Here is a 236,126-nt window from a genome sequence, read left to right as displayed (position 1 = left end):
TGTTAGAACACCCAAAAGTGGGGGAGCACAAGTAGTGCCCCTCTCGCATTGAAAATTTTGAAAAATTGATGTGTGCAACTGTGTAATCTAAGAGGCATTTCAATTTATTTTACACCCAAAATTGAGTAACCCCCTTCTTTCTCTCCACATTTTTACCAACCCCTCTTATAGTTTTCACTTTTTCGAGTGAAACCCCCGTTCCTCCGACCCCCCTCCCCCGGACGTAAATAATGAAGACTTCCTAAGTTAAATGAATACAGAGAATGACTCTCAGTCTTATTGAGTTTCCACGACCGTTTCCGAAGTTCTTCCCCTTCTAAAGATTTGATATCAACTGCAGCTGGCTGATGATCTGTAGTAATACGAGGTAAAATCTCACATTTTGAAAATCAATCATTAAAAAACGTCACAGAATAGCCATCAGTGCTATATTTATAGCCATCAGTGCTATATATATATATATATATATATAATATATATATATATATATATATATATATATATATATATATATATATATATATATATATATATATATATATATATAGAAGAAACTTGGGTTGAAACACACTACCACACCTGGTTGAAACGAAACGAAACGAAACGAAACGAAACGAAGCGAAACGTTGTGTTTGAGGTATAATAAATACGTTTGGAACCTAACAACCAGGTGTGGTAGTGTGTTTTAACCCAAGTTTCTTCTATCTTCACCCCATTCCACGCTCCACTGGGGATCACCTGAATTCCTACAGTTTCTTATATATAATATATATATATATATATATATATATATATATATATATATATATAATATATATATATAGATATATATATATATATATATTATATATATATATATATATATATATAATATATATATATATATATATATATAACATTAAACTGGTCCAATAATCATACCAGGTCCATGGGACAATTGTGATTTACAAATTTTAGTAGGACCATCCTGAACCACTGATAGTTTAATGGTGATCATCTCCAGTGATCATCCCGAGGGCGCCCTCAATGGTGGTTGCTTTCTTAGGGGTGAAAGGTGGGTGAAAGGTCGCTGAAACGATACGATCAGCAAGTCGAAGTCTATGAACTTTGGTTAGCTGTTCAAAGAGCACATTTCGAGGATACAAGGTTCATTTCAGTTTACAATATTAGCAGCTGCGCGTTGATTTAGGTGTCTCCGCGACGATAGAGTGAAATCCACTGCTAAGACGAGTCGCCCGACCGACGCGACGGATGAATGAAGTGTGTACAAATATATCCTGGATGTGAACAGTGTGTCGAGGTACTCGACTGTGGTTTGAGAAGTGCCCTGTGGGAGAAGTTCGGAAGTTTTCATGGTCGCTGATAGATTGAAGCACTTTAATACATGCCCAGCCCATTCTCTGCTTCGCATAGTCCTTTCTAGGGTTTAGAAAGACTATAATTTGATATCCGTTTGACGTCGACAAGGTGAGTTCATACAGCAGGTTAGCTGCTAAGGTACACGTATGCCAATATGGGGGTGCAGACACTTCGCACCAAAACCAGTTCGCCCCACACAACTTCGTCCCGAAAGCATTTCCTACAAAAACCACCTCGTTCAAAGTACAACTTCGCCCAACGCCACTTCGCCCCAAGTACCACCTCGTACTAATACCACTTCGCCTAAAGTATAGTACCATCAACTCGTCCTAAAAGATGCAACGATTTTGGTGTGAAATGTCTGGCATTAGATTATACCCATGGTCTGGATTCTGTCTCCATGGTGGTAATCCTTATATCCAGACTTTGAATATCAGCAGTGCATACATAGATTCTGAAGGCGAAACTTCTTCATGAATGATTTTCAGGATGTATCAGATATCGTACTCTGTCAGACCAGGACTTAGATCGACTTTGACATGGCTACATGTAACATTGGTGTCAGTGTGACCTAGAAATTGATAACCCAGAAAATGGAATGAAAGCATGAGCAAATATCACAGGACAATCAAACAGTCTATTTGTATAATATGTGGACTTGGCTGTGAAATCTAGGTTGCAAGTTCACAGTCAGACGAGTCCACTCTGGAGGGGTTAGGTTTGACCCTATTTCTAATGAAAAGACAAGCAAGTCACACACTCCTCAAGCATTTTGTGTACAAAACATTAGCCACTTAAATCTGCCTGAAAATGAAGATTTATGAAAAATGACATTGCATGCTTTTTTCATGGATTTAATTCTCAGTAGACTTGTATTTGTATGCTGTCACGGAAGTACCTAACGGACTGTACCACTATTTTTTAGGGGTGGCCAAAAGATGTCAGGGCCTGAATTTAGCAGTTATACAACACTTTTGCCAATTATAACGATGTGCAAGTTCAATAAGTCATAAATTTTGTCTTCTCAACACTGTGAACTAAGTTCAACAATGTACTAGTTCAAGAACTCCTGCATGGGAACGGGTTACAAGTTTAAAGTTGTTAAAACTTTGTGTCCATGCATATTGTACAGGTGCTGTAATAGAATGTGTGAAGAAAGGTGCCAAAATGAATAGGTATAATCAACAGCAAAAGTTGGTGTAGAATGTATGAAGTGGGATGCCAAACGGCAAGAGACATTACAGGACAATAAAATTTGCATAGAGTGAATATGTCTTTCACATCTTCAGAAATGGCACAATTTCTCAAAAGACGGTCACTGGTCTCTTGGCCTTCAGTGCTAGTGGTATTCTTGCAGTAATTGGAAAGAAAAAAAAAACTGTCCTATGAGTATGACTTCTTTTTCAATCCTCCAAAAAGTGATATACCATTAAAACAACTACTGCCACACAAGCACTTTGTCTACTGCTGGTCCCTTTATATAACAAGCATATTCAGTCCCTCACGACCATCAATCACCCCTAAAGAATAATGGTACACTCTGCTTGGTACTTCCATGGCAGCATACTTGACAAGGTCTGTGGTGGACAAACCACTGTATCACAGTAGACAAGTGCTAACCTTCTGGACTCTGCTGTTCTATTTATCCAGTCAACAAATACCATCTCATATCTCAGCATGCCTAAAAGAGTGGCTGTTCTTGGAGCTGGAGCCAGTGGGCTGATTGCCATCAAATCTTGTCTTGATGAGGGTCTTGAGCCAGTGTGCTTGGAAAAAGGTACAGACATCGGAGGACTGTGGAACTACCATGAAGATATCAAAAGTGGCCATGCTAGTGTATTCCGCTCAACTATCATCAACACTAGCAAGGAGGTGATGAGTTTCAGTGATTTTCCACCACCCAAAGAATATCCAAACTTCATGCATAATACCTGGGTGATGAAATACTTCAGACTTTATGCTGAACACTTTGGATTAATGAAGTACATTAAGTTCAAAATTCATATCAATAGTGTGAAACCATCAGCAGATTATGACGCAACTGGAAAGTGGGATGTAGAATATACAGACAAGGAGAAAGGCACGAGCAAGACAGAAACCTTTGATGCGGTGTTGGTTTGTACGGGTCATCATGTTGATCCACATGTGGCGAAATTTCCAGGGCAGGAAGACTTCCACGGCAGAATCGTCCACACTCACGATTATAAGAAATCAAAGGGTTACGAGGATAAACGTATTATGGTGATCGGGATTGGCAATTCAGGTGGTGACGCAGCGGTGGAACTGGCGAGAGTTGGTTCACAGGTGAGACAATGCTAGATACATGCTCTGCAGATCTAATCTGCATTCGGTTACTCTCAACTGAATGTAAGTGATATATTCACATTGTATTTTGTTTAAGGTACAGTTGTAGTTCACACCTTCAAATCAAAAGACCTAAACTTTTGCTCTCATTTTCATCAAGTAAACTTGCAACCATTTCCTTTCAAAATCAAGAATAAAGATCAGGGGTAATATTTTGGAACCAGTCTAGAGAAACAAATTACCCAAGCTTTAATGATTATTTGAAATTGAAAATGGCTGCCATTCCTGTGTTATCTCTATTGAGGAAAACAAAATCCTCGATTTTCATAAAAGTAAGATGATGGAGATTTTATTGACCCCATATGCTTCAAAATGAGACCCCACAAGCTGTAGGCCCATAGAATATTATAAAAGTTTGAGAGTCTGACTATCTATAACCTAGGCACATTCTACCTTATCATAAACGACTGAAACAATTTTGAAATAAAATCAAAATGAAGTTTAAATTTCTGGATCTCTTCTGTAGAAGTTCTCATTACCGACAAGTTTCATTGAATGTTCGTTTGGTTTTACAAAGTGTGTCATAGACATATCTGCATATTTAAAGTTGTTCCAAAATTTGCCTCAAGAGTTGCTTGTTGTAACTGCGATGAAAATTGAAGAGCTTTTAACGACCCACAATAAACATAACAGGGAGTACACTGTGCAGAGCACTTCCGAACATGGAATCATATATTACATTCCTTTATCGCTCTTGGTTATGTTGTATCACAGCTGAGTCATACATGTAAGACTCTTGTCCTTGCCTTTGTATGGTTTGAAGTTATTTGACAAAAAATCTCGTGGTCCGCTTGAAAAGAGGTGTACAATAACCAGAAGCTATAACGGAGAAAGTTGCCAAAATGTGGGCTATCTGCAAAAGGTTTGTCAACACTGGTGACAGTGGTGAATTGAAATGCAGGAATTAGGGTATGCAGCCATATACAATTACAGGGGAAGCGTGCTGTGAAACAACACTATCATATGTCTGTTGTTTGCCGCAACTCATACTGCGTTAAATTTTGGAACAACTTTACAAACTAATTACACAAGTGTGTGATAACATTGAGATTGATTTCATTGTTCATTTTTAAGTGGTTCAAAATTTAGTAAGCGTAGGCGTACTTTGTATATATAATATTTATGTATATGTTAGTAAGCATAGGTTATATATAACATATTCATCATAAAGATTAAAAACCAGGGTTCACTTCGCAAGATTTGAAAAGAAACAAATGTTGTAGTTACTGACACTTCCAATTCAAAATGGCTGCCATCCCCTTGTTTATCTCTATGGGGAAAAATCAAGTTTTTTTTTATTTTTCAAAAAAGTAAGCCAGCAAAAACTTTATTTTCTTCGCGAGCTTCAAAATAAACCCCCAAACAAGTGGTAGATCAAAAAGCTCTCTTAAAGTTTGAGAGTCTGAAAATCTGTCCCTCAGGGGCATTCTAACGTAAAATGGTGATTTGTTTTGCTGATTGTGTGTTCGTAATGCATTTTTGTCTCTCTCAGGTATTCCTGAGTACCAGGAGAGGAAGTTGGGTATTAAATCGTGTAGGAGAATATGGTATACCACTAGACTTGTTCAGTATAAGGCGGGTTGCAGATCTCGTTCCCATGTCTTGGAAGGAATCATTTGCTGAGCGCACTCTGAATCAGCGTTTTAACCATGCCAACTATGGGCTACGACCAAAACATGGTGTGTTCCAGCAACATCCTACGGTGAATGATGGTTTACCAAATGAAATCTTGTCTGGACGTGTCAAAGTCAAGGCAAATGTGAAGCATTTCTTGGAAACTAGCGTAGAGTTCGAAGATGGCACAGTGGAAGAAGACATCGATGAGGTTATCATGGCGACAGGATACACCTTTGGTTTCCCATTCCTGGATGAGTCCATCGTCAAAGTGACCAACAACGAAGTAACCATGTACAAATATGTATTTCCTCCTCACATGAAACACGGCACATTGGCGGTAATCGGACTCATACAACCACTTGGCGCCATTAATCCAATATCAGAGCTTCAGTGTCGTTGGGCTACAAGGGTTTTCAAAGGCCTCGAAAAACTACCATCTCAAGAAACCATGATGACTGATATAAAGAAGAAGAAAGAAGCAATGGCTTTAAGATATGTCAAATCACAGCGACACACCATACAAGTTGATTTTATTCAATACATGGATGAAATTGCTGAAATGATTGGTGTCAGGCCCAACTTTTATAAGCTTTTTCTTACCGATCCCAAATTAGCTGTAAAGTGTTTCTTTGGTCCCTATACCCCATACCAGTATCGTTTGATGGGTCCAGGAAAATGGGCAGGTGCAAAAGAGGCCATCGAAAAAATATGGTACCGAGTCATATATGCCACTAAGACACGACCGGTCGACGAGCCGTTGAAAAAGTCAGGCATTAGTGGGTTTCTGAAATTCCTTGTCTTTGTTGCTGTGGTACTGGCTGTCATTATGAAGTTGCTCTAGACTAGTTCCTTTGCATCCATTTGAAACAGTGAGAATTCATCAACCCTTTTTATCCCTTTGATCATGACCCACTAACAGTGAGTCCTATGACCTGACCTATGACCCTGTCAATGACTTTGAAAAGTGTTCTTTCATACAGGAAAAGTTTAAATGTCACATATAATGGTATGTGGCTCATGCCAAGAGTTTTCAAGAAATTCCCATATTGACTTACCGAGTTCTGTGTTGTTGTGAGTTTCAGGTTGGCACTGCACTCTGATGACCTACAACATCATGTGAAGATTGGCCCCAGAACAGGGTTCAAAGGGCTAAAAGCTTAATAGGATAAATGATTGATGGCGATCAAATTGGCCTTCCAACTTGTTGTTACCCACTTCCATATCATTGTGCTTGCTATTATGTATCCCACCAAGAATATGAGAAAAATCAAAAGAAGTCTTTTGTTATTTTGTAGAAAGTATTGTCATATGACTTTCTGTAACAGCAGTTTTTATATGTAAGAATTTATGGTAAAGTATGTCTCATGCTCAAATGGGATTAATGATTGATGGCGATCAAATTGGCATCTCAACTTTCGTATTACCCACTTCCATATCATTATACTTGCAATAACGTATCCCACCAAGAATAGAAGAAAAATCAAAAGACATCTTTTGTTATTTTGTAGAAAGTATCGGTACTTACATGTAGCCTTTATGATGTGATTGTCTGTAACAGCAATTTTAATATGTATGAATTTAAGGTCAAGTTTGTCTCATGCTTAAGGCATGCAGGTCGTCAGGTTTGCACATATGTATCTAGTTCCAAGCAAAGTGCATGGAAAGAATTGTTTTTCTTGTTGCCTAGCAGGCAGCGCTGCAGCAGTGCATTGCCAAGATATATACCGTCATGACAGAGACAGAAAAAAGCAGCGCTTTCATGCCTTGCAGAGACGAGAGAGGAAGACAAAATTCTGGCCAAATTTCACAGTCTTGAAGTTTAGACACCTATAAAGTCATCAATAACAATTTGGCTGTTGTGTCTGTTTAGGAAATGATTGATTGACAGCAAAAAAGTTAAGCAAGTACACCTGTCAATTTCTATGCTACAATGATCCATTATATATCTAGTCTGATCATATATCTTTGGCAACTTTATACTCACACTGACATATTTTCATATGACCAAACTTTCAAATATCATAGACGTTTTTTTTTAGATTTACATGTATATTTTCAATAAATCTTTGCAATGTTTAAAATAATAAGATGCACTCAGGTTATGATCATCACAGGTTTATGAACATTTGCCGATATCTATTGAAAATATTGTTCCACCATATTTTTGCTATACAAAATAACGAAGTATATCAAATATTGTGAATTTTACTTTGCTATGGTCATCAAGTCCAATCAAGCAATTGCCATGTGATTTTTTAATGTTTTGTCAAGTATTGAAAAATATTAGATAAATGTCATGATTTAGTTTTCACAGATCTGATGGTCCATGATGTAGTTGGAGAGAATATTTTTATCAGAACTTGTAAATGATGTGTAAAGAAAGATATATTTTTGACAGTGAGCCTGTGTTTTGCACTGACACTGTGGTCTATCAGTACTCATTTGTGCAATGATACAGTATACTCTGATATCAGATTTAATAAAACAATGCTGTCTTTTAATTGCATTCAGTTTCCCGTTTAGTTGTCTTCAGTTGATTTTTACACTGAAAAATGTGGACTTCAGCAAGTGTTTCAGCAGGAAAGATCATTCACAGATGGTGGTTGGGGAGGCGAGGGTATATCTGTTGTCCAGTGTTAGTTAAATAATAACACATGAGAGCGAGGGCAATATCACGATTTATTGCTTGCCCAAGGGATGGTGGTCATGATCGAAATATTGATGATGCCCGAGCCGTAGGCGAAGGCATCATCAGTATTTCGATCATGACCACCAGCCCGAGGGCAGGCAAAAGATCGTGATATTGCCCAAGCTCTCATGTGTTATTATTTTTATTACACCAAACAAGCAAACATGCAAAGAAACAAAAACACAAAGACTTCTTCGAGTACAGTTCCGAGTCTAGGGTTGCCGCTAAAGTTTGCCGATCTCATCGGTGGCATATCCAAATTTGTTGCTTGCATAGTCGCTGAACACAGAAATTGCATTCCTTGTTGCCATTTTCATTCGTTTGCTGTTTACTTGCATCAAAATATCGTCTAACTGTGCCGGTGACAGCTCTGCATGACGTTTCGCAGCCATAAGTCCCCGACTGCAAAGTACAACAAGCGAACAACAATTTGTTTTGCGCAGAAAGGATGCGCAGTAAGTAAAATGACGTCATCCATGTAATATCAAATGCAGAGGGCATCATCACATTTGCAGAGGGCATCATCACATTCTTTTACATGTCACGTGAGGTGTAATAATCGTGTTTAACCAATGGCAGTGCACGCTGAATGAGTGAGGTGTAATATTTAAATGTATTCCATGGAGTAAGTGCCCCAGAGACAGTGTAATGGCGGTATAACCAAACTCATGTGTGCAAATGCATACAGAAATACACATATTTCTGTGTGAGCTTGCACATGTAGTTTTGTTCGTACCACAGTCCATTCCAATTCCTGGTTTAACCTGTTGGGTAGATTACACAAAGTGGACACTTAGAATCTAAAGAACTGAGCATGCCTATTATACCGGCGTTTGCTTCAGATTGTCAAGTACAGAAATGTCAAGATTACATATAAACGCTCTTGGAATAGTCTTCTTTCCCTCCACTGGTGGTGACATTGAGATAAACCTTACACTTCACCATATGATGTCCCATGGCATGTAACATTTCTCAAACATCAGAATTGGATGAAAGTCCAAGAATTGCAATGAATTTCAGACATTTTCACTTGTGTTTACTCTAGCCCTGGACAGCTCATGGGCGCTTGGAGTTTACAATGTGGTGTACACAGAAAAAAGGGTAGGTGTGACATGGTTTTGCTCTCCAGAATATGAATTTCTATACAGTGAGATATGTTTACCATTGAAAAAGCGTCTCTATTGGTTTCTAAATACCTCCTGTTTAATGCCCAAGTTAGACTTGGTTCAAGTCTGTGATTGTGAATGTTTGAGTGGAGTGAACGCAATGATTTGTATTCTGCTTTCATGTGAAACGCTCGCGCCCGTGAGTGGACGCGATGAGTGGGGTGAACGCCATGAGTGGAGTGAACGCTAGAGCGGAGTTTCACCCGGAGAAACTAACTCATACTGCGCAGACTCAAACGTGACGCATTCAATCGCTGGGAAAACCTGGCGTGAGCTGCCAAATTCCGGATAGGTTCGTACGAAATAGGAGAGACACAAGAGAAACTATTATAAATGATTTTATTTTTTTTAAATTCACCGACTTGAACCAAGTCTATGCCTAAGTTTAAAATATGCAAAGTAGGATCACGTCTCTATTTCTCCTGAAAATTTTCAGAACACATTTCTGCAGCTCATGAGTAAGAGAATTGAAGTGTGGGTAATCAGTTTACTGGCGAAAATGGCACTAAATGATACTTGGCTTGTGTCAAACATGGACACTAAATGTCAAAGGGTTATTTATCTCTCGATCAATGGTGGTCATTTGACTGTTAATACTGCCCTAATATACAACAAGTTTATTAGCTTTATGGCTCTGTGCCATACTTTCCCCTTTTTAGCTCCCATAGCCATATGTATATATGGCAATGGAAGCTATTCTTATAGGCTAGGGAAATGTCTGTATGTATGTATGTCTGTATGTCTGTATGTCTGTCAACATCATAAACTCCAAACCGCTGTACATTTCATCTTGATATTTGGTGTGTACATGGATGATGGGCTGTAGATGAGATTTTGTTCAAATGAAGTTGTCATTGCCAAAAATATGCAAATTAAGTGAAAAAATGTAAAAACAGTCAAAATTGAAAAAACTCAATAACCACTGAGCAGATTACATGAAAAATTAGCATGTAAGTACTTTGGGCTGACATGAAATGATTGTGCACATCTTGGGTCAGTATCTTGGACTTGCTATTTTTCATGAATTTTTTTGTAATTTTCTCCCATTTTTGGTCAAAAAATCTCCTGCTCTGAAACCACAAGTCCGATTGATTTGAAACTTGGTATGGAAGTGCATAGGAGTGACCTTTCCCAAATTTGGGCAAATCGTGGTGAAATTTGCATATTTTTAGTTTACACGTCCATAGACTCCCATGTATAAGGCAGATCTCCATAGACTCCCATGTATAAGGCCACGAAAAATAAAAAGTTAGTTTCTCATTGTATTCATATTGCAAAAAGGATGCAGTGACACAATTTTTAGTCCCCACGGATGCAGTCCAGTAAGCTTATAGATTGGGTCATGTCGGTCTGTTCGTCCATCCGTGAGTCCATCCGTTCACGCAGATATCTCGGATATTTTGACAAAATGTCATGTGACCTTGATGACCTTTGATCTCAAATATACATATTTGTCCATAACTCAGTAACCACAAGTGCTACCACCCTTCATATATGGTATGATGGGACAGCTTATGAAGCCACATATTGTACCTCATTAATTATGCACATATCTAATTTTGAGCGAGCCAATAGAGCTTGAGGTCTGTTTTTTGGTATATAGGGATAACTTAGCAAAACAATTTTTTTGACAAAATGTCACGTGACCTCGGTGACCTTTGACCTCAAATATACATATTTGTCCATAACTCAGTAACCACAAGTGCTACAGCCTTCATGTATGGTATGATGGGACACCTTATGACGCCACATATTGTACCTCATTAATTATGCGCATATCTAATTTTGAGCGAGCCAATAGAGCTAGAGGTCTGATTTTTGGTATATAGGGATAACTTAGCAATACAATTTTTTGACAAAATGTCACGTGACCTCGGTGACCTTTGACCTCAAATATACATATTTTTCCATAACTCGGTAACCACAAGTGCTACACCCTTCATGTTTGGTATGATTGGACACCTTATGACGCCACATACTGTACCTCAATAATTATGCGCATATCTCATTCTGAGCGAGCCAATAGAGCTGGATGTCTGATTTTTGGTATATAGGGATAACTATAGGAGAGAAATTTTTGACCAAATGTCATGTGATCTCGATGACCTTTTACCTAAAATATATGTTTATGTCAATAAATAAGTAACCACAAGTGCTATGTCCTTTGTATTTAGTAGGATGGGAGACCTTATGACAACACACGCTTTACCTCATTAATTATGTACACATATAATTCTGGGCAAGCGAATAGAGCTAGAGATCTGATTTTTTGGCATATAGGGATTAATTAGCGATATTTTTTTTTTTTCAAAATGTCATGTGACCTTGATGACCTTTGACCTTGATTATACATATATATGCATATTTCAGTAACCACAAGTTCTATACCCTCCAATTTTGATAGGATATTAGACCTTAACGTGTCACATCTTGTACCTCATTTATAATGCGCATATGTATTTCTTGGCTGGCCAATACTGCTAGAGGTCTGATCTTTTTTCCGATTTAGAACCATAACTTAGACATGCCTCATGTGTTTCAAATTGGGAACAACGACATAGACCTATGTGCCCATAGATAACATATACACTCCAGTGATACTTCTTAATGACCACATTTTCCTGCCCATCGAGACTAATACTCCTATTACAAGTGGGGACTATGTCATTGTAAATGACTTGTTGAGTTAATGGTTGTATCACAGTATTCGATATATCTAATTCTGTATTTTTTCCATTTTATATTCTGAATAATTACATTAACAATTTCACTGTCTCCAGTACATTTCATTTAAGTATTTTCACTTCATGCACTTTATCCCTTTCACACATGTTCAAATATCTGACCAGAGAACAAACACTAAATAGTCCAGGATGGGAGCTACAGTGTCATTGACGCTATTTTTTACATTCACTACATGCACACTGGACACTCCAAGTGCCTGTGGGAAAACAGACTTTTCTCAGAGTTTTTATTTGCAAGAGGGAGAACTGCTGCCAAGTAAATGTTGTGAGTTCATGCTTGGTCTATTTGCTTCATATTTGTGATGCATTTCAACATTTGGAAGAAAATATTTTTGGGAAGACACATGTTTTGTCAGACACACCATGCTATTTCAGAAAGTAACTGGTGACAGAGATTTCGTGTTGCACACACTTTCACGTTGCCTTCAACAAAACTGAAAACATTCTAGGCTAATTGAACAGTCAAATATGGTGAAAAATCTCCACATTTACTTTTTTATCGCAATGTTGCATCAACCTGATGATGCATCGTCAACTCACTCTATTTTTTCTCTACAAAAGGCAACATTTTTATCAGCCTCAAATAATATTTCATCACAAAATGCAATTATCCAAAAATATTCAAATTGTGTTCTTTATAATCTTACAGAAATGCAAAACACACAGACATTTGAAAGTTCATTTAGTATTTTCCCATTCCAGTTTTATTTTCTTTGAATTCACTGAAATACACCTTTGTCTGAAATACATACAGGCAAAATCCACATGCATTTCCATGTGGTATACAGCAACCGCAATGACAGTGAAGAGAATTATGACTTGAACTTTGACCCCTTAACTCTACAATGATTGCATCAACTCGCCTGCTAATTAATAATAAATGAAACTTCCTGATCGTTTGGAATTAAAAACCCCAGCTTAAATCAAAGAGAAAATTACTGGTGTCTTGGTTTCATTCTTTGATTATTGGCTCTTGAAAGCACTATTAGTGACTAAATGAAAAAGATTTCATTAATTAGTGTTTTTTTTAAATCATAGCCGTACACTTTGATCCATAATGATACGCTAAATATCATTTAAAATTTTACAAAAAAATTCATGATGTATGAATATTAAATATGGGGTTTTGATAAAAAGAACGGTGAGAAAATTGCCAAGTGGCACTATTACGAGCCACATATGCATTATATACAGATATTAAAATGTACATGATTATTTGAGTTTTGTCTGGCGACAAATGATAAAATGAACTAGGACTTGAAACAGTTCCAACATTACATTTGGTAGAATGGCTCTGCTGTGTACAGGGACAAATTCATCTCATCTTCAAACATAATACTTTGTTGTGCTGCATATGATCATTTACATTGCCTTGACAATAGCAGTTTCGTCTACTCATTATGTGATTTGAATATTAACTAAAATTGAATTCCCGTAATTTTGAATTTTGTTTGTAAATGGTTTAAAATAAGTAAAATGAAACAGCCGATGTCTGAATGATCTTAGTAAGCCACGCACGTTTTATTCTATTTTATAGTAAGCCGTGTACGCACATACAATCAAGGACACAGATCATGGCCACCGGACAATTTGGGAGACTTAAAACACTTTCATGATTCTGAAGACTTTTGATTTGATTACTTGCTCCTGTATGTAGTCACTGTAAATTATTTTCAAATCATTTTTCACCCTTTCACTCCAATAAATCATGCAATCAGGCCAAATGGTGTAGCTTTCTGAAAGAACAATTGGACTTGAATACAGGCTAATTGGGGTGAAAGTGTTAATCTGATAACAATACTACTAATACTGATTCACATAATGCTGTTTCTCCGATTGCTCACACATCCCTTTGTTGCAAAGGAATGATCAAAGTTCCACCATTATTCTTGGGATGGATAAGTCTAAGACTTTGGAAGACAAAGGTGACTGGATTAAGTTTTGGTATAAATGAACCAAATTTCATTTTTTTTTAAACAAAAAATGACAGTGTATCCTGAGATCTTTAAAAATAAATATAAAAATGTTAGGAAAAGTGTAAAAAAACTTCTAACATCCTTACTACATGGAAATGAAAAAATGGACTTACTAATTACAATTTTTCACAATGCAATATGGAAAATAAAACACATTTTAGTGGAATTTCTAAGATTAGTCTCATAAAAAATCTACAGCATGTGGCAAAAATAGTATAAATATGTAATATGCTTTGGAAATTTATTAAAGTGTTAAAATAATGATCTTTAAGAGTCCTTGCTTACACAGAACCATTGCTTGTGTGTGAAAAGTATTCATTGGATATGAAAGATTGCTTTGCCAATTACACACTAATGGGTATTTTTGATTTATCTAAGTTTGTAAACTTGCAGAAAAAACAAAAACCCCATGTGTTGCTTTGCAACCGCAGCAAAAGGTCTATACACATGTTCTGGAGATATTATTGTCAAGCTATGAATATCTGAATTTTTTTTATTTTTGAAGTCAGTGATTTAAAGTCAAAGTTTTCTTTCTTTTAACGTTGAGAACTGGATTTCCACCCTGTACTTGGATTGTTTGCAATGATTTGTTGTTTGTTGGTGGTTCTCTGCTTGTAATTGTCCTCTTGCATATTGGTGAATGCAATTCTGCTGCAGCTGTAGAGATAACGAAAACAAAAAGCACATATTACATTTTAGCACCAAGTTGTGAGTCTGTAGGCACACATTGCTGCTAACTCATTATATGTGGATCAAAAAATAGGAGTTTTCTGTATTTTTATTCTAAAGGACTTAATATTCACCCCTAGTGAAAGATGGGAACAATAAATACGTACAAGAAAACCAAATGAAATATGGAGAGAAACATTTCAAGCAGTGGCAATGCAAGGTTTTTCAGCATATTTTGCCTTTACTCTGCTATGTAAGTCCTTGCAATGAGGCAACTGATATTCCCATCACATGTCCCATTTTGCAGTGGATTGGCATTCATACATGCAGTTCTACATTGAATAATTTTCACCTTCATTTAAAAGAACACGATGTAACGCTGAAAATGGGTTGTAATTTGGCTAATTCTCTTCAGTTGATCAAAAGAAAGTTTGTCTAAAATATGTGTCAGTCTAGTCCTATCCGTTTCATGCAAGGTCTTTTGACAAATATTTCTACCAACCTAAAACGTAAAACAACGTTGATATAAAAGTCTCACCTGTTTACACATGTTCCCAGTCTGCTGAATAGCCAGCTTCTGTGCCGCTGTCATTGCTGTAAAACTCCACTCTGACTTCATTGTCACCGGCTGAGGATTCCCATATGAGAGGCAAGAAATACTGCTTGCAATACAGAGCAGTGTTGCCAGATGGCAAGGATTCAAACTGCAAATAAAACAAAGGAATAACACTAATTAACCCTTTGAGTGCTATACTTTTTTCTCACCAAAATTTTACTGCAACATTTTACCGATTGTTATGAATTTTTCTGTATTATTTTTGAGAATTTTAGACTGAATGGATACCACATTTCATTTGCTATAATTTTTTATCAAAATTTTGGCAGTAATATGAAAAAAATTGACTGGGGTATGTTTTATAAAGGCAACAAAAATTGACTTTGGAGCTCAAAGGGTTAATATATCTGGTAATGAAGTTATTAATATACATATCTTAAAACACGAAAGTTTTAAATCTTAGGGTCAAAGTCTACTGATAAAATCTTTGAACTAGTGTTTGATAAAATCATGACAAATAGGTGTCGATGGGAGTGCTCTTAAATAATTTACTAGAATTACAACGGCTTGATTGTGACGTGATTCAGACAGTTACAACGGCTGCCATTCACTTCTAATTTTTCAAAAAAATAAGATTATGAAAACTTATCACTCATCAGCTTTTGAGATGAGTCTAATCAACTAAAGTACTATAGATAATGAGCTTGAGGACTCAGTTTTCTCCAAATGTGTCCCAGATAATATGTTCTGCCTGAAATGATGTGGGAAAACAGTGGGAATATAGAACTTAAACAGGTATCATTGCGTCAGTATCGAGCCCTTGTTGGTTTGTCATTCTATGCATAAAATGACAGGACTGAAAAATCCAGGGCCCTTGCCATGCTGTAGTTCAAGGTTGCATTATCCAAGGAGGTAAATGATAATTGATAGGCCTCCTCAGAGAAGACTCGATTACTACCACTAGAGGGATATGGCAAAGTGTCCAAAGATTGAGAGTGAAGTTATCTTGAAGCAGTTGGTGAAGAACTTTGACTCCAGACATGGATCATGTACTTGAGCTCATGTGAGTGAAAATTACTGTTTATTCCAGTTCATTTTAAAATTCACTTCTGGTCTTGACATTCAGGTACCCCACATCAAATAGGTGTCTGAAGTGATGAGGTATTTTACTGTCAAATAGCAAAAAAAAGTAATACAAATCCCCACCACACTGTCATACCCTAGTGTGGGAAAATCCTATTACCTTTAGGTAATCCCTTTCACATCTTATGCTAGTGTCTTCCTCCAGAGAGAAGACATTTATGGTGAACTTGATTCTGGTGTCTGCAGGTATGTCGAAGGTAATGATGCAGTTGACATTGTTGTCGTATGCAGCAGGGTAGCCTGGAGACTGGATGGTGCCAGTTGCATCAGACACTCTACTACCACATGCTGGTAAATGGGAAAAAAAGGTATACATGTCACAGTTAGGACTCAAAGCAAAAATTAAGAGGCTGTATTTATTACATACGAAAATGAAACAGATTTTATTTTACGGTGCTTTGCGTTGAACAGTTTGGCAATACAGGAACTTGACATACTGTCAGGTGTAACTATCGTCTAGCGGTAATATTACTTGATCACAAAAAGAAACCCCTTCCAAAGGGTGAAACATTGTCTGGAAGGAGGCAATTCCTCAATGTCAGGTTCTTGTATTGACACCAGTTCAACATGAACCAATGTAAAAGGCAACATAGTACATACATGTTTCTATGATAAAATGATAGATGTCTAGTTAATGGAGCTTGTCAATGTTTTACCTGGTACACCGTCTGTTGGGCATGGCTCTGCATTGCAGACTTCAGATGACGGTGGTTTGACTCCCTCACAGAGGATATCAGAGACACTACCACCAGTCTGCAGATCTTGACAGTACACAAGTACGAACCGCACTCCACCTCCACAGGAAGCTGAACACTAAGGACATATGAAAGATAGACATTTAATCACATCAGCTGGTACTAAACTTTTCAAGAAGAGGGTGGCATGAGTTGAAGAGTGGGAAGGTAGGATAATGATGTTTTTATTCATTAACAATCTAAAGTACAGGACCAGTACTTTTTTGATGATTTTTTTGCACTAGTTTTGTTTTCAATGTCAACTACAGTTTTTTTGTTCTACTCCCCAAAGCATGTTGAGATACACAGTATTCAACTTGTCAACTCAGTCTGTACATGTTTAGACTGCATTAATATCATTGAAATCTGAATTCTGGTAAAAACTAAAATTTCACACGTAAACAGTAACAATTTGCACATATAGATGCTGATTTGACTATCCTAGAAGTGGGTATTTCTGCATGTTTTGAGGAGTAGAAGAACTTGCAATTGACATACACAACAAAAATTATGACAAAATAAAAAAAAACATTACCGCTACTTGCCCTTTTGATTTTATGGTTCCACAAAAGAATCTCTCATGTGTTCAGGAAATTTATTGGCAGTAACAATAGTGCTTTTTAATATCACAATTTATGACGTGAACAAAAATTCTAAATATGGGCAAAGTTGAAATTGGTTGAAAGACAAAGCTGTATCTACCTCTGGTGAGGGCTGTGTCTGCCATGCATAGCGTGCTGGGCATTCATCAGTATTACAGCTCTGTACGGTGGCAGGCTTGCCAGTACTTGGACACAGGTCATCCGAGACTATGCCGCCGCTCTCATTCTGACAGTAAACAGTGCGGGACTGAGTTCCACCACCACATGTTACTGAACACTGAAACAAAAAATGAAAAAAAAAAATTGAAAAAATAAAAAAGAGAGTAACATGAAAGCTCTGACATCTGTCACTGTTCATATACTGTCACTGTTCGTATCTTAATGGTAATTAACAGTTTCTTGTGCCACTCACAAAGTTGTGTTGAATTGACCACAATTCAGTTTGTCTACGCAGCCTATGTGTGTAGAATATCTGATAATATTTTGGGCAGCTGAATTTTATTTTTCTGTCCTGTCCAGAATTCACTGAGGGCAATTAAACCATATCCATTCAGTCAGACACATGTTAAATGAAAGCAGTATTGAATAGTGAGCTCCACTGTAACATGAAATATGTTTATTTAGACAATTTTTTGTTTCAAAATAACTTGCTTAGCCTATAACCAGACGAAAAATAACTTTGAATAACATTTATAAACACTGTGGTCAGAATGGTAAAATAACAGCTTTAAATCAGGGAGAGTGCATACATTCAATCCCTAAAACACCCTGCACAATAAGCACAAAGGGAATACTGTGCTTTATGACCTTTGAACTCTGGATAGAAGTATGGTAGTTTGACAGAAGTAAAAAAAAAAAGTTGACGGAAGAAGTCTTTTTAACAGACACAAGTGAGCTCTGACTCACTCGATTGGATTCCTTGTACTGGAGACCTAAAAGATAATCCAGGCAAATTTTCAAGCTTGTCTTTTACATGATTGGTAAACCCCTGATGTTAAAAGGGCCATTAGCTGTAACTTTTGATGATCTTTTCAGGTTTTTTCTGTTTTTTATAATGTCTGCAACAGTTTCTTGTTCTACTCCTCAAAATTAAGATAAACACAGCATTCAGTTTACAAACTCAGCCAGTACATGTGTTGCCTTCACTCATTTTGTTGACAATAAATTCCGGTCTGGAGAAGAACTCAAACAATAACACTGCATTTTACGCAGAGAGATATAGTGAGCATTTCAATATGCTTAGGAGAGTAGAACAAGAACTTGCAGTCTACATAAAAGCAAAATAATGAAAAACTCATTGAAAGTTCCAGCTACAGGATATTTCAGGATATATTTTGAAGGTTGATTAGATTTTGGAAGAGTAAATTACGGGACTTACTGTACTCCATGATGTAAAGGCCCACATGTATGTGGGACAGGACATTTCAGGATATATTTTGAAGGTTGATGAGATTTTGGAAGACTAAATTATGGGACTTACTGTACTCCATGATGTAAAGGCCCATGTGTATGTGGGACAATTCTCAAAGGTGTAGATCAGGCTGTAGCCCCTTCCTGTGACAGAGCCATCGCTGACAAACAGAGCATTGACACTGCTGCCGGTGGACAGCCATTGTTGAGAGGGAAGTGTGCTTCCACAGTATAAGGTGACGTCACTGCTGGTCAGGTCTGTGATCTATGAAACAGAAAAAAATAAACACCAATGTAACGAGAACATGAATATCTCACTTGTTAGTCAAGTGGTCATCTACACATTATTTGAATGTTTGAAGTAGTGGTGGTGGTAGTAGTTGTAAGGGGGAGGGGGTGTTAAGAAATTGAAGTCAGCAGACATGGTCTTTCATTTTCAAGTTCACGCTCAGTTCGTCCTATTTGCCATAAAATGTTACCTTTCACTGACTAACATTCACTAGTTTCTCGAAAATCTTAAGTATTAGAGTAACAGTTCTGAAGTCCAGAATAAATCTGTTACACAATGTTATTGCTTTTAACGGTGATGATCCAATGAGTACGTTTCTTCCATTGTACATTTTTTCAGGACAAGCATTTCAGTCATTTTGTTTCATGTTATCACAGCATATTATGTAAATAACAGAAGGCAGTTCCCTGGTCAGTTAGCAGCTTGGGGACTTGTTTTAGGGGACAGATATTCAGACTCTCAAAATTTTACAATTCTATTCTGATATACCACTTGTGGGGGTTCATGGGGGTTCATTTTAAAGCTCTTGGAGTAAGAAAACTTTTCACCAGCTTAGTCTTTCGAAAATCTAGAATTTAATTTTTGTCCATAGGATGGTGACCATTGTGAATTGTAAATATTGGTAAATCTTGGGTTATTCGTTTCTCTAGTATCAAAATTGGCACTGTGACCCTTGATTTTTAATCATGATTTTGTAGGAGAATGGCTGAAAGTTTCATGAAGGAAAGTTTGAGCAAAAGTTTAGTCTTTCACTTTCAAGGCACAAACTACCTTAAAACAAGGGTTGGAGAAAATTTGTACTTGGTGGGTTACTTGGAAATTTTGGCATTTAACCTGTTCATCCCATTCCCTATAAACAGGTCCATGCACAGTCAACATCGACAACAATGGGTTTGGGGTCAAAGCATGATAGTGAAAGGGTAATTTATACACAAATCATTGCGTTGCTATTCGCTGATATAGGAAATGTTCATATTCTTCAATTCTGAAGGGGAATATTAGAAGAGCGTTAACAGTTCACTGAGATTTGATAGCGAGATTCTCACAGCAAAGATGGCAAAGTTAGTCCATCTTTACTGTGAGAATTCTCGCAAGCATGCATTTTATTTCCGCACCATGATACTATGCAAGATTTGTGGCAGCCACATGTCCACTTCTTCTGCAAAGACACTATTTGTTTCTGTTGGTGTTTGAGACACGAATCCACTAAAGTGAAATCCTTTGGCAAAATGCCAAATAAGGATTTGAACTAATCTGATGGCATATTTCTGAATTTACATCCATGTGAAGATGTGCCCCTCATCAAAAAATAAAAGCAAATCCCTGTGAAAATTAATAAAGAATAAAGAGACTGGAAAACAGCCGATGTTGATTTGATTTGAGAAAACTTCAGATACCTGGAGGTAGTCTCTGTCACATACGCCCTCTGTGGTGCCTGCTTGTATGTCCATGTCAGCAAAGGTCAGGCGCACACATCCATTCACATTGATGATGTTATTCTGGCAGTTTTCATTGTTGTCGTAGTTACCACTGTAACCAGGTGATGTGAGTTGTCCACCACTGACTGTCAGAGCTCTATCACAGTCTGAAATTGAGGCAAGTAAGTCATAATACAGTGAGATAAAAAAATCACACAGCAGGGGATTATCTTCAAGGTTTAATCCTTCATAAACCTAAAATCCCACCATACAGAATGGCTTCCCTATCTGCTGAGTCAGTAAAGTGTTGAGCCAAATGTGTAATATATTTTCACCTACTTGGCTTGGTATGTGTAGCAAGTTTGGTCAATAAAAATCATATCTAGGTGTTCAGAAGCCTTCACATTTTTGTTTAGCAACATATTGGACATGTTATGCCTTACTGGTTTTCACCAACCTGACCAAACGGTGAATATGATCTTGGCAGGATAAGGATTAAAAACTTTAAGTCCCTCAACACTGACAGATTCAAACATTTGCTCTAGTTTTCCTGAAGGAAAATAACCCTTTTCTCTAAGGTATACAGTCACCTGTAATCTAAATATGCCCATATATGGTCAAAGGGGCATTCCTTGGTATTCAAAATGCCCATGTGAGGGCGCTTTTTTTTAAAAAAGCGGCCATCCGCTTAAAATCTGTGATTGGTTAAATGTTTCTCTTTCCATGGTAACTGTGGCAAAATTGGAACAGGTAACAGTATACCTTTAAAGTCTAGAATAAAAAATCAACGGTCATTGTGTAAATTTTGGTGCTAAAGAAATATTGCTTAAACTTTACTGATCTCTGATATTCAATAGTTGCTATATCCCTACAGTAATTCTATGGGGAAAATTACAGTCTAGATTTTGAGCATGTTTGAAAGTTTCATCGAGGAATGTTTGAGCAAATGTTCAAGTCTTTCAGTTTCGATGCATGTACTACACATAAGTGGATTGATTTTCAAGACACTTCTCTCAGCACATGGATAATGATGGTAGCTTAGGAAACTCCTGATTTGAAATGGCAAAAGTCCACTTTGTAACTCGTTTTAAATTTGAACAAATTTGAAAAATCTGAGAGAATATTCAAAATCCATGTTGCCTGAAGTGGAAAGTAAACTTATCCCTGAATTCAGCGCTATGTAACTGAATCAGTTATGTTTACAAGTTTGAGGTAGCTTCAGATAGCATTGAAACAAAAAAGTGAAAAGAAAACTATACGAACTTATCAGCAAAAATGTGAACTTAGTGGGTTGCCAGCATTGTGGATGTTGAATTTCTCAGTATCACCGTAAGAGGAGACTGAATGAGTATTGCTAGACTTACATTGTTCACAAGGTTGGGTGTTGCAGTCCTGGCTAACGTCAGGTTTCGTCTGGGTACAGAGTGTGTCAGTTGATGCTAGGGCATTTGTCTGGACATTGCGGCACTCTACTGTGCGAGTCTGAACACCGCCGTCGCACGCCGCAGAGCACTGTTGGAAATAAACGAAACAGGAGTTGATTGTACTATGTTATTTTAATACACTTGAATAATTCACTCATGCAACATGCAGTCGCGAACATCGGTTAAATACTTGTATCTGCAAAGGACATACATGTAAGTATCAATGGTGAATATGGGTACATCAAGAAAATCAACACAGTGGGTATTAAGGCTGGTTGCAGGAGAGGCACATTGTAATTCTTGATGACTGAGTTCAAGTCCTGTCAGAATTTCAGAACTAAACTCTAATGATTGCCACAGAGAACAAAGAAACTGGCCACAGTCTTCTGAGCAATCAATCGTCTTTTTTTTTCTTTGGATTATTGGGCTTATAGAACATTGGGATTATTCATGTGTGTCCGCTGCGATGAGCAGTATGGGTTATAAACACTATGCAACATTTCAGTTGTATGTTATGTCAAATGTCACAAAGAGAATAGGGTCAAGGTTTAAAGGTGAAATTGCTTGTCTTAATTAGCGCTGACAATGGTAAAATATTCATTTTCTGTCTGAGATACTTGGGTACATACCGTTTCCCATTGACCTACGGTCCAATCAAACTGTGGGCAGCTGCCGAAGGAGGCAAAAATCCGGTAGCCTGAACTGGTCACTGCACTGTTGCTGTGGAAAGTCAGTCGAACGTTTCCGGTCACAGAGTTAAAGGATGGATTCGGAGAATACACCCCGCAGTATTTCTCTGACAGACCTCCATTGATGTCCTCAATCTGGAGACAAAAAATGAAAATGGGATGAAGGAGACTCTCCTCAATATTGTCAGAAAAATAAGTATCACCACCATGGGTCAAGCCTGCAGTGTGGACTAGAGTACAAACAAAACCACAAACAGAAACATAGATAGAACCATGTGTATCAATTCCTTTGCACGCTTTCCTTGATATGAACTTGTTTGTACCACTGTTACACAGTGCCTTCAGCCTCCATTTGCCATAGAACACACAGAAGTGGTCAGAGTGCGGCGCTTTATTCCAGAGTTAAAGGCCCAGGGTTCTCCACCTGGAGATTTTGGGGGTAGGCCACTCCACTCTGTTTTTGGAGCAATCTATTCGTCTGTTAACAATTGTCCAAGAGTATACATTTTTGCAACAAAAATTATGCAAATTATGCATTCTTGTGTAGACTGGCCATCCTCCTGTTTTCAAAGTTGCAGAGAACACTGAAGGCCATTTAATTAAAGCAAACTGCATAACACATATTTGAAATTACATTATCATTTTAAAATTTTAATGTAATGCCTTTTATTCTAATCTACTCCTCCATTATTTTAATTTTCAAACTATTTCGTATAGCAAGGTACTATAGAAGTCATTCTTCTTTGAGTGCAAACAATATCCTTTTTTCATAGCAAGCCTTCGGAGTCTCCTTTTTGATATTTTCTTCCTTTACTGCTGCAATAGCATCACAATTTTTAGAAAATGAGAAAAAACATTCCTCTGTAGGGCAACTATAACACACAGAACTGTGATACTAACCATAAGGTAATCATTGTCACAGACTCCCTCAGTAGTGCCAGCCTCCACATCAAACTCCAAGAAGATAAAGTTAATGCAACCATTGGCATTTGTGACTGTTGTCACACAATCTAAATCATTTTCGTAGTTTGCTGGTGAGCCGTAGGAGAGGATCATTTGATTGCTTGTGACAGTCTCATCACAATCTGTTGGGAGACAATTCACAAAATAAAGGTGAAACACTGATTGTATCACAGAACAAAGTCTTTGGTGCCAGGTTTGCATGTTTGAGAAACCACTCTAGACAGATATGGATGCACTTATGTGCATATCCATGCACATACCTGAAGCCCAAGACAAGTACACAGAGTTAAAATGAAATATCCTAAAACCTGACCATTTCTGTGTCTGGTCAGTATAGGCATATTGTTCTACATGGTAAGTCACAGAGATTTGTTACTTGAAAGTGTAGATTTGTTACGGAATGTAATAATTGCCATTTAAATAATTGCCATTTTGGCAAATTTTTCATTAAGTATCACAATCTTGGTTAGAAAAAATGACACAATTTAGTATAACTGTTTTGCTATGGAACATGTTGAAAATCACTACTGTTTACTTACTGATAACGCAGGGTTGATCACTGCATGCTTCAACTAAGACAGGTTTTTCATTCACACACAAAGAGTCAGCTGGTGCGAGTGCATTGGTGATGGTGTCACGACATTCAACAGCACGTGAATGAGTACCGATTCCACAGGTTACTGAGCACTGGTGAGAAAAGAGAAGCCAATTGTTTAATTTTACAAAAATGATTTCATGCATAATGGTTACATATTTCTGGACAAAAAAATGCATTTCCACAAGGATGAAAATTTTTGCCAACTGACGGTATTGATAACTTTTCTATACTTTTGTCTTGATGATCAACCAAATGCCACATATGGAACCACTACCCCGTAGCATTATTAACAAAGATGTACACAAAGTATGTTAGAACAATTTTTAGTAGCTTGTAATAAATCCATGGGAAAAAAATTTACATTTTCTAATGTGTGCAAAAGGGCCAGGTTGTGTTGCACATGAAACTCTCAATTCTTTGGACATGTAGCATGCTCAGTAATGTGTCTCATTAGCCATTGTCCCTTAAAAAAAAGAATTCAAACAGACCCCTTGGTGTTTCCACAGCGACATGTTGATAAAATTTTCAATTCTCTTTTGGTTGATGAGCTAGACTTTTCACCCTATATCACCATCATCTTTGCTCAGAAAGTTGTGTGATTTTCATCTTTTCCTCCTGAACTTGGAAATACACATATCCATTTCAACGTACCACAAAAGCTGTTTTATTGTCATTTTATCTTCAGAAAATTGAAGTTTCAGGTCAGCTCCAAACATGATGTGACCGTTCTCAGCTCTGGCATGTGAATGAACCCCAATAAACCACAATACAATAAACACCGTAATGTAAACATGTTGTCCCTTTATGGCAGAATGTACCTTGAAACTGTAAGTTTAAGGAGTTTGACAAAACTTTCCTCAAAGAAACTATAAAGCGTTCTCTTTCACCATCAACAATAAGAATTAGGGATCAGTATGCAAATTTGATTAAAGGGAAACAAATCACTAACAGATTCACCGATAATTGAAATTCAAAATGCCTCAATCTCTGTGTTAACTTTGATGGGAAAAATCAAATTTTAATGTTCAGAAAACAAGATAGGGATGGCTTCATTTACTGCACTGGCTTCCAAATAAGTTTCAATGCGTAACGTTGTGAACATTAGTGTAAAAAAACTGTCCCTGAGACACAGTCAGCCTCAGAATGAAATTTGCCAACACTTACTGTTCCCCAGCCTTCTGCCACCCAGTCATAGGTACGACATGGACGAAATGACTGAAACAGGTTGAATCCAGTGCCTTCTTGAGCCCCATTGCTGTGGAAAGTGATGTTTACAGACCCACTGGCCGAGAACCAGTTTGGTGGGATGACTCCACCGCAGTATGTCTCCGTCAAAAAGGGGTAGTTGGCATCTTCAATCTGAAAGGGAAGAAATATCATCGATAAGATGAAGTAGTTTTGTTGTAGCAGAGGTAGCAAGAAATAACTGGGCAGACACTTGTACAAGAAATCATGTAACTGAATTTAACTTTTTGAGTGCTGTAATTTTCTCTCGCCAAAATTTTAGTGCAAAATTTTAGCAATTTTCATGAATTTTTCTGTATTTTTTTGATAATTTTGGACCAACTAGACCTAACATTTCATTAGCTACACTTTTTTCTCAAAATTTTGGCAAAAATCTGAGAAAAATTGACTTGGGTTTATTTTTTAAACAGACAAAAATAGACTTCGGGTTAACTTTCAGCATTTCTAAATCTGGAACTTTGGACAAGCTTTATCAAGCCTTTGCTGAGAAAGTCAAACTACTGGTATATGAACAAGGCAAGTGAGAACAAAAGTCAAAGTATTATCATTTCTTCAGATGTGTGGACATTTTTAGATTGCCTTTTGCAAGTTTTGCAAAATTCAGTATCACAATATAACAGTCATCTTGCTAGTTACTGTACTGTAGGGGGATGAATTAAACAGATTAATTAAAAACAAATACATATTTAGCATTTTTCACTTGTGATTTTTCTTAACAGCACACATGTCAATAGGGTCGTTCACAGTTTACGTCACTGTTCTCTCATTAATATGCAAAAATAAATATTTGTCCGCATTTTTAGATTACGCTTTTGAAAATTACGCATGCAAGAACGACGAAAATACATCTCAGTGCTAGTGTAACAGTGAATAGTAAAAAACATATTCACGACTCAGAGTACAAGCTGCAAAAACAGCCACGCATGCAACATTGATAAAATTTGTCCGCATTTCAAGCTGCGTGTCCGATGTCGCGCGCGTACAGCTATATTTAGTAACAAACCTGTAACCGTGAACAAGGTTATTAGGTTTTGATCAAAATTCAACTGTCACTACACCATGTTATCATATATTTCTATGGGGGCAAAATTATATAAGATGATGGTAGAAAAGGAGATTTTCTCGGAGTAATCACAAGAGGTAAGTCAATGTTAGTTTTTTTCTGTAGTGTGCTTTCAAATGCATTATTCAAGCTGAATCGCATTCAAGCATTTTTCCATAGTCTACAAAATATTGGAAGCAGAGTTTGGTAAAGCGATATAATAATGACATTCAACTGACCCTGAGATAATCATTATCACACACGCCAACTTGGCTTCCCTGCTCAATGTCAAGTGTCAGAAACACGATATTGACACAGCCATTTTCATTGGAGATGGTGTAGACACAGTCTTGGTTGGGCGGATAGGCACTGGGATAATTTGTAGAGCTGATTGTCGAAGACCCTTCGGTGAAGATTTCTAGACAAGCTGTGAAAAAAAATACAAATGGGAGTCAGGAGGAATGTTTTGAGTCAAGAGTGAAAGTACTGTAGATTTACAAAGGGTAGGAACAGAATCTACCTTGAACAAACTGACTTATAGCTTGCAGGGCTAAAGTGGGAGTTTATATAAATTGTTCTCAAAATCAGAGAACGCAAACGCTACAGTGTTCTATGTTGGTACAAAGTCTGACAATTCAAATATTGAGATTATACCAGTTATAAACTTTGAAAGAATATGTGGACATGTCATTCTTCCGGATGAAAGTGAAAGACTGAGTCATCGATTGCAGTTTTATTTGAGACTATGGAGAATGTGAGCGATGTTTGTTGTAAAAACAAAACCATTTAAAAAAAGATAGCGATTTGAAAACTACCATTGACATCTTTAATACACAAAGAGATCTTGTAACCAGTTGGTGTCTTACCAGGGCATTCTTCAAAGTTGCAAGGTTCTGTTGTAGGCTGTCTTGATCCAGTGCACAGTGCATCAGGCACGACTGCATTGTCAGATACACGTCGACACTCCACAGCACGAGTCCTGGTACCACCTCCACAGGTCACATCACACTGTTGGAAAAGAAGAAAGTCAAATAAATACAAAAAAGTACATTTAACCCCTTCACTACCATGGTTTGGCCCAAACCCATTGTTATCAATGGTTAGTGTGGACCTGTTTACAAGGAATTAGGGGTGAAAGGTTAAGGATGCCCCTCCAATGTTCTTTCATATTTGTTATGTAGTCTTAACCCTTTGACCCCGGCTTGGAAAATAATGTCAGTATGATATCATAGGTCACCATGGGGTCAGGGTGCAAGGGGTTAAGGGTCAGTAGTATAACTTTTGACAAATCTTTTTTGATTTGTTTTGTTTTGAATGTCAATCACAAGTTCTTGTTTTACTCCCAAAAGCATTTTGAAACGCCATTTAGTTTGCTAAACATACTGTTATTGTGAATGAGTTCTAGTCCGGACCAGAATTCACCTGTCAACAACAACAATGCAGTCTACAAATGTATGAGCTGATCACGTTGAAAACCTGAGTACTGTATACTAGTATCTCAACATGATTTTGGGAAGTAGAACAAGAAGCTGTTGTTGCCATTACAAACTAAAACAATGGAAAAAAAATTCATCGAATGTTACAGCTACTCTGGCCTTTTCACCCTTTTCCTGCCAGACAGTATCACTTCCCCATCAGCCAAGTCAGTAAAAAGCGGTATTGAGCCAAAACATGACGTATTTTCACCCACTTGGCTTGGTCTGTTATAGCATCTTTAGTCCAAAAAAATCAAGTTTACAGCATTTCAAATGTACAGTATTATGTTCAAATACATCATATGGAATATGTTGTGTTTCATTAATTTTAACCATCTTGACCTGGTGGTGAAATATGGATTTGGCAGGAAAAGGGTTAATGAGTCATACAGATGTCACAGTTACAGCTCTACATTTTGAAGTATCTTCCATTGTTGCATTATTGTGCTTGCTTCTTGTTGCCCACACAAACTCTTGGCAATATGCCAAGTGTCCGAGATCTGAACACAGCTCAAACGCCAATAATGTCAAATGTTATCGTTTATTGATTAAATCTGGACTAAAATTTATTTACTAATGTTCACATTGCACAGCGTAAACAGTGCCTTGTTTGTAAGGACAACTCCTGGTATTTCATGACACTATGAACAATGGGAAAAAGTGAGCTTGATTTGTAGAACAAAGACCACAGGAATCTTATCAAAGTTACAACCACTGTCCCTTTCATTAGCTTCAGTTTGTTTTCTTTTCACTACCACACCTGTCATATGCGAGCTGAGACTGACATCAAATTTGTGGACACAGGGTCATATGTAGATCTCTATTTATGAATAATTATGAACACTGGGGTCAAAGATCATACATGGATCTCTAATTTTGAACATGAAGACTGTGGTCAAGGGTCATACATACTGGTAGATCTTTAATTTTGAATATGAAAACCTGATTCAAGGTTTGCACCTGAATCTCTAGTTTGACTGAGTACACCGGGGTCTACGGTCCGGTCTTATTGCAATTTCTGATTTTGGGTATGAAACCAAGGGTCAAAGGTTAAGTGTGGATCTCGAATTTTGAATACAACATTTGGGTCAAGAGTTATTTGGCATTTATCTTCCCATTCCTTGGTAAAATAAACGAAATTTGGGAAATCGACTAAGACTTACTTCACCCCATTCTCCTGGTATGAAGGCAAACTGTGGACAGGCCACAAAGTTGGCATACAGCTGAAATCCAGAGTCAGTGAAGTTTTCATCCGAATGGAAGACAATTTCTACATCTGATGAGAGTGAGTTGAACAAACGGGAATCTCCTCCACACATGATGTCATTCATCGCACGATTGTTTAGATCTGTCACCTATGGAACAAAAAAGCAGACAAGAAACAAGAGCCATAAAGATAGTGACTAAAACCCATTTGCCATCTGTTCAGTTGATGTTTCTTTTCACTACACAAAGGAACAGGTTTTGAGCCATTTTGTGAATATAAGAGCGACTGTGGTAACAAGATCAAGAAAGATCAGAACCAATCTTTACCGCAATTCTTATCATTCTCACCAATCAGATTTCAATACATCCATAATTTTCATTACGAGCACAGTATTTGTACTTTCTTGACGCAGGTCAAAAGTGGTGAAGCTTACACTAGATATAAATATTTACCATTTACCGGTATATTACCAAACATTAACAAAGAATGATCAGAGAAGGAATTTATAAGCTCAGTTATAGCTAACGAAGTGGGGTTACAGATGCCAACCATATAAGCAGCTCACCGATACGCATGCCTTACTGCAGAGCGATAAGAATACAATCCTTGACAGCATAGTTGCTGCCATTGCAGTTCCATAATGTCTGTGAGTGAGTCATTGCACTTCATGGTTACGGCTTCAAAATTTTTAATTTGATCAAGATTTGCACTTGATAATGTTTCCTAAGATAACTTTACAATTTGAAACAATTAAAAAGGCATCCATATTTGTGTTTGGGAAGAAATATATAGCAACTGTCATGACTTGTGTCACCGACCTAACACAAAATAGACGGGTAGCCAGTTTAGGAAGCTGCCGTATGAGGACACGCAGGAGCCTTGAGCATGTGTTAACTCGTTTCCTGCCCAATAAGGTGCTTTGCTACACTGCTGTCCCTACAGAACACGTACACATAGCAACAGGTGCATGGAGTGTTCACTATATGGTATTGCGCAGGAAAACATTACTGTACAAAGAACACTCCAAGCAACACGATACATGAAACCATCCTGAAAATGAATTAATGGTCATGACCATTAATTCACTTTCGTGATGGTTTCATCTAATTTGTCTAAAACCAGGGTTGAATATATGAATGGTCACCCATTCATTATCTTTCAACATATCAAACAATATGTAGTATCTTGCATCAAACAAAATTCATGAAAAATGGCCAACTTTGTCCCTTTAACCATGCAAATTTCGTACCCATTCTCATAACCACCACCAACACTACCACCTCTGCAACAACAAGTACACAGCGAACAGTAGTGTATACACATTTTGTATCTTACCTGAACATAGTCAGTATCGCAGAGGCCAGGTCTGGACCCGGGTTGCAGGGAGAATGCAACAAACGAGAGGCGTACACAGAGATTTGATGGAGCATTGATAGTTGTCACACAAGTCAGGTCATTGACATAATTACTGGGATAGTTTGGTGATTGGATGAAACCTTGTGTGGTAAAAACTGCATCACAACCTGTGGAAACAGAGATAATATTTTAGTGGGTTGCGTCATATCTGTTCTTTCATTCTCTTGTTAAAGATACAGCTGCTTCATGATTATATAAATCATTTTAGTGTCAACTGCAGTTTCTAATCTACTTCCCAAAGCATGTTGAGATACACAGTGTTGAGCTTCTCATCCCAGCCTGTACATATGCAGACTGCATTACTACCCTTTTTCAGAATTAGAGCGCGAAGCCACTGCAGTGAACTGCAATAAAACTGCTCACACTAATTAGTTTCAGCTGTAGCCAGCTGGCAAAGTCGACAACATTGTATGTCCCATGCAGACAGTTTGTCTGAGGAAGTTGAAATAAAAAAGATTTGTACATGGACCAGTGCATGGTAATGTTACATTGTATCTTAATTTTGAACACAGGGTGCCAATCGTAAACTGTCATTTACAACTCGAGCCTCAGACAGAGCTAGTTTTGCCTTTGTACAAGCAGACTTTTTGGTCTTTATCAAGTAGCCTTGTTCAACACCAAAGTGGCCACGGCTACAGCTGAAACTAATTAGTGTAAGCAGTTTTATAGCAGTTCACTGCAGTGGCTTCGCGCTCTAATTCTGAAAAGGGTTGTATTATTGAAAATGGACTCTGGTCTGGACTAGAATTTAATGTGGACAATGACAGTGCATTTTACACCTACAGACGTACCGGTAGTGTTTACAAGGCTGAATGATGGGTGTTGCGATATGCTTTTTGGGGAGAAGATTAAGAACTTACAACTGGCATTCAAAGCCAAATAGCAAAAAAGTCATCAAAAGTTACAGCTTTTACTGGCCATCAGAAGGGCAATTAAATTGCTCACACTGATCAGGGAAAAGTAAGAATCTCTTGAATCACAGGGGTCAGCAACTCCCTTCTGGTTTTGGTGGTTGGAGGTCACTTATCAAGAGCACTTGATGGTCCTCTGATCTTGTTTAGTAGTTCTGTAAACATTATTATTTTCCATCTGTCATACAGAATAACAGTCTGGACACTGTTGTCTAGTCCACTCCACCCTAAGTAAACTGCTCTTGCTGGGATCTCTAGCCTTACAGTGTTCATATGCTCAAAATCACTTGAAATTCAAGGACTTTCAAGAACTTTTTCAGCAATTTCTAAGGACTTTTTGAGGTCCAAAATACCATTTTTGGGTGTCATTTTTGTGATACAATGTTTTTATGTATCAGGTTACATAATTTGATATCACAAATGATCAGCTTGTGTGTTTTGAAAATTGTGGGAGGATTATCAATTCTCCAGGACTCAATTTCATTTTCAAGGACTTTTCCAGGACCTTCCAGAAGCGTACGGACCCTGTCTGTAAGTTTTTTCAAAGATTGTCAGATGTGCTTCCTTGATGGTTGCTTAATGCTGGCTTTTGAAATCATAAAAAAATTTGTTGTGAACTTGCATGTGAGTGGCTATGACACAGCTAGTTTGATAGGTCAACTGATCCATTAGGCAATTGTACCATATACCGGTATACTCCCATGACATACAGGATTTGTTTACTCTAGTTGTATCTAAATTTGTGCTGAAATTTGCATTCTAAGAAAACATTATTCCATACTTCTTTCTGTAGATGATGAGTCACATGAATGCATGTTATTATTCTGGTGTTGTGGTCAAGTATGGAAAACTAAAGGGAAAACAGATTTCCGGTTACTTTATTTCTAGTGGTCAATGGGCATATATATCTCACCTGGACATGGGTCAGAATTGCACACTTCTAATTCTGAAGGTTTTGGTGCTGTACAGAGGCCATCTGCCACTAGCTGTTGATTTTGCAACTGACAGGTCACGGAACGTGTCCTGGTGCCACCGCCACAGGTTACATCACACTGTTTATAGTTAGCAAGAAAAAAGCAAATTAATATCATGACATGAAAATGGCACAGGATATGTGAATCAGTTTAGTACAGGGATTTAAGTCCTACCCTCTCTTGTAATACTGCTGTTATATTCGGAGGTCAACAAATTAACTACAGAGGCACATTATTCAGTTAGGCTAAACACATTTATTTCATTTCTGATTGAAAAATGTTACATTTGATTGAAAGCTTTCAAAACTGACACTGGTGGCCAAGTGCGGTACCAATTGAAAAGGTTTTCCTTCCTGAATACATTAGTAAGTGTACAGGATATACATGTAAATATATGCTGGCATCAGGAGTATGTGTGCATGCATGCATATTGCATGATCGTTTGTACTTTCTTATGTATAAACGTACCTCATTTAGGGTCATACAAATGAATGAATAAATGAATGAATGTATGTATTAATGTACGTATATGTACCAGTATGGATATATGTTTGTATGTACAGTATGTACCATTATGTATGAATGTAGGCGTATATGCATGTACTATGAATGTACTGTATTGTGTGTGTGTGTGTGTGTGTGTATAGGTACATATGTCATGGTATGGACAGATAGATGGATTAATGGATTGGTATTAAATATACCATTCATACCGGTATGAAGTAGTGTCCTAACATGCACTTACCTGACCCCATTGTCCAACACTCCATGAATACAATGGGCATACACCAAAGACCGGGAAAACTTGGAAACCACTTCTGGTGTCAGCGTCATTTGTGTGGAAGCGAAGTACCACCACTCCACCGGTTGACTGCCAGTTTGGTGGCTCTTCTGTGCCACAGAACCTTGGCGGTTCCACGTTACTTGCAAGATCATCAACCTGCAGGTATCAAAATCAAAGGGGGGGGGGGGGGGGGGTTAGTAAGTTGAGGTGTGCTATGAATGTACTTTTACTTCAAGTACTGAGGCGACACATGTCTTGGACGGGAATGCTCCATTAGATGCCAAAAGTTTTGTTGATATGCTGCTTTGAAGAACGCACTATGATTAAAACTGGGATATTTTTTAGACAGCATACCTTCAGCACTACAGAAATCAATAAATTTGAACCCAGGAAGTAAGAAGGGAAGGTGGGTGAAGGGAATCATTGAGTAGGAGGTACGGTATATCATGATGATGCAAGAGTGTGGATCAATTAACCTTACCTCTAGGTAGTCATTGGAACATTCATTTTCTGTGTCACCAGGCTCAATGTCAATTCTTGAGAAGGTTAGAATCATGCATCCACTGGGGTTGGTGATTGTAATCTGACAGTCTCTGTTGTTGAGATATTCATTAGCAGTGATCTCAATCATTTCCATGGTGTTTACCACTCTGTCACAGCTTGGAGCTGAAAGTACCAGAAAGGGAAAAGAAACGGTATCAAAACAAGCTTTGCAAGGGCAGAGTATCAGTCTACAGTTACTGTACCAAATTTTGCACTAACAGTCGTCGGAACTGCGCTCAAAGGTCGTATGGGACCCATACGACCCATGGCAACAATGTATCCAAGGCACAATGGTGATTGATGACAGTTAAAACATGTCTGTCATAATCTATCATCGTATAATTTAAATGTTGCAGCTATGATGATGAGGTGCATCTTGGTATCGTGCATGAAATACATTGTTTGTAAACAAGAAACTCGCACAGGCGCAGTTCCGACGACTATATCCCTTTAAAATGTGTTATAATGTGGAGATCTTGCACGACTGGCAAACCTGAGCCATAGAGCATGGTAAAACTTTTTCAATAGAGCTGTTCACAAATTATGTCATTCTCCCATCAGTATGCAAAAATAAATATTTTTCCACATTTTTGGATCACCGTTTTGGAAATCATGGAAGCAAGAATGACAAGTAGGTAACTATGGTGTAACAATGAATACCAAAAGATATATATTTACAGCCAGACTATCTAAATTAAAATGCAACAACAGCCATGCATGCAACAGTGACAAAATCTTGTCCACATTTCAAGCAGCAGTGCCCAATGTCGCATGTGCAGCTATATTTAGTAACAAACCTGTAACCACACACAGCCCTATTGTTGCCACTAGTTTTTGAAGGAGGTGACACGTCTTTCAAGAACCAGCAACTGCATTGCCAAGGTCAGCAAAGTGTGCCACGAACAATGAACAAAACTGTAACTATAACTGCCAGAGCAGGCATGCAACTTTCCACTTCACGTCTCTACTTACGTGGGCATGGTTGTTCGTTGCATGCTTCAGATTCCGCTGGCTTCAAGGCAGGTGGACATAGCTCATCATTAACTTCTGTCTGGGTTCGAGTATTATGACAGGTCACACTTCGTGTTCTCACACCGCCGTCACAGGTTACATCACACTGCAGTCAGAGAGACATAGATGTGATATATAAATGTGGAAATTTTTTTTTTAACTTTTGGGTTTCATCAAAACGTCTGAAACTTTGTGAATATGAAAATAGGATAGGGAGCACACCTGATTCAATCACCGGTTTGAACGCTGTGAATGTTCGTTTTCTTGGCTACCTACTTCTACTCATGACAGTAAGTACTCTGATTTAATTGAAGGAGTTTCATGCAACAACTCTTAACTTCACCTGAAAGTTTATTCACATGTCATAATAGGCAAAAACATGCTCTTTGTGAACGTGTCATCAAATTCTTTCAAGGAACAATTACCGCACATCTCAAATGGCAGGAACAAAAAAAAAAATTGTCTAATTATTGCGCATGCAGTCTCACCTCTGACCAGGATCCTTCTACCCAAGCATAAGTTGGACAGGGCTGGAAGGTGACGTATGCCCAAAATCCATTAGCAACTACAGCGTCATTGCTGTGGAAGGTGATATTTACATAACCACTGCTTGACTCCCAAGGTGCTGGGGCTGTGTCGCCACAATATCTTCTTGTGAGAGCATCATTGCTCCTGTCGACAATCTACAGGGGCGAAAAATTATTATTATTGGGAGATTTTTATTTGGGGACAAAAATCACTATTATGTGAAAACACTTGACAATGTGATATTCTGTGATGGTAAAGTTATGATATAGTAGTAAAGCTGATGGCCCCTCTGTGTAACACAGTGCCAAATCTCAATTTGAAAACAATAGGGCTTTCTTAATCCTTTGAGCACAAAGCCAATTTTTGTCACCTTTAAAAAGTATACCTCAGTCAATTTTTTCAGATTTTTTCCCTTAATTTTGATTAAAAACTCTAGCCAATGAAATATGATGTCCATTTGGTTCAAAATTATCAAAAACATTACAGAAAAATTCATAAAAATTTTAAAATGTTGCACTAAAATTTTGGTGGGAAAAATTACAGTACTCGAAGGGTTGAAGGTAGAATGCGCCCCAGGGATCAATATTTGGACTTAACAGTTTGTTCTACCTCACTTGCTAGGGGGTTCAGTTTGAAGCTTACGCCGCCCGTGAGCACTAAAACTCAAAATGTAGAAGTAAAATCGGCACTGAGATTATTTCGCCCCGAGTTTTGATGTTTATCGTTACCAAAACTAATAACGATCGAAATGACTGAAACTTAAGTTGCCCAAACATGAAATTTCACCGCGAGGGCAGTCAGAGACACTGCGCAAATAGCGCAAAAATATGCCTTGACAGGAACTCTGGCATGGGTATAGTCTCTTTCAGTCTTCATCCAACCTGACTGTCATCTAGAAAGGAAATTCAAGCCCTGGTCATCATACTTTGAAATTCAAAACTAGTCTCTTGTTCCCCATAACAAACAAAACACAGTGCTTCATATGGTTTGAATAAATAGACATTTCTGGTGTTGAAAAGAGCTTTTCTGACCTCCAAGCCATTGAATTGATACCAAGGGATTGTTCCATTAATGGAAATAAGGGGACTAAATCTTACCTCTACAAAGTCATTATCACAAACTCCTTCTGTTGATCCAGCTTCAATGTCAAAGTTACCAATGAAAGCCACCCTGACACATCCAATGTCATTGGCAACACTGGCATGACAGTGCTGATTATTGTCATACTCGTTTGGATAATTTGGAGACTGGAAGAGTTGACCAGACTGTGTGATTTCCATGTCACAATCAACTACAAGGATAAATATGGAACGTCAGATAAGAAATGATACACGTAATACTTTTTCAACAGTTCTGGAAAGTTGAATTGACTGGCAGGTGCAAACTCTCTGAAATGTGAAATCTTGTACAGCAATAGCATTACAAAGGGCCAGTAGCGATAATTTTTGTTGAATTGTTGACCATTTTGTTTTGTACGTCCACAGTAAATATTCTGCCTTCAACCCATAGTATGCAGACATACCAACTATTTAGTTTGTCAACGCTTGTGTAAAAATGCTTTAGTTATTGTTTACATTTGAATTCTAGTCCAGACCAGAATTCACTTGTGTCAACAATAACAATGCAGTCTACACATGTACAGGCTGAGCTGCCAAGCTGAAAACTGTGTGTATCTCATTTTCAAAATGCTTTGCGGAGAGTAGAAGGAAACTACAGTTGAAATTAAAGGTATGTAGTCACCTGTAATCTAAATATGCCCATATATGGTCAAAGGGGCGTTCCTTGGAATTCAAAGTGCCCAATTTGAGGGCGCTGTTTTTAAAAAGTGGCCACCCGCTTAAAATCTGTGATTGGTTAGATTTTCTCTTTCCATGGTAACTGTGGCAAAAATGTAACAGGTGACAGTATACCTTTAAAGATGATACAAGTGAAAAAATCACCAAAAGTTAATCCTCTTTCTCCCATGTCAGTCTAATATAAGTTACTAAGTCTGACTTGGTTGCAACATGTCATGGGTTGCCCAGTTGCTATGCTTGACATAGTAAAGCAAAGTAGTTGCCTCCTGCACTGTTTACTGTGTTTGATAGTATTTTATAGTAAAGGGTTACTACTAAAAAGGACTTGGGATATATAAGAGTAACTGGTGCCTGGGCAATTAATGTTCAGTTTTAACTAGATGTAGATACTGTTTGGTAAGTTCATAGTACCTTACAACTAATTCCCACCTGGGAGAAAGAGGGTTAAAGGTATACAGTCACCTGTAAAATTAATATTCCCATATATGGTCAAAGGAGCGTTCCTTGGTATTCAAAATGCCCATATGAGGGCGCTGTTTTAAAAAAGCGGCCACCCGCTTAAAATCTGTGATTGGTTAGATTTTCTCTTTCCATGGTAACTGTGGCAAAATTTGAACAGGTGACAGTATACCTTTAATACAGCTGCTGGCTCTTTCACAAAGGTTGGATTTCAGGAAGTAGACAATTGATGCCTCTATCAATCCAGTGGACTGATGGTGAATCTTTATCTGATCAATGCAACGAACCCTTTGTAAATAAACGCCATTATGCAGGATGTGCAGCACAATGTTTGTCATGAACTATACTGAGAAAGTGATACACTTGAAATGATCTAAAGGAAATGAATAATAGTGTAAAATGTACCGAACTTATAAGTGGCAAGCATGTCAACCGACATGAACTAAAAATAAAAACTGGGTCAATACACTATGTAATAAAAACACTTAGGCGAGGGGTCTCTGTCAGTTAGCTTCTGTAGTGTCATTAGAGGGGTAATTAAACATTCCACAATAAGACATCTACATCAGCATTTCTATGTGTCTTTAGGACTGATGCATCCTGAAAGGGAGGGGCTTAGCTCGGTGAATTTTGATCTTTTTCATCACAGATCTTTCCTTAAGAATGAAAGGACAATGGTAAGAAATGTACCATGTTAAGGATTTTCTGCACCCCTCCCCCCCCCCCCCCCCTAGTCTAGTCTTTCCTGTGAGCAACACCTATGGGGAATATTCGGCTTCAATAACCTGATTGTAATGGGTGCCTTATATACTGAATATAAACACTACAAGCCATTCAAAAAATGTATTTGTATTGGAAAATTTCATTTCTATTCTAAACATTAGCGGTTCTATTCTTACTTTTCTACACAGGCAATGGCAAAACTGCTTGCAACTGATTCAACATTACCTGTGCAGAACAATCTTACAGGCTACTGACCAATTACAGGGCAAAAAAAAAGGTGTCGGGATGGGATTAGAGGAGAAAAGAGAATACGGAGGGAAAATGAGAGATAACTACTATTGAAATTCTCACCTTGACATGGCTGTTCATTACATGGTTCTGAGTCTGCTGGTCTGGTAGATGTACACAATGAATCCTCAACAATGTCTCTCGAGGCAGTACTTCGACAGTTTACAACACGTACTCTGGTACCACCATCACACTCGGCATCACACTGGGGGGAAAATAAAGATCAGGCTTTGTGATGAGATCATGGCAGCAAGTATCTGTATTGAAATGATACACTTCCCACCCACATGCTATGGTCAACAAGCATGCAAGCAGGCTGCCGACATTCATTCATTCTCTCTCTCTCTCTCTCTCTCTCTCTCTCTCTCTCTCTCTCTCTCTCTCTCTCTCTCCCCTCCATCGCCCCCCCTCTCTCTCTCTCTCTCTCTCTCTCTCTCTCTCTCTCTCTCTCTCTCTCTCTCTCTCTCTCCGTCCCCCCTTCCTTTGATCTGTCAATTTTTTCATGTTTCATTATGACAACAGAGGCATATATCCAATCACAAATGGCAATATATCTTCAAACAAGCTTTGTGGCCTTGTTGCAATGTTACTGGATTGTCAACTTTTGCTGGGTATGACTCTTTTCAAGCTAAGCATGAGGAACAATGCACCCACTGAATCGAAAAAAAAAATAGAAGTACCGTATAATATTACAGTTGCAATTAATAACAGCAGGTTTGCTTGTGTAGCTTTTATGAAATTTGACAGTGTACTTATTGCATTTATTGATCACTTGTTCGGTGATGAATTTAAACTAGAACGCACCTCGGGGACAGACATTCGGACTCTCAAACTTTTACAATTCTCTTCTGATATACCACATGTGGGGGTTCATTTTAAAGCTCTTTGTGAAAGAAAACTTTTCACCGGCTTAGTTTTTCGAAATTCGAAAATTTTATTTTTCTCCATAGAGTTAACACAGGGATGGCGGCCATTTTGAATTTCAAATATCGGTTAATCTTGGGTAATTCTTTCTCTAGTTCCAAAATTTGCATGATGATCCCCAATTATTATTCTTGATTTTGAAAGAGAATGATTGAAAGATTCTTTGAGGAAAGTTTGAGCAAAAATTTTTAAGGCTTTCAATTTCAAGGCGCATACTAGCTTAAACCTTATTTTATGATCTTATTCTTGTTGCATTAGCACCCCTTCACTGTATCCAGATCTTTACATCAGATTTAATATATGACACCTTCAACCAAACAGGTGATACAATGAAAATTCTGTCTTGAATTGCATATGCAGATATGGAATATCTAAAAGAGTCTCATCGTTATTCTGGAAATCATTGGATTTTTATTATAGTCCTGTTGGTCGACCACTTGTGGGGGCTTATTGTCAAGCTCACTGAGTATTAAAATAAAGTTTTCACCAGATATTTTCATGAAAATCAAAACACCAGTTTGTTCCCATAGAATGATGGCCATTGTAAATTTCAAGTATACAGAAATATTGGGTGATTTGTTTCTCTAGTAACAAATTTTGTGCAGTGACCCCTGATTTTTATTCTTTATTATGGAACGGGATGGTGTAAATTTCCCTTGCCGACATTTGAGCAAAAGTTCAAGTCATTCAGTTTCAAAGTGCTTACTACCTAACGTCACTGAAGAAACGACTAAATAACGCGGCAACATGTGAACAATATTCAGAATTGAAATTCTATTTTTATTGTTCTTGTGTTTCTCTTATACAGGGGTTTCATTAAGTTTTGAAGTAGGGGGCCAGAATGGAAAAGTCGGCGGCTTGCAGCTGCTATGACCACAAAGCGGTCGTCGTTGGGGGAGGGTCCAGGAGGGGGAACACCCCTCCCGCGGAAGGCCGGAAACCCTGAAAAATGAGTTAAAATTCAATTTTACAGCTCACAGTCACATTAATTTCTAGTATTTTCAGGAGAATTGTCAGCAGTGTTCCAGGGCAATTTGTGTTCATATCATAAAAGCCATTTTCCTGGGAGATTAGGCCTAAATATGATAATTCATAATTAAAAATGATAAAATGTGGTAATGTTGACGATATTTTGAACAAAAAAACAAGTCTTTAGAGCCTCTATGCTTTTAGGAGGTAAACTATAATAATTCACAATTATTAATGATATAAATTTGATATGTAGATGATATTATACATGTACAGTGTTACATCTAGACAGGGGATAGGGGATTCCCCCTCTGTTGAAATGTTGGCACCCCAATTAATTTGTCAAGGGGACCACTCCCCCCCCCTTTCATGAAATGGTGCCAGTCACACCTTAGAGGTACAAGTAGAACACATGAACTGGCGAAATGCCCCCGAAATTGTCTAGTAAAGGGGGAAAATCCCCCTTGTTGATGCCATCCTGGATGAAACACATTTTAAGCACAGTAAATGAGAAACTTTTCATTAAAGATCCATTAGCTGTAACTTTGCTCATTTTTTAAATTTTGTTTGTTCTGTGTATCATCTGCAGTTTCTGGTTTGAATCCCTGAACCATGGAGAAATTCCAAATATTTAGCTCATAAATATACCCTATATGAGTATAATCTGCATTGTTATTGTTCAAATTTTGTATTCAGGTCCGGACTAGAATACATTAATCAACAATAACGATGGTCACTTCACATATACAGGCTGTGTTGGCAAGCAGGACATTGGTCATGATGATCGAATTATAGTAAAACTCTGTAGTTGATACATTGAAACAGAGTAGTGAAAAATTAGTCAAAAGATACAGCTAATATCCCTTTAATGTACAATGTTATGCTTAAAATTAAGAACCATGATGTTTGGTATGAAAATCTGCAGATGAAGAACTTTTATACCACTGGGGAGGTAAAAAGGATAATTTATATAATGATAATGATAAAAAACGGACAATCATTACCATATTTCACAAATAGAAACAAAGACCCTCAAGGTTATTTGACTATATGGGTATACAAAGTAAGAACCTTGATATAGGATATGAACATTCGTACGTTCAGAAACTCACATTTGGATTTAACCCGACGATCGCTTTTGAAGTGAATTTAGAGGTTTGATCGTATTTTAACCACTCTGGGTGACATTCTTATTGGCTTCGATAGACCGAAAAGCAGATATATCATACGTCCAGCTGGTCATATACCTTCACATTTAAGCCTACCGAAGTGCAACGCACGTGGGCTTACTAAATTCCAACTGTAATCGGGAAGTTTTTTCGTGAGAAAAAAATGAGGTCATTGCCTTCTAAAACAGTTTAAATCCACGTAATTATCCTTCTCTTGTTTCTTGGTCCACCTCTAAACGAGGATCGTACAGCGAAGCCTGACCTTGCGATCGCTTCTGTCTTCATTTGTTCATCGACCATTTTGAGTCGAGCTCACGACGGCCGACAGGTGTAGTATGTCCGTTTCATTGGGGTATATAAATGTCACCACATATATCTGCAATTCGGGTAGCCAATAGAATCGTCCGTTGCAATTCCGATTTTTATTGCGGCAGTATACGCAAGACCGTGCTCCATCGTAGTACAAGGCAATCGTAGTAGTCGCTCGTCTTCTAAATTTTGTTTCACGTAAAAGCCGTTGAAAAGTTGATTACACAGCTTGTGAAACCTGTGCGTATCATTTCAGAAGGTAAACAATATTTTAGCTATGAAAGAGTTCAAATTTCCGAAAAAGTAGCCGGCGAAATCGTGAGAGTAACCAGTCAATTTCGCCGGCTGCTGGCTCTTAATGAAACCCCTGTTATAACAAAAACTTTTTGCAAAAGGAAATCTTGTCAGGGTTAAACAAACTCACCGGCGCCCAGGGTTCAGGAACCCAGTTGTATGTCGGGCATGGGAAGAAGTTCACGTATGCCTGTCCTCCAGCGCCAGTGATGGCGTCATTAGAGCTAAAAGTGACCCTGACAGAACCACTTGAAGATTCCCATGGATCAGGAAACTCGTTGCCACAGTATCGCTTGGTTAGTGCATCATCATTGTAATCAACAATCTTTTGATAAAAAATAAGGAGAGGACAAGGTCAGCATTGGAAGATTAGAAGTGACCTGACAAATGAATGCACTTCAAAAGTGTGCGTCTCAGTTACCACTCAGTGTCTCTCCTTTACAGGAGTAGAAAGAATGCATGAGTAGTGTGCCAGGTCTTTCTTGAACAGACAATACTTCTCAGCAGTTTTGATCACTATGGTCAAGAAAAAATTCTGGAAATGTCGAGGCATTAGGTTTATACAGATATGTGTGCATGATTTAATCGGGAAGTTAATCGGGAAGGCTTCTCCATTCAAATGGTCAAGCATCATCACTGATAACAATGGCATTGGACCAAACCATTCTGGTGATTGGACCACACCATTCTGGTGAGAGGAACAAGAAAAAGTGTTTGCACTGAGGAGAACTCTATCATGTCTCCGATGTGTCATTGTTGATGTAGTCTGCAAACTAAGAATACAGTTACGCCGAACAGAAAAAGTTGTGCTGTTCCGATAACCCGACCTACCCTATTTTTCACCTGCCAACCCTAAACTTTTTAGAGCTACGTAAACACAGAAGTAAAAAAAAGGAAAGAAAAAACCCGTAAAATCAGGCGTTCGATACTTAATTGGCATTTGATTTTTGCTTAAACGAAGATGTCTTTTGTGTTTTTATTCCTTTTATATGTATGACTATGATACTTTTTTCTGGAAATGCTGTGGCCAGTGTTAGACCGCCCTGAACCCCTGAAAAATGCATATTTAAAAATAAAATATTTTGGAAAAAAAAAATTCCTGCCGACCTACCTACCCTATTTTTGAAAACCATGTTATCGGAACAGCACAATTCATTTTTTTGTCCATAGCAAAATGTTTAAACTCTTCTGCATATTGCTTTCATTGGAATCACTGAGAACAACAGCAGTTCCTCTGAATTTGTTCTGCACCCTATAAATTGAAACTTTTTTGGAAGTTTTGCGCTACCTATCCAATTACGCTCTGTACTTTTTGCCTTACCTCAATGTAGTCATTGTCACAGATTCCTTCGGTGGTGCCAGGTTCAATGTCAAGTGCATAGAGGAAGGCAACTCTGACACATCCAAGTTCATTGGTAATATTGGCTTGACAGTCTTCATTGTTAGGGTATTGCCTTGGAAAGTAGGGAGTTTCAATCAAATTACTGGACTCAGTTATTTCCTCTCTACACAGAACAGCTGCATAAGAAAGAAGTCATTGTCAATGACATAGTCCCCATGAAATATAAAGTTGTCAATGTGCAACAGTAAAATTGTTTAGACGTGATTGCATCTGTAGTTTCCGAGTCCAGAAGTGCCAAACAGGCAAAAGAATGTTTCCCCTTTCTCATTGAATAGAAGTGGGCACACATGCTGAAAGACTGCCTTTAGACCAGTGGAAACAGAACATGGAAAATACACAGATGGCTGTAGAGGGCGCTATCATATACAATCTTTAATGACTACTTGATTATGTTCAAAGTGTACTGAATGGGGTTGACTTGAATGTGCCTGTGGCATGCTGGCAAGAGAATTGTTTTGGCAAGGTCAGGTTTTGTAGAAGAGGACAATTGGTGTAGTGAAATAGTCCCAGGATAGAAACTGAGGCAAGTATCCTTTGAGTAGTGGTTGACTCTTTCTCAAGTAAAGAGCGCTATCACATGTAATCTTGCAAGAGTAGCTAGCGATGTGTTCCAAGTCAACTGGCTTGGGTTGACATGAATGAGCATGTACAATGCTCAAAAGTGAAAACTGATGAAAGGCTCTGTAGGCTTCGTAAAGGATGATGGTATCGCAGCAAAATACTTTTGGGATAGAAATTGTGATAAAAAGTATCAATTGCAGTAATGAAAAGTATGAATTTCACTGAACTGCACATACAATATATTTAAACACAAGATTAATAACAACAGAGTTCTGTCATGATGAAAAATACTAAATGTCATTTAATACATGGCATAATGAATGCAAACATGTATATATAAAATGTCATTTAATACATCACATAATGCATGCAAACATGTATATATAAATGTACCCTGAAGGTGTAGATCTTGAGACATTCATAAATATTAGAAGAAACCTTTTCGCTACTATCTCTTCGATTCTGAGCTCATTAAAGGTATACTGTCACCTGTTCCAATTTTACCACAGTTACCATGGAAAGAAAAAATCTAACCAATCACAGATTTTAAGCGGGTGGCCGCTTTTTAAAAACAGCGCCCTCACATGGGCATTTTGAATACCAAAGAACGCCCCTTTGACCATATGTGGGTATATTTAGATTACAGTGACTGTATACCTTTAACAGTAGTGGCCAATACCAAAATGATGTTGAGAACAATTCAAACATGATTTAGCACAATTCTAATGACTATGTAGATTAATATTTCATTTGAATGTTGAAGGAGAGTGATGCTGTACTTACGTTGGCATGGCTGTTGATTGCACCCTTCGATAAATGAAGGAATTATTCCTGGGCACATCTGAACCTCCACCAAGTTTCCGTTGGTGGTGTCTATGCACGCAATGTCCCGGTATCGGTACCCTCCATCGCATCTGGCATCACACTGCAGGTGAAGCAATACATGGAAACATTGAAAATTGAGAGAAGCAAAATAAGATAAAAGACAAGGAAAGAGACAGTATTGTGTTTCCAGGCAAAAAATAAATTTCAATTCTTCTCGTTTGTTTTAATAAATTGAAAAATTTGCAATTGCAAATTTACCAATAGTGTAGTCTTGACTTAAATACAATGCTCTAATTTTCATTCACCTATCTTTTCAAAGTAATGTTATACATGTAAATGCACGTATTTCATCAGTGCCAAAGGCTTGTGAAATTTCTAGGTCAAAAATATTCAAATTAAAGGAAACAAACATGATTCAATTACATGGAAGAGGTACCGGTATATGGAAGACCTTTTTCTGTAAGAGCTGTTTCTTTTTCTATAAAATTATAACTGAACGCCTTTGCATGCCAGTCTTATCAATAAATGTAATCCTGAGCCCCTTCCAAGCATGACTAATAAAATATTTCATTTTCCAGTGATTAAAAGTTATTGTTTTGAGTCAAGTGTACATATATTACAGAGTACGGTATTTGTGAATGTGTAAGCTAAATTATGTACTGTCACTATGGATTGAACTCAAACTTTTTTTCATCCAGTGTCTTTACTTTCACATTCTGAAATCAAAGGCTCAGTAAACGTGACATGTGAATATTTTCTGAATATTTTTGCTGTCAATGTCAACTACAATTTCTTGCTCCACTCCCAAAAGTATGTAGGGATACACATTGTTTAGTTTGTCAACTCAACTGGCACATATGAAAACTACACTGTTATTGATGACAAGTGAATTCTGGTCAATTGTAAACAATAGCACGGTATTTTACACGCATAGACGCTGCGTTTGCAAGCTAAATAGTACCCATTAGAGGTGTTAACATGCATTGGGAAGTAGACAAGAACTTGTGATTGACACACGAAAGAAAGAGAAAACAGTAACTGTTGACTGATAGCTAAAATAAAATTCATTTAAGGTAGTATGCACCTCGAAAGTGAAAGACTTAAACTTTTGCTCTAACTTTCCTCAAGGAATCGTTCAATCATTCTCTTTCAAAATCAAGATTAAAAATAGGGGGTCACCGTGCAAATTTTGGTACTAGAGAAACAAATTACCAAAGATTTACCGATATTAGAAATTCAAAATGGCCGCCATCCCTGTGTTAACTCTATGGAGAAAATAAAAATTTTCGAATTACGGAAAACTAAGCCGGTGAAGAGTTTTCTTTCACCAAGGGCTTTAAAATGAACCCCCACATGTGGTATATCAGAAGAGAATTGTAAAAGTTTGAGAGTCCAAATGTCTGTCACTGAGGTGCGTTCTACCTTAAAATAGGACTTATACTCACATCTGACCAGTTTCCAACATACAAGAACAAAGGCGAGCACTCCTCGAATCTGACAAATATTTCATACCCTGAGGCAACAACCTCTGCGTCTGTTTGGAAATTCACATGGACTGTCGGTTCTGAGGACACATAGGAAGGTGGCAGATGGTCTCCACACAGTGTGATGCTGCTGTCTTCACTGCCATCATCAAATATCTGCGAAAAAAAGCGTACCGTAAATTGCCAGTGAACATAACAGATACTTTGTCTGAAATTGTCAGAATCTACTTTGAAACTTTTCGGGTTATCACCGATTTCCCAAACACAGACATTGTCACATAAAAACTCAATGCAGATGAACTGTGAAAGATTAGGTGTCTAATCAAATTTATTAAGATAGGTACTGTTATAGCATGTATCTGCATATGGACCACTGGAAAAATAATAGAATAATAATTGCAAAAACAATCGAACACCCCACAGATATGGGACACCATTTAACCAAACATTGTAGCAAAATTAAACGCATTGAAGTGAACAAATTCAAATAGTAAAAAATCAGACCTATATAATTGATGTGTTTTGACAAGTTTCTAGGTCAAATGCTTACCTCAAGTCTATCTGCATCACATGAACCTCCTGGGCCAGATTCAATGTCAAAGTTAAGGAATATAAGGCGGACACATCCATCCTGGTCTGGGTTGCTGACTGTGACCTCACACGAGTCGTCACTGAGATAGAGATTTGGGAAGTTAGGTGAGCGGATATATGAGTTTGGCTCTCTTATCACCTGGTTGCAATCTATGTAAAAACAAAACAAACACTTGTTAAATAACTTATACATCATTACATCGACAGACTTGAGATAAGGTCACTTTAACAGTCAATGAGACAACAGCCTACAAATTCAAAAACTTCCTGCCTTAATGTTATCCTTTAAAAAAAAATGATAATTTTTCTAGTGCCGGCTTTGAAAAGCGGCAAAACTGCCACACATTATAAACTTCAAAGAAATCATACAATTACAAAATTTCACACAGCAACACACTCAGTACACAGTGAAATATAAAGCACCTAGGACGAGACTTTTTAAGAGTACTTTCTAAGACAATACCTTTTCAGAAAGAATTTTGACTCATATGTGATGATAAAATAACTGGAGCAGTATTCAAAAAACTTTTGGAAGAAAAGGAACACAAATTTCAGAAATATCAGTCACTAATTAAAACATAAATTTCTTTATAAAGTCATTCCTGTACTACCTGCTCTTTATGTTTGCTTAAGATGCCTGTAACATTCATGTGCTGACGGGACATCTTACCTGCGCATGGTGGAACACGGCAAACCTCTTCTGCTGGAGGCATTTCACCTGTACATAGTGCAGAGCTAGTTGTTTGCAAGGTAAGTCTGCTGAAGCATTCCACTGTTCGTGTTCTTGTGCTATTTATGCCACATGAAGCTGAGCACTGCCATGATAAAAGTAGAAAGTTGATTTTCAGTTTTCTATTTGCTTCATTTCAAAACAACAGGGCTTTGTAACATTTGGAAAGAGATTTACAGAAAATATCACATCCGTCTTCCGCTTCCTATTTCTTCTTTCAAGTGTTCATCAAAGACAGATGGGAAAAATTTAGGTGGTTTTGGAATAATTTAAGGATTAAATAAAAAGGTATTCAGAGAATTCATTTTTTCATCTTGTGAAACATGAAAAGTAACGAAAATAATGTACTGAAAATATTACATTGAATCTGATCTGGTTGGGGTGCCACAAAACACTGAATAAATTTACTCAATCTCATGAATCACACAATGGGAGACTTTGGTTGTTTGAGTTGTACTGATGAGCATATACTTACTTCGCTCCATGGTCCAGGAAGCCAGATATAGTCAGAACATTCTGTGAATTCTACTGTGGCATGGAACCCTCTTCCTTCACGTCTAGAGTCACTGTGGAATCTAACAGTGACACTGCCACTGAGCGATTGCCAGTGTGGCATCTCGAGTGGAGATCCACAGAATCTGTCATTCAGTGCTGGGTATGCGTCATCATGGAGCTGAAATGAAAATATCGAGATGATTAAGGATTTATGCACTGTGAAATTGAAAGACCTCCTTTGCTCAACATTTTCTCATTGAAAACTTTATAAAATTCTCATAACAATTAAAGCAAGAATAAAAATACCGCCAATGATACAGTGTTGCTCACATTTGATCAGAATTGGTACATTCTAGTATTGATACAATGAATGTTGTTTCTATCTGTTCAGTGCAGCAAAATTTCTACGTTGATATGTATGACAATGATTTCTACACAGTACAACCAGAAAAACAAGAATGACAATAGCAAATAAGGTCTGCAACTTAGGTACTTGAGGTCAACTTTAGGAACATACATATCAACTTCTCTAGCATTGGGACAAGCAGATCCTACATACATTTGCAAATGTCAATAAAAAAATCAGAGAAGGCTTGACATAAAGAAAAGGTGGGAGAGTGGGGAAAAAATATGTACAAAGGATCAGGTAAAAAAAATTAATGCGACCTCATCAATCTTCTACACAACACCCCAGCCCCCCCTCCCCCATATCAAATTTTCCACCCCTTGATATTGACCATGTTTACATAAAGACCTACAATGGCCAGATGGCAGGAAAAGTAAAGTAGGTGAGCTATTTACAACCTTGGGAATTCTTAAATGCTGTCAGTGCTGTTATTTGAATGTAAACAGCACTTAAATTGTAAGTTTTAGTTACAGATAGTGAAATGCCTTCCACTGTGGTTGGTGATTATGACATGTGGAATTATTCTGGATCCACATTTATTATCAGTTCTTATGTGTCTTACATGGAAAAGTTGTGAAAATTGGTCCGCAATGAAAAAAATAACTTCAGCTTGTTTTCCAGATCACATTTCACAACAAATTGATATCAAATATGACAAGATTATGTTCACAGCCTTAATCACTGTTTCACAACTAATCCTGGGTTGGTATTGGTCATTTAAGGTCAGACACTGAGAAAATTACTTAATAAATTATACAAATTTGGGGGTTTCCCCAACACTTTGAGCAAAGGATTTATCTGACTAATGATATCCTTCTTGACTTTTACACCAAATTACAAAGCTATCAGACAAGTAGTTTTTAAGAACAAGTTTTCTTGACCAAAAATGGCAAAATTGTCTTGAAAATAGGTTTTCTTGACCGAAAATGACAAAATTGTTTTAAAAATACAAATTTGCATATTTCAGGACAATTTCCACATGTCCAACTATTGTCATCCTTGGGCACTGTCTGTCCAGCAGTTTAAAGAAAAAAATTTGTACAATTTTTTTGACCAAAAATGACAAAAACTGCCCAAAAATGGTAATTTTGCCAATTTTGTTGTAATTTCAAAGAAGAAGACATTTTACTTAAAATGAGAAAAACACCAAAAATTCAGCAAAAATACAAAATTCAAGATATCTTCACAATATACGTAAAACTGTATAAGGTCCAGCTAAGGTACTTGAACACAAATTTTAAAGCAATCGAAACAGTGGCTCTTGAGTTATTAATTTTTGACCATTTTCACATTTTTAAAGCTCATTTGCATAATTTGGGCGATGCAAACTTCATTTGAACAAAATCCAATCTACAGCCCAGGATGCATCAACACACCAAATACCAAGCTAAAAAGTGCAGCGGTTTGTGAGTTTTTGATGTTGATGGACATACTGTACATACATACATGCATACATACATGCATACATACATACATACACACATAAACAGACGCCACCGACTTCAGCTTATACGATAACCTCACATTGGTATACCAAATGTGAGCTAAAAATCATGGGTCATCTGGTAACTAAAAACATTTACCAAAGATTTACTGGTATTTGAAATTCAAAACAGCCGCCATCCTTGAGAATGTAATTAACTCTATGTGGAAGAATTAAAGTTTTACTTCTCACTAAACTACGAGAGTGAAAACTACTTTCTCACATAGATTCTAAATGAGCCCCCACAGGTGCTAGACCAGAAAAGTATTGTAAAAAACTCTGAGAGTCAGAATATGTGTCTCCATGGTGCATTCTACCTTAATGCACCTTCACCTTAACCCTTTCACCACCATGGTTTGTCCCAAATCCATTGTTTTCTATGGTAAAGTTGGACCTGTACACAGGGAACTGGGGGTGAAAGGGTTAAATCATAGTACCTTCAATATACATACAAAGTTTCGTCAATTTTGAATGAGTCAATTCAGATATATATCCCTAATTAGGAAAGTTCATCAAATACGCAAATTAGCAATTAACTTTCATGTCATCTCTTTATGTCTTTCATGGCGGATAAATCCTTGTGTGATCAACATTTGTAGCTAATCTCATCTAACTCTGTGCAGCCGTTCTCAATGTATGTCTGTTTTTCCTTTAGTTATTAATTATGCAAATAAACATGAAATATGTCTACCAAACACTAATCAGTTATTGCCATTCTTAAACAGAATCTACGCTAGATTTTATTCTGATCCTATTAGCAGTTCTTGAGATACCGCACCAAAAGACTGACTGACTGACAGACAGACATCGCTGCGACATTAGCTCATGAGCTAAAAGTGGGAGGAAGAAGAGAGATGGCAGAGAGGGGGACAAGGGAGGAAATATGAACTAAAAGATAAGAAGAGAACTGACCTCAACATAGTCTTCTGCACACTCTAAGCGTCCTTCTATCTGCAACATGGTGAATGAGACTCTCACACAGCCAGTAGGATTGCTGATGGATGTTACACAGTCAGTGTCTTCGAGATAGTTGGCTGGGTATCCCGGTGAATAGATCTCAGATGCATTAGTGAGAATCGTGTCATTACACAAATCAGCTGTATGATGAGCAAGAAACTTCATTTTTATTGTTGAAACTATCAAATCATGCTTTCATGGAAATGAAAAGAATATTGGGCAAATATTTGAGAAGTGACTAGTAGGGGGAATAGCTGAAACTTTTGATGATTATTTTCACCACAATGGTTCTACTTCAAAATCAAAAGAATGCGATGTATCTTGCTGACACAGTATGCTAAACTTGGTCTTAAGAGATCACGTAGTGGTTGGACAAACAAACCCATATGTACATATGGCAATACAGATATATATGTACGCGTTTGTGCACATGGTTTTGTTTGTACCCTGGTTCATTGGAATTGGGTGTTCCATTGTGAGTAGAACGAAAATTTGGTACTGGGCATGCGAAACAAAAATGGTGAAAAAACTATCCTAAATTTACAGCTACTGGCTCTATAAGCAGTCCAAGAATATCAAAATAAATTTTGATATTTTACAAAAAAAGGTGCAGATAATCTGAAAATCTAGAGAAATGACTTCACATCTTTAAAGAGGCATTGTTCATTACTGTAATTTTAATACTAACAATTAGAAACATTGTTTTATCTTGATGCAAAAAGTTAATATTTGTACATCAAAAATTACAGGCGGATCATGCCACATTGAGAAATCAGAGAGAAATCCTAGAATCTGACAAGTATGGACATATTCTGAAGTCTGTTGTTGAAAGTATTGAAAATATTCTTGGGAGTTCACAAGGAGTAAGACATATAACTAAACTTTTTTGCTTACTGCGTTTAGCAGGTGTCCGTACTCCCTAGCTCTGACTACCAGAGTGCTACTAATGAATTTTTAATCTTCCACTTGAAAATTACACTTGAAAATTTATTGGGTCATTGAAATTCAAACTTCTCTGAAAATAAGAAGTCTAAATCAATTTTGCAAGATCCATGTATATGCACTGTTAAATATGGACAGGGGTATTTAAAATGTTTATGTGACTTCAACATCATATCTAGAGCAGTGCACTTCATTTGCAAGATGGACTCCTTGGCGTATGGGAAATGCATGACCAATAAATAATTGAACTGATCACGTAGTGGTTGGACAAACAAACCCATATGTACATATGGCAATACAGATATATATGTACGCGTTTGTGCACATGGTTTTGTTTGTACCCTGGTTCATTGGAATTGGGTGTTCCATTGTGAGTAGAATGAAAATTTGGTACTAGGCATGCGAAACAAAAATGGTGAAAAAACTATCCTTAATTTACAGCTACTGGCTCTTTAAGCAGTCCAAGAATATCAAAATAAATTTTACAAAAAAAGGTGCAGATAATCTGAAAATCTAGAGAAATGACTTCACATCTTTAAAGAGGCATTGTTCATTACTGTAATTTTAATACTAACAATTAGAAACATTGTTTTTATCTAGATGCAAAAAGTTAATATTTGTACATCAAAAATTACAGGCTGATCATGCCAGATTGAGAAATCACGGTGAAATCCTAAGAATCTGACAGGTATGGACATATTCTGAAATCTGTTGTTGAAAGTATTGAAAATATTCTTCGGAGTTCACAAGGAGTAAGACATGTAACTAAACTTCTTTGCTTACTGAGTTTAGCAGGTGTCCGTACTCCCTAGCTCTGACTACCAGAGTGCTACTAATGAATTTTAAATCTTCCACTTGAAAATTACATTTGAAAATTCATTGGGCTATTGAAATTCAAACTTCTCTGAAAACAAGAAGTCTAAATTAACTTTGCAAGATCCATGTATATGCACTGTTAAATATGGACAGGGGTATTTAAAATGTTTATGTGACTTCAACATCATATCTAGAGCAGTGCACTTCATTTGCAAGATGGACTCCTTGGCGTATGGGAAATGCATGACCAATAAATAATTGAAATGATCACGTAGTGGTTGGACAAACAAACCCATATGTACATATGGCAATACAGATATATATGTACGCGTTTGTGCACATGGTTTTGTTTGTACCCTGGTTCATTGGAATTGGGTGTTCCATTGTGAGTAGAATGAAAATTTGGTACTGGGCATGCGAAACAAAAATGGTGAAAAAACTATCCTAAATTTACAGCTACTGGCTCTATAAGCAGTCCAAGAATATCAAAATAAATTTTGATATTTTACAAAAAAAGGTGCAGATAATCTGAAAATCTAGAGAAATGACTTCACATCTTTAAAGAGGCATTGTTCATTACTGTAATTTTAATACTAACAATTAGAAACATTGTTTTTATCTTGATGCAAAAAGTTAATATTTGTACATCAAAAATTACAGGCGGATCATGCCACATTGAGAAATTAGAGAGAAATCCTAAGAATCTGACAGGTATGGACATATTCTGAAATCTGTTGTTGAAAGTATTGAAAATATTCTTCGGAGTTCACAAGGAGTAAGACATGTAACTAAACTTCTTTGCTTACTGAGTTTAGCAGGTGTCCGTACTCCCTAGCTCTGACTACCAGAGTGCTACTAATGAATTTTAAATCTTCCACTTGAAAATTACATTTGAAAATTCATTGGGCTATTGAAATTCAAACTTCTCTGAAAACAAGAAGTCTAAATTAACTTTGCAAGATCCATGTATATGCACTGTTAAATATGGACAGGGGTATTTAAAATGTTTATGTGACTTCAACATCATATCTAGAGCAGTGCACTTCATTTGCAAGATGGACTCCTTGGCGTATGGGAAATGCATGACCAATAAATAATTGAAATGCAAAACTTACGGTAATCTGGGCATGGTGGTAAAATTGGACAAGGCTGTCTGTCTGCCGGTCTTTCTAGACCAAGCTCTATGCAGTCTGTCTCTGGAACCTCAATATCTCTAAGCATACATCTGACTTCTCTTCTCTGCTCGTCAACACCACAGGGGGCTGTACACTATCAACACAAGACCCCAAAAAACATTTAAGGAACTACACACATATGAAACTGAATGACTTCAACTTTCAGTCATATCACTTGGTTGCTGCCCAATACTCACAATCATTGTAATTGCTTTTGAGACCAACTGTAAAAAAAGTTTGATACATGTAATTGCTTGGGGATCCGTTTGCACATATACTGTACATAACTTACAGTGCTCTACTTTTGAATAATTGTTAAGTTTCATGGCTATTCTATGTCATCTTTTGAAGACACATGTCATGCAGAAGTGTGAACTTACAATGGGTACATCTAATTAAAACTGAGCAAAAACATCATTTGGTCAGGTTTTAAATCAAGGGAAAAATGCCCTCTCTCTTGAGTAAAAAGCAGATCAATGCCAAACAATTTCAGTAAATGTGGCAAAGTCTAGTGCGTTTGGTGGAATTCCCACCATAACCTCACCTCTGACCAATCTCCGACAACATAGGTTGGCGTTGGCTCTTCAGGCACCAAACTCCATGTGGCAATAAAGCCGGGGGCACTGACGGTTGCATCACTGTGGAAATTAACCTCCACAGTCATACCTTGTGAATCATAAATGAAAGGCAGGTCTTCAAACTCTTCACAGAACCTCCTACGGCCGTTTGTCTCTACATCACGTATCTGGAAATATAAAATAAACATATAGCATGCTTTTAATGTGACTTTGAAAAACTGATATCAATATTTATGTTACCACTCAACCATAAGCAATAGATTTAACTTTTCAATTTTTTTGCTAACATTATAAACAAATAAAGTGTCATTTAAACTGTCCTTGAAATTGTCTATTCAAAACACATGATTTTTTGAACATTGATGTTGACGTCAAGTGCCAAAGTTTTTATTGTGTCATTTTTTCTGTAAATATTGTTTATTTTCACCTTCAACTTCAACAGTTAATGCAATTTTTGCAGAATCATTTCATTCACAGTAGGTTCAACAGTGTTAAATGTTTACTCAATGTCAGAACACAACGGTGAAGCTCATTATTGTAACAATTTTCACATCACATCAGATCAAGAAGCACGTCAAATGAATATTTAATAGATCTGTGAAATTTGAAAATAGCAATACATTCATTGGCTGAATTCTACCACATTATGATCAATTATGAGTGTGTCAACGTGAACAATAATACTAGTTTTATTATAGTTTCAATGGGGCAGGCTGAGGGCTGGGGTGGACAGTCCTAGGACGGGGTCACCCTATGGCTTCACTATTATTACATTTGACCTTTGAGCATCCCCTACCCCTCCTCCTAATCCCAGTAGCTCATGGTTTTCCAGAACATTTTTCAATTATTTATCAAATGATTATTGCCTAAATGGGAGCCAAGATGACATCTGTATGGCAGTGTAAATGCCTATATAATACGTACCTCTGGGACAAACATTTGGGCTCTCAAACTTTACAATATTTTTCTTGTCTACCACTTGTGTGACTTATTTTGAAGCTTATGATTTACAAAAAGTTTTCGTCAGTTTAGTTTTTTCAAAATCAGAAATTGTATTTTCATCTATAGAGTTAACACAGGGATGTCTGCCATTAATTTCAAGTGTCGGTAAATATTGGGTAATTTGTTTTCCTAGCACCAAAATTTGCACGGTGACACCTGGTTTTTATTCTTGATTTTGAAAGAGAATGGCTGAAAGCTTGGTTGTGGAAAATTTTCTCAAAAGTTTAAATCTTTCATTTTCCACATGTGAACTACCTAAACCTCTTGAGTGCTGTAATTTTTCCAATAAAATTTTAATGCAACATTTTTACCAATTTTTCTGTCATTTTTTTGATAATTTTGGACCAAATGGACATCACATTTCATTGACTACAGTTTTTTTGTCAAAATTTTTGCAAAAATCTGAAAAAACCTTGACTGGGATATATTTTATAAAAGCAACACAAATTGACTTTTGCATTCAAAGGGTGATATCAGACTTGATTATCACTTACTGGTTCAAGCTTTGCTGGCCAGATAATGTCTTAACAAATGATGGTCTCACCTCAACAAAATCATATCTGCAATCCAGGCTGGCTTCCAGCTGGAACTGAATGAACTGTATCTGAATATGTCCAAGTCGTTCCCTCTCTACATTTTCTGGTCTCAAAGCAATGGTATTTGGACAATCAATGTCATGTGGATAGCTTGCAGGATATCCAGGTGATTGCAATGTTCCAGTTTCAGTGATGAATGTATTCCCACAGTCTAAAGAGTAATGGATGATGAGAAATAACATTATGGTAACTTTGCAACTGACATTGTTGATTAGCTTTTCACTGCATTAACAGGTCAGTAGCTGTAACATTTTGATGATTTTTTTCACTATTTTTGTTTTTAGTGTCAACGACAGTTTCAAGATCTACTTCCCAAACTCATGTTGAGATACGTGGTGTTGAGTGTGTCAACTCAGCCAGTGTATGTGAAGACTTCATTGCACTTGTTGACAAGTGATACCAGACTGGACAAGTATTCAAAATGTCAACAATAACAGTGCATTTGACATGTTTAGAGGCTGTGTTGACAAGCTAAATAGTTGATTTTTTGACATTCTTTGAGGAGTGGGACGAGAACTTGCAGTTGACATACAAAACAAAAATAGTGAAACTTTACAGCTACTGGCCGTTGAAGTTTACACCTGTTTTATTCAAAGAACAGCTACACAGTACATGCAAAGGGGCAAATAATGGCCAATAAATGTATGCACGCTGTATGTAGTTCAATTCCAGAGTAAAATATCTCATTCTTACTACTGCTGTGTTCTATGGAAAGCAGACACTGATGAAGTCAGGTTATAATGATACATACACACATCAGTATATAAACCTGCGGATTAACGCATGCACAGGAACACACATACTTCTGTCAACATTTCTGGACATGGTTATACTAATACCATAGTGCACTTGAATTCAAGGTTTCCCCTTGTACATATCCAATATATATACACAGTGTGATATTTTTATGTATATACGGCCGAAATAAAATTATGAAAGAGTATTAGTGATACCATAAGCACAGTCCTTCTAATAGAACTACACAAACACTAGACTAGTTACCAGTTACTATGAAATATTCTACTGACTTGTTAAGTTTCCTCATTGTTAAAACTTGATTGCTGGAACTTTCTAAATACTACTGAAAGACCTGTTTGCTAATTTTAACATTTCTAGTTGAAAAAAAATCTGTATCCAAGTCCAATAATTCTTTTTTAGGTATCATGTCCAATGCTATTTGTAGTCTTCAAGAAAAATCATAACTTTTTACTAAAACCCCCTTTGGAAAATAAATTTTACAATTTTAATTTTTAATCATGGTAGAGGCAGAGAAATCCTGAAGGTGGAAAACAATTAAAAGTCCAAGAATTTTCCCCTTTACAAGTTCAAGTTATGTGTCAGATATGTATGCACTTACTGTAAGGGCCAGGACAGGGTCCATTGTTACAATCTCTCTCAGTAGGAGGTCCCTCTCCAATGGCTTCACAGCTTGACATTTCAACTGCCTCAGTAGAATCCTTTTCCAACCGGCAGTCGATGTGACGGGTCTGGGTACCGCAGCCACATGTCACGGAGCACTGCAGTGATGTGGAAAAAAAACAGAATAAACATGCTGGACATGAAAACGCCCCATGCTACAATTCTAGAGTGCCACCCTTGGGTGCAACCACATAATAATTGGTATCAATATGATGAATATTTCAGCAGTTTTCACTAAGAAAGTTACACATGAGAGTGAGAGTGAGGACAGGGAGGTAAACTGCCTGAAGAAAAGCATTGAACATCTGCTTCCACTATCAGTCATTTTTTGCCAAGAAGGGTACACCTCACAGTCATCAGATTAAATTATTAATTTCTTGAAAGTGTATTGATCGATTTTATGAAGGTGCAAAACCAAATTTGTCATAGGTTCCATTAGACTGAAAGATCTGTCACTCGAGGGCGCTCTCTAAGGTTCCCCCTTACTTGGGGATGGGGGTGTGGGTGGGGTAGGGAGCACAAAGCCCACCTTTGAGCGACAGATCTTTCAGTCTAAGGTCCCAATTTGATTCAACAAATAAGTTTTAGTTTTTTTAATATGATGCTTACTTTTGAATCATCAACATAACACTAGCTGTCAGTACGTTGTTTAATCCTATATAAATTCCATCAAAACAGTATTAGGACATGTGAATTTTGAATGAGATGAATGATACCATGGTCTGCATGTAGTATTCATTTAAATATATTAGTGGACAAGTTGTTTTGCACACACAAAACCAGTTTAACACTCACTGAACGTTGCCTACAAAGTTGAATATTGCATAGCACAGTGCAATTTCAATTAGGGGTGAACAGGTTTAAAACAACACCCTAAGTACGACATTCTGGTGGTGAAAAGGCAAACACACATGCTTAAATCTATATTCTGGATTGGTGAAGTTTCAAAACAGAATTGGATTTAGGTATTTATCAAATACGGTGTAATTGACTCAATGGCATTAGCCAAAATGATGCCTGACAATATGTAAGGCCCTAAAAAATTGTACTGTTCCAATAACCTGACCTACCCTATTTTTTACCTGCTAACCATACACTTTTTAGAGCTACATAAAGTAAAAAAGAAAGAAAAACACGCAAAATCACACGTTCGTTACCTTCCGTTTGATATTTGCTTGAATGAGAATGTCTTTTATGTTTTTATTCCTTATAGGTTTTTCTGGAAATATTGTGGCCAGTATTTCATTGCCCTAAACCCTGAAAAATTTGTATTCAAAAAATAAAAATATTTCGGAAAAACAATCCCCGCCTACCTACCTACCCTATTTTTGGAAACCATGTTATCGGAACAGCACTATTTATTTTTTTGCCTAACCTACAGGTCCTTGAGTTTCTACAGAGCGTAGTTCAGAGAAATTGATCGAGGACTAAGAATGTTGAGCTAAAATGAACTGTAACATCACACTAGATCCACCCATATGTGTGGTTTGAAATGGACGAGGCTTACCGGTTGCCATGGATGTGCCACCCACACTCCTTCACAAGGTCTGAGATTGCAGTTTTCAACAACCTCTGGTTCATCTTCAGCATCGCACAGAGATCTGTCAACTTGCCTGATTACTCCGTTCAGGGTGTAGCAGCTTGTAGTTCTGGTCCTAGTGCCATTTCCACATGTTACGGAACACTCTGACCAAGGTGATTCCAACCAGTAGTGGCTGTAAATACAGGCAAGTTAACCATATGAGTGCTGTAATTTTTCCCACCAAAATTTTAGTGCAACATTTTACCAAATTTTATGAACTTTTTTGTAATTTTTTTATAATTTTGGACCAAATGGACATCACATTTTATTGGCCACAGTTTTTTGCAAAATTTTGGCAAATTCTAAAAAAAAATTGACTGGGGTTGTATATTTTATAAAGGTGACAAAAACTGACCTTAGCGCTCAAAGGGTTTTTAATGACATTTTTGAATGACTACTACTCTTTTCAGAAAAGTCAAGATGTTACTGTTAGCTTTTTTCTATTTTGTCCTTTTAGAAATTAAACAACCCAGATAAAAAAACTACTTAAAAACTTGTAACAATATATAAATTTTTTGAGTTTGAGCTCTCTGATAGAGCTCATGACTACTACAGGAGCCCAAAAATTCAAACATCTTCAGTCCCTTGCTCAAAAATATTGACGTGAAAATGTACCTGTACCTTTTGTATTATTATCGTACATTGCAGTTTCTACCTCAAAAATGAAAGACTTACAACTTTTTCTCTACTTTCATACTTTCAACCATTCTCTTTCATCAAGAAAGGGAGTCACCGTGCAAATTTTGGAACTAGAGAAACAAATTGTCCAATATGTATCAATATTTGAAATTCAAAATGGCCGCCACCCCTGTGTTATCACTACGGGGCACAATAAAATTCACAAAACTAAGCTGCTGGAAACTTTATGTATTCCATCAACTTCAAAATGAGCCCCCATAAATGGAAGGCAAACAGAACATTGTAAAAGTTTTAGAGTCTGAATATCTTTCCAAAAGTCACATATTTTCTACATTAAAATAGGACAAATATCTTACTAATAGAAGTTTATAGCTAGCCCAAAATTTCCTAATATGGAGTGACACTTCAGTAACATGTGACGCAGAGGGAACACTCTCTTGCTGGTTTCTGTCACTTTATATTGATGAGAATGTGATCCACTGATATGACGGCCTTTCTAACTATTCTAAAGGCTTCTTCCATGAAAGTGATTGAACATGAAACACCTATCATCACTGTTATTATCAAACGTCATTTTAAATGTGCAAAGAATGGAAGAAGTAATGACAGCAAGGAAATGATTAGCAAAGAGATAACTCTTACAAAAACCAACTTTTGAAAAATTGTCATGATAGATTACTTACGCTTTTGGACATGAGACGGCAGTGTCACATTCTTCAATTGCGTTTGGCCTCTGCTCAGTACAGAGGTTATCAGGCAGAAGGGTAGCTTGATTGTTAGCCGCAACACACTGAACAGTGCGTCTCCTAACTCCAACTCCACACGTGACCGAACACTTTGAAGAAACACAGAAAGGTGCGTAAACAAATCAGATGCAACTTCAAAGGGTTGTAACAAAACAGAGAATCGTAGATCTCCTGTGCTGCCTGATGCATGACATATCAGTTTTGATGTGAATATATGAGTATTATTTAAATATGAATATCCGATGAAAATATGAGATTAATTAATACTGTACATGATGTATGATGCATGGGGGCATTGCCTGATGCACAGCTTAGGGCTAAGTATGACACAAATGACCAGACACGTATGTTGCTGTATGATGGAATACCTTTATGCACAGTTGAGTATAACTACTTGTGTTGATGGCGGGGATGGACTTGGATGTTCTGGTTCTCATTTCTTTTTGAAATATTCTATTACCTTGGTTACTTATTGACAATTAATTTCGAGCCTCTGATCGAACAGCAAAATGCGTGACGAATAACACACATATTTGTAACTGTAAGGAAATGCTGTCTGCAACGGTTCTTTACATTCACGGAAATCATCACCTCACTCAGTGACAGACAGACCAAATTTATTCTGTGCTCACCTCCTCCCACTCAGATGTGAACCACACTCCACAGCTGCTGTCTGGGACACAGGGCTGTGTGTCGTCGGGTCTGACCTGGTTGAGCGCCTCACAGGCAGTGTCGTTGGCAGGGAACAGCTGGTTGATTCCCAACCGAAAACATCTCACTATCCTCCTCTGTACGCTGGTGGCGCACTCACACGGACCCCATGAACTTGTAATGAACAGGTACCTGTTGAGGAAAACCCATTTCATCACTTAAACTCTTACCGTCCTATGAAGTTTATTCACAACTTTCTTCAAACGTCTGGTGTCAAATTATCTGACATTGTGCAAGTAAGATGGTTCAAGTTTAGATTTAATTATAAGACATTAAAACAGGTCAAATAATAATTATCATTCGGGGTAAAAAATAATATATCAGGTACACGGAACACACAGAAAATGACAATAACAATCTAGTCATTTTAAACCGCTGTTTCGTTGTGTTACTAGATGTCTGGAATATTCCATAAAATGTGAATGTCACTATATCAAGGATATAATTAACTTCAACCATCTTTTGGTGATCAATTTTAAAGAGCTGTTGGTAACTGTGGAAGGAGAATAGAAGGCTAAATGTACATGTGGAAAAGCGTCATACAAGCTACATACTAAATGTACCAGAACATTTACACTCGTTCTCATCTATCATCGAACGCGCAACTTCATGTGAATGTTGATAATTCTCATGAATTCATCAGTGTGTTTCCTTTGAAACTTCATGAGTTGATAAGGAACTTCCTAGGAAGATTTCGCCGCCTCAACGATGTATTAATAATATTGCTACAGACTTCCAGACAAGTCGGCGCCAACAAATTAAAAACTTGCTGGGGCATACAACACGCGTGCGCCACATTTATTTTCGCTGAGAGCATGCACAGTTGTCCCTGGAACGCTCCATGCTTTCCGCGGTGTTCGAGTTTTTCCAAACTTTTGTTGGTTTGTCCATGGTGCCGATGAGTTTTGTAAATGAAATGTCATCAGAATTTGTGTTTAACGCTCACTTCCAATACTATGGTGCACAAAAGATAACATCCGTGTACATGAAGAGAGGGTGAATTCATGAGAATGAAAGCTAGTAAGTGAAAGTTTAAAATGCCGAGGTGGAACTTTAAAGGCGAAGATTTACATTCAGGATGGGACATTGCCATCAGTTTTGGGCAGAGAAACGTTCTTACACTCTTGTGAAATACGAAAGATTCACATTTCAAGAGAGAAAAAATGTACTCGAATTTCCTTGAGAATCAACATCGCGCAGGTTCGTTTTGAGAGTCAACATCACGCTAGTTCATTTCCTCACCCCGGCACAAATGTACGTGCGTGTAGTGACGATACTATGAATGATGACGGTCCCATTTTCAAATGTAACCACATTCTCTCGCAAAGAAACGACAAGCACCGGGAGTAATGTTTGCTATGGCATTAGCAGTCGCTAGTTCAGTGAACCTGTAGGCGAAATCTTGATGAGATCTCAGCTCGCTCTTTATATAGTTGAAACATGGCTCGCAAACGTTGAAAACATTATATGGTGGCTGGTAAATCAGTCAAACCCCTCTCGTTTGCAATAGTCGTTGGAGATTTTGCTCAACATATCGGGCGTGGTGGAAACCGCAATTATCCATAATTACACAGTCACCTACGGCCAAACAAGGATTTCCAAAATTATCCGTAACTCGAACAGCCTCATCGAAAAGTTCAATAACTCCAACCCATTTGATGGTCCACATCACATCGAATGATCACATCGGAATCGACACCCGTAGCACTGACAAGGATGTTGATCGCGTACGTAGCGTTCGATGCATGGCATGGCGTTGTATTTGAACTGCCTGTGTTCTGATGTCTGCGTGTCCAAACGACGATTGCCTGTAGTTCTGATCACCGAAGACTCGTCAAACCAATGAATTTGATTTATATTGTAATCAGAAACAGTTTCTATGAAATCCAGTGTATATTGTCCGATAGCTGGAGTCATCGATTCGGCAGCAAGACTTGATATTTTCTTTCGACTCATGTTCAGGTATTCGGTTATCGCTCGGTGAATTGTCGCCAGCGATGGTACGTTTTCGGCCGCACACCCGTTATCATCAAGAAGTTACCTTCTGATTTCGTGAAAGTAAATACTTGGTTGCCGCCTTTTAAAGAACTCGATATGTTGGAGAATGTTGTCGACAACTTTAGTACGTTCTTGTGCTGGTCTATCACTAAGGGAGCCTGTTCTCTCGTATTTGCAGCAGATACTGTGCGCTGTTGATTTAGACACTCGTCGATGCAATTTCACCATAAGAAACGCCTTTCAAGTGAAGTTCTCAGATGCGTCTTCGCGTCAGAAATGGTGTCGGAAAACCACGTTGCATTTTGGAAGTGTGTACTATACTGTGACACGGCAGTTGTACAATGTTGCAGCAACCCTCAACTTTGCCGCCCAAACTATTTTTGTATCCGCGATCTGTTATTCGCATTTTAGTTGTCGTATTAATGAAATGAAATTCCCGCACACATTTTACCGGGCTAAAACAATTCATACGAATCGCTAATGTACAGGTACGTATTCACGTAGCTAGGAATATGACGTTCACGTCAGTCGTTTGCGTAAAGTGTATCTTATGTTTACATAAACTTGTAAACTTATCGCCAGCGCGGCGCGGCGGCGTCTGAAATCTTCCTAGGAAGTTCCTTATCAACTCATGAAGTTTCAAAGGAAACACACTGATGAATTCATGAGATGTATCAACATTCACATGAAGTTGCGCGTTCGATGATAGATGAGAACGAGTGTAATAATTGATTATCTGTTCTTCAGATGAAAAGAGGTGCAGCATACTTATATTTCAAGATTCACAATTTCCCCTTAATTACACATGACAAGTTGACTCTATCCTGATACGAACACGGTGGCAAATAACCCTTGGTTAGAAATTCTTAATACCACCTGTCTCTCTAGTTCTAGATACGATATGCCCTATGATCATTATGTTTTCAACAAGTCATTGACAATGACATAGTCCCCACTTGTAATAGGAGTATTAGTCTTGATGGGGCAGGGAAATGAGGTCATTAAGAAGTATCACTGGAGTGTATATGTTCAGATCTATGGACACATAGGTCTATGTCATTGTTCCCAATTTGAAACAAGAGGCATGTCTAAGTTATGGTTCTAAATCTGGAAAAAAGATCAGACCTTTAGCTGTATGGCCAGCCAAGAAATACATATGTGCATAATAAATGAGGTACAAGATGTGACATCTTAAGGTCTATTATCCTATCAAAATTGAAGCGTAAAGAACTTGTGGTTACTGAGTTATGCATATATATGCATATTCAAGGTCAAAGGTCATCAAGGTCACGTGACATTTTGAAAAAAAACATTGTATTGCTAATTAATCCATATATGCCAAAATTCAGACCTCTAGCTCTATTGGCTTGCCCACAATTATATATGGGCATAATTAACAAGGTAAAGCATATGTTGTCATAAGGTCTCCCATCCTACTAAATATAAAGGACATAGCACTTGTGGTTACTTATTTATTGACACAATCGTGTATTTTAGGTAAAAGGTTATCGAGTCACATGACATTTTGTCAAAAAATTTCTATCCTATAGTCTATCCCTATATACTAAAAATCATACATTTACCTCTATTGGCTTGTTCAAAATTAGATATGCACATAATTCATGAGGTACAATATGTGGCATCATAAGGTGTCCCATCATACCAAATATGAAGGGTGTAGCACTTGTGGTTCCTGAGTTATGGACAAATATGTAAATTTGAGGTCAAAGGTCACCGAGGTCACGTAACATTTTGTCAAAAAAATTGTATTGCTAGTTATCCCTACATACCAAAAATCAGACCTCTAGCTCTATTGGCTCGCTCAAAATTAGATATGCACATAATTAATTAGGAACAATATGTGCCATCATAAGGTGTCCCATCATACCAACTATGAAAGGTTTGCACTTGTGGTTACTGAGTTATGGACAAATATGTATATTTGAGGTCAAAGGTCACCAAGGTCACATGACATTTTGTCAAAAAATTGTATTGCTAAGTTATCCCTTTTACCAAAAATCAGACCTCTAGCTCTATTGGCTCGCTCAAAATTAGATATGTGCATAATTAATTAGGAACAATATGTGGCGTCATAAGGTGTCCCATCATACCAAATATGAAGGGTGTGGCACTTGTGGTTACTGAGTTATGGACAAATATGTATATTTGAGGTAAAAGGTCACCGAGGTCACATGACATTTTGTCAAAAAAATTGTATTGCTAAGTTATCCCTATATACCAAAAATCAGACCTCTAGCTCTATTGGCTCGCTCAAAATTAGATATGTGCATAATTAATTAGGAACAATATGTGCCGTCATAAGGTGTCCCATCATACCAAATATGAAAGGTGTAGCACTTGTGGTTACTGAGTTATGGACAAATATGTATATTTGAGGTCAAAGGTCACCAAGGTCACATGACATTTTGTCAAAGTGTCTGAGATATCTGCGTGAACAGATGGACTCACATGGATGGACTCACGGACTGACATGACCCAATCTATGAGCCCCCTGGACTTTATCCGTGGGGACTAAAAACTGTGTTGACCACTGCATCCTTTTTGCAATATGAATACGATGAGAAACTAAATTTTTATTTTTCTTGGCCTTATACATGGGAGTCTATGGACTGCCTTATACATGGGAGTCTATGGACTTTCTTATACATGGGAGTCTATGGACTTCCTTATACATGGGAGTCTATGGACTGCCTTATACATGGGAGTCTATGGACTGCATTATACATGTGAGTCTATGGACTGCCTTATACATGGGAGTCGATGGACTGCCTTATACATGGGAGTCGATGGACTGCCATATACATGGGAGTCAATGGAGGTGAAAACTAAAAAGTCCTCTAACACGGCCAAATTTGATCGCATTGTGAAACAAATCGACGTGCATCTGTATGAGGTAGGGTACTATCCTTGTACCAAGTTTGAACGAAATCGCTCCAGGCGTCTCTGAGATATCTGCGTGAACGGACGGACGGACGGACGGACGGACATGACCAAACCTATAAGTCCCCTGGACGGTGTCCGTGGGGACTAAAAAGCAGCCATAAAAACTATCCAAATGGGATCAATAATATAATTCATGAAATAAGATGAATTTATAGTTTCGTCTCAATGACATAAGCTCAGATGTTGGATAAAATGGATGAAAACATAGACACTGTACCTAAACCTCCAATGTGTCATTTTCCCCAAAACAAGTCATCGTTGATGACACAGTCCCCACTTGTTAATAGGTACTTTGATTACAGGTCCTCACAGAAGATAGAGTCCTCTTCATTAGGTATGTGATAAAAATACTTTTGAATAAATTCGCTTGATACATGTCTGAGTTGTAGTTCAGGACATGAAAAAATCGTAATAAAATGGCCACATGGTGGCCATATTGGATCGTATCACAAAACAAATCAATGTGCATATGTATGACATAGGTCAATGTCCTTGTACCAACTTTGAATAAAATCGGTTGAGATATGCCTGAGTTATGGCTCTGTACATGAAAAAATCGTAACAAAATGGCCGCACAGTGGCCATATTGGATTGTATCACAAAACAAATTGATGTGCATAGCTATGACATTGATCAATGTCCTTGTACCAACTTTGAATAAAATCTGTTGAAACATGCCTGAGTAATGATTCTGTACATGAAAAAATAGCGTCAATGACACTGTAGCTCCCATCCTGGACTATTTAGTGTTTGTTCTCTGGTCAGATATTTGAACATGTGTGAAAGGGATAAAGTGCATGAAGTGAAAATACTTAAATGAAATGTACTGGAGACAGTGAAATATGTTTAATGTAATTATTCAGAATATAAAATGGAAAAAATACAGAATTAGATATATCGAATACTGTGATACAACCATTAACTCAACAAGTCATTTACAATGACATAGTCCCCACTTGTAATAGGAGTATTAGTCTTGATGGGGTAGGAAAATGTGGTCATTAAGAAGTATCACTGGAGTGTATATGTTGAGATCTATGGGCAAATAGGTCTATGTCGTTGTTCCCAATTTGAAACACATGAGGCATGTCTAAGTTATGGTTCTAAATCGGGAAAAAAGATCAGACCTCTAGCAGTATTGGCCAGCCAAGAAATACATATGCGCATTATAAATGAGGTACAAGATGTGACATCTTAAGGTCTAATATCCTATCAAATTGCAGGGTATAGAACTTGTGGTTACTGAAATATGCATATATATGTATAATCAAGGTCAAAGGTCATCGAGGTCACATGACATTTTGAAAAAAAAAATTATATCGCTAATTAATCCCTATATGCCAAAAATCAGATCTCTAGCTCTATTCGCTTGCCCAGAATTAGATGTGTACATAATTAATGAGGTAAAGCGTGTGTTGTCATAAGGTCTCCCATCCTACTAAATACAAAGGACATAGCACTTGTGGTTACTTATTTATTGACATAAACATATATTTTAGGTAAAAGGTCATCGAGATCACATGACATTTGGTCAAAAAATTTCTCTCCTATAGTTATCCCTATATACCAAAAATCAGACATCCAGCTCTATTGGCTCGCTCAGAATGAGATATGCACATAATTATTGAGGTACAGTATGTGGCGTCATAAGGTGTCCAATCATACCAAACATGAAGGGTGTAGCACTTGTGGTTACCGAGTTATGGAAAAATATGTATATTTGAGGTCAAAGGTCACCGAGGTCACGTGACATTTTGTCAAAAAATTGTTTTGCTAAGTTATCCCTATATACCAAAAATCAGACCTTTAGCTCTATTGGCTCGCTCAAAATTAGATAATGTGCATAATTAATGAGGTACAATATGTGGCGTCATAAGCTGTCCCATCATACCATACATGAAGGGAGTAGCACTTGTGTTACTGAGTTATGGACAAATAGTATATTTGAGGTCAAAGGTCACCGAGGTCACGTGACATTTTGTCAAAAAAATTGTATTGCTAAGTTATCCCTATATACCAAAAATCAGACCTCTAGCTCTATTGGCTCGTTCAAAATTAGATATGCACATAATTAATGAGGTACAATATGTGGCGTCATAAGGTGTCCCATCATACCATACATGAAGGCTGGTAGCACTTGTGGTTACTGAGTTATGGACAAATATGTATATTTGAGGTCAAAGGTCATCAAGGTCACATGACATTTTGTCAAAATATCCAAGATATCTGCGTGAACGGATGGACTCACGATGGACGAACAGACGGACATGACCCAATCTATAAGCTCACTGGACTTCATCCGTGGGGACTAAAAATTGTGTCACTGCATCCTTTTTGCAATATGAATACGATGAGAAACTAAATTTTTATTTTTTGTGGCCTTATACATGGGAGTCTATGGAGATCTGCCGTATACATGGGAGTCTATGGACGTGTAAACTAAAAATATGCAAATTTCACCACGATTTGCCCAAATTTGGGAAAGGTCACTCCTATGCACTTCCATACCAAGTTTCAAATCAATCGGACTTGTGGTTTCAGAGCAGGAGATTTTTTGACCAAAAATGGGAGAAAATTACAAAAAAATTCATGAAAAATAGCAAGTCCAAGATACTGACCCAAGATGCGCACAATCATTTCATGTCAGCCCAAAGTACTTACATGCTAATTTTTCATGTAATCTGCTCAGTGGCTATTGAGTTTTTTCAATTTTGACTGTTTTTACATTTTTTCACTTAATTTGCATATTTTTGGCAATGACAACTTCATTTGAACAAAATCTCATCTACAGCCCATCATCCATGTACACACCAAATATCAAGATGAAATGTACAGCGGTTTTGGAGTTTTTGATGTTGACAGACAGACATACAGACATACAGACATACAGACATACATACATACATACAGACATTTTCCTAGCCTATAAGAATAGCTTCCATTGCCATATATACATATGGCTATGGCATATAAAAATCTATTCCTTTTACTTCAACATAAGGAAACTAATACAACACATATATTCAAAGCAAACATTACTAGATTCCACCTTCAGTTAGTACTTATCATTACAGAAATGTTTCACAATACTAACAACATGCATAAGATTGTTAAGAAATAGGGGCATCCTGTGAAATACTAAGTATTCTGTAGTAAATACAATATTGGACCAATGCTACAGGTTTCACTTGAAATGTTTCATCAATGCTGCGGATATTAACTGTACAAAGCAGGGAGACCAGTATGTGGCTTTCATCTGGAACTGAAAGTCATATGCAGACATGCACATCATTTCCTTCAGTCAAACGTCGCCTTCTCTACTTTCGGCCATGGAACAAGATACTTTTATAAAGTATGTGCATGAACACAAATATTTTAATCCCTCTGATAGCAACAAACATCATAAGAATGCTTGCCTTTAACTTGGAATGCTTCTGCAAAGCCTACAATATGTCCATCTGACAGCGTCCAACGGATGGACTCACGGATGGACGAACAGACGGACATGACCCAATCTATAAGCTCACTGGACTTCATCCGTGGGGACTAAAAATTGTGTCACTGCATCCTTTTTGCAATATGAATACGATGAGAAACTAAATTTTTATTTTTTGTGGCCTTATACATGGGAGTCTATGGAGATCTGCCTTATACATGGGAGTCTATGGACGTGTAAACTAAAAATATGCAAATTTCACCACGATTTGCCCAAATTTGGGAAAGGTCACTCCTATGCACTTCCATACCAAGTTTCAAATCAATCGGACTTGTGGTTTCAGAGCAGGAGATTTTTTGACCAAAAATGGGAGAAAATTACAAAAAAATTCATGAAAAATAGCAAGTCCAAGATACTGACCCAAGATGCGCACAATCATTTCATGTCAGCCCAAAGTACTTACATGCTAATTTTTCATTTAATCTGCTCAGTGGTTATTGAGTTTTTTCAATTTTGACTGTTTTTACATTTTTTCACTTAATTTGCATATTTTTGGCAATGACAACTTCATTTGAACAAAATCTCATCTACAGCCCATCATCCATGTACACACCAAATATCAAGATGAAATGTACAGCGGTTTTGGAGTTTTTGATGTTGACGGACAGACATACAGACATACAGACATACATACATACAGACATTTTCCTAGCCTATAAGAATAGCTTCCATTGCCATATATACATATGGCTATGGGAGCTAAAAATCATAATAAAATGGCCGCCTGGCAGCCATATTGGATCGTATCACAAAACAAATTGACGTGCATATGTATGACATAGGTCAATGTCCTTGTACCAACTTTGAATAAAATCGGTTGAGATATGCCTGAGTTATGGCTCTGTACATGAAAAAATCGTAACAAAATGGCCACACTGCGGCCATATTGGATCGTATCACCAAAAAAATTGAAGTGCATATCTATGACATTGGTCAATGTCCTTGTATCAACTTTGAATAAAATCAGTTGAAACATGCCTGAGTTATTGCTCTGTACATGAAAAAATCGTAATAAAATGGCCGCCTGGCAGCCATATTGGATCGTATCACAAAACAAATCGACGTGCATCTGTATGACAAATGAAGTAATCCTTGTACCAAGTTTGAATGAAATCGCTCCAGGCATCTCTGAGATATCTGCGTGAACGGACGGACGCACGCACGCACGCACGCACGCACGCACGGACATGACCAAACCTATAAGTCCCCCCGGACGATGTCCGTGGGGACTAACAACGACTTTAGCTACCTTAAAGTACCATTTTCAAACCAAGTTCTTAAGAAAAGTCAAGTGGTTTAGTAGGTAAACCAATGTTCAGTATTGCTGAGCATCAGCGAGCAGTCTAGATCTAACAGAAAGTTGCTGATGAGTGCATGGAGAAGCAGAAAGGTAACACACTTACACATCACCGCCTTCACAAGACTGGACATTGCAGGACTGTTGTGAAGCTGGTGCTACTAAGCCTGCTTGAAGACACAGGTTATTGTCAACTAATGTGTTGCTGTTGGCTTGGTCGACACACTGCACATTTCTGAACTGGGTGCCATCTCCACATGTTGCTGAACACTAGCAAAGTTGGTAAAACACACACAAATATTACTTAAAAAGGGTATCCATTTCTTTTTCATTTACCAATTATGTGACACTTGAGTAATTTTTATACACACAAACTATTGTTATATTTTAGTTAATTTCATTTATATATTTGCAAGCAAATGTGCTCATGCCATCTAATTGAACAATCAGATCATTATTATTTTGGTATTTTATCATATTGTCAATCATATCTCAGTAAACTTCATGAAATGATTAAAATTTACCACTTGTATTTCTGATAGTTTGGTGTTTGTCACTCTGAACTGGGCAGGTATTTTTGTACGGGCAAGGACCGACTGACACGCATGGGACAATGTCTATCGACTTGAAATCATAGGTCCCACGGCAATGTCACATGTATGACACCTGTCTGTATGGTATCCTTTGAACAGTAATTTTGTTTCTTTACATGAAACCTGTCATTTTTTTTCTTCAGATTTTTCTGCAGATGATTCTGGAGTCAGTGCACATGCAGGTCCAGGCTACAGTATCACCTGCTCACCATTATTTCAATGTGAGGAGGTCAATGGGTCTGGGCCAAACCACAATGTGTGCACCTCCCACGATAAGTCTACATTCACCAACGCCAGTTTTACTTTTGAAAGTAAAAATCCTAAAAATAATGAAAACGTTCTTGCTGATGGGCCAATTCAAGATAATATGTCGAATTGTACAATCTTGGTACTGGAGGAGTAATATCACTGGTAGAAATGGAAATTTTAGAGACTATTAAAGCTTCGTTATTCAGAACTATGGTAATTTCATGGGGTTCTCTGGTAATCAAAAAACATTATAGCCCAAAGGAAAATAATTTTAACATTATTTGCATTTTTTTACAGGATACATATTTCAAACTTTTCAATAATCTTTAAACTTTCCTTTTAGACTCAAACTTCTGACATTTTGTCAAACGTCATATATGCAAATAAAACTGATAGAGTAATTCACTTATTTTTGTATAAACAGAGTTGCCATGAACTGATCATGAGAAAGACTGTGGGATACTTTTGCTACATATTTTTTTCGGTGCCCAGCAAATTTAGATGTATCCCAGGCGAAAGTGAACATGGTTGACCAAGAACTAACATGTTAGTTCATGGTCATATGACCATGGTGTACCATGTTAATCCATGGTCGACCATGTTTGTTAAATGGCACAAATTACTATGGTCTACCATGATCGACCATTGCCAAAAACCATGGTCAACCATTGCCATTGACCTTGATATACCATGGTCTAGCATGGTCAAGAAACCATGGTCAACTATGATAGACCACAGTTAAAGAAGCTGCATGGTTTGAACCATGCATTTGATGACCTTAAAATCTTTTGACGTGGTAAAACAGAAGTGGTTCTTGAGTTCTTGAGCCAAGACTACTGAATTTGTTTGGTGTGCATAATGAGCAAGAGTAATTAGCCTGGATGTCCTTCACTGCATACTTGTAAAGAGAAAACTTTGTGTCAAAGAAATATATGTAATCCAAATAATTTTCTGTGATATGAGAGACAGATTTCCTGTTGGTCGATTGGCCTTGCAGTAAACGTTGTGAAAGCCATAGATGTTCATGAAACTAGCCATAAGCAATATGTTTGCTTGCAAGTATTAAATTCAAATGTTCTGGATATAACATGGTACATAATGTCCACCTTGAAAATAGCTGAAACCATGAAGAGAGATTTGGATATTTGGTTGCATGAACTATGCCTATGGCATAGGCCCTTTAAAACTCTCAGGCCTAAAACCCTATATATAGGAGTCACTCTGGTAAATCAGCAGAAAGTCAGGCCTGAAAGGGTTAAAATTTTCTCACTCTGTGTGGCTCTGCAATTCACTGCTTACGTACCACAGCTGTTTTGGATATATTAAAATTGGCAAACATTCTGGAAACAACACTAGGTCAATTTACTGAAAACTTCTATGGCTTTTATCTTTGGAATACATAACACGTGCACCACCACACAACTTTTTTTGGAATTATAAAACTCCAAGAGCAGATCCTGTGCAAGATTTGAAAGTCAGTGTGCTCTCAAGACAATACAAAAATTAAAAAATGTGATTAAGCTATGTTATGGTGCCCAGAACTTTTCTTCATACACGGTTATGTGCATGTGAAAAATATTCATGATATCGACACTGCAATTATCGAAATTAAGTCTACAACTTTTTTCATCTTAAAAAAATTAAAATATACATTAATACATCAAAGCATTGCTCTGAATATAGCTTAAATCTATTAGTTAAATAACATGTCTAAATAAATAAATGATATAATTTATTTATGTAATCTGAAAATAGACTTTACAACTATTTACAGATAAAACATGGTATCAATAAGTGTGCATGATACCTTGTTGTAAGATTAACACGGGATTACAATTAACATTATATGAACTTGCAAATCCATATTAAATCTGTCTAATTTTAGCCATCTAATCTTACAGAAAGAGTTTCAATAAGTGACAGACTAGATGAAGTCAAGTGAAGTTTTTACTGTAGACACATTACGAAAGAGTACAAGCTATCTACACATTTGCAGTGTTTTCTCCAGGATGCGCAATTACGTGAATTCCCCCCATCTAATCAAGGTTCCCCTCAGATAATCACAAGTGTGGTGACATGTTGTCCTTTAACAATGAGGTTTGAGATTGTGATTGGCGCTCAGTATTTATAATAGCATTCCACTTCATTACTGTCTATGATGTAACATCATACAGTTGATGTAATCTACATGTACTGTCTGTTGCCACAGTAAAGTACAACCATTTTCAGTAATAGAGCGCGAAGTCACTGCAGGAACTGCAATTAACTGCTTACACTAATTAGTTTCAGCTGTAGCCGTGGCCACTTTGGTGTTGAACAAGGCAACTTGATAAAGACCAAAAAGTCTGCTTGTACAAAGGCAAAACTAGCTCTGTCTGAGGCTCGAGTTGTAAATGACAGTTTACGATTGGCACCCTGTGTTCAAGATTAAGATACAATGTAACATTACCGTGCACTGGTCCATGTACAAATCTTTTTTATTTCAACTTCCCAAGACAAACTGTCTGCATGGGACATACAATGTTGTCGACTTTGCCAGCTGGCTACAGCTGAAACTAATTAGTGTGAGCAGTTTTATTGCAGTTCACTGCAGTGGCTTCGCGCTCTATTACTGAATATGGTTGTGATACAAGCTTCCTGCTGGCAGAAGGATGTGATGCAGCTAATAGACTGTGAATGAGAGTTTTGCTTCCAGGTTACAAAATTGTGTTTGAACTTAATGAATGAAGTGTGAATGATCTGTGAAGGCTTCTAACATATTCAACATTTACTGGATAGAAACAACTAAAGAAACATGAGTTTCTTTTATTTGATATTTGACTAAGTAATCTTAATTTGCTGATATAACATGAAAAAATTTTAATTTACGTAATTTATAATACCATGTTTACGGTAATGGCTCTCCCTCAATCAGAACAAATTCCCCCCTAAAGTTTTCATGAAGAAGGCAGCATTTTCCCTCTCTGAGAAAAGTCTGGAGAAAACACTGGTAGAGAATCTAACTACCATACACATCTATATTAATATTATAAATTGATGCATACGCTTCCCCATGGTCCTTCAGTGAAAATATAATCAGGACAAGGAGGTAGACCCGGGCATTCCTGTTCAGTGGCTGGCATTACAAGGCCTTCGTTCACACAGTCTGACATGGCAACTTGTCTGTTAGACACAGTGTCAATACAGATGATGGTTCTCGACTGAGTACCAGGCCCACATGTAGATGAACACTGTTGGAGACAGTTTTGATATGGAAACATTATCAGTATATACAGAACTGTCACTGTATATGCATACAAACAAAGCAATGTTACACAGAAGATAAAACAATATCATTAAAAAGTTCAACTTCCAAAAGCATGTGCTCATACAAGAATGAAAGACAAAGGTATAGAGAGAAAAGAAAGAAAAGGATGACCAAAACTACAGTGTCACCATAAACCAAAAGAACTTCTTGCGGAAAAGTTGCTCTATATTTCAAAAGGAAGTCGGCACTAACTACATGCTACCACTACAAAAGAAAAGAACTGTCCATGGGCAATACCAGAAACACCATGTGCAGTAGCTATATCAGGTGGGAGGGTTGAAGATTCAAGAAATGGCAAGAGAGTTTATTCCTATTTAGAGTCTACAAAAAAATCAGCACATAAAATTGATGCATACACTTCCCCACTGTCCTTCGATGAAAGCATAAACAGAGCATGCTGGTAGACCTGGGCATTCCTGTTCAGTGGCTGGCATCACCAGACCTTCATTAACACAGTCTGACATGGCAACTTGTACGTTTGACACAATGTCAACACAGGTGACGGTTCTTGATTGGGTTCCAGTGCCACATGTGGATGAACACTGATACAAATATTTAAGTAGAGAAAATCAACCAAACAAACTTGTTAAAAAGTCCGCTTTCCTAAAGTACTTGAAGACTTATAGAAGAGTGATAGAGAAGGGTGCAGAATCAATGACACTGCCATCAAACTACAAGTGTCACTATAAGATCAGTTAACTTATTGCAAGAAAGAGCTACTTCATCTCTACAAGATAGATGTATGTGCTCAGCACATGCTAATACTTCTAAAGGAAAGAATTGACAACAGGCTCATCACAAGACCTTGTTATCAATTGTAACAGTCAGATCAGGTGAGATATAGTTGAAGCACATGATTTTAAAATCAGAAAGGAGTCGCCACACATTCACGAGTGAGAGAATTAATTCATTTCAAAATCTTCAAAACTATAAAGTGAAGTATATGCTTCCCCACTCTCCTTCAATGAAAACATAAACAGGCATTCTGGTAGACCTTGGCATTCTTGTTGTGTGGCTAGTGCCAGACCTTCAGTAACACAGTCTGACATGGCAACTTGTGCATTTGACACAGTGTTGACACATGTGATAGTTGTAGACTTAGTACACTATCATATGTAGTCAAGCACTGGTGCAAATGCCTCAACTGAGAAAATCGAAGGAAACGGTATTTCTTTTAAAACATTCATCCACCCAAAGCATCTGTTGACTAAAATCCAAATGATAGAAAAAGTGCACAAGATTTGACAGGCTGACAACAAACCAGTATCACCATTAGCTATGTGCACTCCTTGTGGAAAGTGGATCTACATTTCAAAAGAAAGTATGCAAGTATGTAGTACTTGTCTCTTTAAAGGAAAAGAATTGTCCACAACCTACACCAGAAAAGCTTTTCATAGTCAAATCAAGTGAGATAAAGTTGAAACAATTTTAAAATACATAAATTAACACAATTACAGATAAGATTTAGGAAACATGTGTGACAGCACTTATTCTTGAAAGAGTTTCTCAAATATCAAAGATGTGATAATTGATGCATACACTTCCCCACTGTCCTTCAATGAAAACATAAACAGAGCATTCTGGTAGACCTGGGCATTCTTGGTCAGTGGCTGGCATCACCAGACCTCCAGTAACACAGTCTGACATGGCAACTTGTACGTTTGACACAATGTCAACACAGGTGACGGTTCTTGATTGGGTTCCAGTGCCACATGTGGATGAACACTGATATAAATATTTAAACAGAAAATCAACCAAACAAACTTGTTAAAAAGTCCGCTTTCCTAGAGTACTTGAAGACTTATAGAAGAGTGATAGAGAAGGGTGCAGAATCAATGAAGTGCCATCAAACTACAAGTGTCACTATAAGATTAGTTAACTTATTGTAGGAAAGAGATACTTCATATCTACAAGATAGATGTATGTGCTCAGCACATGCTAATACTTCTAAAGGAAAGAATTGACAACAGGCTCATCACAAGACCTTGTTATCAATTGTAACAGTCAGATCAGGTGAGATATAGTTGAAGCACATGATTTTAAAATCAGAAAGGAGTCGCCACACATTCACGAGTGAGAGAATTAATTCATTTCAAATCTTCAAAACTATAAAGTGAAGTATACGCTTCCCCACTCTCCTTCAATGAAAACATAAACAGGGCATTCTGGTAGACCTTGGCATTCTTGTTGTGTGGCTAGTGCCAGACCTTCAGTAACACAGTCTGACATGGCAACTTGTGCATTTGACACAGTGCTGACACATGTGATAGTTGTAGACTTAGTACACTATCATATGTAGTCAAGCACTGGTGCAAATGCCTCAACTGAGAAAATCAAACGAAACGGTATTTCTTTTAAAACATTCATCTACCCAAAGCATCTGTTGACTAACATCTAAATGACAGAAAAAGGTGCACAAGATTTGACAGGCTGACAACAAACCAGTATCACCATTAGCTATGTGCACTTCTTGTGGAAAGTGGATCTACATTTCAAAAGAAAGTATGCAAGTATGTAGTACTTGTCTCTTTAAAGGAAAAGAATTGTCCACAACCTACACCAGAAAAGCTTTTCATAGTCAAATCAAGTGAGATAAAGTTGAAGAAACAATGATTTTAAAATACATAAATTAACACAATTACAGATAAGATTGAGAAAACATGCTTGACAGCACTTATTCCTGTAAGAGTTTCTAAAATATCAAAGATATAAAACTGATGCGTACACTTCCCCATGGTCCTTCGATAAAAACATAAACTGGGCATTCTGGTAGACCTGGGCATTCCTGTTGAGTGGCTGGCATTACAAGACCTTCATTAACACAGTCTGACATGGCAACTTGTACGTTTGACACAATGTCAACACAGGTGACGGTTCTTGATTGGGTTCCAGTGCCACATGTGGATGAACACTGATACAAATATTTAAGTAGAGAAAATCAACCAAACAATGTCATTAAAAAGTTTGCTTTCCTAAAGATTTGAAGACTTATAGAAGAGTGATAGAGAAGGGTGCAGAATCAATGACACTGCCATCAAACTACAAGTGTCACTATAAGATTAGTTAACTTATTGTAGGAAAGAGATACTTCATATCTACAAGATAGATGTATGTGCTCAACACATGCTAATGCTACTTCCAAAGGAAAGAATTGACAACAGGCACGTCAGAAAACCTTGTCATCAATTGTAGCAGTCAGATCAGGTGAGATACAGTTGAAGCATGTGATTTTAAAATCAGAGAAAGAAGTCACCACATATGAGTGAGAGGATAAATTCATTTGACCGTCTTTTAAACTATCAAAGTGAATTATACGCTTCCCCACTCTCCTTTGATGAAAACATAACAGGGCATTCTGGTAGACCCTGGCATTCTTGTTGTGTGGCTGGGAGTGCCAGACCTTCAGTAACACAGTCTGACACGGCAACTTGTGCATTTAACAGAGTGTTGACACATGTGATAGTTGTAGACTTAGTACACTATCACATGTAGTCAAGCACTGGTGAAAATGCTTCAACTGAGAAAATCAAACGAAACGGTATTTCTTTTAAAACGTTCATCCACCCAAAGAATCTGTTGACTAACATCCAAATGATAGAAAAAGGTGAACAAGATTTGACAGGCTGACAACAAACCAGTATCGATCACCATAGCTTTGTTCTCTCCTTGTGGAAAGTGGATCTACATTTCAAAAGAAAGTATGCAAGTATGTAGTACTTGTTTCTTTAAAGGAAAAGAACTGTCCACAACCAACACCAGGAACGCTGTTCATTGATTACGAGAGTCAAATCAAGTGAGATAAAGTTGAAACAATTTTAAAATACATAAATTAACACAATTACAGATAAGATTTAGGAAACATGTGTGACAGCACTTATTCTTGAAAGAGTTTCTCAAATATCAAAGATGTGATAATTGATGCATACACTTCCCCATGGTCCTTCAATGAAAACATAAACAGAGCATTCTGGTAGACCTGGGCATTCCTGTTCAGTGGCTGGCAGTATCAGACCTTCAGTAATACAGTCTGACATGGCAACTTGTGTGTTTGACACAATGTCAACACAGGTGACGGTTCTTGATTGGGTTCCAGTGCCACATGTAGATGAACACTGATACAAATGATTAAACAGAGAAAATCAAACACAACAATATTAATAATATGTATGTCTTCCAAAGGGAATACATTTACTCACAACAGAATGATAGACAAGTACACACAGCAATGGAAAAATTGACACCAAAACTACAGTGTCACCACAACTTAAGGTGAGTGAACTTCTTAAGGAGATGTGGATCTATACACTTAGAAAAGGAGAAACTCATTAAGTATGTGAAAAGATAAGAATTGTCCATAAGCCCCAGCTATTACTACTATCAAATCATACATGATAGTCGAAGAATGAAGATGATTATAGAGTACAACAGGACAGGATTCACAGAGAGGGAATGATGTTCTCTTTAAAGGGTCTTTTGCAGTCAACAATTTATTTCCAAGACAACTAGGGAACACATTAGCAATGGAAAAAAAGATGAATAACTCACTGTCCTTCCATTAAAATATAAATGGGGCAATCTGGTAGACCTGGGCACTCCTGTTGAGTGGTTGGCATTACCAGACCTTCAGTAAAACAGTCTGACATGGCAACTTGTGCATTTGACAGAGTCAGTATTAACACAGGTCATGGTTCTTGATTGAGTACCAATATATCACATGTAGATGAACGTTGGTTCAAATGTTTAAACACAGAAAATAAAACAATTCAAAACAATATGGTCTGTTTTCCAAAAGCATGTGACTATTGGTACCCACATCAGAATAACAGGAAAGGGTGCACAGAAATGGACAAGCTGACACAAAAAATACAGTGTCACCATGATGAACTTCTTGAGGAAAAGTGGACCACGTTGCTACAAGGAATTCACAAGACACAGGCAAAAAAAGGTTGTCTACAGATACCACCAGTAAACCTTATCATCAATCGTAGAAGACCATGTGAGATAAAGGTGAAAAATCAAGATTACAACACATTATTACAACAAGACAGATTTAACATAGACATGAGTGAGAGAACTTATTCTTTGAACAGTCCTTTTCAATAGGCAATTTATTCCCAAGACACTATATAACAGACACTAACTGGAGGACACATTAACAAAATAAAATTGATGCGTACACTTCCCCATGGTCCTTCAATGAAAACATAAACAGGGCATTCTGGTAGACCTGGGCATTCCTGTTGAGCGGCTGGCATTACAAGACCTTCATTGAAACATACTGACATTGCAACTTGTGTGTTTGACACAGTGTTGACACAGGTGATGGACCTCGTCTGTGTACCAGTACCACATGTAGATGAACACTGATGGGCATAATATTTGATAAAAGAAACTGTTAAATAGAAATAGGTTTGGTTGCAAGAAAGCAATTCTTCAGCAATAGAATACCCAGCCAACTGTCAGTGAGATTTAGGGAATGCACAGTGGGCCAGTCTGTCACTTGCCAAGCAAATGCACTGCCCTCAAGTCATACTATATGTTAGGAAACCAAGAACTGTGAAATCAAGTTAAAGGAAATAGAGGATTTGTGCAACTATATCAATGGAGGTAGACTAGATCAAGATACAAAACAGAGAATCATAAGAAGAGGGATGAATATGTAAAACTCCTTATTCAGTGCAAAATAATAGGACACCATAGCAGATCTCAAGATTTTTGACTTGCTAGTAGTACCAGAATTTTATGAACACGACCTTACATGTCTATGTGTGTTATAGACACTGTGTCATGCAGGTCACATAACAGGATTGAGTGCAAGTACCACAAGTAAAGAATTAACTTGAGGAATCACTGTTAATAACATGAACAGCAAAGAAGTAGAATTTCGGTGAACATTCCTTACAAGGATGAATTTGATGATTCTATTGAGACAAACAAGGGTACAAGTGAATGACTCTCAAACAGGACAACAAATTTATCATGCAATAATGGACATGAGTGTCCTCCGGATTATGACAGGAAACGATGATGAGTATCACTATATGAAAGATACAGTGCAAATTTCAACTCAAGAAATGCAGTCTTCAAGTGACATAGCAGGAGGCATTAAGATGTCATGTTGAGGAAGTATGTCAGGTCAGTTCATATTCTCAAGTGTTGAAGATACTTAGAAAATATGTCAGACGAGATGGCCATGCAGGCCACTACATTAAACAAATACAATTGATGCGTACACTTCCCCACTCTCCTTCGATGAAAACATAAACAGGGCATGCTGGTAGACCTGGGCATTCCTGTTCAGTGGCTGGTAGTATCAGACCTTCAGTAATACAGTCTGACGTGGCAACTTGTATGTTTGCAACAATGTCGACACAGGTGACGGTTCTTGATTGAGTTCCAGTGCCACATGTAGATGAACACTAGAAGAAAATTATTTTTTTATTGAATGAAGCAAAGCACAGAAACCATTCGAGTAAATTTCTAGCATTTGATGATTTTGCCAGCGCATCAAAAGGTACATCGGAGTTAATGAGGTGGAAGACATTGGCAGGGAAGTACCCATCTTTTAACAGATGTACATTCCTGAAATCTATGTATCAATGATACAAGGAGAAAATACACAATGATGACACGTCCTATATTTGAGAAACAACATAATCTAGATGGAAACTGACACAAAGGAATGACTTTACACGAGAAAGTGAGTTGTGCAGCCACAAGTAAAAAGATGACAGCCTTACTAAAGGGAATTTATAGATGTAAACTTGACAGTAATGTTACATTGAGAGCAAAAACTGCAAGTGTTTGATCTATTTATAAACGTTGATGAGGGTGGAAAGAAAAGACAGTCTATACAACAGACTCTTACAGACAAAAAATAATACGGGTATGTTAACCATCATGCCACATACATGTACATAGATGGAAACAGCTGGAAACAATTATTGAATGATGAAAGGATAACACAACACTGTGACTAAAACTCCATCTCCCCTGCGTGCCAAAGATATTTGGGTATAGAGAGAAATGGGTACACACGAATTGAGAATAACAACACAAGCTACGTCATTTGGATTAAAGAGATCTGGATGAGGTACTAAAGAACAGGGATGTGTTTTACGAAGGATATGAAGTACAGAGTGTACATGTCTCCATAGACATGTAACGTTCGTATATTACACCAGAAGACTATGCTCAGGAGCCAAATCTGGTTAGATCAAGGTTTTCATAAAGTAGGTTAAATATGCAACAGATACAAAACTTTGGAAGTATTTTCCTATGAGACTCTCTACATTGACACAAATAAAATAAAATAGATGCGTACACTTTGCCATTCTCCTTCGATGAAAACATAAACAGGGCATTCTGGTAGGTCTGGACATTCCTGTTCAGTGGCTGGCATTACAAGACCTTCATTCTCACAAACTGACATGGCAACCTCTGCGTTAGACACAGAGTCAACGCAGGTGACACTTCTTGACTGAGTACCATTACCGCATGTAGACGTACACTGGAAGGAAAGACAAATGAAGAACGGCAAAACGATAATGTGAGTAAAAAAAATGTCACAACTTAATTTTCGATTAACCCGTTGGAGCATGCAAAGAAATGACCAGGATATGAGTGAGTATCATAGACATAGAGGAGAACAGATTCACAGTACTACATGAAGATGAACATGAGTGGAAACTGTGAACTATAACAGGAAAACCAAATGCAACAATTGAAACTCCATCCTCCAAAAGCACTGGATGCTAGAGTAGCAAGAGGTAAGGAGACGTTAGAACTACTATACAAGACAACTAGTAAACAATGCAATATAGACTACAAAGATGGGATGCGTGAGCCATTACAGGACAACATGCTACAACTCAGTGTACACATCTTTAAAGAAATATACTTTACAACAGAAACCCATATAAGGATGTTTAGAAGCCAAATTGGGTTAGATCAAGTCAACATGGTAAGTTCAAGGTGATATGGAATTAAGTTAATATTAAAAAATAAAGAGTTTATGTTCTAACGACGCTCTATGGACATAGACATAGACATAGTCTATGGCAACATAGTTAAAATAAAATAAAATTGGTCCGTACACTTCCCCATGGTCCTTCAATGAAAACGTAAACAGTGCATTCTGGTAGACCTGGGCATTCCTGTTCAATGGCTGGCATTACAAGACTTTCATTCATACAAACTGACATGTCAACCTCTGCGTTAGACACAGAGTCAAAGCAGGTGACATTTCTAGACTGAGTACCATTACCACATGAAGATGAACACTGGAAGAAATAATTATTGAAGGAAGAGATGCAAAAATTCAATGGTGTGAATGAAATTTTCTACAGCTTAAACCTTTAACTTATGTATGTGATGTACGGTGCAAATAAATTACCATGATATGATTCTCGGAGACAGAGAAAATACCTTTACCAGAGCCAAGTAAAACACTTCCGGAAATTATAGAACAATAATAGATAAATGAAATAATGTTGTGACAAAAAACTTTTTCTTCACTAAGTTCTAGCTATGTGAGTAGACAAAGAAACAATTACACAGGAATAAAGAAAGTGGACAATAGAAAAATCATGTGATGATTGACCAAAGTAATGAATGTGAAATATAAGAGGGGTGTTTATGTGTCTTTCAGGATATATACTGTCCATGTATTACTCCACTAATCCTGTCCACCAAGTTTAGAAGTAAAATCAGAGGAGAAGAAGTCAATGAGTGGAGAATATTTGGAAAGTAGGTAAGGAACTCTGTGAGGAAATGTGATATCCATAATACACCAACAATCCTGTCCACCTCATTCAGAAGCAAAATCAGGTGGGATGAAGTCAACAAGTGGAGAATATTGAAAAAGTAGTTTAACCATAAGATATAGACAATATTGGAAATGAGGATCCATTCCAATGAGACAGTACAATGACATAATGAAAATAAAATGATGCATACACTTCCCCACTGTCCTTCGATGAAAGCATAAACAGGGCATGCTGGTAGACCTGGGCATTCCTGTTGAGCAGCTGGCATTACCAGACCTTCAGTAATACAGTCTGACATGGCAGCCTCTGCGTTCGACACAGTGTCAACACAAGTGATGGTTCTTGACTGAGTACCATTACCGCATGTAGATGTACACTGGAAACGATTATTGAATGAAGAAAAGCAATGTAATAATGTGAGCAACATTTTCAAGCTTGTACCTTTCAGTAACGTGTAACTTTACACAGGAATGATTTATGTAAGAGCAAAGTTATTATCTTCATAGCAAAGTCAGGAGAATACATTTAAATTACAGGTAGTAATTTAGACCAGAATGACACCTACTGGGGTGAACATCTTCTTCGGAGAGCACATTATATTGTAAACAGCACAACAACTATTGCATATTTAATTGAATATTTAATGTTAAATTGAGCATTTAATTGTAATATTATAAGCTTGAATATTAAATTCATGCAACATATATAATGTGAGACAGTGTTTATGATTAAAGAAAATTTATGTCTCAAATTTTAACTGAATACAACACACAAAGTTAGCAAACTACAGGCAAGTGTTTATCGTTGCACACACTTGCATATTGTCTTCCATTGGGGTATTACAGGGGTGCCCAATAATAAGGTTCGGAAAGTACAACACAACATTATACTTTAACATCACACTACATGTATGTATATGAACAACACAAAGATCTTACAAGGAGACCTTACACCTTTTGAGAGTCTAACATAATAAAACACAGATGATATTGATGCGTACACTTCCCCACTGTCCTTCGATGAAAACATAAACAGGGCATGCTGGTAGACCTGGGCATTCCTGTTGAGCAGCTGGCTGTACTAGACCTTCATTTTCACAAACTGAGATTTCAACTTCCGCGTTCGACACTGTGTCAACACAGGTTATGGTTCTGGACTGAGAACCAGTACCGCATGTTGTAGAGCACTAGAGAATATAAATTTTGAGCGATGAAGACTTTAACCAAACATAGAGTAATTTTTTCGCAATTTTCTCAATTTCTATCATCCAGTAGGACAGAATTAATTAACTGTGGGGAACTTTGGGCAAATTTATTGGAGTACTGCTGTCAACCAAAACACCACAAGCATTATTAGAAAAAATCTCGCCCAAACGCCGTTGGCATTTCACAAGTAAAAAAATCTATATTTGATGATTTCATAATCATAGCATCAATATTTTAAACAAAGCTCCACTATAGCATAATCAGGGCTCGAAATACTTTTTTTCAACCACCTGTCCACTGGACAAGTCAAATAAAAAGTACCTGTCCTAGTGAGAAAAGTACCTGTCCAAAATGGCATAATTTATTCTAAGAAACTATAGTAGTTTCAATTCATTCAACAAACTCATGCCTGTATCATATGCAAACTGGCGTAACAGCGTGTCGAGATAGCCCTGAGAATCTCCCAATCTAAGAGATTTGAGACGTGACCTTAGATAAATAAATATGGCTGCCTCCTGTACACAGTGATTAGATATTATCGAATTTTCTTTTACTTTTTTTTCCGACAGGTAAATATCCAAATAATGATTTTCAAAATTGTAAAAGGTATATACTGTAACAGCGTTTCCGTTTACGCAAAATCCTGCGTATTTTATGCAAAATAGTCTGCAATACGCAAAAAAAATCATGACTGCATAAACTAACGCATTGAGAAATGCCGCCCCTTGACACGGACATACTTTACTCGCACTACATTGCCTCAACGTGGTTCAATGCAGGACAAAAATAGAACATATGCACCTGCTTGCAAGTGACATTTATCATGATGCAACATTTTAGACTTAAGCGGACGGCAACTCTTTATGAACCTTGTATTTCATCATCACAAAGCATCGTGTCAATCAGTTCTGAACAGACAATGACACTACAGATGCAAAAAATTCGAGAATCCATCGAGTCTATGTTGTTGGTAACACAATACAGTTAATCATGGTCATTAGGTCGCATGTTATTTGGAAAGTGTTTACGGGTGACGATTTACACTCTGTAGGGTTGCATCTTGAGAGGTCCCGCTGGACTTTGATCAGTATCTGCTTTTTGTTGGCCCTTTGAAAACACTAATTTCATTGTCAGACAGTACTTTCTTTGAAACTTTGAACATGAAGTCATTAGGCTGCTCAACGATCATATACGAGACATGCATCACGGCATTGCAAGCGTTCAGCTACTATACCTTGAAGCCCCCACGTTATTGTTTTTTGTTAATAGAGCATGCGCATTAAAGGAAACCCCTAATTTCGACAGAAAGACTGCCCAACTCACTTCAGATACCGATTCCCACCGACACCGTACGCGTTGTTGATACATTTTACCAAATAAGAACCAAGTTGCGTAAAATCGTACGCAAGTTTTGAAATTGTAATGGAAACGCTGTTATATAAATTTAAACTTATGAATATTTGCTGTAGTCAATAGGTTGAAATACTGGTTGCAGGCTGAAAAAACCTACCTGTCCACTTGGACAAGTACTTTTCAAACTACCTGTCCCAGGCCAAATTTCACTTGTCCGGGACAGGCAGACAGGTAATACTTCGAGCCCTGATAATTATAAGGTTTTAAAACAACAGAGAATTGAAAGGAAAAACAGGGCAAAAAAGCAAACTGCTGTTTTTATTTTAACGTATCCTGAACTTAGCGCAGTTTATTTGGTATTAACTTTGACAACTAAATGTACTTGAAATTGTTGAATCACATTCAGAATGTGTCTCTGTACATCATCCCAGCTAAGATATTACCTCCAATTGATTAGCATATCTCTATCACAGTTGAAATGCTTTATTCATATCAGAACCAGGCCATTAACTTTTGCTGGGGACAAGAACACATTGCTCAATCTGAATTAGAACCAACAGGCTCAATAATCCAGATACATCAGGTACTAGGTAGGACTGATATTGGAATTACTTTTGTAGAATCAACCTTTCAAAGAAGTAATGACTGAGACAACAATCTGTATGTGTTGAATGTTATGGATGTAAAGCTTAGACACCTGAATCATTACCGGAATCAAATTCAGATGTATCAATTGGATAGAAATAGGTTTTACAATAGCTGTGTGGAATAAATGGAAAAGTACCAACTGAGTCTTTGAAATAAACTTCATCATTCAGAGAAAGTGAAAGCTAATTGTACTCTGGTCATCATCATGGCTAAAACAATGAATATTATACAGCTCAACAAATTTGAGTTACATGACAGTTTTAGAGAAAAAGTTTAGTCAAATATGTATACTGGTATTTATGGAATGTAAATAAACTTTCCTGACAGATAAAAAGTAAACTGTCCAATTCAACTCCTCTTTGCACCACTGTAATAAAAGAAGCTGTACTCCTTTTACCAATTTTCAGACAGTGTCCTTGAGAGTTTTGGTAGCTTTATGAAGTGCCATGGGGCATAGCCTAATTGTTTCAGGTCAATAATCACCAGTCCTGCTTTTTGAGAATCCCACTTGTACAAAACATATAAACCTTTTACACATGTTCATGAAAATTATTAAATCTAACAATATTTACCATAACAATTTGGAATTTGTAATTCTCATTTCAAATTAGAGAGAAAAATGTTTAATTATCAGATGATACTTTTTTTCACATAGGTTAATCAAACTATCCATAGGGAAAACATCACTATTGTATGCACAAAGCAGTCAAAATGGCTTGAAATTCTTAACTAACTCCTAATTCATCAATGAACACAATTGTTGTAGAAATGTGAAAATCATTTGCCAGGGAGATTACTCTCTGATGTTATATAAATATGTAATATGTAATCAATTATTGATTATGCTCTTTTCTGTATGAGCTTTAATAATCACCATCAAAACTTTCCTCTTTCAACTGACAACTTTTTTACTCTTTCCTTTGGATTATTATCGCCCTAATGAGTAAAATCACTTGAAATTTGAACTGAGTATTGATCAATAACTAAAAGTATTTTGGTCATTTAAGTGACAACCAAGCGTTGAAAGCGATGACCAACCTATTTCAAATGCACGTGAAATTACAGACAAAAAAATGAAAATTCACCAATTCTTGACCGCGGAGTGACGTCACTTTCACCTCACGCACGCGAGTGAGGTGAAATGGGATTTGACTATACAGGACAGTGAACAATGCAGAAATTATGTGACAAAGTACAGAACTTAGTGTTTATCATTGACATAATGTTGAAACTTTGAATACTGTTGTAAATGTTGAAAAATCCACACTTCATATTTTGTTCTCTGATAATAGTGTGACGCAAAAATGACGTAAAAATCCGCAAGTTCCCGGATGTCCGCGGTCAAGAATTGAACACGAATATCTCTTTTAACGGTAACTTTGTCCACTGCCATTAATTTAAAAGCATATCTAATGTAAACTTTAAGAAACAACAAAATTTATCTGCAGTCAAATGACAGCTAAGTTTCATTATTTTCATACAATATTATACGACTCACTATTACATCTCACCTATAGTACTGATCTTGTGATTGGCTAAAAGTCCACCATGTGACATTCCAAATAAAGTGATATAACATAGTTCAATTTGCTCTTGTCCTCGACTCTTGCCCGCTACATGCTAGCTGTTCAAACGCAAGCTCAAAGCGTGCACATGCATTATAGTGTACAGGCACCGTGCCAGGAACTCTTGCACAAGATTAAAAAATGCATCTCTCGAAAATTTGCACATCATTTCAACCTGTCGTTTGACGCACACAGTATAAATACTGGATTTTGTGATGAATTCAAATGTTCGGTGTAATAAAATGAATAACACATGAAGATCAGGCAATATCACGATTTGTGGCATGCCCTCGGGTTGGCGATCCTGACTGAAACACTGATGATACCCTTGCCTGCTGCTCGGCATTATCAATATTTCAGTCAGGATCATGATCCCTTAGGCAGGTCACAAATTGTGATATTGCCCTCATCGTCATGTGTTATTATTTATCTGTTTAATACTGCTTTAGGTTATATAGATCATCAGATTATCTGATGATTTATGAAGCAAAAAACTAAGTTACTAATTTTTTTACTTTGCTCTTGATTACCTACCTCACCCCATTGTCCTTCAACGAAGCTGTAAACAGGGCAGGGTGGCTGATTGGGACATTCCTGTACAGAGGCTGGTATTTGAAGACCTTCGTTTGTACATACAGACAGGGCAACAGGTGTTGAGGTTGACTCATCAATGCATGTGACTGTTCTGGTCTGAGTTCCTGCACCGCAGCTAGTTGAACACTTATTAAAAAAAAAAACACGCGTGTTAAGGGTCACAACTGCTATTAAGCCACATATCATACCTATACATTCTATTTCTATCAATTTTCAAAATTATGCATACATACGGTAAACAGAAGGTAAACATCACTCATGAGCATCTCAAATAAATCTAATTAACTAGGTAGCACTGGAATTTCATGCCGGCTAGGGTGTAAACCATCCCCCATCACTCCCCTATGTGATCAAGACATGTTTTAACCACTTGAACACTTGAATGCTTGAAACGTCTGGGGCAATGAAGCCATATTGTCTTAGTGGGTATAAATTCCTATCTATCCACAGTACAACGATGCCAATATAAAGATTTATCAGATTGTACTCTACACTCACTTGTCCCCATGATCCTAGGTCAAAGCTGTAGGTTGGACAATCTTGAATATTGCAGACTTGAGCTTCAAGGGGTTTAGTCAATCCTTGACTATCACACAAACTTTCCGCAACTTCAGTCGTCTCTCCAACTTGTGTACAATATACAGTTCTAACTTGAACACCAACCTCGCACGATTTAGAGCACTAGGAAAAACAGATATAATATTTGGCATATACTCAGTTTCATAATGTATTGCTTTTAGGACAATATATTTGAATACATCAATCCATTGGTTTTTACAGATTCTGTTGATTACATATGTTCACATCCTAGCATGTACATGTACATCCATCAAATTCACTATACAAATGTACCGTAGAATATATCGCAGGTTGCTGTTCTGACAGCTGGAATGTTTTTTGAAATTGTTATGATTGTGAGTGACTTTAAGCCTTGTCTGAGAATGCATGGCAGCCATCATAAAAAACTTCTTCAAGGCAGGCTTTATATATGTTGTGTATTGACTGTACACACTCACACTCAAACATCAGACCAAAGGTATCAGATTTGGTGTACATTCAAAAAGTGCTGTAACATATCAATCACAGCAGATATACAATGTACATGAGCCCTGCTGAAACATATATTTCAGCAGTGACTGTCATTCCAGCAGTCAAGGCTGACCAAGGAAGTCACTGGTAACTGTCAGGATTTCAAGTAAACTTTCAGCAATTTCAAGTAAATTTCAAAATATCCCAGTCATCTAAACTGTAAGCTGCAATAATTTTTGTAGTATGTATCACATAAATGATATACATTGATAAAATATTGTATGTGTATTGCAAATTTTACAGCAAATGACTATACTGTAATAAATGATAAAATACAGTAACACAAAAATATTCAAGACTGCATTTTTATACAAACCTCAATATGTATCTGATATTAAAATGAACTTATTACTATTATACTTACTTCTCCAAAGGACCCAATAAAATACTCATATGTTAGGACAGGGCAAGCGCTGAGTTCACAGGTTTGTGTTTCAGCTGGTTTAGCACTACCAGCAGCTATGCAAAAAGACTCGGCCACAATTTCAGTGTTAGAGATACGGAAGCATAGAACTTGTCTTGTTTGGCTTCCAGTCCCACATGTAACTGTACACTGAAACGTAAAAAGTTTATGATTTGATTGTTATCAAGCGGGGCTAGATGGGCTAATGTTGGCATCAGTAAAAGTTGGTAAACGTGGACATGCTTGCTATATCTGTTTAATCTAACAGTATCAAGAACATTGGGCCAAGCATACAGGAATATGGTACACTGTCGCGAGACATCAATTGCTTGATTAGGCTGTAGGGTTTGGCTGTGATTATAATACCAACATGGACACTTTGAGGGACCATCTCTTATTGCAGCGTAATGTCAAACAGCTAAGCTTGTTTTCCTTAAAAGGGATATGGTTTTATAATCTCAGTTCATTTAGCAAACTTCACTTTCAGAGATATTTGGGGCACCACCTATAAACCTTAGATACTACAAACAGACCAAACACAACAAGTATAGAGTCTGAGTGTGTCCCATCTATGTGATAGTGGCCAAAGTGTAGTAACTTGTGAATTTGCTTTTTTGTTTCCAGTGATATCACTCCCTTTGGTATGTCAAACTATGTCAGTGCAGTGACAGATAGTGTGCCACCTGTCAAATCTAGCAGGTATGTAACTTTTATTACACAAGCTATTAACACTTACATCTTCCCAGTTTCCGGCAAAATAGGTGTACTGCTCCACCACAGGGCAGGACCCAGTGTTACAGACCTGTGACTCAGGCGGCTTGACAAGGCTTTGCTGTACACAGAGGTCGTCACTCACTGCGATTGCTTCACCGCCGCTTACTTGGGTACAGTACACTGATCTTGTCTGTACACCACCACCACATGTAGCTGAGCACTGATTCAAAATGGCAACAGAGAAAACTGGTTAATATTTACTAGGAATATCTGTCATATAGCGCGCACACTCTCTCTTGGCATTGAGTGAACCCCTTGGTGAAGTTTAAGTTATGTGGACTGGAGCGGGTAAAAAATCTTACTGAAGACATAAACAGTGCCACATTATGCAATTTACATGAAAGTCTCTCACAATAGCTACATTATTTGTCCCAGACAACATTTTCAAAAATCTTTATTACTACATTTATTGGTTTTATACAGGGATACAATTCATAGTATCATTGTAGCGAGTACATCAGTGAATCACTCAGTAGCTACAAAATGAACTGCTTTGAGCATATGTAAAGACTCATTTTACCTGTTGTGGCACATAAGGTAGAACACATATATTTGGACTCTTTTTTACAATTCCCTTCTGATATATAACTTGTGGGGTCGTTTTAAAGCTCTTGGTTTAAGAAAACTTTTCACGGGTTTAGTTTTTCGAAAATCAAAAATTTTATTTTTTCTCCATATAGTTAACACAAGGATGGCAGTTATTTTGAATTTTAAATATTAAAGGGTTATTCACAAAATACGGCCCTGTATGGACGAGGGCTCAGTGAGTGACGTATTGGACGAGCCGAAGGCGAGTCCAATACGTCACTCACTCAGCCCGAGTCCATACAGGGCCGTATTTTGTGTATAACCCTATTATTATACACCTCCCTCCATTAATCGTCGGTATAAACAAATTCTATGGTAAGTTTTGAGGGATGCGGCACGCGCTATATGAGTGGAACATGCGCGATTGTTGAAATAAAATTGCTACAAACCCCAAACTATACAAAATACGGAAAGTTATTGGACGGTCAAACTCCCATAGGCTACGGCAGTAGGTGTATAATAATGGTAAATATTGGGTAATTTGTTTCTCTGGGTAGTACTAAAATTTACACGGTGACCCCCGATTTTTATTCTTGATTTAGTAAGAGAATGACTGACAGTTTCATTAGGGAAAGTTTGAGCAAAAGTTTAAGCCTTTCACTTTCGAGGTGCTTACTACCATAAGAAGATCATCAAATTATCCTTGTGAAAAGATGTTCACATTGCAATTGTAAGTGGAGTTCTATCAGCCATGGAGATCATGACATGATGCTATAACAAAACTGTCCCCCTTCCTCTTACCAATTCAAGAATAAAACTCAGGGGATCACCATGCAAAGTTTGGTACTAGAGAAACAATATCCTAAAATTTACAGATATTTGAGATTCAAACTGGCAGCTAAACTTGTGTTAACTTGATGTGGAAAAATAAAATTGTTAATTTTCAAAAAGCTCACAGTTAAAATTTTTCTTATTCCAAGAGCTTTAAAATGAGCCTCTAAAAGCCGCAGACCAGAAAAGAATAGGAAAAATTTGGGGTCTGAATATGTGTGCTTGAGGCGCATCCACCTGACCAGGTACTTTTTGTGCCAGTGCTCAAAATACATGGGAAAGACACATTGGCTGTAACATAAAAGAACATTTTCTCATCTACAGAAGCATAGTGCCCTCTTGAGGTGAGCATAAGTTGGAATCCACATGTCTGTACATGTGAAGAATGACACCATATAAAAGAGTTCAAAAAGACTGAATTTTGTCATATTGGTATCAAAATAGTCAATACATGTGTGTGACCTTCAAAATACTTGTTCGTCAGCAAGTCTCTTGTGAGAAGTGAGCTCGATCAGAGAGCTCAAGCTCAAAAGATTGATACATTTTTACAATTCTTGGAGTGGTTTGAGGTAATTTTTTTTTTGAGTTGTGAGATTTCTTAAAGGAAGAAATAAAGAGTTCAATTTATATATTCAAAAAAGAAAAAAAGAATGACATGTTGATGTAGTGATGCAGGGTCAGTTTTAATTGTCCCTGGTAATTAGATTTCACAGTATGACGTCTTACAGGTCTAGGAAATCTGTATGAAATGATATTAACATTCCAATTGTAAGCAGACTTCTATCAGCCATGGAGATCATTACATGGCTCTATGCAGACTTTTGATTAGCAGGGGCAGTTTACATGTACAGCTCCATTAGCTGTGACCTTTGAAGCATTTTCCCACCATTCACTCGGCCATATTGGATTGGATCACAAAACAAATTGATGTGATGATTTTTGTTCTCTTTGTAAACTTGTCAACATTGTGGGGTGCAGAATATTGAATTCTTGTCAAGACGTTCATTTGTTGATAGTGCAAATTGTGATCAGTTACATTAGATTTGTGTATTTCAACATTTTAAGAGAGAAACATGAAAACCATAAACTTCTTCAGTTTATAGAACAAAACTTGCGTAAACATTGAGTTGCAGCTACTATCCCTTTAACCTGTCATTCTAAAAAGTAATTTTGCACTTTTAAATTTTGAAAAGTATTGAAAATGCCAAAGTGGCTTCTTTGTTTCAAAGAAGGCACCTTCATGAGTTTGAAAACCATTACAAGTAGATGCGCAAAACATTATAGTTTTTTGCAAGTTCATAGTATTGTTCGCAAAACGATGAATGACCAACTGTTGAAATTCAACAGACATTTAGCAGGTACAGAGCTATTTAAGTGTGTACATACTGATTGCCAGTTGCCTGTGTAGTATTCGTAGTAGACGCACGGCTGCAAGTTGCAAGACTGGTAAGGTAAAGGTTTCACAAGACCTTGTGCTATGCAAAATGAATCCGCAACGATCGTTTGGGTTCCGTTCTCTCTGCAGTAGACTTGTCTGAACTGATAGCCGCTTCCGCAGTTGACAGAGCACTGTGTGAATGTGCAAAACGTGTGACGTAAAATTGAACACAAAAGAGCACACAGAATAACTGTGCGTGGCTGCATGAGCCTTGCCTTGCAAAATGTGCAAAGGAGGAAGGAAAGTGTCCACAGCAGCCACATGGAGGAAAAGAAACTACTGCAAAGGGTCAATTGTCTCAGTACCAGCAGGCATTGTCAGCACAGCTGCATCCAGCAAGACCAAAACTAATTAAGCAAAGAGCATTGCTGCAGACAGCTTGGAAAAGACATGTTTTTGCAAAGCATAAAATGTATGCCAATTTTGCAAACAGAAAGTATTACTAAAGTCAACACAGCATTCTTATTGCAAGAAGCACTTTGTTTTTTAACATTATGCCCATTAACAGCAGACAAAGTGGCTTTAAGTAACAGCAAAAGCAGTTACAATTCCAAAATTCAACTCCAGCAAGGGCTTCCAAAAAAGTAGCATGCAAATGCTGTGGTCTGAACAAGTAAGCTGACACATTTCTATAAAAGCATGGCTGAGTGGCAAAGAAAAAATTCAATAACCAGACCTCATTATGCGCAACATAAAGTTATCACCAAAGCCAGCATACACCATGCTACAAAAGAACAGCTGGATAGAGGGAAACTATGGCTGCAGCTAATAAAGCCTTCATAACAGCATGAACTGGTACAAGGAAAGACAGAGATTTCAGCAGATTTATCGATATTGCAGCAAACAACACTGCAGTACAACATGGCGGCAAATGGCAGAAAACTGATGGTGATCAGGATGCATTAGATTGTGAGAATTGCCTTGAACAAAATGAGGCAAAAATGGGCTTTTGGAAAAGTTCATAAGCAGAGACAGCAAATGTAAAAACCAATATACCATACTAGTAGAGCATTGATGCATGTAGTTAGTAGGATGATGATGGCAGTGGATAATTTTTGACTCTTTGAGAGATCTTGCGATACTTTGATACTCAATGTAACATTCACTCGTCAATCACATGAAGTGAGTCAAGTTTTGTATGACCATGTAATATCTGTGCGGTTCAAGTAAAACAAGCGACTTTCATGCAGTTGTCAATTCTATGAATTGCATGTGAGTCATCCTTTTTCAGGAGACAGTGTCTTGCTACATGCCATATATACGTAAGATCTCATAAAGTCTTGTGCAGCAAAGAATGTGTTTAACTGATAAATACAAGCAAAGCCAGCCTCCCCCTGGAAAAATTACAAATGCAATATGCCACCAATGAGGAGAAGCTTACAACATAGCGCAAAATAGGAGCCAAGTGAATACAAAAAAGTAATATTTTTTACCCATTAAAATGAAAGGTACAGTTGTCAATAGCTGTCATACCTTACATATTTCAACTGTACCTGGTATTTCGTTCCCTCTTCAAACAAGAGAATTCAAACCTGCATATATTGCAGGCAATTCAGAAAAGCAAAACAATTCTCTTATTTGACTCTTTGATTGCTGCTTTTGTGTGGAAGTCGTGCAAAAACAAAATGGCTAGTATAGTTTTGCTTGAAATAAATTGAGGTATGCTTTTTTAGAAAATTTCAAATTAAAATGACAAACACGGCGGCTCAAGTAAACCTTTGATTTCACCATGATTACTTTGTATATCTCGTAGTTTCAAAGATGTGTCATGGAAATCATCTTGTGGTAAAATTGCATCAATTGGGAAAATGCAGACCTTAGTGCACTTGCAATGACTCTAAAACTACTCTACTCTAGTCTAAACTACCAGATGAATTATTTACAACATACTGTAGACCAGGCCTCTGTGGTGAATTCATATGTTGTTGTTGGGCAAACTGGCTCTGAACAGGCCTGTATATTTCCTGGTTTCTCAAGGCCTTGTTGGGTACAGAAGGTATCTGCTACTTCAGTGGTGGTACCAACTGCTCGGCAATACACTTCTCTGAATTGGAAACCATTTCCACACGTCACTGAGCACTGTGCGTTCAGGAAAGATGAGATGCATGCATTTCACTGGATTGTAACATATTATGTACGAACCATGCGTAATTTCACACCACTGACTCTAGAGGTGGAAAGTTGTAAATTTATAAATTTGAAGCATTCTGTGACACAACTTTCTCTGAGTTTTTGAATGAATCATTCAATCATTGTGCGTGTAGACATATGCATGCAAAACAAACATGGGTTAGTTAATGCACATGTATCTACATTGCAAACTTTGTTTGTTTTCATTTGTTTGTTTTTGTTTTTCTGTTGTTTGTTGGGGTTTTTTTTGGAGGGGGTTGTACCATCACACCCACCAGGATATGGAACACATCAATTGCTATGTATTGGTTAATAAAAAATTGCAGTCACATTTGCCTCATTGGTAAGTGAGCTAAGTGGCAGTACTACAAGAGAGACAGCAGAATGCTTATGCTATCTTGCAATCTACAGATGATACACTGGCACACAAACATTATTTACATTGACAATGAAATACCTTCACAGCACTTGAGCATCACAAAGTTATGAAGTCTACAGAGTTACCACACCACATTATGCTACAGAGTATCAATGATCTACATTTTCTACATTCTATGAACACACAGAAAACGTAACAGACAAAAAACGACGTCAACATCGGATGGACTTAAGAAACCACACAGATACACTTTTAGAAGAATGATGCAAATATCACAACACTTGGTGAAGAAATGACAAGTGCAAACTGGAATAGGGCATCCATTAACACACTAAAATTGAGAGTGCTACACTAGTGAGAGAAACAACAGATAAACAGACATCCACCAGAGTATTGCATATTTATAAAGCAGATACACAAAACCTATTGTTAAAACTGCACTAGAGCTACAAGAAACTAACAATGCTTCAGCAGAATTACAGAACAGAGAATAAAACAATGGGAGACATTATATGGACAAAACATAGCATCAAGCTATCAAATGAAAAGCCAGCAAATAGTATGAAAGAAAACAGAACGCTCCTAAAAAATGAATATCCTAACCACAGCTAATAGACTTGTATGCCTTGGGAACTTTTGTACTTAAATATGTTTTGGATCAGCAAATTGCGTCATCAAAATAAGCCAATATTTTATTCTTTTTAAATGCCAGCAACATCGAGGAGAAAAAAATATTTTTGAATTTTTTTTACGGCTTTCAAAATGACTTTATATGTTTCTCCATTTCTCAAAATACTGAAAATGGCCAGGACACTCATTTTCTTTCAAATCTTCATCCACAGCCTCGTCTAAAGCATAGACCCTTGAGAATAACGAGGGTCTATGTCTTAACTCAGCTATCCTAAAGCACATCAGAGTAATAAGACAGCTCCCACAGTACTGTAGATATCCCATGATTCATTCTAACTTGCACCATTGGAGATTCTTTGATGAAGTCTACCAGTCTACCATGTGTAGACAAATCCATAGACTACTTTTAAAAATTCTGAAAACATACTTTTGAGCTCACCATTCTTCTCTATTCAAATTTTAAATGATTTGGAAAATTATGCCTGACTGAGAGAGGAGGTAGCATTTCTGTAAAATTTTCCACTATCGTGTTCTTAGATATAGAGCATATGTAGTAGAAAGTAGGGAGTCTAGTTGCACCTGCTATATGAAACTAATGAATATTGATTTTTTTTCCCAATCGAAATGACAAAAGAAACTTCCATGCTAACTTTTCTCGGACAATATGTACCCTTCAATTTGTCATAACTTGACTGCAGAATGTGACTTTTATGGTTATTTGACGTTTACTTTGAAATTTATGCAGAAATATCTAAACATACTTTTATCAATAAACAGTTATTTACGTTGTTTCAGATTTTTGCTAATATGCAGAGCTGAAAAAGTTATGAGAAGTAACCTTCATTGGTACAAATCAAACAGAATTGTGGGTAATCTATTGTACTGTGCCCTCCTACACTACTTCTGTTCTACATTACAAGCAGGACTGAAGGAGACTGTGCCCACATTGACAGTTTTATGAATCAATGTAACCCTAGGGAGTCAAGTTGTTCATGTAAGATATAGAACAGCCCCCTAGGGAAACTCAGATTCTTCATGATGGAGATTGGGCCCAGAGTTCTTCAGGTACACCATATCATACTTACAGCACCAAATAGACCTGTATAATATTCGTATGTGATTGTCACTGGGCAATTTCCCAGATTACAGAGTTGGGTGGTTGATGGTTGAGTGAGGCCAGCATTGATACAATTACTGTCATCAACAGATATGTTATCTGGTATGGAGTTACAAGTGACACTCCGTGTCTGTATGCCATCACCGCAAGTGACACTGCACTGTGAATGTAAAAGCATGCACAAGTCAAAAACAATTTCAAGTATATTTCCTGCATTACACGTGTTAGACTATATGGAGGTTCTGTATTGATTCTGTAAATTCACAATTCTTAGGTGCATCTAAAAAGAGAGAGTTAATTTTCGTGTACAAGTGCATGAAAGAGGTTGGTTAAGAGAATGTATGCATCATTGTAGAGTTTTATCCCTGGCCACTATCTTCCACTTGCCCTTATCCTGCCAAGCCAAATTTCACCATCAAGTCATGTTGGTTAAAACCAGTATAGCATAATGTGTCCCATATGCTACATTTTAATGTAGACCTGAATACCAGTATTTGACAGCTCCTTCAAACATAATTTGCACATGATTTTATTAGTGATAAATCTGCGGTACATACTGTACAAGTAGCTGGAAAGAGGTATAGATTTGGCTCAATACCACTTGTTTCTGACTGGGAAGATGGAGAAGTGACTCGCCTGCCAGGATGAGGGTTGAGCAGAAGAATGTCATAGTAGTAACTCATCCACGAGTGAAAGTGTAAAATTACAAAGAGTAAAAATGTCTGTAAACATGCAACATAAGTTAAGTTATCATAACAAAGTTCCTGTTTTGAGTGTTTTTTCATTCATTATTTGTCATGCAATTACACAGCAGACTGGTCACAACCTATTCTTGCCAAAACACTGTAAAGTATAAGATGTGCACATGAATGCACTTGTGGAACACACTGTAGATGCAGCGCGGATCGTTCTGTGTTGCTTAAATGCTTAGGCTATGGCAGGTTGATTTCTGGTTTTTCGATTGCTTTTACTTGATGCATGCTGTGTTCAGGTATGTAAACTGAGGTTGTACAGAAAAGATACATTTCCTTGTGACAAAGCATCCCTGAGTTTCACTGGGCACAAGGCTGGACGTGAAATGTGCTATCGCAAGGCACAGCTACTGTATACAGCCTTGTCACTACCTTATAACAAACTGTAGCAAGACTGAAGGATAATGGGCCTGCACTGCATGACACACAAATCAAATTAACCCTTTCACCACCATGGTTTGTCCCAAATCCATTGTTTTCTATGGTAAAGTTGGACCTGTATACAGGGAACTGGGGGTGAAAGGGTTAATCCTTGAGGGTCCAACCGCTTCACAAAGCTAAAGCAGGAACCTCTACGAACCAAAACAGAGGTCAACAGCACAAGCCTCAAGCCTACCTATTTTGTGGGACATATCAGGAAAAACAGAGCAGGGTATTTTTTATGCTCACAAACTATAAATACAAAACTTATAAGCCTTACTGCAGAGCATTTTGAGGTTATATTTGGAACTGATTGTGTTATCTGCATTATTTATGAGTTCATGATTGATTTTGAGAAGCTATTTCCATCAAAAGTGGGAACACAGTCCCTCCAAATGTACTGACGTATGTAACAGCAGTGGAATAATCTCTGAAGAATATGGCAAAAGTGATTATATTCGATGGGTAGTCTAATAATGTAGCATACATATACTACATGTAAATATATGTGTGGCTCAGGTATTCATATTGCCATCTGCATAAGGGCAATAACAATTTAGACCATCACCTAGTAATACTGGTGCGACAATGCATGTATAATACTGGTGCGACAATGCATGGTAAATCTGCCTACACTGTTAAAATTACCGAGAAGATCTGAAAACCACCCTGGTGTGACACCATTGTTGAAACTCATTTTCCAAATGTGCAATACTAATACTGAACATAAGTGGACATGCTAGAAATTGAAGGAGAATGACACAGATGACAAAGATGTCTATACATCTATCCAGTGCAGAATTGAGAATAAATACTAAGTATTCCATGTGCAGGATTGCACAACAAAATCTACTAGTTCTATTTCATGAGCAGATAATATACAAGAGGTAAAAATTCCACCAAGAAACACAGTACTCCACAGAAGGTCAATGAATTATAACATTTATGCATGCATATATAAAATCCCATGCCATCAACAGGATCTCCACTGAAAACTTTACGATCAGCGAGTTATGTGACGTACTGTAGACCAGTTGTCTATGGTGAACTCATATGTTGTTATTGTTGTTGGGCAAGCTGGCAGAGAACAGGCCTGTATATTTCCTGGTTTCTCAAGGCCTTGTTGGATACAGAAGGTATCTGCTACTTCACTGGTGGTACCAACTGCTCGGCAATACACTTCTCTGAATTGAATGCCGTTCCCACATGTCACTGTACACTGTGTGTCGAAGAGAGATCATCAGAAACATGATTCTACATGAGTCAAGCATCTTGCCTGATTGGCTTTATGGCAACAACACATGGTGTGCTATATATCTGCTGAGAGTTACCATTGGGTGCAGCAACTTCTGAACACATAATGACAGATCATACACAGACTGTAGATGAACACCAAAAGACAAAGATCATGTGGAGAGACACGACAATGTGCACAGACACGACATGTAATGTGCACAGAGAATGTAGAGTATACATATTGTATCTATTAAACAAATACTTTCGATGACGACAGCTCGTCAAAATAATCACGTTCTGCAGTCTGCAGATCACAAAAAAGTGAAAAGTCACCAAGATGACAGGAATGATTGGATTAAGGAATTGGTGCAATAAAAAGAACATTAGCCACGGCTTACAGTAACTGTGATATCTGAATACAATACATGGAAATAATCAGAAATGACGCTTGGAATCCCAATGTATGAGATTCAAGGTGCACACATGGAAGGGTACATACACTGTACATAGAAAAGACCATTTATAGATAGGCTAGACCAGCCATAAATGTGAAAAACAACAATGCATAAGAATGGTGCATACATGAAAAGAAACCATTTAGGAAGACTATACTGACCAGATATGGGACAAATCACAAAGTACAAGAATAGCACGTTCATGGAAAAAGACTCATTAGATAGACTATCCTGGCTAGAAATACAATACAGCCTTGAGACAGTGCAGCCACAACAAATGACAGAGTACAGCACACACAGAATGAACCACAGATAACCTTGATCAATATTGCATTAACACGACATCCGACATTGTAAATAAAGATTTTGATTGACTACAGAGACTGCAAGAAAAAATACCACTTGAAAATGTGAGATATTCCTTCATCAATCACCAACTGGTAAGATTTATCCTTACAACAAGGTAAGATCACTTTTTTCTGTTGTTTAATGTATCTGAATTCTTTAATATCTGTTGATACGCTTTTGCCTTGCTACGCTTCACTTACGGCTGCATATGGCCCTATGTAGTACTCATAGGTAGTGGTCACTGGGCAACTTCCAAGATTACAAAGCTGAGTTGTTGGCAGTGGCGTCAAACCAGCACTGATACAGTTACTGGAATCAACGACCGAGTTGCCTGACACGGTTTCACACGTGACACTCCTACTTTGGACACCGTCTCCGCACGTGACACTGCACTGTGAATTTGAAATCAGACATTAGTCAACATCAACATGCAAAATGGACGTGAAATTTTATATATTGTCACTGAAGGAAACAGAGATCCTGGCGCATGGAACTCTCGAGGTATAAAACATCTTCTGCTTCTTCTTGTTCATCCTTGTCAGTTGATTGCCAGTGAGGGCGCTGTTTGATAAGTTTCTCGTGTGTTGGTTGGTACTTTCTTTTCAGCTAGGTTTCTATGTAGGAAAACCTGTGCCATACGCCTTTTGTACTACAGCTGGACAACCTCAAGTCTGAAAGATTTTTTTTATCAGCAAGTTTCCATGGAGACATTCTCATCATTTGATGTGCGATTCTAGCCGCACAATCAATGACCCAGTTTACATTTGGGTTGATTGTAGTTATGCCATCTCTGTTAGCGACACTTTACACATGTCTCTAGATACAAAAACTCAAAATTTCAATAATATTTTCCAATGATTTCGACACTGATGGAATATTTACGATACGATCATTGTAAAACTTGTAACTTCTGTTACATATGTTTCATTGTTTGTGACTGGGAGCCACAGCTGAAGTAACCCTTGACTAATTTTTTCAATTTTTCAATTCTTCAATCTTTCTTCTCCCAATGATTATCTTTAGGAAATAACCAGTATTCAGTTTGAAAACACTGCATTGTTATTATCCACAAATGAATTTCTTTACCGACTTCCAGTGAACTACAACAATGCTCAAAGAGACACATGCACTTTGATGCTGTAGGAGATACTGGTTGTTTCAACAGGTTGGAGGGTGTAAATGTAGTTGAAAGTCATGCACAGAACAACATGAAAAACTCTAAGCAGTTACAACTATGATTATCATATACCCATGCCCATATTGCTGCATCCTAGTGACGTTCAACGTAAAACATCAGCCGTGATATTTCACGGTAAACGTCGAGATTTGCACGATGAACGTCATCAGTTTTAGAGTTTTCCCGAACTACATTAGCAGTTTGTTGGTAAACAACGTAAACAACAAAATGGCTGCCGCTCCCCGCCTGCGAAGCGATGTCACCGACTTAAAAACTTGAAGGGCTTCGAGGAACACGGGTATTTCTGGTTGCAAAATACGGAAATATCACGTTGAGTCTTTAAATGTTTTCCAATGGTATTTTTTTGGTCAAGTTTTAGCAAACATTCTGCCGTTCGCACGGCGCCGGCACCTGGCATGGTCTCCATCGAACAGATAGTGAGCGCCTGGCGTGACAGCGATGTCGCACGCGCGACGACTGTTGACATGGCAACTCTAAAGGTAAACTAACAAAATGGCGTCCCCTCTCCGCGCGAGCTCCGTGCCGTACGACGATCGAAATCAGGATAGATTTAAAGTTGAGCAGTTTTTGATCGGTTACAGTTGTAATAGCATATTGCACCTTAAAATGTTCCTTCTGTATGACGATTTCTGTCTCCCGGTGTCTTTCTTCTTGGGTTTCATTGAGATATGGACGACTTGCAGCGATGTCGCGCGTGATGTTGACATCTTCGTCGTATACTTTATGAATGAAGCCTGTTCACATAAACATTCTGATATTTATGCGCAAGGCGTAATAAAGTAAAGCCTCAAAATTAAAGGTTTTTCGTTCTATTAGTAAAAATTCCCTAAAATTATGGGCATGGGTATATGATAAATCGGTTATTACCCAATATCGCCTGTTCCTTGTGTCGTATCAGCATTCGTGTCATTTGTGCTGCGTCAGACACTCGACTTCGTCTCGTGTCTGACGCAGCACAAATGACACTCATGCTGATACGACACAGGAACAGGCGATATTGGGTAATAACCTCTAAGTATTTCAGTCATACAGGAAAATTTTGTGTACAATATCAACCAATTCTGATCACAAATTACCAATATATCATTTTTTTGTTGTTGTTAAGTCTATTTGAGGCAAAATTTGCACAAAATGCAAAGAGTGGTCAAAACGATCTTTTAATTCATTTTCATGATGACCCAAAAACAACTGTGCATGTACATAGGATTATAATGCATGTATTTCACTCTGAAAACATGCTAGGGTTCAAAGGCACTGCTGATGAATATCACTTTTGTATGATAATGGGGTAATACTCACATCTCCAAATGTTCCTGCTACATACTGGTATGTAACCGTAGATGGGCAAGCGTCTGTGTTACAGCTCCGGGGCTCTGTACTGGGAGCTGGTCCAAGATTTGCAGTGCAGACATCATTGTTCACAAGCGTGTTCAGAGCGCTATCATAGCAGGCAAGTCCTCTGCTTTGGGTGCCACCGCCACAGGTAACTGAACACTAAATAATGAAATATTGAAATCATTTGAGTGCATGTAGAGAAATCAAATAAACAATAATTATGTTCATCAATATGGCAGAACTTTATTTGTAGATACATTAACCTTTTGAGTACTATAATTTTTCCCACCAAAATTTATCTGCAACATTTTACCAGTTTTTATGAATTTTTCTGTAATTTTTGTGAAAATTTTTGACCCCATGCACATTACAGTTCATTGGCTACAGTTTTTGTCAAAATTTTGGCAAAAATCTGAAAAAATTTGACTGGGGTATGCAACTAAAATTGACTTTCGCCCTCAAAGGGTTAAGGCAGGGAGAACAGAAGAATTTGCACAATAAAGGAAAACTATTCCGGTGTTTGAAATCAAGGAAAAATTCAGAATGTTTCACAGGGTGGAAGAAAAACAACTTGATGATGACACCATATTCTGATATTTGTCGGGTGATCTGACGCAAAGTTTAACACCTTGACAACCATGAATACCAAAATTTCTAGCAGCATAATTACTATATATATCTACAGTGCCGAAAAATTCCAGCAAGAATAGGTTCATTATCCCAATATGTATGGTATGTATGATAACAATGGCAATAGTAGTCAAGGGTTAAGATAGCATGTGCCTTGGGGACAGATATTCAGATTCTCAAACTTTTTACGTAACAATTCTTTTCTCGTCTACCACTTATGGGTACTCATTTTAGAGCCCTTTGAGTAAGAATTTTCACTGTCTCAGTTTTTTGAAAATCAAAAAATTGACCTTTTCCCCATAGAGTTAACATAAGGATGGCAGCCATTTTGAATTTCAAATATTGGTAAACGTGAGGTAATTTGTTTCTCTCGTGCCAAACTTTGCATGATGATCCTGATTTTTATTCTTGATTTGAAAAGAATATGGTGAAAGTTTCATTATTAACCCTTTTCCTGCCAGACAGTAATAACTGTATCACTTCCCCATCAGCCAAATCAGTATAAAGCAGTATTGAGCCAAAAACTGACGTATTTTCACCCACTTGGCTTGGTATGTTTTAGCATCTTTTGTCCAAAAAAAATCAACTTACAGTATTATGTTTTCAACAGCCTTCAAATGTACATTATTATGTTAAAATACATCATATAGAATATGTTGTGTTTCATTAATTTTAACCATCTTGACCTGGTGGTGAAATATGACTTGGCAGGAAAAGGGTTAAGGAAAGTTTGAGCAAAGTTCAAGTCTTTTGTTTTCAAGGCACAAACTACTCAACTGGCATCTGCCCTGTTGGCAAAAATTGACAGAAACAAAAATATCGTCATATCAGAATTTCAGTTACAATATTCAGAGTACGTACCGCCCCATAGGAACCAAGCAGCCACAGGTAACTGGAAGAGGTACTGGGGCAGTTTTGTAGACTACACTGCTGGGTGGTATCAGGTCTCAGGTTGGAATCGCAGAGTGATTCAATGTCAGTTGGCTGTCCACCCACGGTGTCGTAACATGTCACGATACGAGTCTGCACAGCACTTCCACAGGTTGCGGAACAAGAACCCCAGGTGCTGGCTACCCATTGGTACCTGCCAAAAAATGTAAGTCTGATGATGGTGTGTTTCCCATGTATTAAACGATGTTCTTATGTGATATTATTGGACTTTAAAGGCAGGGGAATCAATCCCAGGGATCAAGTTTGTTTTAGTCTGTAAGAGGATTATGAAGGTGTCATAGCCTTTTGTTTTCCATTGAAATTGTAATCTAATAAGTAAATGTCCTGGCAAGACAATCTGACACCGGACCCATGCCTTTAAAGGCATGTGTTGGCACCAGATTGTCTCCTCAGAAAATTTGCCCACCAGATTACAATTTCAATGGAAAACAAAGGCTATCACACTACCATAATCCTCTTACAGACCAGAACAAAGGTGATCCCAGGGATCGTGAACAGTGCCTTTAAGTACCAGGGTAATTGTTTTCACATTGTTGTTCTTGGCGTCTTCCTTGCCAATTTACATTCCCAAGGATAGCATTCCATTTGTCGCTACACAAGGGCAGACAATGAAAATAACACACAGAAAGAGGGCCATGGTTTTAATTATTGGTCCAGTATCTCATTTCTACTCGACGTTTGGGCAAATTAAGGAGAGTCTAAAGATTCACAGCTCGTGACTCGTGAAAGCAACAGATCTTTACGTCCAATGCAAAGCGATGTGGCATTCTGACAGTTTCCCATTGCGGTTCTACTAATATGATATTACAGATCAAATTTTGTGGGAATAACTATCCCAAATGGGTGGTTAAAACGCATTCATATTCAAATGAAGAACATTACACTTAACCAATCTTCTTGCAAAAACAGAAGGATACACATATTATAATTTATATCATACCAGCATAGTGATGGCGCAAATACAGCGATCTGATTGGTTGAGACGCGAAAAGAACCGTGGTTTATTCACGGTATACCGCGGCTGTCACACTCACGAGCTTTCAGCAAGAGTAAAATTCCTTTTGATGTTCCATGCTAGAATTCAATATACTGTTATGATATAATAGCAATAAATCACCGCCAGGAACGGTTTACTACTCAATTTTGACCAGTTCACTTCAATCCGCTTTTGCTCATACATATATGAACTGGTCAAAATCTTGTATACCACTCGATTTTGACCAGTTCACTTCATATATGCAATTCGCTATCACTCATGCATATATGTCGTGAACTGGTCAAAATCTTGTATACCACTCGATTTTGACCAGTTCACTTCATGTATGCAATTCGCTATCACTCATGCATATATGTCGTGAACTAGTCAAAATCTTGTGGTATACCGTCGCTAGGTGTGCTTGATTGCTTATAATAATCATGTCACTTCTTATTTCTTGGCGATGAAATTAGTCAAAGCAAAGTTTTAATCCATTCTCCTGCAGTGAAGGTTTCAATACTTTCTGAAGACCCATATAAATAACACAGATCTTTTACCTTTCTCCAAGGTTGGCCACAGCTGAGCAGTCACCAGTAAGGCAGCAGCATCTTTGGTCTGCCACAGGCTGAAGTCCCAAACAATCTGAGCTGTCAAGTAAGACAGTGCTTCCATCATCATGTACCTCCGCACAAAGAACCTGTCTGTTCTGAACACACTGCGTGCTACAGGTCGTCCAGGCTCCTGTTATGTAACTGGTGGTGAGAAACAGTGTGATCAAGCATTGAGTGAGTAACGTTTGGCACTGCTGTGGTGCTGCATGTTATGAAAGATTCTGCCATTACCAAAGCTACGTTATCATATTAACACTTTGAGTGCCAAAGTCAATTTTGTTACTTCTAGAACATAACACAAACAACATTTTTTCCAGCTCTAGACAATGTTTTTTCCTCAGATTTTCCAACAATTTTGGTCAAAATTGTAGCGGATAAAAATTTATGTCCATTTGGTGCAAAACTATCAAAAAAATTACGGAAAATTCATAAGAATTGGTAAAATATTACACTGAAATTTAGGTGGGAAAAATTATAGCAAAGGGGCAAATCAATTTTGCAACAAATTCACACACTGTTCCGCAATGAACAAGACAAGATTGCAGCCCCACTTTGAGATTGATCATCTACATGTATAACACAGACAAACTCAATACCAGTTGGTTTGGTGTCATTTACACTGTCATAAGAACTTCTGTACAGCAGAAGTTGACAAATTTAAGTTCATGGTGAAGTAAAAAAGTAATGAAAGTTCACAATAATTCTGCTCAATACCAGCACCTAGTCATATTTCATGTTTTCAACTGGTAAATTCAAAGGAAGCTTAGTTTTGGGTACGTGTTGTTCTTGTTTATGTTTCTATTTGCTGATAAAATTGAAGAACACTACTACATGTATATGTTGTTGCTGTTGTTTCACTCACATTGATATCGTTGCCAACAAGTATAAAGAAATGCCATAACAAATGGGCTTTGATGGGAACACGTACTGGTGCAAGCAACTTACCTTGGAGGGCAATCCCCTCCACCACAGTCAAACTTGGAGGCCAAGTCCATACACCATCCTGTAATGCATGCCTGAAATTTACCCAGAAATAATGAGCATTAGTTTTGCTTTGTCCCTAACCACCGACTACAATCGTTGCTGCTACAAGTGAACATGCTAGAAACACTTTGAAAAAATTCTGTATTCTTTATTTGCTGACCACAAAAAGCATGTTTCGCAGGCAATGGAAGAATTAAGTTTTGTTGTTGCTAAGAAGAACAGAAGTAAACCCCAGGGCCAGGGAACTGTATCTGGGATACTTGGCCTTGTAATGTGCAGTGCAAAATTAAATGAAGCACATTCGATATGTCACAGTTGGGAAAGTTCACTGTGAGGGAATTCTTTCAGGCAAGGTATGACTCTAATCTCCCTGTAAAATCTTCACTGTAAATGACAGTTGGTAGTAGCTGCAAAATTGTAGCTCTACGTTGAGGCGGTCGGTGAGTTTTGGTTTTTGCGACATCGCTCACCAGTAGAGCTACAATGCCGAAGGCCCTGTAGCATACAAAATAAGCACGCCACACATGGCGCGGCATTTTCATGCAAAATCCCACATATTTACTGCATTTGGTTGTACCGATTTATCACTACTGAAGACTAAACACTATACCACACTAACCTTGTCGTTTATGGGGTTTGGTATTGGCACAGACACGTCGATCGCGTTCCATAAACATTGAGCATGTTTCTGGGAGCCGCCATTACCAGAAGTTGGTAATGGCGGCTCCAAGAAATGTTTTTGGAACGCAATCGACGTATTTGAACAAATACCAAACCCCATACACGACAAGGTTAGTGTAGTATAGTGTTTAATCTTCAGTAGTGATAAATCAGTATGACCAAATGCAGTAAATATATGGGATTTTACATCAAAATGCCGTGCCATGCGCAGCGTGCTGATTTTGTATGCTTCAGGGCCTTCGGCATTGTAGCTCTACTGGTGAGCGATGTCGCAAAAACCAAAACTCACCGCCTCACCTTAGAGCTACAATTTTGCAGCTAAGTTGGTAGGAACTTGCATCCTAATTGTACAAGATTGTCTGCATGATGTTGATGACCCCAAGCTTGCAGCTTTACCGGTACAGTGATATGCTTTACTCCGATACTAGAGTATTTTGATTTTTGTAATTTTTTGACTAAAACCAACATTTTTTCCACTCCATGGACAGAAAAGGACACATTGCAACCATTTACTATGATCACCTACGACTTATATACTTATTTACATTTACTAACATGTTAAACAATTCAGATGAACTACAATGCAAAATACTGCATAAGTTTTTGGCAAAATAAAATCACGGTGAATCTTACAGCCTGTCATAAGGGTTACCAAAGATATTTGACGTTACCTTTTCATGTCCACAACTTGTCCCATCCAATGGTGGAATGTTGTTAGATACTGCAAAGAATCCATTATAGTCACATGACAGCTCACCACAAATATCCTGTAAAACCAGATACGATAATAAATAATGAGTATGAGGTACATGTATTTTTTGAAGTTTGCATCTTTGAGTTTTGTAATTTTTGCCCTGCAGCACTCCCTGAGTGTGTTGTTGAGCAAAAGTCTGATACTGCTGTTTTGTGTCAATGTCATGATACATGTATACGGATATTGACAGAATGTAATTTCACATTGAGAGTCATTGTACAATTTTCAACGTAAATGTTTTCGATCGATGACTGAGCTGACTCACCTCAGAGTCCTTGATAGACTGGGCCACTGTTGCAGTTTCGTCATCATGAATGGAACGACACTGGAAATCGGCATCGAAGTAGTTGCCAGGCAGAGGAATTTTACTCAGAAAGTATTTGTTCGGTGCTGGTGGTACGTTGTCCAAACAGCTTGAGGACTCCGACCTGTAAATTGTGCAAATACCCGCATGTTTATTCCTATTTTGACAGAGAATGATCGGCGCTTAGTATATGAGGAATCTGGGTGGTCGTAAGGCCCAGAAAGTATCGGTGAGAGAAACAAATCCCCTCAGAAATACATTGGATCTGGACCTAGAAGCTCGTGTTGAACTTGCCGCCATTGTGTACACTGACCTCGTTTTCGTCTCTCCACTTGGTCAAAGGTCGTATGCTGACATTTCGAAAGGTCAGAACAATTCAATCCAATCAGCTTTCAGAGTTCGACTTCCCAAAGTTGATTGCTTCAAAATATTTACTTGGATAGAGGGACTGTGCTTGGCACTTTAAGAGTTGGGTTTGACGATCTTTTTAACGTAACGCGTTTTTGTCAATTTTAAACACTATAAAAGGGTTGTGCTTTATATAAAAGATTTACTCTCACTCGATATTGCGACTGTCGTCCAAGGGACTGGACTGAAATGGGTGGGTGGGTGGGGTTCCAAGAGACGCTGCACGAAAAAAGTTACCCTCAAAGTGTTTGAGAGAAATTGATTGCCCCTCCCCAATTTTCAGGCGCAATGAGCCCCCCCCCCCCCCACTTCGTGATGCAGTCCGTATCAATATCTTAATTGACATATAAGCTTAATTTCTCATTTGAACTTTGAACTTTCAGAGAATGCTTTTAACCTTTACAAATAACTACTTCATTCTAGGTTTCAAGTTATACGATGAAGCAAGGTCGTATTTCACAATAAATAATTCAGTCAACTACTTGAAGTGCAATTGGCTATTCAAAATCAAAATGAACAATAGCTGTAATGTTTAACCTCATTTATAGTTTCGCTTGTAATTGTACAGGTTGAACTAATAAGCTTATTGTTGTCAAGAAAATTTTCAGCCTAAAAGTCAATTTTTCATAAACAATTTCATATAAATGCACATATATAGAAACTTTTGTCAGGGAAAATGTTTCATAGTTTACCCATAGACTACCATGAAAAAGTAAATTGATATTTTTGGGGTGAAATTCCAATATGTTTTTTGTTCACATTTCATACGTACTTTCAAACATGCCATTCTAGTCAAGTACATTTATATAAATTGTCAAACACTTATAAAAGCAGAGATTTAGCTAGTTAAGTATTGTATACAATTTTTCATAGGTTTCTCATTGACTACCATGTACAGCGAATCAACTTTTTCGGCGAAATTCCAAAATCAATTTCTTGTACACATATACAGTTGTAACCACTCTATTCTAATGATCAAATACGTTAAAAAATTATCAAGCATATATAAGCTTAAATGTACAGGTACAGCTTCTTTCGTAGGGGGAAATTGTTAATAGTTTAACAGTTTGTCCGATAGACTCCCATGTATTGTCATTTGATACTTTTGGACGAAGCACTATATCGGCTATACCTTGCTTTCTAATAGTTGTGCAAAAATGGTGACCCCTACCCAAAAAAAAAGGCATGCGTGAAATTTCATGACTCTTCAAAAATGCTTGCACGAAAAGTTCCGACCCCTCCCCCCGATAGATGCCGTCCCACCTGTAATTTCTGTCCAACCCCTAACAAGGTATATGTCATCATGTCTTCAAGACTAATACATACACACACTACATTCATGGATTTTACTTACTTGAGCCAATCTAGTATGTTATTTCTGCTGCACTCCGACCATTTGAAAGCTTCTTTGCCACCTGAGTCTGAAGAGGACATTACAAAGCCATCATCCTCGCAGCCATTCATCAGTCCATCGTGATACACGCCAAGCCTAAAATGAAGCGTAATTGTAACGTTAGTTGTGCTTGTCCCAGCCTAAATCGCTGTTCATATTTGTAACCTCCCTACTCTACTTCCAAGTAATATATATATATATATATATATATATATATATATATATATATATATATATATATATATATATATACATACATATATATACATACATATATATACATATATATATATATATATATATATATATATATATATATATATATATATATATATATATGTATATACATATATATATATACGCATGCGCACGCTCTCCAACGTAACCGTGCATACAGGATGACTATTCGAAAGAAACTCATTGCGAACACAACCTACGTCCGCTTACGTTCTCCCAATCAATGCAATGGCACATATGGTAGCAATTCCGGAAACTTAAACTCCTTTATACTTTAAACTCTTTTTTTTATCTTTCTCTCTCTTTTTAAAAGTAGAAAATGCCTAAAGTTTGTCAATGACAACATTATATAAGCTTACTAGACCATTTCGCGTAGTCAAGACTTTGTATACGAACTCACTTCACACTTAAAAGTTAAAAATTCACTGCTTTCAGTAATAAAATTTTAAAAAATATCAAAGTTATGGACGTTTTTCAATTTAGGCTTAGTATTAAGCGAAATGCCGTAAAGAAAGTTGCGGGTTTGTTCAAACTTCCCTAATTAAGCAAGTTTTCTACATTGTATTCCGAACCAAAAGTTATTGCATTAGTTTTGGCTAAAAAAGAGACTTACAAATGAGCAATCTCGTGGGCAACGGTGAAAACAAGTCCGTTTGGACCGTGATCTTCTGCGATAGAACAACGTCTGTTTTCGTCGCAAGCCGTACCGATGTCGAATGAATTCCCTGTAACATCGCTGTGGCCTCCAAAAGCCATGTCTCTCCTGAATGATCGAAGGTAGAAGAAAGAAGGAAAAGAACTTCGGATTAATTAAAGAATCCTACAGATAAAATGAACGGCGTTCATATCGACAAAGCAATAGCATTGAAATATTGCATTTATACGCAGACCAAAGATTTTGCCACTGTGGCACATAGCATACATAGAGTCAGTGTAGTATTCAACAAATTGTCGGGCAGCATTGCACACTTAAGTGCAGAGTACCACAGTACCTGGTTTGTAGAAAGGAAGAAAAGCGTAAGGTTTCTTGAAAACGTGCATTAAGCATGAAGAAGTGAATCACTACAGACTCGCCCATGCACCATTAACGGAATAAAATACATAAAACACACCGTAATATGATACGAATGAATCCCTGACTAAAAATATGATGATGACACAATTTTCAAAATTAAAAGTATTCATTCAAAACTCAGCATGTTGCGTAAAGCAAACACGTGATTTTTGGACGGAAAGAAATAATTTGAAGCGATCAGAACGCAAAAGGTTATAGTTTGGTATAATGTTGCTAACATAAATAGGTAGGGTAGGCTGCACGAGAGAGTCGTAGTAAAATTTCTCGGTTTGTGGATTTGTCGTTACCTGCTTATAAGAACTGAGATATCGGCATTTTCACCACGCTGCCAAGCACAGAATTGCTGTAGACTTGTTTCAATGTTGTCTGTTATCTCCAGGTTTGGCAAAGCTTCTTCAAGGATTCGGATCTTGCGGATGTGAAGTTTGATATCCGCGCCGAGAGTTTTATCCTTGTATAATCCTGCAACCTGTATGAATGATCAGAAGATTGAGTTGTGTTCAAAGAGCAACTTGTGATAAATAGATTGTCCAATGTGAAAACGGTTATATAAACAAATAAACGATGCCCTCACTCAAGTTGGTTACACCACTCATGAAGGCGGGAAAATTTACAGGATGTCGTCTGCTCACCTGATTGAGCATGCTCAGAAGGTAGAACTCGGTATCTTCGCCATACTCTTGTTTTACCGTCTCGTCAGCGACAACCAAGACTTCTACATATTTTGTTTCGTATGCATTGCCCCTGGACTCGACATCTCGCTTTTGACGATCGACTTCTTCAGAAACTAAGTTTCCGCCTTGACAATATTTTGGAGTAACATTGCATTGTTAGAACAAGCACGGATAAAAATTTGAAATGCACCATAGTAGGATATCTCGACAACGAGGACCATAACACGTCAAATGTGTGGTAACGGCATATATAATGGTTTCATTTCTCATCCCTTTTCTGCTACAATGATCGAGCAAAAGGACGATATGTTTCTGAACTTTTCCTAATTTTTGTGTGAAATTCTTTTCACGTAGTTTCGACCTCACGATAAAAACACGTCACTGATTTTAACCCCCCCCCCCCCCACCACAGCTCTTAGAAACTGTGCTTCTCGATAATTTAAACCTGGGGACGGTAAATCAAAAATCAAAACATTGGGTAGATAAGTTGAATCAAGACATCAATATATTAGGGGTAGCATTTTGACTTGCAATTTGTGCTAAATTGTCCTCGGAGCACTTTTTACCTTCCATTGCACATTTTGATGGCGTCCTACTCAGCTTGTGCATTATATGGGCTTTGGGTTCGTCTGGGTCAGCCATGAACTTCAGGGCATGATCTTTCTTCAAAGGTTGAACGTGGTATTCGGCATATTCCGTTCGAATCGTGGCAGTCTAAGGACAGAGACACAGAGATATGTAGAGAAAAGGGTTATCAAATCGGTGGCGTGTTAATATGAGTCACGACATTTCCAGTTATTTAATACTCCTTTGAACAGTTATATATATATATATATATATATATATATATATATATATATATATATATATATATATATATATATATATATATATATATATATATATATATATATATATATATATAGATATATATATATATATATATATATATATATATATATATATATATATATATATATATATATATATATATATGAACTTAAACTACCACCACATGAGGGCGTCAGACATGATAAATATGCTTGAAAAGGTAAAGTAAACCTGATCACAGAAATCGCCGTGAAACAGTCAGCATCTCTAACGAGAAGGAGTCGCCCGAAAGTTACAATACTTGGAAACGTGATGACAATATGTTCTTCAGATCGTTCCATCCTTATTTCGCTCAAATAAGATCTTTTGGTCAAAATAATAGACGTCTGTGAATATGAATGATATTATCAATGTATTGAGAAACAAATGTCGGAAGCACAGGACGCTCCAACATTCCATCTTTCAGCTTACATATGCTGAGCTGAGCAGTCACCATGCCCCATGGGCTTATGTCAGGTGACCATGTTCACGGACCACTGGAAAGATTCCAACTATTTATTCTGAGTCACACTTTGGTCAGTCTATTGTTTCGTCGTACCAGGCACCATTGCCGGATAGTTGTGTCAGATGCAGTACTTTCTATCCTCTTTGAGTTTCACATCACGCATCTTCTTCCGCGTTCCACTCTAAAATTTCTTTCAAATCATCGACTTGAATTGAGCGAGTTAATGACAGCGCGCATAGCTTGCACTGATACCTCTCCAGGGCATAGGCTGTTTATGCCAAAAGTCTTTCCCGTCACATTCGGGAAATCTGAGTGCATCATTTTTGTGTGGAGGATGTATTACAGGTAAAAAGATGTCTGTCTTTTTGCAAGATTTTGTTAAGTTCGTATAGTCTGAAAAGTCAGTAACACCTAACCTAGTTTGAAAGCAGAAAGCATATTGTCTGGATCCTCTTCGTCATTTGGTACTGTACCCAAATGCACATAAAGGTGACATAATTCCATGCTGATGAGCACATACTACTAGTTACAGTAGCAGACCTGTTAAAAAGAGGTTGCATTTGACATACAATCATATCAACTACACAACTTACGGATTTAGCATGTTTTATTTTAGAAAGTATCACTTTTACCGACAAACGCCAATTTGACAAGGATATGTTTGTTCATACTCACCACGCCACCACTGCAAGTACTGGCAAATGTTGCTGACCCATTGTGATACAGGGACGTGCCTTGGTAGTAGCAGTGCTTCGAAGCCGGGCGAAGGGTTGAGCCATCTCGCCGTGTGTGTTGGATCAACAAACTGTCCGAGAAAAGATCGAGAGCCGGCTGGAGTACGAGGTGAAATTCCTCCTCGAACGCGTTGAAGATGTACTCCAAACTCTGTTGGTCCAGCTCCTCGTCATCGTCATCCTCGTTCAGAAACTCGCTCGACCGCCTCACCCTACGGACGGGCCATGGGTTCACGATCTCGAAATCTGGAACTTGATTAAAAGATAGGTCGCGTGGACATTTAGTCATTTAAGAAAAAGGAGTTGTCTGCAATTTTACCTATTCGAAAAAAAAAATACAGAAAGTCTCCAAATCCGACGCTATAAGAGACGTCTTCATACTTAATTTTGGTACAAGGAAATTAAGGCTTATATACCATGAAAAGCAACGTGAAAAAAGTTTACTGGTATCATAGAGAAAGATAGATAGTCTATATGTTTCTCTGTGCTGGTATTGAACTACGATATGTATCCTTATTTGATAAATGATGCATTTTTTGGCTCGTATCATGATCGCTTTCTTTTGACCTGGCAGAGTCTACCCGTGTACAGTGCATTCAGTGCCACACATTCCTTATGTTAAACTAAGATAGTGTTGATTAAATAGTATAACATCACTTTTCGAGCAGAGAGTTATTATTATTAACCTGTATCGAGTACAATGCCTCACCTAAGTGGTGCCTTAAAAACTAAAAAGGACAAGTGAAATTTGAACAACGAAAGCATCGTAAAAGACTCTTATGCGACTTTTAGGTCCATTTATTTGCAAATCTCAGACAAGGGTGCACGTCTATGGAATGTTTTTGCTGCCAAATACTTATAGGAGTAATAGTACCTGCACGAGTGTTGCTAAGTTCGTTGTGTCAGAGGACACGCCCAGATAATGTCAGCGTTTATTTTGATTTTTTTGTGGATAAAAGTATCGGACACCATTACATGAAAACATTATCCACTGTACCTATTGTGTCTATAAGAGAGACTGGATTCTCTGGTGAATTGGTGTTCCACTTGGCGTTTTAATGCGGACAGCATAAACGTAATATCCACTTGTCTTTTCAAGTCCATTACAAATTGTATGCATGGTTGCCTCGGAAGCTATTTTTAGCACGCAAACCGATGTACTGTTCTATGCATACCTGCCCATCATCGACAGGACAATGGAGCTTTGGTATCATTTGCAAAACGTTTTGGCCTCCCGGCGAGTGACTTGTCCATCAGAATTTAAGCCCGTGTTGTTCAAGTTGACCATCAAGCTGGCTGATTATATATGATATAGTATTTCTCTTTTGTCCACCTTACACTCTGCAAACAAAATTTGCCAGTAATATCAAAATTTTCAGCTCATGTAAATGAAAAGCCTGCGTCCTTTTATGCGATGTTGGTGTGCTCCGGACATCGAAATGGATTACGATTCTGCTAACAATGGGGTTAGTGTATAAGCCTCCGAAAAATGTTGAAACTATCTGTATCGTACACATTTGTCAATCTAGAAGACAAAACAATCATTGAAAGAAACTTATTATATGAGGAGCAATGCCACCCTGTCCCTTGATGTAAGATGTGGGTGCACTCTTGTGAAAAACAAGCCACTTTAATTCAGAGCGTTTTAAATATATACACGTGTACATACTAAATTTCTTATCCTTGACCTTGCCGGTGACACTTTGTCAAGACATTTCTATCATGCATGATGACGAGTAGCCTTGAATCTAGGTCAGTACAAATGCTAGCACCTTAACCAAACGTTCAGTCTTTTACAGCCTGAGGGGCGGCAAAGTCTTGCCACCTATTTAAAGTCCCACCCCTGGGAGAGTAAATATGAAGACCCAAGGAAACATACCGAACAAGGAATAACAGAGCTTATGTAAAATACGAAACTAGCAACAACATAGTTTATCTAAAAATATGAATAAATTATGAACTACTTAATACACAATAATATTGTTCCCGTTTATGTTGAAGAGCGTATATATCACTTCCTAAAGGCGCCCATTGACGTCGCGAACACACGGTAAACCTCTTTTACTTGCCAAATCTGCATTATCGAAAGCCACATTGTGCAGGGTCAACTCCTTGTTATGGATTCAACGTGGTTGTGCAATGTCAGTAATGATAGGCATAATCTCGCGGTATGACTCCTTATCGTTCGCGTCAAGGGCTATGAGCTTAGCGTAAATTCCCAGTGACTCCTGACAAGTTCAATTCCAGTAGCTTTGATCATTATTGACAAAGTCTCATTTTAAATGAGACCCTACAAGGGCGACGCAGGCCTTGTTTCACACCACTTACCGAACAATGACTTTGCAGTTCTACTGGACAAAGCACAAGGACATTTGCGGCGAAGTACCTCTTAGTACTCTCATGACTTGGGACGGCAATTTTAACTCGCTTAACGGCCTTACCATGTTGAGGTGAGTAGCATTTAGTTGCTTTTGCGCATGTTTCTCCGCTCTTTATCTGGAGTATACGTACTATTCACGTCATATATCTTATTAGTGGCAATATTACCCTATTGACGACATCTTCACCCAATTAATTAATCGATGGCAATTAAAATAATTGTTTAGAATAGCATAACACATTTACACAATGAAGCGATTAGTCACTGTTTGGAATATTAACCGAGAGTTTGTCATGAGACACTATTTATCGTAGCAAAAGAAACTCGGAAAGAAAAACCGTCGACGTCACAGGCAAATGATAGGAATGGAAAAAAATGCAATGAAGTTACGATTGCATTCATGTTTCGGTTACCCCTAAAAGTCGAGGGAAAAGTTTGGGTGTGTCAGGGAAGTGACGAATATGAAACCTTTGGGCAAATTTCACGGAAAATTGCCGACGAAATGACATGTAGTTTATTTACACATGTAAGACTAGAGTTGCCTGCTTGCACTGATGCTTCCATTATACTTTATGGAAACAAACAAAATCGTTCGACTACATTATACTACTGTCACCTGAGTGAAAGGTATAGGTTCCCATGAAATAGATGACTAAATCAATATACAGGTAAGCCATTGTTATGTATTATGCGTTATATTAATAAAAAAGAGTTTTGGTTGTCGTATTATTGCACTGCATAAACATATCATACTATTTTCGGCTTTTCACCGTATCATGCACATTTTTTGAAAATCTCCACGTCATCACGCGTAAAAGAAATTCTTGTAGAACGGCTACCATTTTCACTACTCATTTCTTATATACATTTCTGTCACGTTGTGCTTCAAAAGTTGCGTCTGAACTTGCACTGGAATTTAACCGAAGTAATCTCCTTTTAGACTGCAAAACAACATAATCGTTATTATGTTATTTCTAGCAGTACACGCACAGAGGATTCGATGACCCAGGCCACACAAATATCACGTGATATGTCATCACCGGAACTCGCTTCAAGACGTGGGGTAAACATATTGTGACAGCGAGTCTTGCCGACAAGGAATATCGTGTGTACTCAGTAAATATACACCAACGCACTACTCTTCAAGAAACATGAATACGAGGTTGCGTGATGACGTGACCCGAGCGGACAGTTCAAATCAACGTAAAATTTTATGACTGACATTAAAACTATGCTGAACGGTGAGTCGTAAAAGTTGGCATTCATACAAGAGCAGTGTATATCGATAAGGACGCACTTCACTCGGCCTAGTACAACCTGTTCACAGCTAACACGTCGCATCGTGCCGTACGAACCCTCTTTTATCATACACCCTTTGTTTCAGTTGTGCCCATTGGAATATAATATTTTTAGTCGAGTCACGAAGAATGGAAAAGAATTTGACATGTGACATGCATAACTCACCTAAATAACCACCATTTGCATAATAACTTGTATAGTCGCCAGTACGTAACAATCTATTGTTCAATTCAACCCTTTGAGTGCCAAAGTTAACTTTTCTTGCCTTTATAGAATGCGACATAGCCAGCAACTTTTTCAGATCTAGACAAGTTTTTTTTTTCAGATTTTTCCCAAAATTTTCATCAAAAATTGCAGCGATTGAAATTTTATGTCTATTTGGTCTAAAATTATCAAAAAATTGCTGAAAAATTAATAAATATTGGTAAAATGTTACACTGAAATTTCGGTTGGAAAAATTACAGCACTCAAAGGGTTAATAGTTGTAATATCATGTATACCTATAGCAAGATTTACACCGCTAGATACACTTGATGGTTGATGAAGATACCTCAAAGGAGACGATGTCACTGAGGTCAATTCTGCAATAGCTGTGGGTCAATATCTGTGGTTGTGGTTCTCTAACGGGTTTTCTCTCTTTAAAGTGCTAATTTCGACTTCGACGACTTTTTAAGGTGTGATGGGCCTTAAAAGAACCATCAGAAATCCACCACAGCTATGGACCCACAGCTATTTTTTTGCCAGCACTGTACTTTAAAAAGTTTTGGTGGCAAGTGACAGCAACTGACATTCCATGCATCTTTTACGGTATAAACATGCACAACAGTCTGTCAAACAAAAGTTAAATGATGCCTCGTTTGCTTTCCTTTACTTTTGAAGTAATTATCTCGGCAACATTCACTCAGAGCGAGTATATATAGATGTTGGAAAAGAAGTAGGTCACAAATAGTTTCAAACATTCTGTGATAGTTGTCTGAGGTGACCCTTGTTCACTAGCGTTTGTGAATGATCATGACAACCCCATTATACTTCGACATACTTTCTGACTGTATTGTGACCCAGCACATTCCAAAGCCATTGAAAAGTTATTATCAATCCACAACCACTTGTTCAGGGGAGCACATAGCTCGTGTTGTGTTTATCTTCCACCGTTCATGCACTGTACATCCAAAGTCACCTGTGGTCTATTCCGCTCTGCGTCTATGCGCCCCATAGACGTGTGTGAAGGCACAGTCCCTCGTGGGCTATTCAGGGTTGTTTCTCGCTTATGTACACTCGTCTATGGGGCGAATAGTCCCAGATAACCCAGGCCCACGAGGGACTGTGGTGAAGGGTTCTTCTCAGGCATATGTACACACGTCTATGGAGCGCATAGGCCCAGAGCGGAATCGACAACAGGTGACTGTGTGCACATCGGAAGAAACTGGGTCACGTAGTCCTTATGGCAGAAATCAGTGCACGCTTGAGTGTGTCACCATGGTGAATTAATACATTCAAACTTCTTAAGATAACATTAAATTTTGCTGCACCGTAACATGGGCCCAGTATTGTTAAGCTTTGCCCTCTTCAACTGTTTACGCCTGCATGCAACACTGCATTCGCAAGCCCGCGTGGTCTATTGTTTAGAGCCTCATATACGTAACCATCATTTAAACATCGAAATTAATGGGAAAAAACCATTGTGACATGAAAATTTACATATTCAAGTTTGACACCTACCTTCGCCTTCATTAAGAGTTTCAAGGTAGGAAGACAAGTCTTTTAAAGTGAGGCCACTCGACTCCTGCAATACAAGAATATGTAATCGTCTTAGATCTAGTAGAATTGAATGGCGCTTTTGAATTGCCCATATTCATATATACCAAAGTGTAAAGCTGTCCTCGTAGGAAATTACAGTGCTCGATGCCAAAAGCAAATATATAATTGATAAGCTTGCTTATTATTCATAGGTAAGCACTTACATACATCCAGTGTCTACAGGTGTTAAACACTGGCACACTAAGAAAAATATATTAATTTCCCTAGCTGTCACAAATACCCCTATAGGTATATAGATAGGTACATGTTTTTTGTAGGTAGGTGGTAGGTAGGTGGGTAAGTGTTTTCATCGGCTCTTTGACCAATTTTGTTAATTTATTGAGCTCGTTGTCATAGATATCCAAAGAAGTGCATGGCTTGAGCTGGTAGAAGACTCATAAGTATTGATCGCCAACTCAAATACTCAGTGTTGATCTTGGCCAACCACCGTCGACCAACATATCAAATCTCTGCTGTGTATGAGTAAACTTACAAATGAGTTGGTAAAAGAATACTTGAAAGCTGAATTTAATTATGTTCATTCATTTAAATTTGTGTACTTTTAATTTTTCACAAATTAAATATTATTGTTATCTATTTTGGATGCATTACATGTCCTGGAAAATGAAGCTCTCGTCAAATTATACAGATGTGGTAGTTTTCGGACCACTTTTTCGATTTTTTTCATCTCGAAATGCTCGGGCACGTCCAGGAAGTCTCAGCCGACTGATGTGCAGTTATGCAAAACTTATCCCTAGGTCTCAAAACCCATGTTTACGTAATGGCACCTTACAAAATCCGGAATCCGGGTGATTGTATAAATAGAAAGTAGGCATGGGCAGGACGACACTGTGTTCGTTTAGACACTGGACTTCCGACTACTATCGGACACAAAGATTGACGGAGCGACTGGTTTCATTTGTGCATTCAGTTATCAGTTCGTTAATGCCTAGATTTGCAGGAGAGCTTACATTACTCCGAGCCATTCGTTTTTTTCATTTGATTTGATTTTCATTTCGTTAAGCTGTCTGTATAGGGCAGTAACAGATGATGTATCTGTGATTTCCGATTGTTCTCCGCAGGCGTGGCTGTCTTTCGTAACACGGGGACCAGTTTTAGGGGGGGGGGGGTTTAAACGTAAAAACTTATGAACAGCATAAGTATACTTAACCTGCGGGTTCCTATCTGTCACTGTGTTCTATATAAATATAAGTTAGCTGTATTTGTTTTTGCCATAGCCTGTTTGGTCATTATGCTCCCCAACTCTTTAAATCTATTTCAAAAAACACAGCATATATAGCTCACTATACAAGGGGTGACGCATCAGTGATTTTGAATTGAGAAGGACATATACATGGAGCAAACTTTGTCTCCCTCTCCGTTTTACTATGACGGGGTCGTGTAAGACACCATTAAAATCCAGTGTCATTCTCAAAAGGTCGGGTTCATGGAAGGAGCAAGTGAAATCAAATCGAAATATTTTACGCGCTACGTGTTGCTAGGCGCCTGTCGCGCGGCTAGCCCGTTGAGTACCAATTCTGAGGTTGACACGGCAGGGCTATTTAGCCGATACTCTCGACTTCGTTGTGTACCTACTCTAATTGTTCCATAGCCTCCTCAACAATGCGTATACCTATACCTAAACGGAAAGTCCGTGGCATTTTGAACCGCATGACACTCCGATAAAATGCGTCACTGTTGACAAGGCCGCGTGACCCACTTGCCACTTGCGTGGAGTTTACACATCAGAGAACAGACATAGCTGCTCCGAAAATCCGCTTCTGTACATGCCATCTTACAAACCCGCACTTCTTGCTAGGAGGTGCTGGTTACAAGTGTAAAGCCCTATATATAGCACACAGAATGCACTTCAAAGCACAGTGCCTCCGTGACTGTGACCACACCACATCCTCCCTTCTACTTCAATGACCAAACTGACATGCCTCTCAGAGTATATGAAATTCAGTTAAACTTGAATGAATATGTACAGCAATGAATGTCCTCTTCGCATTGTTGGCATTCCAGAGAAGCCACCAGTGCTGCAGTACACGTAGGTGTAAAATTTAGTTGAAAAAAAAACCCGCATCATGCAACAAAAAGTGGTGTCATGCAACACAATAGCACAAAAGAGAGACACTGATTAACATTATCTGTTCAATCCTGATTTTCAACAAGTGTTATTTTTCTATAAAGGGGGTCTTTCTCATCTTAAACCTGGATGTCAAAATGACGCATTTTCTCAGACACTATTTGCGATGGAATGGCTGCCGATGAAAACTCGTCTGTGCAAATAGTGTTAGTTACGTGGAAAGTTAATTTGTCTATTCAAATGCTTTCGGTCTGACCTATTATAATCACGCTATTTCAATACTTCTTCGAATAGAAGTTACTGGATGCCCTATGGAAATGGAGTGAAATGGAGCACTCTGGAGTAACCTGCTGCTTGCAGAACCCACCGGTGGGCTTGTTAAGATCATAATGCAGATATTAAAATTGAGGAGAATTGATTTGGGCGTGTTGTATCTGCTAATTAGTACAATTATTCGCAAGCAAACGTGTCTAGAGTTGTGACTATGTATCACTTGTAATTAAAACTATCATCGCCTTAGTTGATAGAAGAAAATACGATTTCCTTGACAAAATTATATGTTGAACACCACCACCAGCATACATCATAGTGTAGGGTATGTAACACCACCTGCTGATTTGCGATTTGTATTAGCGGTTAAGCGCGAGTATTTGAAGTCAACAGAATACCGGTTGAACCTCACGGTGCCCATGAAGAGAATCGGGCGTGGATTTCCCTGGCACCGAGTCAAGTTGGCCCGGGCGTGTACTTTCGTGACTGTCACTTTTTTAACGCATAAATCCTGCCAGAAACTCACCGAGTTAAACTCGCCAACCGGCACAGCAGTGATCAAGCTTGCAAACAGGCAGACAACCAAAATCGGGAGAATATTGGTCGCGGCCATGTCGATCGCAGAGAAGTAGAGGCCTCTGGCTGCCTTCACAGGGACGGTACAGGTACGGAAGGTAGTTTTGCAACACACTCACTAAAGTATAAAGGACTAACATTCTATCTCCTTATTCATATTCAAATCGGAGGAGAAAGGATTTAATTTCCATTCTTAGGGGCGAGGTCACACACCTATAAAGAAAGGAAGGGTTCAGTCACTGTTAGTGCGCCCTCGGTGGGTCTCTGCTACCTCCACGGTGAAAGTAAAAGTGCAGAAAACTGGAGACTCGACAAGTTCAAGATTTTCAAGATTAAGTGGCTTTACATTGCGAGTTTAGGTAGCTGTGTTATGGCGGCCACTGAAGAAAAGGTTACAAAATCTACCCCAAAACACAACAATTTCATTTTGTCTCTGCCAAGGAAAGTATAGTCTGCAAAACTGCAGCTGCACTCCGAATCGTTTGGTGGGTCCGGTGGTTCAGCTTTCCGATGAGTGCCTCATTCACGTCACAGCGCAGATCTCGATGGCCTTGCCATTTGAAAGTGACTTCTCGGCTTGGTTCCCAGGTATTTTTGCGAGACGGTTGACCACTTCGATGCCTGGATACTATCTGAACCTCGGCAGTGAATCTATTGAAATAATTTCCCGCTGTAAAAGCTTTGCGTACAACTTTGCCGCTATGAAATAGTTTATTGGTAGTGTAAATGGACAAAAAACAACATATTGGGGTGAAATGGGACCTTATATTTTGTGTCTACCTGTTACAGGCCTCCACTACAGATTGTCCGTTGAGATCCCTGATACATGAGCAATATACGCAATGTACATTGTACAACCATAGACAGTATATAGGGGGAAGACAACTATCTTGTGTTGACTATTATGTGAATGCATCTCAATGGTACTTTTAGCTGGTTATACAAATGGTTTGTTACATCAGAGCAGAGTTACTCATGCCTTCGGCGATATTCCTTTCAGGTGTCAGCGTTCACGTTTTTGTAAAGCACGGCTCCCGATTAAAGAGAGACAGTGCGCGTGAGTGTTATTTGAATCTTCCGATTCGTATAACTTCGCAGGTGATACAGTACAGCAGTCAGGAGGTACGCCGATGCCACTAGACTGTTGGTGCATTATGCGTCGTTATTCAATACTGTCGAGGCATTGGTATACAGGGATGAGTAATTCGTAGCTTGTACCAGTCAGCATTAGTCTCCATCAGACCAGGAACAATCGGGTGGGGTCACAATTTCATTCTAGAAAGACGGCGCATGTTAATGACATGAGGGCGCACTGTGAGTCAGCCTTGCCACGCCCTTAGCAGCTATTGTTACCTGCCTTGTAGTGTTTTGTTGTCGTAACTATTTTGAGACATCCTTTTCAAATCACTTTTTATTCTGCTAGATAGTCGATTATTGTTGTAAATAGAGATAGTTCGGCATATCGTGCAAAGCCAGTTTGCTGACATGCAGAAGATACCAACCACAACCAATTACTAGTTTTTCAGAGGGCGGAATGCTAATACCAAATTAAAATCGAAAAAACGAAAATCGCGTTCCAATAATTAGTTTAGCGGAGACCATGATTAGTAAACATTGCAAACGACGCCCATTCACACTGAATACTAAAAGACAAAGCGAGAATCCAACCTACTGAATATGTCTCGCTTCTACGGTCTATGGTGCCATATGCAGAGAATGGTCCATGCGAAAGGACCAGACGAAATAACTAAAAATTATTCCTGGAACCTCCTCCTATACATATTTTCTTCTTTATGTTTTGTGATATCTTGCAAAATGGTCACAAATACTCACGCGTTGTATCTTTGTTTTATTTGACAGCAATAATATGCCTATGTTCCACCAACAATACTTCCAGGTTATGTTGTTACACGACAATTTGGGACTAGCATGGTCTGACGCAGACGACTGACGTCACAGTAACATACTGCATCATTTGAAGCATTGTTTTTTGTCTCTACGTCAGAGTCCAAGACGGCCTTCTTGATGATGATTACTATATCAAACACTCAGCTCACAAAACATCGCTGTCAAACTATCAAGGAAGCTGTGTTGAGGCACTATTTTATAGAAGTCAAATATGGAATCAAAGTAAAAATAAAAATCACATAGAATAGAGCCCGATCTTAAGAAAGTTTAAAAGATTGAAGCATAGTATTAATTAAAATTTGCTTCAGTTTACATTTTATTCGATGTTGCATGTTCTTGTCCTTCTCCAAAAGGCATATTTAATCGCTTTGTAAACACTACCTGGATATTTCTCATGCATTATTATTATTGACGATCAAATTTAAGTCATCAATATCAACCCGGCTAATATGTAAATTGAGTGTCAACAAGCTTAATTATCGGTCATTTCCAAATGCCAAACCTTTCACTCAATTATCCTCTGTTCTCTACACATAATTAGCGTATATGGTCATAAAATTATCGGCTATGATTCGTTAAAAAAAATCGCTCGCCGCTTCCGTTGCTTTGTTAGAATCCAAGGAAAAAATACTTTTGTCTGGTCCTAAACCAGTTTAAATATCCGCCTTACCAAAGAGTTGGCTCGAGTACTCTTGACTGACTTTCTTACCACTGAGCTCACGCAAAGTAAATGAAAAGTCACTAAATATTACAAAAAGTGAACAAAGTCTAATAAAGCTTGCCATTTCGGATTGTCATGTATTATATTATCCATATGGTTGATGTTGGAGGTCTTAATGTTTGCACAACAAGATCTTTTATGCATAAATGAAATTAAGAAAATGTACAATGTCCAAGTACCAGGAATACCGAAATATACAGAACTGCTGTAAAATCTGTAATATTCTATTGCTTTCACTGACGCCGACATTCTATCAACTTCAAGGTACATTGCCTCCCACTCTGTTTCTGATGTCTAACGATTGATTTTGAATAGTTATATAGTGCTACCTTGGTACACGTTTTCGATAAATATTTTGGAAGAAAATGCTTCTCTGCAACATTTACAATGGTCAAGATATTTGGCATAAGTAATCTTTCCTTAGAGAACAACCGGATATGAAATACAACGGATACCTGCGATGCTCCCTCAGAGGTGACACGTTATAAGAGTGCTGGTATAAACACGCACTCCGCGGTGCTTGTGGTACGTCCATGATCTAACGCCTTTATTTGTCAAACGTTTATTACACTGTTTACTGACACGTGTCATTAAGGGGTGTTTATAGTTTTTATGTGTTCATTTTAACAGTTGAACTTCATAAAGCACATTTGTCCTTGGGGAACTTGAAGTATTTGATCCGTGTTTTCATATGTAATATGACTATTATCATGAAGACGGATAAACGCAGGTTTATTTGGATAACGTTTTGTTCTCAATGGTGTTGAATCAACGCGCTAGGAAAAAAGGGAGCATTATTATAAAAGCCCAAGGTCTGTCATGTTAGCCAATGTGTTAACACTAGATCAAAGTCCCTGGTACTGTCACTTACCATACCAGATGAACGTCAAAACGAACAGTGTTTATTGAAGGCAGTAAACTTATGCGTTTCGAAAGTGAGTGACTGATACTTTTGCTGAGAACTTCAACTATTCTCTCACCTAATCCAGAACAAAGATAAGAAGTCACTGTGCAAAGCTTGGCGCTAGATAAATAAAATTTCAAACCTTTTCCAGTATCTACAATTCCAAATTGCCGCCATCCCCGTGTTCACTGTATAGGGAAAATATAATTTTGTTTTTCTCGAAAAACTAAGACCGTGACCGTGACTCTCTTCCTTCCAAAAGAGCTGTAAAATGGATAACCCTGAGTGGTAGATCAGAAAAGAATTGTAAAAGTTTGAGAGTCTGAATATCTGTCCCCAAGGCACATTCTACCTTAAGGCAAAGTGGCATCAATGCATTGACACAGACAAGATCAATATACATGAAGTACATTGCGGTCGATGGGCAATCTTTCATAGCCAATGCGAGTTTCCCAGTTTCTGTTGAATCGCCGACAGTACTTTTATACAATTCTCGGAAAAAGGTGGTGAGGAAAAGAGCGGGAATACATCACTGAGATTCAAAAGTTTCAGAACGATGAAAAGCGATACAATGGCTAACAGTCCTTCGGGAAATAGAAGATGAGTTCAATGACTTGGTTAGTCAGTGAGCATTACCTGCAGATAAACTGTACAATGATTACAAAGGAATCAACTGAAGGATGTGTTAATGGTGTATAGCCCGATAAAGGGCAGCGGTTGTTTGAAATAAGACATGGACAATCGGTTCAGTCAACAACAGCTTATTTGTAGAACCCCGTGTTTACATCTTTCCTGTACGTCTGTGATCATACCACGTATTCACCCAGTTCTTTTAAAAACGGGTTTGCCATAATCACGATTAGTTTATGGATACATTCGCACAAGCAATGCACCCTTCGAATACGCTAAGAGGAAAATATTATAAAAAAGGGAAAAGTTAGAATTTTAAACTAACTTCTGATCAGAGTATCAGTGGAGCCAACAGAAGGGTGAGGTGGGGCATGTTTTGACTCAGAAGATCCAGGATACTGTATTCGGATCTGTTAAGACTGTGTTACTCTAGAGGGCGCATGTTTCATAGCGGGTTTCTAAAGGTGCATTCTCTCCATAGATAAATTTCAACTACCAGACTATGCTTACCTGCAACACATATTCTGTTATTTTTTTCCCAAATTTAGTCTCTTTGACTGTCTTGATATCTGTCGTTCAAAAGCCCAGTATGACGTTTTATTGCTTTGTCAATCGTGTCTGTATCTTTGACTTGGCATTAAAAGAACAATAGCTGTTACTCTTATCAGTACAATAGCTGTAGTTTTATTCTTCAAAGCGAGTAGCTTTCTTATCATCCCACATGTGATACATCAATATGATAAAGCATTACCTGTGACAACTCAAGTATTGTTAAGGGCATTGGACGTTATCCATAATAAAATAAAATCTAGTTCGGATAAGAAACCAATTGTCAACACTAACATGGATCATCGTTTATATACTGACTGTGTTAACTGGTTGAACACTACGAAACAAGTCATACCTCTGTCATAATTTTGAGAGCAGAGAAATAATTGCAATGTTTTTTGACTATGCACAAGGAAGCATTAAGAGAAAATCTGATCAAATAAGTCTGGTTGGCGACTGAAAAGACACGGTGGATCACACTCAAGTCGGTGATGTCTGTGTGTCATTTTGTTTTGCGAAAAGTACGATGAAAACTTCATCTGTGCCCTGCATACTGTCAGGGGGTCACTATGTCTTGAAGGATGATGAGATTCAAACCTATACGTCAGTCCAAAATACATGAATACCGCGGATTGATCCATATTTATTTTAAGGTAGTTCGCGCCTCGAGAATGAGACTTAAAGACTTGAACTTTTGCTCCAATCTTCCTCAGGCAAACTTTCAACCGTTCTCTTTCAAAATCAAGAATAAAAATCGGGGGGTCACCGTGCATTCCGATTTTCAGAGAACTAAGCCGGTGAAATCTTTATAAGATTCAAAATGAGCCCCAACAAGTTGTAAGTCGATAATATTTTAAAAGTTTGAGATGCAAAATATCTGTCCCGGCGTATTCTGAATTGTGATTCATAATCATTGTCAAAGATGACATATCTTCTACAATGGAAGTCTCAAGGAAAGGAACTTTCGCTCGCAAAGATATTCGTAGACTGAAAGATCCGTCGCTCGAGGGCGCTCTTTACGCTCCTCCCCCCCCCCCCAAGAGGAGGGGAGTGCAGAGAGCGTCCTCGAGCGACTTATCGTTCAGTCTAAGATATTTAGTGCGCTATAATAATTTCTCGCGGTTCGATAGTATAGAGAGAAATTGATGTCTTCGCGTTACGTAAATTTGACACGTGGCATTGATAAATAATGTGTGGGCGGGGCTATGGCGCTATTAGTGGAAAATTAGGAAATTAGATATTCAGTCTAGCCAGACACTTCAGCAGCCTACAGACGGGTTCGTCCAAGTTATCATCGAAAACAAAGGTGTTGTTTTGTTTCGTATTGAGGGAATGAACGAAAGTGGTGAGGTCCGACACCACTCCGTGATCCTGTGTTATGCATTGTTTTCGGACACAGGTTTCCAGAGAATTTCCCTTATCTAACTTAGGTTTTTTACCTCTGGTTTGTCCTGGACGGCATGCACAGGCGATGCGTGTACTATTTCATGTGCTTCCGCCACGCCATTTGCTTCCGCACCCCGGTATAATGTGTACTGTATACTTTTCTCTACTTGTCTGTAATAAAGCTGCCCCTCTGGCTGATCCATCATTAATGAATGAATGGAGTGGAACGTAATTCATTTATTAGAATGAGAGTGTAGAGAAGACCTAGTGCTACACGCTGTACGGGGGCAAGTACGGTATTTTAGTCTGAGCGCCCTCTATATCACAATGACGGGATGGTCAAGAAGGTTGACGTATCAGATGGCATCATCGTCATCATGGCAATGAACCAGAATACTGACATTATGGTCTAACTTATCTCTGTAGCTTTGCTTTACGCTTGAGCTATTGCTTTAAATTTATGCTTTAGAACGTGCTATTAACGCAGCTCTCTTACGATTCCGTTGTTTTGTAAAGCTTCCCTGGTGAATTTATTTTTGGCGTTCGGATTTCTAACAGTCCTAAGCTTATAGAGTGCGGACTTAAATTCAAGTCGATAATCACACAATGACAGATGATAATCAACAGTAGCATAGGGGAAGGATCCATAGCATTGATAAGACCTACTCCCATCAGGTGCATATACGAAGAATAATGTACTATTATTATAGTCGTTTACTCATTTCAAGTGTCCGGTATTGCGACATGACACTAGGAACGTTTAGATTTTACTTTTCCCCGTACCATGATTTATCTCAGAGTGACTTTATTATGATGTTTTTCTTGTCTCCTTCATAGACTTGGAACAATCGTCCCTGGTTCTTTTGCAAAAAAAATCGTGTGGCGATAGACCTGCCATGACCCCACGCACGTTGACAACCGAGACGGAGTGACTCGCAAAGTAAGCGAAGCTTAACTTCCTTTGTAACGCTCTGGATACACAGTATTTCATTTCCATATGAATTGAGAACGTTCCTTCTTCAAACATTTCATTTCAACTGGGACGTAGTTCAGTACGTACGACGGGAGAGTATCCTTCGACATAAACCCGGGGCACGGCACCAACACAGAATCTGCACCGGCGAGTCGTTGAAATCCGCCGGCACACAAGAACTTATCATGAACGTTTTCAGGCTGACATTGCTGCTATTTTACCTGGGCGTTTTGGCACGACGCGACAATGCAGGAGTCATCACCAAGGCAGATGAAGCAGAAAAGGTATGTAGCCAGAGACTTCGTGAAAACATCTGTACGTGTACGCAAACAAACAAGCCAGTGTATGTCAGTTGCTAAACAGTGTATGAAACGCGAATTAAAAGTATGAAAGACTTTGCAAGAGTCGTCGTCCCACATTTCGACGTCGTTGTTTCGACCGTCACTGAATCGTAGTCATCATAATAAGAGGGGTTAATGCGGTCAGTGAAAGCGACACGCACATGAAAGCGCGATCTTCCCCATCGCCTCCCACCGTTTTTTCATCAGAGGTGAGGGGCCAGGACACATCACTGCAATTTTACAAGGCTGAACTCGACATTTATTGTGATTCAATCAAAGGTAGCCGGCTTCGCTCCAATTGCTCCATTGTGGTACAACACGCATTAATCTCATATAGATATATCATTGCTGCGCCTTAACAATGACTGTGACTTCGCCTATATGCAAAGTCCTGGCCCTTTAAGTTGTTTGAACACTACAACACAATTCTTGACCTTAACAATGGCACATATACAAATGATATACTTGTTTGTAACTCTGCTGTGTGCCGAAGTTGAAAATCTATCTCAGCGGTCCTCTGTTGTACAGGTGTACGCTTGGATGATCGAATTCGAGCGAGAACAGGTCGGTGGAAGCCATAAATAAAAGAAAACAATGTCCTTTGACAACAGAATAATCGTAACGTGCCGGAGTTCACAGAGATTTTAAACTGGGATGCAAAAAGGAATCTTATTTTACGTCTGTGGTTTTCCCGAAGGAAAGAACAGCTTTACATATAGGTTATACTTGGTCAGCACTTGAAATTTAATAATTGAATGTATTCAATAATGGTATTTACTCACTGCAGTCTCAACAATGCACAATACTCGGTGTACCTTTGTGATTAGTCTGTTTGGAGAAGCGTCGACACACTGTTGGTAGTACTGCGCTCACTTAGCGGCGGCACGTTTACGGTTTAGGAACCGTGCACAGTATAAGCTGCAGTGGCGTGTCCTGGGTTCAATTTGGATTCGGATACATTCAAGGTCCAATGTCGTCTCTTGCTCACATTTTTTGATAGATCGGTCAACACTGTGACATTCGCATTCTGGGCTCTCAGGCAAAGTTGTGGTGAAGAACATCGGTGGCGTAAAGAGTTGCCTAGGATTTAACAGCTTCATAATCCGAGGTGGTAGCATGGAAGCATTCTATACTTTGCGCTTTACTGTTTGAACACAAAAGGGTCGTTCGTTCTTCTTTCACTGCCCTCTAATGTGATTTGTTTCTGAACTTAAATAGGTCAGTAAACCTACAAAACAGGTATGCACACAGTCTGCATGCCACCTACGACGTTTAAACGATAATTCGGTTCAAAAAATATATCTTGGCATAATTTGAAGATAATCATGTTTCTCTCTTAGTGCAGAAAGACTTAACCGAGCATGAAAAATATCGTAACCCTACGCCCCTATGATCGAAATAACACAACCTAGTATTCGATTCTGCATCTTGCACGAATAACAAAGTGTACTAACTGTCTTATCAATATAAACTTTTCAAAATCTCCATAAAAGCATCAATCAAGATTTCCAACAATGGGCAAAACCACTTTCTTGGGAGATTCAGACAGATTTTGTATAGTCAGATGTAGAATGCAAATCGGGGCTGTGTTGAGGACGGTAAAGTTTTTACAAAATATTTCCGGTTCAAGTTCGCCGCTTGTGAGGACACATTTTGAGGCCTGTCAGTGGGGTAAATTAAGTTTTTACCATGGATCTTGGTTTAGTGAAAAACAGAATAGGAAATTCCACTGAAGAGTTAACGCAGTGGATAGCCGCCATTTTGAATTTCAAACCAATTTTCTGTGATTTATGTTTCTTATCCTGCACTTTGCATGGCGACCCCATTATTTTTATTCCCCCTTTATTTTTATTCCTGATTATGAAACGGAACAATGAGCGTTCCGTCGAGGAAATTTTGAGTAAAGTTTCAGACGTTTTGTTTCGAGTTGCATATGACCGTAAGGTAGAACGCGCCTGCGGGACAGGTATTGGACTCCCAGATATTTACAGTACTTTTCTGATTTACCGCTTGCAGGGTCTCATTTAAAAATCCTTGCAGAAAGGAAAATTTTCAACGTCTTAGTTTTTCGAAAATATTTATAATGTTATTTTCCCCAACAAAGTTAACACGGAGACGGCGGCCATTTTGAATATCAAATATCGGTAAATGTTTGGTAATGTGTTTTCGTCTTGCACCAAAACTTTGCACAGTGATCCCCGGATTTTTATTCTTGATTTGGTGAGAGAATGGTTGCAAGTTTTGTTGAAGAAGGTTTCAGGAAAAGTTTAAGTCTTTCACTTTCGAGGCGCACATTACCTTAATTGAGAAACATGTTAAGCTTATATTTTCCCGCATCTTGAAACACGTTAGAATGGTAGTCAGTCATAGATACCCTAAACACCGCTTACGGAAAGAGAAAATGAAGAAACCGGTGGCAAAATTTCTGGTCAAAAGCGGAAATACACGATACTGAGCTAACTGCTGCTCAGCAACGCAAACTACAAACACGGTCCATGCTGCAAACCGTAGCCTGCGGTACTGTTGATGCAGTAACCATATCATACACTGACATTATTTGTTTTATGGTTGAATTTAAGAGGGTATTTCACGTTTTATTGACATGAAAACGCAAAATTACTGCATAGTTGTCCAGTTAGGTACCAGCATATAATATATGTTTACCGATGCAAACGACGTGCAGTAGGGGAGTCCGTATAATATGGCGCATCACATAAGTGGTTCAGGACTCTCATGAATTTGACGTAAGAAGGGAGTGCGCTCTAAAAACGCCGACCCCCCCCCCCCCCTGTATGGTTGTAACCAGGCAAACTTCAGGAACCATCCTGAAAGACATGTACCCATCCTCACTCCCCCAAAAATGTGGCAAATGACAGTACAATCTGATTGAGAATTGTTTTTGGTTGGCTAGCTTGTGTTTTAGATTCAGTTCGAACGGTAGGTATACACGATCGGACTGGATTCACCAGGTATCGTTGGAAACATGTCCGTCCAGGCACTGGTGTTCGTCATTAGAAGTAGTCGGGGCTCAGGACATGTTCATTCGCTCTTCTCTCCTTCACATGGTTATACTTTCCGCCTTTCATGCTCATTTTAGCACAAATGGCACCCGTTACGTGCAGGGTTCAAAGTCACCGTGGAGGGAATGACCGAGCATGTGGACATCTGTCAGTATTGTGGTAAAACAAACGCCATTAGCGATGTTTCAACTGGATGTTTGCCGGCGCGATGACAAACACATAGTCAGCGAGTCAATAAGCGGTTCATAATGAACAGACAATAACGCGGTAGTACACTAGAAAATGTCAACTTCGACTTAAAAAGATATTCGTGTACATAAACACGACAAGAATGGAGGATTTTTCCTTTCAAAAGACTTGAATTTCACCTAAAGTTTCAGTTTGCATAACAAGTGATACGCAAATTATCATAACCCCTGCACTTCCTTCAACTCGTTCATCGCGAAGTATACGTGTACCAGGAAACTCGTCCACAATGGCGTGACGGCTTTGCTGAAGTCAACTTTAGGGAGCCGTCATTATTTATGGCCTGGGGGGTCGGAGGAATCTGAAGGGGGTCACTCAAAAAATCGAAAGCCACAAGGGGGGGGGTTGGTCAAAAGTGGAGAACAAGAAGGGGGGGGGCAACTCAATTTTGTCGATATGTACTGAAGCATTTAGTGAAGTTATGAATTAATACAACAATAATAACTTAGCGATATGTATGCTTGAGATATGTATGTTCATACCCGGTATATGTACACACACACACATATAATATATATATATATATATATATATATATATATATATATATATATATATATATATATATATATATATATATATATATATATATATATATATATATAATAGCGGATGAATAAAATTGCACACGTCTACTGACCTGCTTGTATATTTTCTGTTTATTCTGTTGGTAATTTTGATACAACGTTTCGTCCTAAAAGTAGGACTTCATCAGGTTGAAGATGTCTACAAGGGAGAATACAGACAAATACAGAACAGTGTAAGGATAGTGTTGATCCTAATTAAATGCTAGACGGACTTTATAGGCTGAGTAAATCAGAAAGTTACAAAGGATATAGAATATGACAATTCTTACCGTTTATGTGTGGCGCAGATGGAAAGTGGCATACAGGTGGTTTCAAGTAGAAACTAAATCTCAATACACTATGTGTTTCACGTTATTGTAATCTTCAGACGAAAATGATCAGCTATTCGACGTGCAAGCCTCATGTTAAGTGAACTGGAATATAAGTTTTGGAATACTGTCTCAGATTTCTGTTCCTTTGAGTTTTTTATAAGAAAAAAATCTGAAAAAAAAATACTCCCAAAGTGCCACCAAATAACACCATTTTAATCTCTATTTTTCAAAAGCTCCAACGGCAGAAGGGGGGACACCCCCCTCCTGACCTCCCCCCGCGGGCCGCTTGTGGTCTTCGCCCTCTAGTAAAAAAACCTACAGAGAACACTGCATGTCATCAGCCCCTGTCACAGCAATGGAACCTCTTTCCGACAAAGATCTGTACCACAGGATTTAATCAGGGTCTGTACAGGGCCTGTCGCAGCAGCAATCCATTTTACTGTATAGATATTTAACTTTCCCATTTTTTTTAGGGGGGGCCACTCAAAATTTCTGTAGCAGAGAGGGGGGTTACTTAAACACGTCATGGTTGGCAGGGGGGGGGGTTACTCAAAATTTTGGGGTTTCTAAAGCAATTCCTCCGACCCCCTAGGCCGTAAATAATGACGGCTCCCTTAAAACCCAATCTTGGCCCAAGTTTACGTTACAGCTCCCGATATGGAGTGCTTTGAAATCTGACGCCATCAACGTTTACCGTGACAAGAAGCCGATATCCATGTTTAATATTTGATTTAATATTTTTACCATGGCTGGTAAATATCATATTACAGAACGATTGCATCAGACCGTTAATTGTTTCTGATGGACACTAAAACAAATATCTCCCGATGACAATATCGATCTGCAATCGAAACGCCGCGATTCGTTTCGAAGGACATTCCCCGATAGATAAAATGTGTCAGTCTGCATTAAAAAGAAAGTTACGGTGAAGTATCTACCTCGACGGCAGAAATGTCACCTGTGTGAAATTGATATAAAAATGGCCGTAGCATTGGTTTTTCTAAATTTTGTTCAGTACATCGAGAACACCTTCGCTATTCTCTCTATAGAACACGCCGTAGTACGCGGTGGTGCTGTTCAGTTCATCCAAAACACTTTTGGTTCTTCTTTCTAGAACATGCACTTTGCTCTGCAGTGCCGTCGAAGTGAATCCTATTTACATGAAAATTTACAACAACAAACAAGCAGAAAGACAAACTAATTATGAAGAAAGTCACATTTTTAAATTATAAAGAAATATGTCCGGGTCCAAATTTAAATGTAAGGGGGATGGAACTCGGTCGTTGATCTCTGCATTTTTAAAATTCAAGATGGCCTTATGAGGAATTTGAAAGCTTACCGGTATCATAGAGATAGCTATCTCCATGCTACTTGGGCGTAGGTGGTAGTTGCTGACTAGACAAGCGTGGATTTCGCGCTCACCTCATCATCAAGGCGACATAAGTCTCCTGAAGTTCATTCCTTCAATTGTTATTATAATTATGAACTCTTAGAATTTTACGTGATCTTCCCACCGTCAACTCTGCTGAAGTTCATTCATTCAATTAAATCTGTTAATCTGTTAGATGGTATTATAATAATACCACAGACTCAGCACAAGTCCCAAATTTCAGGGAAAAATAAGACGATGCCAGTTATTACAACGAAGCAGCGTTCAAACAACTTTGCAAAAGTTTTTATCATTTCCTGACGTTCAATCAATCAATCAATCAAATGAATTTCTTGAGCGCCAAACATCAAAACACAGTAGTTTTCTATGAAAGCAAGAGTGGATGACTAACTGGCGCACTTCTAATGGGACATTGTTCCGGGGAGGGGGGGGGGGGGGCAGTACGCGAGAACTTGAAAGCACGACTGCCTAGGTTTTGTGGTCACTGCGTGGAACGTGAAGCAGAATTTTTTCATTAAATGGAACAGGTCCGATGATGTAGGCAGGAGTATTGTTGTGTTAAGAGCTTTATAGGTAATGAGGAGGCTATCACACTAGATCACGTTGTTACGAATTGTCAACAACGATCATTTGCAGAGCGCTTTTGAATCCTTCATGTTGCCTTATCACCCTTCAGAATAGCGTCCGTCTGCAAAGGTGAAAACAAACCATGGCTTTCATTTCTCGACAGCATGCTGTGTGTCGTTCATTGTCATGTCTGATGGTGTACGACCTATATGATTGTACGATGAAGGCTGACCCTGTGTAGTATTGTCAGAGGCTGCACAGTACATGAAAACATACGAACTATTCAAGCAAACATTTTCTTCACCTTTTGTGTATTTACTTTTTTCCTCCGCTTATCAGTACCATGACATTATTCACTCATGGAGAAAAATCTTTTTTTTTATCTCGAGTCCGTGATTCACCAACTCTCCAAAACAAACAAACAATGGGATCCTACAGAATGGTTTAAAAGGATAATTAATAAACCTGAAATGGATATATAGGCAGTGTCAGTGAACCAAGGAGACACAGGTGACTGATGAACCTAATGGGAACAGACAACCTCCTGTTCTTACAAAATTCAAATCTTGAAACAGTCACGTCGGCTTTGCCTCACTTCTTGACCTTTGACACGAGAACATTTAAGTCGACTCTGTAGGCTTGAACCATACTCCATTAGTCTAAAACAACAATCACTGTATTGGAAGGTCTTCCATTGACTAGCCATACTAGTTTACCTTGTTACAACTTTGAATGGTTAATACATACGCTTCTTAAAGATGCAATGCCGTACCGTTATGACGCGACGAACATTTGAACTTTGTAACCTTTAGAAGTCACAAACCCAAATAATTGCAGGACTGTTTTTCTTCGGTTCACAACGTCTTTCTTCAGCTTGGCAAACATGAATGATGATGTACATCTAATATTATGGCGAAGATAAAAGATTAAAAATACTTTGCCTTCGCTTTCACCAAAACACAACTCACGATCCCGAAGTATGTTTATGTGCGGCTCCCAGTGTATTTAATATAAGTCAAAGGTCTTGGGAAATTTATTATGGGTCACATATGTTGCACAATATATTGATATTTCCTATGTTTAGTCACGTCAAACCGAAAAATGCCAATGTAATCCTTCTTTAACTTTACCAGATTAAACGACTTACAAGGTTTAATACAGCGATGTACGATATCTGTAACTCTTAAAATACTTTCTTTGTTTCTGACCTATAAAACACATTTTTCATATTTTTTCCAACCAATTATGATGATGTTCAAATACGAAATACGAAATACACGCATCGTGTATTATATGAAGTTTTATTGCTTAGAAATCCATTTCTGAGCAAAGATGATATTCTTCTTTTCCTTTATACATTTATATAATTAATTGCGATTCTCCCTTCAATCTCTAGAAAGCTGATGTTCATTAAACAGTATTGCTCCTCTTTATTACTCAGATGATTTTCAAGCGTAGCAACAATGTGCCCTTAAAGTGTAAATGTGATAAAACCGAATAGAGTGTCAAGGTTTTCAATAGTAAATACTGATTCGGCTATTGTCTCAAAAGCTTGAGTCAAAGATATCGCAACGATTCAGTGTCCTGTATTCTCCAATAATTGATTTTACCTGTGTGCAGAACAGCAGGAAATCCAAGCAAAAAGAGTGTAAAGTTGCAAAGGCGATGAACGTGCTGCGACGGTCACGAAATATTACATAAAATCAACCGTGGAAATTTAATTTGTCCTTCACTGAATCCTCGAGGTAGCAGTAATTTAGCTCAATTGCAAGGTCCTGAAGGATCGTTCAACAGGTGTGATGCTGCCGATAGAGGCGTCTTTTTATCGGCTAAGTAATATATTAAGTCTTTTACACCCCAAAGGAGCCTGAGACAATCGTTGACAACATCTTTTAATTTTTTGTTATTACAAAATCGTTCCCTTGGAATTGTTTGATATTTGTGGTAGGCATGAATATGTTTATGTACTGTCAACATTTACAAAAGCCTTCAACACGTATTAATCGGATACCCGTACCTAGGTCATTTAAGGGATATCTATTAATTTTGCGTGGAAAATATTGACAGAGGGAATATGCAAATTTACCTTCTATTCCCGTTTGATCAACATACTGCTTCAGAAAGTTTGCACTCTGGTAATCAGACATGGTTGTCAATATATTGACACACAGATCAGGTTGGACATACGCCGTATTTATAATGTGTATGTCAATTTGAATAAGACAGCGTGTGACTGTAAACCATTACACATAATAACTCGTGTAGATTTCATGGGTAAAATCCCCGTGATCATGTTCCTGCAAGTAAGATTCACATATCTAGACGTTAAAACTGCTTGGATTAATTCCTATGTCCTTCCATTTTCTCCTTAGGTTGGTCTCGTCAGTTATGGAACAAGAGACAGATCTGACAAGACTGCAGAATCAGAAGGCGAGTCCAAACAATTTACTCTACAGAAATTGAAAAGAGTTCAGGAAATATATACAACGATTAATATTCATAATCCAGTAACTGCAAAGTCACCAACATCCGGGTATCCATTCAAAGTTCCATGAAGCCAAATATTAGTTATGTATGCATACAACTACGACTGAAATTTGAAATGAAAGCTTCTTTTTCTCTATCCTCTAAAACAGGTAGCAGTCAGAGGCGGCTGAGGAGGCAACCATTTCAGAGGTACACGTGGGTGCAAGGCAGCGATTTCACAGAGGTAAAGATTCGGTCCCGCAAAAACTTTACGACAGCGATGTGCGTGTAAGCATTTTGAACGGGGTTAGGGGTTCTACATATGAATCGAGCATGCAGGTGGATCCAAAGAAATAACCTTACTCAGCGCTGTACATTTTTTAGCTTGTGAAGCATCCTTTACGCACAAACTTTTAAACGACAGAGTCCGCGCAGTAAATGTGACGTAGCATTTGTGTGATGAAAGGCTGAAGCAACCACGGGCCACTGCCCTGTCAGTGATCTTTGACAGACTATGTAAACACTCTCAGTAGTTTAAGTGGCGACAGAAACAAGAAATACTCATCAAAAACACTTAACAATCAGGGTCAATAGACATACTAGTCTTAAAATGACCGCGATAACCATTCATGAATGGGTCGAGGGAAACTGTGTGTAGCGAGCCAACCTTTTGTGTAGGTAAAAGGTCAGAGATTTTAAAGCCATCGATAGTCTTAGGTACGGTCTTAGCTAGCGTCGCTGGATCGGAGCAGAAGTGACAAACGAAAGGATATTTCTCACATCAGAGACCACAAAAATATTTGTCACAACTTCATGCATCATTCAGACAACCAGAGTGTTTTTTTTTCCTCTGAACTATACTTCAAGAAAGTGTATAGGCATGGAGCAATAACTTAAAAACTGGAGGAAATTCATTCACTTTGCGGTGGAGGAATTGTACTCATAGTTACAAGAATTACAAAATCCATGTCGGGCGTCGTGTAAAACGGTAACAGGACGACTTGGGACAGATGAACTGTACTTGGCCATCGGTGGAGCCGCTCTAAACCACCGCAAACCGAATTGACTAGGTATATAATAGTACCAAACTTGCCCGATATAGTTCAGACAAAACCCTTCAGGGCCTAACCTTTATTGGAATACAGCAGTACTCCAAAGTTTCCAAAGGCTGCGTTTACTAACAGTTACTTTGGTATAAGTCTGCGATCTAGACTTGTATGTAAAACCCATGGTGCAAACCATCCCCTTAATAATCAGTTTTACCGTACTGAGATCAATATGTGCATCTATATCAAGATATCAATTGACAAGGGTGTGAACAAATCACAGATTTGTGAAGCTAAAATGACCAATACAGCAGACCTACATGTTTGATATGCTGCATCTGAAGAATCATGCACTATTTTCACATTGTACAAATTACTGCTCGCGATACAATACACGTCTATCGAAGAGTCGTCTAGCCAATCTCTGACAGGATAATAACTGCAAAAGACTGCAAGGCACCGTACGTGGAGAAAACGACCATGATTGATGGTCTTACTGTACCTGAGGTGAAGGAGGACATGATTCTTTAGGAACGAACCGTAGCAGTATAGCACAGTTCTAACAAACACCCCGTCCGCCGCCAATTGCAGAATTCCGTCATACGCAATCACTTTTTGTCACAATACAAGACGAGACAAAAAATGTACCTGACAATTTTGGACACGTGACCTATGAAGTGGTATGCCATCCCAAAGACCAACGTGCCAAACTGTGCGAGCCTCGCCCCGTCCTTTGTGCAATCAATTCTAATGTTTTTTCTTCGCCTAGGGCGTTGGTAAGATTTATTCCACAACTATTCAAACTATTCTAGCGTCAAAAAACATAAAAGCCGGATCGTTATCTAATAAGTTTTTTTATCTCGCGGTACTGATTTCTGTAAGCCAACGTATCGTAGTAGCTTCGAGAATGGAAGTTCTGTTAAATTTTCTCGTTTATTTGTCATGTAAGTGGGTTCCAATGACATAAAAGAGTGGAGAAGTCAAAAGATCTTTCACATCTCTTGATCCGTGACATGAAAGTAAAGACATCTACAATATGTTACGGTCATTAATTATCTATCATTTTGAATACACTATCCCGACAGCACTTGCGACCGACCGACCACAACTATCTCGCTCATTTCAATTCAGACTCCGTAGCAGAGCCGGAGTAACTAAATACTGTTGAAGTGCTGCCATTCCCTTCCTCTTCGTACACTCACAATCTGTATACCAACTTGGCATTTGTCACCTCAATTTTACAGTCTGCAAATGTAAGTTGTTCTCGTGTTAAAAATTTGCTGTCATTATGTACATATAAGATGCAGATTTGTCCATTAAAATACTACAACCATACTGTTCCCGTGCCACTGTCCCTGGGTATCGACCATACAGTAACACTATTGCATTTCAAACCTGATCTGTCTCCGTGTATGTGCAAATAAGTTTAACGACCGGAAAGAACGGATTTAGATGGGTCAGTCCGCTTTCAAAACAGCCTCCAAAGTGGCGAAGTTTATGCACGAGAAAACGTCGACCAAAGTTTTCCCGGTTACACTTTGATAGAGTGTATCTCGTAATGTGTATGAAACTTCTCTTTTCTTAGTATTGTTAGAGTTACGTGACAGTGTGTCACCGCTCTTTATGAACAAAAAGAAAATCTTTAACTTTCGTCCAAACAATTAGTAGCACAGATGTAAAATCGTTGCACGACAAGGAAAGAGAAATAAGGGATCGTTCAGTTTTTACGGCCGGGCGGCGGCAAAATCCAGGGGGGGGGGTCATCGTAATTTTGGAATCCGCGAAGGGGGGGGGGTCACCACATTTTCAAAAACATAATACCAACAATAAAGTTCACTTTATGCTTTGGCCATGACCGACCCTCTTTACCGGCGGGCCGCCTTCGGCGGCCCACTACAATAAATATACTTTATGTATTACCCATGACCCTCTTAATGGGCAGACGCCTTTGGCGGCCCACTCCAAGTAGGTTTACCTCATGCAATGGCCATTATCGACCCTCTATACCGGCGGGCCACATGCGGCGGCCCACTACAATAAATTGACTTTATGTAATACCCCATGACCATCTTAAAGGCCGGACGCCTTCAGCAGCCCTGTCCAGTAAAGTTTACTTTATGCAATGACCATGATCGACTCTCTTTACCGGCGGGCCATCTTTGGTGTCTCTCTAGAATAAAGTTGACTTTACCTAATGGCCCATGACCCTCTTAACCGGAGTGCTGCCTTTGGCGAACCACTCCAATAAAGTTTACTTGATACGATGTCCATGGACATAAGTTGTCTATGGAAATGAAGTTAAAAATTGCCTTACAGTTGTCCTAATTAAAAGACGTTTCAATTGATGTGGCTGAGAATTTTGTGCACTGGCATCTCTGCTACACGAATAAAGTGCGCCGCGTACCGGAGTTCAAATCCAAACCGTGCGGGTAAATTTGACATATGGGTTTTGGTTATTTTTCAGCGCGGGGGGGGGGGGGGTTTATCAAATTTTTTCGTCTGACAAAGGGTGGGTCATCTTTTTTTTTCACGAAAAATGCAGGGGGGTCTATATTTTTTGAACACCAGGCGACAAGATTTTGCCGCCCCCCCAAGGCCGTAAAAACTGAACGGTCCCTAAGTAGGATAGAATTGTCCTGTCCTCCAAATTAAATCCGTTGAGAGAACATGGGTAATCTCAATGAATTCGAAATGTCACCTAATTGTTCGATTATCTTTACCCAGATGACAATTAATTTATTTTCTCGTTGATATTCTTCTTTCGTGATATGCGGAACTACATGGCATGTCAACTCAGAGCTAGAGGTTTTCCATTCTTCATTGTCTTGTTTTGCTTTATTTTGTTTCAGTGTTCGGTTACTTGCGGGTTCGGATTAAGAAGTCGTGTTGTCACCTGTTACGATTACGTGACACAAACGTTCGTAAGTGACTCCATTTGCGAGCAAAGCGGCGTCGAAAAGTTAGAACCGGAGGTGGTTGAATGCGACCAAGGCCCGTGTCCCGGTGGGTACGTGTACAACGTCACTGACTGGCAAGAGGTATGTACTTATTGCATCGGAAAAGATGTTGGAATTCCTTAAACCTTACAAAGGTCATTTTGGACAATTCGTTTCAACAGTTTGTTCTTTTGCAACAAGATAGTATCACATAATTATAGAGATTATATGCATTATGAAATGCAGTCGAATTAATTTGAACGCAGTGATCGTCAAATTGTCCATGCGTATGGCTGTATTTGTTGGTAATTCTGGCGTTAATTGTACTTATCTTTGTATTTCTTAGCGATAATAAGATGCCAGAGGTATTCTTAAGAAATTCAAGCGTAGCATCCTTTGCGCATGTGTAATATAGAAATACAGGATTTAAGCGCGGCATTGCTTTCCAGAGAACTTGACCAAAACATAATTTACTTTTCAGAGAGTCATCTCATTAGAAATGTGGACACAATTACGTTCTCGCCCAACATTTTAATATCGATTCAGTTTTCATTACAAAATACACAAAATCTTACAAGTTGCCTACAGTATACCTGATAAATATCAACATTTCAAATGTTTGATCTCTTGCGTTCGGAGCATAAGTGAAACAGTTTGTAGAAAACCGACGACTGTGGCGGAAAAGTCACGAAGTGCACCGTTTATTCGACGTTTTACTGTCGACACCCGGTGACGTTCACTCTGAGCGGCCAGAGTTACTCACTTGAATGTTATGTTTTTATGCAGTGTAATGTGACATGCGCAGCTGGGGGATTTCAGGTCCGCGAAGTCTACTGCACGGAGCAGTCGTCAGGGCAACTCATGAATGGAACACACTGTGAGAATGAGCAGCTGGTTAGACCAGCCTCTCTGCGACCATGTCAGAACTTTTCGCTGTGTTTTCTCCATGAATATGAAGTCGGTAACTGGTCCCAGGTGAGTGAGCATGCGCATACTTACACCTTCTCCACGGCAAAGCGCCCTCGTGATACTATTGTGCTAAATGACCACCCGAAACTTATTAATGTCATGATTTGACTAAGACATTTTCACTTGTAAATGAATGGCATTATTCTTCCTATTTTCATCAGCATCATCGCAGAACACGATAACCACATCAAATTTCTAGGTAATAACAGAGCCCGGTAGATTTGTAACATATCTGAAAGTGTATGACAATGTGTCCCTTATGACGACATTTTTAAAACATAGTAGTGGGTATTTCTGACCAATCAAGTTTACAATATGTAACATCTATCTCTTTCAGTGTTCTGTTACTTGTGGCCGCGATGGCTACCAACGACGTAACGTATCTTGCCTGGACATAGAGACCGGAATTGAAAGACCTGACGCATACTGTGAAGAAAATGGATTACTTAAACCCGAATCACATCGCCTGTGTTCAAACATGTCTGACTGTATGTTCAATAATTATTCCTATGAAACAGATGAATGGTCACAGGTATGAATTACATTTAAAGTCCATCAATATGTAGATCCATCCACCCATGATCGATCCATCCATCCGTCCATCCACCCATCCACCCAAATACCCATCCACCCATCCATCCATCCATCCATCCATCCATCGATACATCCATCCATTAACCCACCCATCCACCCATCCATCCATCCATTCATCCATCCATCCCTTCATCCATCCATGCACCCATGCACCCATCCATCCGTCCAATGCATAGGGTTGTTGTGATTATCGTTATAGCTAATGCCTTTTCCTTTAATGCCAGATTTGAACCAGATATGAACTGAAATGCTCACGTGTTTCATACAGTTATGTGTATATTTGAGGTCAAAGGTCACCGAGGTCACGTGACATTTTGTCAAAAAAATTGTATTGCTAAGTTATCCCTATATACCAAAAATCAGACCTCTAGCTCTATTGGCTCGCTCAGAATGAGATATGCGCATAATTAATGAGGTACAATATGTGGCGTCATAAGCTGTCCCATCATACCATACATGAAGGCTGTAGCACTTGTGGTTACTGAGTTATGGACAAATATGTATATTTGAGGTCAAAGGTCACCGAGGTCACGTGACATTTTGTCAAAAAAATTGTATTGCTAAGTTATCCCTATATACCAAAAATCAGACCTCTAGCTCTATTGGCTGGTTCAGAATTAGATATGCGCATAATTAATGAGGTACAGGATGTGGTGTCATAAGGTCTCCCATCATACCAAATATGAAGGGTGTAGCACTTGGGGTTACTTAGTTATGGCCATATATGTATATTTGAGGTCAAAGGTCATTGGGGTCACATGACATTTTGTCAAAAAAATTGTATTGCTAAGTTATACCTATATACCAAAAATCAGACCTCTAGCTCTATTTGCTGGCTCAGAATTAGATATGCACATAATTAATATGGTACAGGATGTGATGTCATAAGGTCTCCATCATACCAAATATGAAGGGTGTAGCACTTGTGGTTACTGAGTTATGGACATATACTCATATTTAAGGTCAAAGGTCATCGAGATCACATGACATTTTGTCAAAAAATTTGTATTCCTAAGTTATCCCTATATACTGATTTTCACTTTGTTTAGTGTGATTAGATATTATTTTAGCTGAAAAAAGGGTCCAGGGAAAGTAAGGAAAATCCAGTATCCACAGTGTAACAATTGGCTGAAAATATAAAATTTCTTTCAGTCTCTAGAATCCGAAACCGAATCCGAAACCGAATCCGAAACGAGTCTAAATTCAGCATGGTCTAGCCAGAGTGTAACGTGGGGATAGCGCCCTCAAACCACAGATACCGGCTTCCCATAGACTACCATGTATCAGAAAAATTAAAACTGTGATAACTTCATTAATATGCAAGCCACGCCCACCAAAACCTTTTCAGTTCTAGCCATTTGAATTCTGAAGATGTCTACCAAATTTGACTGAAATACGTTCAGCCGTTTTTGAGAAAATGGACCAACAGACAGACAGACACACAGACACACAGACAGACAGACAGACAGACGGACAGACAGACAGACATCGCTACGACATATGCTCACGTGTGTGAACACGTGAGCAAAAAATTGTCGACACTTGTCTAGAAGTTATTCAAAATTCTATGTTCGACAAAAATGTGAAATTATACTATTTCCTTACCGACTCACAGATCGTATTTCTTACAGTGTAATGTTACATGCGGTAGAGAGGGATTTCAAGTCCGTGATGTGTACTGCAAGGAATTGTTGACAGGGCAAATCGTAAATGAAACAGAATGTGAGAATGCACTTCTTGTTAAACCAGAAACTCAGCGACTATGTCAAAACTTTTCCCTGTGTAACCTTCACAAATACGAAGTAGGTAACTGGTCCCAGGTGAGTGAATGACGAGTTTCTCGCATGGTCACTTTTGCCTTCATCACCAAGGCAATACTGACTTTTAGTTGTTTGTTCTCATTTGAAAGTTGTTAATCAGTCTGTTCAGAGAAAAAACCGAGAAAAACCTGCCCTTTTAAAGATTAAACACAGTTTAATAGTATTCAAATCTCTGACTCATCACACAACAGTTACATACCTTCGAAGTAATGGGACCGAATACAACCTTCGGTACCAGCATTTCTCAACACCAGCACTATAGGAAAACATTGCGAGACTGGAGCGAGAAAGTGACGCTTTCTCATAATCGGTGAGAATGTCTTGTTGTATGTTCTCACCGCCCTCAGGGAGAATGTTTTACTTGTCAATGGTGAGCAGTGAGAAATGCACTCCTTGGGTGGAATCAAGTATGATGACCGATTCTCTAGCCAATTCTCCCGATGAACGGTGAGCCTGGTTGATTCTCACCAGTAAATGATGAATATGATACATTCTCACAGAGACCAGATATGAACTGAAAATGCTCACGTGTTTCATACAGTTATGTGTAAATTTGAACCTTTGCCACATGTTTGCAACTTCATTGAAAGTATTATGATCAACATAATGAACAATAATCACCACTGATTAATTCTCAAAGGTCATGAAGTATACAAATATGTAATTAGCTGAAATAAAAATATTAAAGTTCTTTGACTGCTGTCATTTATATAGCAAGTGTAATTACCGTTGGCCAAGTCCTTCAAGCCATATATGCCGAGCTGTGAAAGCTCATTAGATATGCAAATTGTAAATTAGCTGACATGAAAATGTGAAATGACTTTCGATATTGTTTTAACCAGGTATAATCATCAATGTTGTCATGTTTTGCCAACTTTGATCAAGTAAATCCCAGTATATATCCCTAATAAGCAAAGTTCATTAAATATGTAAATTAGGAATTGACTTAAGTAAAAATGCTTAATGATTGTCAATAATGTTGTATCATGGTATCTGCAATATATGTAGCAAGTTTTGTCAACTTTGGTCAAGTCAATTCAGATATATCTCTCTAATTAGGAAAGTTCATTAAACATGCAAATTAGGAATTTGCTGAAGAGAAAATGATTAATGACTTTCAATAATATTGTATTACAGTGTCTGAAATGTACATAGCAAGTTACATCAATTTTGATCAAGTCAATTCAGATGAATATCCCTAAGTATGAAAATTCATTTAATATGCAAATTAGGAATTCGCTGAAGTAAAAATAGCGTCAATGACACTGTAGCTCCCATCCTGGACTATTTAGTGTTTGTTCTCTGGTCAGATATTTGAACATGTGTGAAAGGGATAAAGTGCATGAAGTGAAAATACTTAAATGAAATGTACTGGAGACAGTGAAATATGTTTATGTAATTATTCAGAATATAAAATGGAAAAAAAATACAGAATTAGATATATCGAATACTGTGATACAACCATTAACTCAACAAGTCATTACAATGACATAGTCCCCACTTGTAATAGGAGTACTAGTCTTGATGGGGCAGGAAAATGTGGTCATTAAGAAGTATCATTGGAGTGTATATGTTGAGATCTATGGGCACATAGGTCTATGTCGTTGTTCCCAATTTGAAACACATAAGGCATGTCTAAGTTACGGTTCTAAATCGGGAAAAAAGATCAGACCTCTAGCAGTATTGGCCAGCCAAGAAATACATATGCGCATTATAAATGAGGTACAAGATGTGACATCTTAAGGTCTAATATCCTATCAAAATTGGAGGGTATAGAACTTGTGGTTACTGAAATATGCATATATATGTATAATCAAGGTCAAAGGTCATCAAGGTCACATGACATTTTCAAAAAAAAAATTATATTCCTAATTAATCCCTATATGCCAAAAAATCAGATCTCTAGCTCTATTCGCTTGCCCAGAATTAGATGTGTACATAATTAATGAGGTAAGCGTGTGTTGTCATAAGGTCTCCCATCCTACAAAATACAAAGGACATAGCACTTGTGGTTACTTATTTATTGACATAAACATATATTTTAGGTAAAAGGTCATCGAGGTCACATGACATTTGGTCAAAAAATTTCTCTCCTATAGTTATCCCTATATACCAAAAATCAGACATCCAGCTCTATTGGCTCGCTCAGAATGAGATATGCGCATAATTAATGAGGTAAATATGTGGCGTCATAAGGTGTTTCATCATACCATACATGAAGGCTGTAGCACTTGTGGTTACTGAGTTATGGACAAATATGTATATTTGAGGTCAAAGGCCACTGAGGTCACGTGACATTTTGTCAAAAAATTGTATTGCTAAGTTATCCCTATATACCAAAAAGCAGACTCTAGCTCTATTGGCGCGCTCAAAATTAGATATGCGCATAATTAATGAGGTGCAATATGTGGCGTCATAAGCTGTCCCATCATACCATACATGAAGGCTGTAGCACTTGTGGTTACTGAGTTATGGACAAATATGTATATTTGAGGTCAAAGGTCACCGAGGTCACGTGACATTTTGTCAAAAAAATTGTATTGCTAAGTTATCCCTATATACCAAAAATCAGACCTCTAGCTCTATTGGCTGGCTCAGAATTAGATATGCGCATAATTAATGAGGTACAGGATGTGGTGTCATAAGGTCTCCCATCATACCAAATATGAAGGGTGTAGCAGTTGGGGTTACTTAGTTATGGCCATATATGTATATTTGAGGTCAAAGGTCATTGGGGTCACATGACATTTTGTCAAAAAAATTGTATTGCTAAGTTATACCTATATACCAAAAATCAGACCTCTAGCTCTATTTGCTGGCTCAGAATTAGATATGCACATAATTAATAAGGTACAGGATGTGATGTCATAAGGTCTCCCATCATACCAAATATGAAGGGTGTAGCACTTGTGGTTACTGAGTTATGGACATATACTCATATTTAAGGTCAAAGGTCATCGAGATCACATGACATTTTGTCAAAAAAATTTGTATTGCTAAGTTATCCCTATATACTTATTTTCACTTTGTTTAGTGTGATTAGATATTATTTTAGCTGAAAAAAGGGTCCAGGGAAAGTAAGGAAAATCCAGTATTCCACAGTGTAACAATTGGCTGAAAATATAAAATTTCTTTCAGTCTCTAGAATCCGAAACCGAATCCGAAACCGAATCCAAAACCGAGTCTAATTTCAGCATCGTCTAGCCAGAGTGTAACGTGGGGATAGCGCCCTCAAACCACAGATACCGGCTTCCCATAGACTACCATGTATCAGAAAAATTAAAACTGTGATAACTTCATTAATATGCAAGCCACGCCCACCAAAACCTTTTCAGTTCTAGCCATTTGAATTCTGAAGATGTCTACCAAATTTGACTGAAATACGTTCAGCCGTTTTTGAGAAAATGGACCAACAGACAGACAGACAGACAGACACACAGACAGACAGACAGACAGACAGACAGACAGACATCGCTACGACATATGCTCACGTGTGTGAACACGTGAGCAAAAAATTACCATTCAGACTAGGCTTGGTGAGAATTTCCAGTCTCACCGGTGAGAATCTGTTACCATTCGTGATTCTTACTGCTCAACGGTGAGAATTCAAAGTGTCTCACCGACAGCAGTGAGAATATTAAGAGATTCACACCAATTGCGAGAAAGCGTCAATATCTCGCCCCCGTCTCGGTTTAGGAGTTATTCAAAATTTTAGGTTCAAAAATTACATAATGGTTTGTATGAAACAACTTTATTTCGTTATAGACTTATGGATCATATTTACTTTCAGTGTAATGCTACATGCGGTAGTGAAGGATTTCAAGTCCTTGATGTCTACTGCATGGAATTATTAACAGGGCAAGTCGTAAATGAAACGGAGTGCGAGAATGCACTTCTTGTTAAACCAGAAACTCAGCGACTGTGTCAAAACTTTTCACTTTGTTATCTTCACACATACGAAGTAGGTGACTGGTCCCAAATGAGTGAATGACTGTATCTCGCATAGTGGCACTTTTGCCTTCGTCACTACAGTACGACGAGCTGTTGGAAGAGAGTACGACCGTGCTCAATTATTTGGTTCTTGCCTTATATATAAGTTCTTGCTGACGTTGATGTTATCATGAGATATTATTCGTCCTTTGTTCCTCTTTGTGTCCAGTAAAATAGGTCTGTTAAGATATGAAGCCGATAAAAATCAACCCCTTTGAAAGTTAAACACAGCTAATATCAAATTCTCCTATTCACCACAATGGACTACTTGTCAAGTTTAATTGCCTTCAAGGTAATTGGATCAAGGTGTAACACTTTTGGAAATTGACGCCACCATAGACGCGCCCATGGCAGGATGATCTCACAGATATTATCATGTCGGTTTCAGTGTTCTGTGACGTGTGGCACCAATGGATATGAAGATCGCAACGTCTCTTGTGTTGAGGTGAACACTGGAATTGCCAAATCAGATACACATTGTGAGGAAGAAGGGTTACTCAAACCCGAATCACATCGCCCCTGTCAAAACATGTCTGACTGTGTATTTAACATGTATTACTATGAAACTTCTGAATGGTCACAGGTACGAATTTTATTGAGCGGCTTGATTTGTATGTATGTATGTATGTATGTATGTATGTATGTATGTATGTATGTATGTATGTATGTATGTATGTATGTATGTATGTATGTATGTATGTATGTATTTTGTCAAATAAGTTTTGTTTTGTATTTTCTATTGTGCGCATTAATTCAGCGTTTAAATCAATCACATAGTTGAAATAATTTCGCGCTACAATTAGCATCCTTTCTCTCCAAGTGTTCTGTGACGTGTGGACAAGGTAATATGACAAGGACGGTGAAATGCGTCAACGAACTCACTGGTGTGCGCATCGGGGACAGCTTTTGTGCTGCGGAAGTCAAACCGAATACTTCACAACCTTGCCAACAGCAGGAGTGCGTGCCTGATCCGTGAGTATCTTCAATGTGAATCTCTGGCCAAACTGACACAGTATGTGTCTGAGCGACGTCACTGATAGATTGACCTTGCCACTTGAGGATGTTGAATTCATAGCAATGAGAGATGTACGATTATTTTACTGAAGCTGTCGACATTCAGGCATTACTTGTATCCGATGATTTTCTCGGCAATGACAGTGTTTTTTAAAAGAAATATCACATCGATTATGTCAGTGCTTTCTGGATTAATTGCTGCCACTTTCTTCTCTCTGCTTGTGATTTTTTGGCGTAAACATTAAAGTTTCTGAGTCATTCAAGCTTCAACATCTCGCTTTATACAGCAGCGAAAGCGAAATAGATCTTATATTTATCCTTTAAATGCATCAAACATCCGAGGACTCTATTAAACTGTTATTCTGGGATCTAACGTGAAAAAAATGCGTGTTTTTATGATTGACACCTTTGGAGAATAGTGTATTTTGGTCGGGATTATCAATTTCTCATTTGCATGTCTGCCATGATCCTTACAAATGCCACATTTGGCGAATTCAGAAGTTACCCATAAAACTTCTACTTAAAATGTAACATGTATAAGGTCGATAGTATAATCTGGATCATCTGAAATGCTCTTGTTCCGTCTCAAGGTTTTAAGAAAGATTGTAAGTTTCGGCAGAGACGATAACGTGCTCAACCCCTTTTAGGCGAGCGGCAGACTCACCTATTTTTCACACTTAATGTACCCACCTTACATACGGCCACATCATACGTCATTTGAAAGCTTATTATCTCTACTTCAAGAAAATTGACGATGTGGAGCTGCCAAGTAGGGCCATAGCCCCCTAATTTGCATAATTCACACGGGTATCCAATTTGCATAAATACGATATAAAATTAGAAATTTCATTGTTAACTACTCTAAACATACTTTTAAACTATCGAGTGATATATCAAATGAAAGGTATTTGCATGTAGAATACAATATGAATATCCAAAGAGATATTTAAATTGATTTCACTGAAATATTTCCATATTTATTGTGAAAAAATTATTTTCCTCTTTTGAATAACAATATTTTAAAAATTTTAACACATGCAGCCACATCATGGAGCCACATCATACGTCATTTGAAAGCTTATTATCTCTACTTTATGAAAATGGACAATGTTGAGCTGTCAAGAAGGGCCATATACCCTAATTTGCATAATTTACACGGGTACCCAATTTGCATAAATGTGATGTAAAATCAGAAATTTACTGTTAACTACTCTAAACATACTTTTAAACTATCGAGTGATATATCAAATGAAAGGTATTTGCATGTAGAATACAACTTTGATATCCAAAGAGATATTTAAATTGATTTCACTGAAATATTTCCATATTTATATTGAAAAAATATTTTCCTCTTTTGAATAACAATATTTAAAAATTTTAATACATACAGCCACATCATACAGCCACATCATACGTCATTTGAAAGCTTATTATCTGTACTTCAAGAAAATTGACAATGTTGAGCTGTCAAGTACGGCCATAGACCCTAATTTGCATAATTCACATGGGTACGCAAATTACAGAAATGAGATATAAAATTAGGAATTTATAAACTACTCTAAGCATACTTTAAACTATCGAGTGATATATCAAATGAAAGGTATTTGCATGTAGAATACAAAATAGATACCAAAAGAGATATTGAAATGATTTTATTGAAATATTTTCATAATTATATCGAAAAATATATTTTCCCCTTTTGAATAACGATATTTTAATAATTTTAACACATACAACTACATCATACGTCATACATCATACGTCACTTGAAAGCCTATTACCTCTGCTTCACGAAAATTGACGATATGCAGCTGCCAAATAGAGCCGTAATTCTTTAATTTGCATAATGCACACGGGTACCTAATTTACATGAGTCCGATATAAAATTATAAAAATCCATTGTTATGTACTCTTCACTTGCTTTTAAACTATCGAGAGATATATCAAATGAAAGGTATTGGCATGTAGAATACAAATATGAATTCCAAACACGTATCTAAAATATTCGTATTTAACATTTTTATTTAAATCGCGAATATCTTGACTTATTTTTAATATTCATAAAATTGTGCAGTAAATACAAATAATGCCCACATTATGCAAAATAAGAATAAAATATATACAAAATAAGAATAATTCAGCAACACACAGAACAAATATCGCTCTGACTGAGATTCAGAGACAGTGTATGATTTTCATCGGAGCCCAACACGAGCTTAATGAATTCATATCAAACATAAAAAATGCATCCTACTCTAGAATTTTCGAAAGCTCTTCTCAAAAAATCACATCTTTAGACCTCATTGTCTGTGAAGGTCATCGATGCAACAAATTAACATTCTCGACTTAAGAACACACACACGAAACCAACAGATGCCAGATACCAGTTCATGCAATCAAACGGCAACATTCAATGATTTGTTAAAAGCGAAATATTACGATAAATTAGAACAATTATGCCAAAACAATACGATACAAAACACAAGATTTTTTCGAGATAATGTAATGAAGTAATGAAGTAAAAATAAAAAGTAAAAGTAATTCTAGATCTTGTTTGATTATTACTAACTTTAGAACAATCGGATGACATTTAATTGTTATTCGATTTCATTGAATTGCCTTCGAAACCTTGGAATCGCAAAAAGTAAAAGGGAACCAAAACATTTTCAGGTCCCCTATAGGCAGATCAAAACTTTCAAGTGCTCCTCTACTATCCCTCAAAATTACGATTCCACCCCGAATTTCTCCGCCCCTCACCACCATTATTTGTGAACGTAGCCTAATAACATACATATGAAACTGAAATATAAGCGTTACACCTATGCCAAACAAAACCTACAACAGCTCAATCTCCGATTCACATGAGCATCCACAAACACAACCAGACCGAAACGGTAGACATTCTAGCTTCCTTACTTGAACAAACTTAACTTCAGTGAAATCACGTTTCACCAACCGAAAATGAATTTTAAGCGACTGATGAAGACAACTCTATTCTCGAAAGGTAGCATCAAAGGATCGCAGTGTCACAGTAGTCTTTCCACTCCAGTGCGGGTTCAGGGCAGGATACGTAGATTAGGGGTACGTCTCGCCATGGCAAATCAACACTTTACACAAAACAGCCAAACATAACATACACAAAATTCAAACAGCTATAAGATATGAACGATGTGTGGAGTTTGCTTTCTCTTATTACATGTCACCAGTTGTGTCTGCTGTCAAATTAATCTTCCATGCACAAGGCAGCTATAACTGTGGCAACCCTTTTACTCATGACAAAACTGTTTAAGAAGAGGATGATGAATTTGTAGAATGACTAGATGTACTGGAAATGCATGACACTGTATCGCCATGAATGACTTGGATCATGAATAATGCCATAACTTTGACTACAGCTTACTCTCACACATTGTTTCGGCTACATAATTACTTTTCAACAACTACAATAGTGTCGTTCATGGGGATCTTTCTTTATGTTTGGACTTAATAGTAATTGGTGATATTTTCCCAACACATCTTTACGACAAAATGTCGGCGTTCAAATCATTAACCATATATGTTAAAAATCAATATATATATATATATATATATATATATTATTAGTGCTATTGCCTTGGTTACAACATTACAAGAAAATGTTGGTATACTTGAGTAACATTAAAAGGTTTTCATATGCTGTGAATGGGTATATTATACTCCATACAAAGGGCATGTTTCGAGAAACACTCTCTGACCTATAAAAACTAGACATCGGTATCGGATAATAATGCAGACAAGAAGAGCTATTCATATGTTTTGAAACATACATTAAACAAACAAAATATTCATTTCCAGACCTCATTTTAGCTGTTTGTTCTCCGTGTTCTATGCACTTTTTGCACATCATAATGCATGTGGTTGCATTGATACTGCTGTTAAAATTTTTAAAATACCGTTATTCAAAAGGGGAAAATAACTTTTTTCACTACAAATATGAAAATATTTCAGTGAAACCACTTTGTATATCTCTTTGGATGTCAATTTTGTTTTTTACATGCAAATACTTTTCATTTGATATATCACTCGATAGTTTAGAAGTATATTTAAAATAGTTAATGAATTTTCTAATTCTTTATTGCATTTATGCAAATTGCTTACCTATGTAAATTATGCAAATTAAGGGATACGGCCTTACTTGATAGTTCAACATCGTCAATTTTCTTGAAGTAGAGATAATAAGCTTTAAAATGACGTATGATGTGGCTGTATGATGTGGCTGTATGTGATGAAATATTTATAATATTGTTATTCAAAAGGGGAAATAATTTTTCAATATAAATATGAAAATATTTCAGTGAAACCAATTGAAATATCTCTCTCAATATCCATTTCGTATTCTACATGCAAATACCTTTCATTTGATATATCACTCGATAGTTTAAAAGTATGTTCAGAGTAGTGAACAATGAATTTTTAATTTCATATTGCATTTATGCAAATTGGATACCCTTGTAAATTATGCAAATTAGGGACTATGGCCCTACTTGACAGTTCAACATTGTCAATTTTCTTGTAGTAGAGATAATAAGCTTTCAAATGATGTATGATGTGGCTGTATGTTGTAGCTGTATGTGTTAAAATTTTTAAAATATTGTTATTCAAGAGAGGAAAATATTATTTTCAATATAAATATGAAAATATTTCAGTGACATCAATTTAAATATGTCTTTGGATATCAAGGTTGTATTCTACATGCAAATACCTTTCATTTGATATATCACTCGATAGTTTATAAGTATGTTTAGAGTAGTTGATAATGAATTTCCTAATTTTATATCGCACTTATGCAAATTGGACACCCGTGTGAATAATGCAAATTAGAGGGGTATGGCCCTAATTGTCAGCTCCATATCGTCAATATTCTTAAAGTTGAGATAATAAGCTTTCAATATGACGTATGATGTGGCCGTATGTAAGGTGGGTACATTAAACTCCTAAAATAAGGCCCTTTTTGTGGATTCGCCGCTCGCCTATTTGACTTTAACAACAGGATCTATTACGACTACGTGACCGGGTCGTGGCGCCCTTGCGACTGCATCACGGGCATCCAGTGGAGACCGTTTCACTGCGTACAGCTTGGATCGGAAAATCTAGAAATCATGAACAGCTCTCACTGCGAGTCTCAGAGCATTCCCCATCCCACCACTGTACGGGAATGCCCCGCCGATGAGTGTCCTGGGATATGGCGTGTAACGGAGTGGTCTGATGTAAGTATCTCTATCATAGAGCCCTCACAAACTAAATGATGCGGTTGGTTGTCTCCTGAAAGCAAGAATGGGAGAATCTTATGTGACAAACATTTCTATGACAAACAATTGACTATATGAGAGTCTAAGACCTTGGAGAGCGTTGCGTTGAATATTGGCACAGCTTAGTTGTTCACGACCACGTTTCCATTTCGTGCCTGAACTGTTTTTGATCGTCATGGATTATCAACTACTTGAAGAGAATCTTCGAATCTAAAGTAATATGCCAGACTCTCAAATTTTTACAATTATTTTTTGCTTCATAACAAGAAAATGAGCAAAATATGTTCTATATGAAAGCAAACTTGGCTAGACTTGTTTTCCTCTCTCTTGTTGTCCATATGAAGTGTTCCGTTACCTGTGGAAATGGAACCAGGCAGCGTCACAGCTACTGCGTGCTTCAAACCAACGAGAGAATCCTCCTGGATGCGCGGAACTGCAACAGCACCGCGGCACCTTTGCTGGCAGAGTCATGTATCATTGAACAGTGCGCCACCAGGTGAGAAGCCCGCACTTTGCATATGAAGCAGATGTGTTAGAGTTGTCTTCTGCAATGTTAGGAAAACCCCTCCATGCTACTGTGATATCGAATCCTCTCATCGAAAATACTAACATTCTTCTTATTTCCTCACCCTCGAGTTTCCTTGTCAGTTTTTATGTGCATAGTTATTGAATAAAGTTGGAAAGGCAATATCAGTCATAGCTAAATGGCGCTCTATGTAATGTTGAATTCTTCTCCTAATAATTGTGTCATTTGCCAACTCTGCTGTTGGGCCATTTAAAGGGATACAGTTGTCTAAACTGCGCTCAAAGGTCGAACGGGTCCCATACGACCAATGTAAACACTGTATTCAAGGTACGATGGTGATTGATGAAAGTTAAAACATGTGGACAGGACAAAAACAGTAAAATTTGGTGCTTCGATCAGGAGAAAGTGGAGGGGATGGGATGGTAGGGGGGCGCAAAGGGTACCGTTAAAGTACATCGATTGAGTATTACCCAGGAGGGAACGTTCAGTCTTGTCCATGTCCATTAACGACGAACAAACGAGAACGGCCAAACATATGATATACTGATTTTTTTGAGTAACCAATATATTGTTGTGTGTGTTTATTGTTTTAATATCACTGGTTACCTGACCAATGGGGGCAGTGTAACAGTACATGTGGACTGACTTTTCGAAGCATGTCGAGTTGCGTGCTATAGTGTGTTTGAGGGCGTTGTTGAACAAGCGAAGGAAGCACTCTGCGACAATAATGACAGAGCAACGGACTTGCAAGCTTGTGAATTGGACTTTTGTAACGACGTTTGGGAAACCGGTCCTTGGTCTGAGGTAGGATACAAATCGGAAATCACACTGGTAGTGGTAATAGTAGCTATTGCTAGCCAAAGCGACATTTTATACGCTTGTAATGTTAACCGTTTTTATGAGGCTTGCACAAGTCTTCCATAAGGTATTTTCAAGTCCCTGTGTTTAGGTAGGCGCACCACGGTGATGGAGAAACCGTGGTAAGCTCATTGTGCTGACGGCATAGCATGGAAAAATATTCGAATATGACTCGACCGTGTCATGTAAGAACACAGTTGTGAACAATAGCTTCGGTGGATACTCGACATGCGCCGTAAGCATTCTTGGGGAATTGGCAAATATTTCCGTTATTCTATATCTTTTCATAGTGCTCGAAAACGTGTGGAAGTGGATTTCAGATTCGTTTTGTGAACTGTCGACCTGAAAACAGCAGCGTGCCTGCAAAATGCGACGGGCATTCGAGGCCACACGAAAGTCAAGCATGCAACATGACTGCGTGTACGCAGCCAGGTAGGTTATGAGTACTCGTTCATTCTTGTTCGTGGCAACTAATTAGGGCAACATACATTCTGGGCTGACCACAAAAACATAAGAGACGAACATATTCGTTCGAGAGAAATTCATATATCCTCCAAAGTGTTGAACATTATAGCTCTCTGTCATTACAGGGTGGTCGAAACGTATTCATGTTATTTTCATATCTTTAGAAAAAAAGCCACATGTATCCAAACTTTGTATGCTTTTACGAGTATGGTAAAATGTTTTTTTTTTCAAATTGATTGGCTCGGAAAATGTTGAAATTAAAATAATAACGTTTTAACAGCAACGAAGAAGCGGATTGCCTTTTCCGGATCGACGAATAGAAAACCAAATCAGTCATGTTTGATGTAGAGCACAGAGGGGCGATCATGAGCAGACGGCAAAGCTTGGATCAGGAGTCCATTTGCGGTTTTTGTAGCTGTGTAAACATAGTGACTTTCAAAATAATATTTCAGTTTGCTTCGACACCTCTCTTTATAAACTGCTGTACTGAACCGTCCATTTTCCTACGACTTCTGCTATCTATATACCTAAAATGGGGCAATCAATTTGCCCCGTGTACCTACTTAAACTTTAATTTGTGTCTTTTGCTGTAACAGTTTCGGCGTTTTCTCCTTATTTTCAGCTTTGCCATGCGACAGTACTCCCTGCCAGAATGGCGGCACATGCGTAGATGAGGACGATAGCTATAGCTGCGTTTGCACTCTGGATTTCTACGGCTTAAACTGTGATCTGGGTAAGCAAACCTCAAATTAATTATTCAACCAACCAGTATAGGAAAGTTTGAGAGCTATATTCCACCACGCGGTGTCAATTATCATATGCAAAAAAAAAAAAGAAATAGACAATCTTTAAAGGGACGGGTGTATTACCCCTATTTGTAACAATCAACCCTATTTGTAACAAAATTTAATTTTCAAAAAAACTTTGCCATATATGTTGAAATATTAATAAAATATGCATATTTGTATGTTTGAGGGCAATTTTCTTTTTTTTTCCTTGTCAAAACTCATTTTTCCGAAACTGCTTTTGTTACAAATTGGGTTGATTGTTACAAATAGGGGTGACATGTATCACCCCTATTTGTAACAATCAACCCTATTTGTAACAAAATTTAATTTTCAAAAAAACTTTGCCATATATGTTGAAATATTAATAAAATATGCATATTTGTATGTTTGAGGGCAATTTTCTTTTTTTTTTCCTTGTCAAAACTCATTTTTCCGAAACTGCTTTTGTTACAAATTGGGTTGATTGTTACAAATAGGGGTGACATCTGTCAACCCTATTTGTAACAATCAACCCTATTTGTAACAAAACCTAAATTTCAAAGAAACTTGGCCGTATTTGATGAAATCTTGATGAAATATACATATTAGTATGTTCGGGGGCAATTTTCTTTGTTTTTCTTGTTGAAACTCATTTGTCCGAAAATGCTCGTGAGATTAAATTTCGTTGTGCAGGTTCCTAGGGATAAGAGCCCTACTCGTAAGATATAATCAAGTCGTGCAGATACATGCCAAAGGTTTGTTTCGGGGCAATTTTCACCATTTTCGGTCAAAAATGTTAAAAATCTTGTTTTCTGACCGAAATCATACTAAACCTATATGGGGTTAACTTTTGTTACAAATTGGGTTGATTGTTACAAATAGGGTTGACGTGTCAACCCTATTTGTAACAATCAACCCTATTTGTAACAAAGTTTAACCAATTTGTAACAAAACCATATTTTCAAAGAAACTTGGCCGTATTTGATGAAATCTTGATGACATATACATATTAGTATGTTTTGGGGCAATGTTCTTTGTTTCCCTTGTCGAAACTCATTTTTTCCAAAAATGCTCGTTAGATTAACTTTCGTTGTGCAGGTTGCCTAGTATAAGAGGCCTATTCGTAAGATATAGTCAAGTTGTGCAGATAGGTTTTTTTCGGGGCAATTTTCCCCAATTTCGGTCAAAAATGTTAAAAATCTTGTTTTCTGACAGAAATCATACTAAACCTATATTGGGTTAACTTTTGTTACAAATTGGGTTGATTGTTACAAATTGGGTTGACGTGTCAACCCTATTTGTAACAATCAACCCTATTTGTAACAAAATTTAACCAACTTGAAACAAAACCTAATTTTCTAAAAAACTTGGCCGTATTTGATCAAATCTTGATGAAATGTACATATTAGTATGTTTTGGGGCAATGTTCTTTGTTTTCCTTGTCGAAAGTCATTTTTTCCAAAAATGCTCGTTAGATTAACTTTCGTTGTGCAGGTTGCCTAGTATAAGAGGCCTATTCGTAAGATATAATCAAGTTGTGCAGATAGGTTTTTTCGGGGCAATTTTCCCCAATTTCGGTCAAAAATGTTAAAAATCTTGTTTTCTGACAGAAATCATACTAAACCTATATTTGGTTAACTTTTGTTACAAATTGGGTTGATTGTTACAAATAGGGTTGACGTGTCAAACCCTATTTGTAACAATCAACCCTATTTGTAACAATCAACCCTATTTGTAACAAAATTTATACCAACTTGAAAGAAAACCTAATTTTCTACAAAACTTGGCCGTATTTGATGAAATCTTGATGAAATATACATATTAGTATGTTTTAGGGCAATTTTTATTTTTTCCTTGTAGAAACTTATTTTTTCCGAAAATGCTTGTTAGATAAACTTTCGTTGTGCAGGTTGCCTAGTATAACAGGCCTACTCGTAACATATTATCGAGTTGTGCAGATACATGCCAAAGGTTTTTTCGGGGCAATTTTCCCCAATTTCGGTCGAAAATGTTAAAAATCTTGTTTTCTGACCGAAATCATACTAAACCTATATTGGGTTAACTTTTGTTACAAATTGGGTTGATTGTTACAAATAGGGTTGACGTGTCAACCCTATTTGTAACAATCAACCCTATTTGTAACAAAGTTTAACCAATTTGTAACAAAACCATATTTTCAAAGAAACTTGACCGTATTTGATTAAATCTTGATGAAATATACATATTTATATGTTTGGAGCAATTTTTATTTTTTTCCATGTCGAAACTCATTTTTTTCCGAAAATGCTCGTTAGATTAAATGTTGTTGTGCAGGTTCCTAGGGATAAGAGACCTACTCGTAAGATATCATCAAGTTGTGCAGATAGGTTATTTCGGGGCAATTTTCCCCAATTTCGGTCAAAAATGTTAAAAATCTTGTTTTCTTACAGAAATCATACTAAACCTATATTGGGTTAACTTTTGTTACAAATTGGGTTGATTGTTACAAATAGGGTTGACGTGTCAACCCTATTTGTAACAATCAACCCTATTTGTAACAATCAACCCTATTTGTAACAAAATTTAACCAACTTGAAACAAAACCTAATTTTCTAAAAAACTTGGCCGTATTTGATGAAATCTTGATGAAATGTACATATTAGTATGTTTTGGGGCAATGTTCTTTGTTTTCCTTGTCGAAAGTCATTTTTTCCAAAAATGCTCGTTAGATTAACTTTCGTTGTGCAGGTTGCCTAGTATAAGAGGCCTACTCGTAACATATAATCGAGTTGTGCAGATACATGCCAAAGGTTTTTTCGGGGCAATTTTCCCCAATTTCGGTCGAAAATGTTAAAAATCTTGTTTTCTGACCGAAATCATACTAAACCTATGTTGGGTTAACTTTTGTTACAAATAGGGTTGAATGTTACAAATAGGGTTGACGTGCAACCCTATTTGTAACAATCAACCCTATTTGTAAGAAACAACCCTATTTGTAACAAAATTTAATAATTTTGTAACAAAACCTAATTTTCAAAAAACTTGGCCGTATTTTATTAAATCTTGATGAAATATGCGTATTTAGGTCTATATTTTGGGGAAATATGTCGTTTTTGAAAAATATATGTTTTCTAAAATTGCGAGGTGGTTTGTTTTGAAATTTGGTATACAGGTTTCTGGAGATAATTCTTTCAAGACGTATTGAATTGTGCTGATCTATGCACGACTCTTTTTTGGCAATTTCGCCATTTTTGCTAAAAAAGCAGGTCAAAAATCTTCTTCTTAGAATCTACTCGTCCAATTGCTTTGACATTTTGTATGAAGGTTCCTTGTGGTGACGTTTTACCTAATTTTCAGATAATTCATCACAGATACGGCTTTGGCATTGTTTTGGATTCATTTGAACCCTCATGCCGCTGCTTTAATTTATACACTTGTTTTTATTGTAGGCTCTTGTTGGTTGTTTCGGCAAAAGGGTTTTAATTGCTTCCCACTTATCAAGTTCTTCCAAATATTTTGACGGGCTTTCTTTTTTATCCTTTGTTTTGATATGTGTTGAGCCTAAATGTTGTTGTGAAGATCAAGTCATTTTATGTTGTGAATGTTTGATTGTTTGTTTTTCTTTTTACTTTTTTGAGTATGGTTTCTGTTTGGTTTATGTTGCCGTGCATATTGTGTCTCTCAATTTGCTTGTGAAGAATTCTACTTTTTTTCTTGAAATCGATTGGGTATTGCATGTGGGCGAGTATCTAAGAATTTCGCCTTTGATGGGTCCCTTAAAGGTTGCTTTTGGGTGATCCTCTGAGCAGGCATTGGAACGTTCCGGTTGGTTTTGCATTTGTTTTAATATCAAGAATGATTTCTTAGTTTTGCTTTGAGCCCTGAAATATTTCAACGTCGGAATATGTTGTTTTTTTAGGTATTTCTCAACTGTAAATTTAAATGTTGAATGCATTTCCAGTGTCAGTAGTGTCATGAAGTCTACCACCATTTTAATATCCAAATTGAATATTCGTCAGTTTGTATAACCTGCTGTAGGGAGATTTTCACTGACAATTAACTGGGAGACAGAGACACAAGGGTAATTTCCCACTCGATGTTGCTGCCGAGCGCTGATGGATAAGTAACCCTATGACCTTTGATGAAGGGATGAGTCAAGTGCATGGCATATTTCGTATCATAAACCTCAAGAGGTAGACTATCATAAACGATGTTATTATCTGCATCGGCCGCACCACTTTTTAGATTCGGAGATTTTCGTTCTGAATACTCTTCAGAATCACGTTTCATCTCTACTTTTTATGTTCATAGGGATCACAATAACATTCAATAAAATTATGATTACTCACTTCCAGAAGTATCTGTCCCTCGAATTCTAAAACAATGCACTTGATTATATTTTTTGTGATATTCTAAACTACTCGGTTATTTGGGTGACCGATACTATAAGGTCAAATACCAGATCGAAGGTATCTGGAACATAAACGACTCCACTATCTAGCTTTGGACACCATATGTGTAGTGTCTCACCTATCTGTGCCTGGCTTGGATTATGAGTAACTACATGATGGGTCCTTTCTGCCTTAATTCCATGTGGTTTTCGGCTGCTGAAGCTTGATAAAATTATCGATTTTACGGCATTGCCATTGCTGTACGGCATTATTATTGAGGTAATATTGAGAAAAATACGACTGAAGGAGGAAAACATCGAACTCAAGGCCGACGTGATTGAAAGTTTTTTAAAATTTAAAGTTTGATGATGATTTAAGATACTATGAAGCATCCTATACAGAGGCCGACCAAAGTCTCGGTGGCCTGCAGATGGATAGGATAGGCAAAAGAAAAAGTTGTCGTGTTCCGATAACCCGACCTACCCTATTTTTTTTGCCTGCGACCCAAAACTTTTTAGCAACGTAAACACGGAAGTAACAAAAAGACAGAAACCCCCCCGTAAAATCACGTGTTCGTCACCTGATATTTGATTTTTGCTTGGGAAGTAGACGTCTTTTATGTATTTACTCCTTTAATATGTATGATACGCTTTTTCTGGAAATGTTGTGGTAAGTATTAGATCGCCCTGGACCCCTGAAAAGTGCATATTTAAAAGAAAATATAGGGGAAAAAAACCAGCCGACCTACCTGCCCTGTTTTGAAACCATGTTATTGGAAGAGCAAAATTTTTTTTTGGTTTTACGAATTACAAATAGCGTTAACTTTTGATACAAATAGGGTTAGTATGACTTCTGTCAGTAAAGAAGATTTGTTTTGCATTTTTGACCAAAATTAGTGACTGATGCCGCCCACCAAATTTTTGGCATGTATCTGAAAAACATGATTACCTGTTAGATGGAGGCCTTTATCCCTAAAAACCTGCGAGCCGAAAATTTTATCTAATGAGTAGTTAAATGAGTTTCGACATGAAAAAAAACAAAGAAAATTGCCCCCGAAAGTACTAATATGTATATTTCATCAAGATTTCATCAAATACGGCCGAGTCTTTTTGAAAATTAGCTTTTGTCACAAATTGGTTAAGTTTTGTTACAAATAGGGTTGATTGTTACAAATAGGGTTGATTGTTACAAATAGGGTTGACACGTCAACCCTATTTGTAACAATCAACCCAATTTGTAACAAAATTTAACCCAATATAGGTTTGTATGATTTCGGTCAGAAAACAAGATTTTTAACATTTTTGACCGAAATTGATGAAAATTGCCCTGAAACAAACTTTTGGCATGTATCTGCACGACTTGATTATATTTCATGAGTAGGCCTCTTATCCCTACCAACCTGCACAACGAAAGTTTATCCTAGCACTGCAAAGAAATTTACACGAGATTAAGAAAAAATGAGTTTCGACAAGGAAAAAACAAAGAAAATTGCCCCCGAAAGTACTAACATGTATATTTCATCAAGATTTCATCAAATACGGCCAAGTTTTTTTTGAAGATTAGCTTTTGTCACAAATTGGTTAAGTTTTGTTACAAATAGGGTTGATTGTTACAAATAGGGTTGATTGTTACAAATAGGGTTGACACGTCAACCCTATTTGTAACAATCAACCCAATTTGTAACAAAATTTAACCCAATATAGGTTTGCATGATTTCGGTCAGAAAACAAGATTTTTAACAATTTTGACCGAAATTGATGAAAATTGCCCCGAAACAAACTTTTGGCATGTATCTGCACGACTTGATTATATTTCGTGAGTAGGCCTCTTATCCCTAGCAACCTGCACAAAGAAATTTTATCTACTGAGTAGTTTAAGAAAAAATGAGTTTCGACAAGGAAAAACAAAGAAAATTGCCCCCGAACATACTAATATGTATATTTCATCAAGATTTCATCAAATACGGCCAAGTTTTTTTGAAAATTAGCTTTTCTCACAAATTGGTTAAATTTTGTTACAAATAGGGTTGATTGTTACAAATAGGGTTGATTGTTACAAATAGGGTTGACACGTCAACCCTATTTGTAACAATCAACCCAATTTGTAACAAACTTCAACCCCATATAGGTTTAGTATGATTTCGTTCAGAAAACAAGATTTTAAACATTTTTGACCGAAATTGGTGAAAATTGGCCCGAAACAAACTTCTGGCATATATCTGCACGACTTGATGATATCTTACGAGTAGGTCTCTTATCCCTAGGAACCTGCACAACAACATTTAATCTAACGAGCATTTTCGGAAAAAAATGAGTTTCGACATGGAAAAAAATAAAAATTGCCCCAAACATATAAATATGTATATTTCATCAAGATTTCATCAAATACGGTCAAGTTTCTTTGAAAATATGGTTTTGTTTCAAGTTGGTTAAACTTTGTTACAAATAGGGTTGATTGTTACAAATAGGGTTGACACGTCAACCCTATTTGTAACAATCAACCCAATTTGTAACAAAAGTTAACCCAATATAGGTTTAGTATGATTTCGGTCAGAAAACAAGATTTTTAACATTTTCGACCGAAATTGGGGAAAATTGCCCCGAAAAAACCTTTGGCATGTATCTGCACAACTCGATAATATGTTACGAGTAGGCCTGTTATACTAGGCAACCTGCACAACGAAAGTTTATCTAACGAGCATTTTCGGAAAAAATAAGTTTCTACAAGGAAAAAATAAAAATTGCCCTAAAACATACTAATATGTATATTTCATCAAGATTTCATCAAATACGGCCAAGTTTCTTTGAAAATATGGTTTTGTTACAAATTGGTTAAACTTTGTTACAAATAGGGTTGATTGTTACAAATAGGGTTGACACGTCAACCCTATTTGTAACAATCAACCCAATTTGTAACAAAAGTTAACCAAATATAGGTTTAGTATGATTTCTGTCAGAAAACAAGATTTTTAACATTTTTGACCGAAATTGGGGAAAATTGCCCCGAAAAAACCTATCTGCACAACTTGATTATATCTTACGAATAGGCCTCTTATACTAGGCAACCTGCACAACGAAAGTTAATCTAACGAGCATTTTCGGAAAAAATGAGTTTCGACAAGGAAAAAATAAAAATTGCCCCAAAACATACTAATATATACATTTCATCAAGATTTCATCAAATACGGCCAAGTTTTGTAGAAAATTAGGTTTTGTTTCAAGTTGGTTAAATTTTGTTACAAATAGGGTTGATTGTTACAAATAGGGTTGATTGTTACAAATAGGGTTGACGTGTCAACCCTATTTGTAACAATCAACCCAATTTGTAACAAAAGTTAACCCCATATAGGTTTAGTATGATTTCGGTCAGAAAACAAGATTTTTAACATTTTTGACCGAAAATGGTGAAAATTGCCCCGAAACAAACCTTTGGCATGTATCTGCACAACTTGATTATATCTTACGAGTAGGCCTCTTATACTAGGCAACCTACACAACGAAAGTTAATCTAACGAGCATTTTCGGAAAAAATGAGTTTCGACAAGGAAAAAATAAAATTTGCCCCAAAACATACTAATATGTATATGTCATCAAGATTTCATCAAATACGGCCAAGTTTCTTTGAAAATATGGTTTTGTTACAAATTGGTTAAACTTTGTTACAAATAGGGTTGATTGTTACAAATAGGGTTGACACGTCAACCCTATTTGTAACAATCAACCCAATTTGTAACAAAAGTTAACCCCATATAGGTTTAGTATGATTTCGGTCAGAAAACAAGATTTTTAACATTTTTGACCGAAAATGGTGAAAATTGCCCCGAAACAAACCTTTGGCATGTATCTGCACGACTTGATTATATCTTACGAGTAGGGCTCTTGCACAACGAAATTTAATCTCACGAGCATTTTCGGACAAATGAGTTTCAACAAGGAAAACAAAGAAAATTGCCCCCGAACATACTAATATATATATTTCATCAAGATTTCATCAAATACGGCCAAGTTTCTTTGAAATTTAGGTTTTGTTACAAATAGGGTTGATTGTTACAAATAGGGTTGACACATGTCACCCCTATTTGTAACAATCAACCCAATTTGTAACAAAAGCAGTTTCGGAAAAATGAGTTTTGACAAGGAAAAAAAAAGAAAATTCCCCTCAAACATACAAATATGCATATTTTATTAATATTTCAACATATACGGCAAAGTTTTTTTGAAAATTAAATTTTGTTACAAATAGGGTTGATTGTTACAAATAGGGGGTAATACAGACGGGTCGTCGGAACTCTGCGCACGTGGCTGTGTGATTTTCTTGTCTACAAACCATGCATTTAATGAGCGACATGTAGATGCATGTCAGCATAGCTGCAACATTTAAATATCACGATGTTCATTGTGGCAAATATGTTTTAACTTTCATCAATCGCCAATGTACCTTGGATACAGTGTTTACATTGGTCGTGTGGTTCCCGTACGACCTTTGAGCGCCGGCGCAGTACCGACGACCCCTTCTCTTTAAGGAACGCTATTTCTGTACGCACCTTGTTCTTTTAACAGCTAATACCACAATTATGATGTAGTGCACGGAACCTGTCCATACGTATGGTGTGGATAATCTCGTACACAAGTTGTGTAAGAATAAATCAACGATACCCGTTTGCAGAAATGATATTTGTGTCAGGAACTTGACTATATAATATGACTCACAGATATATGATATGTGACATGGCTTGCTTAACCCTTTCGAAACACATGACATAACTTCTGGGACCTGACCTGGTGTTATTATTAGAGGCAATGGGACCTTTCTTTATGGATGTAACGATACCTTGTGTTGATGTGAGATTAGTTTGTTGACCTTTGTATAATTATTGAACAGCATTTGTCCAAAAAAGGGAAGGTAAATTATATCCAACGAACAAAGCATTTAGAAGGATTAATTAATGATTTTCGAGGCAAAAACTGTCTTCAATATGTACTACCCTGTATCGTTTCTGTGCAGACCGTGATTGCAGTGTAAACCCTTGCCAGAACGGCGGTGTGTGTCGAGTCGTCGATGCCTCTATTCAGTGTGAATGTACCTCCGGCTGGTCAGGTCTTATGTGTCAACAAGGTAAGTGACGTCATGCGTTATTTCAAACATAGAGGGCAGCGGAGCCTCCACTTTCTATGTTTTAATTCTTTTGCCGAAAAGGCAACCACCCAAGATTAAAATTCAAAGCCTAGACAACTTTTGATGAAGGCGTTTGAAGTAAGGCCCAGAAGACAAGCGCATCTGCCGTATGCAAAAATTCAAAGTCAACTCGAACGTTTTGAGACAGCTGTTCGAGGGTATAATTTAATCAAGTGTCTGAAAAACGAGACATGTTTCCACGGGTTTAATGCAATGTTACTTGACAGCATGCCTTGACATTCCAACAACCAGAAATTCATTTGGTTCACTGATTGCCCCACTGACCGTGACTCTTCGTATCCTGTGTGTAATCCATGCATTGCGTCCATCTACAGTAATTCATTAAACAGAATTTGTCTATTTTATTTTTGAAACGATTATCTTGCTTCGAGTCAAATTCCATCTTGCCATTCAGAATTAAAGCTGCCAACTATCACATAACCCTAGGTGATACGAGAAAACGATATACATTTGTGACATGAACGGATACACATATACACATTTCTACATCATAGATATATAGATATTTAGATAGATAGATAGATAGATAGATAGATAGATAGATAGATAGATAGATAGATACACTGTAAAAATAGCGGACGCTAGACGCGTCTTTACGCGTTCAAAATGTACATGTCGGTGTTCAAATTTGAACGGTTAGTGTTCATATTGTTAACACTAGTGTTCATATTATCAACAATGATGTTCTAAACCTGAACACGTAGTGTTAACAACCATCTCCTTCAAGTGTTCAAAAACTCAGCATCACAGAAATTTTGCAATACTGTGAAACAATTACCAATCTTTTGGGTTTTTTACTTTACAATGGCTATATTAAATTTACTACTGCCTCGCTGTCCGGCAAACGTACACGGATTTTGGTGTAACGAATTTCCACTAAATGAAAAAATATTTCCGGTCTAAAATTGCTGAAAGCATGTTTTTTCTAAAAAAGAAAGTATACAAAATAATTGTATACGTTTATTACGTGTTGAAATTTTGAAAATTTGAAAAGAAAATCAGAAAAACCATCATGAACGTTTTAATTTTAACATCGCGTGCAAGAGGCGTTCTATTTCTAAACACTTGGTGTTCAAGTTTGGTGCTTTTTCCTATCCCATGATGCATCAAAACGGAAGTTGCGACATTTTCTTGTAAGCGCACCCTGAAGTCGTGATCGTGCTGAAGCAAGACCAGAAAGGGTAAGTTTTCTCTCTCCAAAATAGTTAAAGGTATTAGATTTGAAGCATCTGTATTAATATCCTTCGAAATTAATCGTATTGTACTTTGAAATGGCTTAACTACGTGAAGAAACCTTTTTTCTTTTAGTGGCTGGTATACCAACAACAAGCTGTGAATACGCAGTGGTACTTTGGCCATGGCCTATCGATCGATCTCACTCGGGTCAAGGGTCATTGCAACACAACTGTAGCGATAACCCTTGACCTGAGCGCGATCGATACGCCTTGCATAGTACCGCTGCGTAATCACAGCTGACACATGTCTTTTAGTAGAGACAATCGCATGTAAAAAATCAATTAAACATTGTAGAGTATACAATGTATTGTTTCAGCATAGGAGAGATTGGCTTTTTTATTTTAATCAGTTGATGACAAGAAGAAGCCAATATTTTGTAACAGTATTGAAAAGAGGCACTGTATATGAAAGTATCCCCTTTTCCTTAACCTAATCAGCTCCTTGTCTTTCATTTAAAATCTCATCTCGCCATATTACCTATTGTTGCATTTTTTCAGGATGTAAAAAGTTGGATATAACTGAAAATCGAAGAGTTGTTACAGAGGCTGGTGGTACAGATAATGAAGAAGATGAATGTACAGGTAGCTGTCTGGAAACAAGCTTGAGAACCTCAGTTCATCTCTAATGTAGATTTAAACTTCCGAGGGTCAGTAACTGAATTTTGATAAGTTTCTGAATTTTTTTCTGAATTAATCTAAGCTCTGGTAGCATGCTATGATCAACTAAATGTTGCCGGAGGATAAGCTTTCACAGACGTGTAGTCTCCTTTATCAGATGCCAGGGTGGAATGAAAAATAATAGCTGAAAGCGACAGAAAATTCAGAGTAATAAAATGTCCACTCTGACAGGATTACTGAATTTTCTGAAATTTTCACTCTGAATTTTCTGTCACTTTCTGCTTCAATTTTTCATTCCCCTTGCATCTGATAAAGGAGACTTCACGTCTTTGGAAGCTTATGCCCTTTTAACATTTAGTTGATCATAGCATGCTACCAAACCTAAGAGAATTTTGTATTGTAGCTCAACACGTCTCTTGTTCCTAGCAACTGGTTTTTAGCTTTGCCGTCAGCTAAATAGGTGGATGTGTAGCATTGCCCTCAAATTTGTACATCCCAAAGTTTTTCTTCAAAACAGGCCGTACGAGGATTACAGGTCCCCAGGGATTACCCTAATCACATATGTTCAAATTATGATAAACTATGCAAATTTATATTTTTGATGCTAATTTTGCTATTTTTGGCAAAAATCTTCTTCTCTTTTACCGACGTCTTCAATATTTGGTAAACATGTCCCTAAGAATGACCCTAGTCAAATTTTGCTAGTTGTGATGAAATATTCAAATTTTTATATTTCATGGCAATTTTCGTCATTTTTGGTCTAAGAATCTTTAAAAATCTTCTTCAAAACTACTAATTGAACAGCTTTGATATTTGAGACATAGATCTCTACTGATAGCCTTTTTAAGATTGTTCAAATTATGCAGAAATTTGGAACTTTGTATTTTTGAGAAATTAAAGAGATTTCAGACATTCAAGATATGAGGGATTACAAGGATGTGATATATATACGTTATGATGAAATCTACATTTTTTTATTTTAAGGGTGAATTTTACAATTTTTTGTAAAAACATTTGTATAAAAATTAATAGCAAGGTACACCAGAATTTGAAAGGTCTTTACGAATATGTTTTTAATTTCTGAGAAGTAGAGTTTTGAAATGTCACCGATTTATTTCATTGTTTATTTAAAGATATTACGAACAAACAAACCTTTTAGTTTATGAAGGACTTTGTTGGACAAGGAAAAAGGTTTTACCCTGCCAAGGACCAATTTTCCCCACTTTCTGCATGTTGTGCCTTACAGTGACACTTTGACAACTTGACATGTTGTGTTTACTTTAATGTGGACAACTATATACCATGTGCAACAGAGAAGCCTTGACTAACTTTTTTTCTTCAAAATTTACAATTGTCTATACAAGAGGAAATGTCCTTAAGAAACCATCTTACAACAATGAAGTATGCATTCCATACATATATGTGTTTTCAACACAATAAGTAAGCCAAAATTTGAGCTTTTTCAGATGATTTTTTGTACATTTTAAAGACGTATGAACCTAAAACCGTAATCCACAATATTTAAGTAAAACCTGTTTTGTCATTACTTTGTTCATATTTTTAAAACGATCTACAGCGTTCATGGGGATTGTTATTGCTTATGGTTTTGATAGGAGGGTGTTAACACCGTTGGTAGTTTCCTATGACAAACTTTACATACAAATTGGCAATGTTTATTGTGTTTATTTGCCCACTTTACAGTAAATTATTGTATTTACTCTAGAAATGTTTTGTGTATTTTTAGAATAAAATAATTTTACTGTATATCAGTGGTCTGTAATGTTATTTCAAGGCTTGAACACCCCCTGAACGCCCAAAATTAAAGGTGTTCAACAAGCGCGCATTATGTGTTCTAGCCTTTAACACACTTATCGTTGAACGGCGTCCATGCGTTCAAAAAGTGTTACAGCCCTTTGAACGCGTAAATGCGTTCAATTTTTTGAACACATTTCATGTGCAACGTGTGTTCAGATATGGAACACCATGTGTTCAATATAATGTCTGATGAACACGTAGCGTTCAAAATATGCACACGTGTGTTAAAAATTGAACGTTGGTTGAACACGTAGTGTTAAATTTCTGAACGTCTAGACGCGTTCAAAAAGTGTTACAAAAAGGCGTTTAATTGGTGTTCTATCCTTTAACACTTAACTTTACAGTGTAGATAGATAGATATACACACATACATACATACATACATACATACATACATATACATACATACATACATACATACATACATACATACATACATACATACATACATACATACATACATACATACATACATACATACATACATACATACATACATACATACATACATACATACATACATACATACATACATACATACATACATACAAATACATAGTACGAGTATTCGGCGGCATAGCCTTTTACTACTTTCAGAAATTCTTACCAGAATATTATGAGGCAAACTATTCACCGTCTATACAGACTGGAATTGTCCAAAAAGGTAAGCTACTAAATGTAAAAATTATTTGTTTTACCGCTTTATGTTTTGCAGATGTTGAGAATCCAGTCTTGCATGTATGTCCATCCGACATCACACTGAACGCAGCGACTGGAAGAGCCACGGCTACTGCAAACTGGAACGCCCCATTTGCCTCAGACAATTCGGGGAAAGTGAAGGTGACATCTTCCTACCGATCGGGGGCGCCCTTCACTATAGGCGAGACAGAAGTGGTGTACACAGCGACTGACCCCGCAGGAAATACGGGCAACTGTTCTTTCACAGTTGTTGTTCGAGGTACGTAGCCGCGGTCCTTGATTGCTCGTGTGTCCATCGCCTATCTCTCAAAACCAAACACCACAGACCCCTGATCTTGCTAACCGCTCTCAAAATGTCATTTGATGGAATACTCTGTGCTATGATGTTTACCTTGAACAACATAAGCGAGTGCACAGTGTTGTGTTGAAGTATTGTGGAAATATCTGACAAAGACCTCTCCTGTGCTATACTGATTGCTCATTCCCTCAGCCAATGGCATCAAAGATGATCAGCTCTGGCATTGAATTAGCCAATGCAAAGCTTGATTATGGTTGCGAGGTGAATGTATCTTAGTGCCAAGTGCACAATGGAGATCGAAAACTAACGACAGATGCGATACGTACGTCACAATTAATGTATTAAGTTTTTGGAAAAGATGGCACGATAAATCTGCAGCTTTTACTGCCTGAGCCAAACGAATCTTTTATGGAAGGTAGGCCAATACTGGAAGTTGTGTGTGCAGTTTCTCATAAAATGCCCTCCATTATAGAAATTGCCAAAGGAGCATAGTGGAAAACATTAGTGATGAAGTCGAATTAACCTGGCGACCACAGCAAAAGTCTCTTGGAAATCTCGTTTCGCTGTCTTCTTTCTCCTCTATTCACATCACCAATTCTTCAAAATTTGTAGCATTTCTGCAGTGTTTTTCTTGTCATCGTTCTGCGTAAATCTTGTGGCCGATAGCTTTCATTCCACCTGTAATCCAATTTTCTTCGTTCGTTTTACGATGAAACGCTGTTGATCTGCCAGAAATTGTGATCAATGATCAAATGCTCAGAGTTTAAAATAAGTTCGTTGTTTCTTTGACCTAGACGTTGAGAAACCCGTTTTTGCTTACTGTCCTGATGACATAGTGCGAGGAATCGTTACTCCTGACGGGGAAGTTCGCGCGCAGTGGACACGTCCTACAGCGACGGACAACTCGGGAAAAGTCGGTTTATCCTGGTCCAGTGAGCCCCTTGATTTCTTTCCGGTGGGGGTGCATCGAGTGATTTACACAGCTACCGATCCATCTGGAAACAAACAGTTCTGCTCATTTGACATCTCAGTGGAACCATTAAGGGGTATGATTATTTGATATCATCTAGCCTACTTGTGTTTTGCTCTTTCTTCAACGTTGACGGAATTTTAATGTATTTATTTTATCGAGTGAAAAATATACAGTAAACAAGTGCCATACAGGTAACAAATTTACGGTCTTTGAGTCGCAGATTTCACAGAAGATCAGTTACTGAGGTTTGAAATCACGTTAGATGTGGAATTCACCGTCGCATTGACAGACCGATCGTCACGAGAATTTGCAACCGTTGCCGCTGCAGTTGAAGACGCGGTAAGTTAAACCTTTGACCTGTCACATCATTTTACTGTCTTTGCGTACAAGACCGGCTCGGGGATAGAGTACTAGTACCAGATACATAGCGCTCCATAACGTATTCATGTCTGACCATTTTCGGCAGGCGGAGCTTCAAATATTCAACCAGGAATTTTGCTAAAGACAATAACAAAACGAAACGAAAAACATATTAGCTGTGGTTGTATAGTAATCATCACCACCACCACTATCATCATCATCATCATCATCATCATCATCATCATCATCATCATCATCATCATGGTCATAGTCATGCTCGTGGTCGTGATCATCATAACCACCGTATCGCTAATGATCATAATGATAGTAAGAATAATAGACATCATCATCATCATCATCATCATCATGATCTAATCAGGCGCATAAACTCCACACTGACAATTGAACGTATTATAATGTTTAGTTTTCTGGTACGCAACATGGCCCTTGCAGGTTGCTGTCTTAATACGCCGTGGAAATATCGAAGGCTTTCACATGGTCGTTGTCACAGCTTTTAGGTGAGTACCGATTCATTTACACCGCCAAGTTGTTTTCGAGTTCAGAGTCCTTTGAAAACACAAACTTTTTTAACACGATGTTCATCAAAGCTGGCCACTAGATGTTAAATATATCCACACAGGAAACTCTCAACACGATGGCATGCGCCCCCATCATGCGTACCTTTGCTCCCTTCTTAGACACACTGAGGACAAATATCAGATAAACACTGCACGGGTTCTCTATACCTTGCTAGATATTGGACGATATGTTGATTTACTGAAGGTAATCGCAAACCAGACGTTCAACCGAAAACAGCTGTCCCGTTTACTCAAAGGGGTCTTAATGTTGCATTGAATTTCTTCAGAACAAAACTTTGAGTGCGTTTTAAAGTTATTCATTTATAATGTTTTCCGTACTACGCTGTGTGCAGTCATACAGCAGAAAATTGAAATGTCACATGAACTTCACACGTTACTTAAAGTAAAGAGTAGCTGGATTCATTCAGTGAAAAGAGAAGATATTTTATGTTTCTATGCTGCTGCTAAACTAAAAAGAGTCAACACTTCGTGAAAACATAGCTTTGCTTGGACAGTTACATTGGTAATTGATGTTATATTACATAAAGTAAGCCTTATGTTTTTTGTTCAAACGTACAGACGCGGAAGCGTAGTGGCTGACGTAGTCCTCGTATTTGAGGAGCCAGCCAATGACGTTATTCGTTACAAATCTTTAGAAGCAGTTTACTCAGACGTGAATTCTGGTAGGATCGGCGATTATGCAGCGAAACAGTTGAGTGCAGTCTCACCAACAGGTACGGGCACAAACTACATACATGTAAATCATCTCTGCAGTTCTGTAATTGTGAGCTATTAAACTGACAAAGAGAAAGACTTAAACTTTTGCTCGAACTTTCCTAAATGGAACTTTCAACCATTCTCTTACCAAATCAACAATACAAATAAAAAGGGGGAGGGGTCTTCGTGCAAAATTTGGAACTAGCGAAACAAATAACCCAACATTTGCGATATTTGAAATTCAAAATGGCCGCCATTCCCGTGTTAACTCTATGGAAAAAAGTAAATTTTGGATTTTCGAAAAAATAAGACGGTGTGCAAGTTTTTCTTTCTTCAAGAGCTTTAAAATGAGCCCATACAAGTGGTAGATCAGAAAAGAATTGTAGAAATTTGAGTCCGAATATGTGTTCCCGAGGCTCGTTTTACCTTAAATAGAAACATGAAGTGAGTCAGACACAAGTCTCGAATACGCGATAATTATCACGGCCAATTATCAAATGCCAACGCCATGGCAATTGCATGTAGCATGCCAGAAGTCAGCATTTAATACTGACCTGTCGACATAGCAGACGCCGGATACATTATCTAAATTGCATACAAAAGTATGACTGAGCCACTGAAAGTGAAAGGTTTGAACTTAATTGGTTTAAGCATGGAACCCTGTCCACAATGGCTTTAAACAAGTACGTCTGAAACATTGCAGGTGAAAGGATTGAAGTTAATTGGTGCAATATAGAACCCTGTCCAGATCACATGAATTGTACCTTACTGCCAGATAAGTGCGTGGCGCACTGCGCAAACAACGAACACTATTGTCAGAACGGCGGCAGGTGTGAAGTTAGCGTTCCTGATGACCTCATAAGATGCATGTAAGTTCCAGTTATTGCGTAGTTTGGGCTTGTCAAGTGGTCATTGCAACGTTTGATTGAGTGAGGACCTTAACTGCTTTTTTCTGCAGTCTTTCAAGAGGAATCAATGACAGACACAGTAAGACATTGCGAGGAGGAAGAAGCAATATTGGAAAAAAGGAATATTAATATTGTAGAAACTGTCAAGTCTCACATGCATGTGTCATTATAGGAAGGACTGGCCAAGTAAGTCTGTTCACATACAGCACAGGCCATAAAGCTTGCATAGAAATCTCTCCCTTCCCAATAAGGTCAAGCATCTTGACTGAAATCAGTTTTTCATCAACATAATACATGTTTTCATGTCTTTTACCCAGCTGTACTTCAAATTACTACGGCATCAGGTGCGAAATTCCGGACATAGTGAACGGTGAGTGGCAATGTTTTTTGAAATGAAGTTTCTTCAATAATTTCAATCAACCACCATCTTTCAAAATATCCTGCCTGTAATGAAGTTGCTTCAAATACTAGTATGCCAATCTCAAACAAATGATATTCTACCGGCTATGGCGTAGTTTACGCATTCTTCATGCTTTTATATGCGAAATACTGAAAGTAAATTGACTGATTGTAAGTAAGTTAAGTCACTTAAGTTTTGTGTCACTTGTTATCAGTCACCGTTAAAAATACTGAGATCGTAAAATCTCCGGATGGTACTTGAGCTGCAAAGTCAGCTTTCACACATTTTTATTAGCTTGGTTGCGTGAGTGGTTTGTTTTCAAAGAGACCAATAACGTGGTTGCACTTTCTTTCGCCCTCAGTCATGATGGCTTTCAATTTTATTTCCGTTTGAAAGAGAATTACCATCGTGCTCTGATCAGACGATCTTTTTCCCGCTCAAAATATTGCCTTGAGGTGACCTTTCACTTCTCACTATACAAAGTAGGCAGCTTCGACAGCATGCACAGGAAAATGTAAATACTAGCTTTATGTCCCTCTTGTACCTTCAAAGCACTCCTGTATTCTGTGTTATTATTCACAGGAAAATGTAAATATGACCTAGGATGAGCCCTATCGATCAATAAAGTCATATGTCGTTGATAAATTATCACCAACCAATACATATACTTCTTTAGAAGTGACTTCAGTATTATTAATGTTAATAATTTTCAAATCGATTCGTGGAACTATTCGCTCTTTTAGAGAACTTGTAAAATGGAAAATCCGTCGTCTTGTCAGTGAAGAGATCGGAATGGCTACAACATGCCATTATCGAAGCAGTATGAATGGACTTATTTTTTCGCCAGAAAAGAATGTTCGCTCTCAATAAGACCAAAATGCCAATTAACCATTTAAAAGTGGTATGAGCCTACTGTCGATTTTCCTTTCTGAAACTGCAAATAAATTTAATGGGTTTGTGTGACGGATTGTTAAAGCCATGATTGTTGGCAACATCGACTATTCAAAACAATTTAAACATCAATGGCTCTGGATGTCAGTTTTTACCAGCCCGATCAACAAAAGACGAACAAATATTTCTTAGAGTAGAAGAGGCCCGTAAGAGCAAAACGTCTTCTTATAACATGAACATACATGCAAACATAGTTGTATAGCTCCGGCGAATCGCTGGCAGAAACATCTCTTAAAAAGTATTCCGCAAAAAGTTCGGTCTTTTGAACATACATTGAATGGAAAACAGAGGCTATACCTGGCCGAATTTATGATTGCTTCATACTACTTCAGTCGAAAGGGTAAACTCACTATCAGAAAGCGCACTGAACGTAATTGTAATAAAAACGCAGTAATAAAACATGACCCGATACAAATAACCGTAACTCAACGTGCAGTAAAGTCGAGCCATAAAGTGTATAAGAGACACTTGAAGTTCAAAATGGCCATCTTCCTGTGTTAAATCTACGGGGGAAATTGAATTACTTCGATTTTCACAAAAATAACCATAGGTCCCAAGAAATGGAAGACCAAAACGTATCCACAAAGTTCTCGAGTCCGAATGTATGTTCCCGGAGGCGCCTTCTATACCTAGGAATGTTATTGCAAATTAACTGACTATCAGTACAAAGCATCAATGGATGTGCCTTGTGTCTGTCGTGTATTTGTGCCATAGAAAGCTGAGCTTAGTCGATAAGGACGTAAAAATTACATTTTTTGAGGGTTAACGATTTCATGAAAAACCTACCGACTCGGATCGTGCGAAAGTGGTTTATGATGAAAATAGCTGGCTTTGTAATCACAACTTTCAATATCATGAAACTTAAAGTCTTGCTGGAATGCTCACTATACCATGGGTGTTTTGGTGATTGTAATTGTTTTCACGATGTTTTTATCGAAAGACAAGTTGTATGAATGAAAACAGCGTTATTTTCCTTTTCTATCATAACTGAAAAATCTTAGCACTTCTCTTATTCTAATAAGATGCGGAAGCAGTAACCATCATGGCGGCGTTGGTTTGGGTTGGACTTCTCGGCAGTGTGGTCATCCTGTTCAGTATTACCAGGCTGCGTAGATGCTGTTGCAGAGACAGGTGATTGTTCTATTTTCCAGAATCTTCCGATAGTATCATTCTTACTCCCTGTTGTAGCATGGTTAGTCGTAGTTATGTCCATAGGATCCTTCCTGTAGAATATATATTTACTATTCGCAAGATTGTAAATCTCAGTCTCGAACTGAAATTCTTAGGGTCTTTTTCATTTCTGTTTTCTCTTCGACGTAGGTTCCAAAGACCGAACTTTTTGCGGAAAGACTTTTTCAGGGACGTCTCTGCCCGCGATTCACCGGAAGATGAGGAAATTGTGAAGGCGGAGAAGTTGCCACCTGAAAATGGCGTCACTGAAGATGTTGAAACGATGCCGAGTCAATCGAACTTTTCACTAGCTCACACAGATGCAACGGAAAACGTGCAATATAGAGTCGACCTTACAGAAGCAGAGGACTACCTCTGATGTTATTACAGGTGGACGAGACTCGGCTGACATCATGCCCGGCGAAGACACCTCTCCATTTCTGAAATGCGGAAACTGATTAACCCTCTTTAACGAGAAATAAACAGGGGAAGGTACTTCGACTCCTACAAGTGAAGTCGAGATATACCACCAAAGTTTGCCAAAATACTAACTCAATTTTGCATCTATTCCGGTGAAAACAGGAACATACTTTAATTTTTTTCTGTCAAATATGATGGTTGATATAAACAAACTATTTATTACGGAAAACCGACGTTTTTCTCAAACAACTGTACACCGTCGTCGAACACTGAAGTGTGTTGAAACATACACGTATGCACGTCCCCTCCTTAAGACAAAGCTGATATTTTCCTTTAAGGCCCGTTAAATAAAACAAATATCGTGTCATTTAAATTGGTAGATTTTCTTTTCGTCAAAGGAGTAGAATGTCACCAAGTTTCGGTAAGAAAGGGAACGGGAAACGAAAACACAACGCAGATGACCTCGTTCGAAATTTTGTAATTTTCGCTGACACATTGCATGGATCCCTTTGATAGACGTAAGCAACAGCGCGCATGCAACACAATATAAGACTTGTCATGGCGATCAAACGGAAAATAGTTTTTGGCGGGAAGGATTTCGGAGTTTTACGGGATGCAATGATATGAGAGAGAGAGAGAGAGAGAGAGAGAGAGAGAGAGAGAGAGAGAGAGAGAGAGAGAGAGAGAGAGTACATAATACATAATTCGTGTTCATCAGTATTCAGAGATTCAGTTTAAAATTCAACTTCATTTATCACGTGATTGCATCACACCAGACACGATATGGCTCCAAGAAATGTATTAAAATATCTTTTGGACCTGAAAAATCTGATGTTTAAGGGAGTCCAATTTACTTGAAAGTAATTGTATACAATAACGTTATGTTTATATGTAAGTCAAATTTATTACTAATGGGGAAAATAAACGGACTTTTGTCCATTTATTGTTCATGTCGAAGTTTCGAAGTATTTCTTGGGGACTTTCTTGTCTTATTGGGTTTCATGGGCCAGCCAGTCTTGGAGTGGTTTGTCGATTTTCAAGTATCCGAGCACTAAGCATTGAAATGCATAGAAAAAGGCAAACACCAAACAGCATCGCTAAAACGTTCCACTCGATGTCGTAGACAGTGGCCTTCCGTTTCACTGTCGAAGGTTAGTATATTGCATGGTGTCACATTTTCTTCAATACTCTGAGAGATCAACACATTAGTCCATCAAGCAATGATTTCAGGGAGAGTACAGCGGTTTGTGGAAAATTGATCCAGTGTTGCAAGGAAAGGCTACTGGCTGCCAGATCATTTTTCCCACTATTTTTGTTTGTATGTGAATCACAACTTCTTGTTCTTCTCCCCAAAGAGCCTTGTGAAACTTACTAATCAGCTTGTCAACACAGCATCTATATTATGTGTAAAATGCACTGTTACGGTATTTTTACCTTTGAATTCTAGTCCTGCCAAGGGTTCACTTGTCATATAACAGTCTGCAATCGTGTAGGTTGAGTTCACAAGCTCAATACCGTGTATCTCAATATGCTTCGGGGAGTAGAACAAGAACTGGCCATTGTCATACAAAACAAAAATAGCGAAAAAATTCTCAAAAGTTACAGCAACTGGTCCTTAAGTAAAGAAAGAGGAGACCGTAGGTAGTAAGTGCATGTTCCATAAGGAATATCAATGCTAGGAAACCAAAAGTGCATCACACTATATCCGTAGTTACATTACTGTGTGCGTACCTGTAAGCCTGATAAAGAAGAATTCAAATGGAAGTTTACACAGCGAAGGAACGCAAACGGTGAGTACATAAAAAGGGCGAGAACAACCTGCTCAGTTCCTGTTTACGGAGACAGACAAGCCTGAAGTGGATAGCGGCTTATTCTATATGTATAAGTCAATAGAACGTAACTCCGTGCTAAACAAACAACAACAGGTGAAATGAACAAATAGGTCACGTCAGCGGAAGAATGCCTCAGTATGAACACTGTTGGTATGGTTACGGGCAATAACAAAGCAGTTAGTCTGTATTACCAAATTACCTGCCGAGGAATAAATCAGTGAGTCTACCTCTCAACCAACAAATGTGCGCGCTACTCCAGATTTTATTATCAGCCATGGAAGCAAATCGTGTAACATAACATGAATAAAAGTTCAAGAAAATCATTTTCACAGTATTTATCAAAATGGAGTTAGTTGAATTAAAGTTTTAACATAAATTTCGATTACCAACTGTCTTATGTCTGTCGCTGCTCATTTAAAATGAGCAGCGACAGAAAACGCCGCCTCACCATATACACAACCCATGCTATGACGTCACCCTACTAAAAAGGTGTTCGAACTGGACAGGACTGCTAGTTAAATCAGTGCACCCGTTGACAGGCTAGTCCTCAACGAAATGTTGGAACCATAAATGTAACGTTAAAGTCATTGGCATTTTGTCTTGATGTCCATCACCATTGGAAATAAGTCGACAAGCAGAGACCAAACACTGGAATACTTGCTCTCAGACTCCCGCCTTTAAAGTGCACCGATGGCAATCCGAAGATTTCTTCGTTTAATCATAGTGATATTAAAGAAAACCGTCGTATCAAACAGGGGAAGTGAGGATGACTTTTTCATCTGATTATGGCTATGTGTAAACCTGAAGATTCGAGTGTTTGATAATAAGTGGAAGAACTTTCTTTCACAGACGTCTGGTGTTCATCATAGACATAGCGCAGTTGTTTCTTTCCTAGAGAATGGTATCATTCGAAAAGTGTACACTCGCTGGACCTGATATTCATATCGATAATTTGTTTGGCGGAATATCCGCAAAAACCACAAGAAAGTAAGCCTTGATAACTGAAATTTCATATTGTGGCGCCATATGACGCCAAGATAGTACCGGCTTAAACTATCAATACAGAGCCTGTTCTATTTGGATGATATCTTCTGAAATGTTTCTGACTACCTAAGGGAGCCTTCAGCAATTACAGGTCGGGTGGGCCAGGGGAATGGGGAGAGTCACACTTTAGAAAACTGTCCAAGGGGGAGGGCCATTTTTATGAAACTATCTTTGGGAGGGTCACTGTTAACAGAAGCTGATTTTACGGCCAAACCTTCGATTGTCAATGTGATATTTCCTCAGTAGGAAATCACCGACGAAAAACATTGATTCTTTTAAATACATACACATTATCAAAAAGCTTCACAAGCAAAGACGATGCACCTTGACCTTGAACACCTTACAGTTAAAACTGATAAAAGACAGGAGACAAAAACATATGGGACATGTGGAAAAGTGTATATTAATTATCAAACGTTTATAAATGCACAAATATTGTTAGTTTTATGTTTTGTATCAGAAAAAATTATTCATAGTGCTCTCATAGACTACCATGTATAGTGACTCAACATTTCGGTGAAATTTCAAAATCCAATTTCTGGCACACATCTACTTGTAACTACCCTAGTCTAATCAAGTAAATTTATGTCAATAATCAAGCGTACATAATTATAAATACACAGATTTACCTAGTTTTGTATTGGAAGAAAGCTATTCATAGTTTCCTCATAGATTACTTTACCATGTATAGTGACTCAACTTTTTCGTTGAAATTCCAAAATCCAATTTGTTGCACACACATCCACTTGTAACCACCCTAGTCTTATCAAGTACATCAATGTCAATATAATCAGAGTACATAAATACACAGATTTACTTAGTTTTGTATTGGACAAAAATTATTCATAGTTTCCTCATAGAAGACCATGTATAGTGAATCAACATTTCAGTGAAATTCCAAAATCCAATTTGTTGCACACGCATCCACTTGTAACCACCCTAGTCTAATCAAGTACATCAATGTCAATAATCAAGAATACATCAATACATAGATTTATCTAGTATTGTATTGGAAAAATATTTATTAATATTTTCCTCATAAACTGCCATCTATAGTGAATCAACATTTCGGTGAAATAAAATGCAAAATCCAATTTCTTGCACAAGCATCCACTTCTAATCACCCTAATTTAATGAATTACATTTATATCAATGATCAAGCGTATATAAATACAAGGATTTACTTAGTTTTGTATTGAAAAAAATATTCATAGTTTCTTCATAGACTGCCATGTATAGTGAACCAACATTTCAGTGAAAGCTCAAAATCCAATTTCTTGTACACACATGCACGTTTTACTTCTCACTTCAAGTAAAATACATTTACATATATTATCAAACTATATAAATGTACAGATATAGCTTGTTTTGCGGGGGGAAATTGTCAATAGTTTTCCTGATAGACTCCCATGTATTATGATTTGATGTTTTTGGGGTGAAGCACTATATCAGCCACATCTTGCCGCCTTATAGTTACCCAAAATATGGTGACCCTCCTGCAAATGTATGACCCTTCAAAAATGCTTGCGTGAATAATTGCGATCCTCCCTCCCAAAACGCCAGCCCTCCCCCTTTAATTTCTGTCGCTAATTAACATAACAATTAAACCAAATGTTATGTAAATTAGCTGATACTGGTTCAGTTATTCGTGCGGAGAATATTGCAGTGATCGGAGGAGGATCAAGTTTTAGAATGTCGAACGAGGGGGAGGGTCACATTTTAGACAAGATGATAGGGGGAGGGTTACATTTTACAGTACAGTGCGCACGGAATTCCCCCAGCCTACCCCTGTAATTACTGAAAGCTCCCTGATGCAATCCCATGTCTGTATCTGTCTTATTTTGGTATGTTATGCACTCCGAAAGACCCGAGTGAAGATGCTGAAACTGTGTCTTCGAATCTGAAGTGCTTAAGCGAATAATATACAATTGTATATGAAGTGGTATTTAAGTAAAATTTGACAACGTAAACGCCTTATGCCTGGAAACGTAATATGGATTTCTATGGAACAATTTTCACATCACATATGTGTCGGATTTCATTCATATCGTGCAACTCAAGGCCATGAGAGTTATAAAAACAACACACAGACCGTAATCCACGGTCCCTCCATGATCGAAGACCCTACTTCTACTACAGCAAATCATGCTGTGCAATTTTCAAATAACAGTTTGCTGACGAGCATGAATAATCATGGTGTATAGGTAAATAATTGACTTCAGAAACTTCACTTTCACACTTGGTCATCAGAAAATTCTCCCGATTTTTCTTTTTGACATTATGAAATGCATGGCTTTCCTTGATGCATAGTTATGGTAACGTACGACACCACAAGGAGATTGACCAGTGGTTGAGTTCTGGCCATGAGGTAAAGCATACGTTGAAGAGGTCAACGCGACAAAGATTGCCACTGTTGTGCTTACAGCGTAAGTGATCACTGTCGGTCCCACGTAATAAAACAAACGCCTATAAATGAACTATGGAATATGTAATGTCAAAATGAGTTCAAAATCGTTTCAGCTTGCAAGTGATCTTGTGGAGTAAATACCGTAAGTTGGTATCCTAATAATGTTTACTGTGTTGAGTTTTGTTGGACTGCCTGGGATTGAAAATCATTGATAAACATTTCATCGTCTCTCAACTAACCCTATTTTGAAGAAGATTGATGTATTTTACCTTCGTAGTAAAACACTTTAATGCACATTTCAATTTATATTAGATCTGCCATTAGGTCTGCTAAAATTTGAATTGCTAACAAATTTTCAACCATAATGGACACAACATAATGTTCGAGGCGGATACCAATCATTTCATACGGATCACAAAGTGTGTGGTTTTTTTCGGCTCCACTAAGGATTCAAAAAGGGACAAAAAACAAATCGTAAATGCAATAAATCGGCAAGGTCAACACAGAGGACATAAAGTTTAAAACTATCGCAGTCCAAAGACAGAAATTAAGGTCGGTGAAGGCAGAGCGCAGCCCGCAGTGCATTTAAAAAACGTCGTTCATATATTATTTTGAAATGATGACGTCACTAAAATCGCAGGTATCGGCAAAGTCATTAGATAATATTTGGGATCCATCGTCATATAGTATCCCCTTTCATGACTATTTCTGTTAAAGAATGAAACACGGCGAAGAATGTAAGGGGAAAAATCGCATCAACGATTTCAGCGAAAAAGTGACTCACAAATGTGCACGTAACTACTCAGACTTGTCAGCGTTTGTACGTTAATGACAAACAAACTCAAGAGATGGGAGTGTTCAGTTTGTGTTGAACTTTGAGCGCGTTACCTTGTGTACACCTAGTCGAGGTAAAAAATCTTTATAAATATGAGTTTCATTGGATGGTAACGGAAGAGGAACAAACTTTATGTCACCAAAGTTCGCGCTGGCTATTGGATAAACATATATATTAACAATTTTAATCCTACGTTATACAATTTTCGTCTAATTCATCGTTGATAGGGATTTACCTGCTTGACGGTTGCCCCTGGAGAGACGATTTCTTTGCTGGGGAACCGTAAACTCATGTTGTCTGCGATTGGCTTATTTATAAAATACAACAGTGTTGCATCACTGTGAGTGGCATTCAATTTACCTTGTTTGGCAAGCTACAATCATGGAAGCCCTTGAACTTGTACGTGACACCAGGGGTCTTTTGTATAATCACAGAAAGTAGACTGTCAAGTTGATGCCATTTAAGCATACTTCCTTTACTACAGTTTCTGTAAAAAAGTGTACAGTGGAATTTGATTGAGTGTCCGGTTTGCCTTGCAGAGCTCGACGAGTCTACATGTTGCTTATCATTAGAAAAGTAAACATTTGCAACAAATTGAGTCTTCGTCTTTGGTTGGTGTTAGATTACCCTGATTACAGCGCGCGGCAAACGTTTCCCATACACTGTCTCATCACGATCACTGCAGTCGTTTCAGCATGTCACTGACAACAAGCATAACACTGCACTACAGGCACACCATCAGTTTTCTTTTAGGTGTTTACTTTAAATTGGGAACTTTATGAAGAAACAAGTAAATTCTTTAAAAAAAAACTTTCTTCTCCTCTCGATGTCAGCAATCACGACAACAGTTCCTTCAGCATGCAGTCTGTAGCATTGCGAGTGCAGTCTACTCTATCAACAAGTTTGACACGATACAACACTGAATATTGTCAACAGAAAATGCTAAACACTCCTAAATGAAACTTTAATCCCGCTTTCTCTTTTGTCTCAGCTAAATGAAACTTTCTCAGTGACACTTCTCTCTGAATTGACACTTCTGTGAGCTACAAAATAGACTTGAAGGAAAGTGTTGATTTTGCACAGGCAAGTGCAATTCAATCAACACGGTACATTTGTGCCATTGAATAACACACCAAGTGTTTCTGAAATAATTCACCGTATTTTGGCACTTAATTTCCCGGACGGCATCATACACGGCAACGGGTTAGCATGGAGGGGACGATGATATCTCTCTGCCTTCAAAATATTCTTTACCTTGCTGAAAAATACAATGTTTCACTGTAATAAAACGCCGAGAGTCAGTCCGGTTGATGTTGAGGACTTTCCTCGAGATATAGATCCGACACTCGAAAAATATGCCAGTGAGTTTTGTCTGAGTTATATTTCCCAAATCAAAGTACACAAAGCTGTAGCTGAAAGAAAACTTTGATGATGTGCTATAGCTATAGTGCGGTGTCAAGCTTGTTGTGCATGAGTGGCATGCTGAAACGACTGTCATTATTGTAGACGAGACAGTGTCTGGGAAACGTTCGCCGCGTGCGCTGTAATCTAACACCAAATACTCAATTTGTTGCAAATGTTTACTTTTCTAATGATAAGGAACATGTAGACTTGTCGAGCTCTGCAAGGCAAAACGGACACTCGATCAAATTCCACTGTAGTTCCCTCTGTAGAGAAAAAACATGTCCGGTTAACCGCATAGGCAAAGGATTGGCCCGGTCCGAAACAGAAGATTCAGAGCCAGAAAACTTAATTTATGTATCACCTATAGAGAAATTTGCATGTGGCTGTTCACACCAAATACACTATACAACACAAGAATTATAAAACATAAGATAAGAACATAACACACGAAACAAATAAAGCTAAAATTAGAAACAATAACTGCGCATTAGAATAATTTGACTCGTTTAGAACTGAAATTGAATTTGTAATAAAACTCAGCTTCGTTCGCACAGCTCTACACTTTGAAACCCGTAAACGACGGCCTCATGGTAGGTTCTAATAAAGTTTACTTAAGACGTGATTTCGATCATTTAAAATAGCTTTTGTCTTCTTTTTCATGAGTTGGATGTATAGATCACCGAGGTTTGACTGTCTTCCATCAACAACCTTGCTACATATTTTCACAATTCCACCTAGAATGCTTTTGCAACACAAACTCAAAACCAGCAAACAGCCTAAAAATGAAAATGTTAAAACGGGTTCAATAAAACAGTCGAGAAACGTTTTTCAGATTGCAGAATTGAGACCGAGTGATCTGAGCTTCTGAAGACAATAAACCCTGGACTGATACTTTGAGTTAATGTAATCAATGTGTGCTTTAGAATTGACTTTGTCGTCTAAGATAGTACAGAAACGTTTGTATATATTGAAGCATCGTCTATCAACAAACTAGGAATAACTGTTGTGAATAGTCAAAATGGTTTGACAAGTCAATATATCTCTATTTTGTGTGGTGCCATACACGTTAGAACTAACAAAGTAAGCCATAAATACAAGACCAATATTTACAGCACTTAGCAAGTAGTATATTTAAATCTGACTTATTCGGTCAACATCTATAGACTCTCACGAAATTTTGCCAAGGACATTCCAATACGTTGTGAAGTTGTTGCGACAATATTCTATAAATCGTTTGACAATATTGATTTCAATGATTCTAAGAGCAGCGGTGACGGTCTGTTAATTTTCAGTAAAGTGATTCGAGCGGTCGACCTACCTGCCGGAAATCGCACGTTCAATTGCCGATTTTAAAATGCTGCTCCGGGCCTCATTGGTTTTTGCTGTTAACGGGGCCCGTATGAAGTTCTGACTGCATATGGTCAACTTTAGACAGGCTTGAGGAGTTGTTAAGGTTTAACATAATACAAAACCACCGTTCGATCTGAGAGTTCTTGCCATGACCGACCAATGGACCATGAAATCACTCCGTCCACTAGACCATTGATAGATGGACGGACTATACTTGACCCAACTCATTTAGAGGAAGGTAGACAGAGATAATTGATAGTACTAACCACGTTATTAAGGACCCTGTTTTGACCTAACAGTTCGCGCGGTTACTGACTGGCCAAGCTGTAGGCCAAGGCGTTCACCCCACAATCTACGCAACAGCCTACCACTTTGCGCAAAGATCTGCTGATGTTTAGTCCTCCAATTTATTATATATGTTTTGATACTTATGTGCGCACAGACTTGAAGCAAGTCTAACTATGTATCTAAACAAATCATGAGTGAGACAGGGCATCCGTTTGCATAACACCGTGAGCTTTTTTTGCGGAGAACCCTTTCACTTTTATTCGTCAGCTATCCCTACTACCTTCAATTGTGTCTCACCTGGTTTTTGACCTGACAGAAAACAGGCGCCATCTATAAATAGCGGATTTTGTTGGCCTGGGCTGCCGAGAAAAATCAAGCGACTTGGGGCCAGTCTAATATACATACTTAAAGTTGGTCACCCTTCAGAATTGTGAAAAAAGTCGACTGGTCAAACATTAGGAAGTGCCAATTCCACGCCTTTATTCATCTATAATCCAGCAAACATATTACATCGAGTAGGACCTTTTCATGGGTCCTTCAGGCCTTCAACCTCTTTTAAAGCAAGACTAGGGGTGTGTATGTTTGCTCATCCCGGTTCCTTTACAATTGTCACTTTATATGGATGGGAGTAAATCATTAATTATTGAATGTTGTAAGATTACTGGTGCAACAAAGTCGTGTCGTTTGATATGTTATACACGCCAACCATGTAACGGTAGCAACTCGGCTAGCCAAGGGCGTTCATTCGGGCAGGGACGTACCCTCCCTTTGAACAACATACCGACCCGATCAAACCGCCTGAAACAGACGATGTTGTAAAGGCTGGGTCTTTGCGTTTGAAAGACATACAAGCAAACGGAAAAAGGCTGTTTGACGTCAAATTTGAACGGGAGGCCAAGGCCACCGACTATTAAATTGGCTTGGATAATATTCTTCGTTCATAGTTTTTGATTTTTATTCACACTGTGAGACTCAGGGCCCGATTGTCGAAACACCACCGACTGTATGCGGTACGCGGATCGATACTCCGTGTAGCGCGTTGGTCTATAACCTCTATGTCAACGACATGAAAACTAACCAAGTGATTACAAACAACGGTTTGATTGACAGAATTCCGACCATGCATACTTATGATGAGGAGGAATATTCGTTCAGTGGGACGGTTTTAGAAAGTACAATTTGTAGAGCTGATCATCAGAAAAATCTCCGTTTTTTAGAAGAAGAATGCAATGATCTTGTTTTATAGTCTTGATCATATACATTGTTGAACACTGGAGGGTTTAACTCGTGTTTGAGTTCTGACCATGAATTACAGTTACAAAAAATGTCAGAGGTGAATAAATGCTACCGTTGTGTGTGTGCAAGTTATCGTTTATGGCTCCCGTAGCAAATACAAATCCGATAAAATGAACTTCAATTCATTTACTGAGTTCAAGTCATTTCACCTTGAAATAGATCTTGGTGGTGGGGGGGGGGGGTTAATAAATATTTTTACAGCTTTATTTAATGTGTACCGTGCCCGGTAATTTATATAAAATTTTGGTCGAAATGCGTTTCCATTAGGGTTACAGAGAAATCAACAAATTCCAGATTAAAACTTTCGCCTTATCTCCAGTTAATCTATTTTCGAGAAGATTTTTACTTCTTGTGGTGAAACGAGTCTTTGTAATGTATTTCGATACGTGCAGGGCTTCTTGAAGTTGCTCAAAACATGTTGAAGGACGCAACTTGCGCCTCGACCTCGCACATGTTGGAGCGCGATGTGTTTTAAGGACCGATGGCGCGTACATCTTTCTTATTTTGCATAATTCCTTCGATACTGGCGAATTTCTGGATAGTTTTAACCACGGTCCCTCCACAGGAACCGTGTTTTAACCTTGTCGACAACCTTGAACAAAGAGAACACTGTGCATCTGGAAACCGAGGGATTTTAGAGTGTTTAACATACATTTCAGTATTGAACACAGCGAAAAAGCCAACCGTCTTAGCTTCCCACCCTAATAAATCGATAAGTTCAAAATCCAGGCAAAGTTTTAAAAGTATCGCAGTCCAAGGCAAGGAAGGTCGGCGCAGGCAGACGGTACGGAAGTCTATCTGCAAATAGCCGGTAAAGATAATCTGAAATGATGACGACATGATACTAGCAGCTATTGGCAAAGCTACGTGATAATATTGGAGATCCAGAGTTATATGGTATCCTATCTCATGGCTTCCATTGTGAAAGAGTGAAATCGAAAATGACAAAGACGTAGTTCTAAATGAAAGACTGTGAAAAGTGACTCAACAATTAACGCGTAAACCAGCCGGCTTCTCAGCGGTTTTGTATCAATGACAAACAAACCCATGAGTTGGGAGGGTTTAGCACCTGCTGAACTTTTAGCAAATTACACGTACACGTCTAGTCGAGGACAAAATCATTGTGAGCAGTTTTATTAGATTGCGACGGTAGAAGAGCAAATTAGCTTTAGCTTTACGACAGCAATTTTGAGCTTTAACATACGGAGATTTTATAAGGTCAGTGAGATGACAAACGTAGTGTGAAAACAGAAAATGTTCACCTGTCAATGTGATATACACATTCTGTATACTATAACCATCCAACGATGAGAGCGTAATTAGCTTAACTCTCTGAAGGAAATGTTTGATTTTATCATTGTTAAGAAGTTATTTTTTCAGTGAGTTCGTTTGTGTTTGTATATGTTTATTGAAAAGTTTAAGCGTAAGCATTGCAAGGCTTGTAATGTTCTTAATCAAGTGGAGAGTCACTACACAAATAAAAGTGTACAATGCCGCGAATGTGACCAATCAGCAGACGCCATGTAGCGCAACTCAGGATGTCCAATAAAATCTGATTCGAAGTGTTTTTATTTTGGCCGTAATTCATGTTGCTATGGCAATTTTGAGTGCACATGTCTGTTTGTTGTTGTTTGTTCATCATCTCCACCTAGCAACTGTTCAGTATATAATCCTTGCCGTTGTCTGGCGACAGCATTCCGACGGTAGCCGTGACACCCAGCACATCGCGATGAGGTAAGTAGATTTTTCGAACAGATATTTTGAGTCAGCAATCACCGTACACAAATGATTACCTCCGAAAAAATCAAACATCAATAATAGCAATCCGATTCTGTTTCCTCGACCATCATGACCTTGTAATGGCGGCAAGATTGTGGTCGTATCATTATCAAGCCTTAGTAGGAATTCTAAAACCATCCAACGAACACTGAACGAGAACAGAATCTTTTTTCATTTTTGAATGGAAAGGACCGACAAAAGCAGAGCCAACATTAAGCTAGCCAGCTACCAGCATAATGCTGGTGGTTGAAGTTTCTTGCAAAGGTCATGGCATGACGCGATTTGTCTCGACGACGTCGATCTTATTCCGGGCTGACGTTCCGGCAGTTGGAGAAGACGATCGAAGCGTCAGCAGACGATCCACTTTTCATCATATTTGAAACAACACGCTCATCATCGAGCCATTTAATATTATATTAGCTGAAAATTATTAAAGATCAATTGCAATGCGTAACCATTGTTTAAACTTCTTAGTCCAAATAATTTGTATGTACAAACTGTTCGGTATCGGTGATTTCGAAGTTCACAAGGAATTTCATTTGTCAGAGAGAGAGAGAGAGAGAGAGAGAGAGAGAGAGAGAGAGAGAGAGAGAGAGAGAGAGAGAGAGAGAGAGAGAGAGAGAGAGAGAGAGAGAGAGAGAGATGTTTATCTCCCGCGACACGTTGCTGAATAAGTAAGATATGATTTTTCTAATTTTTCTCTCTTTTCAATCCCTCCACATGCAGGAAGTTCGTGCTTTTGGCTTTAGCTGCAGTTTTTATCGTGGTTCTTGTGCCACCAACGAATTGCCAAAGTAAGACATATACTGCTTGCTTACTTTATTTCCTATCGTGGGCTCACAAGATTTTTTGGCCTGTATAATACCTAAATCACCACACTTCAACTCAATTGTAACAGGGTTGATAGCATTATCGCTTATCTTTACGTTTAGTCCGCTCAAGGCTGTGAACAAGAATGCATTGATTTGTGTCACTGAGAAGCCGTATATTGTAAAAAGCTGGGCAAACATCGGCCACCCACGATCTACTTCATGCGCTCCTACTCCCAACACGTTCAGATACGTCACCTATTTCTTGAAGACATCTGGCAACGAAACAAATCAGATCTACAGTGACCCTGCCCAATGTTGATAAGTCAGGCACGTTGATTTTCCAGTAAAGCACTGAAAGCAAGTCCCCTAGTCAGTGTCATTTAAAGTTAACTCGATAATTTACCAGGTCCAAAAACAAGTACCGAATGATGACAATTGGGTCAACTTGATCACTGCTTAGTGGTGGTATCAATGGTCCAGAATGGCTTAGCATAGTATTTCCTTTGCTGCACCCTTCAAGATCGACCAATGTGACAAATTATCGTTGTAAATTGAAGCCAGGAATGCTGTCACTTGTCATTTGAGAAATAGGTGTGCGATAGTTTGATATCTCATCTCAGTTCATACCGTCGAACTTCTAAAGTGATCAAACTGATCTACGTTTTGAGTTGTCCGGTCAGTTTTTGATTGTTTTCATGTTTGTTTGTCACGCGAAACAGACACAACGGCAGACACAGGCGGACCGACAGGCGCTGATCCATCAGATGCTCCCTCTCAAGGCCCAGGCGGAACGACTGCAGCTGGCGATAAACCGACAGGTTAGAAATACACCATTTAGGCTGTAAAAAAACGAAAGACTAAAATCGAAAGAACGGAACTCCAGAACGAAATCGTTGAAAGATCTTAGTGTTTCTTGTTTGGCAAAGAATGTCAACATTACTGAAAATTGAAAATAAGTGCGATATCGATATCAGGAGAAGATGTTTTCCATATCATGTTACGGCTTCGGACAAAAATTACTAAAAAAATTAAATCTGTGTTCTGCTTATTTATCACCAGGGTCTGATGGCCCGATATTCGATCGCTCCTCTAGACATATGGTCAATGCTTATCCAATTACACATTCCTTTAACTGCATTACTTTCTTAGTCTTGGTATCTTAATGATCAAAGACAACCAATATGACCTTGAACTTTGGTGAAACGACAATGTGTTCAAAAGGGCATCTAAAACAGTCTTTACACAGAGTCATCTTGAAACGATTGGGAACGAAGTTGAGAGCAGAAACACCCACCCTTGTCTATTGCAGCGGTGACTTTGAACACTATTGCAAATGGAAAAATACAGCTTCCGTCAATTTAGCCATTACAGGGGCTTTTCTCAGAGACAGAATAATAATCATGCCATAAATACGACAGAAAGTTATTCCATGTTTGGCATTTTCTAACTCCGGGGCTCTTACTTTTTATGTTGGTAATCAAGTTAGCAGGCACCCTACTACCGATATTCGGACTCTCAAACTTTTTATAATTCTTTTCTGATCTACCACTTAATGGGGGTTCATTTCAAATCTCTTGGTGTAAGAAAACTTGTTAAGGTCTTGATTTTTTTCAAAATCGAAAATGTTATTATTCCCCATAGGGTCAACACAGGGATGGCGGCCATTTTGAATTTCAAATATCGATAAATCTTGGGCAATTTGTTGCTCTTGTACCAAAATGTGTACGGTGACCATGATTTTTATGATTTTGAGAGAATGGTTCAGATTTTCCTTCAGTAAAGATTGAGCAAAATTTTTTTAAGGTGCACCTTGAATTTTGGTCGTATTCAATTTGACAAAATTGTAACTTTATTGTAACAGAGTCTTATTGTGGCTTTCCGTGACGGACCTAGAAACAGTGTGTTTTTTTACCATTTTTCTGGTCTTGTTGGGTGGACTGTCTTCTGGCACTTGCCTTCCCTATTAATGAAACCTCTCGATATAGTGTTTTTTTTAGATATCAAGAGGCAAATTTACTACTCTCGCGGAATTTGCGATTTTGTAGGACAATTTTCGGAATCGGCCATTCAAGAGAAATAACCGACGAGCCACAATGTGTCAAATATTTGGACGATAACGAGACTGTTTCGGAAATGTTTTAATTGACATTTAACAAAAAAAATCAACATTTTGTAAGGTACGGACCTCAGTCTGACTTTGCTTTTTTTTCAGAGTCTGGAACGGCTATAATTGGCTACAACATGGCTATTGCCTCCCTGTTATTCTTTGTATACCTGGTGATCGGACATTAAGATTACTTGAACAGTGAAGTGCAAGGTGAGTGGTTTCCGAAGATTCCAAGATTATCGTTTCTTTCATTAAGTGCCGATATTTTCATAAGAAGGATATTCATGTCTTAATAGATAACCTTCTGGAGTAGAACTTTCAACAACGTCACCGCAAAGCCATTGTCGTTCTACAAAAGTCGGGCGGTTCCCGCTCAAAAATCTATAGTGTGGACACTGAATACCACCAGAAACAAAGGGTTATGACGTAAATCTGCAATGGTGTGAGTTTGCGACCCTTGACCCTTGGGATGGACAATTTCTTCTTGGAGGGGTGGTAATCGATTGGAGAGTATGTGTAATGTAATTACTATCATTCTTTCAAGTCTTGCTTGTTTTTACAAATAATGCCAACAAGCAAGTGAAAGAAACTAAGGGGTTCAAACAAGAACGCGAAACTCTACTTTCGCCGAACAGAATGTGTAAAATCTTGGAAAGCAATAAATGTGAATCTTGAAACTCTCACTCTTGACCATCGTATCAAAAGTGTTTATAGCACATCCCATTCTCAAAGGCAAACATGAAAGTGAAATCTTCGAATAGATGGCAGGGTTACTAAATATAGTCGTCTTTGATTTGAGGTTAACATAAATGCATCGGAAGCTAATGATTTGACAAACTCAATCTGTGAATTGTCATTTTCTTCACCAGGTTAATGGACACGGTGACCCGCTACTTAGCTATTTGGTTCCAGTACGGAGAGAGATCACCGATGGACAACCTCTAGCTTCACGGAATTTCTTTCTTGAAATGGCGATCCATTGTGATTCCCGTGCATGTTCCAGTTTCTCACTATATATACAATTTGGGGTTGTTGTACGGTGGACAAGACGGCTTGACAAAATGACATGCCCCATGGGCCGAATACATTCTCAGAAATTCCGCCTGATTTCATAACCTTAATTATAAAAGACGCTTGCCCTTTACGTTTAGGCAGTTATGACAGAGAGCAGAAAAGGGCCATCTACAGTCTGTAAGACATCAAATTTCTGTATCCAAAGAGTACTAATCAAAAGCGGAGTGATTTAGTGCTTTCATCTAATCTAATCACGTCTGACGCCCAGCATATTATACAATTTATTCGTAAACTTCAGTCGTGAAGGTCATTTTGATGCCATGATGACGTCAACATTTATGATAACTAGCACACAGACATGAAGGTACTATAGATGAGATTGGAGGATCAACTTGACTCTTTTCTATGACTCTGTACTGGATTCTGTGTGCCGGTAGATATGCTTAATTGAGAGTTACAACACTGTTGACACCATCTACAGCTACGCCATCCACGTTGAACAAACTTAACAACAACACACTTTATACTCACACCTCGAAGTTTTTTAAATACAATATGCATTCAGAACCTATCGCACGTTTCTTGATGTAGAATTTGACTCCTGTCTGTGTATCTTATTTATCTTTGCCACAGAGCAATAAAAACAATATAAAATATTTAATTGTTTATTGTTTGAAAGACAACGGGGAGAGAGAGAGAGAGAGAGAGAGAGAGAGAGAGAGAGAGAGAGAGAGAGAGAGAGAGAGAGAGAGAGAGAGAGTCTGACAGCAGCTCGCATATAAGCTGCAGCAAAAGACAGTTACGTGCAGTTGATTTGCATATGTACATCCTATATGCAGGATGTTTGCATCCGTATTCATTGAAGCATTCTGGTAAATTGCTTAAATGATCGACAGCGCTCACGACTATGGCTACAAAACTGTTCATGCAACATCCAAACGTGACAAAAGGACATAGCTGTCTTCGATTTGTCAAGATTCTATCAGTCGTAGGTGATGCACCATCGGTCCGGTGGCGTGCAATGCCGTATGAAATGGATATGCCATATGAAATGCTTAATGATAATACGCACAATATCACTATTTCTTTCTCACGTGGTCTCAGCCATGCTCAGTTGTCATAAGTTTACACCTGTCGCAGTAGGTGTACAATAACTGAGCAGACGATACGACCGATTATGGAGTCGACAGGGGCATTTTACAGGCAGGAAGTTGCACCAACTGACACCCGATTTGATTGATTCTCACCCAAACGAGTAAATAAGGGGTAGCAAAAAACTTTAAGATTGTTTCAAACTTTGGTAAGTAGGTTGGTAATCATTTCGGTTTATTTCGCTTTTTTGTTCAGAGGTCTTTTGCAATGCATTTTGTACTGAAATGAATTTCTTTCCGATTTGTTAGTTATCATGTACCGGATATATTTTAACATACACTTCTCCTTTCTATATTTTGTTTTCTCACAACCCATTATGTATCTAAGAAGTTTTGTTATTCATGTATTTCTTACAGATTCAAATACTGGGCAGCGTTAAAAAGTTCTCTGTTTTCAAATCTTTATGTTGACATAGGGTTGTTGTCTCACAAAAGCTTCTTTGCCATCTCTTGCGAGTCAATACAACAATACAAATACTGCATATTTCTCTTTGAAAATAAGTTGGTGGCGCACAGCTTCCGCCATCTACAGTATTGAACATTGGCGGCAATGCAATACCCGAGTAACGATTTTGGGAAAAATCATATGATTTAATGATACACGTGTACGAGTTGTACATACGAGAACCTGACCAGCATGAAACATACGCAAACAACATCAGTTTGAAATTTCAGTTAATGCTATAGGTGACCATTCTCAGAAAAATGACCATCACGCACATCAAGTCTCCTGGTAACAGGGTCATTGTCAAGTACAATGTTTGTAAGAAATGTCATTATGTCATTACCTCTACGACTAGTAATCAGTAGGCAGCTAATGAGACAAGCCAGCTGAAATTTAGAAACGCGGCATCTTTGTATTCAGATGCGGACTGTAAAAGCCTGTGACCTCTTGAACCTCTAGAATGTGACATTTTACGACTGTAGATGTTTGTTTCTCCGAGAAGTTCCAATGGCATTAAAAAGCGATTTCTGCAGAAGTTAAAGGTCAACTTATCAGAACGCTAACCAAGAAAAGTGCACAAACGTCCTGGTTCTGGACATTTTACCAATGCTTTTGCGAAAAAAGAAAATGTCAAGAACTGGAAAATAAAAATCTGAATCTCTCCGAAATGATTTCGTTGATACAATACGTAATACAAGAGAAGAAAATAACGACAGCATTTCTGACCTTGACATGGAATTTGATGATCTCGGTCATTCTTCATCTATGACATCACACGCTGAATCGAAAATGGCCGATTAGGAACCACCTGGTTATACGACAGATCCTAATATAAGGCGCTGTTAATTGGTGATTGGCTATTGCCTGACATTTCCCAGCAAGTCGAGCGACACCAGCGTCAAATGCCTACCTGGTGATACAGCAAACTTCCTGCGCCACTTCGACGCTGCAAAATACTCCTGTAACCATCCTTTCAAGGAGGTCATTTTGCAAGTCGGCGAATTACTGGCTGCGACTTAAGGCGATTAACAAAAAACGTAACAGCTGATAAACTACTTTTGAACGAAATTAAGAAGACAGCCCGAGACACGATTACTGTTTCTCAGTTCTCAGTACAGTATTCGTCCAAGGATCGATCTTTCAGATCTGACCCTTTTCCGAAAATTGGTCGAATTAAGCAAGAAATGTCCTTGTTGTAACTGTGTGCAGAAACCACTATGCTGGCATTTTTTATCGATTGTAATGATACCGACTTCCGATTCTGTGATATAGGTGATAGACAAGCTTTTACTAATACAAATCTTACCAGCTGCTAAATTACGATGACATTATCTCCTTTAAAGAACTTCTTTTTGAATTTTATGGTAACAAGCATGGCAACATCTTTAATAATCGATAATCAAAGGCTCTAAGTTAACCAATTAAGTGAGACCAAAAATGGGCTGTTCACCGTCTGGTTCTATTTCCAATTTCAGCCTCTGGCTGCGCTTTGCACATTGAAAGTGTCTTGTATGTGTCAGCCATATTTGTTACGGTTTTGCCGACTTATATATTCACTTAAAAACTATCTACTGTTGATTGACCAATCAGAGTGCTCAATTCAGGGTGTTTTATCTACTCGTAAAGCCTTGGTCACCAAATTCCAGAAACGAATGACAGCACCGTAGTAAAGTACTGTCCAATCAAAAGTGAACATGTCATATTCTGTAGACATCTGGTACGTTTTAATATTCAAATTTGGTAACACAGCGGAAACCAGCTGCAACACAAAATCTGCTGTGCCCTAGGGCATTTATATAATGTGCCCTAGGGCATTTATAGGATGTTCCATTACATTGGAAGGCTATTTCACAAATAAAGTTTTAATTCATATCCTAAACATGTTACATTGGCAAAGGGGACGGTTGACGTAAACACATTGAAAACGAAAATATATCAGTTAGGGGCGATAGTTTTTAAGTCGGATAAAACCCTCGTACTCGGGCTCTTCTGGTATATAAAGTCCAACCCTACGATAAAATGTCTCGGCCTGCGGCCTCGACATTTTATCGTTGGGTTGGACTTTATATACCAGAAGAGCCCTCGTACTCGGGCTTTATCCTATACTTGACAACACATTGTCTATTGCATCATGGGACCATATCAAAATTACTGCCAAGAAGACAATAACACGGGCGAAGTCAACCACAGCAGCACGTTTTGCCGTGTAAAGTAAAAAGCAAAAAGCAAAAAAAGTTCAGTCTTGAGATAGACAAATATTGAAAGCAATTCTTAAAATATTATTACCGTTATTATTATGATCGCCATCAAAGGAAACTAATAGATATTATGGCAACATTTAATGACGAATGTTAAATGAAAAATCAAAATCAAAAGTAATGTAAATGTAAGTCTGAACAACTTTCACGTTATACAAGCTTATTATAGCATGGGATCTTGTATGAGGCGCCGTAAAATAAATTCTTAGTTTGCCGTCCTCGTGCGGGTAGGTTTTTGGTCCAGGACGAAATCTGAAAACCAAACACAGATTGACTGCTCGAAAATACGGCTCGTTGTGCCCTTCCTTTGTCCGCAATGTCACAATGTGACATCACTCAGCAGTCTACTTAAATGTTGCAAAAACGTGCAATCCTTTCAATACAAATCAGACTATCTATTGTAAAGGGGTACATCAACCGCTGTACGTACAGAGTACATGGGCACCTCCTGTTGTAGCGTACTGCAGTGTACCGTAAGATCGATCGATCGACCGTTTCACAAGATGATTTCTCCCTCAAAGTTTTCAAGTCGGCGGAAGTGCGTGAAATTGTTTTGGTCTCCATATAAGACGATAAGACGGATTAAAAACAATTCTTGACCGGTTTAGCTTCGAATACGGAACTGAACTGAATTTCCATCAGCTTTTCCGCGCTCCGTGATTGATCACGATATTAGATCTGTACCGAGGTACCGCCGGTGAAATATTCGTTGTTAAATGCTCCAAATATTCGTACGCAGTTGAAGTTGCTCTTACTTTGAACATTTTTCTGCTACTAAACGATTGGGTCGTTTTATAAGTCCGTTTTCAAAAATAGCAATTGCCATTTGGTGTTGGCTGTCTTGACAAGCAGAATACCATTTGGCATTTCAGTATGTAATAGCGCCGATCACTGAACGTCGTTTTTCTTTCATATTTAATATTATATTTAATATTTCCGCATTTTCCGCAAGAACGATGAAAATAAACCCTGCTAGTATTACAATGCATACTACAAGTAACACTAATTCATATGAATTTATGGCTCAGACTTCAAGCTGAAACAATCTTACATGCAGCAACAAAATTTGTACGAATTTCAGGCAGCAGTGTCCGATGTCGCACGTGCAGCTATATTTAGTAACAAACCTGGCATCGAGGTCAGCGGTATTGGAATGCGGCTTAAAGTAGTGGATACACAGAATTCAGAATAAATAGCCTTTAAAGTTACAGCTAATGGAGCATTTAACTCAACAGGAACAGTGCTCAGGACTCGTATTGACACTTGGGATACTTAAAAAAGAGGATTTGCACTCAAGGCTTTTATGATTTGTTCAGTTACACACTCTTCTTTACTACAGAAATTATAATTGTATGAAAGAGAAGTAGTTTCGACCTTTACCGTGATGTTTAGCATTTGTTTCAGAGTGACGACTGCATACTTTGTTATACTTTGTAAGTTTTGCAGTTTCACATTTGGAATTGTCAGGTTGTCAAAGAACACCTTTTTGTTCTACCCACAGACAAATAGAAAAACAGACTAGCAACGCGGCATGCCTTTTTTCCATGGTCGTCTCGGTAGACTATGGCCTTTTCATGTTAAAATGAGCTTCAAAGGTGTTAAACGTTTTGGAGACTTTGTTTTTTGTTGATAATTGCGCGAGATTATGCGAAAAATACGACGAGATGGTATCGTTCTGCCAGTCGCGTAGCAACCATAGTTACTTTGTGAGCTCTGAGAGCAGAAACACTGCTTCATGCCAATCAAAACATAACACGCCAGCATTTTCATAAACATGTCCTTCCTTGACGACCGTTAACCATTGAGTAAAACCAGACAGTATCGATAAAAGACTTTCAAATGTGGTTCAAACACGCTCATCATATATTCATAAAAATATGAGGAATTTTTAAAATGGTAAAACTCCATTACCTGAAGCTCAAAACACTCCCGTTGTCGCCAGCACGCCTATTCCGCTCAGCACCACACGACAACAACAAGACAAACTTTGCCGAACATACTTTCGCTTAACAATTGGCGAAAATCCGAAAATTACCGAAGGATGCATGGTCGGCACTCTTCAGAAAATAGAGGCGAGAGCTATCTGAGGCGAGGTGAACATGGATGGGTTACGTAACCGCTTCACGCCGATTATTTTTTCTCTCACTAATTTTGTTTTGTATGTAAATTGCCAAAGAATGTTGTAGCACTTACTGTGCAGCATGTCAATACAGCATCTATTTTATGTGTAAAATGCACCACGGTATTGTTTACGTTTGAAATTTAGTCCTACCCAGGGTTCACTTGTCAACAATACAGCCTGTAAATGTGTAGGCTGAGTTTACAAGACGAATACCGTGTATCTCGAAATGTTTCGGAGTGTAGAACAAGAACAAAAATATTGTGAAGAAATCCTCAAAAGTTACAGCAACTGGTCCTTTAATTGTTAAGTAAAAAAAGAGGAGACTGTATAGGTGGTAAGCGCATGTTCCATGACAAATATCACAGATTGAAAACGAAACTATATCACATCTGTATCCTTAGTTACATTGCTATTAGTACGTATAAGCTCGATCAAGACGAATGTAAATGGAAGTTTACACAGCAAAGGAACGCAAACAGTAAGTATGTAAAACGAGCGAGAACAACCTGCCCAGTTCCTGTTTATGTAGACAGACTAGTGTGAAGTGGACAGTGGCTTGTTCTAGTTTACGGCGGAAATACTACAATAGAAAATAATTCTGTGCTAAACAAAACATTAACCGGTGAAATGAAGAAACATGTCAGCGGAAAATTTTCTGAGTGTTAACGCTGTTGGTATGGTTACCGGTAATAACAAAGCAGTTAGTCTGTATTACCAAATTACCTGGCGCCGAATAAATCAGCGAGTGTACCAAAGCAACCGCTACTCCAGATTTTATTATCACCAGTAGAAGGGAATCGTGTGACATAACATGAGTAAAAGTTCAAGAAAATAATTTTCACAGTATTTATCAAAATGAAGTTAGTTGGATTAAAGTTTTTCATGTAAATTTTGATTACCAACATCTTATGCTCCGATGATCGATTATCGATTACCAGTTATCCACATTTGCACACTTCATCTAAAATGAGCAACGACAGAAAACAAGGCCTCACCACATGCACATCCCATACTATGACGTCACCCCACTAAAGGTGTTCGAACAGGTCAGGACAGGAGCCTGCTGACTAAATGATCAATCCGCCCATTGGACAGACTAGTCCCACATCGACGTGTTGAAACTATAAATGTCATCCATCAGTAACCGTTATCTTAAAGTCACTTGTATTTCCTTTTTATATCCATGTCTAAGTAATGAGAAAGAAGTCGTGGAGACCAAAGACAGGAATGCTTTCAGACTTCCGTCATTAAAGTGCATCGATGACAATCCGAAGATTCCATCGTTTAAGCATAGTGATAAGAAAGAAAACCGTCGAATCAAACAGGGGAAGTGAGATAGACTTTGTCATCTGATTATGGCTATGCAGCTTCGATTGTTTTATAATAATTTGAAGAACCTTCTCCCACAAACGTGTGGTGTTCATCACACACATTGCGCAGTTTTTTCTTCCATAGAAGGTGGTATCTTGTCCTTGTTCAAACGTCATAAAGTACAGTTGCTGTGAAACGAGTTAATCCTCCCTCCGGAAATAAAAAACAAAACAAAAAACCCAGAAAAAAACAAAACAAAAAACAAAAAACAAAAAACAACAACAAAAACCATCCGATGCCCGCTTTGGAAAGTGTACACTCTTTTGACCTGTCATTCATATCGATATTTTGTCTAGCGTAATATCCGCAAAACAAACAAATAAACAAAGAAACGAGAAAGTGAGCCTTGAGAACTGAAAATTCGTATTATAGAGGCATATGACGCCAGATTTATAACACCATACCGGCTCAAAATCTCAACACAGAGTATGTTTTATTTGGATGATAGCTTCTGAAATGTTTCCAACCACCCATAGCAAGACCACTATGCATGCCTGTACATGTTTGCGCGTCCCCGTACCACTTCAACTGTCATTTATTGGACTAGAGTATCAATGGCTTTATTGATTATTGTGTAAGGGAGTCTTATTTTGATATATGATGCACACCGACCAACCCGAGTAAAGTTGCTGAAACTGTGTCTGCGTATGAGGAACGCTTCATCAAATAGAGTACAAGGGCACGACATTATGAATTTGTCTAGGACAATTTTGACATTAAATATGTGACGGATTTCGTTCATACCATGCAACGCACTGCCACGAGAGTTATAAAAAACACTGACAGTATGACAGTCGAAGTAATCCACTCAACGCAGTCGATAACCTTACTTCTGCTACCCATAAATCACGCTTTATGATTTTCAGATGACAGTTTGCTGACAGCATCACGAGCATGAATAATCATGGTGTACACGGGTGAAGAATCGACTTCAGAAAGTTCGATTTCACACTTGGGCGTCAGAAAACTCTCCCGATTTTTTTCACATTATGAATGACATGGCTTTCTTTGTTAAAGTAGTAACAGTAACGTATATCACCATTGTAAATTACAGGAGATTAACTTGTGTTTGAGTTCTCACCATGATGTAAAGCAACAAGTACGTTGAAGAGGTCAACGCGACAAAATACCACTGTTGTGTTTACAGAGTCCTGCATAACCGGATTGTGGAACATGTAATGTCGAAATGAGTTCAAAATCATTTCACCTTGCAAGTGATCTTGTGGAATAAATACCGTAAGTTGGTATCCTAATCAATGTTTACTGGTTTGAGTTTTGTTTTACTGCCTGGAATTGAAAATCATAGATGAATGAATATCAGAATAAACATTTCACCATCTCTCAATTGACCTTTATAAAGAAGATTTATGTATTTTACCTACGTAGTAAAACACTTTTATGCATATTTCACTACACACCCGTGGCCACTTAACTGTTGAATAAGCCCACTTGATGTTTAGTAATCTGCGCAATCTGCGCAATGCGCAACATTACGCCGCAATAGGCAACATCGCGCCAACGGAAGCAATAATTTTGCTAAGTGCCACGGCGCCAAACGGAGTTTGGTGACACTATGAATTATGGGGTTGGCAACTTGGGCAGTCCGTGGTGTATTTTTCAATGCAACACAGAATAACAACCAAATTACTTTTCAACTTGACAGAAAAAGTGTGATATAGGATTAATGTTAAATAAGTTCAAATTATGAATAGAAATGAAGTTTATGAAATCGAATTTAGGACGATCGGTCCTTGGTGGTCTCGTTTTTTTAAAACTGAATCATTCCTGGTCTGCCCTGCGTTCAGTGATTACCAAGAAGCGACATTGGACAATCAGAGTCATGTGCACCTGCAACTTTCAGTGACCTTTCAAGAGTATACCCTTTACAAAGCAAAAGTCTATCGCTCTAAACTAAATATATCATTATCATTGTACATTATACCACATGACGAGAATAAAAATATTGGGCATGGAATCTGTGGTTTAATTTCAAACTTCACACTTTATACAAATGGAAAGAACGGTAAAATGTCGCACTTGTTTGCAAAAACATCTTTGCGACAAACTGATGGTAGGCCTAAATCACAGTAATATTTGGAAAAGGGTGTCGGTCATCGTTTTCATTACCAGAAAGTCGCAGTGAAATGTTGCCGTGGTAACACAGCGTGTTGATAGACAAGTTGGCTACATATGGGGACATGAGGATACGCTATCCAATCATACGATCTCTAAGTTGGAAGCAATTTACACTCAAAGTCAAAGCCGAAAAGACAAAATAAAATATTATTGGCTGATAGTTTTAGTCTTTAGCGCCAAGATCCGATTCGGCAGGATCATTGTGAAGTTGGTGTACATGCCCCATTGTGCTACGTGTACAATGTTTCCAACGGGATCTAGATTTCCGTTGACGCAATATTGCGTATTGCAGCTATGTTGCGTATTGCGCAGATTGAGCCGATTACTAAATGCTAGTCAGAAATCCTGTTTGTACGAACTTCCAGGCAAAACTACAGCAAAAAACAGGATGGCTGGACAGTCTCATATGCATTACGTTTACTCTTTTGTACGTCTCACACAAGTTCTGTAGATAACATTGTAGATAGAAAGAACCGACTCATTAGCTCACCTGTTCACACACGTGGGCTAATGTCGCAGCGATGTCTATCTGTGTGTCTGTCTGTGTGTCTGTCTGTTTGTCTGTGTGTCTCTCTGTCTCTCTGTCTGTCTGTCCGTGCGCCCGATATCTCAAAAACGGCTCATCAGATCAGGATCAAATCTGGTACATAGATTCAGTTTGCAAATGGCAAGAACTGGTTAGTTTTAGATGGGTGTGGCTTGCTTACATTTTGCTCATTTGCATGATTAATGATTTTAGAAAAAAAACCTGCTATACATTGAGAATGACTGCACACAATTTGATGAGGTTTGCTACAAATGTTGATCACATCAAGGTATATCAGCAGTGGGAACCATTAATGGGTGACATGATAGATAAGTGCTAATTTGCATATCAATAAACTTTCCTAATTAGGGATATATATCTGAATTGACTTGATTAAAATTGACGAACCTTGGTATATATATTGTAGATACTATGATTTAACATTATTGAAAGTCATTAAGCATTTTTACATCGGCCAGTTCCTGATTTGCATATTTAATGAACTTTGCTAATTAGTGATATATACCTGAATTAACTTGAACAAAGTTGATGAAACCTGTCACTATGGTACAACATTATTGAAAGTCATTAAGCATTTGTTCTTCAGCCAATTTCTAATTTGCATTTTCAATGATCATTTCTAATTACGGATATTTCCTGGGATTTAGGCGATCAAAATTGGCAAAACATGCTATGTACATTGACGAATATACCAGGTTAAAACAATATTGAAAGTCATTTTACATTTTCATGTCAGCTAATTTATAATTTGCATATCTAATGAGCTTTCACAGTTTGGCATATATGGCTTGAAGGACTTGGCCAAAAGGAAGTACACTTGCTAGATAAAGTGGTGATACAATGACAGCAGTCAAAGAAATTTAATAGTTTTATTTCAGCGAATTACATATTTGTATGCTTCATGACCTTTTAGAATTAATCTGCGGTGAATATTGTTCATTATGTTGGTCATAATACTTTCAATGAAGTTGCAAACATGTGGCGTAGGTTCAAATTTACACATAACTGCAATATATAATGAAACACGTGAGCATTTTCAGTTCATATCTGGTTTTAGTGTTTGGATAGATCAAACATCGGAGGTGCCGAAATATTTATCATGTGACACTCCACTCCACTGTTTATCCTTATGTTTTTATAAAAACAGATTGGCATCAGTATTTATACTTGTATTTTGGTTTGTTTAGCCAGAGTGCTGTCCTAATTAACTTCCGTCTCTACGATCAACTCGATAAGTAATTTAGGACTTCCCTTGTGTGTTTATCCAGACACTCAAATGAGTCGGTTCTTTTTATCTACAACGTTATCTACAAAACTTGTGTGCGACTTACAAAAACAGTAAACGTAATGTATATGAGACTGTCCAGCCTTCCCGTTTTTTGCTGTAGCTCTATCTGGGGTCGTTAATTAGAGTTTAGGATTGGCACCCTGTAGTGTGTTCAAGATAGAGATACACGTAACATTACCATGCACTGGTCCATGCACAAGTCTTTTTCACACAACTTATTTAAACAACATAGTCCTATCTATACCATAATCAAAGGAAAACAGCTGGTGTCATTATAAATTACAGACGTATCGTCTATAGACCAAATATGAATTTTCTTGTATACATTTATACCTTATCACAGTGTCTTGTTAGTTTTTAAGAAAATCAGTGCAGTTGATTTCAATTTCCCCAGACACACTGTCTGCATGGGACACCCAAGTTTGCGTGATTCTACACATGTAATCTCATAAAAGTATGTTGCCTTGATAAACAAATTATGGCATAGAGGCCTTAATGATTGGAAGAAGTACTTTATGTCTCTATTTTTAAAACAAGGTGCCAATCTTTAGCTCTCATTTACAACCCTTGTCAGGATCCTGTTTTTTATTAATGCAAGCAGATTTTCTGACTACATCAATAAGGCTTAATCAAAAGTAAAGTGGCCATAGGTGTATATCGCGCCATTGGTTCTGCTAAGATTTGAAATTGCTTACAGAAATGGACGCAACATAATGTGCGAGGCGGAAACCAATCATTTCATGCGGATCACAAACTTTGTGTAGTTTTTCTTGGCTCCACTAAGGATTGAGTGCATCTTCAGTAATGCGCAGGCAACTTTTATAGAAACCTTCTTTGGAACCTAGCATAACATTTCAAAACCAAGACAAGTCGGTACACGCCTATCGTTCCCTTGACACACAAAAAAAATCTCACGACGTTTTGCCGCTTCCGACCCAAACATCAGAGAATTTGAAATGTTTTGCCAACATTTCAAAAAAGACACATTGGAAAAGCGAATCGTTAATGCAATAAATCGGCAAAGCCAAAACAGAAGACATAAAGTTTGAAACTTTCGCATTCCAAGGCCAGAAAGTTCGGCGAAGTCAGATCGCAGCCCGCAGTTCATTTTTTTTAAAAAGCCGTTCAAATATTATTTTGAAATTATGACCTCAGTAAAGTCGCAGATATCGGCAAAGTCATTGGATAATATTTGGGATCAATGGGTCACATAGTATACCCTTCCATGACTATTTGTGTGAAAGAATGAAACGCGGCAAAGAATGTAAGGGGAATAATTGCATTAAGGATTTCTGCGAAAAAGTGACTCGGATTAGCCAATAACCACTGAGAGTTCTCAGCTTTTTAGTATCAATGACAAAGAAACCCATGAGATGGGAACGGTCAACTCGTGCTGAACTTTGAGCACATTACCTTGGAGACGCCTAGTCGAGAGTAAAATCCTTATGAATATGAGTTTTATTGGATGGCAACCGAAAATGGAGCAAACTTTATGTCACCAAAGTTCGCGCTAGCTAATATATAAAACTATTTTCTAGCGACTTCAATCATAACAATTTTTGTTTTATCCATTTCATCATTGATAGGGTTCTACCTGCTTGACGTTTGCCCCTGGAGAGACATTTTCTCTGTAGAGGAACCGTAAACTCGTGTTGTCAGCGATTGGTTTATTTATAAATACAATCTTGGTGCATTTCTGTGGGTGACATTCAATCTATCTTCTGCTACAATTGCTGCAAAATCGTTAAGTTCCCTTTTGTAAAGAAAAACGAAATGTCCGATGTACGTTATAGGTAAAGGATTGTCCGGGTCCGAAAATTGTTTGACTAGTCGTTTGACTAGTCATTATTACTTTATTATGTGTGGCGTCATACATGTAAGAAACAAGAATGTAAGTCATAAATATTCGCTTTATTGCACAAGATCAATATATACAGCACTTGGCATGCAGTATATTTAAATCTGACTTATTAGGTCAACGTCTATAGACTATCACGAAATTTGTGCCAAGGACATTCCAATACGTTGTGAAGTAGTCGCTACAATATCATATAAATCGTTTGACATGGATGATTTCTATGATTCTGAGAGCGGCCGTGACGATCTGTTAATTTTCAAAGTGATTCGACCGGTTGACTTACCTGTCTAAAATCGCACGATCAATTGCCAATTTTAAAGGAGGCTCCGGGACTCATCGGTTTCTGATGTTACTGGGCCCGGATAAAGCTCTGACTGCATGTGGTCAACTTTAGACAGGCTGGAGGAGTTGTTATGGTTTAACATAATACAAAACCACCGTTCGATCTGAGAGTTCTTGACATGACTGACCAATAGGCCATGAAATCACTTTGTCCACTAGATTATTGATAGGTTGAGGGACTATGGTTGACCTAATTGATTGAGAGAAGGGCAGACAGAGATAATTGACGTTACTAACCACGTTATTGGAGACCCTGTTTTAACCTAAAAGTTCGCGTGGCTGACAAAATCCGCTATTTATGGATGGCGCCTGTTTTCTGTCAGGCCCAGCACCAGGTGAGACACAACTGACGGTAGTAGGGATAGCTGACCATAAATAAAACTGAAATGGTTCTCCTCAAAAAAGCTAAAGGTGTTATACAAACGAATGCCCTATCTCACTCATGATTTGTTCAGAGACATACTTCGACTTGCTCCAAGTATGTAGGCATATCAGTATCAAAACGTACAGTAAATTGAAGGACTAAACATCGGCAGACCATCGCGCTATGTGGTAGGCTGTTGCGTAGATCGTGGGGTGAACGCCCTTGCCCACAACTTGGCCAGTCAGTAACTCGGCTGTCGAGAAAAGTCAAGCGACTGGGGGCCAGTCTAATACATACTTAAGGTTGGTCAGTCTTCAGAACTGTGCGAAAAGGTCGACTGGTCAAACATTAGGAAGTGCCAATTCCACGCTTTTATTCATCTATAATCCAGCAAACATATTACACCGAGTACGACCTTTTCACGGGCCCCTACAGGTCTTCAACCTCTCTATAAAACCTCTATAAAGTATGACTAGGGTTGTATATGTCTGCTCGTCCCGGTGCCTCAACAATCGTCACTTTATATGTATTGGAGTTAATTATTAGTTATTGAATGTTGTAAGAGGACTGGTGTACGAAAGTCGTGTCGTTTGATATGTTATACACGCTAACCATGTTACGACAGCAACTCAGCTATCTAGCCAAGGGTGTTCATTCGGGCAGGGACCCTCCCTTCGAACAACATACTATCCTGACCAAACCAAACCACCTGGACCGGACGATGTTCTAAAGGCTGGGTCTTTGCGTTTGAAACACATACAAGAAAATGGAATACGGCTGTTTGACGTCAAATTTGAACGCGAGGCCAAGGCCACCGACCATTAAATTGGCTTGGATAATATTCTTCGTTCATAGTTTTTGATTTTTATTCACACAGTGCGACTCAAGGCCCCGAATGCTAAAACACCGCCGACTGTATGCGGTATACGGATCGATACTCCGTGTAGCGCGTTGGTTTATCACCCTATATCACCGACATGAAAACTTACCAAGTGATTACAAACAATGGTTTGATTGACAGAATTCCGATCATGCATACTTATGATGAGGGGGAATATTGTTCAGTCGGACGGTTTAAGAAAGTAAAATATCCATGTTCGGTCTTTGGAAAAACCTCCTGTTTATACAAGAAGTATGCGATGAACTTGCTTTAACACGTAGTCATGAATATATATAATGTCGAAAATTTGCAGTGGATTTACTCGCGTTTGAGTTCGGACCATGAAGTACAGTTACAAAAAAATGTCTGAGGTAAATAAATGCCACCGTTGTGAGCAAGTTAACGTTTATGGCTCCCGTAGCAAATACAAGCCGATAAAATGAACTTTAATTCATTTACTTAGTTCAAATCATTTCACCTTAAAATAGATCGGGGAGAAGGGGGATGGGAGGGGCAGGGGGATGTGTAATAAATACTTTAAACAGCAGCTTTATATAACGTATACCGTGCCCGGTAATTTATATAAAGTTTTGGTCGACTGGATTAGCTATTTGGGTTACAGAGTAATCAACAAATTCAGATTTCGCTTTATCTCCAGTTAATCTATTTTCGAGAAGATTTTTACTTCTATTGGTGAAACGAGTATTGGTAATGTATTTCGATACGTACAGGGCTTCTTGAAGTTGCTCAAAATATGTTGAAGCGATAATGGACGCGACGCGCCTCGCACATGTTGGAGCGCGATGTGTTTTAAGGACCGATAGCGCGTACATCTTTCTTATTTTGCATAATTCCTTCGATACTGGCGAATTTCTGGATAGCTTTAACCTTGTCAACAAGCTTGAACAAAAAAATTATGTATCTGGAAACCGAGACAAACAGGCACGCCTCCAAGTGTTGCCTCGACACACAAGTTAATGTCACTTGACAACACCAGTGCCGACCACAGCATCAGAGATTTTGAAGTGTTTAACATACATTTCAGTATGGAACATGCAAAAAAGCCAAACCGTTTTCCCATCCAAATAAATCGACAAGACCTTATTATTGTTAAGAAGTTATTTTTTCTGTGAAGGGGTTTGTGATAATTTAGGGTTATGGAAAAGTTTAAGCGTAAGCATTGCCAGGCTTATCGAATGGAGGTCACTACACCCATAAACGGAAAGTGTACCGTGACGCGAATGTGACCAATCAGTAGACGACAGGTTGCGCAACTCAGGATGTCCAATAAAATCTGATTTAAAGTGTACTTTTGATTTTGATTGTAATTCAAGTTGCTATGGCAGTTTGATTGCACATGTATGTTTTTTGTTGTTGTTTGTTCATCATCTCCACCTAGCAACTGTTTAGTATATAATCCTTGCCGTTGTGTGGCGACAGCATTCCGACGGTAGCCGTGACACCCAGCACATGAAATTGATGAAATTGAAACCTAATGCAATAAACTAATCAGCTCTGTATCTAAGCCGTAGTACGGTACAAAGCGATTCTGCTTTGGGATAAACTGACAAAGACGGTAAATCAGACCAATTCTCCTTGTAAAAATCAAACAGAATCTATATCACTGTTAAAACTTAAAATTTTTCATCAAGTTTTACCCCTGTACAGTACAAAATTTCACTTGAGAAATTTTTGAACCACAATTATAATAACTTCAATAGATGGTTCACACGAAATGTATTTACCAGCCTACCAGTCTCTTTCGTTCGTCTTTGGCAGTACTCTGAGAGAGAGAGAGAGAGAGAGAGAGAGAGAGAGAGAGAGAGAGAGAGAGAGAGAGAGAGAGAGAGAGAGAGAGAGAGAGAGAGAGACTGCGACATAAACAATGAATGTTTGCTGAACTTAATGATTTTTCTAATTTTCCTCTCTTTTCAATCCCTCCCTATGCAGGACGTTCGTGTTTTTGGCTTTGGTGGTAATTTTTATCATAGCCGTGGCTCTTGTGTCTCCATCAAGCTGCCAAACATCATCAAGTAAGAAATGGGCTACTTACATACTTTGTTTCCTGTATTGATTAATACCTATTGCCATACATCATCCATCAAGATAGAATTTTGTTGGCTCTAACAAAAGCCGCACGGAGCGCCCGTTCGGGAACATTTACCGTTTCAAGGCTTCCCATTCCCTTGTGGCTGCATCTGCGCGTTCACTGGTGAACGGTTTCAAGTGAACCATTAGACGAGTGCCAGAATGTTTCGCGCTCTTCACGTGTAGTGAACAGGCTATCCAGAAGCGCGTCCAAAATAACGTTCAACGTTTTCGCTCTGAACCCGAAGAAAAATTGTTGAAATTGCACGAAAATGTTCAAAACTCGGACAATTTGATGCCCCAGTCACGAACGCAAGATGTATAATAATGGATCACGAAAATACCGCAAAGAACGCACGAGGATATTGGCGCCGCACATCGCCCAACGCGAATACGCCGTGCATATTTCCTCGTGCATCCTTTGCGGTGTTTGCGTAATAACCTCATATTGTTATTTAGGCTCACAAGTTTTGTGGCCTGTAAAATACCTAAATCACTAGATTTAAACTAGATCGTAACAGGGGCGATATTATCACCTTATTTTACGTTCAGTTTAGTAGCCCACTCAAAGCAGTAAAAATGAATGCATTCATTTGTTAGAAACCATATGTCGTAAAAAGTAGGCAAACATCGGCCATCCACGATCTACTTCATGCACCCCTCCCCACACATTCAGATACGCCACATATTCCATGCAGACATCTGACAACGAAACCATTCAGATCCCAAGTGACCCTGCTGAATGTTCGCAAGTCGGCCATGTCGGCCATGTCGGTAGCCGACTGGTTTTGTGTGAGGCATAGCAGCTAGGCGATGTTGCCGTGAGTGTGTGGGGTTTGAATCCCGTTTGGGTTATAGTAAAAAATATCTTCCAATAAGCACCAAAAGCAGGTCCAATAGTCAGTATCATTTTAAGGCAATGTGGATAATCTACCAGGTCCGAGAAACAAGTGCAAATTAACAATAACAGATGGGTCAACTTGAACCACTACCTGAGCGATGGTATACCAGGTATTCAGAATGGGTAACAGTACCCTGATAGCGTGCTGCGCTCTTCAAGATTGAACCAAAGTGACAAATTATTGTTGTAAGTTGAAGCCAGGAATGCTGTCACTCGTCATTTGGGTAACAGACGTGTCATATTTTGATATTACATCTCTGTATCCAACATAGAACTTCTTAAGTGATCGAGCTGGTCTACTTTTTGAGTTTTCTGGTCAGTTTTTGATTGTTTTAATATTTGTTTGGAACTTGTAGCTGACGCAACGACAGATGCAGGCGGACCGACAAATGGAGGATCAACCGTACCTAAGACATCAGATCGCGCCTCTCCAGGTCAAGGCGGATCGACTCCAGGTAGCGAGAATACGACAGGTAAGAAATACTGTAACACTATATTAGATGTAAAAAGAAAGATTAATATCGAAAAAACGGAAACACCAGAACAAAACCGTTGAAATAGCTTAGCCGTCCTTCTTTGGCAAAGAATGTCCACATTACTGAAAAATGAAAATGAATGCGATATCAAGGGAAAAAGTATCAATGTCATATTACGGCTTAAGACGAAAATACTCCAAATTTTTTTTTCTTATTTCACTATCAAGGTCTGATGGCCCAACATTTGACAGCTCCTCTGTCTGACATATGGTCAATACTTATCCGATTTCTCAGTCCTGTTCTGATACTGTGGTTGTACTACTTTCTCAGTCCTGGGATTTGTTACGATAAAAAACAAGTCATACGACCTTGAACCTTAATGACACGACAATGTGTCCAAAAAGTAATCTAAAACATTCTTCACGTGTCGTACAGTCACCTTGAAACGATTGGAAACGAAGTTGAGAGCAGAAACACCCATCCTCACCTATTGTACCGATGACTTTGAATACGAAAAATACAGCTCCATCAAGTTTGAATTTAGTCATTACCGGAAGCATTTCTCAGACTGAGACAGAATAAAAAGAATCCTATAAATACGATAGAAAGTTATTCCATGTTTGGCGTTTTCTAACTCAAAGGGGAAGGTCTCTACTTTTATGTTCGTTACTTAAGTCTAGTAGACTAAGTATTCAATTTGCCTAAAGCAGTGACTTACAGAGCTGTATCATGGTTTTTCATGACGATTTCCTGAAAGAAGGACCTGGGCACAGAGTGTGTCTTGGCTCCAACAACTTTCTGGTCTCGATGGACGGACTGTCTTCTGGCACTTGCCTTTCCCATTCATGAATTCATTTCTCGACCTTTCGCGATATTATTATTCTTAGATCTCAAGGGACAAAAGTTAGTACTTATTAAAGGAAATTCAAATGAATTACGATTGTGATTGTCAATTTTCAAAATTGGCCATGCAAGACAATTGACAGTTTTGATAGGCAAGTCACAATTTATCAAATGTTTGGACGATAACAGGAATGGGTTTATTTTGGTAAATCAGTTAATTGACTTAAATAAAACACCCAACATTTTTTAATATGTTGACGAGGAACTAAATCTGACATTGTCCATTTTTTCAGAGTCTGGGACGGCTATAAATGTCTACAACACGGCACTTGCGTCCTTGTTATTCTTTGTATACCTGGTGATTGGACTTTAACATTGCTTGAACAGTGAAGTGCAAGGTGAGTGGTTTCCGATGTTTCCAGGATTATCGTATGTCTCCATGAGATACCGGTGTTTCTATATAAAGCATATTAGATAACTATCTTGCATACAACTTCCAACAACGGCAGCGGAAAGCCATTGTCGTTCTAAAAATCAGGGCGCGCCCGCTCAAAAATTAATCCGTATTGTGGACTGTATGCCGCTATATTCTCGCGTCAGAAACTATGGGGTTATGACGCAAATCTGCGGTGGTTCTTATTGTGAGTTTATTTTTGACCTTTGGAAAGACAATTACGTCTCAGAGGGGTGGTAATCAATTGGAGAATACGTGCAGTGAAAACGTTGTCTCTCTTTTTAGGCTTGCTCGTTTTCCCCAATGAAACGAAAGTGAAAGAAATAGATGGGCTTAAACAAGAACGCGAAACTCTACCTTCTTCGAATAAAATATGTAAAATATTGGAAAGCTAGACACGTGATTCTTGCAAACCCCACACTCGTCCGTTGTGTCAAAAAAGAGCTAACGGTGCACTCCATACTCAAACACAAACATAAAAGTGCAAATTGGTTCCAAATTGGTAGATGTCAGGCTTAACAAAAAAAATGGTTGTCGTTCATTTGAAGGTTGATCGCATCGGAAGCTACTGATTTGACAAACTCTCTCTGCGTATTGTCATTTTCATTAACAGGTTATGGACAAGATGGGCCGCCGCTCAGCTGTTTGGCTGCAGTAAGAGGGCAGATCATCGATTGACATCCTCCAGCTTCACGGACTTTCTTTCTTGAAATGGCGATTCATTATGATTTCTATGCATGTTTCCATTTCGTACTATATATACAATTTGGGGTTGTTGTACGGTACGCAAGAAGGCTTGAAGAAATGACATGCCCCATGGGCCGAATACATTCTCAGAAATTCTGCTTGATTTCACAACCCTCATTTATAAAAGAGGCTTGCCTTTTACGTTTAGGCAGTTATGGCAGAAAATAGAAAGGCCAATTGATAGTCTGAAATATATCACATTTCTGTATCCAAAGAGTACTAATCAAATAAGCAGAGTGATCTAGTGCTTTAATCTAATCTAATCACCTCTGATGCCCAGCATATTATAAAATAAATTTGTAAACTTCAGTCGTGAAGGTCATTTTGAAGATGCCATGATGACGTCAACATTTATGATAACCAGCATACAGACATGAAGGTACTATAGATGAGATTGGAGAATCAACTTGACTCTTTTCTATGACTCTGTACTGGATTCTGTGTGCCGGTAGATAAGCTAAATTGAAAGTTGCAACACTGTTGACACCATCTACAGCTACGCCATCAACGTTGAACAAACTTAACAACAACACACTTTTTACTCGTACCCAAGTTTTTTGGAATATAACATGCATTCGGAATCTATCGCACGTTTCTCATTGTAGAATTAGACTCCTGTCTGTGTTTGTTTTGTATCTCATTGCTTTTATCAAAGAGCAATAAAACATAGTAAAATGTTGTTTGAATTTTCTATCGTTTTAAAGAGAGAGAGAGAGAGAGAGAGAGAGAGAGAGAGAGAGAGAGAGAGAGAGAATGAATGTGTGTGTGTCTTATGGCAGAACCATAATTGTAAGGTACTGTTAATTGTTGATTGGCTATTGCCTGACATTTGCAGAAAGTCGAGCGACACACTGGTGTCAAATGCCTGCGTAGTGCTACAATAAACTGACTGCCCCATTACTGGAAAATACTCCTGTAACGACCCTTTCAAGGAGGTCATTTTGCAAGTCGACTGCGGTTCACAAGGCGATCATGAGAAATCGTTACAGCTGGATGTGAACTACTTTTAAACGAAACCGAGAAGATTACTCGAGAGATGATTACTGATACTGTTATAAAGGGCAGTATGTGTCAAGAACTGATCTCTCAGATTCCAGCCTCTTTCGAAAATTGACCGAATCAAGCGTTAAATTTCCTTGTTGAGTGCATTACAGGTTATGCTGGTGTTTCTATCGATTGCAAAGATACCGACTTCCAATTTTGTGATACAGGTGATAGTTCAATCGACGTGTCTTCGTTGCTTCTAGACGGTGTTGTTACATACGCATGCGCAGGCTGCGACAAGCTTCTAGCTAACGTAAATCTTACCAGCTTATGTTTTACGATGAAATTGTCTCCTTAAAAGAAGTCTTTTTTGTGTTATGGTAACAAGGATGGCAACATCGACACCAATAAACAATCAAAGGCCCTCAGTATGAATATCTGCTGAGGCCAAAAATGGCTGTTCACCGTCTCATTCCTAGTCTGGTTCCCTGCCCCTTTCTACGAAAAGGGTCAGGTATGCGCCATTCTATTCACGAAACTGATTGGACGACACTATGGAACATGTCGATTGGCTAAGGGGAACACCTGCGTCTGCTGCGTCCGCTGCAGTGTTATATGTTATTTCAATTTCAAAAACAAACAGAAAACTACTCGATTCTGTCATGTGGATGAAGTACGCTCTTTCACAAATAAATCACCTCATACGACGTGTTGCATAATGAAACAGATTGATTTTTGAAGACTTGTGTAATGTTCTTGTCACTGCCCCTCCTACTTTGTTGCTAAGTTACTGTCAAGGGCGCAGTCATTTCGAACATTCCGGCCTGACATCACGCGCCAAGCGCATCCGCCATTTTGCCCTCTATGAGTGGAAAAATCGATAGAGGGAGTACGCGCGTTTGGGAGTCCTGTCATCTGGTTGTAAATATGTCATGTGGTTGTTGGCTATGACACACCCATATTTGGTTATGTTTCGATGTCAAAGATCAGAGTTGAAAGTCCAAGCATGGGTAATTCCTTGCATTCTTGATACCTTGTGCTAGCTCTGGTTGTCAAAGCACGTTTTCATTTGTGCCATTTCGAAGCAAGTGAGTACAAGTATAGTAGTCTGTTCGATTCTTGATCGTAGGCTTGTAACACAAGGATACGATTTCTCATATATCTCTGGTGTTAGCATGCAGGTGGTTTTAAAATTCAGAGGTCTTTAAAATTCAGAGGTCAGACGAAACCAGATGACAGTCCGCCTCTGACTGTGTCTACATACATCAGTCATCATGATCGACCTCGACAGATTCAGCACTTTGTTATGGTCCAAAGCCGTACAAAGCTACTGTGCTTGCTTTTGTATTCATGGCACTGCTTCAGTAACAACGGTCGAAAATGCTCAAAGCATTATAAACCCGGTTGCATGGACACTCTGGCGCATCTCTCTTAGTGTGCTATGGCTGTGACTTCTAAGTTTTCCCAGTGGTTTTTCATCTTTCTATGCTATCGTCAACTGATTTAAGTTGTCTAATCAAATATTTTTGCAGAATCTGCATTTGGAGTATGCTGAATCACCATGTGTCCCCTGGTTGCACGGACACTCTGGTGCATCTCTCTTACTGTGCTAAGGCTGTGGATGCTAAGTTTTCTCATTGGTTTTCATCTTTCTATGCTATCGCCAACTGATTTAAGTTGTCTAATCAAATTTTTTTGCAGAATCTGCATTTGGAGTATGCTGAGTCACCATGTGTCACCTGGTTGCACGGACACTCTGGTGCATCTCTCTTAGTGTGCTATGGCTGTGACTTCTAAGTTTTCCCATTGGTTTTCATCTTTCTATGCTATTGCCAACTGATTTAAGTTGTCTAATCAATTTTTTTTGCAGAATCTGCATTTGGAGTATGCTAGTCACCATGTGTCACCTGGTTGCACGGACACTCTGGTGCATCTCTCTTAGTGTGCTATGGCTGTGACTTCTAAGTTTTGCCATTGGTTTTCATCTTTCTATGCTATTGCCAACTGATTAAGGTTGTCTAATCAATTTTTTTTGCAGAATCTGCATTGGAGTATGCTAGTCACCATGTGTCACTTGGTTACACGGACACTCTGGTGCATCTCTCTTACTGTGCTAAGGCTGTGACTTCTAAGTTTTCTCATTGGTTTTCATCTTCTATGCTATCACCAACTGATTTAAGTTGTCTAATCTAAATATTTTGCAGGAACTGCTTTTTAGTATGCTGAGTTACCATGTGTCACCTGGTTGCACGGACACTCTGGTGCATCTCTCTTACTGTGCTAAGGCTGTGACTTCTAAGTTTACTCATTTGTTTTCATCTTTCTATGCTATCGCCAACTGATTTAAGTTGTCTAATCTAAATATTTTGCAGGAACTGCATTTTTAGTATGCTGAGTCACCATGTGTCACCTGGTTGCACGGACACTCTGGTGCATCTCTCTTACTGTGCTAAGGCTGTGACTTCTAAGTTTTCTCATTGGTTTTCATCTTTCTATGCTATCGCCAACTGATTTAAGTTGTCTAATCTAAATATTTTGCAGGAACTGCATTTTTAGTATGCTGAGTCACCATGTGTCACCTGGTTGCACGGACACTCTGGTGCATCTCTTTTACTGTGCTAAGGCTGTGACTTCTAAGTTTTCTCATTGGTTTTCATCTTTCTATGCTATCGCCAACTGATTTAAGTTGTCTAATCTAATATTTTTGCTGAATCTGCATTTGGAGTATGCTGAGTCACCATGTGTCACCTGGTTGCACGGACACTCTGGTGCATCTCTCTTACTGTGCTAAGGCTGTGACTTCTAAGTTTTCTCATTGGTTTTCATCTTTCTATGCTATCACTAATTGATTTAAGTTGTCTAATTAAATTATTTGCAGGAACTGCATTTTGAGTATCCTGAGTCACAATGTGTAACCTGGTTGCATGGACACTCTGGCGCATCTCTCTTAGTGTGCTAAGGCTGTGAATGCTAAGTTTTCTCATTGGTTTTCATCTTTCTATGCTATCGCCAACTGATTTAAGTTGTCTAATCAAATTTTTTTGCAGAATCTGCATTTGGAGTATGCTAGTCACCATGTGTCACCTGGTTGCACGGACACTCTGGTGCATCTCTCTTACTGTGCTAAGGCTGTGACTTCTAAGTTTACTCATTTGTTTTCATCTTTCTATGCTATCGCCAACTGATTTAAGTTGTCTAATCTAAATATTTTGCAGGAACTGCATTTTTAGTATGCTGAGTCACCATGTGTCACCTGGTTGCACGGACACTCTGGTGCATCTCTCTTACTGTGCTAAGGCTGTGAATGCTAATTTTTTCATTGTTTTTGCTCTTTTTATACTATTACAAAGTGATTCAAAATCAAAATTTTATGCAGTCGTCTGCTTTAGGAGTATGCTGAGTCACAATGTGTCACCTGGTTGCACGGAGTCATGTGGTACATCTCTCTTTCCCTTATAAGGCTTTGTCATCTAAGTTTCTCCTATGTTTTGCTCTTTTCATGCTATTAAAAAGTGATTCAAGTTTTCAAATCAAAATTTTATGCAGGAATCTGCTGTTAGATCATGCTGAGTCAGAATGTGTCACCTGGTTGCACAGAGACTTTGCAGTGGTATAAAACTTGCTAATTAAGGGGCGCTGCACCCAACACAGGGTATTTTGCACCAAAATAACTTTTTTGTAGACATTCATTTAATTTAATGAAATTGTTAACCCAAGATTAAAATATTATTATTTGGGTTCATCTTCAAGGCTGTCAAGCAGTCGTAGGTTGCTTGATAAAGAAGTGTTAATTTTTGCAAATGTTTGCAAATCACCCAATTTCCTGGCTTCACTATTCTTCCAATTTCAAGATTTCCAACAATTTAACTCCATACTGACTTGGTCAAACTTTCTTAAATTTTCACATTATTTTCTTTAAATGTTGTTAAACAAAACTTTTTTTGATTGGCAATAAGTTCTTACATTTTGAATAAGAGGCATTTTAATTTGTATGAGGATCATGTACTGTAAAATATGTTCAGATGTAACCTGCCAAAAGAAGGAAATGACGACCATGTTAAAAGTGATATTTTATTCAAATCATATGTGTCACTGCCCATTTGGGGCAACTGTTGTCAGCTCCACTTATACATAACCATTGCAAGACTAATATCATATGCAAAGTAAAACATAAACTGTGTCTTTTGAAGGTTTATGGCATGTCTGTTGAAAACAGAGAGTATTAAAAAAAGAATACTTTTTAATATGAAACGTCTGTTAACAGTGTTTATTCATTCTGATGTAATAATGGATTTCTGTTTGTTTTGACAGTATCTTTGAATGATATGACACTGCCTTAACAACAGATGGAAGAGGAATGTGAAAGAAATGTCAATGTAAGTAGGGTATTATGTTCATATGTTTCTACTCACATTGGTGTACCATTTTGTAGTTACAACTTGAGCTGTATCCTGTGAATGGTTTTGGGATAATTGTGTAAGTTATTATATTACAACTCTCAAATATTTAGAGGGCCTGTAATGCTTACTTTTGATATTATTTTCATTATTTATATTTTTCCACTGTAAGTTGTTATTTTACTACAAAAAGATTGCTAAAAAATCAATATTTAGCTTGTCAGCATAGCATTTGAAATATACAAAAATGTATTAATAGTATATCTATATTTCTATTTTTCTCACTCAGGTTTGTTGTAGACTACACAATTGTGTTGTTGGAGGAGGCTGAAGTTTACCTTATGTCAAGGAAAATAATGGTTATGCTTGAAGAAGCAAATAAACTCTAGTATTGCCACAGAAATCTAAAGATACTGTTCTGCAGGGATAACCTTATTGACATTTGTTCATATTGTTATGAAATATTTAAAACTTAAATTTTAAGGCAATTATTGTCATATTTAACCAAAAATATCATTCAAAAGTTCTGGTCAGACACATTAATATTGATTATACATGTCCCTTAGGATGGCAGCAATAAGATTTTGTAAAATCGTGCCAAGATATGCAACTTTGTAATTTTAGTCCCCACGGACACCGTCCGGGGAACTTATAGGTTTGGTCATGTCCGTGCATGTGTGCGTGCGTCCGTGCGTGCGTCCGTGCGTCCGTCCGTTCACACAGATATCTCAGAGATGCCAGAAGCAATTTCATTCAAACTTGGTACAAGGATTACTTCATATGTCATACAGATGCACGTCGATTTGTTTGTGATACGATCCAATATGGCTGCCAGGCGGCCATTTTATTACGATTTTTTCATGTGCAGAGCCATAATTCAGGCATGTTTCAACTGATTTATTCAAAGTTGGTACAAGGACATTGACCAATGTCATAGATATGCACGTCAATTCTCTTTGTGATACGATCCAATATGGCCGCCATGCGGCCATTTTGTTACGATTTTTTCATGTACAGAGCCATAACTCAGGCATATCTCAACCGATTTTATTCAAAATTGGTACAAGGACATTGACATATGTCGTACATATGCACGTCAATTTGTTTTGTGATACGATCCAATATGGCCGCCAGGCGGCCATTTTATTACGATTTTTTCATGTACAGAGCCATTACTCAGGCATGTTTCTACAGATTTTATTCAAAGTTGGTACAAGGACATTGACCAATGTCATAGCTATGCACATCAATCTGTTTTGTGATATGATCCAATATGGCCGCCGTGCGGCCATTTTGTTACGATTTTTTCATGTACAGAGCCATAACTCAGGCATATCTCAACCGATTTTATTCAAAATTGGTACAAGGACATTGACATATGTCGTACATATGCACGTCAATTTGTTTTGTGATTCGATCCAATATGGCCACCATGTGGCCATTTTATTACGATTTTTTCATGTCCTGAACTACAACTCAGACATGTATCAAGCGAATTTATTCAAAAGTATTTTTATCACAGACCTAATGAAGAGGACTCTATCCTCTCTGAGGACCTGTAATCAAAGCACCCATTAACAAGTGGGGACTGTGTCATCAACGATGACTTGTTGAGATTATTTTTGTCATTGTAGATCTATTTTTTTCTTCAAACTCCTTGTCAGACTTTTTGATTTTCAGTATACAGGTCCTTAGGATGACTTAAGTCACATATTTTTATACAGTGAGAAAATGCAAATTTTGTATTTTTGGAGCAATTTTTGTCAATTTCGGTCAAAAAGTGCTTTTGTCTCATTGGTGTTTATCTGATAGCTTTGCATTTTCTTATAAAAATCCCTGGATCATTTTTCATTTTCAAACTGGGGGAACCAATGATTTTTACCTTCTCGTGTCTATTTATAGACAGAGAAGGTATTAGAGTTGAAAACCAGTATGCTGGTGTCAACTTCTTCCGTCTGTCAAGACTTCCGTCTGTCAAGATCCGTTGACGTCATGCTATTGTGATGGGTCATATCATAAACTGGTGGGGGTGTTTATGGCTCAGGTTGAGGTGTAGGAGAACGATTTTGATCTGTGACAAAAATCAAAAGGGACTTATGCGCCAGTCGATGTAAACCCCCACCCCCCCACCTCGGGCGATACGGGAAAAATGTGGGGGATTAGACCGTGTGTGCCATGAAACTGTGCCCGAGGGGGTGGGGCAATTGCCTCGTTTTGATCCCCCTATTCCTTTGACGGACAGGCCCAGATGTTCGTAAATAACTACGCATGCGCACGTATGCAGGGCCTGAAAATTACCCAAAGTCCCGGACCAGTGATTTTTTATCCCGAACCAGTACTAATTACCCTAAAAAGTCCGCAGACCAAAACAAAAAAGGAGCCAATTTATTTTGCAAGGGAATGTCCAGTGCTTTTCCCAGATTGTGTTCTAGTGTCTTTTGACGAAAAATTAGAAACTACGTCCCCCCAAAATACCGAAGTTACTGAAACCAAGGAGGTAGCAGAGACGCACTAAAGCCAGTTACACTAAAACCAAGAGGTCCATTCCATTGAGAGACTACGTCTTTTAGCTACAAAATTACAATAATTATCGCGTCTTTAAGTCAATCAAACATTTAAAATTTAGTCTATTTCTTTCATCACAACATAAACTCTAAAGGAAAATCAGTTACTCTATTACAGTTTGCGATTCATGATATGAGCCAGGCGATGAGCGTCCACTAGCCACTGCACTTCAAAAATCAAATGACGGCCACGTACTCATTTTACATGTAAAATTTAATGTGGTAAAAACCAGACCATAGCCTCAGCTAAAAATATCAGCAACCCCAAAATTGTGTGAAAATATTATATCTCTGTCTATCAAAGTAGTATTTTGCAGTAAAATTCTCTGGAAGGAGTCTCATTACAACTTTCCGATCGTCCGTGGCAAGCAAGCTTCTGAATTTAGAAGGTCACCATGCTGAATTCCTTATATAGTCAAGACCCCCTAACTCGATTGTAGTTGACCTTAACAAGAACCGCCTAGCTTGTCAAAACAGCGTTATGGCAATTTAATATTGCTATCAAAGGAAAAAGAAGTCCCTCTGAGATATTTGGTGTTTTAAACCTATTTTTTACAATTTAAATGGGAAAGAATCAACCGCTGGGCAATTATAAAATGAAGTGAACTTTATAGCAATAGTAAAAAACATGTTAAGTATGTGGTGCAAGAACTTGAGAAAATTACCAAGTAAATGTTTATGCAGTGTGTCTATATTAAAAAGATTGGCAGTTTATGCTGTATGTAAATCCCAAGCAAATCTGATAGAAATGCATATATAACATGAGTATGAGAAATGAATCATTCTTGCATTGTTATGCAAATTTTTGAGGACAGTGGATTTTATCTTTGGACCAGTGAAAAAAAACAGGTCACTGGTCCTGGGACCAGTGGGAAAAAACAGAAATTTTCAGGCCCTGGTAATGGTATGTTGTTGTTCAGAGCGGTAGCATGGCGAAAAGTGGATGTCAAGGCCATGTGGGCCGGTAAGCAGCTTCTCAACTGGCTATTCATGAACGCGATGCAGAAATATTCAGAGGTGTGCATGAAAGTATATTTGTGATTGATGGCTTAAATATCGATAACTAAATAAACGATTTTCATCCGCCGTGTATTCTTATTTTTTGGAAAACTGAACATACCATACGCAAAATTTCCCACATTTTCCCACGTGAGCGTGACATTTCGGATGTTCACGATGCCTCATCGACATGGTCCAGCACTAAAAAGACTCCGGGTCAACTCTATTTTTGATAAAGCTTAAAGGGACAAAGTCAGCCATTTTTCATGAATTTTGTTTGATGCGATATACTACTTATTTTGTTTGACATGTTGAAAGATATTGAATGAATGAGTGACCATACATATATTCGACCCCAGTTTTATACAAATTAAGTAAAACCATCGCGAAAACGAATTAATGGTCATGACCATTAATTCATCATTTCGTGATGGTTTGCATGTATCGTGTCTAAAACCGGGGTCGAATATAGCAGGGTCACCCATTCATTCAGTATCTTTCGACATGTCAAACAATATAAGTAGTATCTCACATCAAACAAAATTCATGAAAAATGGCCCTTTAAATTGCTTGTGTATTTGGAAAACATGTTCGGTCACGACGGGATTCCTTTTTATGTCCGCTAAATGTATTATCAAATTTAGTTTCATGATGATGACCCATATAGCTAGGGAAAGTTGTGTTTCATCAGTGTGATCATTCTGATCATCTGTTCTGTTGAGTTTTACACAGTATCTTTGTGGTGTGTTTTGTGATGAATAAACACGGACCATTGTGATTTTCATTCCTCTGCTTGTTTTAAATCAGTGCATGACTGATGTAGAATGTGTCATTGTGCTTGTAGCATGAGAGCGAGAAGACAAAAAAGCTGCACTTGTGAGATTGGACATCATGTATCTTGTTTAATTATCAGCTTTAATTAGTTTATTGAGGCGACAGGTCTTGTATGATACATCTGGTGTTTTGATCTAATTGTTCTAGCCTGAAATATGTTTATGCCTGACAACATACAAGCAAACTAGACTGAAAAATATTGTAAATTTTTGCTCCAAAATAGGTGACGTGACAGTGACACCTCAACACTTAAAGTCACAGTATAAGTGGCTGAAAAACAAATGAGAAAAGTATGTCATTATCCTGGATCTATTTGTGTTGATTGTGATAGACATTTGTGAACAGCATAATGTCACAAAACCCTGTTTTAAATGATTAAATTGTTCTGAAGTTGAACATGAACTTTTTATATTGATGCAGGTTGTTTACGACATGAAAATTCCAAAGAGTGGTTGTGTGTAGGAATTTACAAATTCCCCACCCCCGTATGTGGGGGATTTACTTGGTTTAGGTGGGGATTTTCCAGGTTGTCTTGCCCCAGGGGGTGGGGCATTTGGCAGATTTCACAGGACTAATTTTCAAATCCCCACTAAACCCCGAGGTGGGGGGGGTTACATTGACTGGCGCATTAGCGGCATAGCCACAGTGTTAAGCCTTTCTCCAAGGTTTCTTAGTTGACTACAATCTATTACAGACTACTGAGCTGACGTTAGGGGTACTCACTTTGTGTGTTGCTCACTCTGTGTGCGCTGGTGTTTGGTACTGAGTTGCGTGGATATCCCCTCATGGCTTCATGTGATATGGGCCTGTTGCATAAACTGCAGATGATCATATGCCTCTGAGTCTGAACACGGTCATTGTGTAAGCCTGTCGGCATTTTCCTTGCATTTTTTCTCATTTAATTTTGCAAAATATCGGCGAATACCTCAATATTTCAAGATAACTCTTTCTTCCCAATGGTTTCCTGGAGTTTCAGAGTCATATGAACGAAAATGAGTGAAAGTTTTAGACAGGAAAATCGGACGTCGGCCATGTTCATTGTTTACAGTACAATCAGAAGTTTGTGTGGAGGAAATAACTAACAAACACTGTTCATGATGCCCGCCCTCTAGAGGCAGACCTTCCTATATGAAGTACCACATTTGATGCTTGTGGAAAGCTTGACCACACAAAGGAGCATTTAAACATTTAGAAAATGACAGATTGAAGGTATTCTGAACATGTCAAATACTGAGGAAAAATGCGCAAATATTCAAAATAAACAGGTTAACTGACTGGTCAGCTATAAAAAACAATGAAAATGTTTATGATCAAAAGTTTTTGAGATGCGCACATTTTAACAAATACAGAAATTACTAACATTATAAATATAAGACCAAACTATTTTTTCAGCAATGGAACAGGTTGGAAATGAGGGGTGAGAGACAAAGGCACTTCTATTGCTGCATGTGGATGCAGCCACACCATTCATTTACAGCATACTTATTCACTGTGTTGTGTTCAAGTTCCATATTGTACTGACTGTCATACAAGGATAACATAAGCAAATCAAATCAAATTAGAAAAGGATCAATGCTGTTGTGTGGATTTTGGTGAACATGGCTGATTTTAATTTTTCGCCCTATATGTTTGGTATCCGGCAAAGGCATATTTTGATGTAAGTCAAAATTAACACTACATTGCTGACAATATATGTTACCGTTTCTGCATGAACTTTTCTTTTTTTAATTAAAGTATAGTAGTACTTCGAACAGATTAACAATCATCGTGATGTCAACCCATAATTTTACATCACAAAGACAGTAATTCTGCCAATTTTTTTGTTTTTCAGTCATTTTATAAATTTTGCACTGCACAAGATGATTGAACAAATTGCAATGTGTGAATTTGTAAACTCAAAGAATAAAAATCCTTGGTCACAGATTAAATTATTTTTTTGAAAAGAAATTTACTCTTAAACGTTTTAGCACATATTCTTTACACGGTCATGTATTACAAGGAAAATATGCCAATTAAAAACAGTAATTTCTTCACTTTCAATTTTTTTTCAATACTATGACAATTATCAGCCACAAGGTTTTACAAACACAAGACCAGATAAGCGTTTTTCATTATTTCCACATGACTCTTTGGAAAATCCATTAAAAACAGTTAAAAGTGACTTAAAATGATCACTTGGTATACATTTAATTTACAGATGCCAGGTTGTGTATTTCACATGCACTCAGGTCAGTAAGGAAGTGCGTCATTACTATTTTGGACTGTTAATTCTTATTTCTGAATTCTTTAACTTTTTTCCACATTGAACTATCTTTAGGCAGTTTATACTGTAGCTTAGAATTTTTTTGATTGATGTATTTAATCATCTTTTGGGTTTTTTGGGTCCATATCCAACCTCATGCCCCTACATCATCAACTATTTACCAACAACTCCATGCCAACAACCAATTACCTGACCTGGCCACACATTAGAGAAGGTACAGCGTCATTGACGGTATTTTTTATTTTTGGAGCCAATATATTAGTCCGCAAGCTTGAATGACCTATTCCAACCCGGAATACCTTGTAAATCAAGTTTGAAGACACTGAAAATAATGCAGTTTTATTTGATGCCAATTTGTAGTGAAATATGATCTACAAAAAGTTGTGAGCTTATGTTTTATGTAGTGGATCAACTTTAGCAAATATTTCATGGAGGAAACCCCATACACTGATGAGGGATTTCAATCCACAAGAAGGCATATGGCAAGATGCACCATACCAATAAAACAGACTCCAGTTTATTTGTATCAGTTCCAATCATTATGTTACATAAACAAAAAAACCTGTCATGGTATCACTTAATTAAGTAAATCTTCACAAAGATGAAGGCAGCCGAGTGAAATCATGTGTAGATTGAATAAGATGAGTGATGAATGATAATATCAGGTAACTTCACCACACAAACTTACTTACACAAAAAACTTGTGTATAACTTGACTCTGAGTAAATCTTAACATTTCAAGCAAGGACCATCAAATTTTTATTGTTGATCTACAAAATTGAAAAGTGGCTGTTAAAACGGAATTCTGCCCATGAAAATTGAAAGTTCAAACTCTTTGCAAACACAATAGTATTTTGAGTGAATAAGTGGAAATAGGAATACCTCTTTTTGTTTGTCAGATAGGAGCAATACTGTGCCCTTGGTGGTATATTTTTAAAGGACTTGCAGAAATTGATATTTATTACTGTTGTTATTATTGCTAACTGTTGTTTTGCCTGATTGAGGCACACACCTAGCTATCCTATGGATTCTCTTGAACATTATCACAGTACAGCTACATGAGATACCAGGCCGCTGCTAGTTGAAACGCCTATTTGTAGGGGTTTTAATGACTGCTAAGCTAGTACGAATTAGTAATGTAGATATTGTGAGTTCAAGCCCCATAAAATGCATCAGCAAGACTGCATCAAAGTTGACCACTTTTACTGTACATGTTGTTCACAAATTAAAGGCCATCAAGAATATTTTTATGGGTCTTTTAGAGTAATTTAACATAAGGGCCTGGGGGGTCAGAGGAATGTGAGGGTAGTCACTCAAAAAATTGAAAGCTACAAGGAGGTTGTTCAAAATTGGAAAGAAAGAAGGGGGTTGCTCAATTTTTGGTACAAAATGAATTGAAATACCTCTCAGATTGCACCATTTCATCAATTTCTCAAAATTCTTAATGCGACCCCCTGTCACTTCCTCTCCCCCTGGGGTGTTCTGACAGTTTTACTTAGTAAAAACAAATAGAAACACCTATATTGCACCAGACTGCATCATTGAACTCATAATTTCTCAAAATTTCCGACGTGGCAGAGGGGACACGCCTCTCACACTTTTCCCCTGTTTGGTGTTCTAACAGTTTTACACAAATTGATAACATCTCTCATATTGCACCAGACTGCATTATTGCACACATCAATCTCTCAAATTTTCAACACGAGAGGGTACAACTCTTCTGACACTGCCCCACTCCCCAGCCTGATCCTGACTGTTCTCCTGTACTTTCAAATTCTGCCCTGTCAGATATCTTAGTGGAAACCTTGTCATGATACCCATCAAAATAAAAATACTGTATGGTAAACAATACTATATGGTTGGATAGTGGTTACAGCATGAGCTTTTGTATCTACATTTTATTGTGACTTTGAATTTTCTTTTGCCGGTCACATCTTTTTCAACTGTCATGAGGTAACCGATGATATTCCAGCAGGATATGAAAGGTCTGTACTATTGCTATAGTTTTGTAAATGTTACAAATACATGTCTTGGTATTTAACTGGTCTAAGTGGGGGGGGGGGGGGGGAGGGATCAGTCAAAATTTCTGTGTTAGAGACTGGGTTACTCAAATGCATTTGGGTTGGCATGGGGTTTACTCGAAATTTCAGAATACTATGAAATTCCCCAGACTTCCCCCCCCCCAAGGTCGTAAATAATTACAACTCCCTAAGTAAGATTTTTACCACAGGAAAACGTTAATTTTATTCACTCTTCATCCTTTGTTAACCTTAGAAAGTTTGATTATGTAAAATTGTGTTGTTACTTGTTGTAATCTTGAATTGTTGAAATGAATAAAATCTTGGAAAGTAAAACATGACCTGTGTCACTGTTGTTCCTGTCTTGTTTCACCATCAGAGAAAAAAAGATTCTAATAAATTCACACCCAATTGCTCTACCAAAACAGAAAAATTATTGAAATTTTTCAGGCAAAACACACGCCGTCTTACCAGTAATACTTGTAAGTTCAATTCAACTCTGCATAACATGTTCGAACGAGAGAGGTGACCATAGAGGGCGAACGTCCTACTGGTACTCGTGTGACAGGCTTGCAACCACATGACATACTCCGTGTGCGCGCGTACTGGTCTACAGGCAAAATCTGGGCAAAATGGCTGCCGCATACCCTTTTCCACACTCCAAACAGTGGCGGCGCTCTCACTTCCGTTTCACTTCTGCTCCCGCTTTCACCACTGCCACCGGTGACAAAAATGTGGTGATTTACCACATTTTTACGAACTTCGCTTGATTGCAAATTTCAATAATGTCATGCTCTGTATGGCTATATTTAATTTCAAAGTCAAAGAATAAAGTATAAAAGATGTCTTTATGTTGGTGTTTGTCGTATATTTGCGAAAATCGTTGGACCTACTTTTCGTGGGTGAATATGTCTGATACAATAACGTGAGTGAAGGGTGGCGCCAAGCAGAAAACACTGAAACGGCACTTTCATTTTTCAACTTATTGCATTAAACACACTTTGAAAAGTGAGCAAGTACAATGAAACATGATCACATCTTGAACACTGCTGCCAGGTAATGGCCAGCATTGAAATGAACTGTACGGGTGATAACATAAAAAAGGTTTCTCATATAAGCTTTCAAAACTAGCAGCACTCACTGATGAGGAAAAAAAACTTTTGTGTCTTTGTGTAAATACATTTTGAACGACTGTATTTAAATTTTATTTCATTTTATTTACATTTCTATCACTACTTTACCAAATAGCAAAAATGAAAGTTTCTATCACATGATACTCTTACAATGCTTCTGACACTCATTTAAATTACTGGTAAATAATCCGTGACATTTTGGAGCAAAACAATATATTAGACATAAGCTTATGGACATAGATTTATTGCTTAAATATCACTTTCCTTTCTTTAATGTTCATCTGAACGACACGCTTTCAAAAACTTGTGGCACGCCATTCTTTTTTCGCCGTACACAATACGGCCAAATGATTATTTCAATAATATCGTTTTAACTGGATGAATAATACGTATATCATTTGACCCAGACATGTTATTTAAAGGGATATAGTCGTCGGAGTTGCGCTTAAAGGTTGTATGGGACCCATACGACCAATGTAAACACTGTATCCAAGATACAATGGTGATTGATGAAAGTTAAAACATATCTGTCATAATCTACATCGTATAATTTAAATGTTACGAAATACATAGTTTGTAAACAAGAAACTCGCACAGGCGCAGTTCTGACTACCGTTTCCCTTTGATAATATGTATTCGGTATTTCGGTATTTCTGTTTTTAGTCTAATACTAGATTTATCTATTGCTAGTACATTGTCGCATTCGATGATTTCGTGGGGATTTGGCCGAGGAGTGCAGAGGGCTTTATTTATTGCTAGGTGATTTGCTGACATAGTGGCAAAATATAAGAATACAAAAAATGTCGACAAATGTTAAAGTGTTGAGGATTCATACAATCTTATGTAACTAGAGCGTTGTTGATGGCGGCATCGTATTTCGGTCGTCATTTGCAGTTTCTTAGTGAATGGTTTTACTTCAAGCTATTTTCAAGTGTCGACCATGTAAAACTTAGTTTGGAAAAGGAAATTTGATGATTTTGAAATTCGTGATGTAAACTATCTCAGGATAATATTTCATTAGTCATAAATAAGGGCTACTTAATTTTTTGCCCGAGTAATATACCATATGTCGCTTGCCTTTTTTCCCTTTCCTCTAACTCTGAGCCTACATTGACTATTTTGCAATTTCCAGTCTCGAGGGAACAACATCGTGTCGATTGAGGCGAATGACATGGTAGTAGAGATGCTATGACTTGCACAAGAGGAAGTAGCAAATTTCAAATTATTTTAGGCGTATGGCTGTCGTCATCGGAATGTGATGTGGTTGACATATGTGTACGATTTGTTGAATATCAAAGGAGGGTTTCCAATATGAAAATAATGATGATAACATCATTAATCTTTATCTATTTCAAATAAAACTGCCTGCAGTCACATTTTTGGGAGCCTTCAGTTCTGCAGTTATCATTGTTTTCAAGGGATACAGTCTTTATTACAATATTGGACATTCTTCCAATAGCGATATATGAGAAACTTAAAGTTAGAATAGAATGTTCCTCAATGCAACATGTTATAGAAAAATCACATTTCCCAGAATACTTCAAATATAAATTATTAGGTTTAATATTCCAAAAATTGAATGGCCGCCAAATGTACCGCAAATGCTTTAGATTCTAAAACGTTACATTGACGGTGTTTAGTTTGCAAAAAGGAAGCAAATTATGGCGATCAAGATTGTCCCGTATGCAAATCGTCATGCGAGATATCAATACATCAGTATATGCAGGGATTGACCGAAAATGCAAGTGTGAAAATCAAATAGGTAATTAGCTTATTGCCGAAATACCGATACGTCGATTTACCAATTTCAAAAAGGTATATCGATTTGCCGCAAAATATCACGAATATTCCTATTTCTCATCTTTAGTATAGACTTCATCCATCCTTGTTGGATGTGGTCTCAAGTTTCAAGACAATCAGATTAAAATGATGCAGAAAAGAGAGCAACAATTACGTCAGATGATAGAAAACTCTATTCTTCCATTGTAATTTTCATGAAACTTGGCACATTGCCCGTCAAAACAGACCAGATTTCAATATGCTAGATATTGCCCGTCAAAACAGACCAGATTTCAATATGCTAGATATTACGATAAACCCCACAAAAGGTTTCAAAAGTTATGTGAAAAATAGGCTTACTCGGCGTTTTCTTATGTTATTGACAAACTTAAGGACCTTATAATTATATTTTTAAAACTAGAGCGGTGGACTAATTTTTATACTTTGAAAATCCGCGTTCTAAAACATGACATTTTCACTTTATTTATTGTAATTCTTAAGGATATTTATACATATGTATACATATTTTCTTGCTATTTCAAAGTTGCTGTCCCCACCTTCATCTATCAAGAGCGAGTGTTCCACGTCCTCTGATGTCAAGTTTATATGCTGATATACCACTTGATTTTAAAATGCTTATTTGATCAAGTTGAATTATATTCAACGGACATACGACAACGCTGCCGTCCCTATACCAGAGTCATTTTTTCGCTTCATCATCGGTGTCAAGAGAAGGAAAATGATACTTTTCCTGCAATCTGATTAAAATCAGATCACAGTCCCTCTATCCTCAAATGTAGAGTACGGCGACGTCTTCTTATGCGTACGCGGTATCCTCTCGCTGTCGCGTCGCCTCTCCC

The 236,126-nt window shown here is 38.0% G+C and overlaps 4 protein-coding genes across 13 annotated transcripts; 3 read left to right on the top strand and 1 right to left on the bottom strand.

Moving 5' to 3' along the window:
* Nucleotides 1-1,056: 1,056 nt before the first annotated feature.
* LOC139114273 (flavin-containing monooxygenase 5-like) lies at nt 1,057-7,846 on the top strand. Its single transcript, XM_070675873.1, has 3 exons — nt 1,057-1,467; nt 3,010-3,663; nt 5,216-7,846. Exons 2-3 carry the CDS (start codon nt 3,037-3,039, stop codon nt 6,179-6,181), a joined length of 1,593 nt encoding a protein of 530 aa, XP_070531974.1. The 5' UTR covers nt 1,057-1,467; nt 3,010-3,036; the 3' UTR covers nt 6,182-7,846.
* A 4,770-nt stretch (nt 7,847-12,616) lies between these two features.
* Nucleotides 12,617-125,004, bottom strand: LOC139114258 (uncharacterized). Of its 8 annotated transcripts, XM_070675845.1 has the most exons (67): nt 124,827-125,004; nt 121,864-121,927; nt 116,407-116,717; nt 114,962-115,109; nt 114,354-114,520; nt 114,009-114,190; nt 113,260-113,409; nt 112,371-112,505; nt 110,570-110,732; nt 110,222-110,317; nt 108,831-108,901; nt 107,832-108,026; nt 106,209-106,431; nt 104,682-104,876; nt 102,385-102,576; nt 101,170-101,364; nt 98,942-99,133; nt 96,608-96,796; nt 94,666-94,848; nt 91,883-92,080; nt 91,108-91,296; nt 90,153-90,335; nt 89,595-89,780; nt 85,290-85,475; nt 84,480-84,665; nt 83,618-83,803; nt 82,846-83,031; nt 81,755-81,940; nt 71,479-71,642; nt 61,539-61,749; nt 60,844-60,995; nt 59,447-59,654; nt 57,878-58,037; nt 56,469-56,671; nt 54,889-55,089; nt 54,285-54,438; nt 51,367-51,551; nt 48,546-48,743; nt 48,011-48,155; nt 47,300-47,490; nt 46,711-46,905; nt 45,224-45,365; nt 43,799-43,995; nt 42,608-42,802; nt 38,876-39,017; nt 36,644-36,837; nt 35,507-35,701; nt 34,980-35,124; nt 33,946-34,130; nt 33,426-33,620; nt 32,620-32,758; nt 30,715-30,902; nt 29,336-29,527; nt 27,564-27,705; nt 26,937-27,124; nt 25,575-25,769; nt 24,352-24,499; nt 23,750-23,934; nt 22,790-22,984; nt 22,101-22,248; nt 20,716-20,903; nt 19,100-19,294; nt 17,720-17,896; nt 16,940-17,096; nt 16,384-16,571; nt 15,123-15,288; nt 12,617-14,572 (listed from the first exon to the last, which is right to left on the bottom strand). In XM_070675845.1, the coding sequence occupies exons 1-66, from the start codon at nt 124,911-124,913 to the stop codon at nt 15,127-15,129; spliced, it is 11,568 nt and encodes a 3,855-aa protein (XP_070531946.1). In that variant the 5' UTR covers nt 124,914-125,004; the 3' UTR covers nt 12,617-14,572; nt 15,123-15,126. The 8 variants fall into 8 exon arrangements, with proteins under 8 accessions (XP_070531946.1, XP_070531948.1, XP_070531949.1 ...); XM_070675847.1 differs by lacking the exon at nt 81,755-81,940; XM_070675848.1 differs by lacking the exon at nt 83,618-83,803.
* Nucleotides 125,005-131,901: 6,897 nt separating this feature from the next.
* LOC139114257 (A disintegrin and metalloproteinase with thrombospondin motifs 9-like) lies at nt 131,902-159,757 on the top strand. Of its 3 annotated transcripts, XM_070675842.1 has the most exons (13): nt 131,904-132,231; nt 140,782-140,839; nt 141,046-141,119; nt 144,771-144,959; nt 145,644-145,832; nt 146,164-146,358; nt 148,052-148,240; nt 152,031-152,218; nt 152,618-152,813; nt 153,051-153,202; nt 158,274-158,490; nt 158,877-159,028; nt 159,651-159,757. In XM_070675842.1, exons 1-13 carry the CDS (start codon nt 132,133-132,135, stop codon nt 159,733-159,735), a joined length of 1,983 nt encoding a protein of 660 aa, XP_070531943.1. In that variant the 5' UTR covers nt 131,904-132,132; the 3' UTR covers nt 159,736-159,757. The 3 variants fall into 3 exon arrangements, with proteins under 3 accessions (XP_070531945.1, XP_070531943.1, XP_070531944.1); XM_070675844.1 differs by lacking the exon at nt 148,052-148,240 and having other exon boundaries at nt 131,902-132,231; XM_070675843.1 differs by lacking the exon at nt 152,031-152,218 and having other exon boundaries at nt 152,619-152,813.
* Nucleotides 159,758-159,791: 34 nt separating this feature from the next.
* LOC139114256 (uncharacterized) lies at nt 159,792-182,545 on the top strand. The gene is made up of 13 exons (XM_070675841.1): nt 159,792-159,862; nt 160,207-160,348; nt 161,004-161,114; nt 170,523-170,633; nt 175,098-175,340; nt 176,174-176,425; nt 176,573-176,691; nt 177,166-177,230; nt 177,870-178,024; nt 178,711-178,876; nt 179,233-179,285; nt 181,289-181,397; nt 181,587-182,545. The coding sequence occupies exons 2-13, from the start codon at nt 160,327-160,329 to the stop codon at nt 181,813-181,815; spliced, it is 1,635 nt and encodes a 544-aa protein (XP_070531942.1). The 5' UTR covers nt 159,792-159,862; nt 160,207-160,326; the 3' UTR covers nt 181,816-182,545.
* The last annotated feature ends 53,581 nt before the right edge of the window (nt 182,546-236,126 follow it).

Source organism: Ptychodera flava, chromosome 16 (genome assembly GCF_041260155.1).
Source record: "Ptychodera flava strain L36383 chromosome 16, AS_Pfla_20210202, whole genome shotgun sequence".
NCBI lineage: Eukaryota > Metazoa > Hemichordata > Enteropneusta > Ptychoderidae > Ptychodera > Ptychodera flava.
Note: the sequence above shows the minus strand (reverse complement) of the source record. Positions and strands in the feature narration are given on the sequence as shown.

What these genes read in the sequence shown, in the direction of transcription:
- LOC139114258 (XM_070675845.1), bottom strand. Translation starts at nt 124,913, where the DNA reads ATGGCCGCGACCAATATTCTCCCGATTTTGGTTGTCTGCCTGTTTGCA. An exon ending in GCAGATATGATTTTGTTGAG is followed by an intron (nt 55,090 to 56,468) that starts GTGAGACCATCA and finishes TTATATTTCCAG; the next exon opens with ATACGTGATGTAGAGACAAA. An exon ending in CAATCAACAGCCATGCCAAC is followed by an intron (nt 43,996 to 45,223) that starts GTAAGTACAGCA and finishes TTTCTTATGCAG; the next exon opens with CTGTTCTGTGTAGAGAGGAA.
- LOC139114257 (XM_070675842.1), top strand. Translation starts at nt 132,133, where the DNA reads ATGAACGTTTTCAGGCTGACATTGCTGCTATTTTACCTGGGCGTTTTG. An exon ending in CAAGACTGCAGAATCAGAAG is followed by an intron (nt 140,840 to 141,045) that starts GCGAGTCCAAAC and finishes CCTCTAAAACAG; the next exon opens with GTAGCAGTCAGAGGCGGCTG. An exon ending in ACGTCACTGACTGGCAAGAG is followed by an intron (nt 144,960 to 145,643) that starts GTATGTACTTAT and finishes GTTTTTATGCAG; the next exon opens with TGTAATGTGACATGCGCAGC.
- LOC139114273 (XM_070675873.1), top strand. Translation starts at nt 3,037, where the DNA reads ATGCCTAAAAGAGTGGCTGTTCTTGGAGCTGGAGCCAGTGGGCTGATT. An exon ending in TGGCGAGAGTTGGTTCACAG is followed by an intron (nt 3,664 to 5,215) that starts GTGAGACAATGC and finishes TGTCTCTCTCAG; the next exon opens with GTATTCCTGAGTACCAGGAG.
- LOC139114256 (XM_070675841.1), top strand. Translation starts at nt 160,327, where the DNA reads ATGACTGCGTGTACGCAGCCAG. An exon ending in AGGTCTTATGTGTCAACAAG is followed by an intron (nt 170,634 to 175,097) that starts GTAAGTGACGTC and finishes TATGTTTTGCAG; the next exon opens with ATGTTGAGAATCCAGTCTTG. An exon ending in CCGCTGCAGTTGAAGACGCG is followed by an intron (nt 176,692 to 177,165) that starts GTAAGTTAAACC and finishes TGGCCCTTGCAG; the next exon opens with GTTGCTGTCTTAATACGCCG.